Source organism: Aquarana catesbeiana, linkage group LG03 (genome assembly GCF_042186555.1).
Source record: "Aquarana catesbeiana isolate 2022-GZ linkage group LG03, ASM4218655v1, whole genome shotgun sequence".
In the NCBI taxonomy this organism is placed as follows: Eukaryota; Metazoa; Chordata; class Amphibia; order Anura; family Ranidae; genus Aquarana; species Aquarana catesbeiana.
This window is the reverse complement of record NC_133326.1, coordinates 380,976,164-381,264,521: the sequence shown is the minus strand read 5'-3', so window position 1 is coordinate 381,264,521 and position 288,358 is coordinate 380,976,164.

Here is a 288,358-nt window from a genome sequence, read left to right as displayed (position 1 = left end):
CAGCTTCCACACGTCCTTCTCCTAGCTCGTCCAGACACGCCCCCATATTTATTATTTATTTATTATTTTTATCACTTTTGAACAGCACCAATTCCCCTGAAATAGATCTTCTCTCACTCATCCATGTCTTTATGGACCTTGCTTTGTGCACTAGTCCAAATCATTTGGTGGGGGGGGGGATTTTGATGTGGGGTTGGGCTTGGCCCCTTGGTACTGGAGAAGGGAACTCTTAAGGCTTTACCATGCCAAGACATTTTGGACAATTTGATGCTCCCAACTTTGTGGGAACAGTTTGGGGATGGCCCCTTCCTGTTCCAACATGACTGCACACTAGAAGCAGAGCCCAGGGGCCGTGCATCTGGGTCTCGTTCACATCCCAGCCACGTCCCACTGTTTTCTGTCTTTATTAAATAACTTGTTCATCAGTGTTTCATGTTATATTTCATTATGTTCATTTATATTTATAGCTCATATATTTTCTTTTTAGTTTTGGATAGAGAAGGGAACTTTAAAAACTTCAATTTTTGGGGTGGAGGAACTTGACTGGCCTGACCAGAGTCCTGACCTCAACCCGATAGAATACCTTTAGGATGAATTAAGACTGGGATGCCATTAACGTTCATGTGGGTGTAAAAGCAGGTGTCAATACTTTTGGTGTGGTGACACATGAGGATTATACTGGATATAAGATGCAACCATTTTAATATATAATATTGGATATCCATTATGCAAGATATATTATCATTGAGCTACCTAATTATTATTATTATTATTATTATTATTATTATGATTGTTTGCTTTTTAGTCATGCAGAATGGCATTTACTGGTTTTAGAAACTAACTAAGTGTAACACTAAGTTGTCTTAGCCCCTTAGTGAAGGATGACCCTATTCAGATACAAAGACATGATGCATGTGTATAGAATTTAAGTAATTTTCCAAAATACAGCAGTAAATAGGGGCGTTATTATGTTTTGAAAATCTCACCTTATTTGCCAAAATGGGCCCACACATTTTTTGCAATTTTAACATCTCTTGTTTGTTGTTTAATGGATGTTGGTTTTGGTATTTTGATGTGGACTCTGCATGTTTAGATGTAAATGCCTTGACGAATATACAGTCAATAATGATTTTTTCATATTTAAGTATAGATCATGCTCCACTATTTGAAATTTCTTTTTATGTATTGTTTGCAAAAGAATTTGGTTAAGAAAAATTTGTTGTTTCCCTGAAATATATTGTTGATCAAACAAGAAGGTGGGCACCTGTCTTGATATCTCTAATTATGTTTGAAGTCCAGTCTGTGTGACAACCATGGGTGCCTTCAAAGATACAGTGGAGAGGTGAGTGCAGCCATTATGGGACGGTTTTGTGTAGTTTTGTGTAATTCACAAAACTACCAGGTGAAAATAAAGGTGACAAAAGAATTATAAATGAAAAGCAATATGGCCACTTCAGACGATCTTGATCCACTCTGTGAAGACATGTGATCCACCACCGAAAGATAGAAGGGGTAACTCCTTACCAGAAAACCATGATCCCCCACCACAGAGGATCATAGCAAGCAAAAACAGCTGTAACTTGAAATAGGCATCAATACTGGTCTGCTAGATCTTCGGATCATCACATGGTTGGAACCGAATCAAATGGGAAGTGGACCGTGTAACAGATAAAAACTCTGATAGTGTAAAACCTTATCAGTTTACATAGACGTTTCAAAAGATAAGCCTTGAGTCCGGTCAGGCGGCCGCACAGACTCGGACAGACCCTCATAAGGTTTTACACTATCTGAGTTTTTATCTTTGTTACCCCTTCTATCTTTCGGTGGTGGATCACATTTCTTCACAGAGTGGATCAAGATCGTCTTATGTTGACTTTGTTGTTCTGTTTAAGCACGGGTGATTATTATTAGACGCTGCCACTCATAGAGACTATATTTATAGCATTTATTTTGTATATGCGAATTAGCCTATTTATCATATATGGTTCACATATTCACCAACTTCACTTTATTCATTTAATTTTATTTTCTAGCGCGACTCTCGTGTTTCTACATTTTAGTAATATATGGGTGTCATATAATTAGAGTTGCTGCTTTTCACTCTTATCATTTGTTTGGGTTTACTACACATTTTTCAATCTTTTATATATGATTGTTTATTCACATGATTTAGCGCATTTTTTTTTCCATTTTTTAATATGGCCACTTCATCTAAGGACTGGTAAAATGCAGTATATTCAATTTTTGTTTGGGGGCTTGTATACACTTTAACTACATATCACAGTGGCTGTTATGAGGTTCAATATGAATACAGTATTACTACACACTTTTTTTAAAATAATCAATGTATATTGGGCTGGTCTGATGGATAACAAACCGACTCCAAGGGTTCATATGAAAGTGTTCTGTAAAAGTTGAAATGATTGTGTGGTTTCAATTCCAAATAAAAAGTAAGTCATCAATAAAAATGAGGTTCAGGTTTCGGGTGAATGTATTAATGATGTAAACAAAGTGTTTCTTTCTCATAGCAGTACCAAGTATTTAGATGAAGAATTTGTCTTAGAATGTAAAGTGTGCGTGAGAACAAAAACAGATTTGAGAATGTGTTTTAGCTGTTTTATAGATATTATTGAACCAGGCAAGGAAAATATCTAATGGCTCTAAGGAAGGGTGTTTAGGAGAATTTGTAGTCTGATTCTCATGTAGAGGGATATAAAGAAAGAGGTCTGTCAATTCTTTGAGGTACACCGGTGAATGGATAGCCAATGTGTTGAGATAGATTGGCTATAACTAAATTACTTACGAAAAATTATGAGATAAAGCAAGGCGCCTTTCACACTGGTCTGTCCCCTGCTAATCAGATGGTGGATGAGCCATCTATGTCCACTCAGGATAGAGCCTGCTCTGCTCTATGGGCGGCCGGGAGTAAACGCACTCTGCTGATCTGATCTATCTAGATGGAGAAGGATTAATCCCCTTCTGTTTCTTTTTTAGCAGACCAGATCGGATTGGAGGTAAGTGGATTTTAACAGACACCCACCGGTCCATAGGAAAAATTGACAGATGGACCTGATCAGATCCTCTGTGTAAAAGGGGCCTTCTTGACCTTTGAGCAAACTATACGAACAAAAATACTTACATATTCTAATCATGAACTTTAAAACAAGCCCTCATTTATCTCCGGAGATTATAGGCATTGTAAATTATTTTGAAATCGTTGAAATCATTTTTAATACATTTATAACAGAGGCACCGAAATCTTATTTTTTTCTTATTCATTTTTATAGAGAGCAGATTCTTAGCAACCTGCCAGCCCACAGCAAGTGTTTGTAAGCTTCTAGAAATCCACTGAAAACGAATTTACATTGCAATCAACTAGAGAACTGATTTAAAATGTTTTTTGTTTGTTAAAAATATGTAAATAATGTATTTTCCATAGTGGACACAGGTATATTTTAAGTACTTAGAAAAAAGTGAAGAAACTGCGCTATGAAGAATAATAAAACATATATGAAAATACAAAAATATTTTCACAACTTTGTCGGCAGCTGCAATTCTCCTGTATAACACCAACACAGTAAAAGTAAATAGAGTAGAAGAAAAATAGAATTGCGCTAAACCTTTGAAATCATAAATAATAATTGATTATATAGATTCTAAATCAATATAAAGTCCACCAGTGCACAAAAAATATATAAACTAATAAAGTCCATAATAATTGATTAAACAGATTCTAAATCAATTAAAGACTCAGTTCTCAAAAAAATATTAAATGAATGAAATCCATCCATGTGTGCGATGGTGTCTCCAAACGCTGTTAGAAAAGATTTTTCTGTGCTGAATCCACCACCATTTAGAAGAAATCACTTCTTACCAGAGGACCGTGATCCCCCGTTCCCACCTTTTTTATTGTGCTGACTCCGATTAGTTATTTCTATTTGCATTTCTAGATTATACATTTGTTGTTCAAATGTTATGGCCCCTTTTTTAAAACTGGATTTCCCTCAGGAAAACTTTCTTGGGATTTTTCATCACCAAAGTGATTCCATGTTACTGTGGGTTAAATGTCATCACTAAAAGTTGTACCAAATATGTACCCTCACACCTCTCTGAAATACTATAGCAATCATAACAGGTGTTGGCTGAATAATATCCACTTTAGGCTATCTAGTGGGTATACATAAACTGCATGAATGGTGAACATTTTCTCTTAAAGAAGACGTGCCTGTGCTTGGTGATACACAGGCTTGTTTACCCATGTCCATGCAATTGGAAAGGATGCTTGAGGTCATAAACCGAATTTTCATATGAATGTGGAAAAACTGGAGAGAAAATTGCACAACAGGAGATATCAGTCAACTCAAAGGATTAAAATATAACTGTATTTCTGTTTTGTCCCACTGAATCACCCCAATAAGATTTGCCTGCATGTTATTATCATTCTAATGAGTCTAGATAGGCAGTTGAGGAGAAGTGTATTGCCTATATACTATACCATATGTTCATTTATCTAAATTTAGTTCTAAGAAGGGTCTACAGGAAGGTGTAAATCTCATTTTTTTAATAAATTATCTAAATTTAAAATGGAAACTACATGATCAGTGAAACGTTCATCTACCACTGCGTAAATTAAATTACTTGTATTCCTAGAAACTATTTTCAAAACTTCCTCTTTTTGCGTGGTTAGGTTTTAGTTAGTAAAAAAAGTAATTATCTGATATATAGAGGCAAACAGTCAGCAAATAATGCGCGCATGTATGTCACTTCCTTGCTTTGTAACTGTATATAACTCAGTTAAAGATGAACCTGAAACCAGGTCAACAGATATTCAAATCTGAGATTCTTCACCAGGCAATACCAGCACCATTAGTGGACCATGAACAATTCACTGGTGACCCTTTGCATTGTCTTCAGCCTCTTTTATCTCACCTCAGCCAAATTAATGCAATACCGACAGATTTTTGATCACTTAGAAAACCTGAGAAACACGTTTAGAAAGGTAAGAGCTTCAATGTTTGAAATGATGTAAAGATTTAATACAATTTTTTAAAATTTGTTTAAAAATGTAGCTTTCTTAACAACAATTAATGCTGCTTTTTGAGATTAAAACCATTTTTTGTTTGAGGTATATTAGTATTGTAATGTATAACTACTGTCTACTTATTTCTACAGATGGACTGCAATTCTACATTAGTACCTATACTTGGAGAAACAAAGGTACAAACTAAATTGTTTAACCTTTCTGGACATTGATATCTTTATATTAGAGGTGCTGTCTGAAAAAATAGTGTATATATATATATATATATATATATATTGCAATATGTATTGACAGTGACTGTCATTGACATGACAGTGAAAGGAAGAGGAAGGTGTTAATTAGGTATGTTTAATGATTTCAACAGCTTCCAGTTTTATGGCTCAATTCAACAAGAATACCTCTTTAATAATTATCAATGTTTGCTGTATAGTTGAGTAAATGTATATCAAACGCCAAAATATTCTTTCTAAGCTTTAAATAGAATCTGGAAGGTTTAGAAACCCCTGTCATATTTATTGCGGTCTTTGTCTCGACTGGGAAGATTTACTATATCTCTGTGTCCTCGTGACCCTTGTCACTGGGACTGAAAGTGCATAAAATTCCAAAATTAAGGCTGTCTCAAGAACATGAATAAATCAGAAATTTTCCAAAAGGGAAACTCTTTATGGTGACCATAGAGGTGATTTCCCTAATTTTAAAGAGATATTGTCACGCATCCTATTGTCTCTATGGGACATGAATTGAAGGGAATTTTCCCCAGTGGGACAAAGTTTGCAAATTAGTTCAAGTAATTTAAGAAAGAAGCCCCTATAATGGAGATACTTATGGACCATATTCCTAAATACAGCCAAGTACAAATAATCATGTGATCGCATAAATATATCTATTTTTATTTAATTGTATCTAAAAATACAGAAATATAATGTATCAACATCAGACAATACACACATTTAAAATCATCTCATTAGTCTAGACAATAATCTCTTAGCCCTACCCATGAGCTGTGTTAACAACCGAGTGTGTATGTGTGAACTAATACTATCCACAGAATGATTATAATGACATAATTGGGGATTCATAGGTGATAATCATATCCCATTATTAAAGAGTATTTAAACCCAACATTTCATAATCCACATTGTGGTCAGTTCTCTAGCTGTTCTGGGAACCCAGCCTGCTCTCCTCCAATTATCATATTTGTCCCCCCCCCCTGCACAACCATTCACTGGGAGGATCAGTGTGCTGCTGCTCTTTCTCCCCCCAACTCTAATGCAGCTGAGAACAGAGGGAACAGAGATAATGCTATTTTTTTTTACCTTTCATTTCTATTTTAAACTGAACAGATTGTTTTACAAGATAATCATTCACAATCACTTTAAGACAAATGCCATCTTGCTACAAGTTGACCTTGTAAATTAGTAGCTAGATAAATGTCTAATAAACATATGCCTTGCTTCTTGTGAGATGGCTCAGCATCCAAGCTGTAATTTAAAGGGGATACCTGCCAAGCATGCAACAACATTTATATAACTGATGGACAAAGCAGCCAATTTTGCAGTGGTCATTGTTTTATTATACCTCTTGGGGATCCTTTTTGTCATCTCCAGGCAGATGAATGGCATTAATGCTTCAAGCTTCCGAGTCTGCGATAGGTGTTTGATTAGAGCCTGTCCTGAACCACTTTTGGAGCTAACTTCTGTAGTCCAGAGGGTTCATGTAAGTTTAAGGCTATTTGATTGGTGGACTTTGTGTGCTTTCTTGAAGGAGCACATCTTGGCTCAATATCATGTGGATATTGCATTCACCTCGGTGGGCCCTTACAACATTCATTATCCCATCCTTATATTCCAAGTGATGAACCCCCTTTAAATTACAACTTGTTTCCTTCTCACAAGGAAAGTGACATGTGTTTACAGACATTTATTTGCTGGCCACTGATTTACAATGCCTTCTTGCAGCAACTACCTGCGGCATTTGTCTTAACTATGGGATATGATCATCACCTATGGATCTGTTGTGACTTCTTCATATTCATATTCAAATAAACGTTAAACTACAACCTTTCCTTTAAAAGTCACCTTTTCCTTATACTGGGGTATTAGTCATTGGACAAAGATCATTGTGTGAAGATTAGATTTGGTGATATTAAATATAGGGAGATACATATGCATGTTCTGCAGGTAAAGATTTTAGATTATTTGAAATGTGTGTATTGTCTGATGTCAATGTGTTACATGTATGTGTTTTGGCTATAATTAAATAAAATAAAGATATATTTTTGGAATCACGTGATTATTTGTTTTAAGCTGTTTTTTGAAAGCCTGTTCATAAGTATTTACAAAGGGGTTTATTGCTTAAATTAGTTTGACTTTGGGAGCTTTTTTATGAAATAGGTATGATATTTGTTTAAATATGAATGTGATTCATTATATGTATTAGATGGATGTGATGAAACAGGTGTTATAGATAATATACTTTATTTGTTCAACACAAAAAAAACACCAATAATATTGTTTTAATTATTGTAACCTTCTTTCCCAAAGAATGTGTCAACTGCCGAAATCTGCTGCAGAGCCAGAAAATCCCTGGAGAAAGTTTGCCCACATGGGCAAAAACACTTGCATAAACTTGAGCGTTTACTAGATTTTGTTAAAGAACATGAAAAGCCGACCAACCAAACTGTAAGCACTGCCAATTTATAGTTTACTATACAGTATTTCAAAAAATGTATTCAGGTCTGAAAAGCCAGAACAACTTGAATGAATCGATTCTGTTAAGCCTTAGAAGTCATTCATTTTTTCTCTCCATCCTGCTTTAGCTGCAACCAATTCTTGTGCCTAAGATTCAGGATAACTATTATACACATGCCTCATTGTACTCATATCATTGACATATACAACTGTAAATCAACAGTTGCTGCAGAACCTACAAACCTTAAAGTGGAACTCCATGAAATTGTTCTTTTCTCCCATGTAGTGGGGCAGCCCCACTGCATGGGTTAACTGCTTGTTTAGTCTAGGGGTGCTCTGAAAGGCTGTACTTACCCAATCTTTCAAACCCCTGGAAAACCGATCTCCCCCACATCCATCAGTGGACAGTTTCTGTCTTCCTCACGTTCAGAGCCAGTCTATGGGTGTGATGACATCCGGAGCAGTCCATTCACAAGATCGCTAGTGTGCAGGGGGGCAGGAGTGGCGGGGTCCGGTCTTGCACTCGGAGGCGGATTAGGTAAGTATATCTCCGCTCTGCAATCCCCTACACAAAAACAAACAGTTAACTCATGCAGTGCGGGCACAGCCCCACTGCATGGGAAAATAAAACATTTTCCCGGAGTTATTCTTTAAAGTGTTTGTAAACCCTAACAATGCCATTGAAGTATTTTGTTATATCTATCTATCTATCTATCTATCTATCTATCTATCTATCTATCTATCTATCTATCTATCTATCTATCTATATATATATATATATATATATAGATATAATGTATATATCTATATATATATATATAGATATAATGTATATATCTATATATATCTATGTCAAAAATTAGGAGCTTTCCTGTGTCCTGTGCAGACTCCCTATTCTATTTAAAGTAATCTTCCCAGTTTTTATCATGCACTACAGAACAAATAAAGACAGACATAGATTATACAATTTTCTTTCCTGCAACCACAAATTGTGTTATCCTGGCGGGGGGCACCAGGAACCGTACCTGCGAGGAGAACACAGTGATTGTAGCTAGCATACAATCAGGGCCATCTTTAATATTGATTGGACCCTGGGCAAAAATTTTCTTGGCCCCCCCCCTATGCAATTTCACTCTCCACCTGCTCTGAGACATACAATAAATAGCAGCTAGACTTAAAATCAGTTTACTGTATCAGATCAGGCAGCAATTGCAATTGGTTGCCAGCAGTTACAGCATATCATTACTGCTTACTGACTGGTTGCTAGAGGTTACAGCACACATTACGGCTCACTGATTAGTTGCTAGAGGTTACAGCAAATGATTTCTGCTTGTTAATTGGTTGCTAGAGATTACTGTACAGGAATACTGCTCACTGATTGGTTGCTAGTGGTTACAGCACATCATCTCCTCACTGCAGGGGGGCATGATATACATATGAATGCTGCCTTTATTTACATATCAATGCCGCCGGCTGTCAGCTATTCACTTATGAATGCCGGTTATTTACATGTAAACACAGGGTCTGCAGGTGAGTCATCTGTACACAACAATAGGGCAGAGTTGGGCAGCATTAGTACCAGCATTTCACACTGAGATATCGGGGCACAGCACAGAACTAAAACTTCAAAGGACAAGGACATTTAAACTGGGATAGTTGGCAAGTATGAGGCAGCTGCTTTGGGCCCCACAACAATGACAGGGCTCAGGGCAGCTGCCCCTTTTGCCCTGCCTTAAAGACAGCCCTGCATACAATCAGCCTGCCCATACATGGTTTGAATCTGGGCCAGTCCCTGCTGAACCAGCTGAGATTTGAAATGTTTATGGTCGACTTTCAATAAGTTCCCATGCTGTGGGGATGAGGAGAATGGGAGAGGTTCAGTGGTTTAACAAGACAACTGGAGAGTGGAAATGAGGTGTTTAGTGAATTACTAGCAGATTAACACATCTATCTTCAAAAGTCAAAAGTTTAAAACAAGGAAAAAGTTTATTTTTTTGAAAATCTTGACCTTAAATAAATTTTAAAGTATAACTTATAGGTCCTTTCATCAAGATGATATACAAAAAAAATTGCATTCCTATATATAGTGAAGAGCACCACATCCCAAACAGGTATACAAAAAAGGAAAGGCTTAGCTATAAAAATGACCAAGAAAAGGAGGGGACTTTTTAGGAGGAATATATATCCACTTGAGTTGATTAAAAAATGACAGACATAAACTTTTCCTTAAAAACAATACATATACATACATATACAATACATATACATACATATCCACATGTATGTATACATATACAATACACATATACAGATACACATACATATACAATACATATATTTTGTACGTTTTAAAAACAATTCAGAGTTACGTCTAAGGCTACTTTCACACTGGGCTGTTGGGGGCTTCGGGGGTAAAGCGCCGCTATTTTAACAGCGCTTTACCATAGTTTTTGCTGCACTTTTCGACCGCAAGTGGGGCGCTTTTAACCCCCGCTAATGGCCAAAATAAGGGTTAAATGCACCCGCTAAGTGGCGCTGCAGTGGCACTTTGCCAGCTCTTTAGCGGTGTTGCCCATTGATTTCAGTGGGCTGGGGCGGTGTATACATTGCTCCTACAGCGCCTCAAAGATGCGGCTTGCATGACTTTTTTGGCATCCTGCCAACGCACTGCTCCAGCACTCAGGCTTTCATACTGGAGTGAGAGGAGAGGCTTTTTATAGGGGCTATGCAGGTGCTAATTTTAGCGCTATAGTGCCTGTAAAGCCCCTCAGTGTGAAAGCAGCCTAAAAATGCATTCCATATTGGCTCCACCAATTATCAGTAATTCTTGTTAGGCACATATATAAATTCCATTTGTTACATGTGTTTCATTTGTTGAAAAAAGGGATCACTGCAGTAGAGGGTGGTTGGAAAATTAAATCCGGGTGAGTTTCACAGGAAAAAACTGCTTCTTCAAGGATAAATTGTATCATCCACTTGTGACTCTCAGTGCAGTTTTAAAAGAAAATCCCCTATGATACTGCAGGGGAAAAACAGGGGAAAATGAGCAGATATAGAATAAAATAATTCCTTAGATGCCTGAAGGAGAAATTAGTACATTTTGATATAAGGATCACTCCTCATTTGCTCCCAGTGGTTCAGGTTTAATGCTGCTCATACCCATAGAAGTGGTTCTCCCCCTCATCTTCCACTGAATAGTTGACTGTGTAAATTACATTCTTTACAAAATATAGCATATTTACTCTTTCCTTTACTATTCTGATATATGTCATGTGAGCCTCTGCTGGGCTTATTAGATATATGTAACACTTCATCTGGTGCCTGAGCTTTAGCTACTTATCTAGAATAAAAAAATTTAAAAAAATTGTCATGGACACAAAAATGCTCCAGAAAATGTCATGCATATCTCAGGAAGGTGAATAGTTTTTAATTCGGAGTGCCTTACTCTTTGCTTTAAAGGAAACCTGTACTGAGAAAATATGGATGTTGTCTTTTCTTACCCTTTCTACTAAAAAGCCTGGCTGTTATCTTGATCCAAAGACGTTGATACTTCATGAGTCAACAATCCAGAGCATCATGCATATCAATAATTCTGACTTAGCTCTCACTTCAATTGTTCCTGGACAGTAACCTACAAAGTATTGAATTGTAGACAGCCAGTAAACACATGTTTTTTTTACAAGGAGGTCAGAAATAAGCAGCCCACACATTTCTCTCAGTACAAATTTATTTCAAATACTCTAATTAGTATTAGAGTAGTAGAGAAATTATTCTGATCTAATTAATACTTCTTCATTTATAATACTTCCTCATTTCTCCGGTAGTACACTGAATAAAGTACTGTACATCTAAATGCTCCTGTAGGACAGTCTAAATAAGTTCTAAATGTAGTTACTACGTGATGCACAAGCCTCAAAAACTCTTTTTATTGCCCCTGATTGAGCAAAATTCTCCTCCATTGGTGTCCCTCATGCCCCCCTCCCAGACACTGCAGATCACAGAGGGAAGGTTTCGGCAAATGAGGCAGTGCTGCCAACCCAGAAAGCAGTGGGCAGAAATAGGTGTGGCCAGGCGCTGATTGACAAGCCACAAGCTTGTGAATTAGCAATGATAGTATTGCCCCATTAAATCTTCTTATTCCATGGAAGTGCAAGCAGGTACCGCCAACATGGGAGTGACAACGCTGTTCTGAATTCGGGAGCAGTGGAGCATCATTGCCCTGTTAAATATAATAATATTCTCTGGATATTCTGTAAGCTTATATTGATGAGAAAAGTTCAGAAATAGAGAGTCCATTCAGTTCTTGGGTAAAAACTCAAAAATGGATTTAATAATAAAATAATAATATTACAAGAACAATATTAAAATACAAAATGTAAGTAAGCTGACAGCAATGTGCTATTTTGTTCACAATACAGATATAATACATATTGAGATTAGAATGTTGGTAAAGAGAAAACTGATAACACTTTAAACTGTATTTCTAGGTCAAATGTGATGTTTCTGAAGATGAGGAAGATATAATCTCATTCCTTGGTTCTCTTCAATCATACTTCCAGTACCAAATTTTGAATTATAAGCAATGAAGTCTTGTAGGAAGCACAGAAGTGGATTTTTGCTGCCTTGATATCATGCTAACATTGCCTAGCCCAACCCATCTTTGTTATGACTACTTGCCATTTGCAGAAATATAATACTGTATAATTTATTGTTATATACATGTAATAAGTGAACTTAGCTGTTTATTTCTATAATTTTTACCATATTTTTGGCTTTGTTTACACACAATGATAATGTGAAGAATGCAGTTATCAATCCCTTACAGCAAGCCACCTGTCCAAGCCACTGCTCTCTTTATTTCTCCATATGAAATCATTACTTATATTCGCTGCTAACTTGATATGAAATACTCACGCACTAATCATTTCCTATCTAAACTATTTTAATTTTTTGAACCTAGCAGGCTTATTTGCTTCAAGCAGTATTAAACCCAAAAGCGAACATTTATTGTATTGCAGCATTCATTGTGATGGCTCCAATCGTTTTCTTTTTTAGGTTTTCTTTCCTCTATTTTCATCTGGTGATCCGGCCAGTAAGTGTGTTGTTTTTCAAAAGAACAAGCTCTCTTATAGATATATTAGTTTACAGGGATGGGACTAACCATTCAACACTGACAGGGTGCTTACAATGATCAGCTTTTATTTATTCAAGCAAAACCTTTATCCCAAAAAGAAGAAAAACTGTTTGCGGTAACGGATTATAAAGAGTGAGCTGGAGTTTGGCTTCAATTAGTCAGTGTATTTAAATCTGCTAGTACATTTAACACTACCCCCCCCCCCCGACTGGCAATGCTGCTGTCTGCCGTGTCCCCCTGTGCTCCTTCATCCAGAGTGAGGGCATTCTAATACAGGAGGTGTGTTACTGGCTAGATCACCAGGTGAAAACAGAGGGAAAAGCCAAAGAAAGGATAAAGAATGCAGCCATCATATCTAACGATTGGTAAGCTGCAATATATTAAATTTGTATTTATATATATTTATATTATATTTTATTCTGTCATCCAATCCTTAGACAACTGGACTTATCTTTCTTATCACCCACTGTATGCCCTTAAATATGCTATGTGATCTGTAGGGGATCTGTTCCTCTTATTCTCCTCTCTTTCCACAGCAAGTTTTAAAAGACTGACACATAATCACACACATAGGTTGGACTTGATGGACTTGTGTCTTTTTTCAACCTCACCTACTATGTAACTATGTAACTTACCACCTTTAACTTTTACATCCTAATCCTGTACTTCACCTGGTCTGCAGATGCTGCTCCTTTGCTTTGTCAGACTGTCTCCAACTCTGATTTATTCAAACATTCTTTAAATACCCAGCTTTTCATGGAAGACTATCATGATATACCCTATATCATCTTTGCCTTATACAGTATACACCCACATTATACACTTTTCCATTTGCTTCTCAATACCTATGAGCTTGTTATATCCATTTTCTGCTTACATTTCCTTGATCTACTTATTTTAGTATCTTTTAATAAAAAACAGTTAGACCTCCTCTAAGGCTGGGTTCACAATGATGTGGCCCCGGGTTCCAGCAGGGGGTCCGGTGTGTCCCTGTACACCGATTCGAGTACGAATCAGGCCTGAATTTTTGCCTGAATTCGCAACCGAAATGTAGCCAACGATGCACAGGACCCTTTTCCAGTGCGGACCGCGGCCACCCTGGAGATGTGTGAACCGGCTCCATTGAAAGTCGCTCACAGTCTCCTGTCACGTGAATTGGATGCGGGGAAACCTGCATCCAATTTGCATAATTGTGAACCCAGCCTAACACTTTAGTTGCACATGAATATGTATGAGCCTTGTGGACAAGTAATTCTGAACAGATTGTAAGCACATTTCTGATATTGTTTTATATGATATGTAGGGCTGGTCTTTCACTTCCGGATTTTATATGACGCTGCAGTATATCATATTGCTTATTAGCGAGGAATTTCCAAGGAACAGTGCCCTCATGCCTTTTTTTTTTCTTACATTCTACATTTTAAACAGTGTTTGCAACTTTACTTCATAACTTATGGTAAAATGCCCCACTCAGTAGTTTGCTTTATAAAAACAAAATGGTAATAATAATAATGATAGAATTATGTATCTTTAATTTAGCTCAAGTTTAAATCATTGAGGTAATTTCTTATTTAAAACGACTGAGGGAGAAAATAGCAAAAAAAATATATATAGCACAATAACAAAAATATTTATTTCCATCTACCTATCTATCTTACATTTTAACACGTGGGCAGCACAGTGGTGTAGTGGTAGCACTCTCACCTAGCAGTAAGAAGGGTCGCTGGTTCGAATCCCAACCACGACACTACCTGCCCGGAGTTTGCATGTTCTCCCTGTGCCTGCATGGGTTTCCTCTGGGTACTCCGGTTTCCTCCCACACTCCAAAACATGCTGGTAGGTTAATTGGATCCTGTCTAAATTGTCTCTAGTATGTATGAATGTGAGTTAGGGACCTTAGATTGTAAGCTCCTTGAGGGTAGGGACTGATGTGAATGTATATGTAAAGCGCTGCGTAAATTGACGGCGCTATATAAATACCTGAAATAATAATAATATTTTCTGATTTAAAATGACTGAGGGAGAAAATAGCAAAAAAAATGTATATAGCACAATAACAAAAATATTTATTTCCATCTATCTATCTATCTTACATTTTAACACGTGGCCTCTGTGCAGTGTTTTCAGTTTCATAGCGTAAATGGTTACCCTGAGATAGACCTGCCCATTTGTTTGCAGCTAGAACAGAACTCATTTTGAGGTCAGCAGGCCAGAGAAACTTAAGCTCTGCATGTAAGCTTTACTACAAATGTAGGAATGTAAGTGACCGTTGTTCATATGCTCACTTCTTGAGGCTATATTCCCTTTATATTTACACGTGTTGATTTTATTTATTGTTGTTATATTTATTTATTTATTATTTCTTTATATACATAGTTTTTGCATTTATATATCTAGATATTGGTGACAACGGTGATAAATGTCATTCTCAAAACGCGCAATACGTTTAGTCATAGTGCATGATAATCTCAAGCAATGTACTGAATGAAATATTAAGGTTTTATAAATTAGCAAAATCACCAACTGTTATTTATTTAGCCCCCTTTTTTTTGCAGTTGTATTAATGACAATATAAGGAAAATAAAAATAATTATTGGCATTTAATTAATATATTGGAATTTAATTAATATATTTTCTTATTGTGATAATCAGACATTTGTTAACTACTTGATTTTAAAGTGTATCTAAACCTAAGAACAAACTTTTAATATATTGCAGTTTTTGCACACATGTTAAAACACACATTTTAGACCCGAAAATTAATTAAAACCATCAAACAGGATATATTCTCTGAAATCAGAGACTCTTGTGAATAAAATTGTCTTTGCAATTTTCTATGCCACTCACATGACATTAGTGTACATGTTTATCAAACCCAAAAATGATTAATAATAAATACAATAAAATTAATTTTAGTGCACACAAACATAGCATATTAACAGATTTGTTTGCTTTTCAAAAGTAAATAGATACCCAACATGTCAAGCCTTAAAATTGCATGGGCCCGTGAAACGTGGACAAACTTTGGTACTCAAAATTGTCCATAGGCATTTTTTTAAAAGCCCTTATATATAGTGATGAACAAGAGAGCCCTGGGTTCTGTTCGGCAGGGGTTTGTTGAACTTCAAGGAAGTTTGGTTGCAAAACCCAAATCCCATTGAAATCCTGAACCTGTCAATTTAATAATGCCAATTTTCTGGGCAAGTGAGTGTCAAAAATAGCATGGGGGTGGCACTTTAGGTTTGGGGAAGCTGAAAGCTTGGGTTGTGCAAAGTTTCAAGGCAATTGATTAAAGTTTAGGCACTTTATTGTAAGTTAAACCCCATTAAGCTCCCCAAAAAAACAAGCTTAACACCTTCATTTTCTTTGCGGGAGACCAAAATCCATGACTCTTCTAAGATAGGTTTTGGAAGTTGAAAACTTAGGTTATGCAAAGTTTCGAGACAATTTATGAAAGTTTAGGCACATTATGGTACATTAGGCTCTTTTTAAACTGAGCCACATGTTTTGGGATTGTAAAATAAAGCTTAATGTGAATAACTTTTGGTGTGATTTAACAAATGAGCTGAAATGTTCTGAGTATGTTGGCATGGATAGAGTCTTTTATTGTATGAAGTTTGGGGGAAATTGGTTAACATTTAAGGTCTTTTTTGTACATTAAGCCACATTAAGCTCCCCAAAAACAAGCTTAATGTCCGTAGTTTGCCTTGTGGTACACCGAATCGCAAGAAACTTCTTGAATAGGTTTGGGAAGTTGAGATCTTAGGCTGTGCAAAATTTTAGGGCAATTGATTGAGGTTTAGGCACTTTATTACACGTTAAGCTACATTAAGCCATTTTCACATTAAATGCTTTAGCATTGTAAAATATAGCTTAATGTGAATAACTTTTGGTGTGATTAACCAAATGAGCTGAAATTTTCAAAATATGTTGGCATGGATAAAGTCTTTTATTGTGTGAGGTTTGGTGGAAATTGGTTTAAATTTAAGGTCTTTTTTGTACATTAAGCCACATTAAGCTCCCCAAAAACAAGCTTAATGTCCCTAGTTTGCCTTGTGGAACACCGAATCGCATGTAACTTATAGGATAAGTTTGGGAAGTTGAGATCTTACTCTGTGCAAAGTTTCAGGGCAACTGATTGAGGTGTAGGCACTTTATTACACGTTTATCTACATTAAGCTACATTAAAGCGGAGTTCCAGTCCCCCAGTTCATTTTTTTTTTTAAGACTCCACTTCAACTTGATACACTTTATATTCAATCTTTAGATAGTGTTATTCTAGTACTCACTTTTTTTCTATTCAAACATAAATAAAAAGATCTGGATCTCGGATGCTGGCAGTGTCCATCTCCACTGTGAGCATCTGAAGCCCTCTTCTATCCATTTCCGGGAATCGGTTCAGCAGGCACCTCCACATCTCGTGCCTACGCAGTAATGCCACCGCACGGCACTCCTTCCTCTTGAGTCCTGACATGTTGCCATAGTGGCGTCGGCGGACGTTCCGTCAATCATCGTGAGATTTCGTCACTAGGCGATTCACAAGGACTCCTGGGATACATGACGCCATTATCCCAGGGGCCCTTGCAAATTGCCTAGTGACGTAATCGCCTCGGAAATGCCAGAGAAAAAAAGATAATTAAGGTATTTCCTTTAAAAAAAAAAAGAATTTCCATGGCGAAAAGGATTTTTACAGGGGATACCAGAATGAGGAACTGTGTAAAATGGGTGGAACTCAACTTTAAGCCATTTTCACATTAAATGTTTTAGCATTGTAAAATATAGCTTAATGTGAATAACTTTTGTTGTGATTAACCAAAAGAGCTGACATTTTCATAATATGTTGGCATGGATAGAGTCTTCTATTGTGTGAAGTTTGGGGGAAATTGGTTAACATTTAAGGTCTTTTTTGTACATTAAGCTCTCCAAAAAACAAGCTTAATGTTCATAGTTTGCCTTGTGGAACACCGAATCGCATGAAACTTCTTGGATAGGTTTGGGAAGTTGAGATCTTAAGCTGTGCAAAGTTTCAGGGCAATTGATTGAGGTTTAGGCACTTTATTACACGTTAAGCTACATTAAGCCATTTTCACATTAAATGTTTTAGCATTGTATAATATGGCTTAACGTGAATAACTTTTGGTGTGATTAACCAAATAAGCTGAAATTTTCAGAACATGTTGACATGGATAGAGTCCTCTATTGTGTAAAGTTTGGAGGTAATTAGTTAACATTTAAGGTCTTTTGTTGTACGTTAAGCCACATTAAGCTCTCCAAAAATCAAGCTTAATGTCCCTAGTTTGCCTTGTGGAACACCGAATCGCATGAAACTTCTTGGATAGGTTTGGAAATGTAAAAACTTATTCTGTGCAAAGTTTCAGGGCAATTGATTGAGGCTTAGGCACTTTATTACACGTTAAGCTACATTAAGCCATTTTCACATTAAATGTTTTAGTATGTCTCTCAATTCTGATATGTAAAAAAATGAAGCGTTACGCCAATTATCTGACACTAACACTTACCAGAAACTTAGAGCATATCCCACTCCTCCCTTGAAAGCTGAACTGTCCCTCCTCATAAATAGAGCTGTACATGCTGGCATTTTTACAGATAAAGAGACAAGTATGTTCATTCCCGACTGTCCGATCCTGCCGGTGTTTCGTCACCTAGCAAAGGTCCACAAGGGGTTAAATCCTTTGGTAGGTAGGCCGATCGTTGCAGGAATCGGTTCTTTGAATGAACGTCTTGGTGAATGGGTAGATAGTCAGCTTCAACCTATGGTTTGCAATCTCCCTGGATGTTTGAGGGATACAAAACAGCTACAGCAAATGGATCAGCTGTGATGTATCCAGCCTATACTCCTGCATACCGCATCATTTAGGTATGCAGGCAGTTGGCTTTTTTCTCAGAGTCTGGCAGATTCTCTTTACTACTTTACTACTCTTTACTAGAATTTATTTTACAATCTTTGGACTATCTATTAACACAATTTTTTCATGTTCGATGGTGACTATTACCTGCAAAGATGCGGGGCCTCTATGGGAGTGAAGTTTTCACCCTCATTTGCCAACCTTTACATGGGTTGGTGGGAGAGGTCCCGCATCTTTGGATGTGATAGCCCCCGTCGTTCAGACACTATCTTTTTCTGTCGGTACATAGACAATCTCCGGTTTGTCACATCGGACGATCGGGTTTATCTAGATCAGTGGCTTCTATACCTAAATGACAATTCCCTTAATTTGAAATTCACCGGGGAACTCGGTGAGACTTCAATCACATTTTTAGATGTAAAGTTGACAGGTCTGAAAGATACAGTGATCACAAGCCTATACAGAAAACCCACAGCAGGCAATGTCCTGCTGAGAGCAGATTCTGCCCATCCAAGGCACACCATCAAAGGTGTGCCCTATGGACAGTTCCTGAGATTAAAACATCTATGCAGCACGTCTGATTGCTTTGAAGAAGAAGCCATCAATATGACCCATAGGTTCACAGACAGGGGATACCCCAATAAACTTGTGAGTAAGGCTTTGCATGCAGTGGAAAACATTCCTAGAGAAACCTTGTTGATAGATAATTCTAAAAGCAAAACTAGAAAACATTCTCTCCTATTCAACAACATTCCTGTTTTTTCTACACCTTTCAGCCTAGAATATAGTACAATTAAAAATGTGGTTACCAAATATCTCCCCATTTTTTGATCCTGTCTATAATGACATCCTCTCAAGGGGCATCAAGTCTGTTTCCCGAAGAGCACCCACCTTGGGGAGCACCCTTTCACCTAGTCTATTCCTCAGTCACTCTTCAGGGTCTAATTGGCTGCGGTTTAAAGGCAATTTGAAATGCGGCATAAAAGGATGCGACTATTGCCGCTTTATTAAAAAGGGCAATAGCGTATGTTCCAGCAATAATGGCAAAAGTTTTGACATCTCAACTTTTATCAATTGTAACACTAAATTTTTAGTATATGTCATTACATGCGAAACATGCCACATTCAATACGTAGGCCGCACTACGTGGAGGCTAAAAGGTAGATTGTATGATCATCTATACGACATCGAGAAGAATAAATCCACCAATGTGGCTAAACATTGGAACGATATTCATCACAAAGATGTCAGCAGTCTTGCAATCCAAGGAATAGAAAAGATAGTGACCCCAAAGAGAGGGGGAGATTTATTCAGAATGCTTTGCAGACACAAAGTGTTCTGGATATTCTCCTTAAACACTAGGATTCCATTGGGGTTAAACTTTGAGTGGGATGTGTCCCATTATTATGATTAACCCCTTACATTTTTTCACCATCATATCCAGACTCTTTTTGTAGCTTCTCTTTGACTATATGTTTCACCCATATGTGAGACAGGCCGGTTTACAGTTTGGTAACGTTATTATTCACATACGCCCTTATCTATGATCGCTGACTTCGTGACATATACACATATCTTAACCTTTGGGTTTTTACTCTATAATGTACACGTATATAAGTGGATAATGTGGGTATTTACAGATATGTGAATATACAGTTTGCTACATATATTGTCTACAGTTCTTTAGTTTCTGTCTAACTTTTATCTATCTTAGAACAATACGGGACAACCTTTGGCCATTTATGTTTCAGTCAGATTTTAGTATGATCAGTCTTTACCGTTCTACATAGCAGAGCTAGATGAAACTGGAGACAGCATGGACAGCTCAAATCACTTCATTATATGCTATTTTTGTTGTGTTGAAAGCTTGATTTTTAGCCATTCAGTTAGATACAGCAACATTTGTTGTTTTTACCGTCTTATATATAGCAGAGCTGGATGATATTGGACACAGCTTGAACAATTTCAGCTACTTTTTTACATGCCATTCCTGTTGTGTTGAATGTATTATTTCTAGCCATTGGTCATGCCCTTAATGTAATATAAATCAGCTTGCAATACGGGATAACCTTTGGCTATTTTATGTTTTAATCAGATTTAATAACATTAGTTTTTACCGTCTTATATAGCAGAGTTGAATGAAACTGGAACAAATAACTTCAACCACTTCATTATATGCCATCTTTTGTTGTGTTGAATGCTTGATTTCTGGCCATTCAGTCAGATAGAACAATATTAGTTACAGCGGAGCTGGATGAAACTGGAGACAGCATGAACAATTCTAACTACTTCATTATATGTCACTTTTTTGTACTAAATGCTTGATTTCTAGCCATTGTAATATATATTATATTATTAGCATTTTATCTGTATCTGTTTATGTTATTGTGTCCATAGCGTTGTATATGTGTCCACGAAGAAAGATGTTTTTTTATAATTTTTTTTATATATTTTTTAGATCTAAGCACGTGGAGAGATCATGTATTTTTATATTTATATACACCATTTACGTGCGTTTAGGCTATTATCCAACATTTATTCTTTGTTTCACATATACACATACACGTTATCTGTACATCTTTTTTGTATATCCTCCTCTTTTCTAACCTCTCCACTTTTTGGAGTTTGGTCAGTATGACATAATTATATTATATGTTTGATATCTATTAAGGATATTTATTTATTTGGATATACACACACACATTTTTGAGCTTCACCTTTTTTTTTTCACTTTTTTTCTTTCTTCTTTTTTCGTCACTCATTCTATGCATAATTTTTTGAATCTATATTATTCCACATCAAATAGTTTTTTACACTTCCTTTTTGCATTTTTTGCATCTTTTGCACATTTACCTTTTTTTTATTTATTATTTTTATTCACTTATATTATTCAAAGGAATTTTTTAGACACTACTTTTTTCAGTTTTAAGTTCCCACTTCCATTTCAGTCACAGCTTTTTTGAGTTTGTAGATTGATTACCACTAATCAACTTCCTGGACACATGTTCAATGAATATTGGTATATATAGGGGATTCATTCATGTGATATTTAGCTATGATTAAGCACTGACTACAGTGTGAAACGCGTCAGCTTCCCTGCTTTGTGATGCTGTGGCATGTATTTTTATGATCATATTTAAATAAAGATCGAAGATTACTTTTGGTTGCTGCTGTTTCTTTATTTTTTTGCTGGGTGTTTTTTTTTTTCTTTCCCCCTGCCTGCCCCCTTTTTTAAAATTGTCAGCTGCAGTTTTTCTGACTGCAACGCTGGTGTTCCCCCTTTTTAATTTTTTTATAGTTTTTATATTTCTGTCAGTGTCAGTCCTCAATTTAAAGCGCACCGAACGGCACTTGTCATTCAAAAAAGTGCATCCAGTCACACATTTCCCAGTTTCTATTAAATTTGGGTACTTTCATCCCCATCAGGTCTGGGAGGCCAACAAGGAGAGGCAGACGTACCCATGCTACTATGAGTGGGTCAGCAGAATCTGTATCCACAGACAAAGATGGTCGTGGTCTGTCCTCAGGCACGGTACATTTGTCTCTGTTTAGTGATGTTGCCTGTGCTATCCAGCCACAGAATCCAGAGGAGGTGGTGGACTGGTCTACTAAACCATCCTCATCCTCTATGACCCAAGCTGGCACTAATGTGCAGTCCACCGCAGCTGCCAGAGTGGCTTATTCTGCCTCCACAACTACTCCATAGCCCCAGCATCATGCATGGAGAAGTCAGGTGAGTTATTTGAACACAGCATCAGCCACTTTTTTCTTGAGGATAAACAGACATTACTTTATTCTGATGTTGGTTCTGAGGTAGAGAAAGGGAGTAACATGAGCCTACAGAGAGGGGAGAATACTGATAAATAACAAATTGGCAGTCATGATCCCCCAGCTGCAGCGTATTGCCAAGTTGGCTCCAGTGATGAGGATGGAGGAGATGATGATGATAAGGTCACTGACGCAACTTGGGTGTCGGATAGAGCAGAGAAGGAAAGTGAGGGGGAGAAACATCCCAAACGAGGTAGGATGTCCTTTGGAGGCAGCCATCATGGAAGAGTAGAGAGCAGCCACACTATTCCATCAGATTGTGGAGCTGTTATCTCCCGGTCCTCTTCTCACAGCTCAGCTGTGTGGGCCTTTTTTAGCACATGTGCAGCCGATTGCACTGGTGCAATTTGTAATGTCTGACGCAGCAGATCAAGCATGCAAAAAACACCAGCCATTTGGGTACCACATGCTTGGGAAGGCATTCAACCTCCCACCACTGAGCCCATTGGCACGAGCTCTGGAAAGCTTCACACAAGGGACATAATTCTTCTCCTCCTCACTCCTCACCTTTCATGTCTACCCCTGCTATATCTCTTGACCTCTCAGCAGCCTCCACTGACAGGGATGATGGTACAGCAAAGGGTGTCCTGTGTCTATGCAACACGTCTGCCAGCAGCATACCACCAGCTGTAGAGTATAGCAGGCAAATTTCTCAAAGGCAAAGAAAAAATACACTCCTTGCCATCCACATGTTTAGCATCTAAATTCCAGCTTGTCCAAATAAAGAAAGCTTGCAGGGAAAATAAATTTAAATGTCTTTTTTTCAGGCATTATATTTAAAGGATTTTTTTTATTTTTATTGTTTCACTTTAAGCAGCATTAAAAAACAATATTTTTTAAAAGTTTTTGCATTGATACATGTCTCCCAAGGCAGTACCCGGGCCCCCATACCCTTTTTATGACCAATAATTTGCATATAAGCCTTCAAAATGGGGACTTTTTAATTTTTCAAGTTTGGGTCCCATAGAACTTGGGTCCCAAGTTCCTTAAGCGCTAAAGCTGACAGTCGGGTGTGTGGATACAGAAGCTGTGGGGGTATATATTTGACTGTAAACCAGTGCAGCTGCCAACCACTGGAAAATGGATGATAAAACACAAAAGGCAGCGCTCTATGTGTACAGCAAAAAGTACATGTAGACCGATGGTAAGGTAAATGTTAGTTTATTACACACAACGGTGAATAGCCACTGCAAAAGTTTGTAAAAAAAAAACAAAAACTGTAAAATATTAAGAAAGATTCAGCAGTCAATCATAAAAGCATAAATGCATGTAAATGGAAAGTGTTAAAAAATTATAATAAAAAGCAAAATGGTACCACACTGGCATCTGGGTAAAAAGGGGTTAACATCACCTGGGTGGCTTGCTGGTAGTGCATGGAGAATGGACAATGGACGACCTGAACCACATTCACAGCGAGGGTAGCCCGACAGGACAGGAGTGATTGACAGCTCACTGTCTTCACACTGGAAGTCAGGCTGCGATGATGTCCAAGGTGGACGACTAGGGTAGGAACTACTTCTTCATTTTTAGACTGGATATGTGAATCAAACACAATTCAGAGAAAGGAGTCTATTTTCTCATAGTTTTAAAGAATTGCTTAGTTACTATTTTGATGTGACAGGATACTGTATATTAGCTTGGAAGTGGTAAGAACTCATTAGGTTAAAATATATCTATACGATTCCACCAAGTCTAATATGGCAATCTTTCTGCATTTTTATGTTGATCTTTATACCTCCAAAATACAATACACTCCAGCTGAGCTTTTGGGATATCTACAGCAAGTGAGCCTTCCCTCCCTTATCTTAGATGACAGGATTTATGTGAATGGCCCCATCCAGGCGGAACTAGAGCATTGGGTCACTTTACTAAACATAAGACACCAGGTATGGATGGGTTGCCTATGGAGTGCTATTTAACCCATAAAGAGGAGGTGCTTCCCGCTTGCTTTCACTGTACAAATATATCCTGAAGGAATGCACACTTCCAAAGTCTATAAAAGATCGCCTTTTTTGTACTTATCCCCAAACCACATAAAGACCCTAACTTGTGAGTCCTCTCATCGTATAGGGGGTGGGGACGGCCACGGCTCCAAGTCTGAATGGACACGGGGAGCTGCGGCTTGGCTCAGGTGCCCCATAGCAAACTACTTGCTGTAGGGGCACTGAACAGGAGGGAGGGGCCAGGAACCCCAAAGAGGGACCCAAGAAGAGGAGGATCTGGGCCACTCTGTGCAAAACCAGTGCACAGACCAGGTAAGTCTAACATGTTTATTATTTTTTACAAAAAAACCCAAGACTTTAGTATCACTTTAGGGTGAAACGTGTCAGAATATTTGTTGTGTGTGGACCCGTGGCAATTCTTTCTCACTTAACCGCATCCTGGATGTCTGTAGTCCATAGGGTTCAATATTGAGCTGACCCACCCTTTGCAGCTTCTGGAAAGGCTGTCTACAAGGATTAGGTGTGTGTCTATGGGAATGTTTGACCATTCTTTCTGAAGAATGTGAGGTCAGTCACTGATGTGGACGAGAAGGCCTGGCTCACAATCTCCACTCTAATTTATCCCAAAGGTGTTCTATCGGTTGAGGTCAGGACTCTGTGCAGGCCAGTCAATTTCCTTCACTCCAAACTCACTGGGAACTATAGGGAACTAAAGAGACAGGCTTGGGACCTAAATAGCAGACACTCTGGTGGACCAGCGTTATAGAACACTACAGATATACGCATTACCCCTGATGGGGTGATGGGATTCGTGAACTGGAGGAAATCAAAATAAAAATTCTGATCGCTTCAAACATTCAACAGTAATGTTGCAAGGGCTCATCTTTCCTGTTAAAAACAGAATATAGGGGATGGCGCTGTGTAAAATGTGAGTGTTTAAAGTGCCAAGTGCTGTGGTGCGTAGTACAATCCTACCTCAATACCAAAAAAATAAAAAAAATATATAATCAATATAAATAAATTAAAAATAGTGAGTTGACCAAGAATTAATCAATATTGTGGGGTGATAAATCCTTAATGGAATTGCAAATAATTAAAATCCTATACATTAAGCAAACTCAATCCTAATTATATCTAAATTATAAAGTATGTGTGAACAACATCCATTAAAAATGTAAAATTGAAAAATGGCAAATATAAATTGGTTGTCAGACCACGGTGCAACCCACACAGTGCAATAATGTGCAAATATCGATGAGAGTTGGAAACAATCTGTTATATATACAGATGTGTATATGAAGAAATAAATTTATCACAAAAAATAAAAAATATTCAAAAAAATCAACAATATTCAAAAAGATTAAAAAAAAAAAAAATTTTTATATCTAGTCCCAACTGCTGTATAGTGCAAAAGTTCATAATAGTGATACCATTGCAGTGTAATAAATCGTGTAGCGTTTTTCCCAGAAGATTTATTCTATAACAATGGAGATCCATGCAATAATTTTTGGCAATTTCCCCCAATGTGATTGCACTCACCGGAGCTCCCTGCCCCTGCAGGGGTATGAGCGTGTGGTGTTAATCCTCAGCCTTTAATCGCTCCGATCTCACCGGTGCCAGTAATCTTCCACTCAGCCCAATCCAGGAGAACCACTTGTTGAGGAGGGGAGGGGGACTCACTGCCCTTTGCTGAAGCACAGATCCCAACCAGGCATCCAGAGAATTTCCGCGTTACCGATGAATATCTCACAAACAACGTTATAAGAGCACGCATGGTATTTATAAGAGCGTTATAACGTCATAAGAGCACCATGCGTGCTCTTATAACGTTGTTTGTGAGATATTTATCGGTAACGCGAAAATTCTCTGGATGCCTGGTTGGGATCTGTGCTTCAGCAAAGGGCAGTGAGTCCCCCTCCCCTCCTCAACAAGTGGTTCTCCTGGATTGGGCTGGGTGGAAGATTACTGGTGAGATCGGAGCGATTAAAGGCTGAGGATTAACACCACACGCTCATACCCCTGCAGGGGCAGGGAGCTCCGGTGAGTGCAATCACATTGGGGGAAATTGCCAAAAATTATTGCATGGATCTCCATTGTTAAAGAATAAATCTTCTGGGAAAAACGCTACACGATTTATTACACTGCAATGGTATCACCATTATGAACTTTTGCACTATACAGCAGTTGGGACTAGATATAAAAATTTTTTTTTTTTTTTAATCTTTTTGAATATTGTTGATTTTTTTGAATATTTTTTATTTTTTGTGATAAATTTATTTCTTTATATACACATCTGTATATATAACAGATTGTTTCCAACTCTCATCGATATTTGCACATTATTGCACTGTGTGGGTTGCACCGTGGTCTGACAACCAATTTATATTTGCCATTTTTCAATTTTACATTTTTAATGGATGTTGTTCACACATACTTTATAATTTAGATATAATTAGGATTGAGTTTGCTTAATGTATAGGATTTTAATTATTTGCAATTCCATTAAGGATTTATCACCTCACAATATTGATTAATTCTTGGTCAACTCACTATTTTTAATTTATTTATATTGATTATATATTGATTATATATTTTTTTGGTATTGAGGTAGGATTGTACTACGCACCACAGCACTTGGCATTTTAAACACTCACATTTTACACAGCGCCATCCCCTATATTCTGTTTTTAACCTTTTGGGGTATCACCGAGGTGTTCCCTACTCACATAGGGGGGCAGCAGTGTTTTAAAAGTCTGAAGCGCGGACCCATTGATACATTAGTCTCATCTTTCCTGTACCTATGTAGATGTCTGCTGCTGGGGATTCCTAGAAAGACCTCCGTGGAGAGGGGGAAGACTACGGCACCCACCCGAAGGGCTATCCATCATAAAGGGACACCGCTGCTGGATTTCAGTTAATACGCCTGTTACCCCTGCAGGGGTTAGGCACTCCGGTGAGTGCGGGCACAAGTGGGAGTTGCGGAGGAAGGCAGGGAGCACTGAAGAATTATTACATTATCATTATTTTTGATTTTATGCATGGATATTTCTCATGGACTATATATATAATTTTTTTTCAGTATATAGTTATATACACACGCACATCCAGTTGGATTTTTTTATCACTATTTTTACTACTCAATCATTTTTTCTATTTTATTTATTTTTTACACATTAATTCTTGTTATTCACTAGCTTGAAGCGTTCTCTTTGGACTCACATGGGGATACTGTTTATCTATTAAATTAGCCCCTTTAGCTATTTAGCATGTCACTTGAGATTATTATCTGACGTTGGGATTATCACTGTTATTTATTGTTCATGAATTTTTATCTTTTCAGATTTACTTTTTAGCACTTTGCACTTTATTCAGATTATTATCTGACGTTGGGATTATCACTGTTATTTATTGTTCATGAATTTTTATTTTTTCAGATTTACTTTTTAGCACTTTGCACTTTATTGTGAGTTGTTTAGATTCATAACACAGAGGTTACTTTTTTCATTTTCATATATATTTATTATTTATTTATTATTTTTATCACTTTTGAACAGCACCAATTCCCCTGAAATAGATCTTCTCTCACTCATCCATGTCTTTATGGACCTGGCTTTGTGCACTAGTCCAAATCATTTGGTGGTGGTGGGGGGGGGATTTTGATGTGGGGTTGGGCTTGGCCCCTTGGTACTGGAGAAGGGAACTCTTAAGGCTTTACCATGCCAAGACATTTTGGACAATTTGATGCTCCTAACTTTGTGGGAACAGTTTGGGAATGGCCCCTTCCTGTTCCAACATGACTGCACACTAGAAGCAGAGCCCAAGGGCCGTGCGTCTGGGTCTCGTTCACATCCCAGCCACGTCCCACTGTTTTCTGTCTTTACTAAATAACTTGTTCATCAGTGTTTCATGTTATATTTCATTATATTCATTTATATTTATAGCTCATATATTTTCTTTTTAGTTTTGGATAGAGAAGGGAACTTTAAAAACTTTAATTTTTGGGGTGGAGGAACTTGACTGGCCTGACCAGAGTCCTGACCTCAACCCGATAGAATACCTTTAGGATGAATTAAGACTGGGATTCCATTAACGTTCATGTGGGTGTAAAATCAGGTGTCAATACTTTTGGTAATATAGTGTATGTCCTCATGTGGTGACACATGAGGATTATACTGGATATAAGATGCAACCATTTTAATATATAATATTGGATATCCATTATGCAAGATATATTATCATTGAGCTACCTAATTATTATTATTATTATTATTATTATAATGATTGTTTGCTTTTTAGTCATGCAGAATGGCATTTACTGGTTTTAGAAACTAACCTAAGCTATTCTGAACTGTGGCAATTGTGTACATGAAGTGTATTACTAAGTTTAACACTAAGTTGTCTTAGCCCCTTAGTGAAGGATGACCCTATTCAGATACAAAGACATGATGCATGTGTATAGAATTTAAGTAATTTTCCAAAATACAGCAGTAAATAGGGGCATTATTATTTTTTGAAAATCTCACCTTATTTGCCAAAATGGGCCCACACATTTTTTGCAATTTTAACATCTCTTGTTTGTTGTTTAATGGATGTTGGTTTTGGTATTTTGATGTGGACTCTGCATGTTTAGATGTAAATGCCTTGACGAATATACAGTCAATAATGATTTTTTCATATTTAAGTATAGATCATGTTCCACTATTTGAAATTTCTTTTTATGTAGTGTTTGCAAAAGAATTTGGTTAAGAAAAATTTGTTGTTTCCCTGAAATATATTGTTGATCAAACAAGAAGGTGGGCACCTGTCTTGATATCTCTAATTATGTTTGAAGTCCAGTCTGTGTGACAACCATGGGTGCCTTCAAAGATACAGTGGAGAGGTGAGTGCAGCCATTATGGGACGGTTTTGTGTAGTTTTGTGTAATTCACAAAACTACCAGGTGAAAGTAAAGGTGACAAAAGAATTATAAATGAAAAGCAATATGGCCACTTCAGACGATCTTGATCCACTCTGTGAAGACATGTGATCCACCACCGAAAGATAGAAGGGGTAACTCCTTACCAGAAAACCATGATCCCCCACCACAGAGGATCATAGCAAGAAAAAATAGCTGTAACTTGAAATAGGCATCAATACTGGTCTGCTAGATCTTCGGATCATCACATGATTGGAACCGAATCAAATGGGAAGTGGACCATGTAACAAAGATAAAAACTCTGATAGTGTAAAACCTTATGAGTTTACATAGACGTTTCAAAAGATAAGCCTTGAGTCCGGTCAGGCGGCCGCACAGACTCGGACAGACCCTCATAAGGTTTTACACTATCTGAGTTTTTATCTTTGTTACCCCTTCTATCTTTCGGTGGTGGATCACATTTCTTCACAGAGTGGATCAAGATCGTCTTATGTTGACTTTGTTGTTCTGTTTCAGCACGGGTGATTATTATTAGACGCTGCCACTCATAGAGACTATATTTATAGCATTTATTTTGTATATGCGAGTTAGCCTATTTATCATATATGGTTCACATATTCACCAACTTCACTTTATATATTTTATTTTCTAGCGCGACTCTCGTGTTTCTACATTTTAGTAATATATGGGTGTCATATAATTAGAGTTGCTGCTTTTCACTCTTATCATTTGTTTGGGTTTACTACACATTTTGCAATCTTTTATATATGATTGTTTATTCACATGATTTAGCGCGTTTTTTTTTCCATTTTTTAATATGGCCACTTCATCTAAGGACTGGTAAAATACAATATATTCAATTTTTGTTTGGGGGTTTGTATACACTTTAACTACATATCACAGTGGCTGTTATGAGGTTCAATATGAATACAGTATTACTACACACTTTTATAAAATAATCAATGTATATTGGGCTGGTCTGATGGATAACAAACCGACTCCAAGGGTTCATATGAAAGTGTTCTGTAAAAGTTGAAATGATTGTGTGGTTTCAATTCCAAATAAAAAGTAAGTCATCAATAAAAATGAGGTTCAGGTTTCGGGTGAATGTGTTAATGATGTAAACAAAGTGTTTCTTTCTCATAGCAGTACCAAGTATTTAGATGAAGAATTTGCCTTAGAATGTAAAGTGTGAGTGAGAACAAAAACAGATTTGAGAATGTGTTTTACCTGTTTTATAGATATTAATGAACCAGGCAAGGAAAATATCTAATGGCTCTAAGGAAGGGTGTTTAGGAGAATTTGTAGTCTGATTCTCATGTAGAGGGATATAAAGAAAGAGGTCTGTCAATTCTTTGAGGTACACTGGTGAATGGATAGCCAATGTGTTGAGATAGATTGGCTATAACTAAATTACTTACGAAAAATTATGAGATAAAGCAAGGCGCCTTTCACACTGGTCTGTCCCCTGCTAATCAGATGGTGGATGAGCCATCTATGTCCACTCAGGATAGAGCCTGCTCTGCTCTATGGGCGGCCGGGAGTAAACGCACTCAGCTGATCTGATCTGTCTAGATGTAGAAGGATTAATCCCCTTCTGTTTTTTTTTAGCAGACCAGATCGGATTGGAGGTAAGTGGATTTTAACAGACACCCACCGGTCCATAGGAAAAATTGATAGATGGACCTGATCAGATCCTCTGTGTAAAAGGGGCCTTCTTGACCTTTGAGCAAACTATACGAACAAAAATACTTACATATTCTAATCATGAACTTTAAAACAAGCCCTCATTTATCTCCGGAGATTATAGGCATTGTAAATTATTTTGAAATCGTTGAAATCATTTTTAATACATTTATAACAGAGGCACCGAAATCTTATTTTTTTCTTATTCATTTTTATAGAGAGCAGATTCTTAGCAGCCTGCCAGCCCACAGCAAGTGTTTGTAAGCTTCTAGAAATCCACTGAAAACGAATTTACATTGCAATCAACTAGAGAACTGATTTAAAATGTTTTTTGTTTGTTAAAAATATGTAAATAATGTATTTTCCATAGTGGACACAGGTATATTTTAAGTACTTAGAAAAAAGTGAAGAAACTGCGCTATGAAGAATAATAAAAAATATATGAAAATACAAAAATATTTTCACAACTTTGTCGGCAGCTGCAATTCTCCTGTATAACACCAACACAGTAAAAGTAAATAGAGTAGAAGAAAAATAGAATTGTGCTAAACCTTTGAAATCATAAATAATAATTGATTATATAGATTCTAAATCAATAAAAAGTCCACCAGTGCACAAAAAATATATAAACTAATAAAGTCCGTAATAATTGATTAAACAGATTCTAAATCAATTAAAGACTCAGTTCTCAAAAAAATATTAAATGAATGAAGTCCATCCATGTGTGCGATGGTGTCTCCAAACGCTGTTAGAAAAGATTTTTCTGTGCTGAATCCACCACCATTTAGAAGAAATCACTTCTTATCAGATGACCGCGATCCCCCGTTCCCACCTTTTTTATTGTGCTGACTCTGTTTAGTTATTTCTATTTGCATTTCTAGATTATACATTTGTTGTTCAAATGTTATGGCCCCTTTTTTAAAACTGGATTTCCCTCAGGAAAACTTTCTTGGGATTTTACATCACCAAAGTGATTCCATGTTACTGTGGGTTAAATGTCATCACTAAAAGTTGTACCAAATATGTACCCTCACACCTCTCTGAAATACTATAGCAATCATAACAGGTGTTGGCTGAATAATATCCACTTTAGGCTATCTAGTGGGTATACATAAACTGCATGAATGGTGAACATTTTCTCTTAAAGAAGACGTGTCTGTGCTTGTGATACACAGGCTTGTTTACCCATGTCCATGCAATTGGAAAGGATGCTTGAGGTCATAAACCGAATTTTCATATGAATGTGGAAAAACTGGAGAGAAAATTGCACAACAGGAGATATCAGTCAACTCAAAGGATTAAAATATAACTGTATTTCTGTTTTGTCCCACTGAATCACCCCAATAAGATTTGCCTGCATGTTATTATCATTCTATTGAGTCTAGATAGGCAGTTGAGGAGAAGTGTATTGCCTGTATACTATACCATATGTTCATTTATCTAAATTTAGTTCTAAGAAGGGTCTACAGGAAGGTGTAAATCTCATTTTTTTAATAAATTATCTAAATTTAAAATGGAAACTACATGATCAGTGAAACGTTCATCTACCACTGCGTAAATTAAATTACTTGTATTCCTAGAAACTATTTTCAAAACTTCCTCTTTTTGCGTGGTTAGGTTTTAGTTAGTAAAAAAAGTAATTATCTGATATATAGAGGCAAACAGTCAGCAAATAATGCGCGCATGTATGTCACTTCCTTGCTTTGTAACTGTATATAACTCAGTTAAAGATGAACCTGAAACCAGGTCAACAGATATTCAAATCTGAGATTCTTCACCAGGCAATACCAGCACCATTAGTGGACCATGAACAATTCACTGGTGACCCTTTGCATTGTCTTCAGCCTCTTTTATCTCACCTCAGCCAAATTAATGCAATACCGACAGATTTTTGATCACTTAGAAAACCTGACAAACACGTTTAGAGAGGTAAGAGCTTCAATGTTTGAAATGATGTAAAGATTTAATACAATTTTTTAAAATTTGTTTAAAAATGTAGCTTTCTTCACAACAATTAATGCTGCTTTTTGAGATTAAAACCATTTTTGTTTGAGGTATATTAGTATTGTAATGTATAACTACTGTCTACTTATTTCTACAGATGGACTGCAATTCTACATTAGTACCTATACTTGGAGAAACAAAGGTACAAACTAAATTGTTTAACCTTTCTGGGCATTGATATCTTTATATTAGAGGTGCTGTCTGAAAAAATAGTGCATATATATATATATATATATATATATATATATATATATATATATATATATATATATTGCAACATGTATTGACAGTGAAAGGAAGAGGAAGGTGTTAATTAGGTATGTTTAATGATTTCAACAGCTTCCAGTTTTATGGCTCAATTCAACAAGAATACCTCTTTAATAATTGTCAATGTTTGCTGTATAGTTGAGTAAAAGTATATCAAACGCCAAAATATTCTTTCTAAGCTTTAAATAGAATCTGGAAGGTTTAGAAACCCCTGTCATATTTATTGCGGTCTTTGTCTCGACTGGGAAGATTTACTATATCTCTGTGTCCTCGTGACCATTGTCACTGGGACTGAAAGTGCAAAAAATTCCAAAATTAAGGCTGTCTCAAGAACATGAATAAATCAGAAATTTTCCAAAAGGGAAACTCTTTATGGTGACCATAGAGGTGATTTCCCTAATTTTAAAGAGATATTGTCACGCATCCTATTGTCTCTATGGGACATGAATTGAAGGGAATTTTCCCCAGTGGGACAAAGTTTGCAAGTAATTTAAGAAAGAAGCCCCTCTAATGGAGATACTTATGGACAGTATTTCTAAATACAGCCTAGTACAAATAATCATGTGATCGCATAAATATATCTATTTTTATTTAATTGTATCTAAAAATACAGAAGTATAATGTATCAACATCAGACAATACACACATTTAAAATCATCTCATTAGTCTAGACAATAATCTCTTAGCCCTACCCATGAGCTGTGTTAACAACCGAGTGTGTATGTGTGAACTAATACTATCCACAGAATGATTATAATGACATAATTGGGGATTCATAGGTGATAATCATATCCCATTATTAAAGAGTATTTAAACCCAACATTTCATAATCCACATTGTGGTCAGTTCTCTAGCTGTTCTGGGAACCCAGCCTGCTCTCCTCCAATGATCATATTCCCCCCCCCCTGCACAACCATTCACTGGGAGGATCAGTGTGCTGCTGCTCTTTCTCCCCCAAACTCAAATGCAGCTGAGAACAGAGGGAACAGAGGTAATGCTATTTTTTTTACCTTTCATTTCTATTTTAAACTGAACAGATTGTTTTACAAGATAATCATTCACAATCACTTTAAGACAAATGCCATCTTGCTACAAGTTGACCTTGTAAATTAGTAGCTAGATAAATGTCTAATAAACATATGCCTTGCTTCTTGTGAGATGGCTCAGCATCCAAGCTGTAATTTAAAGGGGATACCTGCCAAGCATGCAACAACATTTATATAACTGATGGACAAAGCAGCCAATTTTGCAGTGGTCATTGTTTTATTATACCTCTTGGGGATCCTTTTTGTCATCTCCAGGCAGATGAATGGCATTAATGCTTCAAGCTTCAGAGTCTGTGATAGGTTTGATTAGAGCCTGTTCTGAACCACTTTTGGAGCTAACTTCTGTAGTCCAGAAGGTTCATGTAAGTTTAAGGCTATTTGATTGGTGGACTTTGTGTGCTTTCTTGAAGGAGCACATCTTGGCTCGATATCATGTGGATATTGCATTCGCCTCAGTGGGCCCTTACAACATTCATTATCCCATCCTTATATTCCAAGTGAGGAACCCCCTTTAAATTACAACTTGTTTCCTTCTCACAAGGAAAGTGACATGTGTTTACAGACATTTATTTGCTGGCCACTGATTTACAATGCCTTCTTGCAGCAACTAACTGCGGCATTTGTCTTAACTATGGGATATGATCATCACCTATGGATCTGTTGTGACTTCTTCATATTCATATTCAAATAAACGTTAAACTACAACCTTTCCTTTAAAAGTCACCTTTTCCTTATACTGGGGTATTAGTCATTGGACAAAGATCATTGTGTGAAGATTAGATTTGGTGATATTAAATATAGGGAGCTACATATGCATGTTCTGCAGGTAAAGATTTTAGATTATTTTAAATGTGTGTATTGTCTGATGTCAATGTGTTACATGTATGTGTTTTGGCTATAATTAAATAAAATAATGATATATTTTTGGAATCACGTGATTATTTGTTTTAAGCTGTTTTTTGAAAGCCTGTTTATAAGTATTTACAAAGGGGTTTATTGCTTAAATTAGTTTGACTTTGGGAGCTTTTTTATGAATAGGTATGATATTTGTTTAAATATGAATGTGATTCATTATATGTATTAGATGGATGTCATGAAACAGGTGTTATAGATAATATACTTTATTTGTTCAACACAAAAAAACACCAATAATATTGTTTTAATTATTGTAACCTTCTTTCCCAAAGAATGTGTCAACTGCTGAAGTCTGCTGCAGAGCCAGAAAATCCCTGAAGAAAGTTTGCCCACATGGGCAAAAACACTTCCAAAAACTTGAGCATTTACTACATTTTGTTAAAGAACAAGAAAAGCCGACCAACCAAACTGTAAGCACTGCCAATTTATAGTTTACTATACAATATTTCAAAAAATGTATTCAGGTCTGAAATGCCAGAACACCTTGAATCAATTGATTCTGTTAAGCCTTAGAAGTCATTCATTTTTTCTCTCCATCCTGCTTTAGCTGCAACCAATTCTTGTGCCTGAGATTCAGGATAACTATTATACACATGCCTCATTGTACTCATATCATTGACATATACAATTGTAAGTCAACAGTTGCTGCAGAACCTGCAAGCCTTAAAGCGGAACTCCATGAAATTGTTCTTTTCTCCCTGTAGTGGAGCAGCCCCACTGCATGGGTTAACTGCTTGTTTTGTCTAGGGGTGCTCAGAAAGGCTGTACTTACCCAATCTTTCAAACCCCTGGAAAACCGCTCTCCCCCACATCCATCGGTGGACAGTTCCTGTCTTCCTCATGTTCAGAGCCGGTCTATGGGTGTCATGACATCCGGAGCAGTCCATTCACAAGATCGCTAGTGTGCAGGGGGGCAGGAGTGGCGGGGTCCGGTCTTGCACTCGGAGGCGGATTAGGTAAGTATATCTCCGCTCTGCAATCCCCTACACAAAAACAAACAGTTAACTCATGCAGTGCGGGCACAGCCCCACTGCATGGGAAAATAAAACATTTTCCCGGAGTTATTCTTTAAAGTGTTTGTAAACCCTAACAATGCCATTGAAGTATTTTGTTATATCTATCTATATATAGATATATATCTATATATCTATATATAGATATATATAGATATACTGTATATATCTATATATATCTATGTAAAAAATTGGGAGCTTTCCTGTGTCCTGTGCAGACTCCCTATTCTATTTAAAGGAATCTTCCCAGTTTTTATCATGCACTACAGAACAAATAAAGACAGACATAGATTATACAATTTTCTTTCCTGCAACCACAAGCTGCAGGCAAGAAAATCGTTCAATTCAGTGTGGATGGGGCAATCCCTCTCACAGAGCAATTGTGTTATCCTGGCGGGGGGCACTAGGAGCCGTACCTGCGAGGAGAACACAGTGATTGTAGCAAGCATACAATCAGCCTGCCCATACATGGTTTGAATCTGGGCCAGTCCCTGCTGAACCAGCTGAGATTTGAAATGTTTATGGTCGACTTTCAATAAGTTCCCATGCTGTGGGGATGAGGAGAATGGGAGAGGTTCAGTGATTTAACAAGACAACTGGAGAGTGGAAATGAGGAGTTACTAGCAGATTAACACATCTATCTTCAAAAGTCAAAAGTTTAAAACAAGGAAAAAGTTTATTTTTTTGAAAATCTTGACCTTAAATACATTTTAAAGTATAACTTATAGGTCCTTTCATGAAGATGATATAAAAAAATTGCATTCCTATATATAGTGAAGAGCACCACATCCCAAACAGGTATACAAAAAAGGAAAGGCTTAGCTATAAAAATGACCAAGAAAAGGAGGGGACTTTTTAGGAGGAATATATATCCACTTGAGTTGATTAAAAAATGACAGACATATACTTTTCCTTAAAAACAATACATATACATACATATACACATGTATGTATACATATACAATACATATACAATACACATATACAGATACACATACATATACAATACATATATTTTGTACGTTTTAAAAACAATTCAGAGTTACGTCTAAGGCTACTTTCACACTGGGCCGTTGGGGGCATTTCAAATTTCAACAAATTCCATTTGTTACATGTGTTTCATTTGTTGAAAAAAGGGATCACTGCAGTAGAGGGTGGTTGGAAAATTAAATCTGGGTGCGTTTCACAGGAAAATCATCCACTTGTGACTCTCAGTGCAGTTTTAAAAGAAAATCCCCTATGATACTGAAGGAGAAAAACAGGGGCAAATGAGCAGATATAGAATAAAATAATTCCTTAGATGCCTGAAGGAGAAATTAGTACATTTTGATATAAGGATCACTCCTCATATGCTCCCAGTGGTTCAGGTTTAATGCTGCTCATACCCATAGAAGTGGTTCTCCCCCTCATCTTCCACTGAATAGTTGACTGCGTAAATTACATTCTTTACAAAATATAGCATATTTACTCTTTCCTTTACTATTCTGATATATGTCATGTGAGCCTCTGCTAGGCTTATTAGATATATTTAACACTTCATCTGGTGCCTGAGCTTTAGCTACTTATCTAGAATAAAAAAAAATTTAAAAAAATTGTCATGGGCACAAAAATGCTCCAGAAAAAGTCATGCATATCTCAGGAAGGTGAATAGTTTTTAATTCGGAGTGCCTTACTCTTTGCCTTAAAGGAAACCCGTACTGAGAAAATATGGATGTTGTCTTTTCTTACCCTTTCTACTAAAAAGCCTGGCTGTTATCTTGATCCAAAGACGTTGATACAGTAACCTAGAGAGTATTGAATTGTAGACAGCCAGTAAACACATGTTTTTTGACAAGGAGGTCAGAAATAAACAGCCCACACATTTCTCTCAGTACAAATTTCTTTCAAATACTCTAATTAGTATTAGAGTAGTAGAAAAATGATTCTGATCTAATTAATACTTCTTCATTTATAATACTTCCTCATTTCTCCGGTAGTACACTGAATAAAGTACTGTACATCTAAATGCTCCTGTAGGACAGTCTAAATAAGTTCTAAATGCAGTTACTACGTGATGCACAAGCCTCAAAAACTCTCTTTATTGCCCCTGATTGAAAATTCTCCTCCATTGGTGTCCCTCATGCCCCCCTCCCAGACACTGCAGATCACAGAGGGAAAGTTTCGGCAAATGAGGCAGTGCTGCCAACCCAGAAAGCAGTGGGCAGAAATAGGTGTGGCCAGGCGCTGATTGACAAGCCACATGCTTGTGAATTAGCAATGATAGTATTGCCCCATTAAATCTTCTTATTCCATGGAAGTGCAAGCAGGTACCGCCAACATGGGAGTGACAACGCTGTTCTGAATTCGGGAGCAGTGGAGCATCAATGTCCTGTTAAATATAATAATATTCTCTGGATATTCTGTAAACTTATATTGATGAGAAAAGTTCAGAAATAGAGAGTCCATTCAGTTCTTGGGTAAAAACTCAAAAATGGATTTAATAATAAAATAATAATATTACAAGAACAATATTAAAATACAAAATGTAAGTAAGCTGACAGCAATGTGCTATTTTGTTCACAATACAGATATAATACATATTGAGATTAGAATGTTGGTAAAGAGAAAACTGATAACACTTTAAACTGTATTTCTAGGTCAAATGTGATGTTTCTGAAGATGAGGAAGATATAATCTCATTCCTTGGTTCTCTTCAATCATACTTCCAGTACCAAATTTTGAATTATAAACCATGAAGTCTTGTAGGAAGCACAGAAGTGGATTTTTGCTGCCTTGATATCATGCTAACATTGCCTAGCCCAACCCATCTTTGTTATGACTACTTGCCATTTGCAGAAATATAATACTGTATAATTTATTGTTATATACATGTAATAAGTGAACTTAGCTGTTTATTTCTATAATTTTTACCATATTTTTGGCTTTGTTTACACACAATGATAATGTGAAGAATGCAGTTATCAATCCCTTACAGCAAGCCACCTGTCCAAGCCACTGCTCTCTTTATCTCTCCATATGATTACTTATATTCGCTGCTAACTTGATATGAAATACTCACGCACTAATCATTTCCTATCTAAACTATTTTAATTTTTTGAACCTAGCAGGCTTATTTGCTTCAAGCAGTATTAAACCCAAAAGCGAACATTTATTGTATTGCAGCATTCATTGTGATGGCTCCAATCGTTTTCTTTTTTAGGTTTTCTTTCTTCTATTTTCATCTGGTGATCCGGCCAGTAAGTGTGTTGTTTTTCAAAAGAACAAGCTCTCTTATAGATATATTAGTTTATAGGGATGGGACTAACCATTCAACACTGGCAGGGTGCTTACAATGATCAGCTTTTATTTATTCAAGCAAAACTTTTATCCCAAAAAGAAGAAAAACTGTTTGCCTTAATGGATTATAAAGTGTGAGCTGGAGTTTGGCTTCAATTGGTTAGTGTATTTAAATCTGCTAGTACATTTAACACTACCCCCCCCCAGACTGGCAATGCTGCTATCTGCTGTGTCCCCTGTGCTCCTTCATCCAGAGTGAGGGCACTCTAATACAGGAGGTGTGTTACTGGCTAGATCACCAGGTGAAAACAGAGGGAAAAGCCAAAGAAAGGAAAAAGAATGCAGCCATCATATCTAACGATTGGTAAGCTGCAATATATTAAATTTGTATTTATATATATTTATATTATATTTTATTCTGTCATCCAATCCTTAGACAACTGGACTTATCTTTCTTATCACCCACTGTATGCCCTTAAATATGCTATGTGATCTGTAGGGGATCTGTTCCTCTTATTCTCCTCTCTTATCACCTTTAACTTTTACATCCTAATCCTGTACTTCACCTGGTCTGCAGATGCTGCTCCTTTGCTTTGTCAGACTGTCTCCAACACTGATTTATTCAAACATTCTTTGAATACCCAGCTTTTCATGGAAGACTATCATGATATACCCTATATAATCTTTGCCTTATACAGTATACACCCACATTATACACTTTTCCATTTGCTTCTCAATACCTATGAGCTTGTTATATCCATTTTCTGCTTACATTTCCTTGATCTACTTATTTTAGTATCTTTTAATAAAAAACAGTTAGACCTCCTCTAAGGCTGGGTTCACAATGATGTGGCCCCAGGTTCCAGCAGGGGGTCCGGTGTGTCCCTGTACACCGATTCGAGTACGAATCAGGCCTGAATTTTTGCCTGAATTCGCAACCGAACCGTAGCCAACGATGCACAGGACCCTTTTCCAGTGCGGACCACGGCCACCCTGGAGGTTCCATTAAGAGCCGGTCACAGTCTCCAGTCACGTGAATTGGATGCGGGGAAACCTGTATCCAATTTGCATAATTGTGAACCCAGCCTAACACTTTAGTTGCACATGAATATGTATGAGCCTTGTGGACAAGTAATTCTGAACAGATTGTAAGCACATTACTGATATTGTTTTATATGATATGTAGGGCTGGTCTTTCACTTCTGGGTTTTATATGACGCTGCAGAATATCATATTGCTTATTAGCGAGGAATTTCCAAGGAACAGTGCCCTCATGCCTTTTTGTTTTCTTACATTCTACATTTTAAACAGTGTTTGCAACTTTAGTTAATAACTTATGGTAAAATTCCCCACTCAGTAGTTTACTTTATAAAAACAAAATGGTAATAATAATAATAATAGAATTATGTATCTTTAATTTCGCTCAAGTTTAAATCATTGAGGTAATTTCTTATTTAAAACGACTGAGGGAGAAAATAGCAAAAAAAATGTATATAGCACAATAACAAAAATATTTATTTCCATCTATCTATCTATCTTACATTTTAACACGTGGCCTCTGTGCAGTGTTTTCAGTTTCATAGCGTAAATGGTTACCCTGAGATAGACCTGCCCATTTGTTTGCAGCTAGAACAGAACTCATTTTGAGGTCAGCAGGCCAGAGAAACTTAAGCTCTGCATGTAAGCTTTACTACAAATGTAGGAATGTAAGTGATCGTTGTTCATATGCTCACTTCTTGAGGCTATATTCCCTTTATATTTACACGTGTTGATTTTATTTATTGTTGTTATATTTATTTATTTATTATTTCTTTATATACATAGTTTTTGCATTTATATATCTAGATATTGGTGACAACAGTGATAAATGGCATTCTCAAAACGTGCAATACGTTTAGTCACAGTGCATGATAATCTCAAGCAATGTACTGAATGAAATATTAAGGTTTTATAAATTAGCAAAATCACCAACTGTTATTTATTTAGCCTCCTTTTTTTGCAGTTGTATTAATGACAATATAAGAAAAATAAAAATAATTATTGGCATTTAATTAATATATTGGAATTTAATTAATATATTTTCTTATTGTGATAATCAGACATTTGTTAACTACTTGATTTTAAAGTGTATCTAAACCTAAGAACAAACTTTTAATATATTGCAGTTTTTGCACACATGTTAAAACACACATTTTAGACCCGAAAATTAATTAAAACCATCAAACAGGATATATTCTCTGAAATCAGAGACTCTTGTGAATAAAATTGTCTTTGCAATTTTCTATGTCACTCACATGACATTAGTACATGTTTATCAAACCCAAAAATGATTAATAATAAATACAATAAAGTTAATTTTAGTGCACACAAACATAGCATATTAAGCATATTAGGATTTGTTTGCTTTTCAAAAGTAAATAGATACCCAACATGTCATGCCTTAAAATTGCATGGGCCCGTGAAACGTGGACAAACTTTGGTACTCAAAATTGTCCATAGGCAATTTTTTAAAAGCCCTTATATATAGTGATGAACCAAACAGCCCTGGGTTCTGTTCGGCAGGGGTTCGTTGAACTTTAAAGAAGTTTGGTTGCAAAACCCAAACCCCATTGAAATCCTGAACCTGTCAATTTAATAATGCCCATTTTCTGGGCAAGTGAGTGTCAAAAATAGCATGGTGGTGGCACTTTAGGTTTGCGGAAGCGGAAAGCTTGGGTTGTGCAAAGTTTCAAGGCAATTGATTAAAGTTTAGGCACTTTATTGTAAGTTAAACCCCATTAAGCTCCCCAAAAAAACAAGCTTAACACCTTCATTTTCTTTGCGGGAGACCAAAATCCATGACTCTTCTAAGATGGGTTTTGGAAGTTGAAAACTTAGGTTATGCAAAGTTTCAAGACAATTTATGAAAGTTTAGGCACATTATGGTACATTAGGCTCTTTTTAAACTGAGCCACATGTTTTGGGATTGTAAAATAAAACTTAATGTGAATAACTTTTGGTGTGATTTAACAAATGAGCTGAAATGTTCTGAGTATGTTGGCATGGATAGAGTCTTTTATTGTATGAAGTTTGGGGGAAATTGGTTAACATTTAAGGTCTTTTTTTACATTAAGCCACATTAAGCTCCCCAAAAACAAGCTTAATGTCCCTAGTTTGCCTTGTGGAACACCGAATCGCATGTAACTTATAGGATAAGTTTGGGAAGTTGAGATCTTACTCTGTGCAAAGTTTCAGGGCAACTGATTGAGGTGTAGGCACTTTATTACACGTTTATCTACATTAAGCTACATTAAAGCGGAGTTCCAGTCCCCCAGTTCATTTTTTTTTTAAGACTCCACTTCAACTTGATCCACTTTATATGCAATCTTTAGATAGTGTTATTCTAGTACTCACTTTTTTTTCTATTCAAACATAAATAAAAAGATCTGGATCTCGGAAGCTGGCAGTGTCCATCTCCACTGTGGGCATCTGAAGCCCTCTTCTATCCATTTCCGGGAATCGGTTCAGCAGGCACCTTCACATCTCGTGCCTGCGCAGTAATGCCACCGCACGGCGCTCCTTCCTCTTGAGTCCTGACATGTTGCCATAGTGGCGTCGGCGGACATTCCGTCAATCATCGTGAGATTTCGTCACTAGGCGATTCACAAGGACTCCTGGGATACATGACGCCATTATCCCAGTGGTCCTTGCAAATTGCCTAGTGATGTAATCGCCTCGGAAATGCCGGAGAAAAAAAGATAATTAAGGTATTTCCTTCAAAAAAAAAAAAAAAAGAATTTCCATGGCGAAAAGGATTTTTACAGGGGATACCAGAATGAGGAACTGTGTAAAATGGGTGGAACTCCACTTTAAGCCATTTTCACATTAAATGTTTTAGCATTGTAAAATATAGCTTAATGTGAATAACTTTTGTTGTGATTAACCAAAAGAGCTGACATTTTCATAATATGTTGGCATGGATAGAGTCTTCTATTGTGTGAAGTTTGGGGGAAATTGGTTAACATTTAAGGTCTTTTTTCTACGTTAAGCCACATTAAGCTCTTCAAAAAAAAAAAATTTAATGTCCATAGTTTGCCTTGTGGTGCACCGATTTGCATGAAACTTCTTGGATAAGTTTGGGAAGTTGAGAACTTAGGCTGTGCAAAGTTTCAAGACAATTGATTGAGGTTAAGGCACATTATGGTATGTTAAGCTCTTTACATTAATCGTTGTAGCATTGTAAAATATAGCTTAATGTGAATAACTTTTGGTGTGAATTACTAAATGAGCTGACATTTTCGGAATATGTTGGCATGGATAGAGTCTTCTATTGTGTGAAGTTTGGGGGAAATTAGTTAACATTTAAGGTCTATTTTGTACATTAAGCCACGTTCAGCTCCCCAAAAAACAAGCTCAATGTCCCTAGTTTTCCTTGTGGAACACCGAATCGCATGAAGCTTCTTGGATAGGTTTGGGAAGTTGAGATCTTAGGCTGTGCAAAATTTCAGGGCAATTGATTGAGGTTTAGGCACTTTATTACACGTTAAGCTACATTAAGCCATTTTCACATTAAATGTTTTAGCATTGTAAAATATAGCTTAATGTGAATAACTTTTGGTGTGATTAACCAAATGAGCTGAAAATTTCAAAATATGTTGGCATGGATAAAGTCTTTTATTGTATGAAGTTTGGGGCAAATTGGTTAAAATTTAAGGTCTTTTTTGTACGTTAAGCCACATTAAGCTCTCCAAAAAAAAGCTTAATGTCCATAGTTTGCCTTGTGGTACACCGAATCCCATGAAACTTCTTGGATAGGTTTGGGAAGTTGAGAACTCATCCTGTGCAAAGTTTCAAGACAATTGATTTAGGTTAAGGCACATTATGGTACGTTAAGCTCCTTACATTAATCGTTTTAGCATTGTAAAATATAGCTTAATGTGAATAACTTTTGGTGTGATTTACTAAATGAGCTGAAATTTTCAGAATATGTTGGCATGGATAGAGTCTTCTATTGTGTGAAGTTTGGGAGAAATTGGTTAACTTTTAAGGTATTTTTTGTACGTTAAGCTCTCCAAAAAAACAAGCTTAATGTCCCTAGTTTGCCTTGTGGAACACCAAATCGCATGAAACTTCTTGGATAGGTTTGGGAAGTTGAGATCTTAAGCTGTGCAAAGCTTCAGGGCAATTGATTGAGGTTTAGGCACTTTATTACACGTTAAGCTACATTAAGCCATTTTCACATTAAATGTTTTAGCATTGTATAATATAGCTTAACGTGAATAACTTTTGGTGTGATTAACCAAATAAGCTGAAATTTTCAGAACATGTTGACATGGATAGAGTCCTCTATTGTGTAAAGTTTGGAGGTAATTAGTTAACACCTAAGGTCTTTTTTGTACGTTAAGCCACATTAAGCTCTCCAAAAATCAAGCTTAATGTCCCTAGTTTGCCTTGTGGAACACCGAATCGCATGAAACTTCTTGGATAGGTTTGGAAATGTAAAAACTTAAGCTGTGTAAAGTTTCAGGGCAATTGATTGAGGCTTAGGCACTTTATTACACGTTAAGCTACATTAAGCCATTTTCACATTAAATGTTTTAGTATGTCTCTCAATTCTGATATGTATAAAAATGAAGCGTTACGCCAATTATCTAACACTAACACTTACCAGAAACTTAGAGCATATCCCACTCCTCCCTTTAAAGCTGAACTGTCCCTCCTCATAAATAGAGATGTACATGCTGGCATTTTTACAGATAAAGAGGCAAGTATGTTCATTCCTGACTGTCCGATCATTCCGGTGTTTCATCACCTACCAAAGGTCCACAAGGGGTTAAACCCTTTGGTAGGTAGGCCGATCGTTGCAGGAATCGGTTCTTTGAATGAACGTCTTGGTGAGTGGGTAGATGGTCAGCTTCAACCTATGGTTTGCAGTCTCCCAGGATATTTGAGGGATACAAAACAGCTACTTATTAAACTACAGAAGTTTGAATGGAAATCCAATTACAAATGGATCAGCTGTGATGTATCCAGCCTATACTCCTGCATACCGCATCATTTAGGTATGCAGGCAGTTGGCTTTTTTCTTAAAGAGTTCCTAGATTGTAAGCTCTAACGAGCAGGGCCCTCTGATTCCTCCTGTATTGAATTGTATTGTACTTGTACTGTCTGCCCTAATGTTGTTGTAAAGCGCTGCGTAAACTGTCGGCGCTATATAAATCCTGTATAATAATAATAATAATAATAAAGAGTCCGGCAGATTCGCTTTACTACTTCAAGAAATTATTTTACAATCTTTAGACTATCTATTAACACACAATTTTTTCATGTTCGATGGTGACTATTACCTGGAAAGATGCGGGGCCTCTATGGGAGTGAAGTTTTCGCACTCCCACCAACCTTTACATGGGTTGGTGGGAGAGGTCCCGCATCTTTGGATGTGATAGCCCCCGTCGTTCAGACACTATCTTTTTCTGTCGGTACGTAGACGATCGGGTTGATCTAGATCAGTGGCTTCTATACCTAAATGACAATTCCCTTAATTTGAAATTCACCGGGGAACTCGGTGAGACTTCAATCACATTTTTAAACTGTGTCTTACCTTCGCATTATATTATGCTAGGCGTGAAATTTTAATGGTATGGAAAAAGGCAGAGCCTCCTACTTTGGCATCATGGAAAAGGTCAGTGAACATGGTACTTCCCCTGCATAGATTGACATATGAAAGTAGGCAATGTCCGGGAAAGTTTGATAAGATCTGGTCCTCTTGGGTAGACGCCTCTGGGGTCCCGGAAGCCCCTGCTCCATAATTATTATGCTATGAAACTGGCTGGAGGACATCCTGTGTCTCTTTGACTACTCTCCCTCTACCTGTTCCCTCTTGCCCCCCCCTTGCCTTTCCTTCGCTCCCCTTCCCCTCCCCCCCTCCCCTCCCCCCCTCCCCTCCTCCCCCCCTTCCCCCTCCTTCCCCTCCCCCCCTCCCCCCTCCTAATCAGGTTGGATTGAAAATGGTTACTTATGTAAGTTTATCTACGATGGTATAATACTATAATGCATTAAGGTGTACTGTTAAGTGATATTTCTGCTATTTGCACAATTGGAATATCTGATAAACAATGACTACAGGTTGAAGGTTGATTTTACTGTCATTCTCCTCTATACTTTGAATGCTTTAAATTATTCTGTAATGTAATGCTGATTTGTTTAATAAAAAATTTTCTGTTAAAAAAAAAAAAAAGATAGATAAAAGTTAAACAGAAACTAAAGAACTGTAGACAATATATGTAGCAAACCGTATATTCACATATCTGTAAATACCCACATTATCCACTTATATACGTGTGCATTATAGAGTAAAAACCCAAAGGTTAAGATACGTGTATCTGTCACGAAGTCAGCGATCATAGATAAGGGCGTATGTGAATAATAACGTTACCAAACTGTAAACCGGCCTGTCTCACATATGGGTGAAACATATAGTCAAAGAGAAGCTACAAAAAGAGTCTGGATATGATGGTGAAAAAATGTAAGGGGTTAATCATAATAATGGGACACATCCCACTCAAAGTTTAACCCCAATGGAATTCTAGTGTTTAAGGAGAATATCCAGAACACTTTGTGTCTGCAAAGCATTCTGAATAAATCTCCCCCTCTCTTTGGGGTCACTATCTTTTCTATTCCTTGGATTACAAGACTGCTGACATCTTTGTGATGAATATCGTTCCAATGTTTAGCCACATTGGTGGATTTATTCTTCTCGATGTCGTATAGATGATCATACAATCTACCTTTTAGCCTCCACGTAGTGCGGCCTACGTATTGAATGTGGCATGTTTCTCATGTAATGACATATACTAAAAATTTAGTGTTACAATTGATAAAAGTTGAGATGTCAAAACTTTTGCCATTATTGCTGGAACATACGCTATTGCCCTTTTTAATAAAGCGGCAATAGTCGCATCCTTTTATGCCACATTTCAAATTGCCTTTAAACCGCAGCCAATTAGACCCTGAAGAGTGACTGAGGAATAGACTAGGTGAAAGGGTGCTCCCCAAGGTGGGTGCTCTTCGGGAAACAGACTTGATGCCCCTTGAGAGGATGTCATTATAGACAGGATCAAAAAATGGGGAGATATTTGGTAACCACATTTTTAATTGTACTATATTCTAGGCTGAAAGGTGTAGAAAAAACAGGAATGTTGTTGAATAGGAGAGAATGTTTTCTAGTTTTGCTTTTAGAATTATCTATCAACAAGGTTTCTCTAGGAATGTTCGACTTATCCCAATTAATACGGATCCCTGAATACCCGCCGAATCGGTTGATTAGACCTAGTGCAGTCTGCAGGGAGGACGACGCATCCGCCAAATAGAGTAGAGCGTCATCCGCATACAGCAAAATCTTCTCCTCGATTGGGCCCACCTGAAGCCCCCTCACCCCGGGGTCAGCCCGCAGCAGTATAGCCAGGGGCTCCATTGCCAGGGCAAATAAGCCCGGGGAGAGGGGACACCCCTGTCTCGTACCCCGAAACAATTTAAACTTCTCTGATAGACAACCATTGGTGCATATTCTGGCTGAAGGACTATGGTATAGCATGCGGAGCCATTTCGTGAAGCCCGGGCCAAACCCAAATCGCGAGAGCACCTCCCATAAGTAGCCCCCCTCGACGGAATCAAAAGCCTTCTCCGCGTCGAGTGAGGCCACCATTCCTCCAGACTCCCCATCCGCCCTGTCTATATGAGTATAAAGACGTCTAATATTGATGTCAGTACCTCTCCCGGGCATGAAGCCTGTTTGAGCCCTGTGGATCAGGGCAGTGATGACTAGGTTAAGCCTATTGGCCAGTACTTTTGCCAGGACCTTTGCATCCACATTCAGGAGGGATATGGGGCGATACGAGGAGCATAAAGTAGGGTCCTTCCCGGGCTTGGGGATCACCACTATGATCGCTTCACTCATTGTGACCGGGAGTTTCTCGAGGAGCGTCGACGCAGAGAAGAGGCCCTGAAGCTTGTCTACTAGTTCTGCAGCGTATTGTTTGTAAAATTCTACAGGGATACCATCGGGTCCCGATGTTTTCCCCGTTGATTTGAGTGCCCGGAGTATTTCTAAGGATGTAATTGGGGCGTCAAGCTTATCACGATATGTTACCGTAAGGGTTGGGATATCAATATTATCTAGGTATGCTACCAGATCCTCCTCCCCATAGTCTGCCCTGGACGTGTAGAGGGATTTGTAGAATTCCGCAAAGCAGCTATTAATCTCTTCCGGTTTGTGGACTGTCTGTCCCGAGGGGTCTCCGATGTGGGAAATGCTCATCCCCCCGCCTGTTCCCTGGAGAGCCAGGCCAACAAACGGCCCGCCCGCTCCCCCTGCTCAAAAACCCGTTGGGATTGAGCCAACATTTTTTTCTGGGTAAGAGAGGTACGAAGACGAACCACCTCCGACGTCATAAATTGTAAATGTGAGTAGTGTATAGGGTCCCGGGTACGAACAAAGAGAATCTCTGCGTTACTCGCCTCCCTCTCAGCCCTTACCAACTCTGCCCTGCACTCCCTACGGACTCTGGCTATGATGGTCTGGTAGTGTCCCCTCATCATGGCCTTGAAGGCGTCCCAGACAACTGTGGGGTCAGCCGAGCCTACATTTACCACCCAGAAGGCAAGCAGCTCCGTTCTGAATTGAGAGTCCACAGCCGTGTCTGAAATCCAAAGCCTTAAGAGCCTCCATATCTTGTCTACAGGGCCCAGTGAAAGGTCCAATGACAACAACAGGGGCGCGTGGTCAGAGATTCATCTAGGGAGTATTTGTATATCTGTAACCCGTGGGAGGACCGGACTTCCCGCAAAGACTAAGTCTATACAGGAGAACATCCTATGAGAGGCCGAGTGGCATGTGTATGCCCTGGTCTGGGGGTGTCTCCACCTCCAGACATCAGTCAGGCCATACGTGTCCGCCCACTCAGTCAACCCAGGATGGTGATATCCCGCAGACGCCAGTCTATCAAGATCCGGATCAGGGACTAGATTGAAATCACCCAATATAATATTGTTATCAGATGCAAATTCAGCTATCTTGCCAGTGATCTGGTTGAGCATCAGCAGTGAAGCCGGAGGAGGCAAGTATAAACCCACAATGGACCACGTTAGAGAGTATATTTTAGCATGTATGATGACATAATGACCATCAGGGTCCAGGGCCAAATCCAGGAGCCGGAAAGGAAGGGATTTCAGTATCAGGATAGTAACACTCCTGGAAAAACTGGAGTGCGTAGAGTGGTAGTGATAGCCCACCCACGTTGTTTTTTTTTCTTTCAATAATTTTTTATTGAGTATTTATAGAGAAGGGTACATACAGATAGAAATGTGATACATTTTGTACAGTACATCTTTGTGAAAAGAGCACATATAGTATACCATACCAAATACAGTAACTTTAACTTGAGCTGTGGAGGTAACCACAATACTTATCTTACAGTTGAGGTACTGTCACTTATCCTATGCACCCCTACTGGGAACAGACTGTGTTCACGTTAAATTGGAATCACAGTCAACTATACTTCAATAGTTTAGTTATTTTAGTAAAGAGCAGTAGTAGTCAGTAACAATAGTTCGTCAAAACAGTTACACAATACGGTTTAGAGTACAGGTGTAAAGATAACTATGAGACCAGTGTTTCAGGTCCAAATAACAAGGGTAGTGTAGGAAGGGACTTGCAGCGATAAGCTTCTTCAAGGTTTATTAACAGTAAGTAGTATGTCTACGTATTGGGCTGGGTCAACTCTCCCTAAATCCCCTATTGGGATCTAATTGTGTGGAAGAGAGCTCAGCATCTTCAATGTTGTCAGGAGTATTAGTAGGAGGTGTCAGTGGAGAGGGAGCAAGTCAGTGTTCCGAAACCAGGAGGACCAAGGAGACCATTGAGTGGTGTAGGATTGGACATGTCCGGAGCAGGTCATCATGATTTGTTCATATGAGCAGTGTAAATTTATGAGGTCTATTACCTCAGAGACCTTTGGGGATGTGTGGTCTTTCCAGTGTCTAGTTAGGGTCAGTCTTGCCGCTAGGAGTATATTCATAATGGTGTTATGGAGTTTAAGAGGATAGTCCTCAATGCCTATAGAAAGTATAGCAAGTGCTGGGTTAGGTGATATTTTGGTTTTAGTGATGTCAGATATGATATTGAATATCCCCAACCAGTATTGGAGAATGTTGGGGCATTGCCAGAGAATGTGTAGAAGATTACCACGTAATCCGCATTGTCTCCAACAGCTATCGCTGTTTATCGGATTGAATTTGGAGAGCTGAGCAGGGGTGATGTACCATCTCAAAGTTATCTTAACAGTGAGTTCCCACAGTGTGGAACATCTAGTGGCTCTCTGAGTGATCCTACACGCCCTCTGCCATTGTAGAAGGGAGAATGTTTGTTGTAAGTCCGTTTCCCACTGCAGGTGTGAGGTGGATTTGGAGAATGTGGTTTTCTGTTGGAATAAGTTGTAAAAGAGGGTGATACCTTTTTTCATTGGTGTGCCCGATGTTAGGAAGGCCCATGCTAAAGTCGGTATAGTATGATGGATTTTTGTTAGGTTCCTAAGGCAATGTTTAATTTGCAGATATTTGTATAGTTCTTGTTGAGGAATGTGGTATTCTGTTTGAATATCAGAGAAAGATTTAAGAGCTCCTGAATCATATAAATTGTGTAAGTGTGTTATTCCTTTTTTAGTCCATGGTGTGATGGAGATCTGGGCTATGAGGTGGTGCAGAGCTGTTAGGGGAATTTTCAGAAGCGTATTGGACGTATGTTGGTGGGTGCCCTGTAGTAATTTCATCCAGGATTTGATTGAGGCAATCATTGGAGGAGAGAAGTGGGATGGTATTTTTGCTCCCAGTTGAGTGCTGTAAAGCCATATGTTCAAGGGGTTATGAGGACTGTATTCTTTCTCAATAGATCCCCACAGTGTGGATGGGGGTGTCAAGAACCATTCTTTTAGTTGTGTCAATATTGAGGCAGTATAGTAGTCCTGGAAATCTATATATCCTACACCACCGGACATTCTATGTTTGATCAATTTGGCATGGGAGCACCTGGATCTTTTCCCATTCCAAACGAATTTTGATAGTAAAGATTGTAGGGATCTAAAGTAGCTGTTTGGGATTGGTATGGGGAGAGATCTGAAGAGATACAGTATTTGTGGGAGTTGTATCATTTTAAAAGCTGCAAGCTTCCCCCACCAAGAAAATTCAAATTTGGCTGTTTTTTGAAGATCATTTTGAATTTTGGACCTTAGGGGAATGTAATTATGTTGAAAAAGGAGATTGGTGGATCTTGTGAGCTGAATGCCCAAGTATGTAATACTGGAGTCTGCCCATATGTAGGGGAATTGATTTTGTAGGAGGATTTTATTCACAGCATCTACTCCGAGATCTAATATTTGAGATTTAGTTGTATTTACCTTGTAGTAGGATATTTTGCTAAACCAGTGTAGGGTGTGTTGGACTTCAGGGAGGGAAGATGTAGGTTGTGTTAGGATTAAGATTACATCGTCCGTAAATAGACTGATTTTGTGCGTTTGAGAGCCAATTTTGATGCCTGTTATTTTGGGATTAGATCTTATGTGTTCAGCTAAAGGTTCCATTATTAGATTGAAAATTAGTGGGGATAGTGGGCAACCTTGTCTTGTTCCATTTGTAATGTTGAATGGGGTAGATAAAAGATTGGATGTGTATACACGTGCCGTTGGGTTAGTATATAGGGCAAGTATGGCCTGTAGGATTCGTCCCTGAAAGCCAAATTTCTGTAGTGTGAGGGATAGGTAACTCCAATTGACTCTATCGAACGCCTTCTCTGCGTCCAAGGATAGGAGCAGAGAAGGCGTTCCAGTGGAGTTCGTGTGGTGGATAATATTGATCAGTCTTCTAGTTGCGTCCGAAGTCTGCCTACCCTTAGTGAATCCCGTTTGATCGTTGTGTATTAGTGATGGCATTATGTCCATGAGTCTGTTAGCTATCATTTTGGCATATAATTTAAGGTCAAGGTTCAATAAAGATATGGGTCTAAAATTTTGGGGAGAGGTGGGTTCCTTCCCCGGCTTAGGTAAGGTAATTACTAGGGCTGATAACATTTCTGCTGGAAAGTGCGAGGACAGTGTTGCGTGGTTGTAAAGTTCACATAGATGAGGGGCCAGGATTGAGTGGAAGGATTTAAAATATTCTCCGGTAAATCCGTCTGGGCCTGGGGATTTAGAGTTTGGGAGTTGTTGTATAGTTTTTTGAATCTCCTCTACTGAAAATGGTAAATTTAGTTTGGCGAGGTGATCAGACGTTAATGAAGGAAGTTTAATATGGTCTAGGAATGCCTTAATCTCTATTTGGTCTGGTTGGGGGGTGTTGCAATCTGTTTTGAGGTTGTAAAGCTCCTCGTAGTAAGTGCTAAAAGCGTCTGCTATCTCTTGAGGATTCAGAAGTTTATCGTGGGTTTTTGGATGAAAGAGATGTGTTATTTTAGATTTTATACGGTGACCTTTGATTTTATTTGCCATAGTTTTCCCCGCTTTATTATTGGTAACAAAGGATCTAGCTGTAAGTTTACGTTGTGTTTTTTCATAACTGTCAAGTAGTAATGTTCTAAGTTCGTGTCTTAGCTTGAAAATCTGGGTTTGTAATGCTGGTGATGGATGGGTTTTGTTTTGTTTGTCTGCATTTGCAAGAGATGTAGTCAGTTCTTGTATTGTCTGCATTCTATGTTTTTTAAGGTTGGACCCTAATTGTATGAAAAATCCCCTTATATATGATTTGTGAGCATTCCACAAGATCGCCGGGTCAGCCACAGATCCCACATTTGTGTTGAAAAACTCTTCCAGTTTTTGGGATAAAAAAGTAGCGTTGGATTGGTTTTGTAGGAGGTAATTATTCACTCTCCATAAGTAGGATTGTGGTTTGGAATTTTTGTTGGTAATTTGGATGCTGATGGGGGCGTGGTCTGACCAGGTGATGGTATGGATGCAGGAGTTATGAATATTTTGTAGGAGCCACTTATCTGCAAGAAACAGGTCTATACGGGAGTAGGTGTTGTGACGCGGGGAGAGGAATGTATAATCTCTCTCAGCCGCGTGACAGCACCTCCAAACATCATACAAATCATTATTCGTCAGAAAAGAGTTCAGAGGGGATGCAAATCTTTTGGGACCCGAAGAGGAGTCCATGACATTATCCGGTACTAAGTTAAAGTCCCCGCAGATCAGTAAATGACCTTGCTGCACACTTTGGATTTTTTTCAGTATAGATTTGAGGAACGGTATTTGTCTCTGATTAGGGGCATATATAGATGCAATGGTGTATACAGTATTTTCTATAGAGCATATTAAGATGATGAATCTTCCCTCTGGATCCAGAATACTGTCCTGTAGCTGGAAATTGACAGTGTCTCTAATGGCTATTAGAACTCCCCTTTGCTTCTTAGAATAGCATGCTCTGTAGATGTGAGGAAATTTTATGTGTTGGCAGTTGGGGATCTTGTCTTGGGCAAAGTGCGTTTCTTGTACGCATATGATATCACTGTTGTGGGCTAATGCTGTTTTCCATAACGATGCTCGTTTTGCAGGATGGTTCAATCCTTTTGCATTTATGGATAGTATGTTGATATCCATACTTGTGGTAGTGTGGGAGTGGTGTGCTATATCGTAGGCTTACTTATCTCTGATTAGGAAGATGTCCACTGTTGATGGGTCTGTGATGGGCGTCCGATGGTTGGTCCTTGGAAGTCCTGGTATCAATGGATGAGCTTGCGTCTCTGAAGGGTGTAGTCTGTGATCAACAAAACATATAAAACTGTTATTGTTCAATAGGTCAAAAATGTTAAATCAAAAGAGATGTTCCACCTGAGAACTGTGTAAATGATAGCGTGGATCAGGTAACTGTTGTGAAGCAGCCGCTACTCAACAAAGAAAAGGAAAAAACTAAAAGCAAAAGAAAACTATAAAAGATTTTACCGATGTTGGCAAAATAGGAGCGAGGTCAGTGTGCTAAATAAGTAACTGACCAGGAGTGGAGGCAATGTTCAAAATGGTTAACAAACTGAGTGTGACTTAGCAGGGAGTCAGACCAGGGATGTAAGGCGCTCTTGTAGTAGTTGCCAGGGGATACATCATTTTTCAGTGGTTCTTCGGAATTCCCGCTTTTGACGGCCTAGTGGTGGCGGACCTGAGACGTGTGGGCTAGGATCGTATGATGACTCATTGCTTGGAAGCTCTGGAATGATGCCCCATGTGTGTAGTAGTCGGAGGCCTTCCTTGGGGCTATACACAGTGTGCGTTGTACCGTTTTTGGTAATCACCACAGTGGCCGGATGGCGCCATTTGTAAGTGATCTTATGGTTGTTAAGCGCTTTAGTGACGGTCTTCATTTGTCTTCTCATGTTAAGGGTGTACTGAGATAGATCTGCATACAGGTGAATGCCCTGGTATGGTGCTGGGAGATCAGGTGCAGATCTGGCTTTTGCTAGAAGCTTTTCTTTAGTAGGGAAAAAATGAATTTTCATCAGAATGTCCCTAGGTACGGATGCCTCAAGATGTTTGGGTTTTGGTATGCGGTGGATTCGATCCACAATGCGTTCAATCTGCGATACTTCAGGGATCAATTTATCAAACATGTCTGCTGCATATTTGGGTAGATCAGCAGGAAGAACCGTTTCAGGGACACCTCTAATTTTAACATTATTTCTTCGCGAGCGGTCTTCTAGATCCGCGAGTTTCACTTTTATTCGATCATTGTCGTCAGCTTGGTCTTTGTATGCATCTATGAGGTCATTCACTGTCAGAGAGCATTCATCCATTTTGTATTCAATATGTTGAACTCTCTCCCCCATGCCTTGCATCTCAGCAGTAAATTGGTGTATTAGTGTGGAGAAATTTACCATGAGGGATGAGTGAAGAGATAATAACATATCCTTCATTACTGTGTCCAGCACTGGCTGACCAGAGGTTGGAAAGGTTGCTATGGATGGCTCTGTAGTGAGGCCTGCCGCGTCTGTGTGGGGGATGCTACTCACTGCGCCTGAGGCCTGTGTGACAGGATCTAGCCTCATCCTCGCCTTGGCAGGGCTGTTGGAGAGCGGGCTATGTGATGAGGGGTCCCGGGATGATATCGGTCTCACTCCGTCCTCCCAGTCTCCATTGTAGTCATCAGGCAGGTCAGTGTATGACGATGAGGCCTGTGCTGCCGCGCCGCCGCCGCCATCTTGCCACGTCTCCCCCTCTGAAGCCGGCATTGTGAAGAAGTCTGTAAGTTTCTTTGGCTGTCTTAGGTCTTTTCATTTGCAGGACAGCATGAGGGCAGGTTCCGACTTGTGGTGGGAGCTCCGTATGGGCTCCGGTGGTTCTGTATCCCTCCGGTTTTGTCGATAAGTCCCTGGTCACTGACAGAGCTAACGGCTTAAGCGTCCATTACAGTTGCGCGCAAGCCACGCCCCCTTCCCCACCCACGTTTTTTTGAGGGCCAGAACTCTACTTCCTATTAAATGCGTTTCCTGGAGCACACATATATGTGGGTTATAAGCTTTAAGGAATTGGAACACCAGGGAACGCTTAACCGGGGAGTTCAGTCCCCTAGTGTTCCAGGAAATTATGTTAAGGGAGGACATGGTTACTCAGAATGATAATAATGTTAGGATCAATGTAGGTCGCGGCTCCCGAATTGGACCCCTGGACCCATAATGGATATACCTGAAAACATTGCAATGCTGATGAGTCGATTTAAAAAAAAAAAAAAAACAATTGTAAAACAAAAACAAAACCAAACTGAAAACAGCCCAACATCTAACGTAAATTAAAACAGCCCCATTAGGGGAACTTTCAAAAAAAACCCCACCCCACCCGACCCCCCCAAACTGAGGTGGGTTTCAATCCCAAACCAATTCAGCTCGCCGGCTGCAACAGGGGGTCCATGAAAGAGGCGAGCCTAACCCCCCTAGACTGCACACGGGGGGGCAAGCAACAGTTCAAGCGGCCCTTCGAATGTGAGAACTCCGCTAATGGATTATAACAGGCTGTTAGGTATTTAAAGTCAAACAGAGAAGAAGTAAATCATATTGCGAACCCACAGTGAAGTCGATCCATCATTAAGAGGATACCCAGAACAGGAACTTCAATGCTCCCCAAGGGGGCATGCAGGTAACAAGAAGCTTCATATCTCCTGACAGTCTCCTGACCAAATGCTTTGGCAGGGGCATTAACTTAGAATTTCCTGATAGGGGATAGTTAGATACCCCCCTCAAGTCTGAACACACCATGGGTTTGAACTGGGCACAACCTGTGCAACAAAACTAAGTCATCCATGGAACAGTTCGTGTGTGAATTCAGACTTGGGCCCAGATTGTTACGAGTAAACAATGAAGAGGACATTTGGCGTATACCGATTAGTCGGTCAGCGGATCTGTGGCAGAGAATCCAGCCAGGCAGAGGCCTCCCTCGGTGTGGTGAAAAATCGAGTCGTCTCGCCATCCTGGACCCTCAAGCGAGCAGGGAAGAATACACTATAGCGAATGCTGCGTGAACTCAGTGCCGCCTTAACCTGGTCAAACGATTTCCTGAGTTTTTGGGTCTCCACCGAAAAGTCAGGGAAGATCATCAATTTAGTGTTCTGAAATCTTAGGTCCCCAACATTTCTGGAGGTACGAAGAACTTCATCCCTGTCTCTAAAGTTAAGGATACGGAGTATGAAGGTGTGAGGATGGGATCCAGGAGGCCCTGGCTTAGGCGGTATACGGTGTGCCCTCTTGACTGTGTAGTAGGGTGACCATCAAGCTTCCAGTAGGAGGTCACGCAGCAAGCCTTCTATGAAGGAGGTAGGGTTGTTCCCCTCCGCCCCCTCCGGTAAACCGATAATACGAAGATTATTGCGCCGGTTTCTGTTCTCCGCATCTTCAGCTCTGTATTCTAGGGCCTTTACTTTGGTCTGAAGCGTACGGAGTGTTGCTCCATGTTCCGCCATGGTGTCTTCAGTGTTACTCAATCTTTGTTCCGTCTCGGTAACTCGCTACCTAATTTTGTCTATATCTTGATGGATTAGACCTATATCCAGCTGGACAGCCTCTATTTTTGTTGTTAATGTGGATTGGCAAGTTGTGATGGCCGCCATGACGTCCGCCAACCAGGGGGGACGAGAGTCGTCCGACTCCATGATGCTTGTGTGTGAGGCTCTATGTGCGCTGCGTATGGTATGGGCCCCTGGTGTGGGACAGGTGGGCGCGTCTGAGGGAAGTCCGACTGTGGCGGAAAGGCCAACCTTTTGCCCCCTTTGTTGTATTTTGCACTAGAAGATCTGCGTCTCATTCAGATTGTCAAAGCCCTGATCTGGGCAATAATCAGTGGCTGGCTGTGGGAGCCTATCAGGGGGGTTCAGGGGTATGCAGGCAGTATATTCAGAGCTGTACGTGCCCCCCAGAGAGTCTACCCCCTCACCTGCAGGTTAAGTAAGACCGGGGCTGTCCTCCTCAGACTTCCACAGGCCCACAGGGACTTTCAGCGTGTCTCTCCCAGGGTGTCAGGGGTAGAGATGGTCCAGGGCCTGCTCCACCATCCAGATAGAGACCCCCAGCCGTCCCAGGCTCCCCTCCTCCAGATCCCTGGGGTCAGTCTCTCTCTCAGCCGTTCCGGCGGCCTCGGGTCCTCAGGAAAGGCCACGGCTGCGGCCTAGCTGTTCGTGGGGATGGAGGATGAGGTCCGAGCCGAGTCTGCGCTCGTGGCTAGGCCTGAGCCTGCTGACTGGCCTTCACCCGAGGCCCGTAGTGGGCTGTGATGCTTTCCAGAAGCGCCGCTTGCGCCAGGGATCGTCTGAGTCGCGTCGCGGCCAGCCAGGAAAGGCCGCGGCTGCGGCCTAGTGCCTCGAGTTAGGCCGGAAGGTCCGATGGGCCCCGATCACGGCCCTGGAACGAAAACTATCCTCCCCCCTCAAGAGCCAGAGGGTCTGCGAGCCCCCCACAGACAGCAGGGATGTGTCCAGAGGATCTTAGAAGCTGATGGATCCGAATTTTTACCAGCGATGTGCGGAGCTCTCTGAAAAGCAGCTGCTCACATCGCCGTCTTGGCCACACCGCACTTTTATCTATCTTAGATTATTTATATATATATATATATATATATATATATATATATATATATACACAGGCATACCCCACTTTTAAGTACACAATGGGGTTTATTTACTAAAGTTGTAAAGTGCAAAATTAGGCTCACTTCTGCATAGAAACTAATCAGCTTCCAGGTTTTATTACCAAAGCTTAATTGAACTAACTGGGGTTAGAAGCTGATTGGTTTCTATGCAGAAGTGAACCTGATTTTGCACTTTACAGCTTTAGTAAATAAACCCCATTGTGTACTTAAAAGTGGGGTATGCCTGTATATATATATATATATATATATATATATATATATATATATATATATACACATCAGGTCTTTAGATGAGATTTTACATTGTCGTTCTATACAGTGAGGGTTCTGTTTTCGAATTCAACATGTGCATCTCTATTCCCCATTTATTCCCTGGTCTATTCCCTGTTCTTTTTGACATATAATAGATTTACCCATACCTTTTCGTTTTTCATTGTCCATATTTTTGGATTGGGATATGGAGAATATACATGCACATGAGTGCACTTTAAAAATTTTGATGTTCTTTTAAAATTATTTCATAGAGTTGTTTAGGTTGAATACATTTAACTAGACATGTTATCATAAATCACATACTTTTAACACATTTTTGGGATATTGATATTAGCTAACAACCTTTGGCCATTTATGTTTCAGTCAGATTTTAGTAAGATCAGTCTTTACCGTTCTACATAGCAGAGCTGGATGAAACTGAAGACAACATGGACAGCTCCAATCACTTCATTATATGCTATTTTTGTTGTGTTGAATGCTTGATTTCTAGCCATTCAGTTAGATACAGCAACATTTGTTGTTTTTACCCTCTTATATATAGCGGAGCTGGATGATATCTGACATAGCATGAACAATTTCAACTACTTTTGTTCATTTACCGTTCTACATAGCAGAGCTGGATGAAACTGGAGACAGCATGGACAGCTCTAATAACTTCATTATATGCTATTTTTTTGTGTTGAATGCTTGATTTTTAGCCATTCAGTTAGATACAGCAACATTTGTTGTTTTTACCGTCTTGTGTATAGCGGAGCTGGATGATATTGGACACAGCATGAACAATTTCAACTACTTTTTACATGCCATTCCTGTTGTGTTGAATGTCTTATTTCTAGCCATTGGTCATGCCCTTAATGTAATATAAATCAGCTTGCAATACGGGATAACCTTTGGCTAGTTTATGTTTTAGTCAGATTTAATAACATTAGTTTTTACCGTCTTATATAGCAGAGTTGAATGAAACTGGAACAAATAACTTCAACCACTTCATTATATGCCATCTTTTGTTGTGTTGAATGCTTGATTTCTGGCCATTCAGTCAGATACAACAATATTGGTTACAGCGGAGCTGGATGAAACTGGAGACACCATGAACAATTCTAACTACTTCATTATATGTCACTTTTTTGTACTAAATGCTTGATTTCTAGTCATGGGTCATGCCCTTATTGTAATATATATTATATTATTAGCATATTATCTGTATCTGTCCACGAAGAAAGATGTTTTTTATAAATGTTTTTATAAATTTTTTATATTTTGGATCTAAGCACATGGAGAGATCATGTATTTTTATATTTATATACACCATTTACGTGCGTTTAGGCTATTATCCAACATTTATTCTTTGTTTCACATATACACATACACGTTATCTGTACATCTTTTTTGTATATCCTTCTCTTTTCTAACCTCTCCACTTTTTGGAGTTTGGTCAGTATGACATAATTATATTATATGTTTGATATCTATTAAGGATATTTATTTATTTGGATATACACACACACATTTTTGAGCTTCACCTTTTTTTTTCACTTTTTTTCTTTCTTCTTTTTTCATCACTCATTCTATGCATAATTTTTTGAGTCGATATTATTCCACATCAAAGAATTTTTTACACTTCCTTTTTGCATTTTTTGCATTTTTTGCATCTTTTGCACATTTACCTTTTTTGTTTTATTTATTATTTTTATTCACTTATATTATTCAAAGGAATTTTTTAGGCACTACTTTTTTCAGTTTTAAGTTCCCACTTCCATTTCAGTCACAGCTTTTTTGAGTTTGTAGATTGATTACCACTAATCAACTTCCTGGACACATGTTCAATGAATATTGGTATATATAGGGGATTCATTCATGTGATATTTAGCTATGATTAAGCACTGACTACAGTGTGAAACGCGTCAACTTTCCTGCTTTGTGATGCTGTGGCATGTATTTTTATGATCATATTTAAATAAAGATCGAAGATTACTTTTGAGTGCGGTTGTCCAGGATTTTTTTTTGGCTGCTGCTGTTTCTTTATTTTTTTGCTGGGTGTTTTTTTTTTTTCTTGCCCCCTGCCTGCCCCCTTTTTTAAAATTGTCAGTTGCAGTTTTTCTGACTGCAATGCTGGTGTTCCCCCTTTTTAAATTTTTTTTAATAGTTTTTATATTTCTGTCAGCGTCAGTCCTCAATTTAGAGCGCAACAAACGGCACTTGTCATTCAAAAAAGTGCATCCAGTCACACATTTCCCAGTTTCTATTAAATTTGGGTACTTTCATCCCCATCAGGTCTGGGAGGCCAACAAGGAGAGGCAGACGTACCCATGCTACTATGAGTGGGTCAGCAGAATCTGTATCCACAGACAAAGATGGTCATGGTCTGTCCTCAGGCACGGCACATTTGTCTCTGTTTAGTGATGTTGCCTGTGCTATCCAGCCACAGCATCCAGAGGAGGTGGTGGACTGGTCTACTAAACCATCCTCATCCTCTATGACCCAAGCTGGCACTAATGTGCAGTCCACCGCAGCTGCCAGAGTGGCTTATTCTGCCTCCTTGTCCACAACTACTCCTGCTATAGCCCCAGCATCATGAATAGAGGAGTCAGCTGAATTATTTGAACGCAGCGTCAGCCACTTCCTTCTTGAGGATAAACAGACATTACTTGATTCTGATGTTGGTTCTGAGGTAGAGAAAGGGAGTAACATGAGCCTACAGAGAGGGGAGAATACTGATAAATAACAAATTGGCAGTCATGATCCCCCAGCTGCAGCGTATTGCCAAGTTGGCTCCAGTGATGAGGATGGAGGAGATGATGATGATAAGGTCACTGACGCAACTTGGGTGTCGGATAGAGCAGAGAAGGAAAGTGAGGGGGAGAAACATCCCAAACGAGGTAGGATGTCCTCTGGAGGCAGCCATCATGGAAGAGTAGAGAGCAGCCACACTATTCCATCAGATTGTGGAGCTGTTATCTCCCAGTCCTCTTCTCACAGCTCAGCTGTGTGGGCCTTTTTTAGCACATGTGCAGCCGATTGCACTGGTGCAATTTGCAATGTCTGACGCAGCAGATCAAGCATGCAAAAAACACCAGCCATTTGGGTACCACACGCTTGGGAAGGCATTCAACCTCCCACCACTGAGCCCATTGGCACGAGCTCTGGAAAGCTTCACACAAGGGACATAATTCTTCTCCTCCTCACTCCTCACCTTTCATGTCTACCCCTGCTATATCTCTTGACCTCTCAGCAGCCTCCACTGACAGGGATGATGGTACAGCAAAGGGTGTCCTGTGTCTTTGCAACACGTCTGCCAGCAGCATACCACCAGCTGTAGAGTATAGCAGGCAAATTTCTCAAAGGCAAAGAAAAAATACACTCCTTGCCACCCACAATGTCAGTTTTGCTGCAGCAGGTGCTATACACGGTACAGATGTACCACTTTACAGGCAGACTAAGGGGACCCCCCAGGCATTATATTTAAAGGATTTATTTTTTATTTTTATTGTTTCACTTTAAGCAGCATTAAAAACTATTTTTTTTTAAGTTTTTTTTGCATTGGTACATGTCTCCCAGGGCAGTACCCGGGCCCCCATACCCTTTTTATGGCCAATAACTTGCATATAAGCCTTCAAAATGGGGCTTTTTAATTTTTCAAGTTTGGGTCCCATAAAAGTTGGGTCCTAAGTTCCTTAAGCGCTAAAGCTGGGAGTCGGGTGTGTGGATACAGAAGCTGTGGGGGTATATATTTGACTGTAAACCAGTGCAGCTGCCAACCACTGGAAAATGGATGATAAAGCACAAAAGGCAGCGCTCTATGGGTACAACAAAAAGTACATGTAGACCGATGGTAAGGTAAATGTTAGTTTGTTACACACAACGGTGAATGGCCACTGCAAAAGTTTGTAAAAAAAAAAAAAAACTGTAAAATATTAAGAAAGATTCAGCAGTCAATCATAAAAGCATAAATGCATGTAAATGGAAAGTGTTAAAAAATTATAATAAAATGCAAAATGGTACCACACTGGCATCTGGGTAAAAAGGGGTTAACATCACCTGGGTGGCTTGCTGGTAGTGCATGGAGAATGGACAATGGACGACCTGAACCACATTCACAGCGAGGGTAGCCCGACAGGACAGGAGTGATTGACAGCTCACTGTCTTCACACTGGAAGTCAAGTTGCGATGATGTCCAAGGTGGACGACTAGGGTAGGAACTACTCCTTAATTTTTAGAGTGGATATGTGAATCAAACACAATTCAGAGAAAGGAGTCTATTTTCTCATAGTTTTAAAGAATTGCTTAGTTACTATTTTGATGTGACAGGATACTGTATATTAGCTTGGAAGTGGTAAGAACTCATTAGGTTAAAATGTATCTATACGATTCCACCAAGTCTAATATGGCAATCTTTCTGCATTTTTATGTTGATCTTTATACCTCCAAAATACAATACACTCCAGCTGAGCTTTTGGGATATCTACAGCAAGTGAGCCTTCCCTCCCTTATCTTAGATGACAGGATTTATGTGAATGGCCCCATCCAGGCGGAACTAGAGCATTGGGTCACTTTACTAAACATAAGACACCAGGTATGGATGGGTTGCCTATGGAGTGCTATTTAACCCATAAAGAGGAGGTGCTTCCCGCTTGCTTTCACTGTACAAATATATCCTGAAGGAATGCACACTTCCAAAGTCTATAAAAGATCGCCTTTTTTGTACTTATCCCCAAACCACATAAAGACCCTAACTTGTGAGTCCTCTCATCCTATAGGGGGTGGGGATGGCCACGGCTCCATGTCTGAATGGACACGGGGAGCTGCGGCTTGGCTCAGGTGCCCCATAGCAAACTACTTGCTGTGGGGGCACTGAACAGGAGGGAGGGGCCAGGAACCCCGAAGAGGGACCCAAGAAGAGGAGGATCTGGGCCACTCTGTGCAAAACCAGTGCACAGACCAGGTAAGTCTAACATGTTTATTATTTTTAACAAAAAAAACCCAAGACTTTAGTATCACTTTAGGGTGAAACGTGTCAGAATATTTGTTGCGTGTGGACCCGTGGCAATTCTTTCTCACTTAACCGCATCCTGGATGTCTGTAGTCCATAGGGTTCCATATTGAGCTGGCCCACCCTTTGCAGCTTCTGGAAAGACTGTCCACAAGGATTAGGAGTGTGTCTATGGGAATGTTTGACCATTCTTTCTGAAGAATGTGAGGTCAGTCACTGATGTGGACGAGAAGGCCTGGCTCACAATCTCCACTCTAATTTATCCCAAAGGTTCTATCGGTTGAGGTCAGGACTCTGTGCAGGCCAGTCAATTTCCTTCACCCCAAACTCACTGGGAACTATAGGGAACTAAAGAGACACACTTGGGACCTAAATAGCAGACACTCTGGTGGACCAGCTTTATAGAACACTACAGATATATGCATTACCCCTGCAGGGGTGATGGGATTCGTAAACTGGAGGAAATCAAAATAAAAAGTCTCACATGGGGATACTGTTTATCTATTCAATTAGCCCCTTTAGCTATTTAGCATGTTACTTGAGATTATTATCTGACGTTGGGACTATCACTGTTATTTATTGTTCATGAATTTTTATCTTTTCAGATTAACTTTTTAGCACTTTGCACTTTATTGAGATTATTATCTGACGTTGGGATTATCACTGTTATTTATTGTTCATGAATTTATATTTTTTCAGATTTACTTTTTAGCAATTTGCACTTTATTGTGAGTTGTTTAGATTTATAATACAAAGGGTACTTTTTTCATTTTCATATATATTTATTATTTTTTATTTATTTATTATTTGTATCACTTTTGAACAGCGCCAATTCCCCTGAAATAGATCTTCTCTCACTCATCCATGTCTTTATGGACCTGGCTTTGTGCACTAGTCCAAATCATTTGGTGGGGGGGGGGGGATTACGATGTGGGGTTGGGCTTGGCCCCTTGGTACTGGAGAAGGGAACTCTTAAGGCTTCACCATGCCAAGACATTTTGGACAATTTGATGCTCCCAACTTTGTGGGAACAGTTTGGGAATGGCCCCTTCCTGTTCCAACATGACTGCACACTAGAAGCAGAGCCCAAGGGCCGTGCGTCTGGGTCTCGTTCACATCCCAGCCACATCCCACTGTTTTCTGTCTTTACTAAATAACTTGTTCATCAGTGTTTCATGTTATATTTCATTATGTTCATTTATATTTATAGCTCATATATTTTCTTTTTAGTTTTGGATAGAGAAGGGAACTTTAAAAACTTTAATTTTTGCTTTCTCGGTCCCCTTTGGGGTGGAGGAACTTGACTGGCCTGCACAGAGTCCTGACCTCAACCCGATAGAACACCTTTGGGATGAATTAAGACTGGGATGCCATTAACGTTCATGTGCGTGTAAAAGAAGGTGTCAATACTTTTGGTAATATAGTGTATGTCCTCATGTGGTGACACATGAGGATTATACTGGATATAAGATGCAACCATTTTAATATATAATATTGGATATCCATTATGCAAGATATGTTATCCATGAGCTACCTAATTATTATTATTATTATTATTATTATTATTATTATGATTGTTTGCTTTTTAGTCATGCAGAATGGCATTTACTGGTTTTGGAAACTAACCTAAGCTATTCTGAACTATGGCATTTGTGTACATGAAGTGTATTACTAAGTGTAACACTAAGTTGTCTTAGCCCCTTAGTGAAGGATGACCCTATTCAGATACAAAGACATGATGCATGTGTATAGAATTTAAGTAATTTTCCAAAATACAGCAGTAAATAGGGGCGTTATTATGTTTTGAAAATCTCAACTTATTTGCCAAAATGGGCCCACACATTTTTTGCAATTTTAACATCTCTTGTTTGTTGTTTAATGGATGTTGGTTTTGGTATTTTGATGTGGACTCTGCATGTTTAGATGTAAATGCCTTGACGAATATACAGTCAATAATGATTTTTTCATATTTAAGTATAGATCATGCTCCACTATTTGAAATTTCTTTTTATGTAGTGTTTGCAAAAGAATTTGGTTAAGAAAAATTTGTTGTTTCCCTGAAATATATTGTTGATCAAACAAGAAGGTGGGCACCTGTCTTGATATCTCTAATTATGTTTGAAGTCCAGTCTGTGTGACAACCATGGGTGCCTTCAAAGATACAGTGGAGAGGTGAGTGCAGCCATTATGGGACGGTTTTGTGTAGTTTTGTGTTATTCACAAAACTACCAGGTGAAAATAAAGGTGACAAAAGAATTATAAATGAAAAGCAATATGGCCACTTCAGACGATCTTGATCCACTCTGTGAAGACATGTGATCCACCACCGAAAGATAGAAGGGGTAACTCCTTACCAGAAAACCATGATCCCCCACCACAGAGGATCATAGCAAGAAAAAACAGCTGTAACTTGAAATAGGCATCAATACTGGTCTGCTAGATCTTCGGATCATCAAATGGTTGGAACCGAATCAAATGGGAAGTCGACCGTGTAACAAAGATAAAAACTCTGATAGTGTAAAACCTTATGAGTTATTTAAATCGCATAAAAAACACACTTACATAGACGTTTCAAAAGATAAGCCTTGAGTCCGGTCAGGCGGCCGCACAGACTCGGACAGACCCTCATAAGGTTTTACACTATCGGAGTTTTTATCTTTGTTACACGGTCGACTTCCCATTTGATTCGGTTACAACCAGTCCTTAGATGGCCACTTCATCTAAGGACTGGTAAGATGCAATATATTCAATTTTTGTTTGGGGGTTTGTATACACTTTAACTACATATCACAGTGGCTGTTATGAGGTTCAATATGAATACAGTATTACTACACACTTTTATAAAATAATCAATGTATATTGGGCTGGTCTGATGGATAACAAACCGACTCCAAGGGTTCATATGAAAGTGTTCTGTAAAAGTTGAAATGATTGTGTTGTTTCAATTCTGAATAAAAAGTAAGCCATCAATAAAAATGAGGTTCAGGTTCAGGTTTGCGGTGAATGTGTTAATGATGTAAACAAAGTGTTTCTTTCTCATAGCAGTACCAAGTATTTAGATGAAGAATTTGTCTTAGAATGTAAAGTGTGCGTGAGAACAAAAACAGAATTGAGAATGTGTTTTACCTGTTTTATAGATATTAATGAACCAGGCAAGGAAAATATCTAATGGCTCTAAGGAAGGGTGTTTAACCACTTCCCGCCCGCAGACGTCATATGACGTCCTGGGCTTTGGGCGGGTATATCTGAATGATGCCTGTAGTTACAGACATCATTCAGATATTGCCGGTTTCAGCCGGCGAATCTCTACACCATAGGAATGATCATAGCGGCTGTTCCGCCGCTTGATCATTCCTATGGGAGGCGAGAGGGGACGTCCCCACCCTCCCGCCGCCCTCTGGTGCTTGCTCCGACTCACCGTTACGATCGGTGAGGCGGAGAGCGTATACGCCGGCGCCGGATGTAGATCATAGAGATTTCCGGCGGACCGGATGGTCCCCGGAGTCTCTATGATCGTCGGAGGCCTCTCCATTAAAAAAAAACAGCACCGCTTCGGCTGGAAAGCGGTGATCGTTTTATTTATTTTTTTTATTTCAGGCTTCCCAGCCTAGAGGTGAGATATGGGGTCTTATTGACCCCATATCTCACTATTAAGAGGACCTGTCATGTTATATTCCTATTACAGGGGATGTTTACATTCCTTGTAATAGGAATAAAAGTGATCAAAAATGTTTTTTTTCAAAAAAGTGTCATAATAAAAAAAAAATAAAAATTATCAATTAAAAAAAAAAAAAAATTTAAAGCGCCGCTGTCCCCGTGTGCTCGCACGCAGAAGGGAACGCATACGTAAGTCCCGCCCACATATGAAAACGGTGTTCAAACCATACATGTGAGGTATCGCCGTGAACGTTGGAGCGAGAGCAATCATTTTGTCACTAGACCTCCTCTGTAACTCAAAACATGTAACCAGTAAAAAAATTTCAAGTGTCGCCTATGGGGATTTTTAAGTACCGAACATTGGCACCATTCTACGAGCGTGTGCAATTTTGAAGCGTGACATGTTAGGTATCTATTTACTCGGCGTAACTTTATCTTTCACAATATGCAAAAACATTGGGCTAACTTTACTGTTTTGTTTTTTTTTTTAAACGCAAAACTGTTTTTTTTTCCCAAAAAAAGCGTTCAAAAAATCCCTGCGCAAATACCGTGTGAAATAAAAAGTTGTAACAACCGCCATTGTATTCTCTAGGGTTTTTGCGAAAAAAACATATATAATGTTTGGGGGTTCTATGTAATTTTCTAGCAAAAAAATTATGATTTTTACAGGAGGAGAGAAATGTCAGAATTGGCCTGGTAAGGAAGTGGTTAAGGAGCATTTGTAGTCTGATTCTCATGTAGAGGGATATAAAGAAAGAGGTCTGTCAATTCTTTGAGGTACACTGGTGAATGGATAGCCAATGTGTTGAGATAGATTGGCTATAACTAAATTACTTACGAAAAATTATGAGATATAAGCAAGGCGCCTTTCACACTGGTCTGTCCCCTGCTAATCAGATGGTGGATGAGCCATCTATGTCCACTCAGGATAGAGCCTGCTCTGCTTTATGGGCGGCCGGGAGTAAACGCACTCCGCTGATCTGATCTGTCTAGATGGAGAAGGATGAATCCACTTCTGTTTTTTTTTAGCAGACCAGATCGGATTGGAGGTAAATGGATTTTAACAGACACCCACCGGTCCATAGGAAAAATTGACAGATGGACCTGATCAGATCCTCCGTGTAAAAGGGGCCTTCTTGACCTTTGCCCAAACTATACGCACAAAAATATTTACATATTCTGAGCATGAACTTTAAAACAAGACCTCAGTTATCTCAGGAGATTATAGGCATTGTAGAGAAAATCATTTTTTATATATTTATAACAGAGGCACCGAAATCTTATTTTTTTCTTATTCATTTTTATAGAGAGCAGATTCTTAGCAGCCTGCCAACCCACAGCAAGTGTTTGTAAGCTTCTAGAAATCCACTGAAACCGACTTTACATTGCAATCAGCTAGAGAACTGATTTAAAATGTTTTTTGTTTGTTAAAAATATGTAAATAATGTATTTTCCATAGTGAACACAGGTATATTTTAAGTACTTAGAAAAAGTGAAGAAACTGCGCTATGAAAAATAATAAAAAATATATGAAAATACAAAAATATTTTCACAACTTTGTCGGCAGCTGCAATTCTCCTGTATAACACCAACACAGTAAAAGTAAATTAGAAGAAAAATAGAATTGCGCTAAACCTTTGAAATCATAAATAATAATTGATTATATAGATTCTAAATCAATAAAAAGTCCACCAGTGCACAAAAAATATATAAATTAATAAAGTCCATAATAATTGATTATATAGATTCTAAATCAATATAAAGTCCACCAGTGCACAAAAAAATATAGAAATTAATAAAGTCCATAATAATTGATTATACAGATTCTAAATCAATATAAAGTCCACCAGTTCTCAAAAAAATATTAAATAAATGAACTCCATCCATGTGTGCGATGGTGTCTCCAAACGCTGTTAGAAAAGATTTTTCTGTGCTGAATCCACCACCATTTAGAAGAAATCACTTCTTATCAGATGACCGTGATCCCCCGTTCCCACTTTTTTTATTTTGCTGACTCTGATTAGTTATTTCTATTTGCATATCTAGATTATACATTTTCCCTAAGTTGTTCAAATGTTATGGCCCTTTTTTTAAAACTGGATTTCCCTCAGGAAAACTTTCTTGGGATTTTTCATCACCAAAGTGATTCCATGTTACTGTGGGTTAAATGTCATCACTAAAAGTTGTACCAAATATGTACCCTCACACCTCTCTGAAATACTATAGCAATCATAACAGGTGTTGGCTGAATAATATCCACTTTAGGTTATCTAGTGGGTATACATAAACTGCATGAATGGTGAACATTTTCTCTTAAAGAAGACGTGCCTGTGCTTGGTGATACACAGGCTTGTTTACCCATGTCCATGCAATTGGAAAGGATGCTTGAGGTCATAAACCGAATTTTCATATGAATGTGGAAAAACTGGAGAGAAAATTGCACAACAGGAGATATCAGTCAACCCAAAGGATTAAAATATAGCTGTATTTCTGGTTTGTCCCACTGAATCACCCCAATAAGATTTGCCTGCATGTTATTATCATTCTATTGAGTCTAGATAGGCAGATGAGGAGAAGTGTATTGCCTGTATACTATACCATATGTTCATTTATCTAAATTTAGTTCTAAGAAGGGTCTACAGGAAGGTGTAAATGTATTTTTTTAAATAAATTATCTAAATTTAAAATGGAAACTACATGATCAGTGAAACGTTCATCTACCACTGCGTAAATTAAATTACTTGTATTCCTAGAAACTATTTTCAAAACTTCCTCTTTTTGCGTGGTTAGGTTTTAGTTAGTAAAAAAAGTAATTATCTGATATAAAGAGGCAAACAGTCAGCAAATAATGCGCGCATGTATGTCACTTCCTTGCTTTGTAACTGTATATAACTCAGTTAAAGATGAACCTGAAACCAGGTCAACAGATATTCAAATCTGAGATTCTTCACCAGGCAATACCAGCACCATTAGTGGACCATGAACAATTCACTGGTGACCCTTTGCATTGTCTTCAGCCTCTTTTATCTCACCTCAGCCTACTCAGTACAGACATACATGCAGATTCATGAGCAATTAGTAAACCTGACAAACACGTTTAGAGAGGTAAGAGCTTCAATGTTTGAAATGATGTAAAGATTTAATACAGTTTTTTAAAATTTGTTTACAAATGTAGCTTTCTTCACAACAATTAATGCTGCTTTTTGAGATTAAAAACAATTTTTTTTGAGGTATATTAGTATTGTAATGTATAACTACTGTCTACTTATTTCTACAGATGGACTGCAATTCTACATTAGTACCCATACTTGGAGAAACAAAGGTACAAACTAAATTGTTTAACCTTTCTGGGCATTGATATCTTTATATTAGAGGTGCTGTCTGAAAAAATAGTGTATATATATATATATATATATATATATATTGTAACATGTATTGACAGTGACTGTCATTGACATGACAGTTAAAGGAAGAGGAAGGTGTTAATTAGGTATGTTTAATGATTTCAACAGCTTCCAGTTTTATGGCTAAATTCAGCAAGAATGCCTCTTTAATAATTGTCAATGTTTGCTGTATAGTTGAGTTAAAGTTTGATATAGTTTTATAGTTTGAGTTAAATAGAATCTGGAAGGTTTAGAAACCCCTGTCATATTTATTGCGGTCTTTGTCTCGACTGGGAAGATTTACTATATCTCTGTGTCCTCGTGACCCTTGTCACTGGGACTGAAAGTGCATAAAATTCCAAAATTAAGGCTGTCTCAAGAACATGAATAAATCAGAAATTTTCCAAAAGGGAAACTATGGTGACCATAGAGGTGATTTCCCTAATTTTAAAGAGATATTGTCACGCATCCTATTGTCTCTATGGGACATGAATTGAAGGGAATTTTCCCCAGTGGGACAAAGTTTGTAAGTAATTTAAGAAAGAAGCCCCTCTAATGGAGATACTTATGGACAGTATTTCTAAATACAGCCTAGTACAAATAATCATGTGATCGCATAAATATATCTATTTTTATTTAATTGTATCTAAAAATACTGAAGTATAATGTATCAGCATCAGACAATACACACATTTAAAATCATCTAAAATATTTCTCCTACAGAGCATTCATGGGGAGCTCCCTATTTTTCATATCGCCAAATCTTCAGACAATGGTCTCTGAGATCACAAATACTGCAGTATTAGGCAGCCTCATAAGGTAGTCTAGACAATAGTCTCTTAGCCCTACCCATGAGCTGCATTAACAACCGAGTGTGTATGTGTGAACTAATACTATCCACAGAATGATTATAATGACATAATTGGGGATTCATAGGTGATCATCATATCCCATTATTAAAGAGTATTTAAACCCAACATTTCATAATCCACTTTGTGGTCAGTTCTCTAGCTGTGCTGGGAACCCAGCCTGCTCTCCTCCAATTATCATATTTGTCCCCCCCCCCTGCACAACCATTCACTGGGAGGATCAGTGTGCTGCTGCTGTTTCTCCCCCAAACTCTAATGCAGCTGAGAACAGAGGGAACAGAGGTAATGCTATTTTTTTTTACCTTTCATTTCTATTTTAAACTGAACAGATTGTTTTACAAGATAATCATTTACAATCACTTTAAGACAAATGCCATCTTGCTACAAGTTGACCTTGTAAATCAGTAGCTAGATAAATGTCTAAACATATGCCTTGCTTCTTGTGAGATGGCTCAACATCCAAGCTGTAATTTAAAGGGGATACCTGCCAAGCATGCAACAACATTTATATAACTGATGGACAAAGCAGCCAATTTTGCAGTGGTCATTGTTTTATTATACCTCTTGGGGATCCTTTTTGTCATCTCCAGGCAGATGAATGGCATTAATGCTTCAAGCTTCAGAGTCTGTGATAGGTTTGATTAGAGCCTGTTCTGAACCACTTTTGGAGCTAACTTCTGTAGTCCAGAAGGTTCATGTAAGTTTAAGGCTATTTGATCGGTGGACTTTGTGTGCTTTCTTGAAGGAGCACATCTTGGCTCGATATCATGTGGATATTGCATTCACCTCGGTGGGCCCTTACAACATTCATTATCCCATCCTTATATTCCAAGTGAGGAACCCCCTTTAAATTACAACTTGTTTCTTTCTCACAAGGAAAGTGACATGTGTTTACAGACATTTATTTGCTGGCCACTGATTTACAATGCCTTTTTGCAGCAACTACCTGCGGAATTTGTCTTAACTATGGGATATTATTATCACCTATGGATCTGTTGTGACTTCTTCATATTCATTTTCAAATAAACGTTAAAATATAACCTTTCCTTTATAAGTCACCTTTTCCTTATACTGGGGTATTAGTCATTGGACAAAGATCATTGTGTGAAGATTAGATTTGGTGATATTAAATATAGGGAGCTACATATGCATGTTCTGCAGTTAAAGATTTTAGATTATTTTAAATGTGTGTATTGTCTGATGTCAATGTGTTACATGTATGTGTTTTGGCTATAATTAAATAAAATAAAGATATATTTTTGGAATCACGTGATTATTTGTTTTAAGCAGTTTTTTGAAAGCCTGTTTATAAGTATTTACAAAGGGGTTTATTGCTTAAATTAGTTTGACTTTGGGAGCTTTTTTATGAATAGGTATGATATTTGTTTAAATATGAATGTAATTCGTTATATGTATTAGATGGATGTGATGAAACAGGTGTTATAGATAATATACTTTATTTGTTCAACACAAAAAAACACCAATAATATTGTTTTAATTATTGTAACCTTCTTTCCCAAAGAATGTGTCAACTGCTGAAATTTGCTGCAGAGCCAGAAAATCCCTGAAGAAAGTTTGCCTACGTGGGAAAAAACACTTGCGTAAACTTGAGCGTTTACTAGATTTTGTTAAAGCCCAAGCAAAGCCGACCAACCAAACTGTAAGCACTGCCAATTTATAGTTTACTATACAGTGTTTCAAAAAATGTATTCAGGTCTGAAATGCCAGAACAACTTGAATGAATCGATTCTGTTAAGCCTAATAGGGTGTACACACGGTCGGACTTTGTTCGGACATTCCGACAACAAAATCCTAGGATTTTTTCAGACGGATGTTGGCTCAAACTTGTCTTGCATACACACGGTCACACAAAGTTGTCGGAAAATCCGATCGTTCTGAACGCGGTGACGTAAAACACGTACGTCGGGACTATAAACGGGGCAGTGGCCAATAGCTTTCATCTCTTTATTTAATCTGAGCATGCGTGGCACTTTGTCCGTCGGATTTGTGTACACACGATCGGAATTTCCGACAACGGATTTTGTTGTCGGAAAATTTTATCTCCTGCTCTCCAACTTTGTGCGTCGGAAAATCCGATGGAAAATGTCCGATGGAGCCCACACACGGTCGGAATTTCCGACAACACGCTCCGATCGGACATTTTCCATCGGAAAATCCGACCGTGTGTACGGGGCATTAGAAGTCATTCATTTTTTCTCTCCATCCTGCTTTAGCTGCAACCAATTCTTGTGCCTGAGATTCAGGATAACTATTATACACATGCCTCATTGTACTCATATCATTGACATATACAATTGTAAGTCAACAGTTGCTGCAGAACCTGCAAGCCTTAAAGCGGAACTCCATGAAATTGTTCTTTTCTCACATGTAGTGGGGCAGCCCCACTGCATGGGTTAACTGCTTGTTTTGTCTAGGGGTGCACTGAAAGGCTGTACTTACCCAATCTTTCAAACCCCTGGAAAACCGCTCTCCCCCACATCCATCGGTGGACAGTTCCTGTCTTCCTCACGTTCAGAGCCAGTCTATGGGTGTGATGACATCAGGAGCAGTCCATTCACAAGTTCGCTAGCGTGCAGGGGGGCAGGAGTGGCGGGGTCCGGTCTTGCACTCGGAGGCGGATTAGGTAAGTATATCTCCGCTCTGCAATCCCCTACACAAAAACAAACAGTTAACTCATGCAGTGCGGGCACAGCCCCACTGCATGGGAAAATAAAACATTTTCCCAGAGTTATTCTTTAGAGTGTTTGTAAACCCTAACAATGCCATTGAAGTATTTTGTTATATCTATCTATATATAGATATATATCTACTGATATACTGTATATATCTATATATATCTATGTCAAAAATCGGGAGCTTTCCTGTGTCCTATGCAGACTCCCTATTCTATTTAAAGGAATCTTCCCAGTTTTTATCATGCACTACAGAACAAATAAAGACAGACATAGATTATACAATTTTCTTTCCTGCAACCACAAGTTCAATTCAGTGTGGATGGGGCAATCCCTCTCACAGAGCAATTGTGTTATCCTGGCGGGGGGCACTAGGAGCCGTACCTGCGAGGAGAACACAGTGATTGTAGCCAGCATACAATCAGCCTGCCCATACATGGTTTGAATCTGGGCCAGTCCCTGCTGAACCAGCTGAGATTTGAAATGTTTATGGTCAACTTTCAATAAGTTCCCATGCTGTGGGGATGAGGAGAATGGGAGAGGTTCAGTGGTTTAACAAGACAACTGGAGAGTGGAAATGAGGCGTTTAGTGAATTACTAGCAGATTAACACATCTATCTTCAAAAGTCAAAAGTTTAAAACAAGGAAAAAGTTTATTTTTTTGAAAATTTTGACCTTAAATAAATTTTAAAGTATAACTTATAGGTCCTTTCATGAAGATGATATAAAAAAATTGCATTCCTATATATAGTGAAGAGCACCACATCCCAAACAGGTATACAAAAAAGGAAAGGCTTAGCTATAAAAATGACCAAGAAAAGGAGGGGACTTTTTAGGAGGAATATATATCCACTTGAGTTGATTAAAAAATGACAGACATATACTTTTCCTTAAAAACAATACATATACATACATATACAATACATATACACATGTATGTATACATATACAATACACATACATATACAATACACATATACAGATACACATACATATACAATACATGTATTTTGTATGTTTTAAAAACAATTCAGAGTTACGTCTAAGGCTACTTTCACACTGGGCCGTTGGGGGCTTCGGCGGTAAAGCGCCGCTATTTTTAGCAGCACTTTACCGTAGTTTTTGCTGCACTTTTCGACCGCAAGCGGGGCACTTTTAACCCCCGCTAACGGCCAAAATAAGAGTTAAATGCACCCACTAAGTGGCGCATTGATTTCAGTGGGCTGGGGCGGTGTATACATTGCTCCTACAGCGCCTCAAAGATGCGGCTTGCAGGACTTTTTTGGTGTCCTGCCAATGCACTGCTCCAGCACTCAGGCTTTCACACTGGAGTGAGAGGAGAGGCTTTTTATAGGGGCTATGCAGGTGCTAATTTTAGCGCTATAGTGCCTGTAAAGCCCCTCAGTGTGAAAGCAGCCTAAAAATGCATTCCATATTGGCTCCACCAATTATCAGTAATTCTTGTTAGGCACATATATAAATTCCATTTGTTACATGTGTTTTATTTGTTGAAAAAAGGGATCACTGCAGTAGAGGGTGGTTGGAAAATTAAATCCGGGTGCGTTTCACAGGAAAAAACTGCTTCTTCAAGGAGAAATTGTATCATCCACTTGTGACTCTCAGTGCAGTTTTAAAAGAAAATCCTCTATGATACTGCAGGGGAAAAACAGGGGAAAATGAGCAGATATAGAATAAAATAATTCCTTAGATGCCTGAAGGAGAAACTAGTACATTTTGATATAAGGATCACTCCTCATTTGCTCCCAGTGGTTCAGGTTTAATGCTGCTCATACCCATAGAAGTGGTTCTCCCCCTCATCTTCCACTGAATAGTTGACTGTGTAAATTACATTCTTTACAAAATATAGCATATTTACTCTTTCCTTTACTATTCTGATATATGTCATGTGAGCCTCTTCTGGGCTTATTAGATATATGTAACACTTCATCTGGTGCCTGAGCTTTAGCTACTTATCTAGAATAAAAAAAAAAATTTAAAAATTGTTATGGACACAAAAATGCTCCAGAAAAAGTCATGCATATCTCAGGAAGGTGAATAGTTTTTAATTCGGAGTGCCTTACTCTTTGCCTTAAAGGAAACCTGTACTAAGAAAATATGGATGTTGTCTTTTCTTACCCTTTCTACTAAAAAGCCTGGCTGTTATCTTGATCCAAAGACGTTGATACTTCATGAGTCAACAATCCAGAGCATCATGCATATCAATAATTCTGACTTAGCTCTCACTTCAATTGTTCCTGGACAGTAACCTAGAGAGTATTGAATTGTAGACAGCCAGTAAACACATGTTTTTTGACAAGGAGGTCAGAAATAAGCAGCCCACACATTTCTCTCAGTACAAATTTCTTTCAAAACATCTTGTTTCAAATACTCTAATTAGTATTAGAATAGTAGAGAAATGATTCTGATCTAATTAATACTTCTTCATTTACAATACTTCCTAATTTCTCCGGGAGTACACTGAATAAAGTACTGTACATCTAAATGCTCCTGTAGGACAGTCTAAATAAGTTCTAAATGCAGTTACTAGGTGATGCACAAGCCTCAAAAACTCTCTTTATTGCCCCTGATTGAGCAAAATTCTCCTCCATTGGTGTCCCTCATGCCCCCCTCCCAGACACTGCAGATCACAGAGGGAAAGTTTCGGCAAACGAGGCGGTGCTGCCAACCCAGAAAGCAGTGGGCAGAAATAGGTGTGGCCAGGCGCTGATTGACAAGCCACAAGCTTGTGAATTAGCAATGATAGTATTGCCCCATTAAATCTTCTTATTCCATGGAAGTGCAAGCAGGTACCGCCAACATGGGAGTGACAACGCTGTTCTGAATTCGGGAGCAGTGCAGCATCATTGCCCTGTTAAATATAATAATATTCTCTGGATATTCTGTAAACTTATATTGATGAGAAAAGTTCAGAAATAGAGAGTCCGTTCAGTTCTTGGGTAAAAACTCAAAAATGGATTTAATAATAAAATAATAATATTACAAGAACAATACTAAAATACAAAATGTAAGTAAGCTGACAGCAATGTGCTATTTTGTTCACAATACAGATATAATACATATTGAGATTAGAATGTTGGTAAAGAGAAAACTGATAACACTTTAAACTGTATTTCTAGGTCAAATGTGATGTTTCTGAAGATGAGGAAGATATAATCTCATTCCTTGGTTCTCTTCAATCATACTTCCAGTACCAGATTTTGAATTATAAACCATGAAGTCTTGTAGGAAGCACAGAAGTGGATTTTTGCTGCCTTGATATCATGCTAACATTGCCTAGCCCAACCCATCTTTGTTATGACTACTTGCCATTTGCAGAAATATAATACTGTATAATTTATTGTTATATACATGTAATAAGTGAACTTAGCTGTTTATTTCTATAATTTTTACCATATTTTTGGCTTTGTTTACACACAATGATAATGTGAAGAATGCAGTTATCAATCCCTTACAGCAAGCCACCTGTCCAAGCCACTGCTCTCTTTATTTCTCCATATGAAATCATTACTTATATTCGCTGCTAACTTGATATGAAATACTCATGCACTAATCATTTCCTATTTAAACTATTTTAATTTTTTGAACCTAGCAGGCTTATTTGCTTCAAGCAGTATTAAACCCAAAAGCGAACATTTATTGTATTACAGCATTCATTGTGATGGCTCCAATCGTTTTCTTTTTTAGGTTTTCTTTCTTCTATTTTCATCTGGTGATCCGGCCAGTAAGTGTGTTGTTTTTCAAAAGAACAAGCTCTCTTATAGATATATTAATTTACAGGGATGGGACTAACCATTCAACACTGGCAGGGTGCTTACAATGATCAGCTTTTATTTATTCAAGCAAAACCTTTATCCCAAAAAGAAGAAAAACTGTTTGCCGTAACGGATTATAAAGTGTGAGCTGGAGTTTGGCTTCAATTAGTCAGTGTATTTAAATCTGCTAGTACATTTAACACTACCCCCCCCCCCAGACTGGCAATGCTGCTGTCTGCCGTGTCCCCTGTGCTCCTTCATCCAGAGTGAGGGCACTCTAATACAGGAGGTGTGTTACTGGCTAGATCACCAGGTGAAAACAGAAGGAAAAGCCAAAGAAAGGAAAAAGAATGCAGCCATCATATCTAACGATTGGTAAGCTGCAATATATTAAATTTGTATTTATATATATTTATATTATATTTTATTCTGTCATCCAATCCTTAGACAACTGGACTTATCTTTCTTATCACCCACTGTATGCCCTTAAATATGCTATGTGATCTGTAGGGGATCTGTTCCTCTTATTCTCCTCTCTTATCACCTTTAACTTTTACATCCTAATCCTGTACTTCACCTGGTCTGCAGATGCTGCTCCTTTGCTTTGTCAGACTGTCTCCAACACTGATTTATTCAAACATTCTTTGAATACCCAGCTTTTCATGGAAGACTATCATGATATACCCTATATCATCTTTGCCTTATACAGTATACACCCACATTATACACTTTTCCATTTGCTTCTCAATACCTATGAGCTTGTTATATCCATTTTCTGCTTACATTTCCTTGATCTACTTATTGTAGTATCTTTTAATAACAAACAGTTAGACCTCCTCTAAGGCTGGGTTCACACTGATGTGGCCCCGGGTTCCAGCAAGGGGTCCGGTGTGTCCCTGTACACCGATTCGAGTACGAATCAGGCCTGAATTTTTGCCTGAATTTGCAACCGAAACGTAACCAATGACGCACAGGACCCTTTTCCAGTGCGGACCGCGGCCACCCTGGAGATGTGTGAACCGGCTCCATTAAGAGTTGCTCACAGTCTCCTGTCACATGAATTGGATGCAGGGAAACCTGCATCTAATTTGCATAATTGTGAACCCAGCCTAACACTTTAGTTGCACATGAATATGTATGAGCCTTGTGGACAAGTAATTCTGAACAGATTGTAAGCACATTTCTGATATTGTTTTATATGATATGTAGGGCTGGTCTTTCACTTCCGGATTTTATATGCCGCTGCAGAATATCTTATTGCTTATTAGCGAGGAATTTCCAAGGAACAGTGCCCTCATGCCTTTTTGTTTTCTTACATTCTACATTTTAAACAGTGTTTGCAAATTTAGTTCATAACTTATGGTAAAATGCCCCACTCAGTAGTTTACTTCATAAAAACAAAATGGTAATAATAATAATAATAGAATTATGTATCTTTAATTTAGCTCAAGTTTAAATCATTGAGGTAATTTCTTATTTAAAATGACTGAGGGAGAAAATAGCAAAAAAAATGTATATAGCACAATAACAAAAATATTTATTTCCATCTATCTATCTATCTTACATTTTAACACGTGGCCTCTGTGCAGTGTTTTCAGTTTCATAGTGTAGTGGTTACCCTGAGATAGACCTGTCCATTTGTTTGCAGCTAGAACAGAACTCATTTTGAGGTCAGCAGGCCAGAGAAACTTAAGCTCTGCATGTAAGCTTTACTACAAATGTAGGAATGTAAGTGACCGTTGTTCATATGCTCACTTCTTGAGGCTATATTCCCTTTATATTTACACGTGTTGATTTTATTTATTGTTGTTATATTTATTTATTTATTATTTCTTTATATACATAGTTTTTGCATTTATATATCTAGATATTGGTGACAACGGTGATAAATGGCATTCTCAAAACGCGCAATACGTTTAGTCACAGTGCATGATAATCTCAAGCAATGTACTGAATGAAATATTAAGGTTTTATAAATTAGCAAAATCACCAACTGTTATTTATTTAGCCTCCTTTTTTGCAGTTGTATTAATGTCAATATAAGAAAAATAAAAATAATTATTGGCATTTAATTAATATATTGGAATTTAATTAATATATTTTCTTATTGTGATAATCAGACATTTGTTAACTACTTGATTTTAAAGTGTATCTAAACCTAAGAACAAACTTTTAATATATTGCAGTTTTTGCACACATGTTAAAATACATTTTAGACCCGAAAATTAATTAAAACCATCAAACAGAATATATTCTCTGAAATCAGAGACTCTTGTGAATAAAATTGTCTTTGCAATTTTCTATGTCACTCACATGACATTAGTGTACATGTTTATCAAACCCAAAAATGATTAATAATAAATACAATAAAGTTAATTTTAGTGCACACAAACATAGCATATTAACAGATTTGTTTGCTTTTCAAAAGTAAATAGATACCCAACATGTCATGCCTTAAAATTGCATGGGCCTGTGAAGGGCGGACAAACTTTGGTACTCAAAATTGTCCATAGGCAATTTTTTAAAAGCCCTTATATATAGTGATGAACCAAACAGCCCTGGGTTCTGTTCGGCAGGGGTTCGCTGAACTTCAAAGAAGTTTGGTTGCAAAACCCAAACCCCATTGAAATCCTGAACCTGTCAATTTAATAATGCCCATTTTCTGGGCAAGTGAGTGTCAAAAATAGCATGGGGGTGGCACTTTCCTGGGCAACGAGGGCCTTGCCTGGGGATTTTGGGGGTCTGCAGGCAGGGGCTTATCAGCATTTGGAAGCCCCTTTTAACAATAAGGAGGCCTCCAGATACTGTCCTCCATAAATTAGTATGGGATTCATAGTACCCCTGTTCATACACAAAATAGCTGAGCGGCCACATTGCTCAAATATTAACATATGGCCATGATATATGGCTCCTATTTTTTTGTATTTGTCATGTTACAATGTCATGCTTTGAACCAGGAAGTGACATAATACACATTGCTTCCTGGTTCATTTGCCGGAGGCAGGATCAGCAACTAGACATTTGCTTAGCTTCCTACACCCTAACCAACTATAGGGAAGATACACGTTGAATCCTCTGAAGTTTATCTGGAATTATAAACAGGAAAAGCAGAGCGAGCGCACCGCTCATAAGGTATCCCGTAAGATCCTGTGCTGCTATATGAAGCCGGGCATAAAACTTATAGGTGGTCTCGCGCTTATGGCTGTTGGTAATGAACTGCTGCCCCTACCGGTACAACCACCTGAGTGGAGTATGAAGTGCGAATAAAAAGACCGCTCCAGATTACACCTTGATGACGAAACACGTATGGAAGAGCATCTAGCAACTTTGCGTCACTTCCAGTTTTGGGCTGTGGAACACGAATCGTCCCGGCTTCCTGATTTTAAAAGGCTGTTAATTTAAACAATGTGAGTACGTTTCCTATTGTTATCACCAACACATTTATTCTTAAATTGAATTATATGGAAGTGTCTCTTTCCTATATGTGGGTGATGCGGAGCAAGCACTAAGAAAGAAAAGGAAAAACTGACACTGCAAACACGGATCCAGAGAGTGCTGCACAGTGGCAAATACTGTGAAAGCGAGATACCCCTGTGAGGGGTGAGTTGTTCTGGTGAGTGCAATACCTATAGGGGACACTATAAGGATTACAAAGGCATGAATTTGAAGAGCACCTGTCTCTTTATATTTCATCATAATTTATTTACAAATGGACATTATGGGGGTCATTTACTATATTGCCAATAAATGATCCTGCAGTCCTGGAAAATAGCGCCCGCCAGTCCATACCAGGTCCTTCTAGTCTGGTATGGATATTAAGAGGTACTCCACGCAAAATGTAAAAAAAAATGGCATAGGGGTCCCCCCCAAAATGCATACCAGATCCTTATCCGAGCACGCAACCTGGCAGGTCAGAAAAGGGGGGGATGAGCGAGCCCCCCCTCCTAAACCATACCAGGCCACATGCCCTCAACATGGGGAGGGTGCTTTGGGGTGCCTGGGGGGTCTCCTTAGTAGGCCTGTAAAGTAGCGCATCTTTCCCATGTTTAAAACAGTACCACAGCAAAATTACATTTCTAAAGGAAAAATGTCTTTTAAAACTGCACACGGCTGTAATGTATTGTCGGATCCAAGCAATATAGATAAAAATCATTGAAAAAAATGGCGTGATTCCCCCCAGTCCATTACCACGCCCTTTGGGTCTGGTATGAATATTAGATGAACCCCACAAAAAAAAATAAATGTTGCTTTGGGGTACCCCCAAAATCCATACCAGGCCCCTCAGGTCTGGTATGGATATTAAGGGGAAGCCTGCGCCTAAATTTTTTTAAAAATGGCGTGGGGTCCCCCCAAAATCCCTTATCTGAGCACACAACCTGGCAGGCCACAATAAAAGAGGGGGATGAGAGAGTGCCCCCCCTCCTGAACCATAACAGGCCACAAGCCCTCAACATGGGGAGGATGCTTTGGGGACAAGGGCCTCATCTCTACAACCCTTGCCCGGTGGTTGTGGGGTCTGCGGGTGGGGGGCTTATTGGAATCAAGTGGACTCCCATATCCTGCTTCCCCTATGTGAATGGGTATCGGGTACAATGTACCCCTACCCATTCACCAAAAAAAAGCAGTGAAATGTGACAAAAAACAATAGCTGGTTTTTGACAATTCCTTTAATGTAAAATAGCTCTGAGTGGTCTTCTTCCCCGAGCTGTGTCACCTGCCGTCATCTTCTCCTAGTGCTGTCTCTCTTGCCACCATCTTCTGTCGCCATCTCTCCCGCCACCACCTACTTCTCCTGCTGCTGTGGTCTTCCTCGCCGCCGTGTTCTTCCTCACACCGTCTTCCTCCGTTGTGTTGTCACCCGCTGTCTGGCGTCTCTTACACAGCCATGGGGCGTGACCATCCTTTGACGTCACATGGAAAGCCCGCCCTCTTTTTTCCAAAAAATAAAGGGGGCGGGCTCTCCCTGTGACATCAATAAACGGTCACGCCCCTTGGCTTTGTAAGAGACGCCAGATAGCGGGTGTCAACACAACGGAGGAAGACGGCGGTGAGGATGACACAGCACCGGGAGAAGTAGGCGGTGGCTGGAGAGACGGCGACAGAAGATGGCTACAGAAGATGGTGGCAAGAGAAACAACATCAGGAGAAGATGACGGCGGGATACACGGCTTGGGGGAGAAGACCATTCAGAGCTATTTTACAATAAAGGAATTGTCAAAAACCAGCTATTGTTTTTTGTCACATTTCACTGCTTTTTTAGATGAATGGGTAGGGGTACAATGTACCCGATACCCATTCACATAGGGGGTGGCAGGATCTGGGGGCCCCCTTGTTAAAGGGGCTTCCAGATTCCGATAAGCCCCCGCCCGCATACCCCCACAACCACTGGGCAAGGGTTGTGGGGATGAGGCCCTTGTCCCCATCAACATGGAGACAAGGTGTTTTGGGGGACCCCAGATCACCTTCCCCATGTTGAGGGCATGTGGCCTGGTATGGTTCAGGAGGGGGGGCGCTCTCTCGTTCCCCCCCTTTTCCTGTGGCCTGTCAGGTTGCGTGCTTGGATAAGGGTCTGGTATGGATTTTGGGGGGACCCCTATGTCTTTTTTTTAACTATTGGCATGGGAGGTCTCCTCCCCTCCGGGTCCATACTAGACCCGAAGGGCCTGGTATAAACCTGGGGGGGGAACCCCACGCCATTTTTTTTATTTTGACGTGGGGGGGTCCCCTCCAAATCCATACTAGACCCGAAGAGCCTGGTATAGACCTGGGGGGATCCATGCAGTTTTTTTGCGATTTTTTTGGGGCTGGCTTTTTTTTACTTTCATTGGGGAAGCCGCTCACAGCTGATGACTCATTGGTTGTTAAGGACGTGGCGGCTGGCTTCCCGGCCCCCCGGTTAGCAACCAGTTATATACAGTGTTAAAAAAAGAACCGCAAAACACATCAAAAGTCGCATCACAAATGCAACAGTTGCGTTTTTGGTGCAGTTCCATTAAAATCTATTACCTGCAAATCACGTGAAAAAAGTCCCCGACCATTTCAGAAAACGCGCTGGCCACAAATCGCATAGATGTGAACTAGTACCATAGGAAACCTTGTTAAATGGACTGTAGCGTGTTTCTGCAAATGGCAAAACACACTAAAAAATGCATAGGTGTAAACCTAGGGTCAGGACCAGTTCACACTGGAGCAATGCGGGAACCCTGTGAATCCAGTGCAGGTTCCTGCATCGCATACAACTCGCAGGCAGTTCACACTGACATATGCGAACTGCTGGGAGTGTCGGTAGAAAGCTAATGACACTCCAAAATCAGCATATCGCAGAGCAAACTGCAAATTCAGACAACACCCATGCAATCCGATTCTGCTGCGGACCAACAAAAAGGGTCCTGTGCGAGTTTGGTCCAAATGCGATGCAAATTCAACCAGACAATCTGTATGGCTGAGTTTGCATCACACAGACATTGCATGTGATTTGCAGTGCGGGGCAAATCACATCTGATGTCAGACAGCACAGCAGTGTGCACCGGCCGCATGGCCCCTTTCACACTTGTGCGACTCCTACGTATAGACCTCAAGATTATACTGGTATTGCTTCAAATCATATCAAATTTGTGTCAAAAAGCGCTGCAAAGCGCTTTAAGGTCGGCCAAGTGTGAAAGAAATCTAATGAGATTCATTGATAACACCTTTGAATTAGGCCCCATTTGCACTTGTGCGACCAATTCCTGTGTAATCTTGCGGTATATGGATCTCAAGTCGCATCAAAGTCAAACCAAAGTAGTGCAGGGACGAATTTGACCCACTTGCAAGATGAGAACAAGTGAAAATAGTGCCTAATTCAAAGTTATTATCCATGAATCTCATTCACACTGCTGCGACCTGAAAGTCACGCTATTTTGCTGACATTTTGCTGCTGCAACTTGGCCCCAACTTCTGGGAATGCCTGTGGAGAGCCATAACACATAACACAGCCATAACACAGACCTCTGCACTCTGCACACTAAAATCAGGGCACTGGAATACAAGGCCAAGGACGATGAGAACCATAATAGGAGGAATAATCTCCGCATTGTGGGCCTGGCGGAGGGTGTAGAGGGCCCGCACCCGACTGAATTTGTGGAGAAGTTGCTGCGCACCCTCCTGCCCACAGCCCAATTCTCACCCTTCTATGCGGTGGAAAGGGCTCACCATATCCCACCTTTGTCCTCAAATTACTGAATTCCTGCTGTACTGTTTCTAATATACTTCTGGCAGGCAGATGATTCAGTTAGCTGCAGTGTATTTAATACATATATACAGGTAGTCTTGTATATATATATATATATATATATCCACTGTATCCAGTTTAGCTAGATCTCACTGCAAGCCATTCCTGGTGTACTGTTTCTAATATACTTCTAGCAGGCAGGTGATTTAGTTAACTGCAGTGTATTTTTTTTTTTCAAAAAGTTTTTATTGAGATAGTTAAAAACCATAAATATTGGTAACAACATTTGTAAAAACATTTTACAGAGTAATTTTAGGTAAGCAAAGTAATCTAGGGGTTGTAGACATACTATCAAGATGATATAGCTGAAGGAAATAAACAGAACACAACAGGGCAATAGCTGTCATCAAAAAGGAGATACCTGGATTGATCTGTTTACAGAAATTTCCTAGGATTGCAAGATGGAGCAAAAGAGAACAACAGGAGGTGGGTGGGTAGTTGGAGTAAAGTAGATGGGGGAGAGAGGGAATGGATAAAATGATTTTGTTCTATTGGTAAAGGGAGGGGGGCACCATGACTGATGTAGAGTCATTTAGGGGTAGTTTTCTTCACGATGTTGGTAGAGAAGGCCGAAACTGGTGGGTAGAGAACATGTGGAGAGACTTGTGGGGCAGGTGGTGTCCAGTTAAAGTCCACTGGTTGTGGGTTGTCCATTGGGGGGGACCGCCTCCCCTGGGTTTGAAGGTGGAGTCCCGTAATATGAGAACGAGTATTGACCAAAGTTGGCTAAATCTTCTGGAGAGAGTGCTGAGAGCATGAAGGAATGCCATTTGGAGTAGAAGCAGGCTTTATTTTTTTCCTGTTTGAAGTCAGTGTTGAGTCGGTCCTTGAACAGTAGGAGTAGGAGCTCTCGTTTGATTTGGGTGGTATTAGAACAATGCGAGCAAGTCCAGTTTTTCAATATGGTTCTCTGTGCGATTAGGAGACAAATCAAAGACCAGCCTTTGTGGGAAGGGCGATTGTTTGAGATTCCAGTGGTTCTTGTATTTGTAATTTGGGACCATGGCAGCAGTTGGGGGTCCCAGTGGCCAAAGATGAGAACCAGCGGGTCCTTAGGTAGTTTTAGAAGGGTTACTTCAAAAATGTAGGATAAGACCTGATTGCAGTAAATCTAAGTATAAGAGTAGCAGGGATATTTACGGTGCCAAAAAAAGTCCAGAAAAAGTCATTGTTTAAAAAAAAATATATATTGATATTTTAATAAGTTCAGGGTTAAATATACATAGAAAATATTCACAATAATGGTATGCAAATATGGTGGTCACAGAAAGCAGGTTCGTATAAAGTAGATACATTGCACATTAACCTGACATGTTTCGCTGATTGCTTCTTCAGGGGATGTGCGAATGGAAACACAGATAACATGAAAAACCCACAGCAGCTTCCAACCAGAAATAACCACCACCTGAGTCCCCATTCACATTGGTCCCCCACGGGAAGTCATCAAAGTGCAGTCACAGAGGACAGAAAGGTGAGATAAAAGCAGTATAATAACAGAGCATCGGATGAAGGGCGACTTTGGACAGCCTGCTGGATACTAAACGCAGGACGTCTTATGGTTACAAGACACCGCTTGATAGAGTCTAAACCTCTGGCTCTGGCAGACACCTGATTGCGGTGTATTTAATATATATACGGATAGTAGTATATATATCCACTGCATACAGTTTAGCTATATCTCACTGCAGGTCGTTCCTGGTGTACTGTTTCTAATATACTTCTGGCAGGCAGGTGATTCAGTTAGCTGCAGTGTAATTAATATATATATATATATATATATATATATATATATATATATATATATATATATATATATATCCACTGCATACAGTTTAGCTATATCTCACTGCAGGCCGTTCCTGGCGTACCGTTTCTAATATACTTCTGGCAGGCAGGTTATTCAGTTAGCAGTGTAGTTAATATGTATATAGATATAACTCTTAATATATATATATACAACTTATATATATATATATATATATATATATATATATATATATATATATATTCACTGTATCCAGTTTAGCTATATCTGCCTGCAGGCCGTTGCTGGTGTACTGTTTCTAATATACTTCAGGCGGTCTACAAAGTATACAGTGCTGTGCACCCATAGTGCAGTTGCTCATACTTTTCTGGTGGTCAATACAGTACAGCCATAGTTGTTATTATACTTCTGTTGGTGTACACAGTACCGTGCACCCATAGTGCAGTTGCTGCTACTTTCCTGGTGGTGTACACAATACATACATTGCACCCATAGTTGTTATTAAACTTCTGTTGGTGTACACAGTACCGTAGTACCGTGTACACCTAGTGCAGTTGCTACTACTTCCCTGGTGGTGTACACAATACATACAGTGCACCCATAGTTCTTATTACACTTCTGTTGGTGCACACAGTACCGTGCACCCCTAGTGCAGTTGCTACTACTTTCCTGGTGGTGTACACAATACATACAGTGTACCCATAGTTGTTACTATACTTCTGTTGGTGTACACAGTACCGTGCATCCCTGGTGCAGTTGCTACTACTTTCCTGGTGGTGTACACAATCCATACAGTGCACCCATAGTTGTTATTAATCTTCTGTTGGTGTACAACAGTACCGTGCACCCCTAGTGCAGTTGCTACTACTTCTCTGGTGGTGTACACAATACATACAGTGCACCCATAGTTCTTATTACACTTCTGTTGGTGCACACAGTACCGTGCACCCCTAGTGCAGTTGCTACTACTTTCCTGGTGGTGTACACAATACATACAGTGTACCCATAGTTGTTACTATACTTCTGTTGGTGTACACAGTACCGTGCACCCCTGGTGCAGTTGCTACTACTTTCCTGGTGGTGTACACAATCCATACAGTGCACCCATAGTTGTTATTAATCTTCTGTTGGTGTACACAGTACCGTGCACCCCTGGTGCAGTTGCTACTACTTTCCTGGTGGTGTACACAATACATACAGTGCACCCATAGTTGTTATTAAACTTCTGTTGGTGTACACAGTGCTGTGCACCCCTAGTGCAGTTACTACTACTTTCCTGGTAGTGTGCACAATACATACAGTGTACCCATAGTTGTTATTATACTTCTGCTAGTGTACACAGTACCGTGCACCCATAGTGCAGTTGCTACTACTTTTCTGGTGGTGTACACAATACATACAGTGCACCCATAGTTGTTATTACACTTCTGTTGGTGTACACAGTACCGTGCACCCCTAGTGCAGTTGCTACTATTTTCCTGGTGATGTACACAATACATACAGTGTACCCATAGTTGTTATTATACTTCTGTTGGTGTACACAGTACCCTGCACCCCTAGTGCAGTTGCTACTACTTTCCTGATGGTGTACACAATACATAGAGTGCACCCACAGTTGTTATTAAACTTCTGTTGGTGTACACAGTACCGTGCACCTCTAGTGCAGTTGCTACTACTTTCCTGGTGGTGTACACAGTACACAACACAGTGTAGTGTTTTTTTGCTAAACAAAATTTACAGCATGTCCGTAAGGCCACCAAGGAGAGGCAGACGCTCACAGGCCACTAAAAGAGGGCAAGCAGGTTCTGTGTCTACAGTCGACAGTGCTGGTCATGGACACGGTGCATCCTCAGCACATGGCCGTGGGGCACGCTTGTCCTTTTTTCCTGCAGCTGGCCGTGTTATTGAGCCACAACATGCAGAAGAGTTGGTGGAATGGATAACAAAGCCGTCCTCATTCTCTGTCACCCAGGCTCAGAGTAGTTTGCCTGCCAATTCAGCTGCCACAGCGGCCTATTCCATCGGCTCCATGTCAACAGTCACTCCTTCCCTAGCCCCACCATCATGCATGGAGGAGTCCTCTGAACCATTCGACCACAGTGTCGGGTACATGCTGCAGGAGGATGCGCAGCGATTTGAAGGCTTCGATGATGGTGCCCAGGTTGAGGAAGGGAGTAACATCAGCCTAGAGAGAGGGGGTGCCCAAGAAGGTCAAGAAACTGACAGTCATGTTTCCCCAGCTGCAGCATACTGCCAAGTTTGCTCCAGTGATGAGGGAGGTGATGATGAGGTCACTGACTCAACTTGGGTGCCTGATAGAAGAGAGGAGGAGGAGAAGGAGGAGGCACATCTCCAACAAGGTAGGATGCCCTCCAGGGGGCAGCTTAAGGGCAGCCACCCTATTGCTTCACACCGCAGAGCTAAGTAGGTGCAGGGCGCTGCTGACTCCCCACATATTTTGAAAAGTTCTTTGGTGTGGGCCTTTTTTGACACGTGTGCAGCAGATCGCACCGTTGCTGTTTGCAACATATGTCTGAACCGTATCAAGCGTGGCCAAAACAGCAGCCGCTTGGGCACCACATGCTTGACCAGATATATGACGACCTCCCATGCAGTCCATTGGCAACAGCACTTAAAAAACCCACATCAAAGAACAAGGCGGAACCCTCCTTGCTCCTCATCAACTGAGTTCTCCAACCCCACTATACCTCCAGTCCTCTCAGAAACCTGCACTGAGAGGAATGAAGGTATAGCAATAGGTGTCCCAAGTACTTGCAGCCAATCTGCTATCAGTACACCTCTATCTGATTTTAGCAGGCAAATTTCTCTACCCCCGTTGCTAAACCGTCAAAAGAAATTTGGTCCCAGCCATCCACATGCTCAGCATCTGAATGCTAGCTTGGACAAATTGCTAGCACTGCAAATGCTGCCTTTTCAGCTGGTAGATTCTGCCCCCTTTGGTGAATTTGTGGAATGTGCGGTGGACAGGGACATTACCTTTCTTTCATGGTGCACTGGGTAACTCTGCTGGCAGCTGGGAAGGATGCAGGACAGGGTTCAGTATTGTTGGAGCTTGTTCCGCCACCACGCCTGAAAAAAAAAGGGGTGATTTTGTTAGCTCTCTCCTCCACCCCCTCCTCTTCTTCTTCCTCTAGGGCCTCTTCCTCTGCAGATTTCTCCTCTGAACCAGCGGTGCTCCGTAGGCATTCAAGGGGCTACGCAAGCACTCAGGCAAAAAGATGCCATGCGGTGCATGAGTTGGTCTGCTTAGGGGACAGGAGCCACACTGGGGCAGAGATTCTGTCAGCTCTGCAGGGGCAGGCTCAGAGGTGGTTGACACCACACCAGCTTCAGCCAGGAATGGTTGTATGCGACAATGGCACCAACCTCCTCTCCGCCTTCTGACAGGGACACTTGACCCATGTTCCCTGTTTGGCTCACGTCCTTAATTTGGTGTTGCAGCGGTTCTTGAGCAGGTACCCGGGCTTACAGGTTCTCTTGAGGCACAAGAAAAAATACCCCCAAAATGGGACTTTGACAGACCACCAACTCAATGATAAAAAATATCTTTAATAATAAGAATAAAAAGACATATGTCGTCTACACATTGCATAAATATATGAAATACATCACATAAAAAACAAAACAAAAAAAGTATACACAAATACAGATCATCATATGTACTCTCCTAGGGGTAGTGTACCCTGATGCCCGACGCGTTTCCAGTATTCTGATACCTTCATCAGGGGTTGAGAGTTGGGTATATTTACATATGTTTTAGTTCTAAAAATACAGAGAGACATATCAGAAAAAACATCCACTTGGAACGTGAATAGTGTTAGCATGCTTTGACCCAAAGAGAAAAGAAGTTGTATGTGAACGCTAAAAAAATATGAATAGATATGAAAAAATGAATAAAGTATGATAATAAAAAAAGGAAAAATGAAAATAAGAAAAATGAATAAAAAAGATGATAAGCAGAAAAATGCTGATGGTAAGTAGAAATTTATGATACCACATACCTAATAGAATGATTCCATGTTTGAGGAGTACCAAAGGCTTACAAGTCCAAACAACCTGTTAAATGGACGCCAGACCACAATGACTGAATCCCAACTGCACTACATCTGCAACATCTATATAGAAGAAAAATAATAAGTAGTGGTGGAAACACGACAAACAGACTAACAAGAATGGAAAAATTAAAGAGATGAAAAAAATAATATAAAATGAAAAAACTATATATAGCAAAGGGGGGTGCACTCATGGTAATCACCGATGCCAAACAAGGTAAATCCTCCCCTAGATCCTCCGCAAATGTGAAGAGAACCCGCGGGGGGAAGCTAAAAGACATGATAGTATCCCAAGTGGGAACCTGCAGTTGGCAGAAAGGAAAGAAAGGGGGAAAAAATGGAAGGGGGGGGGCCCAGAGGTTATCAAGCTCCCCACTTGAAAATACAAAACAGGTAGCATCCAGATGTCTGCAGCCATAAAGACCAAACAGGAAGAAAAAAACATAAAAGAATGCCAAAAATGTGTTCAATTAAGTATAATTACCAGTAAAGATTGATAGAAGGGGCATAGGACGAACTGTCATACAAGCCTGAAATATGGGCTAAGTGACAAGCGGATAATATCCAAATGTCCCTCGGTAGAGGTATCCTAAATGTACCAAATGGAAAATAAGTATTGAACCTATCCTGGGGAGGCCAGATGCGCCTCCCCTATAGATGCATTAACCACTTCAGCCCCGGAAGGATTTACCCCCTTCCTGACCAGAGCACTTTTTACAAATTGGCACTGCGTCGCTTTAACTGCTAATTGCGCGGTCATGCAATGCTGTAACCAAACAAAATTTGCGTCCTTTTCTTCCCACAAATAGAGCTTTCTTTTGATGGTATTTGATCACCTCTGCCGTTTTTATTTTTTGCGCTATACACGGAAAAAGACCGAAAATTTTGAAAAAAAATGATATTTTCTACTTTTTGTTCTAAAAAAAATCCAATAAACTCAATTTTAGTCATACATTTAGGCCAAAATGTATTTGGCCACATGTCTTTGGTAAAAAAAATGTCAATAAGTGTATATTTATTGGTTTGCGCAAAAGTTATAGCGCCTACAATCTAGGGTACATTTTCTGGAATTTACACAGCCTTTAATTTATGACTGCCTATGTCGTTTCTTGAGGTGCTAAAATGGCAGGGCAGTACAAAACCCCCACAAATGACCCCATTTTGGAAAGTAGACACCCCAAGGAAATTGCTGAGAGGCATGTTGAGCCCATTGAATATTCATTTTTTTTGTCCCAAGTGATTGAATAATGACAAAAAAAAAAAAAAAAAAAAAAAATTACAAAAAGTTGTCACTAAATGATATATTGCTCACACAGGCCATGGGCATATGTGGAATTGCACCCCAAAATACATTTAGCTGCTTCTCCTGAGTATGGGGATACCACATGTGTGGGACTTTTTGGGAGCCTAGCCGCATACGGGGCCCCGAAAACCAATCACTGCCTTCAGGATTTCTAAGGGCGTACATTTTTGATTTTACTCCTCACTACCTATCACAGTTTTGAAGGCCATAAAATGCCCAGATGGCACAAACCCCCCCCAAATGACCCCATTTTGGAAAGTAGACACCCCAAGCTATTTGCTGAGAGGCATGTTGAGTCCATGGAATATTTTATATTTTGACACAAGTTGCGGGAATGTGACAATTTATTTTTTTTTTTTTTTTTTTTTTGCACAAAGTTGTCACTAAATGATATATTGCTCACACAGGTCATGGGCATATGTGGAATTGCACCCCAAAATACATTCTGCTGCTTCTCCTGAGTATGGGGATACCACATGTGTGGGACTTTTTAGGAGCCTAGCCGCGTACGGGACCCCGAAAACCAATCACCGCCTTCAGGATTTCTAAGGGTGTACATTTTTGATTTCACTCTTCACTGCCTATCACAGTTTCGGAGGTCATGGAATGCCCAGGTGGCACAAACCCCCCCCAAATGACCCCATTTTGGAAAGTAGACACCCCAAGCTATTTGCTGAGAGGCATGGTGAGTATTTTGCAGCTCTCATTTGTTTTTGAAAATGAAGAAAGACAAAAAAAAAAATTTTTTTTTTCTTTTTTTAATTTTCAAAACTTTGTGACAAAAAGTGAGGTCTGCAAAATACTCACTATACCTCTCATCAAATAGCTTGGGGTGTCTACTTTCCAAAATGGGGTCATTTGGGGGGGGTTTGTGCCACCTGGGCATTCCATGGCCTCCGAGACTGTGATAGGCAGTGAAGAGTGAAATCAAAAATTTACGCCCTTAGAAAGCCTGAAGGCGGTGCTTGGTTTTCGGGGTCCCATACGCGGCTAGGCTCCCAAAAAGTCCCACACATGTGGTATCCCCGTACTCAGGAGAAGCAACAGAATGTATTTTGGGGTGTAATTTCACATATTCCCATGGCATGTTTGAGCAATATATCATTTAGTGACAACTTTGTGCAAAAAAAAAAAAAAAAAAAAAAAATTTGTCTCTTTCCCGCAACTTGTGTCACAATATAAAATATTCCATGGACTCGACATGCCTCTCAGCAAATAGCTTGGGGTGTCTACTTTCCAAAATGGGGTCATTTGGGGGGGGGGTTTGAACTGTCCTGGCATTTTATGCACAACATTTAGAAGCTTATGTCACACATCACCCACTCTTCTAACCACTTGAAGACAAAGCCCTTTCTGACACTTTTTGATTACATGAAAAAATTATTTTTTTTTGCAAGAAAATTACTTTGAACCCCCACACATTATATATTTTTTTTAAAGCAAATGCCCTACAGATTAAAATGGTGGGTGTTTAATTTTTTTTTTTCACACAGTATTTGCGCAGCGATTTTTCAAACGCATTTTTTGGGGAAAAAACACACTTTTTTACATTTTAATGCACTAAAACACACTATATTGCCCAAATGTTTGATGAAATAAAAAAGATGATCTTAGGCCGAGTACATGGATACCAAACATGACATGCTTTACAATTGCGCACAAACGTGCAGTGGCAACAAAATAAATACATTTTTAAAAGCCTTTAAAAGCCTTTACAGGTTACCACTTTAGATTTACAGAGGAGGTCTACTGCTAAAATTACTGCCCTCGATCTGACCGTCGCGGTGATACCTCACATGCATGGTGCAATTGCTGTTTACATTTGACGCCAGACCGACGCTTGCGTTCGCCTTAGCGCGAGAGCAGGGGGGACAGGGGTGCTTTTTTTTTTTTTTTTTTTTTTTTTTTTATTATTTTTTTGCTTTTTTATCTTATTTTAAAACTGTTCCTTTCATTTTTTTTTTTTTTTAATCATTTTTACTGTTATCTCAGGGAATGTAAATATCCCCTATGATAGCAATAGGTAGTGACAGGTACTCTTTTTTGAAAAAATTGGGGTCTATTAGACCCTAGATTTCTCCTCTGCCCTCAAAGCATCTGACCACACCAAGATCGGTGTGATAAAATGCTTCCCCAATTTCCCAATGGCGCTATTTACATCCGGCGAAATCTAAGTCATAAAATGCTCGTAGCTTCCGGTTTCTTAGGCCATAGAGATGTTTGGAGCCACTCTCGTCTCTGATCAGCTCTATGGTCAGCTGGCTGAATCACCGGCTGCATTCTCAGGTTCCCTGTTGAGACAGGAGAGCCAGAGAAAAACACGGAAGACGATGGGGGGGGGGGGGGGGGGGCATTCTCTCTGCTTGTAAAAGCAGTCTAGAGGCTAATTAGCCGCTAGGATTGCTTTTACATGAAAGCCGACCGCTGGCTGAAAAGAATGATACCAAGATGATACCTAAACCTGCAAGCATCATTCTGGTATAACCACTCAAAGTCGTGAATGCTGTACCTGAAGACAAAAATATGGCTAACAATAAAGCACAGTAAACGGTAAAGTATAAAAAACTGCATACCTGAAAAGCAAACATGATAAAACATAATAACAATAAAACATTGCAGAATAGAATACAGTAAAAAAGAGCAGAACAATAGAGAGAATAGAGAGAGAGAGAATAGAGAGAGAACAATAAAACGACAACTATTATTTTTTATTTTATATTTTTGTTTGTGTTTTTTTTTTTTTACACTTTTTTTGTAACTGTACCTTTTGTAACTGTAACCGGTTCCAGGTTCGGGTCTCTCAAAATGCGATGGCATCTTGGGAGACCCTGTGAAAGTGTGTCCTAGTCTGTGCAATGCTGTACCCTACGCTAATACTCAGCTAGTGAATGGTAGCGTTCAAAACATTCACCAATGCAAAGACCAGGATTGTCAGGACAGGAGGGACAATAATAGTGGGTGTCACGCCTATATCCGCGCTTGCTGCAGACACAACATCTTTTTTGGGGGGATTCGTTGGGTAGGGGTACTCGGGAGGACATAAAAATGCCTCTCATGCAGCCGACTGCATTTGGTTGGGGATGTGAATGGGGGAAGTATGGGCGCTGCAGAAGTGGTGGGTTCCCAATTAGGATTGGCGAATGCAGCAGGAAGGGCACTATGGGCACGACGGGCCTGTGTTTGTCTTCTTGGTGGCAGCGGGACACTACTTGTGCTTGCCACCTCACCAGCTTGAACTGCACTTATGGGACTCGCCACGTCACCAAGTGTTACTGCAGTGCTGGTTTGACTACGACCGGGGTGTACTAGGCTGCTGGTGCTTGCCAGTTCACCAAAACGCTACCAAAAAAACTGTTAACGATCGCAGGGATCAGGCCTGACTCTGCGAACGCTGCAGTTATGCGTTTAGTGTTTTGTAAGTGACAGTGATCGATCGATACTGCACTTGGGTGGGCTGGGCGGAGGGACAAAACGCAGGTGCTAGCAGGTATCTGGGCTGATCCCACTAACACTGCGTTTTTGGGAACCCTAAACTGCTGGGGATGCTAGTATAGATCTGATCGGATCAGATATTGATCAGTTCAGATACTATACCACTAAGGGAGGTGTATGCTGCGTGCGTGGGTGTTAGCGCTACTGGCACTAACCTGACGCTGCCTGGGGCTGGTGCTTGCCAGTTCACCAAAACGCTACCAAAAAAACTGTTAGCGATCACAGGGATCAGGCCTGACTCTGCGAACGCTGCAGTTATGCGTTTAGTGTTTTTTTAAGTGACAGTGATCGATCGATACTGCACTTGGGTGGGCTGGGCTGGGCCAGGCGGAGGGGCAAAACGCAGGTGCTAGCAGGTATCTGGGCTGATCCCGCTAACACTGCGTTTTTGGGAATCCTAAACTGCTGGGGACGCTAGTATAGATCTGATCGGATCAGATATTGATGCGTTCAGATACTATACCACTAAGGGAGGTGTACGGTGCGTGGGTGTTAGCGCTACTGGCACTAACCTGACGCTGCCTGGGGCTGGTGCTTGCCATTTCACCAAAACGCTACCAAAAAAACTGTTAGCGATCGCAGGGATCAGGCCTGACTCTGCGAACGCTGCAGTTATGCGTTTAGTGTTTTGTAAGTGACCGTGATCGATCGATACTGCACTTGGGTGGGCTGGGCCGAGCCGGGCGGAGGGGCAAAACGCAGGTGCTAGCAGGTATCTGGGCTGATCCCGCTAACACTGTGTTTTTGGGAACCCTAAACTGCTGGGGACGCTAGTATAGATCTGATCGGATCAGATATTGATCCGTACAGATACTATACCACTAAGGGAGGCGTATGCTGCGTGCGTGGGTGTTAGCAGTACTGGCGCTAATCTGACGCTGCCTGGGGCGACGCATATCACCGCCGGGCGATCAGGGGGCTAAATCTTTATTCGGTAATAAACGGCGGGTGCCCTGACACTATAAAAAATAAACAAACTAACCAGCGTCACCCGTAACGGTTATACAGTGATCAGTGGTGAAAGGGTTAACTAGGGGGCAATCAAGGGGTTAAAACATTTATTAGGTAGTATATGGGGGTCCCTGTCGCTATAAAACGCTGACGGCGAACCTAAATATTTACCTCACTAACTAGCGTCACCAGCGACACTAATACAGCGATCAGAAAAATGATCGCTTAGCGACACTGGTGACAGGGGGTGATCAAGGGGTTAAAACTTTATTAGGGGGGGTTAGGGGGGTACCCTAGACCTACAGGGGGCCTAACACTCACTGCCCTGACACTAACTGTCACAAACTGACACTATGCAGTAATCAGAAAAAAAAAAAAAAAAAAACCTGCTTGGTGTCAGTTTGTGACAGGGGGGGGGGGGTGATTGGGGGGGGATCGGGGGGCGATCGGGGGGGGGATCGGGGTGATTTGTGTGCCTGGCATGTTCTACTGTGTGTGTGTGTGTTGGTGCACTCACATTTCAGTCTTCTCTCCTCGGCCCGGAACGGAAAATACCGAGCCGAGGAGAGATGACATCATTTCCTCTGCCTCTGTGTACAATACAGAGGCAGGGAAATGATCCCATTGGCTGGGAGCGATCGCGAGGGGGGGGCCACGAATGGATGGCCTCCCCCTCACCTCCGATCGCCGGGGGACATTTGCCGACCGCCGCAGGCACCGGGGGGGGGTCCGATCGGACCCCCCACCCGCGGGCAGGCAAGGACGTACATGTAAGTCCTTTTGCCTGCCCGTGCCATTCTGCCGACGTATATAGTCGTGCGGCGGTCGGCAAGTGGTTAATGTTCCAAGGCAATACAGAGCCTATCTGTAGGTGTCCGATTCCGGTGTGTGGCGTGCCCCCTGTGTGTCAGTGCCTGCAGACAAATGGAGATCCCCCTGAATTCATATAATGGCGCCGAGCGCCAACACATGCACCCCAGGATGCACCCCACTGCACCTGTGCAAGAATAAGGATGAATGTCGATGCATACATGGTCACTCCCACTGATGTAAATGTCAGTGGAGCGCAGCGTTAGTGAAATGATAGGAGCCAGTTGGGATAGGGCAGAGCTTCAGGAGGGCCGTAGTGGCGAATCTCCACACAGAAAACATAGATGGTTTGTCACCTAGACGTTGGTGCCTTCGTCCACATATTAGATAGATGGAGCAAAACTGCCGCAGTGGGGAAAAAATAATAAATGGGAACCAGAGAACGAAACAAAATTAAATAGGGAATGAAGAAAGAGTGCAAAGAAAAATAACCCAGTGGTCTGGCACCATCTAGTGGCAATAAATTAATAAAGCAACCTATGGATCTCCTGAGGCAGGCCAGGAAAGTGTGTGGTCATTTCCGCTGGTCATATAATGCCAGTGCTCGGCTTGCTGACATTCAAAGAGAATGCAACCTGTCCAAGAACCGCCTCATTTGTGACATGCCCACCAGGTGAAACTCAACGTTGGCAATGCTGCAGCGGCTGCGCACACAGCAGAGGGTCATCAATGAGTACCTGTGTGAGTATGGCACCAGGACAGGGTCAGGGGAGCTTGGCTTTTTTTCGCCACGCCAGTAGCTACTGATCAAGGATGCATGCACGGTCCTGTCACCATTTGAAGAGGCCATGAGGATGGTGAGCAGTGGCACTGCATGCATCAGTGATACTGTTCCTCTTGTCTTCCTGTTGGAGCACACGCTTCGTGGAATAATGGACAGGGCACTTGAGGCAGAACAGCGGGAGGAAGAGGAGGTATCCAGATACTAGTATTCCTGCAGGCACACAGGAAGAAGAAGAGGAGGAGGAGGATTGTGTCAGCATGGAGGTAGAGGATAACACTCAGAATCAGCAGCAGTCTTCAAGGGATTGTTTTCAGTTCCCAGAAACCCATGGAGTTGTACGTGGCTGGGAGGAGGTGGTTGAGGATCATGTGATCCTTAGTGACCCAGAGGACTCAGGATCGAATGCCTCTGCAAACCTACGCTGCATGGCCTCTCTGATCCTGCAAAGCCTGTGAAAGGACCCTAGGATTCATGGTATCAAGGAGAGGGATCATTACTGGCTGGCAACCCTTCTTGATCCATGTTACAGGGGTAAGGTTGCAGAACTTATCCAGCCTTCATAGAGGGAGCAGAGGATGAAACATCTTCGGGAGGCCTTGCAGAAAGGTTTGTGCAATGCGTTTCCAGAGCCTTGGAGGTTACACTTTCCTGGTGCTGGACAACGTGTTGCTGAGGCTTCGTTCAGTCACAGAAAGAGCGGTGAAGTAGGTGGCCGGCTGACCGATGCCTTCAGGCAATTCTTCAGTCCTCAGCACCCAGGTCTGATCGGTTCCAGCAACCATCGCCAGCATCTGAATTACATGGTGCAGGAATATCTAGGGGCAAGATCAGACTTGGAGACCTATCGACCAGAACATCCACTAGGTTACTGGGTCTTGAGGATGGACCACTGGCCAGAGCTTGCTCAATATGCAATTGAGCTACTGGCCTACTGGCCTGTTCTGCATCCAGCGTTCTTTCTGAATGCACATTCAGTGCTGCTGGAGGCTTTGTAACCGATCACAGAGTGCGCCTGTTCACAGACTCTGATCGGCTCACATTCATAAAAATGAATCAGTCTTGGATCACCAGCTACCAAGCACCTGATGCTGATGTAACCGACTGATTTTTCTATGGATGTGGGATCCCTTGAAGACTTGAAGACTGCATATGCTGAGTGACTACCCTTTTATGCTGAGTGACTATCCTATTCCTGCTCACTTTTCATGATGATAGCTTCTAAGAATTTTTTCGGTTCAGGGCACCACCACCACTACCTAAGGCCCAATTTTTCTGCCCCTGTTTAACAGGGGCGCGTAATTACAATTTTTGATCAAATATTTAACAGCAGGGCTCGTTCCTGCGCTCAACAAGAGTATCTGTGAGGGGTTGCAGTGTTGTGGCACCACCACCATTGCCTAAGGCCCAATTTTTCTGCCCTTGTTTAACAGGGGCATGTGATTACAATTTTTTGATCAAATATTTAACAGCAGGGCTCGTTCCTGCGCTCAACAAGAGTATCTGTGAGGGGTTGCAGTGTTGTGGCACCACCACCACTGCCTAAGGCCCAATTTTTCTGCCCCTGTTTAACAGGGACACGTAATTACAATTTTTGATCTAATATTTCACAGCAGGGCCTGTTCCTGCGCTCAACAAAAGTATCTGTGAGGCTTTACAGTGTTGTGTCACCACCACCGCCTAAGGCCCAAATTTTCTGCCCCTGTTTAACAGGGGCACGTAATTACAATTTTTGTTCTAATATTTCACAGCAGGGCCTGTTCCTGCGCTCAACAAAAGTATCTGTGAGGCTTTACAGTGTTGTGCCACCACCCCCACCGCCGCCTAAGGCCCAATTTTTCTGCCCCTATTTAACAGGGGTGCATAATTACAATTTTTGATCTAATATTTCACAGCAGGGCCTGTTCCTGCGCTCAACAAAAGTATGTGTGAGGCTTTACAGTGTTGTGCTACCACCACCACTACCACTACCGCCTAAGGACCAATTTTTCTGCCCCTGTTTAACAGGGGCATGTAATTACAATTCTTGATATATTATTTCACAGCAGGGCCCATTCCAGCTCCCACCAAGAGTAACTGTGAGGGCTTACAGTGTTCTGGTACCACCAACACCTAAGGCCCAATTTTCCACAGAGTGTATAGGGCAGGCCGTATAGTATATACAGGCGGTCCCCTATTTTCAATCATCCAACTTACAAATGGAGGGAGACAACAGGAAGGGAAATTCTCTCCTGTAAGAGTTAATATTCGAAAAAGGTGTCTCCACTGATGCGTTATCACCAATCCTTGTTTCCATAATAACCCAAAATTTTCAAAATCCAATTGTCATTGGGACAGAAAGTGAGGAGAAATCTTCTGAACAGGGGCACAGACAGCAAAAAAAATGTTACAGGGGTGATAACCCTGCCCTATATTATCCAAAAAGCTTAAAAATAGATTTTTGGGCTGGAGCTACACTTAAAAAATGTACCTGTTCCAAATTACAAACAGATTCAACTTAACAACAAACCTACAGTCCCTATCTTGTTTGTAACCCGGGGACCGCCTGTATACTGCTGTTCAGAGTATATAGGGCCTGGGGGGGCCCCACGCCTTTTTTTAAAATTTGGGTGCGGGGTTCCCCTTAATATCCATACCAGACCTAAAGGACCCGGTAATGGGCTGGGGGGGGGGGGCAACATTCCATTACAGCCGCAAACAGTTTTAAATGACTTTTTTTCATTTAGAAATGTAATTTTGTGCAGGGACAATATTTAACCGCTTCCCTACCTGCCTATAGTCAAATGACGTCCACAGATGGGATCTCCCATCCTGGGTGGACGTCATATGACGGCCTCAGGTTCCCGGCTGCCTAGGTGCGTTCGAAATCAAAAGTGCTAATTTTAAAGGCTAATTTGCATTGTATTGTCCTAAAAAGGGTTTGGGGACCCGGGTCCTGCCCCAGGGGACATGTATCAAAGCAAAAAAAAGTTTTAAAAACGGACGTTTTTTCGGGAGCAGTGATTTTAATGATGCTTAAAGTGAAAAAAAAAGTGACATATTTCTTTAAATATCGTACCTGGGGGGTGTCTATAGTATGCCTGTAAAGTGGCACGTGTTTCCCGTGCTTAGAACAGTCCCTGCACAAAATGACATTTTTAAAGTAATAAAAGTCATTTAAAACTGCTTACGGCGTTAATGTAATGTCCGGTCTCGATAATATGGATGAAAATCAGTGAGACAAATGGCATGGGTACCCCCCCAGTCCATTACCAGGCCCTTTGGGTCTTGTATGGATATTAAGGGGAACCCCGCACCCAAATTAAAAAAAGGAAAGGCGTGGGGCCCCAGGCCCCCTGAACAGCAGTATATAGGCAGTGCAAACAAGACAGGTACTGTAGGTTTGTTGTTAAGTAGAATCTGTTTGTAATTTTGAACTGGTACATTTTTAAAGTGTAGCTCCAGACAAAAAATCTATTTTTAAGCTTTTTGGAAAACATAGGGAAGGGTTATCACCCCTGTGACATTTGTTTTGCTGTTTGTGCACCTCTTCAGAAGATTTTACCTCACTTTCTGTCCCAATGTCAAATGTTTTTTGACAATTTGGGCAAGTAGGAGTCATTGGTAAGTTGGATGTTTGAAAGTAGGGGCCTGCTCTATATACTCTGCAGAAATTGGGGCCTTAGGTGTTGGTGTTGCCACAACACTGTAAGCCCTCACAGTTACTCTTGGTGGGCGCAGGAACGGGCTCTGCTGTGAAATATTAGATCAAGAATTGTAATTACATGCCCCTGTTGAACAGGGTCATAAAAATTGGGCCTTTGGTGGTGGTGGTGCTGGTGCCACAACACTGTAAGTCCTCACAGTTACTCTTGGTGGGCGCAGAAACGGGCCCTGCTGTGAAATATTAGCTCAAGAATTGTAATTACATGCACCTGTTGAACAGGGGCAGAAAAATTGGGCCTTTGGTGGTGGTGCTGGTGCTGGTGCTGGTGCCACAACACTGTAAGTCATCACAGTTACTCTTGGTGGGCGCAGAAAGGGCCCTGCTGTGAAATATCAGATCAAGAATTGTAATTACATGTCCCTGTTGAACAGGGGCAGAAAAATTGGGCCTTAGGCACTGGTGCCACAACGCTGCAACCCCTCACAGATACTCTAGTTGGAGTGCAGGAATGAGCCCTCCTGCAAAATATTGCATCAAAAATTGTAATTACACCCCCTGTTAAACAGGGGCTGAAAAATTGGGCCTTAGGCACCGGTGCTGGTGCCACATCACTGCAACCCCTCCCAGATACTCTAGTTGGAGCGCAGGAACAAGCCCTGCTGCAAAGTATTACATCAAAAATTGTAATTACACGCCCCTGTTAAACAGGGGCTGAAAAATTGGACCTTAGGCACTGGTGCTGGTGCCACAACACTGCAACCCCTCACAAATATTCTAGTTGAGTGCAGCAACGAACCCTCCTTGCAAAATATTGCATCAAAAATTGTAATTACACGCCCCTGTTAAACAGGGGCTGAAAAATTGGGCCTTAGCCATTGGTGGTGGTGCCCAGAACCAAAAATATTCTTACAAGCTATCAGCATAATCATTGAGGAAGAGGATAGTCACTCAGCATAACAGGATAGTCACTCAGCATCAGCATAGGCAGTCTTGAAGGGATCTGACATTTCAAAAAAAATTATTCAGTTACATCAGCATCAGGTGCTTGGTAGCTGGTGGTGAGCCAAGACTGTTTCATTTTTATGAAGGTCAGTCGATCGACCGAGTCGGTGGACAGGCGCACCCTGTGATCGGTTACAAAACCTCCAGCAGCACTGAATGTGTGTTCCGAAAGAACGCTGGATGCAGGACAGGCCAGTAGCTCAATTGCATACTGTGCAAGCTCTGGCCAGTGATCCATCCTCAAGACCCAGTAACCCAGAGGATTTTCGGTGGGAAAGGTGTCCAAGTCAGATCTTGCCCCTAGGTATTCCTGCACCATGTAAATCAGACGCTGGCGATGGTTGCTGGAACCGATCATACCTTGGGGCTGCGGACTAAAAAATTGTCTGAACGCATCGGTCAGACGGCCACCTTCTCCACCGCTCCTTCTTTGACTGACCGAAGCCTCAGCAACACGTTGTCCAGGAACAGGAGTTTGTAACCTCCCAGTCTCTGGGAATGCATTGCACAGACCTTTCTGCAAGGCCTACCGAAGATGTTTCATCCTCTGCTCCCTCTGCAATGGCAAGATAAGGTCTGCAACCTTACCCTTGTAACGTGGATCAAGGAGGGTTGCCAGCCAGTATTGATCCCTCTCCTTGATACAACGAATACGAGGATCCTTCTGCAGGCTTTGCAGGATCAGGGAGGCCATGCAGCGTAGGTTTGCTGAGGCATTCGGTCCGGAGTCCTCTGGGTCACTAAGGACGGCATGATCCGCAGCCACCTCCTCCCAGCCACATACAAGTCCATGGGTTTCTTGGGACTGTAAATGATCCCTTAAAGACTGCTGCTGATGCTGAGTGCCAGGCTCCACCTCCATGCTGACACAATCCTCCTCTTCCTCCTCCTCTTCCTCCTCGTCCTCTTCCTGTGTGATCGGTGGGCACGCAGGAACACTGTCTGGATAAAGGGAGCCTTGAGAGCTAAGGAAGTCCTCCTCTTCCTGCCTCTGTTCTGCCTCAAGTGCCCTGTCCATTATTCCACGCAGCGTGTGCTCCAACAGGTGGACAAGGGGGACAGTGTCACTGATGCATGCACTGTCACTGCTCACCATCCTCGTGGCCTCCTTAAATGGTGACAGGACAGTGCATGCATCCCTGATCATGGCCCACTAGCGTGGGAAAAAAAAAAACAAGCTCCCCTGACCCTGTCCTGGTGCCATATATCAAATAATTTCAAATCTTGTGACGTGCTAGTGGTATCCTCCACCCACGTGAAGGATCAGAAATTGTGGCGCTATCAAAACACACTTGTGTTAACACTATATCCAGTGTACCAAACTAATCTAGTGAACCCATTATTTCAGGTGTAAAATAAAAAATCGAAATGAATACTGAATAAATCAGCTAAATACATCAAATAACTACCATACAAACAGTGACTTGGTGCTGATAATAACAAATTATATATGTGACACCTTCCTTAGATAATGAAAAATATATAGATAACTTAATATAAATCATTAACACCTTGCACTTTAACAATGTGACTGATAAATAAAGTCTGTGGAGGATACACACATGTGTGTGAAAAAAAGTCTGTGATAGTGGTTTAGTAAAGAACAACAATTGTGCCACAGCAAGTCCTTAGTGTATCTTGATGTTAGATGGAACCTTCCACCACACCTATGTGTTCCGTGCTCCCTCTCCCTATAGACAGTCTCTCACCAGCTCACTTTGCCTCCACTCTCGTATGAGGCTACAAAGCAAAGGAGTATCCAGGTTACCAGCAGGGGTTAGGTCTCATCCATCCAGGGATTTGCTCCATATAAAAATGAAAAAACTCCCAATAGTGTGATAACGTAACAACTTTTAATAATCCACACTTCAAATAACACTTCAAAGGATGCACTCACATTATGTAAAATCTATAAAAGCACTGCACAAATCCACAGCAATCTGCACACAGCAAAATCAACACAGCGATCTGGATCAGCCTCACTGGGGGGGGTTTGCGGTCACGGCGGACCCTGTCACAGCTGGCGTGTAAGAAGACTCTCTCACCCTCTCCTCGCTTGCTCGTCCACCGGACTCACCATCTCCCCTGTTAGGCAAACCTTAACGATCGCTTCCTTCTGTCACTTAGTATGTAGTGTTTAATGTCCGCTCGGCCACGCCCCCGACATGTTTCGCTACGTCTGTAGCTTATTCATGGGATAGGCCGCCCACAGCATCAATCTCCTTTTATGTACTCCCCTCCTCTCCATTCAAGCTAAGAGATCACAGTGCGCATGCGCATCCCAGCCACATACAAGTCCATGGGTTTCTTGGGACTGTAAATGATCCCTTAAAGACTGCTGCTGATGCTGAGTGCCAGGCTCCACCTCCATGCTGACACAATCCTCCTCTTCCTCCTCCTCTTCCTCCTCGTCCTCTTCCTGTGTGATCGGTGGGCACGCAGGAACATTGTCTGGATAAAGGGAGCCTTGAGAGCTAAGGAAGTCCTCCTCTTCCTGCCTCTGTTCTGCCTCAAGTGCCCTGTCCATTATTCCACGCAGCGTGTGCTCCAACAGGTGGACAAGGGGGACAGTGTCACTGATGCATGCACTGTCACTGCTCACCATCCTCGTGGCCTCCTTAAATGGTGACAGGACAGTGCATGCATCCCTGATCATGGCCCACTAGCGTGGGAAAAAAAAAAACAAGCTCCCCTGACCCTGTCCTGGTGCCATAGTCGCACAGGTACTCATTGATGGCCCTCTGCTGCATGTGCAGCCACTGTAGCATGGCCGACGTTGAGTTCCACCTGGTGGGCATGTCACAGATTAGGCGGTTGTTGGGCAGGTTAAATTCCTTTTGGAGGTCAGCCAGCCGAGCACTGGCATTATATGCCAAAAGTGGTAGCAATCAGTGCAAACAAATAATAATGAATATGAAATATTGCAAGCTGAACACTAAGGGTTAACACCAAGCCCACATAACTTATCAAAACGCAAATTAAGTGCAGCGCAAATAATATAAAAAGTCCATATATGAGGGAAACAATTTTCCCTCATATATGGACCCTCGCTGACGAAGTCCAGTGGACGTAACGCCGCGTACGGGGGGAGAAGTCTTTTGCTCTGACGTCACCCGCTGCCTTCTCACAGCTGTTCGGGAGCGAACAGTCTGTTTCAGCTTTGTTTTACACTGTGGCTTTTTCACTGTTGTGATCAGCGCTACACTGGCGCACTTTTTAAAGTGGATTACATTTTATGACCTTTTAATAAATTACTTCATGGCTGCTTCATACGGATCGCTCTTAGATGTTTTTTCCCCTTTTTTTACTTCACACTGAGAGTTCATCTGCTTATTGGCTGTATTTGAGAGACATCTGCCGGGAATAAGTGAAGATCATTGGAGGATCCGAGCTGTGTACATCCAGGATTCTGGAATCCATGCCTTGTATGACCTTCTATCTGGTAAGCATTTTTATATGCACATTAGTGGAGAAGATCTCGTGGTGTTCCCATAATAGGAAGGAGTACTGTACTTCAGGAGAATTGTGTTTCCCTCATATATGGACTTTTTATATTATTTGCGCTGCACTTAATTTGCGTTTTGATACTGGCATTATATGACCTGCGGAAATGCACACAGACTTTCCTGGCCTGCCGTAATCCCGGGTACCTGGCCAAGAACCGCTGCACTACCAAGTTAAGGACGTGAGCCAAACAGGGCACATAGGTCAGTTGTCCCTGTCGGAGGGTGGAGAGGAGGTTGGTGCCATTGTCGCAAACCACCATACCTGCCTTAAGCTGGCGTGGCGTCAACCACCTCTGAACCTGCCCCTGCAGAGCTGACAAAATATCTGCTCCAGTGTGGCTCCTGTCCCCTAAGCACACCAGCTCAAGCACCGCATGGCATCTTTTGGCCTGCTTGTGTAGCCCCTTGAACGCCTACGGAGCACCGCTGGTTCCGAAGTCAAATCAGCACAGGAAGAGGCAAAGGAGGAAGAAGAAGAGGAGGGGGTGGAGCAGCGAGGTGTTGCAGAATCACCACTAGTAGTATTTTGGAGGCGTGGTGACAACCTCCAAAACTACTGCACCCTGTCCTGCATCGTTCCCAGCTGCCAGAAGAGTCACCCAGTGCACGGTGAAAGATAGGTAACGTCCCTGTCCATGCCTGCTGGACCATGAGTCAGCGGTAATATGCACCTTACCGCTGACCGATCTGTCCAGCGAGGCCAAGACATTGCCTTCCACATGCCGATAGAGAGCCGGAATCGCCTTCTGTGAGAAAAAGTGGCATTTGGGAACCTGCCACTGAGGAACCGCACATTCCACAAACTCACGGAAGGGGGCAGAGTCTACCAACTGAAAAGGCAGCAGTTGAAGTACTAGCAATTTAGCCAAGCTAGCATTCAACCGCTGGGCATGTGGATGGCTGGGAGCAAACTTCTTTCGGCGGTGCAGCAGCTGGGGCAGGGAAATTTGCCTGGTACAATCTGACGTCGGTGTACATGGCTGTGACACACCTAATTCTACACCTTCATTCCTCTCAGTGCAGGTCTTAGAGAGGACTGAAGGTATAGTGGGGTTGGATATCCCAGCTGATGAGGAGCAAGGAGAGGTCCACTTTGTTCTTTGGTGTGGGTCTTTTAGGTACGCTTGCCAATGAACTGCATGGCAGGTCAACATATGTCTGGTCAAGCATGTGGTGCCCAAGCGGGAGATGTTTTGGCCACGCGAGATACGCTTGAGACATATGTTGCAAAAAGCAGTGGTGGGATCTGATGCACTCATCACAAAAAAGGCCCACACCAAAGAACTTTTGGAATAACGCGCAGAGACAGCAGCGCCCTGCACATGCGGAGCTCTGCGGTGTGATGCAGTCGGTGTGCTTCCCTTAAGCTGGCCCCTGGAGGGCATCCTGCCTCCTTGGTGATGTGCCTCCTCCTCCTCCTCCTTTCTCCTATCAGGCACCCACATGGAGTCAGTGACCTCATCATCCCCTTCCTCCTCATCTCTGAAGCAAAGCTGGCAGTATGTGGCAGCTGGGGGAACATGACTACCAGATTGCTGTCCTTCTTGGGCATCCCCTCTCTCTGGGCTCATGTTACTGCCTTCCTCTAGCTGGGTACCATCATCGGAGCCTTCAAAACGCTGGGCATCCTCCTGGAGCATGTGCCCAACACTGTGGTCAAACAGTTCGGGGGACTCCTCAGGAGGACATGGTGGGGCTAGGGAAGGAGTGACTGATGCCATTGAGCCAAGGGAAGAGGCCGCGTTGGCAGCTGCTTTGCCAGACAAAGTACCCTGAGCCTGGGTGAGAGTGGATGAGGAGGATGAGGACGGCCTGGTCATCTACTCTACCAAGTCTTCCGCATGTTGCGCCTCAACACGGCCAGCTGCCGAAAAAAAGGACAAGCGTGTCCCACGGCCATGTGCTGATGAGGATGCACCGTCTCCACGACCAGCACTTTTGCCTCTAGACACAGAGCCTGCTTGCCTTCTTTTATTGGCTTGTGACTGTCTGCCTCTCCTTGTTGGCCTTCCAGACATACTAATGGCCTGCAGTGAGATGTAGCTGCACAAAGCTGGGATGTATATATATATATATATATATATATATATATATATATACTGATACTGCAGCTAGCAGAATCAACTGCCTGCCTGTAGTATTATTAGTATGAGAACAACAGCAATTGTCTTCAGGTATCTTTATGTGCATACTGTGCAGAGGACGCAGTACACTAACTGTAAATACTGTAACTGCCTGCCTGTGGTATTAATAGGAGCAGAACAACAGCAATTGTCTTCAGGTAGCTTTAGGTGCACACTGTGCAGAGGACGCAGTACACTAACTGTAAATACTGTAGCTGCCTGCCTGTGGTATGAATAGGATCAGAAGAACACCACCAATTTTATTCAGGTAGCTTTAGGTGCATACTGTGCAGAGGATGCAGTACACTAACTGTAAATATTGTAGCTGCACACCTGTGGTATTAATATAGGAATAGAAGAACACCACCAATTTTCTTCAGGTAGATTTAGGTGCACACTGTGCAGAGGACACAGTACACTAACTGTAAATACTGTAGCTGCCTGCCTGTGGTATTAATATAGGATCAGAAGAACACCACAAATTTTCTTTAGGTAGCTTTAGGTGCACATTGTGCAGAGGACGCACTACACTAACTTGTAAATACTGCAGCTTCCTGCGGTACTGTACTAATAGGATCAGAAGAACACCACTAATTGTCTCCAGGTAGCTTTAGGTGCACACTGTGCAGAGGGTGCACTACACTAACTGTAAATACTGTAGCTGCATGCCTGTGGTATTAATAGGATCAGAAGAATACCACTAATTTTCTTCAGGTAGCTTTAGGTGCACACTGTGCAGAGGACACAGTGCACTAACTGTAAATACTGTAGCTGCCTGCCTGTGGTATTAATAAGAGCAGAACAACAGAAATTGTCTCCAGGTAGATTTAGGTGCACACTGTGCAGAGGACGCACTACACTAACTGTAAATGCTGTAGCTGCCTGCCTGTGGTATTAATAGGATCAGAAGAACACCACTAATTTTCTTCAGGTAGCTTTAGGTGCACACTGTGCAGAGGACACAGTACACTAACTGTAAATACTGTAGCTGCCTGCCTGTGGTATTAATAGGATCAGAAGAACACCACCAATTTTATTCAGGTAGCTTTAGGTGCACACTGTGCAGAGGACGCACTACACTGACTGTAAATACTGTAGCTGCCTGCTTGTGGTATTAATATAGGATGAGAAGAACACCACCAATTTCATTCAGGTAGCTTTAGGTGCACACTGTGCAGAGGACACAGTACACTAATGCTCCGTACACACGGTCGGACTTTGTTCGGACATTCCGACAACAAAATCCTAGGATTTTTTCCGACGGATGTTGGCTCAAACTTGTCTAGCATACACACGGTCACACAAAGTTGTTGGAAAATCTGATCGTTCTGAACGCGGTGATGTAAAACACGTACGTCGGGACTATAAACGGGGCAGTGGCCAATAGCTTTCATCTCTTTATTTATTCTGAGCATGCGTGCCACTTTGTGCGTCGGATTTGTGTACACACGATCGGAATTTCCGACAATGGATCTTGTTGTTGGAAAATTTTATATCCTGCTCTCAAACTTTGTGTGTCGGAAAATCCGATGGAAAATGTGTGATGGAGCCTACACACGGTCGGAATTTCCGACAACAAGGTCCTATCACACATTTTCCGTCGGAAAACGGGGCATTACTGTAAATACTGTAGCTGCCTGCCTGTGGTATTAATAGGAGCAGAACAACAGAAATTGTCTCCAGGTAGCTTTAGGTGCGCACTGTGCAGAGGACGCACTACACTAACTGTAAATACTGTAGCTGCCTGCCTGTGGTATTAATCGGATCAGAAGAACATCACTAATTTTCTTCAGGTAGCTTTAGGTGCACACTGTGCAGAGGACGCACTACACTAACTGTAAATACTGTAGCTGCCTGCCTGTGGTATTAATAGGATCAGAAGAACACCACTAATTTTCTTCAGGTAGCTTTAGGTGCACACTGTGCAGAGGACACAGTACACTAACTGTAAATACTGTAGCTGCCTGCCTGTGGTATTAATAGGAGCAGAACAACAGCAATTGTCTCCAGGTAGCTTTAGGTGCACACTGTGCAGAGGATGCACTACACTAACTGTAAATACTGTAGCTGCCTGCCTGTGGTATTAATAGGATCAGAAGAACACCACTAATTTTCTTCAGGTAGCTTTAGGTGCACACTGCGCAGAGGACACAGTGCACTAACTGTAAATACTGTAGCTGCCTGCCTGTGTTATTAATAGGAGCAGAACAACAGCAATTGTCTCCAGGTAGCTTTAGGTGCACACTGTGCAGAGGACGCACTACACTAACTGTAAATGCTGTAGCTGCCTGCCTGTGGTATTAATAGGGTCAGAAGAACACCACTAATTTTCTTCAGGTAGCTTTAGGTGCACACTGTGCAGAGGACACAGTACACTAACTGTAAATACTGTAGCTGCCTGCCTGTGGTATTAATAGGAGCAGAACAACAGCAATACTGCAGCTGCCTGCGATACTGTACTAATAGGATCAGAAGAACACCACAAATTTTCTTCAGGTAGCTTTAGGTGCACACTGTGCAGAGGATGCACTACACTAACTTGTAAATACTGCAGCTGACTGCGGTACTGTACTAATAGGATCAGAAGAACACCAGTAATTTTCTTCAGGTAGCTTTAGGTGCACACTGTGCAGAGGACGCACTACACTAACTTGTAAATACTGCAGCTGCCTGCGGTACTGTACTAATAGGATCAGAAGAACACCACTAATTGTCTCCAGGTAGCTTTAGGTGCACACTGTGCAGAGGACACACTACACTAACTGTAAATACTGCAGCTGCCTGTGGTACTGTACTAATAGGATCAGAAAAACACCACTAATTTTCTTCAGGTAGCTTTAGGTGCACACTGTGCAGAGAATGCACTACACTAACTTGTAAATACTGCAGCTGCCTGCGGTACTGTACTAATAGGATCAGAAGAACACCACTAATTTTCTTCAGGTAGCTTTAGGTGCACACTGTGCAGAGAACTCACTACACTAACTTGTAAATACTGCAGCTGCCTGCGGTACTGTACTAATAGGATCAGAAGAACCCCACTAATTTTGTTTAGGTAGCTTTAGGTGCACACTGTGCAGAGAATGCACTAAACTAACTTGTAAATACTGCAGCTGCCTGCGGTACTGTACTAATAGGATCAGAAGAACACCACTAATTTTCTTCAGGTAGCTTTAGGTGCACACTGTGCAGAGGATGCACTACAATAACTTGTAAATACTACAGCTGTCTGTGGTACTGTACTAATAGGATCAGAAGAACACCACTAATTTTCTTCAGGTAGCTTTAGGTGCACACTGTTCAGAGGACGCACTACACTAACTTGTAAATACTGCAGCTGCCTGCAGTACTGTACTAATAGGCTTAGAAGAAAACCACTAATTTTCTTCAGGTAGCTTTAGGTGCACACTGTGCAGAGGATGCACTACACTAACTTGTAAATACTACAGCTGTCTGTGGTACTGTACTAATAGGATCAGAAGAACACCACTAATTTTCTTCAGGTAGCTTTAGGTGCACACTGTGCAGAGAACTCACTACACTAACTTGTAAATACTGCAGCTGCCTGCGGTACTGTACTAATAGGATCAGAAGAACCCCACTAATTTTGTTTAGGTAGCTTTAGGTGCACACTGTGCAGAGGATGCACTAAACTAACTTGTAAATACTGCAGCTGCCTGCGGTACTGTACTAATAGGATCAGAAGAACACCACTAATTTTCTTCAGGTAGCTTTAGGTGCACACTGTGCAGAGGATGCACTACACTAACTTGTAAATACTACAGCTGCCTGCGATACTGTACTAATAGGATCAGAAGAACACAACTAATTTTCTTCAGGTAGCTTTAGGTGCACACTGTGCAGAGGACGCACTACACTAACTTGTAAATACTGCAGCTGCCTGCAGTACTGTACTAATAGGCTTAGAAGAATACCACTAATTTTCTTCAGGTAGCTTTAGGTGCACACTGTGCAGAGGACGCACTACACTAACTTGTAAATACTGCAGCTGCCTGCGGTACTGTACTAATAGGATCAGAAGAACACCACTAATTTTCTTCAGGTAGCTTTAGGTGCACACTGTGCAGAGAACTCACTACACTAACTTGTAAATACTGCAGCTGCCTGCGGTACTGTACTAATAGGATCAGAAGAACCCCACTAATTTTGTTTAGGTAGCTTTAGGTGCACACTGTGCAGAGGATGCACTAAACTAACTTGTAAATACTGCAGCTGCCTGCGGTACTGTACTAATAGGATCAGAAGAACACCACTAATTTTCTTCAGGTAGCTTTAGGTGCACACTGTGCAGAGGATGCACTACACTAACTTGTAAATACTACAGCTGTCTGTGGTACTGTACTAATAGGATCAGAAGAACACCACTAATTTTCTTCAGGTAGCTTTAGGTGCACACTGTGCAGAGGACGCACCACACTAACTTGTAAATACTGCAGCTGCCTGTGGTACTGTACTAATAGGATCAGAAGAACACCACAAATTTTCTTCAGGTACTGTAGCTTTAGGTGCACATTGTGCAGAGGACGCACTACACTAACTTGTAAATACTGCAGCTGCCTGCGGTACTGTACTAATAGGATCAGAAGAACACCACTAATTGTCTCCAGGTAGCTTTAGGTGCACACTGTGCAGAGGACACACTACACTAACTGTAAATACTGCAGCTGCCTGTGGTACTGTACTAATAGGATCAGAAAAACACCACTAATTTTCTTCAGGTAGCTTTAGGTGCACACTGTGCAGAGAATGCACTACACTAACTTGTAAATACTGCAGCTGCCTGCGGTACTGTACTAATAGGATCAGAAGAACACCACTAATTTTCTTCAGGTAGCTTTAGGTGCACACTGTGCAGAGAACTCACTACACTAACTTGTAAATACTGCAGCTGCCTGCGGTACTGTACTAATAGGATCAGAAGAACCCCACTAATTTTGTTTAGGTAGCTTTAGGTGCACACTGTGCAGAGAATGCACTAAACTAACTTGTAAATACTGCAGCTGCCTGCGGTACTGTACTAATAGGATCAGAAGAACACCACTAATTTTCTTCAGGTAGCTTTAGGTGCACACTGTGCAGAGGATGCACTACACTAACTTGTAAATACTACAGCTGTCTGTGGTACTGTACTAATAGGATCAGAAGAACACCACTAATTTTCTTCAGGTAGCTTTAGGTGCACACTGTTCAGAGGACGCACTACACTAACTTGTAAATACTGCAGCTGCCTGCAGTACTGTACTAATAGGCTTAGAAGAAAACCACTAATTTTCTTCAGGTAGCTTTAGGTGCACACTGTGCAGAGGATGCACTACACTAACTTGTAAATACTACAGCTGTCTGTGGTACTGTACTAATAGGATCAGAAGAACACCACTAATTTTCTTCAGGTAGCTTTAGGTGCACACTGTGCAGAGAACTCACTACACTAACTTGTAAATACTGCAGCTGCCTGCGGTACTGTACTAATAGGATCAGAAGAACCCCACTAATTTTGTTTAGGTAGCTTTAGGTGCACACTGTGCAGAGGATGCACTAAACTAACTTGTAAATACTGCAGCTGCCTGCGGTACTGTACTAATAGGATCAGAAGAACACCACTAATTTTCTTCAGGTAGCTTTAGGTGCACACTGTGCAGAGGATGCACTACACTAACTTGTAAATACTACAGCTGCCTGCGATACTGTACTAATAGGATCAGAAGAACACAACTAATTTTCTTCAGGTAGCTTTAGGTGCACACTGTGCAGAGGACGCACTACACTAACTTGTAAATACTGCAGCTGCCTGCAGTACTGTACTAATAGGCTTAGAAGAATACCACTAATTTTCTTCAGGTAGCTTTAGGTGCACACTGTGCAGAGGACGCACTACACTAACTTGTAAATACTGCAGCTGCCTGCGGTACTGTACTAATAGGATCAGAAGAACACCACTAATTTTCTTCAGGTAGCTTTAGGTGCACACTGTGCAGAGAACTCACTACACTAACTTGTAAATACTGCAGCTGCCTGCGGTACTGTACTAATAGGATCAGAAGAACCCCACTAATTTTGTTTAGGTAGCTTTAGGTGCACACTGTGCAGAGGATGCACTAAACTAACTTGTAAATACTGCAGCTGCCTGCGGTACTGTACTAATAGGATCAGAAGAACACCACTAATTTTCTTCAGGTAGCTTTAGGTGCACACTGTGCAGAGGACGCACTACACTAACTGTAAATGCTGTAGCTGCCTGCCTGTGGTATTAATAGGGTCAGAAGAACACCACTAATTTTCTTCAGGTAGCTTTAGGTGCACACTGTGCAGAGGACACAGTACACTAACTGTAAATACTGTAGCTGCCTGCCTGTGGTATTAATAGGAGCAGAACAACAGCAATACTGCAGCTGCCTGCGATACTGTACTAATAGGATCAGAAGAACACCACAAATTTTCTTCAGGTAGCTTTAGGTGCACACTGTGCAGAGGATGCACTACACTAACTTGTAAATACTGCAGCTGACTGCGGTACTGTACTAATATGATCAGAAGAACACCAGTAATTTTCTTCAGGTAGCTTTAGGTGCACACTGTGCAGAGGACGCACTACACTAACTTGTAAATACTGCAGCTGCCTGCGGTACTGTACTAATAGGATCAGAAGAACACCACTAATTGTCTCCAGGTAGCTTTAGGTGCACACTGTGCAGAGGACACACTACACTAACTGTAAATACTGCAGCTGCCTGTGGTACTGTACTAATAGGATCAGAAAAACACCACTAATTTTCTTCAGGTAGCTTTAGGTGCACACTGTGCAGAGAATGCACTACACTAACTTGTAAATACTGCAGCTGCCTGCGGTACTGTACTAATAGGATCAGAAGAACACCACTAATTTTCTTCAGGTAGCTTTAGGTGCACACTGTGCAGAGAACTCACTACACTAACTTGTAAATACTGCAGCTGCCTGCGGTACTGTACTAATAGGATCAGAAGAACCCCACTAATTTTGTTTAGGTAGCTTTAGGTGCACACTGTGCAGAGAATGCACTAAACTAACTTGTAAATACTGCAGCTGCCTGCGGTACTGTACTAATAGGATCAGAAGAACACCACTAATTTTCTTCAGGTAGCTTTAGGTGCACACTGTGCAGAGGATGCACTACACTAACTTGTAAATACTACAGCTGTCTGTGGTACTGTACTAATAGGATCAGAAGAACACCACTAATTTTCTTCAGGTAGCTTTAGGTGCACACTGTTCAGAGGACGCACTACACTAACTTGTAAATACTGCAGCTGCCTGCAGTACTGTACTAATAGGCTTAGAAGAAAACCACTAATTTTCTTCAGGTAGCTTTAGGTGCACACTGTGCAGAGGATGCACTACACTAACTTGTAAATACTACAGCTGTCTGTGGTACTGTACTAATAGGATCAGAAGAACACCACTAATTTTCTTCAGGTAGCTTTAGGTGCACACTGTGCAGAGAACTCACTACACTAACTTGTAAATACTGCAGCTGCCTGCGGTACTGTACTAATAGGATCAGAAGAACACAACTAATTTTGTTTAGGTAGCTTTAGGTGCACACTGTGCAGAGGATGCACTAAACTAACTTGTAAATACTGCAGCTGCCTGCGGTACTGTACTAATAGGATCAGAAGAACACCACTAATTTTCTTCAGGTAGCTTTAGGTGCACACTGTGCAGAGGATGCACTACACTAACTTGTAAATACTACAGCTGTCTGTGGTACTGTACTAATAGGATCAGAAGAACACCACTAATTTTCTTCAGGTAGCTTTAGGTGCACACTGTGCAGAGGACGCACCACACTAACTTGTAAATACTGCAGCTGCCTGTGGTACTGTACTAATAGGATCAGAAGAACACCACAAATTTTCTTCAGGTACTGTAGCTTTAGGTGCACATTGTGCAGAGGACGCACTACACTAACTTGTAAATACTGCAGCTGCCTGCGGTACTGTACTAATAGGATCAGAAGAACACCACTAATTGTCTCCAGGTATCTTTAGGTGCACACTGTGCAGAGGACACACTACACTAACTGTAAATACTGCAGCTGCCTGTGGTACTGTACTAATAGGATCAGAAAAACACCACTAATTTTCTTCAGGTAGCTTTAGGTGCACACTGTGCAGAGAATGCACTACACTAACTTGTAAATACTGCAGCTGCCTGCGGTACTGTACTAATAGGATCAGAAGAACACCACTAATTTTCTTCAGGTAGCTTTAGGTGCACACTGTGCAGAGAACTCACTACACTAACTTGTAAATACTGCAGCTGCCTGCGGTACTGTACTAATAGGATCAGAAGAACCCCACTAATTTTGTTTAGGTAGCTTTAGGTGCACACTGTGCAGAGAATGCACTAAACTAACTTGTAAATACTGCAGCTGCCTGCGGTACTGTACTAATAGGATCAGAAGAACACCACTAATTTTCTTCAGGTAGCTTTAGGTGCACACTGTGCAGAGGATGCACTACACTAACTTGTAAATACTACAGCTGTCTGTGGTACTGTACTAATAGGATCAGAAGAACACCACTAATTTTCTTCAGGTAGCTTTAGGTGCACACTGTTCAGAGGACGCACTACACTAACTTGTAAATACTGCAGCTGCCTGCAGTACTGTACTAATAGGCTTAGAAGAAAACCACTAATTTTCTTCAGGTAGCTTTAGGTGCACACTGTGCAGAGGATGCACTACACTAACTTGTAAATACTACAGCTGTCTGTGGTACTGTACTAATAGGATCAGAAGAACACCACTAATTTTCTTCAGGTAGCTTTAGGTGCACACTGTGCAGAGAACTCACTACACTAACTTGTAAATACTGCAGCTGCCTGCGGTACTGTACTAATAGGATCAGAAGAACCCCACTAATTTTGTTTAGGTAGCTTTAGGTGCACACTGTGCAGAGGATGCACTAAACTAACTTGTAAATACTGCAGCTGCCTGCGGTACTGTACTAATAGGATCAGAAGAACACCACTAATTTTCTTCAGGTAGCTTTAGGTGCACACTGTGCAGAGGATGCACTACACTAACTTGTAAATACTACAGCTGCCTGCGATACTGTACTAATAGGATCAGAAGAACACAACTAATTTTCTTCAGGTAGCTTTAGGTGCACACTGTGCAGAGGACGCACTACACTAACTTGTAAATACTGCAGCTGCCTGCAGTACTGTACTAATAGGCTTAGAAGAATACCACTAATTTTCTTCAGGTAGCTTTAGGTGCACACTGTGCAGAGGACGCACTACACTAACTTGTAAATACTGCAGCTGCCTGCGGTACTGTACTAATAGGATCAGAAGAACACCACTAATTTTCTTCAGGTAGCTTTAGGTGCACACTGTGCAGAGAACTCACTACACTAACTTGTAAATACTGCAGCTGCCTGCGGTACTGTACTAATAGGATCAGAAGAACCCCACTAATTTTGTTTAGGTAGCTTTAGGTGCACACTGTGCAGAGGATGCACTAAACTAACTTGTAAATACTGCAGCTGCCTGCGGTACTGTACTAATAGGATCAGAAGAACACCACTAATTTTCTTCAGGTAGCTTTAGGTGCACACTGTGCAGAGGATGCACTACACTAACTTGTAAATACTACAGCTGTCTGTGGTACTGTACTAATAGGATCAGAAGAACACCACTAATTTTCTTCAGGTAGCTTTAGGTGCACACTGTGCAGAGGACGCACCACACTAACTTGTAAATACTGCAGCTGCCTGTGGTACTGTACTAATAGGATCAGAAGAACACCACAAATTTTCTTCAGGTACTGTAGCTTTAGGTGCACATTGTGCAGAGGACGCACTACACTAACTTGTAAATACTGCAGCTGACTGCGGTACTGTACTAATAGGATCAGAAGAACACCACTAATTTTCTTCAGGTAGCTTTAGGTGCACACTGTGCAGAGGACGCACTACACTAACTTGTAAATACTGCAGCTGCCTGCGGTACTGTACTAATAGGATCAGAAGAACACCACTAATTGTCTCCAGGTAGCTTTAGGTGCACACTGTGCAGAGGACACACTACACTAACTGTAAAAACTGCAGCTGCCTGTGGTACTGTACTAATAGGATCAGAAAAACACCACTAATTTTCTTCAGGTAGCTTTAGGTGCACACTGTGCAGAGAATGCACTACACTAACTTGTAAATACTGCAGCTGCCTGCGGTACTGTACTAATAGGATCAGAAGAACACCACTAATTTTCTTCAGGTAGCTTTAGGTGCACACTGTGCAGAGAACTCACTACACTAACTTGTAAATACTGCAGCTGCCTGCGGTACTGTACTAATAGGATCAGAAGAACCCCACTAATTTTGTTTAGGTAGCTTTAGGTGCACACTGTGCAGAGAATGCACTAAACTAACTTGTAAATACTGCAGCTGCCTGCGGTACTGTACTAATAGGATCAGAAGAACACCACTAATTTTCTTCAGGTAGCTTTAGGTGCACACTGTGCAGAGGATGCACTACACTAACTTGTAAATACTACAGCTGTCTGTGGTACTTTACTAATAGGATCAGAAGAACACCACTAATTTTCTTCAGGTAGCTTTAGGTGCACACTGTTCAGAGGACGCACTACACTAACTTGTAAATACTGCAGCTGCCTGCAGTACTGTACTAATAGGCTTAGAAGAAAACCACTAATTTTCTTCAGGTAGCTTTAGGTGCACACTGTGCAGAGGATGCACTACACTAACTTGTAAATACTACAGCTGTCTGTGGTACTGTACTAATAGGATCAGAAGAACACCACTAATTTTCTTCAGGTAGCTTTAGGTGCACACTGTGCAGAGAACTCACTACACTAACTTGTAAATACTGCAGCTGCCTGCGGTACTGTACTAATAGGATCAGAAGAACCCCACTAATTTTGTTTAGGTAGCTTTAGGTGCACACTGTGCAGAGGATGCACTAAACTAACTTGTAAATACTGCAGCTGCCTGCGGTACTGTACTAATAGGATCAGAAGAACACCACTAATTTTCTTCAGGTAGCTTTAGGTGCACACTGTGCAGAGGATGCACTACACTAACTTGTAAATACTACAGCTGCCTGCGATACTGTACTAATAGGATCAGAAGAACACAACTAATTTTCTTCAGGTAGCTTTAGGTGCACACTGTGCAGAGGACACACTACACTAACTTGCAAATACTGCAGCTGCCTGCGGTACTGTACTAATAGGATCAGAAGAACACCACTAATTGTCTCCAGGTAGCTTTAGGTGCACACTGTGCAGAGGACACACTACACTAACTGTAAATACTGCAGCTGCCTGCGGTACTGTACTAATAGGATCAGAAGAACACCACTAATTTTCTTCAGGTAGCTTTAGGTGCACACTGTGCAGAGGATGCACTACACTAACTTGTAAATACTACAGCTGCCTGCAATACATTACTAATAGGATCAGAAGAACACAACTAATTTTCTTCAGGTAGCTTTAGGTGCACACTGTGCAGAGGACGCACTACACTAACTTGTAAATACTGCAGCTGCCTGCGGTACTGTACTAATAGGATCAGAAGAACACCACTAATTGTCTCCAGGTAGCTTTAGGTGCACACTGTGCAGAGGACACACTACACTAACTGTAAATACTGCAGCTGCCTGCGGTACTGTACTAATAGGATCAGAAGAACACCACTAATTTTCTTCAGGTAGCTTTAGGTGCACACTGTGCAGAGAACTCACTACACTAACTTGTAAATACTGCAGCTGCCTGCGGTACTGTACTAATAGGATCAGAAGAACCCCACTAATTTTGTTTAGGTAGCTTTAGGTGCACACTGTGCAGAGAATGCACTAAACTAACTTGTAAATACTGCAGCTGCCTGCGGTACTGTACTAATAGGATCAGAAGAACACCACTAATTTTCTTCAGGTAGCTTTAGGTGCACACTGTGCAGAGGATGCACTACACTAACTTGTAAATACTACAGCTGTCTGTGGTACTGTACTAATAGGATCAGAAGAACACCACTAATTTTCTTCAGGTAGCTTTAGGTGCACACTGTTCAGAGGACGCACTACACTAACTTGTAAATACTGCAGCTGCCTGCAGTACTGTACTAATAGGCTTAGAAGAAAACCACTAATTTTCTTCAGGTAGCTTTAGGTGCACACTGTGCAGAGGATGCACTACACTAACTTGTAAATACTACAGCTGTCTGTGGTACTGTACTAATAGGATCAGAAGAACACCACTAATTTTCTTCAGGTAGCTTTAGGTGCACACTGTGCAGAGAACTCACTACACTAACTTGTAAATACTGCAGCTGCCTGCGGTACTGTACTAATAGGATCAGAAGAACCCCACTAATTTTGTTTAGGTAGCTTTAGGTGCACACTGTGCAGAGGATGCACTAAACTAACTTGTAAATACTGCAGCTGCCTGCGGTACTGTACTAATAGGATCAGAAGAACACCACTAATTTTCTTCAGGTAGCTTTAGGTGCACACTGTGCAGAGGATGCACTACACTAACTTGTAAATACTACAGCTGCCTGCGATACTGTACTAATAGGATCAGAAGAACACAACTAATTTTCTTCAGGTAGCTTTAGGTGCACACTGTGCAGAGGACGCACTACACTAACTTGTAAATACTGCAGCTGCCTGCAGTACTGTACTAATAGGCTTAGAAGAATACCACTAATTTTCTTCAGGTAGCTTTAGGTGCACACTGTGCAGAGGACGCACTACACTAACTTGTAAATACTGCAGCTGCCTGCGGTACTGTACTAATAGGATCAGAAGAACACCACTAATTTTCTTCAGGTAGCTTTAGGTGCACACTGTGCAGAGAACTCACTACACTAACTTGTAAATACTGCAGCTGCCTGCGGTACTGTACTAATAGGATCAGAAGAACCCCACTAATTTTGTTTAGGTAGCTTTAGGTGCACACTGTGCAGAGGATGCACTAAACTAACTTGTAAATACTGCAGCTGCCTGCGGTACTGTACTAATAGGATCAGAAGAACACCACTAATTTTCTTCAGGTAGCTTTAGGTGCACACTGTGCAGAGGACGCACTACACTAACTGTAAATGCTGTAGCTGCCTGCCTGTGGTATTAATAGGGTCAGAAGAACACCACTAATTTTCTTCAGGTAGCTTTAGGTGCACACTGTGCAGAGGACACAGTACACTAACTGTAAATACTGTAGCTGCCTGCCTGTGGTATTAATAGGAGCAGAACAACAGCAATACTGCAGCTGCCTGCGATACTGTACTAATAGGATCAGAAGAACACCACAAATTTTCTTCAGGTAGCTTTAGGTGCACACTGTGCAGAGGATGCACTACACTAACTTGTAAATACTGCAGCTGACTGCGGTACTGTACTAATAGGATCAGAAGAACACCAGTAATTTTCTTCAGGTAGCTTTAGGTGCACACTGTGCAGAGGACGCACTACACTAACTTGTAAATACTGCAGCTGCCTGCGGTACTGTACTAATAGGATCAGAAGAACACCACTAATTGTCTCCAGGTAGCTTTAGGTGCACACTGTGCAGAGGACACACTACACTAACTGTAAATACTGCAGCTGCCTGTGGTACTGTACTAATAGGATCAGAAAAACACCACTAATTTTCTTCAGGTAGCTTTAGGTGCACACTGTGCAGAGAATGCACTACACTAACTTGTAAATACTGCAGCTGCCTGCGGTACTGTACTAATAGGATCAGAAGAACACCACTAATTTTCTTCAGGTAGCTTTAGGTGCACACTGTGCAGAGAACTCACTACACTAACTTGTAAATACTGCAGCTGCCTGCGGTACTGTACTAATAGGATCAGAAGAACCCCACTAATTTTGTTTAGGTAGCTTTAGGTGCACACTGTGCAGAGAATGCACTAAACTAACTTGTAAATACTGCAGCTGCCTGCGGTACTGTACTAATAGGATCAGAAGAACACCACTAATTTTCTTCAGGTAGCTTTAGGTGCACACTGTGCAGAGGATGCACTACACTAACTTGTAAATACTACAGCTGTCTGTGGTACTGTACTAATAGGATCAGAAGAACACCACTAATTTTCTTCAGGTAGCTTTAGGTGCACACTGTTCAGAGGACGCACTACACTAACTTGTAAATACTGCAGCTGCCTGCAGTACTGTACTAATAGGCTTAGAAGAAAACCACTAATTTTCTTCAGGTAGCTTTAGGTGCACACTGTGCAGAGGATGCACTACACTAACTTGTAAATACTACAGCTGTCTGTGGTACTGTACTAATAGGATCAGAAGAACACCACTAATTTTCTTCAGGTAGCTTTAGGTGCACACTGTGCAGAGAACTCACTACACTAACTTGTAAATACTGCAGCTGCCTGCGGTACTGTACTAATAGGATCAGAAGAACCCCACTAATTTTGTTTAGGTAGCTTTAGGTGCACACTGTGCAGAGGATGCACTAAACTAACTTGTAAATACTGCAGCTGCCTGCGGTACTGTACTAATAGGATCAGAAGAACACCACTAATTTTCTTCAGGTAGCTTTAGGTGCACACTGTGCAGAGGATGCACTACACTAACTTGTAAATACTACAGCTGCCTGCGATACTGTACTAATAGGATCAGAAGAACACAACTAATTTTCTTCAGGTAGCTTTAGGTGCACACTGTGCAGAGGACGCACTACACTAACTTGTAAATACTGCAGCTGCCTGCAGTACTGTACTAATAGGCTTAGAAGAATACCACTAATTTTCTTCAGGTAGCTTTAGGTGCACACTGTGCAGAGGACGCACTACACTAACTTGTAAATACTGCAGCTGCCTGCGGTACTGTACTAATAGGATCAGAAGAACACCACTAATTTTCTTCAGGTAGCTTTAGGTGCACACTGTGCAGAGAACTCACTACACTAACTTGTAAATACTGCAGCTGCCTGCGGTACTGTACTAATAGGATCAGAAGGACCCCACTAATTTTGTTTAGGTAGCTTTAGGTGCACACTGTGCAGAGGATGCACTAAACTAACTTGTAAATACTGCAGCTGCCTGCGGTACTGTACTAATAGGATCAGAAGAACACCACTAATTTTCTTCAGGTAGCTTTAGGTGCACACTGTGCAGAGGATGCACTACACTAACTTGTAAATACTACAGCTGTCTGTGGTACTGTACTAATAGGATCAGAAGAACACCACTAATTTTCTTCAGGTAGCTTTAGGTGCACACTGTGCAGAGGACGCACCACACTAACTTGTAAATACTGCAGCTGCCTGTGGTACTGTACTAATAGGATCAGAAGAACACCACAAATTTTCTTCAGGTACTGTAGCTTTAGGTGCACATTGTGCAGAGGACGCACTACACTAACTTGTAAATACTGCAGCTGCCTGCGGTACTGTACTAATAGGATCAGAAGAACACCACTAATTGTCTCCAGGTAGCTTTAGGTGCACACTGTGCAGAGGACACACTACACTAACTGTAAATACTGCAGCTGCCTGTGGTACTGTACTAATAGGATCAGAAAAACACCACTAATTTTCTTCAGGTAGCTTTAGGTGCACACTGTGCAGAGAATGCACTACACTAACTTGTAAATACTGCAGCTGCCTGCGGTACTGTACTAATAGGATCAGAAGAACACCACTAATTTTCTTCAGGTAGCTTTAGGTGCACACTGTGCAGAGAACTCACTACACTAACTTGTAAATACTGCAGCTGCCTGCGGTACTGTACTAATAGGATCAGAAGAACCCCACTAATTTTGTTTAGGTAGCTTTAGGTGCACACTGTGCAGAGAATGCACTAAACTAACTTGTAAATACTGCAGCTGCCTGCGGTACTGTACTAATAGGATCAGAAGAACACCACTAATTTTCTTCAGGTAGCTTTAGGTGCACACTGTGCAGAGGATGCACTACACTAACTTGTAAATACTACAGCTGTCTGTGGTACTGTACTAATAGGATCAGAAGAACACCACTAATTTTCTTCAGGTAGCTTTAGGTGCACACTGTTCAGAGGACGCACTACACTAACTTGTAAATACTGCAGCTGCCTGCAGTACTGTACTAATAGGCTTAGAAGAAAACCACTAATTTTCTTCAGGTAGCTTTAGGTGCACACTGTGCAGAGGATGCACTACACTAACTTGTAAATACTACAGCTGTCTGTGGTACTGTACTAATAGGATCAGAAGAACACCACTAATTTTCTTCAGGTAGCTTTAGGTGCACACTGTGCAGAGAACTCACTACACTAACTTGTAAATACTGCAGCTGCCTGCGGTACTGTACTAATAGGATCAGAAGAACCCCACTAATTTTGTTTAGGTAGCTTTAGGTGCACACTGTGCAGAGGATGCACTAAACTAACTTGTAAATACTGCAGCTGCCTGCGGTACTGTACTAATAGGATCAGAAGAACACCACTAATTTTCTTCAGGTAGCTTTAGGTGCACACTGTGCAGAGGATGCACTACACTAACTTGTAAATACTACAGCTGCCTGCGATACTGTACTAATAGGATCAGAAGAACACAACTAATTTTCTTCAGGTAGCTTTAGGTGCACACTGTGCAGAGGACGCACTACACTAACTTGTAAATACTGCAGCTGCCTGCAGTACTGTACTAATAGGCTTAGAAGAATACCACTAATTTTCTTCAGGTAGCTTTAGGTGCACACTGTGCAGAGGACGCACTACACTAACTTGTAAATACTGCAGCTGCCTGCGGTACTGTACTAATAGGATCAGAAGAACACCACTAATTTTCTTCAGGTAGCTTTAGGTGCACACTGTGCAGAGAACTCACTACACTAACTTGTAAATACTGCAGCTGCCTGCGGTACTGTACTAATAGGATCAGAAGAACCCCACTAATTTTGTTTAGGTAGCTTTAGGTGCACACTGTGCAGAGGATGCACTAAACTAACTTGTAAATACTGCAGCTGCCTGCGGTACTGTACTAATAGGATCAGAAGAACACCACTAATTTTCTTCAGGTAGCTTTAGGTGCACACTGTGCAGAGGATGCACTACACTAACTTGTAAATACTACAGCTGTCTGTGGTACTGTACTAATAGGATCAGAAGAACACCACTAATTTTCTTCAGGTAGCTTTAGGTGCACACTGTGCAGAGGACGCACCACACTAACTTGTAAATACTGCAGCTGCCTGTGGTACTGTACTAATAGGATCAGAAGAACACCACAAATTTTCTTCAGGTACTGTAGCTTTAGGTGCACATTGTGCAGAGGACGCACTACACTAACTTGTAAATACTGCAGCTGACTGCGGTACTGTACTAATAGGATCAGAAGAACACCACTAATTTTCTTCAGGTAGCTTTAGGTGCACACTGTGCAGAGGACGCACTACACTAACTTGTAAATACTGCAGCTGCCTGCGGTACTGTACTAATAGGATCAGAAGAACACCACTAATTGTCTCCAGGTAGCTTTAGGTGCACACTGTGCAGAGGACACACTACACTAACTGTAAAAACTGCAGCTGCCTGTGGTACTGTACTAATAGGATCAGAAAAACACCACTAATTTTCTTCAGGTAGCTTTAGGTGCACACTGTGCAGAGAATGCACTACACTAACTTGTAAATACTGCAGCTGCCTGCGGTACTGTACTAATAGGATCAGAAGAACACCACTAATTTTCTTCAGGTAGCTTTAGGTGCACACTGTGCAGAGAACTCACTACACTAACTTGTAAATACTGCAGCTGCCTGCGGTACTGTACTAATAGGATCAGAAGAACCCCACTAATTTTGTTTAGGTAGCTTTAGGTGCACACTGTGCAGAGAATGCACTAAACTAACTTGTAAATACTGCAGCTGCCTGCGGTACTGTACTAATAGGATCAGAAGAACACCACTAATTTTCTTCAGGTAGCTTTAGGTGCACACTGTGCAGAGGATGCACTACACTAACTTGTAAATACTACAGCTGTCTGTGGTACTTTACTAATAGGATCAGAAGAACACCACTAATTTTCTTCAGGTAGCTTTAGGTGCACACTGTTCAGAGGACGCACTACACTAACTTGTAAATACTGCAGCTGCCTGCAGTACTGTACTAATAGGCTTAGAAGAAAACCACTAATTTTCTTCAGGTAGCTTTAGGTGCACACTGTGCAGAGGATGCACTACACTAACTTGTAAATACTACAGCTGTCTGTGGTACTGTACTAATAGGATCAGAAGAACACCACTAATTTTCTTCAGGTAGCTTTAGGTGCACACTGTGCAGAGAACTCACTACACTAACTTGTAAATACTGCAGCTGCCTGCGGTACTGTACTAATAGGATCAGAAGAACCCCACTAATTTTGTTTAGGTAGCTTTAGGTGCACACTGTGCAGAGGATGCACTAAACTAACTTGTAAATACTGCAGCTGCCTGCGGTACTGTACTAATAGGATCAGAAGAACACCACTAATTTTCTTCAGGTAGCTTTAGGTGCACACTGTGCAGAGGATGCACTACACTAACTTGTAAATACTACAGCTGCCTGCGATACTGTACTAATAGGATCAGAAGAACACAACTAATTTTCTTCAGGTAGCTTTAGGTGCACACTGTGCAGAGGACGCACTACACTAACTTGCAAATACTGCAGCTGCCTGCGGTACTGTACTAATAGGATCAGAAGAACACCACTAATTGTCTCCAGGTAGCTTTAGGTGCACACTGTGCAGAGGACACACTACACTAACTGTAAATACTGCAGCTGCCTGCGGTACTGTACTAATAGGATCAGAAGAACACCACTAATTTTCTTCAGGTAGCTTTAGGTGCACACTGTGCAGAGGATGCACTACACTAACTTGTAAATACTACAGCTGCCTGCAATACATTACTAATAGGATCAGAAGAACACAACTAATTTTCTTCAGGTAGCTTTAGGTGCACACTGTGCAGAGGACGCACTACACTAACTTGTAAATACTGCAGCTGCCTGCAGTACTGTACTAATAGGCTTAGAAGAATACCACTAATTTTCTTCAGGTAGCTTTAGGTGCACACTGTGCAGAGGACGCACTACACTAACTTGTAAATACTGCAGCTGCCTGCGGTACTGTACTAATAGGATCAGAAGAACACCACTAATTTTCTTCAGGTAGCTTTAGGTGCACACTGTGCAGAGAACTCACTACACTAACTTGTAAATACTGCAGCTGCCTGCGGTACTGTACTAATAGGATCAGAAGAACCCCACTAATTTTGTTTAGGTAGCTTTAGGTGCACACTGTGCAGAGGATGCACTAAACTAACTTGTAAATACTGCAGCTGCCTGCGGTACTGTACTAATAGGATCAGAAGAACACCACTAATTTTCTTCAGGTAGCTTTAGGTGCACACTGTGCAGAGGATGCACTACACTAACTTGTAAATACTACAGCTGTCTGTGGTACTGTACTAATAGGATCAGAAGAACACCACTAATTTTCTTCAGGTAGCTTTAGGTGCACACTGTGCAGAGGACGCACCACACTAACTTGTAAATACTGCAGCTGCCTGTGGTACTGTACTAATAGGATCAGAAGAACACCACAAATTTTCTTCAGGTACTGTAGCTTTAGGTGCACATTGTGCAGAGGACGCACTACACTAACTTGTAAATACTGCAGCTGACTGCGGTACTGTACTAATAGGATCAGAAGAACACCGCTAATTTTCTTCAGGTAGCTTTAGGTGCACACTGTGCAGAGGACGCACTTCACTAACTTGTAAATACTGCAGCTGCCTGCGGTACTGTACTAATAGGATCAGAAGAACACCACTAATTGTCTCCAGGTAGCTTTAGGTGCACACTGTGCAGAGGACACACTACACTAACTGTAAATACTGCAGCTGCCTGTGGTACTGTACTAATAGGATCAGAAAAACACCACTAATTTTCTTCAGGTAGCTTTAGGTGCACACTGTGCAGAGAATGCACTACACTAACTTGTAAATACTGCAGCTGCCTGCGGTACTGTACTAATAGGATCAGAAGAACACCACTAATTTTCTTCAGGTAGCTTTAGGTGCACACTGTGCAGAGAACTCACTACACTAACTTGTAAATACTGCAGCTGCCTGCGGTACTGTACTAATAGGATCAGAAGAACCCCACTAATTTTGTTTAGGTAGCTTTAGGTGCACACTGTGCAGAGAATGCACTAAACTAACTTGTAAATACTGCAGCTGCCTGCGGTACTGTACTAATAGGATCAGAAGAACACCACTAATTTTCTTCAGGTAGCTTTAGGTGCACACTGTGCAGAGGATGCACTACACTAACTTGTAAATACTACAGCTGTCTGTGGTACTGTACTAATAGGATCAGAAGAACACCACTAATTTTCTTCAGGTAGCTTTAGGTGCACACTGTTCAGAGGACGCACTACACTAACTTGTAAATACTGCAGCTGCCTGCAGTACTGTACTAATAGGCTTAGAAGAAAACCACTAATTTTCTTCAGGTAGCTTTAGGTGCACACTGTGCAGAGGATGCACTACACTAACTTGCAAATACTACAGCTGTCTGTGGTACTGTACTAATAGGATCAGAAGAACACCACTAATTTTCTTCAGGTAGCTTTAGGTGCACACTGTGCAGAGAACTCACTACACTAACTTGTAAATACTGCAGCTGCCTGCGGTACTGTACTAATAGGATCAGAAGAACCCCACTAATTTTGTTTAGGTAGCTTTAGGTGCACACTGTGCAGAGGATGCACTAAACTAACTTGTAAATACTGCAGCTGCCTGCGGTACTGTACTAATAGGATCAGAAGAACACCACTAATTTTCTTCAGGTAGCTTTAGGTGCACACTGTGCAGAGGATGCACTACACTAACTTGTAAATACTACAGCTGCCTGCGATACTGTACTAATAGGATCAGAAGAACACAACTTATTTTCTTCAGGTAGCTTTAGGTGCACACTGTGCAGAGGACGCACTACACTAACTTGTAAATACTGCAGCTGCCTGCAGTACTGTACTAATAGGCTTAGAAGAATACCACTAATTTTCTTCAGGTAGCTTTAGGTGCACACTGTGCAGAGGACGCACTACACTAACTTGTAAATACTGCAGCTGCCTGCGGTAATGTACTAATAGGATCAGAAGAACACCACTAATTTTCTTCAGGTAGCTTTAGGTGCACACTGTGCAGAGAACTCACTACACTAACTTGTAAATACTGCAGCTGCCTGCGGTACTGTACTAATAGGATCAGAAGAACCCCACTAATTTTGTTTAGGTAGCTTTAGGTGCACACTGTGCAGAGGATGCACTAAACTAACTTGTAAATACTGCAGCTGCCTGCGGTACTGTACTAATAGGATCAGAAGAACACCACTAATTTTCTTCAGGTAGCTTTAGGTGCACACTGTGCAGAGGATGCACTACACTAACTTGTAAATACTACAGCTGTCTGTGGTACTGTACTAATAGGATCAGAAGAACACCACTAATTTTCTTCAGGTAGCTTTAGGTGCACACTGTGCAGAGGACGCACTACACTAACTTGCAAATACTGCAGCTGCCTGCGGTACTGTACTAATAGGATCAGAAGAACACCACTAATTGTCTCCAGGTAGCTTTAGGTGCACACTGTGCAGAGGACACACTACACTAACTGTAAATACTGCAGCTGCCTGCGGTACTGTACTAATAGGATCAGAAGAACACCACTAATTTTCTTCAGGTAGCTTTAGGTGCACACTGTGCAGAGGATGCACTACACTAACTTGTAAATACTACAGCTGCCTGCAATACATTACTAATAGGATCAGAAGAACACAACTAATTTTCTTCAGGTAGCTTTAGGTGCACACTGTGCAGAGGACGCACTACACTAACTTGTAAATACTGCAGCTGCCTGCAGTACTGTACTAATAGGCTTAGAAGAATACCACTAATTTTCTTCAGGTAGCCTTAGGTGCACACTGTGCAGAGGACGCACTACACTAACTTGTAAATACTGCAGCTGCCTGCGGTACTGTACTAATAGGATCAGAAGAAAACCACTAATTTTCTTCAGGTAGCTTTAGGTGCACACTGTGCAGAGAACTCACTACACTAACTTGTAAATACTGCAGCTGCCTGCGGTACTGTACTAATAGGATCAGAAGAACCCCACTAATTTTGTTTAGGTAGCTTTAGGTGCACACTGTGCAGAGGATGCACTAAACTAACTTGTAAATACTGCAGCTGCCTGCGGTACTGTACTAATAGGATCAGAAGAACACCACTAATTTTCTTCAGGTAGCTTTAGGTGCACACTGTGCAGAGGATGCAGTACACTAACTTGTAAATACTACAGCTGTCTGTGGTACTGTACTAATAGGATCAGAAGAACACCACTAATTTTCTTCAGGTAGCTTTAGGTGCACACTGTGCAGAGGACGCACCACACTAACTTGTAAATACTGCAGCTGCCTGTGGTACTGTACTAATAGGATCAGAAGAACACCACAAATTTTCTTCAGGTACTGTAGCTTTAGGTGCACATTGTGCAGAGGACGCACTACACTAACTTGTAAATACTGCAGCTGACTGCGGTACTGTACTAATAGGATCAGAAGAACACCACTAATTTTCTTCAGGTAGCTTTAGGTACACACTGTGCAGAGGACGCACTACACTAACTTGTAAATACTGCAGCTGCCTGCGGTACTGTACTAATAGGATCAGAAGAACACCACTAATTGTCTCCAGGTAGCTTTAGGTGCACACTGTGCAGAGGACACACTACACTAACTGTAAATACTGCAGCTGCCTGTGGTACTGTACTAATAGGATCAGAAAAACACCACTAATTTTCTTCAGGTAGCTTTAGGTGCACACTGTGCAGAGAATGCACTACACTAACTTGTAAATACTGCAGCTGCCTGCGGTACTGTACTAATAGGATCAGAAGAACCCCACTAATTTTGTTTAGGTAGCTTTAGGTGCACACTGTGCAGAGAATGCACTAAACTAACTTGTAAATACTGCAGCTGCCTGCGGTACTGTACTAATAGGATCAGAAGAACACCACTAATTTTCTTCAGGTAGCTTTAGGTGCACACTGTGCAGAGGATGCACTACACTAACTTGTAAATACTACAGCTGTCTGTGGTACTGTACTAATAGGATCAGAAGAACACCACTAATTTTCTTCAGGTAGCTTTAGGTGCACACTGTTCAGAGGACGCACTACACTAACTTGTAAATACTGCAGCTGCCTGCAGTACTGTACTAATAGGCTTAGAAGAAAACCACTAATTTTCTTCAGGTAGCTTTAGGTGCACACTGTGCAGAGGATGCACTACACTAACTTGTAAATACTACAGCTGTCTGTGGTACTGTACTAATAGGATCAGAAGAACACCACTAATTTTCTTCAGGTAGCTTTAGGTGCACACTGTGCAGAGAACTCACTACACTAACTTGTAAATACTGCAGCTGCCTGCGGTACTGTACTAATAGGATCAGAAGAACCCCACTAATTTTGTTTAGGTAGCTTTAGGTGCACACTGTGCAGAGGATGCACTAAACTAACTTGTAAATACTGCAGCTGCCTGCGGTACTGTACTAATAGGATCAGAAGAACCCCACTAATTTTGTTTAGGTAGCTTTAGGTGCACACTGTGCAGAGGACGCACTACACTAACTTGTAAATACTGCAGCTGCCTTCGGTACTGTACAAATAGGATCAGAAGAACACCACTAATTTTCTTCAGGTAGCTTTAGGTGCACACTGTGCAGAGGACGCACTACACTAACTGTAAATACTGTAGCTAATAGGACTAATAGGATCAGAAGAACACCAACAATTTTCTTCAGGTAGCTGTAAATACTGTAAAAACACCTGCCTGTCTGTCAGTAGTAGGAAGAGAATAACAGGAACGGATCTAGCTAATCTGAATACAGTATATATATATATATATATATATATATATATACACAATACACTGTAAGTGCAGCTAACTGACTCACCTGCCTACTCTATCTAACTTAAATCAAATGACACTGTCTCTCTGTATATCTATCTCTCTCTCAACGCCGGAACACACTACACAGGGCCGCCATGTAGGCGGCCTTATATAGTGTGGGGCGTGTACTAAACCCCCTTAGCCATAATTGGCCAAAGCCACCCTGGCTTTGGCCAATTATGGCTCTCTGTACAGACGGCGCTGTGATTGGTGTCATAGTGCATGCTTGGCCAATCATCAGCCAGCAATGCACTGCAATGCCGCAGTGAATTATGGGCCGTGACACGCCACTCGAATTCGGCGCGAACGGCCCATATCGTTTGTAATTCTGCGAACAACCGAACAGACGATGTTTGAGTCGAACACACGTTTGATTCGAACACGAAGCTCATCCGTACTGGAGACACATGCACCCGACGTTAAGGGAATATACTTGCCACTCCTCCACCTATAGGACATTGTCCAGAATTGATCTGGCTGTTGCCTCAGGCCCGGCATTGCACTGTGTTCAGGGTGTATCTATGTTTCCCAGGGGAATCTCTGATCATGCACCCCTGTGCCTCTCTGTAGCATTAACTGTCCCTCCTGAGTCCCGTCTCTGGAGTTTGTTCAAATTCTGGGCAACTGATGAGCAACTGCAGGAATCCTTCACTGCTTCTATCTGCAATTTCTGGACTGACAATACAGACTCAGCTCCCCCCACGGTACTCTGGGACTCTTTTAAATTCTGGGATAGGGGGGAATATATCTTCAAAATATCGCACATTAAGAGGGAGAAGGCTCAATCTTTGGAGGAGCTGGAGGAGAAAGCAACCAAACTGGAGGCGGACTTTGTCTCTGACCCAGACGATGGCCACTATCAAGCTTGGCAACAGGCGCTGTGGAATCTTTCTGCTGCTAGGGTTGCCCAAGCAGACAAAGCCCTCCCTATACTCGGCCCAGCGGGTGTTTGAATTTGAGGGGAAATAATAGGAAACTCCTGGCATGGTTAGCTAGAGGAAATGTACCTTCCACTCCCATAGGTTCTGTTGGGGATGGACAGGGCCGGCTGCTCACATCACCCTCCGATATCAATGACCTCTTTAGAAAATTCTTTGGTCAGTTTTACACCTTCAGGGTGGACTACTCGGAATCTGATCTCCCCTATTTCCTAGACCCCCTGTCCTTCCCCGTTTTAGCCATGGAGGACAGGGAGAAGCTGGAGGCTGATGTCACCCTGGAGGAGGTGCAGCTGGCAATGGGTAGTCTTCAGGGTGGGAAGGCCTCCGGGGCGGATGGCCTACCTTCCGAATTTTACACCACTTTTATGGAACTTCTAGCCCCTAAATTGACGATACTACTTACTGACTTCGACTCCCTAGAGGCCCTACCTAACTCCATGAATGAGGCTATAATTGTGTTGGTCCCTAAGCCTGGCAAGGATCCCAAGGACTGTTCATCCTACAGGCCTATCTCCTTACTAAATGTTGACACCAAGATCTTCGTAAAGATCTTGGCCAACCGGCTGTCCCAGGTGATCGAAGACCTGATCGATATAGATCAAACTGGATTTATGCCGGGTAAGGGGACCGACATTAATATTAGGCGATTCTTTCTAAGCACTTCTGTCACACACGACAACCCAGGTACCAGGGTAATTGTCTCATTAGACGCAAAAAAGGCATTCAATTATGTCGACTGGTCCTATTTATGGGAGGTTTTGTGTTGCTTTGGGTTCGGCCCTAAGTTCATCCACGGCGTCCAGCTCCTATATTGAGCACCTAGAGCACGGGTCTGTACAAATAATTGGCTATCGGAGCCATTTGCCCTCTTTCGTGGTACGCGACGGGCAGCCCGCTCTCCCCCAGTCTGTTCGCCTTGGCTCTGGAGCCCCTAGCTATTTTGATCAGGTGTGCCCCGGATGTCCTGGGCCTGTGGCTGGGTAAGCTGGAAGAATGGCTGTCCCTCTACGTGGACGACGCATTATTATACCTTAATGAAGCAGGTCCCTTGCTCCTTGCCGCTTCGCGAATTTTCAATAATTTCGGTGGGTACTCTGGCATCAGGATCAACTGGGCTAAGTCTGTACTTTTCCCTATTTCCACTAACAGGCCAGGTTTGCAAGATAACTGAAATACATCACAGGTGATATAATTTGCTGCTCAGTGATTGCAGTATTCTAGTCTGCATCTCCCCATGATAATACATAAAACCTGGCCTGTTAGTGGGCCCTGAGAACAGGGTTGATGACCACTGCTATAGATGACGGGGCAGTCCATGGTGTGGCCTCCTCTCCAAATCCAACGCGGCGGTCTGTCTGGAGGCAAGCTTCCTGGGCTCACTGGCTGGGCTCCGCAGCTTTGCCTACAGAGGACCAAGGGCATATGGGGCGACTCCAGGACCTCCAGGACCTGGAGACTGCCGTTCGCCTGGGTTTTACGCACCCAGTGGTCCCAGGGCACCCTCTGTGGGGAAATGCTAACCTACCACACTTCCGCACCATTCCAGACCCCCAAGTGTGGGCCAGGTATGGCATTACGAATTTGGGCCAAGTTATGCCCCAGGGTGAGCTCTGATGCAGCTCACAGACCTGAAAACCAAATACGACTTGCCCCGGTGGACGTGATTCTGATATTTACAACTACGGCATGCGGCCAGAGCCCAGTTTCTGCGCTTGCCTCCAGGCTGACCCCACTGAGGAACTTCTGACCCTGAGAGACCTCGCTAAACCCCTCTCCACCCTATACGGTGCACTCCTGGGTACTGACTCCCCCAAATTAGAGAGGCTATGGGACATATGGCATAGGGATATACCTTCACTGGACAGGGAGGGTTGGGAGGACTGTCTCGAATATGGCTACAAATTGGTTACAGTATTTCCAAAAGAGACAAGCTCATTCAGGTGAAATTCTTACACAGAATCTACTAATGTCGCTTTTTATTCCCATTTTCTGCATTCATAAATTGTGATTATAATCGCGTGTTAACCCGGGGATCCCTACTACCTCACATCTCTTTCTTCCCCATCAATTTTTCTCCTAATTGTGACTCTGTATTTTTTCTCTCTTCTTCTCTTTTCCCCTTATTCTTTCCCTTCTCTTCCAACGTTCTCTTTGTCTAGTTCTGGTAGCAGTATTTTTACTCCCTTGGTTATCATTATACTAATGTCATATAGTTCCAATATGTTTTATAAGTCTTTAACCACTTGCCTACAGGGCACTTACATCACCTTCCTGCCCATTTTTCAGCTTTCAGCGCTGTAGCACTTTGAATGACAATTGCGCACTCATGCTACACTGTACCCATACGACATTTTTATCATTTTCTTCACACATATAGAACTTTCTTTTGGTGATATTCAATCACTTCTGGGTTTTTTATTTTTTACAAAAAAAAAAAAAAAATTTTTTTTAAAAAAATAAATGTTTTACTTAGTTTCTGTCAGTAAATTTTGTAAATAAGTAATTTTTCTCCTTCACTGATGTGCTGATGAGGCGGCACTTATGGGCACTGATAGGCTGAACTGGTGGGCATGGATGAGGTGGCCCTTATGGGCACTAATGAGGTGGAACTTATGGGAACTGATTAGGTGGCACTGATGAGGAGGCACTATTATACCGCACTTATGGGCACTGATAAGTGGCACTGATATGTGGCACTGATAGGGGGCACTGATGATCAATGATAGGCGGCACTGATGGGCACTGATAGGTGGCACTGATGGGCACTGATAGGCAGCACTGGTGGACACTGATAGGCGGCACGGATAGATAGCACTGATGGGCACTGATAGGCATTGATGGGTGGCACTGATGAGCGACACTGACTGGCATCACTAATGCCAGGGCACTGAATGGTGGCACTTGTGGGTGCTAGTGGGCATTGATTACTGGCACTGGTGGGCACTGATTGCTAGCACTGGTGGGCAATGGTGGGCACTAATTGTTGGCACTGATTGGTGACATGGTGGCGCTATAATGTAATCAGGGTACTGATTATCAGTGCCCTGATTACATGTTTTGTTGTCCCCTGCAAGGAGATGCCACTGATCGGCTCTCCTCGCCACACACTCTGTCAGTATGAGTCAAGGAGAGATGATTACCGGCATCTCTGTGTTTACATGTGACCGGCTGTGATTGGACACAGCTGATCACATATTTAAAGAGCTGCGGACGCAGCTCTTTACGGAGATCGGGGTCATGCCGTGTCCTAGCAACATGGTGTGGCTGTTCTGGGACGCCGTCATATGACAGCATCCCAGAATGAGAGCTGCACCGTCCCGCCGTCATTTCATGCTCTGTGGGGGGCAAGTAGTTAAATTCTGCAACATTTCTTTAAGAGTTGTATTCCTAATAACTAATACTAATTTCTTACCTGAGGCCATTCTAGATTTTCCTAATCCAATTTGGTTTTAGCCTCTCTTGTATAACTTATGGAATAGTCTTTTGAGTAGTTAAAACTATGTTAAAATCGTTTCATTTAAGTTATTTCTAGCTACCGTATTTATCGGCGTATAACACGCACTTTTTTCACCTTAAAATCAGGGGAAAATAGTGGGTGCGTGTTATACGCCCATCCCCGCCGTTCTCCGCTGATTGTGAGCGGAGCGGAGCGAGTGCCAGCGATATACACATAGCCGAGTGTACTCGGCTATTCTCGGCTCTACTCACAGTCAGGGGCGGGACTGCGAGAGGAGCCGAAACTAGCCGATTACACTCGGCTATGTGTTTGTCTGCGCCACTCGTTCCTCTCATCTCGCAATCAGTAGAGATGGGCGGGACTGCGAGAGGAGCCGAAACTAGCCGAGTACACTCTGCTTTGTGCATCTCGCTTATCTCCGCTCACAATCAGCGGAGATCGGCGCCAATTTTTAAAAATAAGCGACTGCAAAGAGACTGGCAAGGCTGCAGAGGCACTGGGCAAGGCTGCAAAGGCACTGGGCAAGGATGCAGAGACACTGGGCAAGGATGCAGAGACACTGGGCAAGGCTGCAAAGGCACTGGGCAAGGCTGCAGAGGCACTGGGCAAGGCTGCAAAGGCACTGGGCAAGGCTGCAGATGGACACTGGGAAAGGCTGCAATGATGGACAAGGCTGCAGATGGACACTGATAAGGCTGCATTGATGGGCATTTAAATGTAAGTTTTTTCCTTAAACTTCCCTCCTAAAAGTTTTTTTCCTTAAAATTCCCTCCTAAACTTGGGGTGCGTGTTATAAGCCGGTGCGTGTTATACGCTGATAAATACGGTAATTTTGGAGCTACGATTTCACTTTATAACCATGTTGTGCTTTTTTGTAAGTAAGTTGTATGTACTTATTTATGCTAATTGTTAAAATTCAATAAACAAATTTGATGAGAAAGTCCATTAAAAGCAAGGACAAGACATGCACATACAGCTCATGGAAAGTCATTGCAATGATTAAGCACAGGAGTGTGAAACGCCTTTGTTGACTTTCCATGAGCTGTATGTGCATGTCTTGTCCTTGCTTTTAATGGATTTTTGTTTCCAAAATTTTTATTGAAGTTTTCAAGAAGTGAGCATCAAAGGAATATAACAAAATTCCACAAACATATATCATGAACAGTAGGTATTGAGGGAAAAGTATACAGGTGTCTTCTAACTTGTGCCCCTGATTCTGCTTGTCTCTCAACAAGCCACATCAAAATACACTATAAAATAACCATCATAAAACAATAGAACAAATCTATTTTAGGTTTCCCCACCACCCCTCCTAAAACAGTATGAGGGGGAGACCATACTTGAGATGGCCAAAATCCTCATTCCCATTCCTTATGGAAACACAAAAGGTGAGAAGTCTAGTCAATTAAATACAGCTGTCGGGGTGCTATGTACCCCCCTTCAATACCTCATTCACCACTAGACTTCTCCTATTAGCTATCTCCCTGGTAGTTCAGGGAAAATAAAGCGAAAGAGATAACCAGAAGAAGAAAGAAACAGAGGGAAAAGCAGAAAAGAATAAAGTAGGAAAGAAAGTGCATTCCGTAACTTTATACCTGTCTGATGACCAAGGTTCCCAGATTTTGTCAAATATGGCTCGTTTGTCAAGTAAGTTTGCCGAGAGGCGTTTGTTGATCATAATCCACGACAGCTTAGTTTTCACCAAGTCGGAGAAGATTGTGGAAGGCCTCCAGGACATAGCTATAGCTATAGCTCTTAGCTGCCATAAAAATAAAAGCCTTTGAGTTTTCTTGCGTGTCAACTGAACATCCCAGCAACACTTGCTGTGGTGATTTTATTAGGTTAACCTGAGTTAGTGAGTAAATAAAGTTGTAGATACGGATCCAAAATCAAACTTTTGGATACGACCACCAAGTATGTAATACTGTTAGTTCCATGCCACAGCCTCAGAAGCAAGAGAAGGTAGCCCCTGGAACGTACGCCGCCAATCTCTTTCAATGGATTTTCAATAAAGACACAGATATTTTATGCTGAAAGTACTGCCATCCCTTCTTCTTTTGTTTTATCTGGAGTTATGCCAGACTTCTATAAAAGTTACTCTTGATTTGGCCTGATTTGCTATAATTGAGAAATAATTTCTTCCAGACCCCAAAACACAATCATATGACTCCCTGGATCAACAATTCTCTTATTTTAATTCTTATAGATATTAAAGGATGTTTATATTTAGTGAATTATGAGGAAAACATCGACCACCTATTTTATAACCATCTGTTAAATAAGATTGAACCAATTCCTGTGGAAGACCATTCCCACAGTTTTATAGTAAAGAACTATAGCATATGTGGAGCTTAAATCCCTTTTCCTTCAGTCCCAAATACTCTATGTTTGTGTTTATCAACTCACTTGATACAGGAGACCTTAAGTGTGGCTCCTAACATTAGCAAAGGGGTAAACTTAAGGCTGAGTTCACACCATTACAAATAGGATGCAGGTTCCCAGCATCCAATTCGAAACAGCAGGAGATTTTGACCAGCTCTCTATGTAGCCAGTTCACATATCTCCACTGCGGCTCTGTTGCAAATTTTCACAGGAGCCCTGTGCGTCTTTTGGTTTAGTTTTAGGTCCAAATTCAGCCATAAATTTGGGCTGAAATCGGACCTGAAACGGTGAACGGGGACGCACAGGACCCCTGCTGAGAGCCGCATCGGTATTAGGTGTAAACCCAGCCTTAAGCTTTGTAAATGTAATGTTAAAGAAAGGTGTCAGAGCTAAAGAAAACCCTTTACAAATCAATGTGTGTACTCCCTACAAGGCTCTTAATTATTTGTGACAAATGTGATATTTCTCTCAGCAAGATCCAATATTAAAGATCTGAGGAAAGAGAAAAACATTAAAATTGGTTGGGCAGCATGTAAAAAAAATATCTATGACATATCCGGCCCCTCCTCCTTCCTGCCAAGTCCCAAAAGACAGCGGGACCCATTAAAAACTGCAGTGTGACTCACACATGCGCAGTAGGAAACTGGCAGTGAAGCCTGCCAGTTTCCCTTACTTGCAATGCTGGTGCTTGCACCCAAAGCCGATTGATGAATCGGCTCAGGGTGCCGACATCGCAGGATCCCGGGACAGATAAGTATCCTTAAAAGTCAGTAGCTACAGTATTTGTAGCTGCTGACTTTTTTTTCTTAGACTGGAGCTCCTCTTTAAGTACAAAAAGCCAGTCTAAATAATATTTTTCCTTAATTAGCTTCGTAAATTAAATACAAACCACTGTTTGCAAGGGTTCAAGGGTCATACAATAAAAACCAAAGAGCCACAGGCTACATAGTTACATAGTTAATCTGGTTGTAAAAAGTCCTTCCAGTTCAACCCACAGCATGGTTCTATATAGATAATTTAAATATTTATTCAAGACTATCATTTATTTTCTATTTTTTTTTTTTTTAAAGTTGAAAAAAGTTGTGGTGGTGAAGGGGGGATAGGGTCACCTGAATCCCGGATCTGCAGCCCCGGTTTCTCAGCGTTCAATCTATCCTATGCCTCCTCTCCTGATCACTTCCTGCTTCCCACACGTCAGACATCAGGCTCCTCCTACTGGTTTCGTCACAGATCTCGTGACTTCCTCTGGGATTACTGGGTTATTTTGTAATTTACTGTTTTATGATACACATATCATCCAGATTACTTTACAGCATAGGTTGTATTGATTGTTGGTTAGGAGTAGCGTGGCACATTTACATACATATGTTTTTTTCACATTGTGGGGAAGTGTGGGAAGTGTAGGCAGCTTTTTCAGTTTTTAGTTCACGTTAGTTTATAGTTTTTTGGCAGCTCACGAGGTCTCATCCATTTCTTATCTGTATTGTTCTAGATAAGGACTTAAAATTTGCCCCACCCCAGAAGCTGAATAAATTTGATATCTTTGTGGATGTCCACAAATTTATTAGAAAGGTCAATATACAACTGTATGTTACTTCTAATCCCACTAGGAATGTAGCTAGGGCGGTCACATCAGGGACCGTCCACTCAAGGTTATCCAACCCCTCCCTTTTCAATCCCCCTACTCAGCTGGCCCCAGCTTTAAGATCTTGTACTTAAAGAGCTAGCCAAATTGCCATCCAAACAGATTTACAATCCCCTACTGAAGTCAGGCGTCAAGTCTTTGTGTGGCAATAAAGGCTTTGTTATTCGTCCTGCCGACAAAGGTGGGGGCATTGTACTTTTAAATAAAGCTGATTATATGGGGGAGATGTACAACATCTTAAGTGATCATTCCACCTATAAAGAATTACCTAGTGACCCCACTAGTATATACAAAAGAAAACTGACCAGTATCATTTGTAAAAGTTTTGATTCTTTGATTTTAAACCACAAAGAAAAATAGTTTCTTGTTCTGTTGGCCCCACGCATCCCCATCATTTATTATTTGCCCAAAATCCATAAGGACCCCCTTCACCCCCCTGGACATCCCATTATAAGTGGGATAGATGCTATTACTTCTAGAATCGGTAAATACATTGATTTTTTCTTACAACCATTAGTCAGAAAAACCCCATCCTACCTCAAGGATACCAAGGATGTGATTAATTGTCTAGCCGAATTTAATTTTGAAGGTGAACTTATTATGGCCACAGCTGACGTTGCATCCTTGTATACCTGTATCCCACATCAGAGAGGAATGGAGGCTGCACAAGAATTTCTGAAGAGAGATATCACTCTTGCCACACCTCAGGTTGAATTCATTTTGTAATTATTAGATTTTGCTACCCATCATAACTACTTCTGGTTTGATGGACGTTTTTATATACAGCTCAAAGGTGTGGTGATGGGAGCCATATTTGCTCTCAGTTTGGCCAACCTTTTTATGGCCAAGTGGGAGGAGGACGATGTCTATGCGCTGGATCACCCACAGTTGAAACTGTGGGCCAGGTACATAGACAACGTCCTCCTCGTATGGGCTGGTACTTCGGAATCATTGGAGGAATTTTTCTTGACACTCAATGATAACGGTCACAGGATTGTTCTGACTTACCAGTCCAGTCCTTCCAAGATTAATTTTTTGGATTTGGTGATCGAAAGGTCAGAGCAACAAGTTATATTGAGTACCAACTTTAAGGCTACTGACAGGAATGGGTTTATACCTATGGACAGCTGTCATCACAAGTCATGGCTGAGTTTGGTTCCTAAAAGCCAATTCCTGCGTCTATACAGGAATTGTACCGACATTTCCACTTTTAGGTCCCAAGCTAACATCTTGAGAGAAAGATTCCTTGATAAAGGATATAATCAGGCTGATGTCGATAGAGATCTTATTACGGTATTGAATACTGACCGAGCTCTACTGTTGGCGAATAAACCTCAGAGAGAGGGCGAGGACAATTTCAAATGGTAATTTCTTACCTGGTTCTCAACACAGCACAAACAGATCAAGGACATTTTTATACGGCACTGGGGAATTTTGAAGAACGATAGAGTACTTGGGCCCATTATACCTGAGAGACCCAAGGTGGTATATCGAGGCGCACCTTCACTTAAAAACAAGCTTGCACCTTCTATTATCAATCCCCCCATCAGGCCTACATTCTTCCACAACTGGGTAGGATACTATCCTTGTAAAAAATGTTCTGTCTGCCAACACAACATTAGTGGACGTAGAGCCACTAAGGAATTCCATTTGACTGTAACTGGCCAAGTTTATACCATTAAACAATTCTGCACTTGTGCCACAACCAGTGTGGCATACCTGTTGACTTGCCCTCGTGGGAAGCAATATGTTGGTAGAACCATTCATTCATCTACCGCCAGAGTCACGGAACACATCAATTTAATAAAATTGGGTAGTATTAAACATACAGTTCCCCGTCACTATCGACAACACCATGCACGGGACCCAAAAGGTACTCAATTTCTCATTATAGACAGATACATTGCTCCATGGAGGGGTGGAGCTAAAACTAGAGGGGTATCCAGACTCAAAAACCTTCTGGATCTATGAATTACAGACTCACCACTAGGGATGAGCTTCGTGTTCGAGTCGAACCCATGTTCGACTCGAACATCGGCTGTTCGCCCGTTCGCCGAATTGCGAACGATATGGGCCGTTCGCGCTAAATTCGTGTGGCGCGTCACGGCCCATAATTCACTGCGGCATCGCAGTGCATTGCTGGCTGATGATTGGCCAAGCATGCACTATGACCCGCATGCTTGGCCAATCACAGCGCCATCAGTAGAGAGAGCTGTAATTGGCCAAAGCCAGGGTGGCTTTGGCCAATTATGGCTCAGGGGATTTAGTACACACCCCACACTATATAAAGCCGCCTGCACGGCGGCCCTGTGTAGTGTGTGTTCCGGTGTGCTGAGAGATAGAGAGAGAGAGAGACAGTGTCATTTGATTTGAGTTAGATAGATTAGGCAGAACAGTCAGTCAGTTAGCTGCACTTACAGTGTATTGTGTATATATATGCATCCCAGGTGTTGCATATATATATATATATACACTGTATTCAGTTTAGCTAGATCCGTTCCTGTTATCTTCTATCTAGACTATTTACATTTAATGCAGTGCGTCCTGCTCACAGTGTTCAGCTAGATCCGTTCCTGCTATTTACATTTAGTGCAGTGCGTCCTGCTCACAGTGTTCAGCTAGATCCGTTCCTGTTATCTTCTAGACTATTTACATTTAGTGCAGTGCGTCCTGCTCACAGTGTTCAGCTAGATCCGTTCCTGCAATTTACATTTAGTGCAGTGCGTCCTGCTCACAGTGTTCAGCTAGATCCGTTCCTGCTATTTACATTTAGTGCAGTGCGTCCTGCTCACAGTGTTCAGCTAGATCCGTTCCTGCTATTTACATTTAGTGCAGTGCGTCCTGCTCACAGTGTTCAGCTAGATCCGTTCCTGTTATTTACATTTAGTGCAGTGCGTCCTGCTCACAGTGTTCAGCTAGATCCGTTCCTGCTATTTACATTTAGTGCAGTGCGTCCTGCTCACAGTGTTCAGCTAGATCCGTTCCTGCTATTTACATTTAGTGCAGTGCGTCCTGCTCACAGTGTTCAGCTAGATCCGTTCCTGCTATTTACATTTAGTGCAGTGCGTCCTGCTCACAGTGTTCAGCTAGATCCGTTCCTGCTATTTACATTTAGTGCAGTGCGTCCTGCTCACAGTGTTCAGCTAGATCCGTTCCTGTTATCTTCTAGACTATTTACATTTAGTGCAGTGCGTCCTGCTCACAGTGTTCAGCTAGATCCGTTCCTGTTATTTACATTTAGTGCAGTGCGTCCTGCTCACAGTGTTCAGCTAGAGCCGTTCCTGCTATTTACATTTAGTGCAGTGCGTCCTGCTCACAGTGTTCAGCTAGATCCGTTCCTGTTATCTTCTAGACTATTTACATTTAGTGCAGTGCGTCCTGCTCACAGTGTTCAGCTAGATCCGTTCCTGCTATTTACATTTAGTGCAGTGCGTCCTGCTCACAGTGTTCAGCTAGATCCGTTCCTGTTATCTTCTAGACTATTTACATTTAGTGCAGTGCGTCCTGCTCACAGTGTTCAGCTAGATCCGTTCCTGTTATCTTCTAGACTATTTACATTTAGTGCAGTGCGTCCTGCTCACAGTGTTCAGCTAGATCCGTTCCTGTTATCTTCTAGACTATTTACATTTAGTGCAGTGCGTCCTGCTCACAGTGTTCAGCTAGATCCGTTCCTGTTATCTTCTAGACTATTTACATTTAGTGCAGTGCGTCCTGCTCACAGTGTTCAGCTAGATCCGTTCCTGTTATCTTCCTACTGACAGGCAGGCTTGTCTGGTTACAGTATATAAAGCTACCTGAAGAAAATTACAGGTGTTCTATTTGATCCTATTAGTACCACGGTCAGGCAGCTAGACTATTTACATTTAGTACAGTGCGTCCTGCTCACAGTGTTCAGCTAGATCCGTTCCTGTTATCTTCCTACTGACAGGCAGGCTTGTCTGGTTACAGTATATAAAGCTACCTGAAGAAAATTACAGGTGTTCTATTTGATCCTATTAGTACCACGGTCAGGCAGCTAGAGTATTTACATTTAGTACAGTGCGTCCTGCTCACAGTGTACAGCTAGATCCGTTCCTGTTATCTTCCTACTGACAGGCAGGCTTGTCTGGTTACAGTATATAAAGCTACCTGAAGAAAATTACAGGTGTTCTATTTGATCCTATTAGTACCACGGTCAGGCAGCTAGACTATTTACATTTAGTACAGTGCGTCCTGCTCACAGTGTTCAGCTAGATCCGTTCCTGTTATCTTCCTACTGACAGGCAGGCTTGTCTGGTTACAGTATATAAAGCTACCTGAAGAAAATTACAGGTGTTCTATCCCAGCTTAGTGCAGCTACAGGCCATTAGTATGTCTGGAAGGCCAAGAAGGAGAGGCAGACAGTCACAAGCCAATAAGAGAGGGCAAGCAGGCTCTGTGTCTAGTGCTGGTCGTGGAGACGGTGCATCCTCATCAGCACGTGGCCATGGGACACGCTTGGCCTTTTTTTCGGCAGCTGGCCGTGTTGAGCCGCAACATGCGGAAGACTTGGTCGAGTGGATGACCAAGCCGTCCTCATCCTCCTCATCCTCTCTCACCCATGCCCAGGGTGCTTTGTCTGGAAAAGCAGCGGCCTCTTCCCTCAGCTCAATGTCATCAGTGACTCCTTCCCTAGCTCCACCATGTCCTCATGAGGATTCCCTCGAACTGTTTGACCACAGTGTTGGGTACATGCTCCAGGAGGATGCCCAGCGTTTGGAAGGCTCTGATGACGATACTGAGCTCGATGAAGGCAGTAACATGAGCACGGACAGAGGGGGTGCCCAAGAAGGACAGCAATCTGGCAGTCATGCTCCCCCTGCTGCAGCATACTGCCAGGTTTGCTCCAGTGATGAGGAGGGAGGGGATGATGAGGTCACTGACTCAACGTGGGTGCCTGATAGGAGAGAGGAGGAGGAGGAGGAGGCGGCGGCACATCACCAACGAGGCAGGATGCCCTCCAGGGGCCAGCCTAAGGGCAGCACATTGACTGCATCACACCCCAAAGCTCCACATGTGCAGGGCGCTGCAGTCTCTGCGCGTTATTCAAAAAGTTCTTTGGTGTGGGCCTTTTTTGAGACGAGTGCATCAGATCGCACCGCTGCTATTTGCAACATATGTCTCAAGCGTATCTCGCGTGGCCAAAACATCTCCCGCTTGGGTACCACATGCTTGACCAGACATATGTTGACCTGCCATGCAGTTCGTTGGCAAGCGTATCTAAAAGACCCACACCAAAGAACAAAGAGGATCTCTCCTTGCTCCTCATCAGCTGAGATTTCCAACCCCACTAGACCTTCAGTCCTCTCTGAGACCTGCAGTGAGAGGAATGAAGGTGTAGAATTAGGTGTGTCACAGCCAAGTACTTGTGGGCAATCTGCTTTTGGTACACCGACGTCAGATTGTACCAGGCAAATTTCCCTGCCCCAGCTGCTGCACCGCCGAAAGAAGTTTGCTCCCAGCCATCCACATGCCCAGCGGTTGAATGCTAGCTTGGCAAAATTGCTAGCACTTCAACTGCTGCCTTTTCAGTTGGTAGACTCTGCCCCCTTCCGTGAGTTTGTGGAATGTGCGGTTCCTCAGTGGCAGGTACCCAAACGCCACTTTTTCTCACGGAAGGCGATTCCGGCTCTCTACCGGCATGTGGAAGGCAATGTCCATGCCTCGCTGGACAGGGCGGTCAGCGGTAAGGTGCATATTACCGCTGACTCATGGTCCAGCAGGCATGGACAGGGACGTTACCTAAGTTTCACGGCACATTGGGTGACTCTGCTGGCAGCTGGGAAGGATGCAGGACAAGGTGCAGTAGTGTTGGAGGTTGTTCCGCCACCACGCCTCCAAAATGCTGATTGTGACACACCTCTCTCCTCCACCCCCTCCTCTTCTTCTTCCTCCATGGCCTCTTCCTCGGAACCAGCGGTGCTCCATAGGCGTTCAAGGGGCTACGCAAGTACGCAGGCCAAAAGATGCCATGCGGTGCTTGAGCTGGTGTGCTTGGGGGACAGGAGCCACACTGGGGCAGAGGTTCTGTCAGCTCTGCAGGGGCAGGTTCAGAGGTGGTTGACGCCACGCCAACTTAAGGCAGGAATGGTGGTTTGCGACAATGGCACCAACCTCCTCTCTGCCCTCCGACAGGGACAAATGACCCATGTGCCCTGTTTGGCTCACGTCCTTAACTTGGTGGTGCAGCGGTTCTTGGGCAGGTACCCGGGCTTACAGGATGTCCTGAGGCAGGCCAGGAAAGTCTGTGTGCATTTCCGCCGGTCATATAATGCCAGTGCTCGGCTGACGGACCTCCAAAAGGAGTTTAACCTGCCCAAGAACCGCCTAATCTGTGACATGCCCACCAGGTGGAACTCAACGTTGGCCATGCTGCAGCGGCTGCACACGCAGCAGAGGGCCATCAATGAGTACCTGTGCGACTATGGCACCAGGACCTGTTGGAGCACACGCTGCGTGGAATAATGGACAGGGCACTTGAGGCAGAACAGAGGCAGGAAGAGGAGGACTTCCTTAGCTCTCAAGGCCCCCTTTATCCAGACAGTGTTCCTGCGTGCCCGCCGATCACACAGGAAGAGGACGAGGAGGAGGAGGAGGAGGAGGAAGATTGTGTCAGTATGGAGGTGGAGCCTGGCACTCAGCATCAGCAGCAGTCTTTAAGGGATCAGTCCCAAGGAACACATGGACTTGTACGTGGCTGGGAGGAGGTGGCTGCGGACGTTGTTGTCCTTAGTGACCCAGAGGACTCCGGACCGAATGCCTCAGCAAACCTACGCTGCATGGCCTCCCTGATCCTGCAAAGCCTGCGTAAGGATCCTCGTATTCGTGGTATCAAGGAGAAGGACCAATACTGGCTGGCAACCCTCCTTGATCCACGTTACAAGGGTAAGGTTGCGGACCTTATCTTGCCATCGCAGAGGGAGCAGAGGATGAAACATCTTCGGGAGACCTTGCAGAAAGGTCTGTGCAACGCGTTCCCAGAGACTGGGAGGTTACAAACTCCTGTTTCTGGACAACGTGTTGCTGAGGCTTCGGTCAGTCAAAGAAGGAGCGGTGGAGAAGGTGGCCGTCTGACCGATGCGTTCAGACAATTTTTTGGTCCGCAGCCCCAAGGTATGATCGGTTCCAGCAACCATCGCCAGCGTCTGTTTTACATGGTGCAGGAATACCTAGGGGCAAGATCAGACTTGGACACCTTTCCCACCGAAAATCCTCTGGGTTACTGGGTCTTGAGGATGGATCACTGGCCAGAGCTTGCACAGTATGCAATTGAGCTACTGGCCTGTCCTGCATCCAGCGTTCTTTCGGAACGCACATTCAGTGCTGCTGGAGGCGTGGTAACCGATCACAGGGTGCGTCTGTCCACCGACTCGGTCGATCGGCTGACCTTCATAAAAATGAATGAGTCTTGGATCACCACCAGCTACCAAGCACCTGATGCTGATGTAACCGAATAATTTTTTTTGAAATCTCAGATCCCTTCAAAGACTGCCTATGCTGATGCTGAGTGACTATCCCTGAGTAATTATCCTCTTCCTCCTCAATCATCACGCTGATAGCTTGTAAGAACATTTTTGGTTCTGGGCGCCACCACCAGTGCCTAAGGCACAATTTTTCAGCCCCTGTTTAACAGGGGCGTGTAATTACAATTTTTGATGTAATACTTTGCAGCAGGACTCGTTCCTGCATTCCAACTAGAGTGTCTGTGAGGGGTTGCAGTGTTGTGGCACCAGCACCAGTGCCTAAGGCCCAATTTTTCTGCCCCTGTCTAACAGGGGCGTGTAATTACAATTTTTGATGCAATACTTTGCAGCAGGGCTCGTTCCTGCGTTCCAACTAGAGTGTCTGTGAGGGGTTGCAGTGTTGTGGCACCAGCACCAGTGCCTAAGGCCCAATTTTTCTGCCCCTGTCTAACAGGGGCGTGTAATTACAATTTTTGATGCAATACTTTGCAGCAGGGCTCGTTCCTGCATTCCAACTAGAGTGTCTGTGAGGGGTTGCAGTGTTGTGGCACCAGCACCAGTGCCTAAGGCCCAATTTTTCTGCCCCTGTCTAACAGGGGCGTGTAATTACAATTTTTGAAGCAATACTTTGCAGCAGGGCTCGTTCCTGCGTTCCAACTAGAGTGTCTGTGAGGGGTTGCAGTGTTGTGGCACCAGCACCAGTGCCTAAGGCCTAATTTTTCAGCTCCTGTTCAACAGGGGCATGTAATTACAATTCTTGATCTAATATTTCACAGCAGGGCCCTGTGAGGGCTTACAGTGTTGTGGCCACAGCAACACCTAAGGCCCAAATTTCTGCTGAGTATATAGGGCAGGACCCTACTTTCAAACATCTAACTTACAAACGACTCCTACTTGCAAACGGAAGGAGACAACAGGAAGTGAGATGAAATCTACCCCTAGGAAGGGAAATTCTCTCCTGTAAGAGTTAATATGGGAAAACAATTTCTCCTTTCCACTGATGCTTTCCAATCCTTGTTCCACAAAAAAACCCAAATTTTCAAAAAACATTTTTCATTGGGACAAAAAAGTGAGGTGAAATCTTCTGAAGAGGAGGAAAGACAGCAAAACAAATGTCACAGGGGTGATAACCCTTCCCTATGTTTTCCAAAAAGCTTAGAAAAGATTTTTTGGCTGGAGCTAAACACGTTAAAAATGTTCAAAATTACAAACAGATTCTACTTAACAACAAACCTACAGTCCCTGTCTTGTTTGCACCGCCTGTATACTGCTGTTCAGAGTATATACCTTTCCTTATTTTAATTTGGGTGCGGGGTTCCCCTTAATATCCATACAAGACCCAAAGGGCCTGGTAATGGACTGGGGGGTACCCATGCCGTTTGTCTCACTGATTTTCATCCATATTGCCATGACCCGACATGACATTAAACCCGCAAGCAGTTTTAAATGAGATTTTTTCCTTTAAAAATGACATTTGGTGCAGGGACTGTTCTAAACATGGGAAACACGCGTCACTTTACAGGCATACTATAGACACCCCCCAGGTACGATATTTAAAGGAATATTTCACTTTTTTTTTTTTACTTTAAGCATCATTAAAATCACTGCTCCCGAAAAAACGGCCGTTTTTAAAAGTTTTTTTTGCATTGATACATGTCCCCTGGGGTAGGACCCGGGTCCCCAAACCCTTTTTAGGACAATACCATGCAAATTAGCCTTTAAAATTAGCACTTTTGATTTCGAACGTTCGAGTCCCATAGACGTCAATGGGGTTCTAACGTTCGTGCGAACTTTCGGTCCGTTCGCGGGTTCTGGTGCGAACCGAACCGGGGGGTGTTCGGTTCATCCCTACTCACCACCCACAGGGGATGAACCTGGAGTGGGACATTAACTCTTTTATAAATAGAGCCTAATAGCCACGATACTCGGAACGATTTTTGTCTTTTTTATGCCCAATTTTTAATGTCCATTTGTAAATTGTATATTATTATTTTTACCATATTTGATTTAGATTGGGGACAGCATTCAATACTGTCTACACTTGTAGGATTGCTCACAATCAATGTACACCCCAGAACTTGCTGTAGTCGTGTTCATATAGTGGATTACACCCTTTCTATTAATACGGGTTCCTGTATTATAAATTTTTTTTTTCTTTTTTTACCATCTCCACTATGTGGGCCGGGCTGACTTTTTCTGGTTCCCTTTTTTTCCTTTCTTACATTTACCTATTTGCAGACGGGCATGAGACCTGTATATACTATGTGACAAGCCCGTCATATTTTTTGTTTACATTATGATTGCTTTACCGGGCCTCGCTTCCAGAGCGAGGCTTGGTTGGTGTGCAAGGCTGAGGTTACCAATCCACGCCTCGGTCTCATAGTGAGCCTTGGTTTGGATAGAAGCCATATAGCCATGCCTCGACTTTATAGCGAGGCTTGGTTGATGGACCTAATGCTGTAACACACCAAGTAATGATACACAGAAAGAAAGTCACTCATCCAAGCCTCAGTTTCACAATGAGGCTTGCTGATTTTGAGATGACAGCCAGGTAACCATGCCTCGTCTTCACAATGAGGCCTGGCTAACGGACTAAGCATTTTAATGTATGATGCATTCAGAATACAGTCCGTTATGCCATTCGGGAACACTGGCTATTGCCAGTATTATATTCATTCAATCCATTTATGTGTTTAAACCACTTTCTTATTTGTATTTAAGATCTAAACACGGAGACAGGAAGTGATGTCATTTGAGATCGCTTCCGGTGTCAAGCAAACTCTGGGGTCATTATTCTCATTTAAGCGATGTTTTCCAGGGGGGTCCACACCCCAGATGACGACTGTGCAGTCGAAACGTGTCAGGTAGACCTTCCGTCAACATCGCCTTCATGCTTTTACATGCTTTATACATTTCTAACAAATGTGAGTGTTAAATTCGTATTTTTAATAAAATCATCACTTTTTTAAACGGTATCATGCTATGTCAGCTCCCTTTCTCTATTACATGATACCCTTCCTGTGACAATAAGTTTCCACGTTTCTTGAAACTCCTGAAGCCTTCAGTTAACATCCAATGACCGTTTAAGGTTGACCGACTGACCGAGTTCCAGGACCTGCTGTCCCCCATTGGGTGGTTTGAACCCAACAAGCCTTGTTGACTTGGGTGGTATACGCCCCGCCAAGTCAATACCATCCGGTAAGCCTCCTCCCTCTTTCATGGTGGTGGTGTTTGCTTCTATTTCTACACTTAAAGGTTCCCAGTAATGTCACGGATTCTTCCCATGTGCATTGGATCACAAACCTAATTGGACTGTATTTCATCATTCTGCTCAATGTGGACTTTTGGGTGTAGTGCAGTCACTACATTAGCACACTATATAATTTATTCACATTTATTATGATTGGAGTTTGTGCTTTTATGTCACTTACACGTTTGTATCACATATAATTCAATGCTATTATGTCACTTATATGTTTGTATTACATATAACTTTATCACCTTCCTTTTATTTGCAACCTTAGCGCTGCACTTATTATACTTTAAAGTACACTCATACTGATATATTAATGTGTCTAGTAGTAATGTGCTAATCAGATAAAGATAAAACAAAAGGAAACCCTGGTTTAGTAATTTTGTAACTCCTAGACCCTTCAAAGCATTTTATTGCTTACAGTGTTATTCATATGTTAATTTTTTTTAATACCTAAATATTGTTAAGGCACACTTTGAAAAATAATCCAAGTACATTATAAAAAAAAAAAGAAACGTCTAAAATCAAAAAATGAAAAATGTATTTGTAATCTCATTATAGGTTTTAGGATAGTTTTAAATCTTGTTTTGAGGTCAGTATCAACTAAAAAATCACTTTATTAAAATAAGCAGCACACTTACATCGAAGTTAGCATGAAACAGCATGGATAGGGAACACCTGAGACCAAGCTGTTGTGATCAGTGCGATGCTGTAGGCATCACTGAGCAAACAGGGACCAAGGATAAACCAAAATAAAGTATAGTGGTGTGAGTCCAAAATATAAGTGCTATAAATATCCAATATTCAGTTTAAAAAAATCCACATTGCATTAAAAAGAATCCAATGATGTGAGACCCGGCTATTAGTGCTAATAAGTTTGAATATTCAGTTTAAAAGAAAAAGAATCAACATGCTAAAAACTCCTTAATCTGTGAAAAATCTTCACATAATAGCAATAGGTGTCCTTAAGGAAGGGGAGGAAGAAATGCTGCTGGTTTGAAACACGAATTCCAGTGCTGCAAAGAAAATGGTTCTAATCCAGTACAGTGGTGTATCCAGTACACCTGACAGTGAAAGTGAGGGTGGACCCGTACCTGTATACTAGACATATATCATATGTCTAGGAGCGCTTTTACCTGATTTCAGGGGTAATCAGGTAGCACACATCCAGGAATGGTCTCCACTCTTCCCCTTCAATCTTTCCTCTCCCTCTATTCCAATAGTCTCACCAACTTGCACATATGTGCTATAGGTAGGGCTCAAGACCACAGAAAAACTTCTATAGTGTAGTAAGTTAATATACCAGTGATTTTATTTATGTTAAAAATGCACTCACATAATATATGCTTGTGACATAGCAAGACAGGTAAAAGTAGATCCAGCTTGTAAGGGGGGAAGTCACGTGTTTAGTGATGATACGCATGGGGAGGAGCCAGGTGATGTCAATATATATACATACACCGACACATGACACACACACTGCAATGTATACACCAACACATGACACACACACTACAATGTATACACCAACACATGACACACACTACAATGTATACACCAACACATGACACACATACTACATTGTATACATCAACACATGACACACACTTCAATGTATACACCAACACATGACGCATACACTACAATGTATACACAAACACATGACACACACACTACAATGTATACACCAACACATGACACACACACTACAATGTAAACACCAACACATAACACACACTGCAATGTATACACCAACACATGACACACACACTGCAATGTATACACCAACACATAACACACACTGCAATATATACACCAACACATAACACACAATGCAATGTATACACCAACACATGACACACACTGCAATGTATACACCAACACATGACACACACTGCAATGTATACACCAACACATGACACACACTGCAATGTACACACATGCACATGACACTCACTGCAATGTATACACCAACACATAACACACACTGCAAAGTATACACCGACACATGACACACACACTGCAATATATACACCAACACATGACACACACTGCAAGGAGGAATCCAATGCATTATACTGCAGCCTTTGTGTTTCACACTGCAATGTTGAATCATGTGGAGTTCTCTGCTTGTCATGCGTTACACTCACACTACAATTATGGATTATGTGGATTTCTCTGCTTGCCATGTGTTACACTCACATGGCAATGTTGGATCATGTGGAGTTCTCTGCTTGCCATGCGTTACACTCACACTACAATGTTGACTCATGTGGAGTTCTCTGCTTTCACACTACAATGTTAAATCATGTGGAGTTCCCTGCTTTTCATGTGTTACACTCACACTACAATGTTGAATCATGTGGAGTTCTCTGCTTGTCATGCGTTACACTCACAATACAATGTTGGATCATGTGGAGTTCTCTGCTTGTCATGCGCTGCACTCACACTATAATGTTGGATCATGTGGAGTTTAATACTTGTCATGTGTTATACTCACACTTCAAGGCGGAATCATGTGGAGTTAGTGTACATTGTTCATTGTAGACTGTGAGCTGGACTGAGACCCCAGAGCACTTACAGCTACACTGACAGTCCCCCTTGCGTCCAGCTCCCTTCTCCTGTGGTAATCTTGATTCAAAGCTGGGTCTGTGAAACGGTAAGTCTCAGCAGTTTTTTGTCACTGTTAAATGAAGTAAGATAAAACAGCCAATGATACCACTGCATGGAATCCCTGGGCATGGAGGAGAGGGTCATCCAGCGCCATGGGTAGGGCTGACAGAGGGGCACCAATTCAAAAGCCCTCGGTGGATACCGTGTTGCTGCTTGGAAGGACAGACGGAGAGCAGCGTGCTCGAATGATGCCATGGCCAGCTGGTGGCCGGAAACAGAAAGAACCAAGGAAAGCCGCGGGGAACCAGTGTGGAACACAGGCTTGGTCAATTGTTGTGACTACGCGTTTCATGCACATGCACTTTATTAAGGTCTTCCTGCTTCCGCCCGCCAGCTGGCCATGACGTCATCCGTGCACACTGCGCTCCATCTGGCCTTTCCGAGCAGCAACACCATATCCACCGTGGCTTTTGAATTAGCGCTCCTCCATCAGCCCTACCCGCGGCGCTGGATGACCCTCTCCTCCATGCCCAGGGATGCCATACAGTGGTATCGTTGGTTGTTTTATCTTACTTCATTTAAAGTGGAGTTCCACCCATAAAAATAAGTTGACATTACTGTGCAGAAAATAACCTAACAACATTTGGACAAAAATTATTTTTTTTACTTACCTTTTAATGCCTGTTGCTATGCGGCCCCTTCTAATCTTTCCCCTTCCTCACTGCAGCGCCTGACGCCATTTCTCTCAGCACCTCTGCTCGCTACTGCTCCTGGGAGATGTGTGTCATTTTTTCCCAGGAGTCAGTGGGCAGCGCCGAGGGCTAGGTAGCCATAACAACGACGGCCGTTGTGATGGCAACCTGTGTAGTTTCCAGCGCCACTACGTGCTGTTACTGCGCATGCGCGAGTGCGGTGGTGCACGCTGGGAATACAGCAGCGTCGGATCATGGAATAATATTCTTGTGGGCTTCTTCTGCCCACGAGTAAGATGGGAATCCCCAAGAAGGCAAAATCAAAGTTTTTTTTACAATAAAATAATCATAAAGGCAGCGCTAATGACAAGAGTAAGAATTGCTAAATATGCATTATGCAAGAGTAATGCCCTGTACACACGGTCGGATTTGAAATGTGCGATCGGAGCTTGTTGTCGGAAATTCCAAAGGTGTGTGGGCTCCATCGGACTTTTTCCATCGGAATTTCTGACACACAAAGTTTGAGAGCAGGCTATAAAGTTTTCCGACAACAAAATCCGTTCACGTAAATTCCGACCGTGTGTGGACAACTCTGACGCACAAAGTGCCACACATGCGCAGAATAAATTAGGAGACGGAACAGCTCGGTCTGGTAAAATTAGAGTTCGTAATGGACCTAGCACTTTCGTCACGCTGCAATGTTTTAAATTGTTTAATGCAGCGCACTCTCTTCTTCTTTATAATGCTAGAAGAATGAAGTTGTTTTGGTGCTCATATTCACACAGAGTTCTCACAAACTTCTTTCTTTATTATTTTTCATGATTTCATGAATATAATATTTTGATTAGTCACATCTCCTGAAAAGAATTTTTTTTTTAAAGTTTTTTAAATCCTGATCTCCTGTTATTTTTTTAATTATTTTTTTTTAATTCCAGAGTAGTTTTGGGTGTGTTTTGTGTGTCAAGTTACCACAACACGATTATTATCTTGTATTATTCAATCTCAAGGAGATTGCTTGGTGTTGGTGTCTCTTGTTAATTTCACATTGTATTATTGAAATGTACCTGCCTCCTCACAAACAAACTGTCCTTTTTGAAGGAAAATACACATAGGCGAGTATTATTAAAAAAAAAATTTATTAAGGGGTCCTAACCAAAGAAAGAGGGAAGGCAACGCTGGAGAAACAGCAGAAATTGGCGAAGCCTTTGGCCCCCAGGGCACGCATCAACTATTTTAATGTAAAATTATTGGCCTGAGGAGTCCATATATAAGGGAGTACAATCTGGTCCAGAAGACCAAGAGATCATGAACAGCAGCAGATGACATATCTGGTCCTAGGCTGTGGTCATACAAGAGCCTGCATCTTTTGTTAGACCAGACTGAACCCAGGCCATCACTTTCTTGTCTTCCTTCCACACTGTGTCTGTGGTGTTGGAGTTGTGGCAGGAGAAGGAGGAGAATGATGTAACTCACACAGGTAGGTATTGGGTGTGATTTTGCCCCTCACCCCCTTAGTTAATGTTTTATAAAGGATTTCTTCACACATGAGGCGTTGGCCCTCCTGCATGTCCTGCAGTTTTGTGGCAGCCATGCAGGCAAAGGCCTCTTCACGAGTGGGGGTGGCTCTGAGGGACGCAGAAGCCTCCTGAATCAGCCTGAGTGCTGAATCCTCCACGTTACTCCCCTTCCTGGGTCTTTTGTTTGGAAGGCAGAGGGGAGGAACCTGGGATTCTGTGAGGCTCCTACTGGGCCCGGCCACCTCCTGGCTGCCACTTACCCCTGCCTCCTCCTGGCTGCCATTAACCCCCGCCTCCTCCTGGCTGCCACATTCCACAGCCTCATCCTGGCTGCCACATTCCACAGCCTCCTCCTGGCTGAGGTCTTCCTGTGTATGAAATAGTAACATAGTTTTAGTTTTTCTTCATCAATCATACACAATTTTCATCTCATGACTGTTGCAAATTGAATGTTAACAAATATAACAGACTATCATTCTGAGCCCAGCATTTTTCATTTTTGTCCCAATTATTTTTGCCCACTACTATCTATTGATATGTAAAACACTTTATTAAATCAGCAATTAGTGATCAATAATAACATCTAGTAAACATCATTTATTTATTGACCAAAAATCTGTAGAACAATGCTATACCTGGCTCAAGCTGGGCTCCTCCACTTCTTCCTGGCTGGAAGTCCCAGGTTGGACATCAGAAGCCTCAGCTGGGGTGGAAGATAGGGTGGAAGGAAGAGTGGAAGGAAGGGTTGAGAGTGATTCCCTGGCTTCAGTCTGGTCTGACAGAAATCACAGTCTCTCATAGTACCAGAGCCTGGGGACATAAACGTCATCTGCTGCAGCTTCGGATCTCTGGGAATCCTGGACCTTCTTGCGCTCCCTAAGATAAGTGCTCCTCAGCCCACCAATTTTGGCTTTTAAATAGGGGATGGTTGCCGTGGGGACCACTGGCTTCACCAACTCCAGCAGTTTCTCCAGCGCTGTCTGCCTCTTTTGTTTATGATTATAATGCGGGTGTTTCACCTGCCACAGACAGGGCAGCTCCCTGTATTTGTCTATGAACAGGGGGAGGAAGTTGTGGTCATTGAAGCCATCCATTTTATCTGCAATACACAAGACAAACCCTAATGTCAGGCTAAAATCTCCTAATCTTGTAATCTTGTCCCAATATAGGCCTCAATCTATAAGCATTATAGGCCCAAGTTTAAATGTTACCTTTGTTATCACGATCTGCGCTTCCGATACTCCTTCCTCTGCTCACAGATCGTACATACGACGCATGCGTGTTACGCTTTATATACACTGCGCATTCGTAAAACTTCGCCCACCCCTGACGTTCTTTCTAATCTATTCCCCATCCCTTCTCTTTCAGCGCAGTGGGTAAGAGCACATGGCGGAGACAGAGCAGTTGCGTGATAATTACAGCAATGAGGAGGAGAAGGAAAGCCCGGAGTCAGAAAAGTCACGATCCCGGAGGAGAAGATTTAAGGCATCAAATATGGCCTTTGTTGAGATGGTGGAGATGGTCGACATATTAAAGAGGGCCGACTATGACGGGAAGCATGGACTTTACCCCAACCCAAATGTCAGAAAGGCCAAGATCATGGCGAAAGTTGTGAAGAGTCTGCAGAGGAATTTTGGGGTACGGCGATCCAAGGATCAACTGAAGAAACGGTGGTCGGACCTCAAATTAAGGGAGCACGATCAGTATAGAAGGATCAGGAGAGTGCTGCAAAAAAGTAAGTAGTTGTCCTGTGTTCCTATTCTTTATGTTTATTACGTTCATGCTGCTCCATGTGCTTTTCTTTACTGTTGTACATTTTAAAATGGCAAATTTTATGTTCATGGACACATTATTCGTTCATAGGAAACATTGTTCGTTCGGCCACTAAAACACCATGTTTTGTCCAGATGCAGTTCAATACATTTTTTATGCCCTACTTTACTTAAAATAAGTTTGATGTCTAGATGGGTTTGTAACTAGAATGAAATGCAAACTAGATTCTGTGTAAGGAGAGGACACTCATCAGCTGTGTACACATCTGGAGGCTGGAGCACTAGTGTGGGACACCAGAACACCCTTTTTATTAGGGGGCCCACACAGGTGCTCCAGTGTATACTATAGGGGTGTCTCCATCTGTGAAGCTTGTACAAAACAGGTAAGTATTCAAGCTTGACAAAGGACAAAAATATTTCTTCATCTTGGAACTCTGCCAAAACAGACAATTGTACCCCACTTCCAAGCAATGTTTCATATTCCTATTTCTGCCATCAAATATCTGTGTGCTAAGTATACCTATTTTTTTTTCACATAGGAGAGAAAAGACTCAGAGGACACCACTCATCATAGGAGACCACGGACCCCCCACCTCAGGAAGAAGGGGAAATCCCCCAAACACAAACAGAGGAGGAGGAGGGAGACGTTGTAGAAATTGTCACCACAACAGGTGAGTCTCTGCGACCACAGCTTCAGGTAAGAGATGGATGCCTGCATATTTATAATACATGGTGTGTTTTTTATTTTTTACTTTTAGGTGATCGTGATGTTGTGGAAGAGGAATGTAATTTCACAAGTGAAAGTGCCCAGATCCTCATCGGGGAGATAATGGGGTGTAATAGGGATTTAGAAAACATTAAGCAAAACATCAATGATGTTCAAAACAAAATGAAGAACATCATTGATGTTTTAGGGAGAATATAAAACACCCAGAAATCCCTAACTTATTCCATGTTTATTAATGTTTTTATGAATAATTTTTGACATATTATCGAAAAGCCAAATTTTGAAGATGCACATACTGTGTCAACATGTGCTATCTGCCATCATGGGAGATCAATGTACGCGTTTTGTGGGTACAACCCCTTCCTCAATAATAAAGTAGCTGAGAGGAAGGGGTTGCACCCACAAAACACGTCCATTGATTCCCCATGATGGCAGCTAGCACATGTTGACATTAGGTAAATTTGTGTGCATCTTCAAAATTTGGCTTTTCCAGGGGTGACATCACCCCATCTGCTGAACTGCAGTATCAAACACAGTTTATAAATACTCATGTCTGATATGGCCTTCACTTTCTATAAAAGTTGAACTTTGTAAGTTCCAGAGTTGTGTATTTTTTATTGTTTAAAACATGCCTGTTTTACCTTAAAAGGCAATTTCTACTTATTAATGTGACCTAAAAAATTGTTATACAACAAACATGTTGGTTTGTTAAAAAACCCTTTTAATAACGCACATGTGATTGTGGTTGGATTAAAAAGATTGATAATCAACAATGTGTGGCTTCTTCTTTCAATGCTCAAAAGCATTTTTTGGAGTATAAAGTTGTTGTTTTCAGTGACAATGGGGGGTTATTTACTAAAGGCTAATCCACTTTGCACTACAAGTGCAGTTTCAGTGCAGTCTCAAGTGCACTTGTAGTGCAAAGTGTATTTTCCTTTAGTAAATAACACCCAAGAGTGCTTTCTAATTTTACACAATCATGCCATTTTCAGGACTCCCCAAATTTTCGGTCATGGTCAGTTAAAAGAAAGCCAAGCAGTAAATCAAAGCAAATATTTGTTCAGTTTAAAATATATTTTTATTTAAAAAATGTCTCAGACATTGTCTGGCATATCGATGGCCCCCCTACTGGCAAAGTATTCCATGTACCTTAGACAGACCTCGCGGGCACTCTGGGGGGGCAAGCCAGGACGGCCAGTTTCCAGAGCCATCAGGGTTGGTTCATTCTGAATTGCGGCCTCAGGCCCACCTGAGGCAGCATAGTTCACAGAATTTATCTTTAAAAAATTGTGGAGAACACAGCAAGCCAGGATGATGTGATTGAGTTTATATTCCGCCATGTTTATCGGTGTAAGAAATAGGCAGAACCGGCTGGCCATTATTCCAAATGTGTTCTCCACCACTCTTCTGGCTCCAGCCAGCCGGTAATTAAAAACCCTCTGGTCCGGGGTGAGGTCCTCATAGGGAATGGCCACATAAGATGGTCCCCCAGCGCAAACGCTTCATCCACAACGAAGACGAATGGGAGCCCTTCCGCATTGTCTTCTGGAGGTGGAAAGTCCAAGCTGCCATTCTGGAGACGCCTGTAGAACTCTGTGTGGGCAATGACTCCACCATCTGACATCCGGCCATTCTTCCCCACGTCTACATACAGGAACACGTAAGTAGCCGACACCACCACCAACATCACAATAATATTGAACCCCTTGTAATTATAACAGTATGACCCCGAGTTGGGGGGTTGGACTATGTGGACGTGTTTCCCATCAATTGCCCCGACGCAGTTGGGAAAGTCCCACCACTGGGCAAAGTGGGCGACCACAGTCTGCCATTCCTGTGGGTTAGAAGGAAACTGTGGAGTCAAACAAGAAAAAAAAAAAATCATTTTGTGCAAAAACATGGAAAGCAGATTAGACACAAACATTCTTGGCCAACATCAGTATAACATCTATTTTAGGGAGTATTTAGAGACAAAGGTATAAGGTCCACCTATTAGATTCCCCGCTCCATGGGCCATTTAAAAAATTTTAGGGGGGGAGATGTTTTGGCCAGGTAACCCTCTCCACTTCATTGAGAGATGAATGCCTAAATAATGTGTATTACTTTGGCCAGCCCCTCCTTACTTACACTATTGGCAGCCCACTGGACAGATAAGAAGTGTCTTAATACAAATATATAAATACACACTGTACACATTTTAGCACATTTTTACATTCTGCTATTACCTATCAAAATATTAATAGGATACAAAAACTTTAAACAGTACCATTTGAAAGTATTCAGGCAGGCCCTTGCACTACATGCTTTGGGGAATTCATTCATAAATCTGACCACAAGAGAGGTGGGTATAGTGTGTATGGGTTTGGCAAAGTCAGCAGATAGAGGATTGGTATCAGCTGAGTTAGCAGTTGGGGGGGGGGTTCCAAATGATTTTGGGATCCCCCGAAAAAACCTCTGGCACTCTGCTTGAATTTAAAGCACAAATCACATTTTTACACATTTTAGGGGGTATTTAGGGTAAAGCACTACTATGGAGCTGACAAAATACATTGTTAAGTGACTAGACGAGGTGGATATAGGCCCAGGAGAGCATGCTGGGGAGGTAAGTGAAGGCAAATATGCATGAAGACAAAAAATTGAACACATGGTGAGAACCTTGGAAATCCTCATCATGTCCTGGTTTCTCTGGTAGCGGGCCCAAAAGAAGGGGAGGCAAATTCAACTATACAGGAAACGAAAGGAACGTCACCCCAAAGGGATCTGAGCGGTATTACATCATTCAGTGGACCTCCTGAGCGGTGACCTGTGAGATATATTTCCAACAGAGACCCAGTGGCTGGGGGACACAGCCACTTGCTCGTATGATCTCTGTGACAGGAGATCTAGTTATCTGGTAAGGGGCAGATTGGTTTGAGGTGGAGGAATTTTCTTAAACATCACGCTCCCCAGGGTGACAACCTGTGCATGCCTCACACCGTTTGAAGATGGGTGTTTTTTCTCTATTGTAAAGGATTTTTTCAGCATGAATTTTTAATTGTATGGACTTTACTTATTTTTCTTGGTTCCTGATTGACTGCAATAATTTTTTGAGATTCAAGTTTTTTATTGTTTGTTAGCATTATAATTTTTTCTTCATTGATGTTCACTGTACAAGGGTGTTATAGTTGTGGTCACACTAAGTAGTCATGATCACACTCACTTACAAATAGCAGCGCAGCTTTTCTTATATATATGTCACAGTACATGTTGGCATTCATCGTTCCCTCAATGAACTGTAGCTCCCCAGTGCCGGCAGCACTCATGGAGCCCCAGACCCTGACACTCCCACCTGTAGGCAAGACACACTTGTCTTTGTACTCCTCACCTGGTTGCCACCACACACGCTTGACACCATTTGAACCAAATAAGTTTACCTTGGTCTCATCAGATCACAGGACTTGGTTCCAGTAATCCATGTCCTTAGTCTGCTTGTCTTCAGCAACCTGTTTGCAGGCTTTCTTGTGCATCATCTTTAGAAGAGGCTTTCTTCTGGGACGACAGCCATGCAGACCAATTTAATGCAGTGTGTGACGTATGGTCTGAGCACTGACAGGCTGACCCCCCCACCCCTTCAACTTCTGCAGCAATGCTGGCAGCACTCATACGTCCATTTCCCAAAGACAACCTCTAGATATGATGCTGAGCATGTGGACTTTTGAGTGGAAACTGTCCTGTTAAACCGCTGTATGGTCTTGGCTACCGTGCTGCCGCTCAGTTTCAGGGTCTTGGCAATCTTCTTATATTCTAGGCCATCTTTATATAGAGCAACAAATCTTTTTTTCAGATCCTCAGAGAGTTCTTTGCCATTAGGTGCCATGTTGAACTTCCAGTGACCAGTATGAGAGAGTGAGAGCTAATAACACCAAAGTTAACACACCTGCTCCCCATTCACACCTGAGACCTTGTAACACTAATGAGTCACATGACACCAGGGAGGGAAAATGGCTAATTGGGCCCAATTTGGACATTTTCACTTAGGGGTGTACACACTTTAGTTGCCAGTGGTTTAGACATTAATGGGTGTGTGTGTGTGTGAGTTATTTTGAGGGGACAGCAAATTTACACTATTTTACAAGCTGTAAACTCACTACTTTACATTGTAGCAAAGTGTCATTTCTTCAGTGTTGTCACATGAAAAGATATAATAAACTATTTACAAAAATGTGAGGGGTGTACTCACTTTTGTGATATACTGTGTATACTGTATAAATACACTCACTGGCCACTTTATTAGGTACACCTGTTCAATTGCTTGGCAACACAAATTGCTAATCAGTAATTAGATTTACTGCTTGGCTTTCTTTTAGCTGACCATGACTGAAATTTGGGGAGTCCTGAAAATGGCGTGATTGTGTAAAATTAGAAAGCACTGTTGGGTGTTATTTACTAAAGGAAAATACACTTTGCACTACAAGTGCACTTGAGACTGCACTGAAATTGCACATGCAATGCAAAGTGGATTTGCCTTTAGTAAATAACCCCCATTGCCACTGAAAACACCAACTTTACTCCATAAAATGCTTTTGAGCATTGAAAGAAGAAGCCACACATTGTTGATTCTCAATCTTTTTAATCAAAGCACAATCACATGTGCATTTCTAAAAGGTTTTTAAAACAAACCAACATGTTTGTTGTATAACAATTTTTTAGGTCACATTAAAAAGTCGAAATTGCCTTTTAGGGTAAAACAGGCATGTTTAAAACCAACAAGAAATACACAACTCTGGAACTTACAAAGTTCAACTTTTCTAGAAATTGAAGGCGATATCAGACATGAGTATTTATAAACTGTCTTTGATATTGCATTCAGCAGATGGGGTGAAGTCACCCCTGGAAAAGCCAAATTTTGAAGATGCACACAAATTGCCGAATATCAACATGCGCTACCTGCCATCATGGGGGATCAAGGGACGTATTTTGTGGGTGCAACCCCTTCCTCTCAGCTACTTTAATATTGAGGAAGGGGTACATTGATCTCCCGTGATGGCAGATAGCACATGTTGACACACTGTGTGCATCTTCAAAATTTGGCTTTTCTATAATATGTCACAAAATTTTCACAAAATTGTCAGAAAAACAAAAAAACAAAGCACAAATAAGTTAGGGATTTCTAGGGGTTTTAAATTCTCCCTAAAATATCAATGATGTTCTTCATTTTGTTTTGAACATCATTGATGTTTTGCTTGATGTTTTCCAAGTCCCTATTACACCCCATTATCTCCCCGATGAGGATCTGGGCACTTTCACTGGTGAAATGAATTTCTTCCACAACATCACGATCACCTAAAATAAAAAAAATAAAATACACCATGTATTATAAATATGCCGACATCCATCTCTTACCTGAGCCTGTGGTTGCAGACACCCACCTGTTGTGGTAACAATTTCCACAATGTCTTCCTCCTCTTCCTCTGGTTGGGTTTGGGGGATTTCCACTTCTTCATGAGGTGGGGGGTCTGTTGTCTCCTCTGATGAGTGGTGTCCTCCGAGTCTTTTCTCCCCTATGTATAAAGAAAATAGGTATACTTAGCACACAGATATTTGATGGCAGAAATAGGAATATGAAACATTGCTTGGAAGTGGGGTACAATTGTTTGTTTTGTCAGAGTTCCAAGATGAAGAAATATTTTTTTCCTTTGTCAAGCTTGAATACTTACCTGTTTTGTACAAGCTTCACAGATGGAGACACCCCTATAGTATACACTGGAGCACCTGTGTGGGCCCCCTAATAAAAAGGGTGTTCTGGTGTTCCACACTAGTGCTCCAGCGTCCAGATGTCTAAATAGCTGCTGAGTGTCCTCTCCTTACACAGAATCTAGTTTGCATTTCATTCTAGTTACAAACCCATCTAGACAACAAAATTATTTTCAGAGAAGTAGGCCTGAAAAAATGTATTGGAATGCATCTGGACAAAACATGGTGTTTTATTGGCCGAACGAACAATGTTTCCTATGTACGAATAATGTGTCCATGAACATGAAAGTTGCCATTTTAAAATGTACAACAGTAAAGAAAAGCACATGGAGCAGCACGAACGTAACAAAAATAAAGAATAGGAACACAGGACAACTACTTACTTTTTTGCAGCACTCTCCTGATCCTTCTATACGGATTGTGCTCCCTGATTTTGAGGTCCGACCACCGCTTCCTGAGTTGATCCTTGGATCGACGTACCCCAAAATTCCGGTGCAGACTCTTCACATCTTTCGCCATGATCTTGGCCTTTCTGACATTTGGGTTGGGGTAAGGTCCATACTTCCCATCATAGTCGGCCCTCTTCAATATGTTGACCATCTCCACCATCTCCACAAAGGACATATTTGATGCCTTAAATCGTCTCCTCCGGGATCATGACGTTTCTGGCTTCGGCCTTTCCTCCTCCTCCTCGTTGGTGTAATTAGCATGCATCTGCTCTGTCTCCGCCATGTGCTCTCCCCCACTGCGCCGAATGAGAAGGGGCGGGGAATAGACTAGAAAGAATGTCAGGGGCGGGCAGAGTTTCACGCATGCGCAGTGTTTATAAAGCGTAACACGGGTGCGTAGTATGTACAATCTGTGAGTGGAGGAAGGAGTATAGGAAGAGCCGATCATGATAACAAAGGTAACATTTAAACTCAACGGGACAATAGACCCGGTGCCGGTGAAATAGAGGTGGCGGAATTGAAGGTAACAGCCCACTTTAAACCAGTAGCTCCACCGAGAGTTAGTGCTACATATTATACTCGCCTATGTGTGTTTTCATTCAAAAAGGACAGTTTGTTTGTGAGGAGGCAGGTACATTTCAAAAATACAATGTCAAATTAACAAGAGACACCAACACCAAGCAATCTCCTTGAGATTAAATAATACAAGATAATAATGGTGTTGTGGAAACTTGACACACAAAACACACCAAAACTATTCTGGAGTAAAAAAAAAAAAAAAAAAAACACAAGATCAGGATTTAAAAAAAATCAAAAAAAAAAATCTAAAAACATAAAAAAAAACATTTTTTTTCGGTAGATGTGACAAATAAAATAAAATTAAAAAATATTATATTGATGAAATTACGATAAATAATAAAGAAAGAAGTTTGTGAGAAGTCTGTGTGAATATGAGCAGCAAAACAACTTCATTCTTCTAGCATTATAAAGAAGAAGAGAGTGCGCTGCATTAAACAATTTAAAACATTTCAGCGTTACGAAAGTGCTATATCCATTCCAAACGCTAATTATACCAGACCGAGCAGTTCCGTTTTGGAATTTATTCTGAGCACGCGTGGCACTTTGTGCGTCAGAATTGTCCACGCACGGTCGGAATTGACGCAAACGGATTTTGTTGTCGGTAAATTTTATAGCCTGCTCTCAAACTTTGTGTGTCAGAAATTCAGATGGAAAAAGTCAGATAAAGCCCACACAAGCTCCGATCGCACATTTTCCGTCAGAAAATCCGACCGTGTGTACAGGGCATAAGAGTGTTGGTGTGAGCCCCAATAGCAACAACAACCCAACAATAACATCAGATATTGTATTTTTACCGTTACCTGGGTATCCGCCTGCTATGAGAATTGAAAAAACAGGCTCATACCAATTGTAGATTTGACCAACACTAATTTTACGAAAAACTGGTCTTAGAAGGAGTAATCACAATAATGCCTGTAATGGACAGAGTCAGAACATACAATAATCACAGGGCATTCAAATACTCAGATTCAATAATAATACAGTGAGTATCACATGCGGACGAGTCTCCAAGTGGGACTGATGATCATTGTGGTATGACCTTGACACGGCACGTTCCTACTTCCAGCACAGCCACGCAAACCACACACAACCTGTCTGTCTGCTACACAGCACTGAATATCATTATATTACAATACACATGCTCAAAGGCTCCCCCTAGATTGCAATACCTCCCCGTGTGCACACTGCAGGATGAAAGGCCTTATGCTAGATAATAAGTCTCTGGTCTTCTTTCTTCGGCTAGGGCATTTAACTGCAGTATTTGTAATCCATTAAGTGCAGGATGGCAAAGTAAAATAAACTGACATATAACTGCAACTTGCTATGCAACACGTGTAAGTTTCTTCCTCAATGATAAACTGTTCCCGGACCATCACTCAGCACACAGTGGAATGCAGGCTTTGGGCCTGGTTAAGCACAGTTCATCTAGGTGAGCCCACTCTGTAGAACTGCAGGTCTCAGCAACACTGTTAGATTAGTCTAATAGGGCGTACACACGGTCGGACTTTGTTCGGACATTCCGACAACAAAATCCTAGGATTTTTTCCGACGGATGTTGGCTCAAACTTGTTTTGCCTACACACGGTCGCACAAAGTTGTCGGAATTTCCGATCGCCAACCACGCGGTCACGTACACCACGTACGACGAGACTAGAAAAGGCCGGTTCAGAACCAAGCGCGGCACACTTTGGGCTCCTTTTGCTAATCTCGTGTTAGTAAAAGTTTGGTGAGAGACGATTTGTGCTTTTTCAGACTCGTGGCTTTCAGATCGTTTTCTGCCGTTCAGTTTGTGCTTGTGGGTTTGTATCTGCTCTTCAGTGCGTGCAGTCAGTTCGTATCAGAGTTTTCTGTTTGATCTTGCCTGCTCGTTGCTGTTTTTCAGGTCGCTCTTCACAGGCCTTGCTGTTCTTCAGTGCGTTCTGTTACTTCGTTCTGAGCAGCCGACCGTTTTCTAGCCATGTTTCGTATGCGTACTCCTCGTAGAGTTCGTGCTGTGCGGGGGCTTGGTGTTGGGGTCCTGACCTTGACACAAGTCCAGTCCATGAACAGGGTGGGGAGGAGTTCATGGACCAAGAATTGGTTGCTTCAGCGTGACCAGTTCTGTCATATGCCTTTGCTCTGTGAGATCCGTGAGAATAATCCTGATGATTTCAGGAACTTTCTCAGGATGACGGACCCCGTGTTTCACCGTTTGTTGGCTTCGCTGACCCCCTATATCAGCAGGCAGGATACCTGCATGAGGCAAGCCATCACTCTGGAGCAGAGGTTGGTCGCTACCCTGCGGTATTTGGCCACAGGGAGAAGTCTGCAGGACTTGAAGTTCTCGACAGGCATCTCCCCCCAGGCTCTGGGGATCATTATCCCAGAGACCTGTTCTGTCATCATACAGGTCCTGCAGAAGGAGTATATGAAGGTAAGATTTGTATCCTTTTATATCACATTTTATTGTCTTTAATGTTTGATAATATATTGTATTTCTTTCCTCATTCCCTAATTACCATGCTTGTAATATGCTGTGAATGTCCCCTTTGTCCTCATGCATGCTGGATTTTTATGTAATTATTATTTAAGGTCCTTCATACATATTTGCCCTTCAATAACCTCCCCAGCATGGTGTCTCCTGCTCTATATTCACCTCATGTAGTCACTTAACAATGTATTTTATCAGCTCCATAGTAGTGCTTTACCCCAAACACCCCCTAAAATGTTTGGTAATGTTATTTTTGATTTAAATTCAGGCAGAGTGCCAGAGGCTTTTTTTTGTGGTGTCCCCAAATAATTTTTAGTAACCCTCCCTCCCCCAACTGCTAAGTCAGCTGATCCCAATTCTCTATTCTCATTCATCTATCTGCTGACTTTGCCAAACCCATACACACTATACCCATGTCTTTTGTGGTCAGATTTATGGATGAATTGCCCAAAGCATGTAGTGCAAGGGCCTGCCTGTATACTTTCCAATGGTACTGTTTAAAGTTTTTGTATCCTATTATCTTGATAGGTAATAGCAGAATGTCTAAATGTCCTCAAATGTGTACAGTGTGTATTTATATCTTTGTATTCAGACACTTCTTACCTGTCCAGTGGGCTGCCAATAGTGTAACTAAGGAGGGGCTGTTCAAAGTAATACCCATTATTTAGGCATTCATCTCTCAATGAAGTGAAAAGGGTTACCTGTCCAAGATTTCCACACACCCCCTATAATGTTGGAAATGGCCCATGAGAGGGGGGGGAGGGGGAATATGATAGGTGTACCTTATACTTTGGCCTTGTTAAATTCCCCTTAATAAATGCTATCTGGAGGTTGTCCCATAATGTTTGTGTCTAATCTGCTTGCCATGTTTCAGAGTAAAAATAGTAATGTTTATTGTTTTTTCCTCAACATTTTCCTTCCACGCCACAGGAATGGCAGACTGTGGCCTCCCACTTTGCCCAGCGGTGGGACTTTCCTAACTGCGGAGGGGCAATTGATGGGAAACACGTCCACATCGTCCCACCACCCAACTCGGGGTCGTACTATTATAATTACAAGGGGTTTAATAGTATAGTGATGTTGGCGGTGGTGTCGGCTAATTATGACTTCTTGTATGTGGACGTGGGGAAGAATGGCCGGATGTCCGATGGTGGAGTCATCGCCCAGACGGAGTTCTACAGGCGTCTCCAGAATGGCAGCTTGGACTTGCCAGCTCCAGAGGACAATGTGGAAGGACTCCCATTTGTGTTCGTTGCTGATGAAGCATTTGCGCTGGGGGCCACCTGATGCGGCCATTCCCAATGAGGACCCTCACCCCGGAACAGAGGGTTTTTAATTACCGGCTGGCCAGAGCCCGAAGAGTGGTGGAGAACACATTTGGAATCCTGGCCAGCCGGTTCCGCCTATTTCTGACACCTATCCATATGGCGGAGTATAAACTGAACCATATAATACTTGCGTGCTGTGTTCTCCATAACTTTTTACGGAAACATTCGGCCAACTATGCTGGCTCAGTTGGGCCTGAGGCTGGAATCCCACATCAAACCACACTGACGGCGCTTGAAAGTGGCCGTCCTGGCTTGCCCTCCCTGAGTGCCCGTGATGTCCGGTTACGCTACCTGGAGTTCTTTGCGGGTAGGGGGGCTATCAATATGCCAGACAATATGTGAAGCCTTTTTAAAAAAAAAATAAAAAATCTTTGTGGACATTTACTGCTTGTGTTTGTTTGAGCTGACCCTGACAGAAATGTGTGGAGTCCAGAAAATGTCGTGATTGCGTAACCTTTATACAAAGCACTGTTGGCTGTTATTTACTAAATGCAAAAACACATTTCACTACAAGTGCACTTGCAACTGCACTGAAACTGCACTTATAGTGCAAAGTGGATTTGCCCTTAGGAAATAACCCCCATTTTCTCATAAAACAACAATTACATCACCCCAAAAGTGTTGTAGCGTTGAGACAATAATCCACACATTCTTGATTAACAATCTTTTTAATACCTGCACAATCACATGTGCATTTACCAAAGGTTTTGCTGACAAACCAACATGTTTGTTGTATAACAATTTTTGTGGTGGCATTATCCCAAATCAAAATGTCCATTTTATAGAAAACAGGCCTGTGTAAAACCAACAAGAAAGACACAAATCTTGATCTTACAAAGTTCACATTTGGTAGAACTTGAAGGCAATATCAGACATGAGTATTTAGGAACTGTGTTTGATATAGCGTTCAGATGGGGGGAAGTCACCCCAGGAAAAGCCAAATTTGGAAGATGCACACAAATTGCCCAATGTCAACATGTGCTACCTGCCATCACGGGGGATCAAGGGATGTGTTTTGGGGGAGCAAGCCCTTCCTCAACGCTACTTTATTATTGAGGAAGGGGTTGCACCCCCAAAACGCGTCCATTGATCTCCCGTGATGGCAGATAGCACATGTTGACACACTGTGTGTATCCTCCAAATTTGGCTTTGGGAAAAATCACAAAAACATTTAGCACATTGTAGCACACAAAAGAAGAAAGTGATTTGGAGGGGTTTTAAACTCGCCCCAAAACATCAATGATGTTTTTATGTTTTGGAATAACATCATTGATGTTTTGCTTGATGATTTCCAATTGTAAATTACACCCCATGATCTCCCCGATCAGGATCTGGGCACTTTCGGATGTGAAAGGATCTTCATCCACAACCTCACGATCACCTAAAAAGAGAGGAACCCCAAAATAAATTTGGTTTAAAAAAATGCCGCAATCCATCTCTTATCTGAGCCTGTGGTTGCAGACACTCACCTGTTGTGGTGACTAGTTCCACCACGTCTTCTTCCTCCTGCTCAGATTGTGTTGGGTGGATTTCCCCTTCTTCCAGAGGGGGGGGCTCTGGTCTCCTCAGATGAGGGGTGTCCTCCGAGTCTTTTCTCCCCTATGTCAAACAAAAATGGTATAATTAGCACACAGATATTTAATGTCAGAACTATAAAGATGAAACATTGCTTGGAAGTGGTGTACAATTATCTATTTTAGCAGAGTTCCAAGATGTAATTTTTTTAATGCCCTTTGTCAACCTGCAATACTTTACCTGTTTAGTACAAGCTTCACCGATGGAGACCCCCCTATAGTATACACTGGAGCACCTGTGTGGCCCCCCCTAATAAAAATGGTGTTCTTGTGTCCCACACTAGTGCTCCAGTGTCCAGATGTGAAAACAGCTGCTCAGTGTCCTCTCCTTACACAGAATCTAGTTTGCATTTCATTCTAGTAACAAAGCCATCTACACAACCCAATTCTTTGAAGACAAGTATAGGGCGTCAAAATGGTGGCCAAATGCATATGGGCTAAACAATGGTATTTTATATTTGGAACGAAAAATGTTTGATCCGAACGAATAATGTGCCCATGAACATGAAAGTTGCCATTTTAAACTGTACAACAGTTCCTAAAAGCACATGGAGCAGCACGAACGTAATAAACACAAAAAGAATAGGAACACAGCACAACTACTTACTTTTTTGCAGCACTCTCCGGATCTTTCTGTACTGCTCATGTTCTCGTAATTTCAGGTCCGACCACCGCTTCCTGAGCTGATCTTTTGATCATCGTACCCCGAATTTCCGGTGCAGACTCCTGACCACTTTCGCCATGATCTTGGCCTTTCGGACATTGGGGTTGGGGTAAGGCCCATACTTTCCATCATAGTCGGCCTTCTTCAGGATGTCCACCATCTCCAACATCTCCCCAAAGGACATATTTGAGTCCTTAAATCTCCTTCTGGATTGGGACGTTTCAGGCTCCGGCCTTTCCTCCTCCTCCTCGTTGCTACAATTAGCACGCACCTGCTGTCTATCCGCCGTGTGCTCTTCCCCCACTGCGCCGAACGAAAAGGTGGCGGGGAATAGACTAGAAAGAACGTCAGGGGCGGGCGGAGTTATACGCATGCGCAGTGTGTATAAAGCGTAACACACGTGCGTCATACGTACGATCTGTGAGCGGAGGAAGGAGCATCGGAGACGCCGATCGTGATAACGAAGGTAAGATCTAAACTTGCGCCTATACTGCTTCGAAATGGAAGCCTATATTGTAACAAGATTAGGGGAGTTTTGCCTGACATTAGGGTTTGTCTTGTGTTGTGTCTTGCAGAGAAAATGGATGGGTTCAACGACCACAATTTCCTACCCCTGTTCATAGACAAGTACAGGGAGCTGCTCTGTCTGTGGCAAGTGAGACACCCCCATTATAACCACAAACAGAAGAGGCAGGCAGCGCTGGAGAAACTGCTGGAGTTGGTGAAGCCGGTGGTCCCCACAGCAACCATCCCTTATTTAAAAGCTAAAATTGGTGGCCTGAGGAGCACTTATCTTAGGGAGCGCAAGAAGGTCACAGATTCCCAGAGGTCCGGAGCTGCAGCAGATGACGTTTATGTCCCCAGGCTGTGGTACTATGAGAGACTGCGATTTCTGTCAGACCACACTGAAGTCAGGGAATCCCTCTCTACTCTTCCTTCCACTCTTCCTTCCACCCCAGCCGAGGCTTCCGATGTCCAACCTGGGCCTTCCAGCCAGGAAGAAGTGGAGGAGCCCAGCTGGAGCCAGGTATAGCATTCTTCTACAGATTTTAGGACAATAAATAAATGATGTTTACTAGATGTTATTATTGATCACTAATTGATGATTGAAAAAAGTGTTTTACATATCAATACACAGTAGTGGGCACCCAAAATTGGGACAAAAATGAAAAATGCTGGGCTCAGAAGGATAGTCTGTTATATTTGTTAACATTCAATTTGCAGCAGTCAGGAGGTGAAAATTGTGTGTGATTGATGAAAACAATACTAAAACTATGTCCCTTTTTCATACACAGGAAGACCTCAGCCAGGAGGAGGTTGTGGAATGTGGCAGTCAGGAGGAGGCGGGGATTAGTGGCAGCCAGGAGGAGGCGGGGATGAGTGGCAGCCAGGAGGAGGCGGGCTAAGTGTCAGCCAAGAGAAGCCTGGGACCAGTCGCAGCCTGACTGAGTCTCATGTCCCTCCCCTCCGCCTTCCATACAAAAGGGCCAGGAAGGCCACTCCGAGTCCCGTGCAGGATTCAGCGCTCAGGCTGATCCAGGAGGCTTCTGCGTCCCTACGAGCCTTCACCCAGTCCTGAAGAGGCCTTTGCCTGCATGGCTGCCACCAAATTGCAGGGCATGCAGGAGGGTCAACGCAAGCTCTCTGAGGACCTGATTTATAAAGTCCTACGTAAGGGGTTGAGTGGGGGACTAACACCCAAGACGGATGTCATTGAGATCGACGATCCTCCTCCTCCTCCTGCTGCCACAACTCCACCACCACAGCCACAGCGTGGAAGGAAGCGTGGAAAGAAGACCAAAGAGTGATGACCCTGGGTTCAGTCTGGTCTGACAGAAGATGCAGTCTCTCGTATGACCACAGCCTGGGGACACAGATGTCATCTGCTGCTGTTCATGATCTCTGGGACTTCTGGACCACACTGCCCTCCCTTAGATAAGGACTCCTCAGGCCACCAATTTTGCTTTTAAATAGTTGATGTGTGCCCTGGGCGTCCAAGGCTTCACCCACTTCTGCAGTTTCTTCAGCTTTGCCTCCCTCTTTGTTTTGTTGTGAGCCCTTAATAAAAATTTTTAGGGAAATTATACTCTCCTGTGTGTGTTTTCATCCAAAAAGGACAGTTTGTTGGTGAGTATTCAGGTACATTTCTAAAATACAATGTGAAATTAACAAGGGACAACAACACCAAACAATCTCCTACAGATTAAATATAACAACATATCAATGGTGTTGTGGGAACTTGTCACAAAAAACACACACAAACATTTTCGGGAGTACAAATCAAAATCGCAAAAAAAAAGAAAAAAATAGAAACACAAAAAAAGAATCTACATTAAAGCCAAAAAAAAAAAAAAATATATACAAAAATATGTTGTCAGATGTGAGAAATCAAAATATATTGAGGGAATCCCGATAAATAGTAACGAAAGAAGTTTGTGAGAAGTGTGTGTGAATATGAGCAGAAAAACTACTTAATTCTTGTCACATTATAAAGAAGAAGAGAGTGCGCTGTATTAAACCATTTTGAACATTGCAGCGTGACGAAAGTGCTGTATCCATTGCGAACGATAAGTTTACCAGAACGAGCTGTCCCGTGTTGGAATTTCTTCTGAGCATGCGTGGCACTTTGTGCGTCGGAACAGGCCACACACGGTCGGAATTGACGCGATCGGATTTTGTTGTCGGAAAATTTTTATCTCCTGCTCTCCAACTTTGTGTGTCGGAAAATCCGATGGAAAATGTCCGATGGAGCCCACACATGGTCGGAATTTCCGACAACACGCTCCGATCGGATATTTTCCATCGGAAAATCCGACCGTGTGTACGGGGCATAAGTGTGCGAAATGCTGTATATAACTTATGGGCAACAGCCCTCTCACCACGCCAGACCTGTAAAGTTGGATGCCACCACTCCGGTAGTCTCAGTCCTGCTGCCAGCCAGCACCATCACGCTGCTCTGCTCCGCAAGATGACCGGGACCCTCGTTTGGCTCCGTCAGGTGTTCTGGATCCTTGGACCCGATCACACAGCTTCTCCACGATGCAGACCGTGCTCTCTGGAACACTCCCTCACAGATCCCTGTAGGCAGGCCACGCGTCCAGAAGAAGAGGAGAAAAATGCGCTACACATACATATATATATATATATATATTTTGGAAATGTCTATATATATATATGTAGTGCTGGTAGATTTATGATCTACCATCTGATAGGTAAATTTAGTGAATTGCTTGTTATAGGAAGTTAGATTTGCCTCTGTTCCAGCTTGGCTGACGTTGCGTGCGGTTCCACATTGTGCCGGTGGGTGTCGTTGTCACCATCGGCGGGTGTTGGAAAAGCAACGTGTTAAAGCGGATGAGTGCTCCTCTGTCCCAGAGACAACTCGGTGGAGGTGGTCCTCCGAGTTGCATTCTGGGAGAGGGTATTTATGGGACAGATGCCATATTATGGGGTTCGTTTTCAGCCACCTGCTGGCTCTCCTGGCTGAAAGGTATGTGTTAGAGTACCACCTCGTGGTCCTCCGTTCCGGAGGCCCGCAGCGCTGCGGCACGTGGGTGGGCCCAGAAGCCTGTCTGGGGCCTACCACAGTAGCTGAGGAATGGTCATGAGCTGTCTTTCCAGAGTGAAGAAGCTGGACAACCGAAAAAATCCCAGGGGAGGACCCGTCATGGAAGGATCATGCATAGTGCTGGTCTGGAGAGGGGCCTGGTGACTCAGTTGGAGGACGTATCCTAAAGTGATCCTACCGCATAGTACTGCCGGGTTGGCTTAGAGGTCCAAGTACTGTGCCTCACATTCATTGTGAACCAATACATCCTGTGGCAGAGGATCGTACGGGTTTATTTCAAGCAAGTCTGTGGCAGAGACTTTTGTTCGTGCTACGTACTGGCTGCTAGGCAAGTGAGAGAGGCCTATCCAGGTGAGTAAAGATCGTGTCCCACAAAAGGGGATTGCTTTCAATTACAGTATTCAACTTTAAAGGATGTTCTAAAGAAACCTAAAGAAAGGTATTTGATCTTCCCTGCAGTTTTCCTCCTGCCTCTTTCCTGCTACTTCCTTTGTTACTTGGTTCAATAAAGCATTGAAAACATACTCAAGTGTTGGTGCTTATATCGTCCAGAGGTAAACTCAACGCAACCCTAGACCCGGTGCCGGTGAAACAGAGGTATCGAGAGTGAAGGTAACAGCCCGCTTAAACCAGCAGCTCCACGGAGAGTTAGTGCTACATGTGGGAGCGTCGTCCGGGATTTGTTGACCATCAATTCTCGCAACCCAGTGTTTCACCGGGAGTTTACGGTGAGAGCTGTCAATTTTTCAGGAAGAGAAGAGGTTAAAAGTTGCAGGACTTAATTTCTGAGTGCGTAGGCGGCGGGCGCCAGTAAAAGCCTGGGAGCTACGTGATCAGAACAAGTGGGAGGAGCCTACGCTACTTGATACCGCGTGGGACGCGTGTATATGTCTGGTGCCAGAGAAGAAGTGAAGCCTCGTGATCGTGCTGAGAAGATCAGAGTGTGGCCATGTCTTTTTCAGCGATGCAGCCAATTATGGGACCGAGAATGTTCCCTGCAAGCACTGTATCGAGTATTGTACTGACTGGAACTCCGCTTACGGACACTGGTGTTCGTCTGAAGCTGCAGGGGAGGTTTGTTCTGTATACCTCAGGAGATATTGAGGGACTGGGCATGATCTGCCACCGATGTGAAGGACTGGCCGTACATCTCCGTCCATTTGGCCGATGTCCGCAATGTGGAGAGTATTTGTTTGTGGTGGAGCAACCTACCATGTCACCCCGTGCTTATCGAATGGATTGGGCAACAAGTATTGCCACAGTAGAAGCTGCTACTACTACGGAGAGAGAATGGCAGGCCACCACTTTGTCTGTTGTTGCAGAGAATGTCCCGGAGAGAGACACTGCTGTTGCCGTCTCATCAGCGGACATTGCTTTGAATTCTGTATCCAGCTGATGGGGAATGTATCTGGGACTGTAAATAAGTATCTGCCAGCAGAAGAACTGGGAGATTCGGAAATAGAATCCTTGTCGGATCTTTCCGGTGATGATGACCTATTTGAGACTATGTCACAAGAGATGTTATGGGCACAAGGCGAGGATGTCGCCTCTGCTATGACTTTCCCTGAATGGACAGCCCTGAGTTCTGGGAAGACATCACCCTGTGTGGAGCCACACAGCACTGTAAATGAGACATTGTCAAAAGTTGTTAGTTCACTTCAGACACTGGCTGTGTCTATGGTGAGCAAATCATTGGATTCATGTGTGCCTCCCGGTATGGGGAAAAACAGATCCTTGCCCAAACTTGCACGTTTGCAGAGAATGTTGAACAAGCGTGTAGCTACGGAATATGGCTTGGAGTTCCCTTATGTCCCTCAGGACTAGGGATGAGCTTCGTGTTCGAGTCGAACCCATGTTCGACTCGAACATCGGCTGTTCGATCGTTCGTCGAATTGCGAACGATATGGGCCGCTCGCGCCAAATTCGTGTGGCGCGTCACGGCCCATAATTCACTGCGGCATCGCAGTGCATTGCTGGCTGATGATTGGCCAAGCATGCACTATGACCCGCATGCTTGGCCAATCACAGCGCCGTCAGTAGAGAGAGCTGTAATTGGCCAAAGCCAGGGTGGCTTTGGCCAATTATGGCTCAGGGGATTTAGTACACACCCCACACTATATAAGGCCGCCTGCACGGCGGCCCTGTGTAGTGTGTGTTCCGGTGTGCTGAGAGATAGAGAGAGAGAGAGACAGTGTCATTTGATTTGAGTTAGATAGATTAGGCAGAACAGTCAGTCAGTTAGCTGCACTTACAGTGTATTGTGTATATATATGCATCCCAGGTGTTGCATATATATATATACACTGTATTCAGTTTAGCTAGATCCGTTCCTGTTATCTTCTATCTAGACTATTTACATTTAATGCAGTGCGTCCTGCTCACAGTGTTCAGCTAGATCCGTTCCTGCTATTTACATTTAGTGCAGTGCGTCCTGCTCACAGTGTTCAGCTAGATCCGTTCCTGTTATCTTCTAGACTATTTACATTTAGTGCAGTGCGTCCTGCTCACAGTGTTCAGCTAGATCCGTTCCTGCAATTTACATTTAGTGCAGTGCGTCCTGCTCACAGTGTTCAGCTAGATCCGTTCCTGCTATTTACATTTAGTGCAGTGCGTCCTGCTCACAGTGTTCAGCTAGATCCGTTCCTGCTATTTACATTTAGTGCAGTGCGTCCTGCTCACAGTGTTCAGCTAGATCCGTTCCTGTTATTTACATTTAGTGCAGTGCGTCCTGCTCACAGTGTTCAGCTAGATCCGTTCCTGCTATTTACATTTAGTGCGTCCTGCTCACAGTGTTCAGCTAGATCCGTTCCTGCTATTTACATTTAGTGCAGTGCGTCCTGCTCACAGTGTTCAGCTAGATCCGTTCCTGCTATTTACATTTAGTGCAGTGCGTCCTGCTCACAGTGTTCAGCTAGATCCATTCCTGTTATCTTCTAGACTATTTACATTTAGTGCAGTGCGTCCTGCTCACAGTGTTCAGCTAGATCCGTTCCTGTTATTTACATTTAGTGCAGTGCGTCCTGCTCACAGTGTTCAGCTAGATCCGTTCCTGCTATTTACATTTAGTGCAGTGCGTCCTGCTCACAGTGTTCAGCTAGATCCGTTCCTGCTATTTACATTTAGTGCAGTGCGTCCTGCTCACAGTGTTCAGCTAGATCCGTTCCTGCTATTTACATTTAGTGCAGTGCGTCCTGCTCACAGTGTTCAGCTAGATCCGTTCCTGTTATCTTCTAGACTATTTACATTTAGTGCAGTGCGTCCTGCTCACAGTGTTCAGCTAGATCCGTTCCTGTTATTTACATTTAGTGCAGTGCGTCCTGCTCACAGTGTTCAGCTAGATCCGTTCCTGCTATTTACATTTAGTGCAGTGCGTCCTGCTCACAGTGTTCAGCTAGAGCCGTTGTGGCACCAGCACCAGTGCCTAAGGCCCAATTTTTCTGCCCCTGTCTAACAGGGGCGTGTAATTACAATATTTGATGCAATACTTTGCAGCAGGGCTCGTTCCTGCGTTCCAACTAGAGTGTCTGTGAGGGGTTGCAGTGTTGTGGCACCAGCACCAGTGCCTAAGGCCCAATTTTTCTGCCCCTGTCTAACAGGGGCGTGTAATTACAATTTTTGATGCAATACTTTGCAGCAGGGCTCGTTCCTGCGTTCCAACTAGAGTGTCTGTGAGGGGTTGCAGTGTTGTGGCACCAGAACCAGTGCCTAAGGCCCAATTTTTCTGCCCCTGTCTAACAGGGGCGTGTAATTACAATTTTTGAAGCAATACTTTGCAGCAGGGCTCGTTCCTGCGTTCCAACTAGAGTGTCTGTGAGGGGTTGCAGTGTTGTGGCACCAGCACCAGTGCCTAAGGCCTAATTTTTCAGCTCCTGTTCAACAGGGGCATGTAATTACAATTCTTGATCTAATATTTCACAGCAGGGCCCTGTGAGGGCTTACAGTGTTGTGGCCACAGCAACACCTAAGGCCCAAATTTCTGCTGAGTATATAGGGCAGGACCCTACTTTCAAACATCTAACTTACAAACGACTCCTACTTGCAAACGGAAGGAGACAACAGGAAGTGAGATGAAATCTACCCCTAGGAAGGGAAATTCTCTCCTGTAAGAGTTAATATGGGAAAACAATTTCTCCTTTCCACTGATGCTTTCCAATCCTTGTTCCACAAAAAAACCCAAATTTTCAAAAAACATTTTTCATTGGGACAAAAAAGTGAGGTGAAATCTTCTGAAGAGGAGGAAAGACAGCAAAACAAATGTCACAGGGGTGATAACCCTTCCCTATGTTTTCCAAAAAGCTTAGAAAAGATTTTTTGGCTGGAGCTAAACACGTTAAAAATGTTCAAAATTACAAACAGATTCTACTTAACAACAAACCTACAGTCCCTGTCTTGTTTGCACCGCCTGTATACTGCTGTTCAGAGTATATAGGGCCTGGTGGCCCCACACCTTTCCTTATTTTAATTTGGGTGCGGGGTTCCCCTTAATATCCATACAAGACCCAAAGGGCCTGGTAATGGACTGGGGGGTACCCATGCCGTTTGTCTCACTGATTTTCATCCATATTGCCATGACCCGACATGACATTAAACCCGCAAGCAGTTTTAAATGAGATTTTTTCCTTTAAAAATGACATTTGGTGCAGGGACTGTTCTAAACATGGGAAACACGCGTCACTTTACAGGCATACTATAGACACCCCCCAGGTACGATATTTAAAGGAATATTTCACTTTTTTTTTTTTTACTTTAAGCATCATTAAAATCACTGCTCCCGAAAAAAACGGCCGTTTTTAAAAGTTTTTTTTGCATTGATACATGTCCCCTGGGGTAGGACCCGGGTCCCCAAACCCTTTTTAGGACAATACCATGCAAATTAGCCTTTAAAATGAGCACTTTTGATTTCGAACGTTCGAGTCCCATAGACGTCAATGGGGTTCTAACGTTCGTGCGAACTTTCGGTCCGTTCGCGGGTTCTGGTGCGAACCGAACCGGGGGGTGTTCGGCTCATCCCTACTCAGGACATAATGCAAGTGATTGAAGTTAACCGGGAACTTTGGTACAGTGAAGCTGTTTGGAACTATTTGTCTGTGCCTAAGCCTTTCCGAAAGACTGGATGTTCTGTTAAAATGGATGAACGTTTTAGTGGATGTTTTATGCACTGGAACTTCGGTCGGCACATCTATGCTGACAAAGTAGTTATCTGCAGGCCCGGAAAAGAGGACGTTGTATATTTCATTACTACAGTGGATAAACTGGGAAAGACACTGACCTTGCCAGATCCCCGGTTTTATTGGTGATTATGGACAAAAGAACTTTGGAGTTAGTTAGTTAGTGTCAGTATAAGGAGATCTTCGTGGTCAAGATCTGGATATTCATCGCAGTGTTTCAAATCCAAGGACTTCTTTTGCTAGCCGGATTTCTTTAATTTGAAAAAAAAATTTATACAGGGATGGACTCCTAAAGATTATTTTTGATATAGATTATGGGAAGAGAGTCTCATTTTTAAATGAGGCTTTGCTCCTGAAGTTGTACAGGATATATGTGTGTTAATATGCTTTCCTTTTCAGGAACCATTTGATCCTCTATCAAGCTGTTAGGATTTTCAGCTAGATAGACAGTGAGGTTATGTACAGTCATAGGATGGTTTTGTTTACGGACGTGAACATATTGTTTTATAGATGTTAATCTTATAATGCCTTCCCACTGTCTTTCCTTCTTCTTTATCTAATCCAAGTTTTAAGCTCAAATGCTTACTCCCAGGCTTGGGAGTTATTATCATTATTTTTGGACAGACTTTGGGGACAACGTCTATTGTATTGGGGGGAGTATGTAGCGCTGGTAGATTTATGATCTACCATCTGATAGGTAAATTTAGTGAATTGCTCATTATAGGAAGTTAGATTTGCCTCTGTTCCAGCTTGGCTGACGTTGCGTGTGGTTCCACATTGTGCCGGTGGGTGTCGTTGTCACCATCGGCGGGTGTTGGAAAAGCAACGTGTTAAAGCGGATGAGTGCTCCTCTGTCCTGGAGACAACTCGGTGGAGGTGGTCCTCCGAGTTGCATTCTGGGAGAGGGTATTTATGGGACAGACACCATGTTTAGGGGTTCATTTTGAGCCACCTGCTGGCCCTCCTGGCCGACAGGTATGTGTTAGAGTACCCCCTCGTGGTCCTCCGTTCCGGAGGCCCGCGTTGCTGCGGTGCGTGGGTGGGCCCAGAAGCCTGTCTGGGGCCTACCATAGCAGCCGAGGAATGGTCCTGAGCTGTCTTTGCAGAGTGAAGAAGCTGGACAACCGAGAAGATCCCAGGGGAGGACCCGTCATGGAAGGATCATGCAGAGTGCTGGTCTGGAGAGGGGCCTGGTGACTTGGTTGGAGGACGTATCCTAAAGTGATCCTACCGCATAGTACTGCCGGGTAAGCTTAGAGGTCCAAGTACTGTGTCTGACATTCATCGTGAACCAATACATCCTGTGGCAGAGGATCGTACGGGTTTATTTCAAGCAAGTCTGTGGCAGAGACTTTTGTTCGTGCTACGTACTGGCTGCTAGGCAAGTGAGAGGGGCCTATCCAGGCGAGCAAAGATCGTGTCCCACAAAAGGGGATTGCATTCAATTACAGTATTCAACTTTAAAGGATGTTCTAAAGAAACCTAAAGAAAGGTATTTGAGCTTCCCTGCAGTTTTCCTCCTGCCTCTTTCCTGCTACTTCCTTCGTTACTTGGTTCAATAAAGCATTGAAAATGTACTCAAGTGTTGGTGCTTATATCGTCCAGAGGTAAACTCAACGGAACCCTAGACCCGGTGCCGGTGAAACAGAGGTATCGAGAGTGAAGGTAACAGCCCGCTTAAACCAGCAGCTCCACCGAGAGTTAGTACTATATATATATATATATATATATATATATATATATATATATATATATATATATATATATCTGTAGTGTCTTTTTCGAGATGCCACCTCCCCTGGTGATGTAATTGGCGGATTTTTAATATTCAGCTGTGGGTGGGGCTCTGGGAAGAATGAAGTATGGGACTAGATCACCTTTGGCCAACATCATGTAGGTATATGGTTAAAGAGGAACTGCAGTCTGCTCACATAATTTGTAATAAAAACATCTTTGCCATCCTGAAGCTTCCCTCCCAATCACTTTGCATATTATTTTATATATATTGTGATTCTGTACTTGCCAAATATGCTGCAGAAATCTCCCTCCGCTAAATCTGGCTGCAATCATTGTAGCCTCCCTGGTGGTTTTCCCGAGTGTGACTCGTGGTTAAAATTCAGTCCCATTAGCGGTAACCCCGAGCCACACTTGGGATGGCATTGCAGGATCCCGGGGCGGCGTTACTTACCTTGTCCCCGGGATCCTGCGATGTCCCCCGCAGTGTCCGAGGGCTCCGTCCTCCTCCGAAGCCTCTCCGTGCCAGGCTCCGTTCCCTGCGAGCGGCGCGACGCACGGGGGCGGAGCCTGGCGGCAAATTAAAAAAAAAGTAAAAATCATAACACATACAGTACTGTAATCTTACAGATTACAGTACTGTATGAAATGATTTCACATCCCTTTTGTCCCCAGTGCTTTGGCCCATGCCCTGCATGCAGTTTTACATGATATACACTGTTCTTTCTGCCTGGAAACTGGAGATTGTCCATAGCAACCAAAAAGTGTCCCTTTACGTCAAAAGTGGCTTTAGACCAGCTAGAAAACAGCGATAGTAAATTAGAACACTTGCAGAATTGAGCAATAGTGAATTGTGGGGAAATTTATTTTATTACTATTTTTTTTTTAATTTTTTTTAATTATTTATTTTTATTTATTATATTATAATTTATGTTTTTGTGTTTCAAACTTTATCATACCCGGGATATCTACTAGACTCTGGTTTGGACAGATTTAAGTGTGTTATTGTTAAGATTTACAGACCTACAATATAAAACGCCAAATTTCCATGCAAAATAATTGTACCGCTTTCAGCACCTAAAATCCGAAATAATCATACCGCCAGGGAGGTTAACTGTGGGCAGCTGAAGCTGCTGCCTGTTCACTTCCTGGATTTACACAGACAGAGGCACACCTCCAGCTCTGCAGCTCTCAATGTCCCTCTTATGACTCACCCCCACCTCCCTTCCTAAAAAAAACTCTCACAAGAGTGAGAGAGAGGGCTGTGCATAATGTCATAAGCCTAGGCTTTTATCCAGACAAGAAACAGGAAGTGGGCTGTATAAGGTATTTACTGGCAGAAAAAACATGTTTTACTATCCAAAGTTAAAACAACAAGGGCAAAAGATTTAATAGATTTAATAATAAAAAAATGAGAAGAAGTTTTCAATTACTTACACACAAAAGTGTATGATTGCAATACCATAACAAGAAACACATACTTGTACAGAATATCTAGGATTGAAACATAATGTAGGTATATGATCAATGTCAGAGAGAGAGAGACTTTATGGGTTGGACTTTCCCCAGGTTGTAAACCTCAGACATGAAATGTGACGAAAGCATAGCCCTATAGTGTACACTTATCTCAATTAAGAGCACTAGGTGTCATTTCTGTCTGTTGCTTTGTTCCTCTGCTAGTACTATGAACCACTTCTGACAAGTTTTCCTGACACCAAGAGAAAAAAGAGGCGAGGGACCTCCAGCACAGCCTGTGATTGACAGCCTCAGCTCTGTTCCTGTGTGCTTTGTGAAAAGGGGGGGGGTCCCTTCCCTCCAATTACCTGTCAGAGCTCACCTCATTGAGCTCTGCATTGTGTAATTTCAGCTCTCCATCCCCTTTTTCAATTCTGTACTTTGAATGGATGTAGAGAAGAGAAGACTGCAGTTAACAGGTACAACTTATGTAGGAGGATTTAATCTCTGTTTATTATATGAGGCTAGTTACTTCAGTGAATGTATGTGAGGGTTTACAACCACTTTAAGATGAGGACCCGTATTAGTGGGACTCACAAAAAATAGAGTGGACATCGACTGCCCCTGACCTACATCTTGCAGTGTGGAGGCCTTCTGGGGCTGGGCTCAGCTCTAGTACCCAAGGAACGCAAAAAATGGCTTGGGGACTCTTATGCTGCGTACACAGGACCGGATTTTACGGCATACTGGGTCCTGCGGACCGGAGTCCATCGTACAATTCGATCGCGTGTGGGCTCTAGCTGACTTTTTTTTCCCCAAAAGTCCGACAGACCTAGAAATGAAACATGTTTCAAATCTTTTAGACGGACTCGAGTCCGGTCGAAAAGTCCGCTCGTCTGTATGCTAGTCCGACTGACAAAAACCGACGCTAGGGCAGCTATTGGCTACTGGCTATGAACTTCCTTATTTTAATCCGGTCATACGTCATCACGTATGAATCCGTTGGACTTTGGTTGATCGTGTGTAGGCAAGTCCGTTCATTTGTAAAGTCCGTCGTAAAGTCCGTCGAAAAGTCCGCCGGACAAAGTCTGCCGTAAAGTCCGGTCGTGTGTACGCGGCATTAGAGAATGCTTGAGAAGTTGGCTGCCACTTTTAATAAGACTTATGTGATTGAGCTGTTGTGCTATGCGCTGTGAAGAATACATATGTCACTTTACCAGTGTGAGTTGTCCTATAGTAAATCTATGAAGAGGGTGGGCCTCAGGCCTCAATATGTGACACAATATAGTGTAGTCTCTCCAAAAAGGCAGGTACCGTATGTGTGTATCTTATTTGGTGAAGAAGCGAGGCAGGACCTGGGCCAGCTTTACAGGAACAGGTGTCCAATCCTGGTGCCTTACAGGTTTACTGAATAAACAAAGACATTGACACCTGTATGCGTTTCATAGCTATGTATTTGTTAGGTCTGATAGAAGGAGGCTGATTTACTTAATAAGTTGAAAATATATACTCGATAAATTCAGTGACAATATATTTCAATTATAAAATCTTGTGAAAATCATTTATTTAATCCACACATGGCCGGGTATTTAAAGTGAACACAGCTACAATTTATTTAGTGGAGATTCTCCATTCTTTTAGTAAATCACCCTTAAAAGTATATTAATTCTCAAGCATAATCCTGGAAGCAGTCTGTATAATTTATACAATTAATATAAGGTTGTAACCTATGAACCTAGCAAACACTTCAGTCCAGATTGGTAAGCATCTTACATAAACTTAGCAAACAAAAAAAAAACTGAATAAACATAGCCATTCCAAAACACTCCAAGGAGCAGTGCTACCAACTCACCACTAGATGGTAGAAACATTCTCCTGTGCAAAGCAGAGATCTGAAACCTTCTGTTACTTTCGAAAACGGTATCTAAAGATACTATAGATTCAGAACTATATATATGTATATATATATATATATATATATATATATATATATATATATATATATATATGTGTTTGTACGTCATTTTTTTTTACTTTTAAAAAATTGCATATCAATTACCTGCAAAATACTTTGTATTCTTAACTATTTTCTTTGTAAATATTTATAAAGCATAGCCCTAAAGCCCCAAAGTCTCCTATTTGGGATTAGCTATATTAGGAAATGTCCAGAAAATGTACAGATGTTTAATCTGTTTTAAATATACTGTAGATAGTATATGGGGGGTGCCCCACCCCTGAACCATACCAGGCCATATATCCATGTTGATGAGGACAAGGGCCTTTTCTTCATAAGCCTGGCTGGTGGTTGTAGGGGTCTGTGGGTAGGTGGCTAATCAGAATCTGGAAACCCCCTTTAAAAATAAGCGCCCAGATACTGCCCCTCCACATGAATGAGTAGGAGTACTGCTCGATCACACAAAAAAATGTAACCTTGAAATAGAGGCAACCAAATGTTGAGTCCTTTAGAAAGAAAAATCCCCCAAAAATGGCCCTTGCTGTAAATCTATCATCAATCACAATGTCCACCACCCACTGATTTGAAAAAACAGACCTGGCACATACAATAGATCCTGACAGTACTGCTCACTCAATGACAGCTTTCAGAGCTGTCACCAAAGGGAAGGGACGGGGATTGTAATGACATAATTGACCAAATATTTGGGTAGTGATGTCACTACTATCCCCACCCTTTTGTTTACATTGCCAGGGATTCCCAGTCATGTAAGCAATGTTCCAGTGACAGCTGCGGTTGCAGCTGTAGCCATAACTTTGGTGTCATTTCTTCCAGCCAAAGATTGGCAGTTCATCTAATCTGTGATCACTTTTACAGTAGTATGAAAGACTGCTACCACCCCCACCCACCGCTGCCTCCAGTAAATGGGCAGACAGTCAGAGGAGGAGAAGATCAAGGAACATCAAGAGACAAACTGCCTCTCTGATGTGTGCAATCTCCAGGGAAGTAAACATGTATTATAATGCAGCTTACCATTTTTGGATTTGATAGCTGCATTCATTTTCTTTTCTAGGCTTTCACTATTCTATTTTTATCTGGTGATCTAGCCAGAAAGTCTGGTGTTTAAAAAAAAAAAAAAAACTCAAGCTCTCCAGCAAAATGTATCAATTACAGAAATGAGACAAACCATTTACCACCAGCAGGGGTGCTTGCAACGATCAGTTTTTATTTATTCATGTAAAACCTTCACCCCCAAAGGAAAAAGATGGTTTACTGTAACTGCTTATAAAGTATTAGCCGAATCTTGGCTTTGTTTGTATATTTACTGTAAATCTGCAAGTACATCTAACACACCCCTCCCCCCAGATTGACAATGCTGGTGTCCAAAGGTGGCTAAGTTGCTCCAGCAAAGAAAAAAAAAAGCAAGAGAATAGACAATTAATGCAGCCACCACATCTAATGATTGATGCACTGCAAATTTTTGGTTTTGGGTTTAATACCACATTAACTGCTATTTTTTTGCTGCTGCTGCCTGCCTTTCCCCGCCCCATTTGCTGCTGCCTGCCTTTCCCCATGCATTGTGAAAGGGCACACAGCCTTTATTTTTTCCATTGGAATAAGATGTGTTATAGGCTTTGGTTTTATTTTTACAAGTAGTACTTAGTTTGCATTGCTGTCCTTGTCCACTTTTGCTTCACCAGGTTAGGGACAGCCTTACAAGTCGAAAAATATATGAATTAAACTAAAAAGTCACAAATACAACCTCCATTCTATGTCACGATATAGACTGCCTCTATAATTGTTTCTTTCCTATTTCAAGAAGAGAAGGAAGACTATGGCCGTACAATTCTATGTCGATTTTTTTGCTGCTGCCTGCTCTTCCCTCTGTGTAGCACCCTGGAGTTTAGGCATGTTTGCTGAGTCCTCACAAATTTACTTGCCAGGAGTAGTTATTATCTATTGATTTCTCCCTAAGTTTGGCCTTGTTGCACTTTCTCTTCTACCACTAGGTGGCCGAGTACTTGGTGGTATTAGATATGAGAAGGGCAACCCAAGGCCAGGTTATGGGTATATGGTGTTTCTCAGCCAATGGACAGGGGTTTTCTTGAATCCCTTGGCCTGCTGGGAGAGCCTATATATTTGGGTGAGGTAAGGTGATCTATGTTCTGTGCCACCCGGATGGCTGTCTGGGTGGATGTGTGTCCTGGGCTGCTAGGCTGGAGATTGGGCCTATCCCAGGGGCATCTGGCTGTTAGGCATGTGAGGGCCTATACAGAAGTACGAGAGCAGCGCAGGGTTGGGATTGCGGCTTGCAGTCCAACCAGAAGTGATGGTTCTGCCAGCCAGAGAACCTGTCAGTGGTCAGAGATGGAAGGGAAGCTATCGCCACAAAGGGACCAACGACCTTTACCAGGGACCACAGTGAGTAAGTAACTGAAGCAAGTACCGAAAGGGTACGGTGGAGAATCTGGAAACTTCAGGCGGTGATCAAGTCAGGGACCCAACCAGTGGCAGAGACGTTTGCAGAGCAGCCTTGTGAGTCAAGCCAGGGACCGAGCTGGTCAGCAGGGGTAAAGCTTGAGAAGTATCTGGAGTGCCAAACGAGGGACCTAGCAGGGAAGCATGGGTGAAGCTTGAGGGAGATACCACCGCAGATCTTAGAGGAGCTCAAGGGATTCAGAGTCAGTGAATCAGAGGGTCTAGTGGGAGACTGGGAGCTCATTGTTGAAGAACTACAAGAGGCAGTTGTAGTGAAGCTGAAAGGACTGTTACGTTTGAGTTAGGAACCGTTAAAGACTGTTGCCATAGGAGACAGCATTCTTGCATGTGCAGATGTGGTGCCTTGCTGGGGCATTTCCCTGCACAGCTGTCCTCCTATTGAAGTCTTGGAGTCTGCCAATTGAATCCACAACTACTTAAGGGTGTCCTGGCCCTAACCCTCTTTCCCTTAAAAATACAAAAAGGACTGTTAAGAGAAATAAAACCTCTTTTACATCCAAGAAGTGTCTGGTGCCCAATAACTTTGTCCACCTTGCACTCACTATGCCTCACAACTCACCACCCTCCATACAGAAGGATGTCAGCTATCTTTGGCTGGGAAAGTTATCATCAGACTGGACCAGGCCAGAGACCTTGCTACATCTGTATTGTGGAAGCCAGGTAGCCTTTTTTTTATAAGTATTACACTCCTCCTCCACAATGCCAGAACCCTTACCCTTCTTGCCAGCACCCCAACCCCCCTCCTCCCCTTCACAGAAGATGGCCTACTCTCAGCAGAAGGGGAGGATGAGGAGGAAAAGAGAGCACTAGCAATTCTAAAAAAGTGACTACTATGCACTCTTGAGGAGGAAGAGGAGGAGCAGAAAACGTGTGCATTACCAGTCCCCAAAATAAAACGGCTGATTTGTACACTTAAAGTGATTGTAATGGCAGAAGTTTTTTTATCTTAATGCAATCTATGCATTAAGATTAAAAGAAAAACTTCTGTGTGCAGCAGTCCCCCTAATACTCACCTGAGCTCATCTCTATCCAGCGATGTTGCAGGAGTGTCTCAGCTGCCCGGGACTCCCCTCCTCATTGGCTAAGACAGCAGCGCTGCGCAATTGGCTCCTGCTGCTGTCAATCAAAGTCAGTCAGCCAATCAGGAGAGAGAGGGGCGGGGCCGGGTCACGGCTTTGTGTCTGAATGGACACAGGGAGCTGTGACTCAGCTCGTGAGCCCACATAGCAAGCTGCTTGCTGTGGGAGCACTCAACAGGAGGGAGGGGCCAGGAGCACAGAAGAGGGACCCAAGAAGAGGAGGGTCCGGGCCACTCTATGCAAAACCAACTACACAGTGCAGGTAAGTATGACATGTTTGTTATTTAACCGCTTGCCACCCGCCGGCTGTCATATGACGGCCAGGCGGCGCGGCTCTCGTTCTGGGAGGGCGTCATATGACGCCCTCGCCTTCCTTACCCACCATGGGGCTCGTCACTGGGCAGGCGATGTCCGCCGGGCACATGCGATTGCCGGTAGCACGATAGGACGTGGATCTGTGTGTGTAAACACACAGATCCACGTCCTGTCAGAAAGGAGAGGAGACCGATCTGTGTTCTCAGTACAGAGCAACACAGATCGGTCTCCTCCCCTTGTGAGTCCCCTCCCCCTTCATTTAGAAACATTCCCTAGGAACACAGTTAACCCCTCGATCACCTCCTAGTGTTAACCCCTTCCCTGCCAGTCACATTTATACAGTAATCAGTGCATTTTTATAGCATGGATCGCTGTATAAAGGTGAATAGGGACGGAATAGGCTTGTTTTTTGGTTTACCTTCCTTGCTGAATACATTGCGAGCTCGCTGCTCGTAGGATACCATGCTGTATGAAAATAACTGCTAATGTGAGTACTCTGTATATTGCATATGTGAATAAAGTGACCCTAAAGAAACATACTTCACTATCTGGGTACCTTGTCCTATATTTTACATACACTGGAGACATGATGTGGAGGAGGAGCTAGGAGCCGCACTGTCCTAGGACCCCAGTTAGGACCACTACTAGACATATCCCTGCCCCCAATAAGATCCTGTAGAGTCAGCAAGTCCGGACGCAGAGACGCAGGAAAGACCCAAGACTCCGGGAGTTAACAACTTATATGCGGTTGACCCAGCACCGCTAGGTAAGGGGCCATTACCTACACTAGTGCATGCTGCATGAAGAGGACATAGAGTGTCTGATCTGCATAGCAACACCCCACTGTCATTCGATTATTGTGTTTGAGCACTGGTTTTGAACACCATTCATTCATTTTTTTTGGACACTTGAATTACTAATTTACTTTTGACACTAACAAATAGAGTGGGTTTAACTACTCACGTTAACCATCCACACAATACTTGCACTGTCGCACTGGTCGCAACACAAGGATCAGGCGACCATATCTCCTTTCTTGTTTGTTTCACTTGATGTTTGTTTGTTTCACTTGATATATGATTTGTTTATTGTATTGCCCCATTTTTTGCACTTTAGTATATGTACAAGTTTGATCTTCTTATTTAAGACACAAGAGCACGAGCACTTTGGATATATTGTACTGTAATATTTTAACACATGCAGAAATTGGGTTTTTATCTATATATATATATTTTTTCACTATTTGATCCACATATGCATCAGTGTTTATATTTATATCCCTTGCTGGATCAACACATCTACTTTTGAGTCATTATATCTACGCATATCTCAACTCAAATCCATGCGATTTTTTACGATCGTTTTATGTTTATGATTATTTAAAACTTCGTGACCTAGGAATATTAGGAATTATTATTAACACCTATAAGCTAAGACCTCTTTGGATAGCGCGGCACCCCCCCCCCCCCCTCTCTTTATAAAGGTGAATGGTTCCAAAAATGTGTCAAAAGTGTCCGATGTGTCCGCCGCAATATCGCAGTCACAATAAAAATCGCAGATCGCCGGCATGACTAGTAAAAAAAAAAAATAATAATAAAAATGCTATAAATCTATCCCCTATTTTGTAGACGCTATAACTTTTGCGCAAACCAATCAATATACGCTTATTGTGATTTTTTTTACCAAAAATATGTAGAAGAATAAGTATCGGCCTAAACTGAGGAAAAAATTTGTTTAAAAAAAAAATGGATATTTATTATAACAAAAAGTAAAAAATATTGTGTTTTTTTCAAACTTGTCCCTCTTCTTTTGTTTATAGCGCAAAAAATAAAAACCGCAGATGTGATCAAATACCACCAAAATAATGCTCTATTTGTGGGGAAAAAATAATAAAAATTTCATTTGGGTACAGTGTTGCATGACTGCGCAATTGTCATTCAAACTGTGACAGCACTGAAAGCTGAAAAATGGCTTGGGCAGGAAGGGTGTTAAAATGCCCTGTATTGAGATGGTTAAAAAAAAAGAGCTTTTACACTCACTTTAACTATTTTCTTGTAAATATTTATAAAGCATAGCCCTAATGCCCCAAAGTCTCCTATTTGGAATTATATATGTATAAGGAAATGCCCAGAAAATGTACAGAGTATATTAAAAAAAAACAAAAAAATGAGACTTTACAATCACTTTAAGGAAGAGAAGGAGAAAAAAATACTGCATTAGCAGCACTCTAAAAGAAAAAAAACGGTTATGCACCCTTCAAGAGGAGTAAAATTGCACATTGGAAGCATTGTAAAGAATGGCTGCTATGCATGCTTTTTGCTGCCAACTTGTCTCATTGTGCCAAGCTTCTTGATAATTGAATCCCTGGACACCTGCAGCCAGAGCCGGGAGAAGGAGTGGGCAGGAGGGGCCGCCCAGGACACAATGATAGTTAGGGAAAACCCCTTCACTGCACCAAGCTCCAGATCAGTGCTTAGCAACCGGTATACCACAGCTTCATTAGCTGCTAAAAAACACTCTTCAAAAAGCTAGGTTGCTTTGTAATGCAAGCAGCTTTCCCTGATTTCAAGGGACTGTCCCTGATTTTGAACAAAGTCCCTCTGTCCCACTTCCCTCTCCGTTTGTCTCTCATTTTGGTCTGATCTACATAGTTGTATATAAAATGCAATTTTTATCTTTCAAAAAATGTTTCCCAGTGCTAAAACTTTCATCCTATTTCTAAATTTCTGCATTCGTAAATTTCAAAAGCCAATATAAAGAAATAGTAGTGGTAAAAAAAAAAAACACTTGTGGGTTTAACTAGTCAGTTTTTTGTATAATTCTCCTTTAAGGGGGCGTGGAAGGGAAGTGTCCTAAGCCTGCATACATTTGCTAATAGGTGTCCCCCATTCCCATCTCAAAATGTTGGGAGTTATGCTGTTGTGGCCTACCCCTTCCTGCTCCTTTCACTTCCCTACTTGCCACAAAGAATGGCAGGGCCTTCAAGCTTTTCTGGCCAACGGGGGTGCTCTGCAAATATACAAAGCATGCATGCAGGTGCCTGGATGTACCTTTATTTGGATTTTGTGACTGTTTTAGCAACACTGTAACCTGCAATTATATTCCTAAATCAGCAAATCTCAGAATTACCAAATAATTTTATATTAAGTAAGAAAAACTCATCCTTCTTGCTATGAGTAAAACTGGTCACTGGGTGCACTGTGGTTATCTGAGTTCCTGGGACTGAAATTCGGAGAGTCTTTTGCATTTACTCACACAAACCTTATCAGTGAGATAATCAATCAGCAAGAAGCAAAGCCTGGGTATGCAATGAGTAAATATGGTTATCCCCGTGTACACATATAATTACTCACAGAAACAATGATGTCAGGTTTAAAAAGGTAAGATCAAAATTCCCTGTATTAGTTAATCTGGCAGTCCGTGTTACTGTATTTACCTCCCCTCCATTCCAGCACTGCAGCATTGTTCACTGTCTTTATCATTTGACACTTCCAAGATTGTTTCCCTCTGCACATCGTGGTTTCATCATCCAACCCATATGCCACTACAGGACATAGGTGGTTGGAGGATGGAGGCACTACATGCTTTAAGGAATATAGGGATCAAATACTCCAAAAAGGGTCAAATGCTAAAAACACTGACACTGACTGTGCCTTTAAAAAAAAAAAAATTAAATGGCTGTTTTAAAAAAATATCAAATGTTGATAGGATTTATTTAAAATATATTTATTTAGTTGATTTTTTATTACATGTGTATCTAAAAAAAAAACATGAAAAAGGCTTAAACAACCTCAGTTTTAATTGCCCATTTTTCTCATTTTAATTTTGTATTTATGTAATTTATCAAATTATTTTGTTTCATAGTTATATAGTTGGTAAGGTTGAATAAGACACCAATCGAACCAGTTCAACCCGTGGTGTGTGCATGAGTTTAGGTCAATAGTAATTCCCATATCCCTGTATGTTGCGATCATTAAAGTGGAGGTCCGCTGAAAAAAAAATATTAAAAGCCAGCAGCTACAAATACTGCAGCTGCTGACTTTTAATATATGGACACTTACCTGTCCAGGGAGCCCGCGATGTCGGCAGCTGAAGCTGATCCGTCCTTCGGCTCTCGGCTGCTGCTCTTCACTTGCTGGTTCCCTACTGTGCATGCGCGAGTCACGCTGCGCGTCCTCTCAGGTCCCTGCTGTGTTCTGTGTCTCACAGAATACAGTGGGGGAGGACGGGGTAGGTGCCGGAAGTGGCATAGGTCACCACAAGCGCCGCGGTGAGCTATGCCAGAAAGTGGGAGCAAATACCTGTATTAGACAGGTATCTGTTCCCTCCTCCCCCCTGAAAGGTGTCAAATGTGACACCGGAGGGGGGGGGAATCCAAAAAGTGGAAGTTCCATTTTTGGGTGGAACTCTACTTTAAGGTGCCCATCTAATAGGTTTTTTTTTATTTACATACAGCAGATATAAAAAGTCTACACACCCCTGTTAAAATGTTAGGTTTCTGTGATGTAAAAAAATGAGACAAAGATAAATCATTTTAGAACTTTGCAAACTAAAATAATGTGGTTGCATAGGTGTGCACTCCCTCTTATAACTGGTGAAGTAGCTGTGCTCAGAATTAAGTAATCATATTCAAACTCATGTTAAATAGGAGTCAGTACACACATGTCATCATTTAAAGTGCCTCTGATTAACCCCAAATAAAGTTCAGCTGTTCTAGTAGGTCTTTCCTGACATTTTCTTAGTTGCATCCTACAGCAAAAGCCATTGTCTGCAGAGAACTTCCGAAGCATCAGAGGGATCTCATTGTTAAAAGGTATCAGTCAAAAGGGTACAAAATAATTTCCAAAGCATTAGATATACCATGGAACACAGTGAAGATAGTCATCATCAAGTGGAGAAAATATGGCACAACAGTGACATTACCAAGAACTGGACATTCTGGACGTTGCAAAAACACATCTGAAGTCTCCCAAAAGCATGTGGGAAATGTGTTATGGTCTGACTGCACATCACCAAAAGAACACCATACCCACAGTGAAGCATGCTAATAGGGATGAGCTGAACACCCCCCGGTTCGGTTCGCAGCAGAACATGCGAACTGACTAAAAGTTTGTGCGAAAACCGTTAAAGTCTATGGGACCCGAACGTGAAAAATCAAAAGTGCTAATTTTAAAGGCTAATATGCAAGTTATTGTCATAAAAAGTGTTTGGGGGCCCGGGTCCTGCCCCAGGGGACATGTATCAAAGCAAAAGAAAAAAAGGGCCGCAGTGATTTTAATAATGCTTAAAGTGAAACAATAAAAGTGAAATATTCCTTTAAATATCATGCCTGGGGGGTGACTATAGTATGCCTGTAAAGTGGCACATTTTTCCCGTGTTTAGAACAGTCCCTGCACAAAATGACATTTCTAAAGGAATAAAAGTAATTTAAAAATGCTTGCGCCTGTAATGTATTGTCGGGTCCCAGCAATATAGATGAAAATCATTGAGAAAAACGGCATGCCCCCCCCCCCAGCCCATTACCAGGCCCTTTGGGGCCCTAAGTCCCTATATACTCTGAAAGGCAGTATACAGGCGGTCCCCGGATTACAAACAAGATAGGGACTGTAGGTTTGTTCTTAAGTTGAATCTGTTTGTAATTTGGAACAGGTACATTTTTTAGGTGTAGCTCCAGCCAAAAAAAGTTGTTGGTGGTACCAGAACACTGTAAGCCCTCACAGTTACTCTTGGTAGGTGCAAGAACGGGCCCTGCTGTGAAATATTATGTCAAGAATTGTAATTACATGCCACTGTTAACCGCTTCAATACCCGGCCATAGTCAAATGACGTCCACAGATGGGATCTCTCATCCTGGGTGGACGTCATATGACGGCCTTGGCTTTCCGCCGCTACTGCGGGCCCCCGGGGGCCCGCAGAGCGGCGATCGGGGTACCGTTGTGTCCCTCAGGACACAGCCGTTCCCCGATGGGGGTATTGAAGCGGCGGCGGAGCGTCGGTAACAGCGGATGTCAATGCAGAGCGACATTGGGAAGCGGCGTGTATTGTACCAGTTCCGGGGGATGCAGAGCGGTGATCGGGCGGTGATCGGGGCTGAGGCTTTTCCCCTGGATACAGCTCAGCCCTGACCACTGTAGTCAATGACATGGCTCTTCATCACATGACCGGCTGTGTCCAATCACAGCCGGTCACTAATGTAAACAGCACTGTGAGTAACTGCTGTTGCTGGGCTCTTCTCCTCACACACCGATCCAGTGTGAGGAGAAGAGATCAGCTAACAGTGAGTTACCACATATGTACTACTGTGCCCAGATCGCCCCTCCTTGTTGTGGAAAATGTTATATTAATGTGTTGTCATAAGTCTCCCAGTGTGTCTGATCAACCACAGCCCGTTCTAAAGAGCTGACTGGAGCAGTCCGACGCTGGCTGAGACCTGTTAGGTAGTGGAAAACTTCCTGGTGTTTGGAGAGAAGTGTTTGCGGAGAGAGGACAAGTCCGCCAGCAAAGGGCCCCTGTGCAATGCACAGAACGATCGTCTGGTGGGAATGCGTTCGCTCTGCAAAGACATTATCGGTTTAGAGGTGTTTTGCTCTTGTCACCCCTGGTGTGCCTGATCAACATGTTTGGGGTGCCATGACGTATACCTGCAGATAATCTCCCATGCACAAGGAACTTTAGTCATCGTCATTTAGTATATTGTATCATGTCCTGTAGTCATTGTTCATTGGTTGTTTTGTATTCTGTTGTTAAATCCTTATATGGTCACTTACATCCTGTGAGGCTGAGGTCACACCCTGTGAAGGAAACGATTGGCTGTTGGGGCCAGGGCTTCCTGTTTGTGATTGCTTTTGTGGTCTTTTGAATAAAGGAGGCAGACAGAGCTGTAAAGGGCAGTCTTGCTGAGATGAGAATGTAAGAACCATGTGTTTTGTCTTGTTGGATGGCTGGGGCACACACCAGAGGATGGATACGATCAAAAGGTGAGATGCATTGCATTTATTTCATTAGACGAAATTGCTATTATGATTAGAAACAGGAGATTTGGCTGTGTGCTTTGCGTACAACCAAATTTCGCTAACAGCATGGCGAGCCAGGTAGGAGTGAACAGAACCTCCTTCAGAATCGGATCATTAAGATGTGCTGGGGAGGGTCTGCTTCGCAAAAAGAACAAATTTTTCATCTTTTGAAATAATGCTGGAAGTTTGGTCGTATGTCTGGTGTGTGCCTCTCTGTGTGTGTGTGTGCCTGCTTGCGTGTGTGTGTGTGTGTGATTTGTATCTCGAATCTTTGTGTAAGGAGACTGTGTGTGTGTGAGACTGATGCTGTGTAACAAGTTTTTGTAATGCATATGAGAAATATAAATGTATGAATTGATATTATTTGCAGCCTACAATGTGTGTGTGTGTGGCTGAGTAGTTTTGTAAGTAGCTGAACCTGTTTGTAAAGATGAGTTTAGTGAAGGGGCAGGCATTGTTGTTTTTGTATTGAAAGGGGCTACGCCCTGGGGGAAGGGAACTATAATGTACTGAACAGACATGAAGGCATTCACTGTCTGTATCTCTGTGTCTTGTTCCTGTGAAAGCTGATGTGAACTGAGTTTGAGGGTATGTTACAGCCGTGTAATTGTGGGTTATGTGCCTTGGTTGTTTCGTTGGATAGCATGTGTTCCGAAGTTGTGCTTTTTGTAACTTTAACACTTTTAAATGTTTGTCTAAGCGTTCATTTAGTATCTCAAATGTGTAAGTTTTTGGGGAGACATTTTTGGTTTTGGCAGGAAAATGGTTTTTGTCTGCTACTTCCTTTTGTTCTCTTGTTGTTGTCTACCATGTGACTACGGTTGGCCATTTTCTTTTCCTTTGTGTGTGAACTTTGAAATGTTTATCCATCTTGGTCAGTTTTGGCGGGAAAATGTGCCATTTTGTTGTGGTCTGGCTTTTGTTGTGGTCACCATGTGCATCGGCGGCCATTTTGAAGACCTGTGAGACTTCCTACAGGGGAAGCTCCATTGTGTATTCCTTTGTGTGTGCAAAGCCATGTGCTTTAAGCTACAATCTGGCTTCTAGGCACCATTTTGTGAATTGTATTTTTGTACTGTTTACATACTTTTCAAGGAAACTATTGCGTTTTCTGTATTGAATATTGGTTTTAAGTTAAAATGCCTGTCGCATATCCAAGTGCCCATGCATTGTTAGGACATCACAATAGGAGCTGTTTACACCCTGTGGTTTCTAGGTAATAACATGGGGGGAGTTCTAACTCTGAGTCAAATATTGTGTTGTATTTGCGACAAGCGTGTATTGTTTAAGATGTTTTATGTAACTTTGTCTCTTGTCATTTGTTAATGTCGGCCATTTTTCTGTAGTCCTGGTTTCATTCATCATTTTGCCGTGGACCGATTTTCGATTGCTGCAACTGCCTTTTTGTTTATGCTGATTTTAGTCTCCAGCGAAATATCTCTGGTTTTGTACTGAATTCCATTTCCAGTAGAATCATTTAGGTTTTTATTCCAGCTGTTTTAAAGAAGTTTATGTTTCTAGTGAAGATTTCTAATGTCTTGATAGAAAAAAATATATAGCTATTTGAGGCTTCCCCTCCCCCTCCCTCTTCCTACTCAGGTGTGCAACAGGAAGTTGGTGGGAGGGGCTTGGGGTCTTTTGACTTGTGTTTGGAAGGACGAAATCATTTTTATTTTTAAATTAAATGAAGGTTTATACTGTAATACAGTTTTGGGTAGAGAGCAAACAGGAGGCATCCAAGTTATTGTTGTAATATCTAGGTACAGATAGAAGTCATAAGTTTGTTTTTGTTTTGAATAGCGGAGGATTTCATGGTGTTTTTGTAGTTGTCGGACAAACACGTTTAGAGGGCTGTATATTGTGAGACTGGTCGGGCCGTGTATAATAGTCGGAATTCCAGTTCGCGATTGTATTAGCATAAACGTGAGGAGTAGTACGCTAACAGCCCCGCTCAGGCCGTGTATAATAATCGGAATGCGGGGGTCGAATATGGTGATAAAGACGCAAACCATAATCGATCCGAAAATAAAGCGCAGGGTTCTCTGGACGCAGAGTTCGCCAAAAAAAGCGATTTGAATCGTCATGGGCAATAGGTCGTCCATGCACCCCAGTCAAACAGCTACATAATACATGAAATCTGAGTTCTGAGGAAAAGGCCATTAAACCCCAGAAAGATTGACATAGGTGGTCCAAGGATACTATTTTGGGTATCCCTCTGGAGTTGATGTTGCGCGACTGTGGCTTCAGAAATCTGTAATGTTGAGTGAGTTGATGGATGCATAGTATACATTTGTGTGATTAAAAATACACAGGCCTGTTTTTGAACTTTGTGTGGCTGGTCCATGCAAAGATTTTGAAATGCTCTCGTGCCTTTCAAATTGTATTCTTTTCTATCGCTAAAAGAATGAAGGCAGCATTCCATCTGGTCGTTTTTATTTTTTCGTTTTTGGGAACTATGAAATATCTCCCCCACATTTGTATCTAAATGTTTGTCTGTGTTTCATTGTTTGTATGTGGTAACAAGATGTTTGAACCTACCGTGACAGCCCTCTTGCGTGTCGCGGCTGTTGTATTTTAGGAAAAAAAAAAAAAACGTACAGAGGGTTTAGTTATTATCGGTTTTGTGAAATGTCAGTGACAATTTACCAATGTACATGAATATTGTATTGTTTACCATTCTTTGAAGGATAGAGTAATAACTTTTGTTTATAAGTATCTTTTCAGGTCCAAAGAGTTTCTGGAAGTGTGTGTACAGGTGTACAAGAAGGTAAAAGTATCATAGGCTATTTCGCTGTTTTATTCTGCACCATTCTAAACCCTGCATGTCTTCCTCCAGTTTGTAATGAGGAGGGAAGAAAAGGGGGGATGAGAGTGGTGAGAATGACACATTTTCAAACCAACAATACTAACCGCTCTAATTCTAACCAAGTTTGTGCCAAGACTGTCTTTCTTTGATAGAATTTGAATCAGCAAGCAGCAGTCTGGTGAAGTAGGCTCCCATCCCAGATGCTAAGAACCTTTTTGTCACTGGTTCCAGGTATTACACCCCGGATGATAAGCCATACACAGGTTATGCAGTGACCACAGTCCCGATGTCTGGGTTATTGTCATATGAGGTTTGTTTGAAGGTCAACCAAAACCAGAATTGTACTTTCCTCATTAGCTATCACCTACATTCTCAGCTGATGGGGTGGGTGCAATCACTGTAACGTGAACTTCAAAAGGTCCACCACAGGGATCACGAGTCCATCCTGGACCCTGACACAATAACCAGTTTACATTCTTTCCAACCAGGTGACTGGGTCATTGTAAAGAAGCTTGAGGGATGAGACCACGCCAGACACTGCAAGAAGCGGATCAACCACAAAAGAGTAGAGGAGTATCTTTGTTCATTTATATTTTTTGTTTAATAAACTTTGGCAAGGGTAATGATGAAAAGCATCCCAACTAGCTAAGAAAGAGAACAGGACACATGGTCGGGTCTACTAGTGCCCCAGCGGTACATGCTACGTGACGTTCATATCGGTGTGAGGAGTTTTGACAGACTAGCAAAATCCAAACAGACACCTGTCAAAAGAACTTAACAGAACATTTCTAGAGGGTAAAATTAATTATAATTTTAACAATAGCTCTGATTCTTGCCAGCTTTGGTATCGGGATAACGAGGTAGCCCACAAGTGTGCTTCAACTGAAGTTTGGTATTAATGCGGATCTACAGCTTTATAAGGTAATTCCCCGTAAGGCAAGAGGTTCATGTGTGCCGGTGAAACTCGTCCCAGCATCTTATGTCGCGGCCGATCGTGAGGATCTGATGGCGTGAGAGAAGGTAAGAATGGCAGGGACAGCTGGAAGGGAATTGCTTATACACGGTGGGGGCTTGAGCTTATGAAACGCTTGAACAATTTCTCATCCATTGAGGACGGGATGTTTCATGTAACGGTTGAAGCTACAAGGAAGTTCCTACATTCCAAGGGGGTTTCTGGGAATTCATAAGTAAAGATTGTTATATCTGGATCAGGGATAGTAGTGACAAATTTCAGGCCCATATGGATAAGGTTTAGATCCCTGCAAGGCAAAGCCAGAGCTATAGATAGTGAAGGTTGGAATCCTTTTTAAGGGTTTGGGAATCGGAGATTTAATTTTTATCTTGCAGCGGATCATAGTGAAGGAAGTAGGGGTATATATACTTATGTTGTTTTTGTTTCTATTCCTTCTATATGCCATGATGAGGTGCTCCTGTTGCCTGATTGGACGCGTGACCAGAGCCTGAGCACATGACCACATCTTCCCTGATGAGATGCCCCGAAGCCCGACCCACGTACAAGACACAGAGGATCCCAGACCGACCGACGACTACTACAGCTCACCACGTCATCTCCAACAGAGTCTACATGTCAAGCCGTGTTTTACTTTTTATGGACTAAGAAGAAGATCAGGATTCATCGAGGGACACATGGGATCATATGACAAGAGGAGGGACTGTTGTGGAAAATGTTATATTAATGTGTTGTCATAAGTCTCCCAGTGTGTCTGATCAACCACAGCCCGTTCTAAAGAGCTGACTGGAGCAGTCCGACGCTGGCTGAGACCTGTTAGGTAATGGAAAACTTCCTGGTGTTTGGAGAGAAGTGTTTGCGGAGAGAGGACAAGTCCGCCAGCAAAGGGCCCCTGTGCAATGCACAGAACGATCGTCTGGTGGGAATGCGTTTGCTCTGCAAAGACATTATTGGTTTAGAGGTGTTTTGCTCTTGTCACCCCTGGTGTGCCTGATCAACATGTTTGGGGTGCCATGACGTATACCTGCAGATAATCTCCCATGCACAAGGAACTTTAGTCATCGTCATTTAGTATATTGTATCATGTCCTGTAGTCATTGTTCATTGGTTGTTTTGTATTCTGTTGTTAAATCCTTATATGGTCCCTTACATCCTGTGAGGCTGAGGTCACACCCTGTGAAGGAAACGATTGGCTGTTGGGGCCAGGGCTTCCTGTTTGTGATTGCTTTTGTGGTCTTTTGAATAAAGGAGGCAGACAGAGCTGTAAAGGGCAGTCTTGCTGAGATGAGAATGTAAGAACCATGTGTTTTGTCTTGTTGGATGGCTGGGGCACACACCAGAGGATGGATACGATCAAAAGGTGAGATGCATTGCATTTATTTCATTAGACGAAATTGCTATTATGATTAGAAACAGGAGATTTGGCTGTGTGCTTTGCGTACAACCAAATTTCGCTAACATCCTAAATAAAAAGAGTACCTGTCACCTCAGAGTACCTGTCACCTCAGAGTACCTGTCACCTCAAAGTACCTGTCACCTCAGAGTACCTGTCACCTCAGAGTACCTGTCACCTCAAAGTACCTGTCACTTCAGAGTACCTGTCACCTCAAAGTACCTGTCATCTCAGAGTACCTGTCATCTCAAAGTACCTGTCATCTCAGAGTACCTGTCATCTCAGAGTACCTGTCACCTCAGAGCACCTGTCACCTCAAAGTACCTGTCATCTCAGAGTACCTGTCATCTCAGAGTACCTGTCATCTCAAAGTACCTGTCATCTCAGAGTACCTGTCCATCAGGAGTACCCGCCACCTCACCACCTGCCACCAGAGTACCCACCACCTCATCACCTGCCACCAGAATACCCGCCACCTCATAACCTGCCACCAGAGTACCCTCCACCTCATCACCTGCTACCAGAGTACTTGCCACCAGAGTACCCGCCACCTCACCACCAGAGTACCTGCCACCAGAGTACCCGCCACCTCATCAGCTGCCACCAGAGTACCCGCCACCTCATCACCTGCCACCAGAGTACCTGCCACCTCACCACCTGCCGCCAGAGTACCTGCCACCTCACCACCTACCACCAGAGTACATACAGCCAGTCAGCCACTATGTCCAGAAAGGTGTACACCCCAGAAGAGGCATACCAAATACTGAGTCTGACCGATGAGAGCAACGGGGAGCTCTCGCCGCTCAGTTCAGATTCTGGTTCTGATTCGGAATATGAGCCCCCCAAAGGCAGCACATCAGGATCCGAATCAGAGGAGGAAGTAGTCCGTCCAAAAAGACGATGGTCTGAACACCAGGCAGCTACCAGCAGTGCCAGCGGCGGTAGACCCCAGGAGAAGGGGCCCAGTACAAGCGCTGCTAGACCCCAGGAGGAAAGGTCCAGCACAAGTGGACGCCAAAGAAGTAGGGCCCAAACCCATCTTCCAGATTCCTTGGCAAACCCATTGTGGCTGCCTTCTACCACAGGGTCAGCCACGATCCCCCCTTTTACAGCACAGCCGGGTGTGCAGGTCAACACTGCAGGATTTTCACAAATGGATTTTTTAAATTTATTTTTCCCTAACGAATTGATTCAAGGCATCGTGGACCAAACTAATCTCTTTGCCCAACAATTTATTGCAACCAACCCCAGCTCCAGCTATGCCCGCCCTTTTGAGTGGAGACCCCTAACAGTAATGGAGCTAAAATTGTTTTTAGGCCTAACCCTGAACATGGGGCTTACAAAAAAAAATGAAATTCATAAGTACTGGTCGACCAAACCCATCCACCATATGCCAGTTTTTTCATCAGCCATGTCCAGGTCCCGATACAAAATCATAATGCGCTTCTTGCATTTCAATGACAACTCACAGTGCCCCCCCCGAAATCACCCAAACTTTGACAAACTATATAAAGTTCGCCCCCTAATTCATTTTTTTTCCCACAAGTTTGCCGAAGTTTATGTCCCTGAAAAAAACATATCTGTGGACGAATCCCCGGTGCATTTCACAGGCCGGCTGGGAATCAAGCAATATATCCCCAGTAAAAGGGCGAGGTATGGCTTGAAGCTTAACAAGCTTTGTGAAAGCACCACCGGTTATGTGTACGCATTCCACGTGTACGAAGGCAAAGATTCCCAGCTCCAGCCCCCTGAGTGTCCCTCGTACATGGGAATAAGTGGGAAAATTGTTTGGGAATTGGCATTCCCACTCCTCCAAAAGGGGTACCATATTTATATGGACAATTATTATACTAGTTTGCCCCTTCTCCGCCACCTATATCTCAGACAAACTTTGGCCTGTGGTACAACTAGAAAAAACCGAAAGGGCTTCCCACAGTGTCTTGTCACCACAAACATTCCAAGGGGGGAATCGACAAGCTTGAGGAACAAAGAAGTGTTGGCTGTGAAGTGGAGGGATAGAAAAGACGTGTACATCATGTCCACCATCCACGATGACACCTTGGTGGAACTTCACAGAAGACGCGGTACCGTTCGCAAGCCTACCTGTATCACTGAGTACAATAAATACATGGGGCGGTGGATTTAAACGATCAGTTGTTGCAGCCCTATCTTTCAACAAGAAAATCCTTATTCTGGTACAAAAAAGTCGCAATTTACTTTTTTCATTTGGCCCTTTTAAATTCTTTCATAATCTACCAAAAATCAACAGAAACACCCACCACCTTCATAAAGTTTATTGAAGACATTGTCACTGCCCTGATTTATCAGCAAGTATCCCCCTCAGAAAGCATTCGCTCTGATTCTGTCAGCAGACTACATGAGCGCCATTTCCCGGACCATATTCCACCAACAGGATCCGGAAGACGACGCCAAAAAAAAATGTCGGGTGTGCACCAAAAAAGGAATTAGGAAAGATACCAGCTTCCATTGTACCAACTGTCCCTCCCAACCTGGCCTTTGCATCGGAGAATGCTTCAGGCGATATCACACTCTGGAAAATTATTAGTCCATATTTCTAATACTGCCATTTCCCCGTTTTTAATTTCTGTCCTGAATATTTCCCTTCCTCAACCAACCATATCATTGCCTTCCCTGTGAACCGACCCTGGCCTGTTTCTCGACTATGCCTCTGCCTACCGTCTGCATTGTTTTTCCGCCATGTTTTTGCCTTTCACGTGAACTGACCCTGGACTGTATCGACTATGCCTCTGCCTACCGTCTATTTCTGCCTTTTACCTGCACTGACCTCGGCCTGTTGACCATGTTTTTGCCTGCCCCTTGGATTGATCTTTCACCCTGCTACATAGGGGTCTCACATATGTGAGGGGCTGCAGAATAGTGTTCGGAGTTCAGAAAAACAGTTTTTGGTTTTCTGTGTTCCCATAACAGGGTCTGGTTGCCCGGAGGCTTCAAAGCGATTTGAGTGGGAGAAGCTTCTACCCCTGTCTCCATTCTTTCCTGACCGATGCCCTAAGCTTGATGGTACTGCCTGCTCCCTGGACAAATACTCTGGCTGTGCTGCCCATACCTCTGCCTGCTGCATGTACTAACTATGGACAGTATTCCTGCCTGCTGCATGGACGATCCTTTGATCCTTTTGCTGCTGCTGACCACATCCCTGCCTGCTATCTGGACTAATGCTTTGGCTGTGCTGACATCTCTACCTGTACTGACTATTCCTGCCTGCTGCCTGTTTTGCTGTCGCTGTCCACGTTCCTGCCTGCTGCCTGGACCGATGCTCTTCTCTGTGGACCACTGCACTACTAAAACTGCAGGTAATCTTTTCTTTACCCTTTACTCAGCAGAATGTATTTTGGTTTGTAATTGGTATGTACAGTACATGCTATGTGTTAGAAATATGAAGGGCCTTCAACAATGTGATAGGTTGGCAGGAATTTGTGTGTAATGTATGCTCCTAGAACAACTGACAGTGCTACTTGGATGTTGGGCCTCTGTATGTGGTCAGACTATGTAAAAGTCTCACACATGTGGTATCGCCATACTCAGGAGGAGTAGCAGAATGTATTTTGGGGTTTCATTTTTGCTATGTACATGCTATGTGTTGGAAATATCTTATGAATGGACAACTTTGTGTAAAAAAAAATGCGTTTTCATTTTTTTTCCACAGTTTCCAAAAACTTCGGGAAAAAAATGAACCATTCAAAAGACTAATTATGCCTCATAGATTATACGTTGGGGTGTTAGCTTTCCAAAATGTTGTCATTTTGTGGGCGTTTCCGTTGTCCTGGTGCTCCAGGGCCTTCAAAGTTGTAATAGGTGGTTGAGAAATGAGATGTGTAATTTATGCACCTAGAATGCCTGGAGCTGCTACTTCAATTTTGGGCCTCTGTATGTGGCCAGGCTGTGTAAAAGTCTCACACATTTGGTATGGCCATACTCAGGAGGAGTAGCAGAATGTATTTTGGGGTGTCATTTTTGCTATGTACATGCTATGTGTTGGAAATATCTTATGAATGGACAACTTTGTGTAAAAAAAAATGCGTTTTCATTTTTTTCCCACAGTTTCCAAAAACTTCGGGAAAAAATGAACCATTCAAAAGACTAATTATGCCTCATAGGTTATATGTTGGGGTGTTAGCTTTCCAAAATGGGGTCATTTTGTGGGCGTTTCCATTGACCTGATGCTCCAGGGCCTTCAAAAGTGTGATAGGTTGTCATCATATGAGATGTGCAATTTATGCTCGTAAAACGCCTGACAGTGCTAGTTGGATGTTAGTCCTCTGTATGTGGCCAGGCTGTGTAAAAGTCTCACACGTGTGGTATCACTATATTTAGGAGGAGTAGCAGAATGTATTTTGGGGTGTCATTGCAAGTATGCATGTGCTGTGTGAGAGAAATAACTTGTTATTATGACAATTTTGTGCAAAAAAAAAAAAATTTCCAAGAATTGTGGGAAAAAATTACAACTTCAAAAAACTCACCATGCCTATTACTAAATACCTTGGAATGTCTGCTTTCCAAAAAGGGGTAATTTGGGGGGTATTTGTACTTTCCTGGCTTGTTAGGGCCTCAAGAAATGAGATAGGCCTTCAGTACATCAGGTGTGATCAGATGTGATCATTTTTCAATGATTTGCACCATAGCTTGTAGACTCTATAATGTAGTGATCGAATATATTAATTAATGTTTAGGTATTATTATAATGATGATGTAAGTACTCTTCCGCAGCAACCCAATTCTTCCAGAGAGATGCACTTTATTGACTTCCAACACAGAACAAAGTCCAAAGTCCACAGATGACAAAGAAATCCGACAGAGGAAATATAATTCAGAACCCCATGTCTTAGGTCCGAGTGTGCATACACAGACAAGCCTCACTCATACACAGATGAGCCTCACTCCCCCAAAAACACTAAATGCCAGCTTGAATGTCCTCCATGAAATACTAGTCCACTAGGAGGGAGTTTCTGCTAGGTGAACCCAAAATACTCTTTGATCTTATTGTTACCCTGTCAAGTCTAATTACCATCAATAAATACTTCTACTATGGTCCTTTAAACAATGTACCCTTTGAAATGTTCAATTAGGTTTCCAGACCATACCTCACCTCACACACCTAGGTAGACTTGCATAAGATCAACACATCAAAGAGTCTCCAGCTGTCCCCTTGATATGTTAAAATTCAGTTGGACAAATCAACCAGTCAATTGAATTCTGGCCTGGTCAATATTGACTGCATGTGTACATACACACAACAATGTCCCACATAAATCGGTGAACATATTACAACATATACAACATATACCCCTACTTGGGTCGGTTCTAACTGCTAGAACTGACCCATAAATCAAACAACAAAAAATATCATTTCGATTTAAGGTACTGGATGCTTTACAATGGCTCATATAAAATATGAAGTTGAAACTGGTTACATCTCTCTTCGCCAGCCTCTAAAATATCCCCATGAAACAGTTATTAGATAATATAACTTTTAGACCATGACTAGAAAAGGATTTGGTAAACATCAGTGGCCCATATAGCTGTTAGGCCTTATTATATCACATCAAGATCTTGAATATTGCGCAAAGACGAGCTGATGTCACAGTCCATCCTTTGGTCTGACTTCATCACATCTCTCACCATCTCACTGAAAGTAAACTTGGTATGCTCTGGGAACTCCAATCCACATAAGTCCAGGATTTTTTTCATTTCCAGGCTCAAGCTTTCCATTTTTAAAGATGCTTTTACGCAAACACTCTACTTTCATCTTTATAGTAAGAAGAACTATCAATGTACCAGCACTCACTTTCAAGGTCAAAAGGTTTGGATATGGCAGTAAAAACTGTGCTTCAAACTATTTTCTTGCACTTGACATTCATGAGTCCATCTTTGTTGATTGCCAGTCACAATTTGCTTTTGTAATTTGCTGTAGGCCGACCTCTCATTGCCTTCAATAAAGCAGTTACTTGGATCATTCAGTCCACAATTACACTTGAACGGTATACCAACATATACATATAGATATACCCCCACACGATGGTTCAGATAGAATCAGCTTGACATCAGTGTTTATCAGATCTTCTATCCAGACAAAGCGGCAGTGGAAATTCTTGCTAGTATCTTCACCATGAAAGGTAGAAAGGTCTTTTTCATCCATATTTGTCATAGCCTTTAGCATATTATAAACAACTGAGTCAACAAAGTTTCAAATCATGACTAGAGTGATGAATTTCACTCACCCCTCTTATAAATTTAGGAAAACCACCCAACATGCTATAATTTATGCTATGCCAAGCCATTGTGCAGCATCTCACCTTAGATATCAAATATATTGATCAATATGCATTGTGTAATATGTACAGATGTTATGAAAATCATTTTAGGTTTAAATGCTTCTCTTTGGTTTTAAGATAACGTTCAAGAAATAAAACATAAAGAAAATAAAAAAATGAAAAGCAAAATATATCAGGAAAAGGGAGAAAAATTCAAAATTAGGGCGTTGAAGAAAAAAGAAAAAAAGGTCCATTGCTTGATGAATTTCGAGAGTCCATGAATGCTTTATAATTCCATGTATAGTGATATATTGTCTATTCAGCATTTCTCCCATAATTCTCCCCCACTATTCAATTTCAGACTTCTGCTATTCACATGCAAGCATCTTCAGACGTCCCTGAAAAACAAAACTCTCCAACAAAACTAATTAGCAAGGTCCTTAAACATTGTTTGAAGTTAAAACAAAACACTATTTACACGTTTACAGTTTGGAGCTAATTCACCCCCACTGCTAGAGAAGTGTCATCTGCATTCAAAAACAGATCTGAAGAATATACATCTTGTACATTCATGACACCCTGTACCCCCTTCAACTGCTCTAATAATTTATCACGCTCCTCTCTCATCTTGTCATACTCAATTTTCAGCTGGTCATATTTCTGTTTTAACTGAGAAAACGGTATCCAAGTCTTGGACCTTTTCTTATTATTATTTTGGTCAGTTCTGTTTTTCATATTAATATCACCTATGTTTGACCCGGTGTGTCCTCTCTGGGTGTTATCATAGGATATTATCTTCTGATCTTTATGTTCAGTATTTGTCCTAAACAATGTGGCTAAATCAATTTTGACAGCCTGCTCATTTGACTTTCTCCATAAATGGTCTGCTCTCAACAATATGTCTTTTAAATCATGAGGATTTGGGGTAACTAATAAAATATTTTGTTTGATATCTTCATGCAACGCATCTAGAAACATACTCATATGTATCGAGCCCCCATGCTCAAATGCAAGATTATTACCGACCAATAATTCCATAATGGTTGCTATCCTGTGTGACAATTCATAGGGAGATTCATTTTGCATTTGTTGGATCCTCCCATGAATAGTAACATCAGAACGTACACCATACAAAACACATAATAATTCCAGTAATATGTCCCTTGTCCTCAGAGGCTGAATACAGATTTGTTTAATTCTCATCCAAATACCACTTCCTACAGAATGTTGCAAAACTCTTTCTAAGTCAGATGGGTTGAGATTGTACATATCTCTGACCTGCTGTACGTCACAAAACCATTTTAAAAATCTGTTTAAATCATGGTATGGAACCATTCCTATTTCTTTAAGAATTGCGTCTAATAATTTTGATTTCAAAGGCTTCATTACAAGCTGAACTTCACCTGTATTATTATTATTGTTATAAACTGTGGTAGTCACAGTGGGGGCAGCTGGTAATGAATTATCAGATTTAATATGAGGTTCTGTTTGCTGCAGATTGCTGAATCCAAGATTTGATGCATATCTGCATTCCTGAGATCTCTTCTCTAATTCCATAATTCTTAATTTTAATCTCTCATTTTCCTCTGATAATTCATCACAACGTTTAGATTTCTCAAGTAAAGCTTCTCCAATGGTAACCGCATGCAATTTTAAATTTACTGTCTCAGTGTCTGATTGATTTTGTAACCTCTCACAAACATTGTTGCTATTATCAACTGCCTTCTGTAACTGGGTAATTTCCTCAACCTTATTATTCAAAGAACTTTCCATTGTTAGACAGCAAGATAACAAGCCCTGTATAATACAACCTTTTCTTTTACTTTCTGAAATTTTGCTATCAAAAACATTTTTCTCTAAAAATTCCTTCATCATCGTCCACATCTGCTTACATTTTTCTGGAATTTCATAAGGACCGCCATGGCGCTTAATACATTTTAATACCCATCTGTTAACTTTATCAGAACTGACACTAGCTTCACACTGAGTAAGCATTTTGACTATATTACTAATAATTTAAAAAAAAGGAAATATTTTACTCACCGCATTAGTTACTCCTTCAGCTTCCAGGTCTTCTGGTACACGACACAGTCCTTTTTTTGTTGTTGTTTTCAGTCTCCAGAGAATAATTCTGGGGTTCCCAACTTGTTTAAATTTGTAGATCAGACTCTCTTATGTCACAACCAGACATTAGAGACACAGCACAGCTCTTGATTCTTCATCAGACTTCTGTCCAACTCACAGGATTGTTGTCACCACCGACTTCTGTTACTAAGTCTGAAAATGCTCTTCTGGTCGCTTGAACAGCACCAATCCGGGTCATGGCACCAAGTGTAGTGATCGAATATATTAATTAATATTTAGGTATTATTATAATGATGATGTAAGTACTCTTCCGCAGCAACCCAATTCTTCCAGAGAGATGCACTTTATTGACTTCCAACACAGAACAAAGTCCAAAGTCCACAGATGACAAAGAAATCCGACAGAGGAAATATAATTCAGAACCCCATGTCTTAGGTCCGAGTGTGCATACACAGACAAGCCTCACTCATACACTGATGAGCCTCACTCCCCCAAAAACACTAAATGCCAGCTTGAATGTCCTCCATGAAATACTAGTCCACTAGGAGGGAGTTTCTGCTAGGTGAACCCAAAATACTCTTTGATCTTATTGTTACCCTGTCAAGTCTAATTACCATCAATAAATACTTCTACTATGGTCCTTTAAACAATGTACCCTTTGAAATGTTCAATTAGGTTTCCAGACCATACCTCACCTCACACACCTAGGTAGACTTGCATAAGATCAACACATCAAAGAGTCTTCAGCTGTCCCCTTGATATGTTAAAATTCAGTTGGACAAATCAACCAGTCAATTGAATTCTGGCCTGGTCAATATTGACTGCATGTGTACATACACACAACAATGTCCCACATAAATCGGTGAACATATTACAACATATACAACATATAACTTTCACAGAGACCAAATAATATATACTAATTTGGGTTATTTTTATTAAAGATATGTAGCAGTATACATTTTGGCCCAAATTTATGAAGAAAAATTACTTATTTGCAAAATTTTACAATAGAAACTAAAAAAAAGGTTTTTTTTTCAAAAATTTCTCTGTTTTTTCACTTATATTGCAAAAAATAAAAAAAAAGCAGTGATTAAATACCACCAAAAGAAAGCTATGTTTGTGAGAAAAAAATGATAAAAATTTGGTTTGGGTACAGTGTAGCATGACTGAGTAATTGTCATTCAAAGTGTGAGAGCGCTGAAAGCTAAAATTTGGTCTGGGAAGGAAGGGTGTATAAAAGCCCTGTATTGTAGTGGTTAAACAGGGGCAGAAAAATTGGGCCTTAGGTGGTTGTGGTGGTTAGATATGTGCGCCGTCAATAAATTCATTTAGTTTTGCTCCGTTCCGTTTCGTATTAGAATGAATTTGTATTTCGTAATTCGTGTCCGAAATTTCGTCCAAAATACTAATTTTTGTTAAGTTCGTTAACTTTTCATAACAATTACGAATGTTCGTTATGATGAATTTATCATTATGAGGGGCTCCCACCATCCCTGTGCTGTGCTGACTTCTCAGATCACTGAATCACCTGCCTGCCTGCCTGCCTGAAAGTATATTTGAAAACATACACCAGGAATGGCCTGCAGTCATATATAGGCTTGGCTAGACTAGAATGCAGTGGATATATATGTAGGAGACTGTATATATATTTTATGCACTGCAGATCACTGAATCACCTGCCTGCCTGAAAGTATATTTGAAAACGTACACCAGGAATGGCCTGTAGTCAGATATAGGCTTGGCTAGACTAGAATGCAGTGGTTATGTATGTAGGAGACTGTATATATATTTTATGCACTGCAGATCACTGAATCGCCTGCCTGCCTGCCTGAAAGTGTATTTGAAAACTTACACCAGGAATGGCCTGCAGTCAGATATAGGCTTGGCTAGACTAGAATGCAGTGGATATATATGTAGGAGACTGTATATATATATATATATATATATATATATATATATATATATATATATATATATATATATATATATATATATATATATATATATTTAATGCACTGCAGATCACTGAATCCCCTGCCTGAAAGTATATTTGAAAACGTACACCAGGAATGGCCTGCAGTCAGATATAGGCTTGGCTAGACTGGAATGCAGTGTATATATATATATATATATATATATATATATATATATATATGTAGGAGACTGTATATATATATTTTATGCACTGCAGATCACTGAATCACCTGCCTGCCTGAAAGTATATTTGAAAACGTACACCAGGAATAGCCTGCAGTCAGATATAGGTTTGGCTAGACTGGAATGCAGTGGATATATATATGTAGGAGAGTATATATATATATTTAATGCACTGCAGATCACTGAATCGCCTGCCTGAAAGTGTATTTGAAAACGTACACCAGGAATGGCCTGCAGTCAGATATAGGCTTGGCTAGACTAGAATGCAGTGGATATATATGTAGGAGACTGTATATATATGGGCGGCACAGTGGTGTAGTGGTAGCACTCTCATCTAACAGTAAGAAGGGTCGCTGGTTCGAATCCCAACCACGACACTACCTGCCTGGAGTTTGCATGTTCTCCCTGTGCCTGCGTGGGTTTCCTCCGGGTACTCCGGTTTCCTCCCACACTCCAAAGACATGCTGGTAGGTTAATTGGATCCTGTCTAAATTGTCCCTAGTATGTATGAATGTGAGTTAGGGACCTTAGATTGTAAGCTCCTTGAGGGTAGGGACTGATGTGAATGTACAATGTATATGTAAAGCGCTGCGTAAATTGACGGCGCTATATAAGTACCTGAAATAAATAATAATAAATATATTTTATGCACTGCAGATCACTGAATCATCTGCCTGCCTGCCTGCCTGAAAGTATATTTGAAAATGTACACCAGGAATGGCCTGCAGTCAGATATAGGCTTGGCTAGACTAGAATGCAGTGGATATAAATGTAGGAGACTGTATATATATATATTATGCACTACAGATCACTGAATCACCTGCCTGCCTGAAAGTATATTTGAAAAGGTACTCCAGGAATGGCCTGCAGTCAGATATAGGCTTGGCTAGACTGGAATGCAGTGGATATATATATGTAGGAGACTGTATATATATATTTTATGTACTGCAGCTCACTGAAACACCTGCCTGCCAGAAATATATTAGAAACAGTACACCAGGAACGGCCTGCAGTGAGATATAGCTAAACTGTATGCAGTGGATATATACAGTGGCGTAGCGTGGGGGGTGCGAGGGGGGCTGAGGGCCCGGGTGCAACATTTGGGTGGGGGCGCAATCCCATGTCAGTGTGTGTCACTTTGGCTCCGTCATCCTAATTTCTATTTCCGGTGTCCCCTGCGATCCGGCCGCCATGTTTAATGTCAGCTGGGCGGCCGGCGCCCTGTGATTGGGTGAATGGGGTCATGTGAGGCGTGGGGCTGACCTGTCCTTAATGCTCCTGGAGTCCCGCCTCTGCTATCTTTTTTTCCTCCTCTTCTCCTGCTGACCGCAGCATCTGAGACTTGCATCATTCCCCGTTGGTTGTGGCAGACAGCCAGTGAGTCTGGCAGTGAGTCCATGCAGCATACTGCTCAGAACTCCTCTGCTGCATGGACATGTGTGCTGCTGTACCCAACATGTAATGACATGGACATCTCTGGGTCACTCACTGTAGTATGTGACACTCAGCATGTATAACACAGTCACATAGGACAAGCTACATTCACAGTCTATACTGCACACATACACAGAGCATCACCCTCTTCCCCACTTATCTCCAATGTCCCTCCTCTCCCCCCACTTATCCCAAATATCCCTCCTCTCCCCCCACTTATCCCCAATGTCCCTCCTCTCCCCCCACTTATCCCAAATGTCCCTCTTCGCCCCCCACTTATCCCTAATGTCCCTCCTCTCCCCCCACTTATCCCCAATGTCCCTCCTCTCCCCCCACTTATCCCCAATGTCCCTCCTTTCCCCCCACTTATCCCCAATGTCCCTCCTCTCCTCCCACTTATCCCCAATGTCCCTCCTCTCCTCCCACTTATCCCCAATGTCCCTCCTTTCCCCCCACTTATCCCATATGTCCCTCCTCTCCTCCCACTTATCCCCAATGTCCCTCCTCTCCCCCCACTTATCCCAAATGTCCCTCCTCTCCCCCCACTTATCCCAAAAGTCCCTTCTCTCCTTCCATATATCCCCCACTTATCCCCAATGTCCCTCCTCTCCCCCCACATATCCCAAATGTCCCTCCTTTCCCCCCACTTATCCCAAATGTCCCTCCTCTCCGCCCACTTATCCCAAATGTCCCTCCTCTCCTCCCATATATCCCCCACTTATCCCAAATGTCCCTCCTCTCTGCCCACTTATCCCAAATGTCCCTCCTCTCCTTCCATATATCCCCCACTTATCCCCAATGTCCCTCCTCTCCCTCCACTTATCCCCAATGTCCCTGCTCTCCCCCCACTTATCCCATATGTCCCTCTTCTCCTCCCATATATCCCCCACTTATCCCAAATGTCCCTCCTTTCTGCCCACTTATCCCAAATGTCCCTCCTCTCCTCCCATATATCCCCCACTTATCCCCAATGTCCCCCTTCCTTGTCTACGCATCCCCAATGTCCCGCTTCTCCCACCTATCTAAAATGTCCCTCATTCCCCCCCCTCACTTAGCACCAATGCCCCTCTCCCCCCCACTTAGCAACAATGTTCACCCTCTCCCCTAAGTTAGAAATTAGCACATTGCCCCCCCCCCCATTTAGCACCAATGCCCCATTAATTTAGCACTAATGTCATCCCCTATCGCCTCTCTTTGCACTAATGACCCCTCTCTCCACTTAACATTGAACTCCTACTGTAAGTTGTAGTTGTTTTTGGTGGGGAAGAGACGATTTGGGAGTGGAAGGAGAGCTCTCTACTGGAAGGGGGGTTGTAAACTGTCCTGTAAGCAGCAGCAGAGCAGTCCCTGAGCCCCCAGGTGCTAAAAGTCCACAGGTTAGGGGGCGCAAATTACTTGCCTTGTCCCGGGTGATGACAACACACGCTATGCCACTGGATATATATATATATACGAGACTAATACACTGCAGCTAACTAAATCACCTGCCTGCCTGAAGTATATTAGAAACAGTACACAAGGAACGGACTGCATTTAGATCTAGCTAAACTGTATACAGTGGATATATATATATATATATATACACGAGACTGACTGTATATATTAAATACACTGCAGCTAACTGAATCACCTGCCTGCCTGAAGTATATTAGAAACAGTACATGGACTGCAGTCAGATCTAGCTAAACTGAATTCAGTGTATAAATATATATATATATATATATATATACAAACTTGGATGTATATATATACTAAATACACTGCAGCTAACTGAATCGCCTGCCTGCTCAATCTAAATGAAATGACCCTCTCTCTCTGTCAAGGCCAGCAACACACTACACAAGGCCGATGTGCAGGCGACCTTATATAATGTGGGGCGTGGACCTAACCCCCTGAGCCATAATTGGCCAAAGGCACCCTGCCTTTGGCCAAATATGACTCTCTTTGCTGATGGCGCTGTGATTGGCCAAAGGATGTGGGTCATAGTGCATGCTTGGCTAGTCATCAGACAGCAATGCACTACAAAGTCGCAGTGCATTATGGGGCGTGACGCGCCACTCGAATTTGGCGCAAACGCGCTATAATGTTTGTATTTCGACGAACGCTCGAACAGCTCAAACTCATGTTCGACCTGAACATAAAGCTCATCCCTACCTCACATGTTTGGTTTGAACACCATTTTCATATGTGGGCGCGACTTACCAACTTACGTATGTTTTCGCTTCTGCGCGCGAGCTCGGTGAGACGGAGCACTTCTTAATTATTAATTAAAAATTCTTAATTATTTTACTTTTTATTTTTTATTTTTTACACTGTCCTTTTTAAAAAAAAAATGTGGGTCACTTTTATTCCTAATACAAGGAATGTAAGCATCACTTGTAATAGAAAAAAAGCATGACAGGACCTCTTTAATGTGAGATCTGGGGTCAAAAAGACCTCAGATCTCACATTTAAGCCCCATACACACTATCAGATTTTCTGCTGATTTTTTCCTTCAGATTTACCAAAACCATATAATATGAGGTCAAACCTTAGGAGTTTCAATTTGTATGCAATCAGGCAGGCCCTTGCACTACATGGTTTTGGGAAATCTGAAGACAAAAATCAACAGAAAATCTGATAGTGTGTATGGGGCTTTAGACTTAAATGCATTAATAAAAATAATAAAAAAAAAAATTTAAAAAAATGTCTTTTGAAAAAAAAACATTCCCCTTTAAGAGCATTGGGCGAAAGTGACATTTGACATCGCTTTCATCATCCAATTTTATGGAGCCGAGTGGTGGACATTTTTCCCTCAATCGGCATCCAGTCTCACAGGGGAGAGGACCCGATTGTCTCCGCCACCGATCAAAGTGATCTCGCTGCGAATCCGCCACAGAGACCACTTTTATCTGAAAGCCAGCTGCCCGCCGTTTAAGAGGATCCTGGGGTTATGGCAGCTATCTGCTGCCATAACAATGGTATTCCACGTCAAAGTACGGACGTATAACGACAGAGGCTGGTTGTTAAGTGGTTAAAGAGAATTTATTATGATTTTGTATATGTTTTCTTTATTCAAATAAAATCATTTCTTATGGGAAAAAAAAAACATTTTTAAAATATATTTATTGTTGGTGAAATATGCATATTATTATTATTATTATTATTATTATTATTATGCTTTCTCATTTTTAGTCAGCTGGTGGATCTCTAGGTTCCCTTTCACATATTTTCAAGTCTATAATTATCTGCTATTCTGAAAAAAATGAAGATGACATTTACTCGCAGAACTGAATAAGGAGATCCCGCGTGCAATGTATAGATGGCGCTAGTACCAAGTGTCAATCACAGACACTGTGATATACCTTTAGAAATCTCAAAGTGATTTGTGAATCCAATTTCATGAGTAAACCCTCTATAATATGGTCATTCTTTACCACTTGCCCGTCATTTAGTGCAGACGGCTGGCACGGGCAGGCTGGATCACGTACATGTACTGTACTTCATCCAGCCTATTCTGGGTTAGAGGCACTCAGCATGCCACCAACAACCAACGCAACAGATTGCGGATCCCAGTATCCTACCACCTTTGGCCAATGTCAAAAAAGCTGTTGAATGATTTTTTTCATTACAGCCGTGTTTCCTGCAGAGTGATGCTGTGATTGGCCCACAGCTATCACATTGTATCTATGTTCATCATTGTAACAGCAAAGTGTAAGAAAAAAAAAATCACTGATCAACCCCCCGCGCCCAGAGAAGTATATTTTTATTATGGTAACACTGAACTACTCAGATAAGAGTAATGTATGTAAAAAAAAAATCATAAAAAATTAAAAAGTTTTAAAAAATTGAATAACCGATTATTATTATTTTTTTTTTTAAACATACTGTCACCAGTCAATATCCCTGATCACCGCCACACCAGCCATATGATGACACTTACTGTAGTGAACTGGTAGCAGTATGTAAAACAAAGTAAAAAAAAATTATTTCATTTCATCTTCATTTTCCAAAAAAAGTGACAAAAATGTGCAACTTCAAAAAAACTCGGCATGCCTTTTAATAAGTGCCTCAGACTGTCAACTTTCAAAAAAGGGGTAATTTGAGAGTATTTGTACTGTCCTGGCCTTTTTAAGGGCCTCAAGAAATGAGATCCATTTTCAAATATATTGTATATATTGACATGTAGCAGAATAAATTTTGACTTAAATTTATGAACAAACTTTTTTTGGGGGGGATATTCTTAATAACAGAAATATATAGATATATATATTTTCTTCAAAATTTTCATCCTTTTTTTCGTTCAGTGGTGATCGAATACCACCAAAATAAAGCTCTATTTGTGTGGAAAAAAATAAAATACATTTCATTTGGGTACAGTGTTGCATGAAGACGCAATTGGCAGTTAAAGAGCACAGTGCTGAATACCAAAAAAATGGCCTGGTCATGAAGAAGGTAAAAACCTTCCAAAGCTGAGGTGGCTAAATAAATAGGTACATTTTAGCAAAAAAAAAACAGAACAATAATAGTATTCCATTAAATAGCTAAGGTATTTATCAGCACTCAGATAAAATCAGATACACATTGTTATAAGTCCCCCATAGCAGCTGGAAATACAGCGCAACTGTATAAAGTTTATTAATTGAACCAGCGATTCATGAAAAAAAACTTTCTTAACAAAATATCATATGTGACAAATATAAATAAATATGTGAACTTCTCCTCCTAATTATTTAACATTTTAACCATTTATGGACTGAGCCTCTTTTTTAGATGTGTTGTTTACAAGTTAAAAACATTTTTTTTTGCTAGAAAATTACTTGGAACCCCCAAACATTATTCATTTTTTTCCTAACACCCTAGAGAATAAAATGGTGGTCGTTGCAATACTTTCTGTCACATCGTATTTGTGCAGCGGTCTTACAAGTACACTTTTTTGGAAAAAATACACTTTTTTAATTAAAAAATAGGACAACAGTAGAGTTAGCCCATTTTTTTTATATATTGTGAAAGATAATGTTATGCCGAGTAAATTGATACCCAACATGTCACGCTTAAAAATTGCGCTCGTGGAATGGCGACAAACTTTTACCCTTAAAAATCTCCATAGGCGACGTTTTATAAAATTCTACAGGTTGCATGTTTTGCGTTACATAGGAGGTCTGGGGCTAGAATTATTGCTCTCACTCTACCGATCGCGGTGATACCTCACATGTGTGGTTTGAACACCATTTTCATATGCGGGCGCTACTCAAATATGCCTTCTGCACGCGAGCTCGGCGGGACGGGCCCATTAAAAAAATGTTTTTCTTATTTATTTTACCTTTTATTTTTTATTTTTACACTGTTTTTTTAAAAAAAAATGTGTCACTTTTATTCCTATTACAAGGAATGTAAACATCCCTTGTAATAGAAAAAAGCATGACAGGACCTCTTAAATATGAGATCTGGGATCAAAAAGACCTCAGATCTCATATTTGGACTAAAATGCAATAATAAAAAAAAAATTGTCATTTAAAAAAATGATTTAAAAAAAATGGCTCTTTAAGAGCTATGGGCGGAAGTGACGTTTTGACGTCGCTTCTGCCCTGCAATGTCATGGAGACAGGTGGGGGCCATCTTCCCCTCAGTCATCTCCATGCCCATCCACAGAGAGGACCGGATCGCGGCGGGAGGGGGGGGGCCTCTCCCACCACCAATAAAAGTGATCTTGCAGACCACTTTTATCTTGTAGCGGACCGCCGGCCGAACAGAAGAATACCAGGGGTTATGGTAGCTAGCTGCTGCCATAACAACAATATCCGTCCTCAAAGTAAGGGCGTATATCGGCGTTCGGCGGTCCGGAAGTGGTTAAACTCTCACCAGATTGAATGACCCCTAGTGAATATGGGTCAAATAAAGTTGATTCTCGAAACTGCTCTAGTGTCTTCTCTGTATTCAATATCCTTCATCTCCTCTCCAAAGGGTTGTAACCACAAAGCAAAAATAAAAACCATATAGTGTAGTATGCTTAGAACCAATCAATTATTGTGCTCACATACATAAATAAATGCGTGCCATGCAACACCCAGTGTAGTTTTTCCTCTTCACTCCCACGTGCCCATATACTCTTACCAAATCACATGCATCCAATCCCACAAGCTGATGTTCTTTACCAGAGCAAATGCCCACTAGGGATGGGCCGAACGGACCCCTGTTCGGTTCGCACCAAAACTTTTGAACACCGCAAAAGTTTGGACCCGAATAATAAACCCCATTAAAGTCAATGGGACCAGAATCAAAAGTGCCCATTTTGAAGGCTTATATGCAAGTAATTGGGCATACAATGGTTATAGGGGTCTGGGTCCTGCCCTGGGGAACATGTATCAATAAAAAAAAAAAATTAAAAACATCATTTTTAATTGAGCAGTGATTTTTGATTTTTAAAGTGAAAGCATAAAATGAAAAAAATCCTTCCAATATAGTGCCTGGGGGGTCCCCTTAGTCTACCTGTAAAGTGGCAGATCTGTACTATGTCTAGAATATGCTGCAGGAATAGTTGCATTTATAAAATGACATTTTCCCTGCAAGCTGCCTTTATTTTGCTCAGCAACAGCTGGGAAGCCAGTGTCTATGATGAGGCCACAATGTAGTGCACTGGGAACAAGATTAGAGATTTTTTGGATACATTCTGGTGTGACTGTGACTTTGGATAGAAGTAACGGGTGGGTAAAAATTGGTCTTTTTGTGTCGGTGGCACCTTCCCACCGTAACCCTATAGAGGTAATCTTGATGAAAGCAAGAATTGGCCTTGCTATAAAAAATTGCAATGATATGCACCTGTCAAACAGGTGCAGAAAAATTGGTCTTTGGGTGTCGGTTGCGCATTCCCACCGTAACCCTATGGAGGTACTCTTGATGAAAGCAAGAATTGGCCTTGCTGTAAAAAATTGCAATGTTATGCACCTGTCAAACAGGCGCAGAAAAATTGGTCTTTGGGTGTCAGTGGCGTCTTCCCACCATAACCCTATAGAGGTACTCTTGATGAAAGCAAGAATTGGCCTTTGCGATAAAAAATTGCAATGATATGCACCTGTCAAACAGGTGCAGAAAAATTGCTGTTTGAGTGTCGGGGGCGCTTTCCTACCATAACCCTATATAGGTGCTCTTGATGAAGGCCAAAAAACTTGCAATGATATGCACCTGTCAAACAGGTGCTGAAAAATTGGTCTTTGGGTGTTAATTTACCCATGAAACCTATACCAAAAACATTCTTCCAGATGAAATGATTGAACACCCTCAAAGCTAGGCATCCTCGAAGTCCTGCAGATATTCTACATCCCAAAAAGACTTAATCAGTGACATCGGCATCAGGGGCTTCATAGCCAGTAATCCAGGACTAATTCGTTTTTATAAAAGTCAAACGGTCCATGGAGTCTGTGGACAGACGCGTTCTATGATCAGTAACAAAACCCCCTACAGCACTGAATGTCCGTTCTGAAAGTACGCTGGATGCAGGGCAGCCCAACAACTCAATAGCATACTGGGCAAGTTCTGGCCAGTGGACTATTTTCATGACCCAGTAATTCAGTGGATCGTCAGCTGGAAAGCTCTCCATCTCTGTTACCTCGAGGTAATTGTCCACCATATGATGCAGACGCTGCCGATGGGATGTGGAAGCTGACAGCCCTGGGCGGCGAGGACTAAAAAAATTCCGAAATGACTCACTTAGGCGAAAGCCTTCTCCAACGCTCCTCTCTTGACCAACAGAAGACTCAAAACTACGTTTTCCATGACACTGTAACCTACTGGAGTCAGGAAAAAACATTCAATAAAATCCTCTTTAACATGTCCTCAAGAGACTTTATCTTCTGCACTCTCTGTGGGGACGGGATGAGTTCTGAGACCTTCCCCTTATAACGGTGATCAAGGAGGGTTGCCAACCAGTAATCTTCCTTCTCCTTTATGCCACTTATTCTTGGGTCCATTCGAAGGCTTTGAAGCATGAGATTGCACATGTGCCTCAAATTTTCAGAGGCTTGAGAAGCAGACTCCTCGGGGTCACTCAGGATGACAGCATCTGGAACGTCCTCCTCCCAGCCACATACTACTCCCAAGGGTGCTTGGGTTGGAAAGCCATCATTTACAGATTTACTCATGTCTTCCTCTTCTTCAAAACCTATGAAAGTGCCAGAATCCTCCTCCTCATCCTCCTCCCCCTCTTCTCCTGTGTGTTCTGTGACATAGCAATGATGGTGTCTGGATAAAGTGGGCCTTGAGAGGAAAGGAAGTCCTCCTCTTCCTCCTGCTGCTCTGCCTCCAGTGCCCTGTCCATAATGCCACGCAGAGTCTGCTCCAGCAGGAACAAAACAGGGATTGTGTCACTGAGGCATGCGCTGTCATTGCTCACCATCCTTGTGGCCTCCTCAAATGGTGACAATACAGTGCATGCATCCTTAATGATCAGCTATTGGCATGGGGAAAAAAAGCTGAGACTGCCTGAGCCTATAGTAGTGCCGTACTTGCACAGGTACTCGTTGACGGCCATTTGCTTCATGTATAGCCACTGCAGCATTGCCAAAGTCGAGTTCCACCTGGTGGGTATGTAACAAATCAGGCGGTTTACGGGCAGGTGGAATTCCCGCTGAATTTCAGCCCACCGAGCACTGGCTGTGTAGGACTGCCTGAAATGGCTACAGACTTTTCTGGTCAGATTTAGCACATCTTGCAACCCTGGGTAAATATTTAGGAAATGCTGCACCGCCAAATTGAGGACATGTGCCAGGCATGGCACATGTGTCAACTTTCCCTGTCTAAGGGCAGACAGGAGATTTGAGCCATTATCGCACACCACCATTCCTGGCTCCAGCTGGTGTGGTGTGAACCACCTCTGAGCCTGTCCCTGCAGAGCTGCAAGAATCTCTGCTCCGGTGTGGTTCCTGTCCCCTAAACACACCAGCTGAAGCACTGCATGGCACCTTTTAGCCTGACTCATGGAATAGCCTTTTGAACGCTTAGGGAGTACCTGATGTTCACAGGACAATTCTGCAGAGGAGGGCATGGAGGTGGCGGAGGAGGAGGGGGCAGAGCTCACAGGTCTGGCATCATCAACACCAGCTGTAGGGAGACGTGGGGGCACAACAAGCTGCAGCACAAAGCCCTGTGCTGCATCCTTTCGAATTGCAAGCAGTAGTAGCGACTGGCAACCTGCCATTGTGGTACAGCACATTGTGTAATTTCATGGAAGGGGGCAGAATCCATCAGGCTGAAAGGCAAAAGTTGGAGAGCCAACAGCTTTGACAAGCTTGCATTTAGAAGCTGGGCGTGTGGGTGGCAGGGACTGTATTTTTTTTCCCGCTGCAGCAGATGGGGCAGAGAAATTTGCCGGCTACAGTCTACAGCTGGTGGTGTGCTGCTGGCAGATGTGCTGCTAGGACCTGGGAAACCCTGTGCTATACCATCATCCCTGTCAGTGGAGGCTGCTGAGAGGTAATGACTTGGTAGAGCAGGGACAGACTGAAGTGTGTAAGGAGGAGGAGGGACAGATTTGTGCCCTTTTGTGTGGCTTTTAGGTGCTCTTGCCAACGGGCTCAGTGGTTGGACGTTAAATGCCTTATTAAGCATGTGGTACCAAAATGGTTGGTGTTTTTGCCACGTTTGATGTGCCTGAGACACAGTTTGCAGATAGCAACAGTACAATCTGCTGCAGATGGGCTGAAAAAGGCCCAGATAGCTGAGCTTTGGGGAATGGGCCAGGAGATAACAGCTGCAGAATGTGATGGAATAGGGTGGCTGCTCTCTACTATTTCTTGATGTCGGCCTACTTGGGGGTTGGGCGCCTCACCTTCAGTTTCCTCCTCTGCTCTATCTGGCACACAAGTCGCATCAGTGACCTCATCATCATAATTATCATCATCATCTCCATCTCCTCCATCTTCATCATCATCAATACCACTGGAGACAACTTGGCAATACGCTGCGGCTGGGGGAACATAAATGCCAATTTGTCTACCAGTGTTCTCCCCTCTCTCTAGGCTCATGTTCCTGTCATCCTCAACCTCAGAACCAACATCTGAATCCAATAATGGTTGGGCATCATCAAGGAGCAAGTGGCTGATGCTGTGGTCAAATAACTCAGCTTACTCCTCCATGGCTGATGTTGGGGCTATGGCAGGAATAGATGTGGCCAAGGAGACAGGTTTATCCACTCTGGCAACTGCAGAGGACTGCACACTTGTCTCTGCTTGCGTGACAGAGGATGAAGAGGATGAGGAAGGTTTAGTAAGCCAGTCCACCACCTCCTCTGCATGCTGTAGCTGGATAGCACGGGCAAACTCACTAAACAGAGGAAATGATGCCCTGCCTGAGGACTGACCACCACGTACACCTTTGCCTGTGGACACATTTGTTGCTGGCCCCCTTACAGTGCCAAGGGAACGTCGGCTTCTCCTTGTTGTCCTCCCAGACATTATTGGGAGGGAGGGAGTGATGCTTATAAGCAAATGTAAAGAAGAATTGGAAATCTGTACATAGATGCACTTTAATCAATGTAAAATGGTGTTTGGGCTTTAATTTCAGTACTTACACTACACAGACTCACTCCACGGATACACTATAATATACTGCAATATAATGTGCCAAACATACAGTGACGCACAGAACTATATGGAATTAAACTTGCAGTAACGCACACAGAAGTAAATGGTGTTAAACTTGCAGTAACACACACAGAAGTAACACACCATATTTGTGAATATTAATGGATTTATATTGTTGCCTCTCGCCTCTCTGCCCGGTATAAAGCCCACTTGATCTAGCGAGATAAGTTTGGGCAATAAAGGTAAGAGACGATTAGCCAGGATTTTGGCATAAATTTTAAGATCCACATTTAGTATGGAAATTGGTCGATAGTTAGTGACTAGTGAAGGGTCTTTGTTCGGTTTTGGGATTACAGTTATGTGTGCCATTAGGAGATCTCCGGGTGGAGGGCTATCGGGCGCAAGGGAGTTAAGTGCTTTTAGAAAGTGTGGTTTGAGCGTATCTTGAAAGGTTTTATAATATCCTGTCGTCAGACCATCTGGGCCGGGGCTCTTTCCGGCTTTCAACTGCTTCAGTACTTTATCAACTTCCTCAGAAGAGAGAGGGTGATCCAGAGCTTTTGCTTCTAAATTGGACAGGGATTTGGGGCTATATTTCATCAGGAAAGCCCTAATCATTTGTGTTCTGGTAGAATCTTCTGTCTGGGGGTCAACTGGGTCAAGATTATAAAGACACGTGTAATATTGAACGAATTGAACCGCTATCTCATTGTTGGATACTGTTTTGTGTCCCGCAGAATCCGTGAGGTAGTGAACCGTCATGGAGGCTTTTTTCGATTGGAGAGCTCTTAATAAGAGCTTTCTGGATTTGTTTCCGTATTCGTAAAATATGTTTTGGGTTAAGATATAATTGTGTTTTGTTTTTTTGTTATGTTCCTCCAAGAGGCCTACTCTGGCTTGGACGAGGTCTTGAAGGGAGATGGCACATGGGTTGATTTATGTGCCATTTCTAACTTGTGCCTTTAGGTTTTTAATATGTAATTGGCTTGTCCTTCTGCATTTTGCAGAGATTGCATTTCATTCTCCCCGAATGGTACATTTGTGTGCTTCCCATCTCAGCATCGGTGATATATTTGTAGAATTGTTCTCTTGGAAATAGCGGAGTAGAAAACTGTTCACCTCCGGAGCTAAAGTGCTGTCTGTAAGTATTGAGGGGTTGGGGCGCCAAATCGGGGATCGGGACTGTCAGGGAAAATCTAAACTTCTCCCTATAAGCATATAATTTCTTTGCGCTTAAAAAGCACAAAAAGCTCTCTTATATAATGCCGGGAAAGCGCGCTCATTTATCTCTCCAAGTAACACAAACAGACGTTGGTATCACTTCAAGCTCCGTGTAAAATCCTGAACAGGTAGCCAAGTGGCTTTTATTTACACTAAACACATGGATAACAAAAGAGGCTGCTGACTTCAGAATCAGCCAATCAGACACTTGTATTCATTCAAAAGAACCAATGACACACATGCATATAATCAAATATAAAAGCAGTAGTGACGAGTGCAGACGGTGGTGTGCAAAACCATGCAGCAAGCACATGGCTTTGAACACAGCCGTGTGCACACTCCCACTGCTACCAGTGATGCGAGCCGTACTATACCATGGCCCAGTGGGCCATAATATTGTATGATTATACTATGGTTCCCAAGGTACGCAAACTTGTTTACTTAGGAGTTGAAATGCAGTCGCCATGGAGTGGCCAGTTCCTTGGAGAGACATAAACAAACATCCTTAAAAAGGTAAACAGATCCGCCGTGTCCACGGGAAGGTTTCCGCATCCAATGGTCTTCCACCAGCATCTGTATGTGCGAATACCCTCACATGAGAGTATTGCAGCAAAACAGACACTGGGGGGCATCTGACAATATACATAAATAAAATTTTCCACAACAGCTCCTCCTCTTTGTCATATCCTCCCATGTGTCCCTCGATGAATCTTGATCTTCTTCTTACACCTGGAAATGTATCAGTCCTTACAGTCCATATGAGTCCATAAAAAAGGAAAATGCGGCTTGACTTGTAGATTCTATTCTTCAGGAGGAATGACTTATAAGGAGGACACGACATGGTGAGCTGTAGTAATCGCCGGTCGATCTGGGATCCTCTGTGTCTCGTACGTGGGCTGGGCTTCGGGGCGTCTCATCTCGGTGAGGAAGATGTGGTCATCTGCTCTGGCTCTGGTCACGCGTCCAATCAGGCAACAGGAACACCTCATCACGACATATAGAAGGAATAGAAATAAAAACAACATGAGTATATATACCCCTACTTCCTTCAACCATGATCCGATGGAAAATAAAAAATCCCCCAAGTTTCCCAAACCTTTAAAAGGATTCCAACCTTCACCAGCTATAGCTCTGGCTTTGCCTTGTAGGGATCTAAACCTTATCCATATGGGCCTGAACTTTGTCACTACTATCCCTGATCCAGATATAACAATCTTTACTTATGAATTCCCAGAAACCCCCTTGGACTGTGGGAACTTCCTTGTAGCTTCAACCGTTACATGAAACATCCCATCCTCAATGGATGAGAAATTGTTCAAGCGTTTCATAAGCTCAAGCCCCCACCGTGTACAAGCAATTCCCTTCCAGCTGTCCCTGCCATTCTTACCTTCTCTCGCGCCATCAGATCCTCACGATCGGCCATGACACAAGATGCTGGGACGAGTTTCATCAGCACACATGAACCTCTTGCCTTACGGAAAAATTACCTTATAAGCTGTAGATCCGCATTAATACCAAACTTCAGTTGTAGCACACTTGTGGGCTACCTAGTTATCCCGATACCAAAGCTGGCAAGAACCAGAGCTATTGTTAAAATTATAATTAATTTTACCCTCTATGAATGTTCTGTTAAGTTCTTTTGACAGGTGTCTGTTTGGATTTTACTAGTCTGTCAAAACTCCTCACACCAATATGAATGTCACGTAGCATGTACCGCCGTCATCGCTGGGGCACTAGTAGACCCGACCATGTGTCCTGTTCTCTTTCTTAGCTAGTTGGGATGCTTTTCATCGTTACCCTTGCCAAAATTTATTAAACAAAAAAATATAAATGAACAAAGATACTCCTCTACTCTTTTGTGGTTGATCCGCTTCTTGCAGTGTCTGGCGTGGTCTCATCCCTCAAGCTTCTTTACAATGACCCAGTCACCTGGTTGGAAAGAATGGAAACTGGTTATTGTGTCAGGGTCCAGGATGGACTCGTGAACCCTGTGGTGGACCTTTTGAAGTTCATGTTACAGTGATTGCACCCACCGCATCAGCTGAGAATGTAGTTGACAGCTAATGAGGAAAGTACAATTCTGTTTTTGGTTGACCTTCAAACAAACCTCATATGACAATAACCCAGACATCAGGACTGTGGTCACTGCATAACCTGTGCGTGGCTTACCATCCGGGGTGTAATACCTGGAACCAGTGACAAAAAGGTTCTTAGCATCTGGGATGGGAGCCTACTTCACCAGACTGCTGCTTGCTGATTCAAATTCCATCAAAGAAAGACGGTCTTGGCACAAACTTGGTTAGAATTAGAGCGGTTAGTATTATTGGTTTGAAAATGTGTTATTCTCACCACTCTCATCCCCCCTTTTCTTCCCTCCTCATTACAAACTGGAGGAAGACATGCAGGGTTTAGAATGGTGCAGAATAAAACAGTGAAATAGCCTATGATACTTTTACCTTCTTATACACCTGTACACACACTTCCAGAAACTCTTTGGACCTGAAAAGATACTTATAAACAAAGGTTATTACTCTATCCTTCAAAGAATGGTAAACAATACAACATTCGTGTACATTGGTAAATTGTCACTGACATTCCACAAAACCGATAATAACTAAACCCCCTGTAAGTCTTAATTTCACGTTTTTACTTAAAATACAACAGCCGCGACACGCAAGAGGGCTGTCGCGGTAGGTTCAAACATCTTGTTACCACATACAAACAATGAAACAAAGACAAACATTTAGATACAAATGTGGGGGAGATATTTTATAGTTCCCAAAAACGAAAAAAAATAAAAACGACCAGATGGAATGCTGCCTTCATTCTTTTAGCGATAGAAAAGAATACAATTTGAAAGGCACGAGAGCATTTCAAAATCTTTGCATGGACCAGCCACACAAAGTTCAAAAACAGGCCTGTGTATTTTTAATCACACAAATGTATACTATGCATCCATCAACTCACTCAACATTACAGATTTCTGAAGCCGCAGTCGCGCTACATCAACTCCAGAGGGATACCCAAAATAGTATCCTTGGACCACTTATGTCAATCTTTCTGGAGTTTAATGGCCTTTTCCTCAGAACTCAGATTTCATGTATTATGTAGCTGTCTGACTGGGGTGCATGGACGACCTATTGTCCATGACGATTCAAATCGCTTTTTTTGGCGAACTCTGCGTCCAGAGAACCCTGCGCTTTATTTTCGGAGCGATTATGGTTTGCGCCTTTGTCACCATAATCGACCCCCGCATTCCGATTATTCTACACGGCCTGAGCGGGCTGTTAGCGTACTACTCCTCACGTTTATGCTAATACAATCACGAACTGGAATTCCGACTATTATACACGGCCCGACCAGTCTCACGATATACAGCCCTCTAAACGTGTTCGTCCGACAACTACAAAAACACCATGAAATCCTTCGCTATTCAAAACAAAAACAATCTTATGGCTTCCGTCTGTACCTAGATATTACAATAACTTGGATGCCTCCTGTTTGCTCTCTACCCAAAACTGTATTACAGTATAAACCTTCATTTAATTTAAAAATAAAAATGATTTTGTCTTTCCAAACACAAGTCAAAAGATGCCAAGCCCCTCCCACCAACTTCCTGTTGCATACCTGAGTAGGAAGAGGGAGGGGGAGGGGAAGCCTCAAATAGCTTCATATTTTGTCTATCAAGACATTAGAAAAATCTATGGCTAACATCAACAGATAAAAACTCTTTGTCCCGGAGTGGTTGGAATAAGCCCCCATATTGCAAATGGGAGGGAATCCCCCTTGACTCACATATCCCCTAGGAAAACCAAAAGTTTTGACGGAAATACCACACAACAGTGTAACAAAAAGCCAAAAACTGAAACTCCTGCAAAAAGATGGCTGAAGGAGTTCTTTTTCCTTCCACGGCAGCCACAAAAAAAATGGCACCATTAACACATGAAATTTAGTTGTTGATCCTGCCAAAATCTAGATTTCTTCACTAGAAACATAAACTTCTTTAAAACAACTGGAATAAAAACTAAATGATTCTACTGGAACTGGAATTCAGTACAAAACCAGAGATATTTCGCTCGAGACTAAAATCAGCAGAAACAAAAAGGCAGTTGCAGCAATTGAAAAATGGTCCACAGCAAAATGGTGAATGAAACCCAGACTACAGAAAAATGGCCGACATTAACAAATGACAAGACAAACCAGGATTTCTTCCTACAAAAACTGACTATACAATTGAAACACCAATTGAGTCACCAATATTAACACTTATCCCTAGACAACCACTTTAGGCTATGTCAATTAGGGCCTATACTGAAATATAGGTATATTTAACGAAACAATATTGGGTGGCACAGTGGTGTAGTGGTTAGCACCCCCGCCCAGCAGCAAAAAGGGCAGCTGGCTTGAATTCCAACCATGACACCACCCGCCCGGTCTCTGCATGTCCTCCCTGCGCCTGCGTGGGTCTCCTCCGGGCACTCGGGTTTCCTCCCACACTCCAAAGACTTGCTGGCAGGCCAATTGGCCTCCATCCAAAATTGGCCCTAGTACATGAATGCAAACCGGGGACCCCGGACTGCGGGCTCCCCGAGGGCAGGGACCGATGTGAGCATACGATGCACGTGTGGAGCCCTGCGCAAACCGATGGCACTATATGGGTACCTTTAAACTAATATGAGCATCTCAATGAGACACAATGCACAGGGACAACAGCAGACACACACCCACACTCAGGATGGACTGATGTCTCCACTCAAACCCCACGAACCATGCAATTATGTAATATATCCAAAACGCCAAAGTTACATAAAACATGAAAAAAGTCTTAAACAATACACTCTTGTCGCAAATACAACACAATATCTAACTCTGAGAGTTAGAAAGTCAACAGAAACTCCCCCCATGTTATTACCTAGAAACCTGAGACCCCCCACAGGGTGTAAACAGCTCCTATTGTGATGTCCCAACAATACATGGGCACTTGGATATGCGACAGGCATTTCAACTTAAAACCAAACCCTTTAAAAATATTTTTACACTTATGGGGACATGTGACTTGGTCCCATACAAAGGTAAAAATCACAATTCATCCATTTCTATTTCTCATATACATCACAAACATATCACACAGCATACAATTACACAGCCTTCTCAGTCATACACAACATACAATTACACAGCCTGCTCAGTCATACACAACATTCACTTTAGGTTTGTATTAAATGGGACCTATAGAGGATTTAAATATAGGTGCTTCCCCAAATAATAGACCTACTTACAATGACAAAAGTATAACCTACAATAAAAGTCCCGTCATTATACAGAGAGCGACAAAAAAACAAAAACATAAGGTTCTTTGCCTGGCAGATCTTACCTCATACAGCGGACAGAGAATCAAGATCCCAAACACAGAACAGCAAAAATGTTAAAAAAACTTGAAGTATGGTTGTCTTACCATAGGCCGGCCTTTGCTGGTTCTGGAGGTCTCTTCCCCCTCGAGGTCCGCTGAATTTAGAAGATCTGTTGGCTTCCTTTCTGGCTCGCCATTAATGTCAGGGAAAATCTAAACTTCTCCCTATAAGCATATAATTTCTTTGCGCTTAAAAGCACAAAAAGCTCTCTTATATAATGCCGGGAAAGCGCGCTCATTTATCTCTCCAAGTAACACAAACAGACGTTGGTATCACTTCAAGCTCCGTGTAAAATCCTGAACAGGTAGCCAAGTGGCTTTTATTTACACTAAACACATGGATAACAAAAGAGGCTGCTGACTTCAGAATCAGCCAATCAGACACTTGTATTCATTCATAAGAACCAATGACACACATGCATATAATCAAATATAAAAGCAGTAGTGACGAGTGCAGACGGTGGTGTGCAAAACCATGCAGCAAGCACATGGCTTTGAACACAGCCGTGTGCACACTCCCACTGCTACCAGTGATGCGAGCCGTACTATACCATGGCCCAGTGGGCCATAATATTGTATGATTATACTATGGTTCCCAAGGTACGCAAACTTGTTTACTTAGGAGTTGAAATGCAGTCGCCATGGAGTGGCCAGTTCCTTGGAGAGACATAAACAAACATCCTTAAAAAGGTAAACAGATCCGCCGTGTCCACGGGAAGGTTTCCGCATCCAATGGTCTTCCACCAGCATCTGTATGTGCGAATACCCTCACATGAGAGTATTGCAGCAAAACAGACACTGGGGGGCATCTGACAATATACATAAATAAAATTTTCCACAACAGGACGGAATGCCTGACACTTCTATGGACATAGAGATAGGGTGATGATCAGACAAGTCCATGGGGTCTATGGTGGCTTTAGTGAGCATCAGTAGATCTCTTTGTGAGATAAATAGGTAGTCAAGTCTGGAGTAGCGATTGTGTGGGGCTGAGTAGAATGTGTAGTCTTTTACGTTAGGGTATAGCGTACGCCAAGAGTCATGTAGTGTAAGGTTTTGAAGCTGTGTTTTAATTGCACATAGTGCTTTATATGGCATAGAGGACGTGCCAGTCGAAGTGTCATGCAGGTGGTTAAAGGGGACATTAAAGTCTCCACCAAGGTTTAGGAGACCTTCCTGGAGAGTTGCGAGCAATTGTAGTGTTGTTCTGAAGAAAGGGACTTGTTTCGTGTTTGATGCGTAGATATTTGCTAGGGTAATGGGTTTACCGTGCAGAGAGCCTTTCACAAAGATGTAACGTCCTTCCCTATCTAAGCAGGTGTCTGCGATTTGGAAAGGGCAAAGTCTGGCAAAGAGGATGGAGACCCCCTTAGATCTGGAAGCAATGTTGGTTGCATGTATGGAGGTTGGGTATTGGGAAATTGAAAGTTTTGGGATGGAGCCTGTTTTAAAATGTAGGAAAACAATATCAGCCTTATTTTTGTGCATAGAGAAAAGAACTTGGGAGCGTTTTTTTCTGGGATGTTAAGGCCACGTGCATTTAGGGAGATAAGTTTAATGGATGGTATGCCTTTTTCATTAGATAGGCATGACATTGTGGGGGGAGTATAGTGGCTTTGACTCTAGTGCATCAGGTGTGTTCAATGAAAGCGGATATGGCTTTGTCAGAGGAGGATGATGAGGAATGTGAAAGAGAGAGAGATAATGGTCAGTGGAGTAATGAGAGACCAGGCGGGTTGGGGAAGGAAGGGAAAAGGGCAGCTGGTGAAAAAAAGGTGTTGAAGTGTATGGGTTTCCATAAAAGGAGACCGGGAGATGGATTTGTGGAAACACGAGAACTAATCTGGCGACTAGCGAGAGCCTGCTCGCCTGTCCAAATGGATTATTCACCTATGCTAAGTTGTAGCCAGAACAGTTCAGTGGCAATGTGTAATGACACAAATGATACAAATGTAAATTTGCTGAGCTACTACTCGAAACCACTGTGGGAGAGAGGAGCTGGATACGGTGGGGAGAAGTTTGCTAAATCAATGGGGTGCGTCCCGCCAAACAGAGGAGGGTGTAGATTTCGGATAAAGGGGGTGTATTTGGTAGTAGTTGAGGTATTGGAGGGGCGAACTCACTCGCATGTCCTCTGTCAATCAGGAATGGTATAGAGTCCCTAATGTAATGAGAGGTAGGGTGTAAAGTGGGCATATTGGGTGTGAGTAGGTAACGAGCTCGTGTCACTGATTAGCATGAACTTGGAACCCGTGTAAACTATAAGTGATATCCATTTAAAACAATTTAACCCATCAAACAGTAATCGTTAGTCATAATAACCTTTAAACAAATTGTGCTGTAAACATTAGGCCTGAACAAATGAAACAAAGAAAACATACCCAATATCTGGTGTAGTGATCGTTTTAGTGAAAAATAATACCATTGGAGACCTAGCATTAAACCTTTTGTCGTAGCTGTGCGGCATCCAGTATCCCAGCTGTGAACTTTCATATGTCAGATGGAAATAGAGGGGGTGGGGTCTTCATTATTCCAGATGGAAGCCGTTGTGCTTGGTAGCTGGGTAGCATGTGGGGTGTATGTCCCTTAGAGTGAAGGGATCCTGTATTATTAGACATATTATGTGTAGTTTCCCTGGATAACGGTAAATGATATGTGTGGGAACCACTCTCAATGTGCAAGTAGATTCACAACCGTATGGAGATCATAGTGCTTCTAGTCAAAAAGGGTACTTCTGAGGATATCTACCTGAACATGTCATGTAGGCGACGGACCCTAGGAGTCTTGGGCAATAGGAAATTGATATATGGCCTGGCAACTAGCCCAGTTCTATACAACATTATAAGTAACATTCCAATAGGGATTTGTAAGACAAACATTTTTCCATCCCTAGGATGTGTGAGGTATTCACTCCTACAGGCGTTACTCGGGAAAAAATGTGAGGGCAAAATCCCCGGGAGAATGGTCGGCAGTTAGTAATGTGATCGGCCAACGGCCTAAAGGCAGTCCCGAAATATAGTGTTGGGGTCCAAGTTATGTTGGATAATCCATGTTAGCTATGGAGTCTTGTACTCAATCAATCCCCATTAAAACATTCGAAAAAATTAGAAAACGTATCTGTGCTTTACAGATGTTATATGTTTGACAAGTTTATACCATAAATAAGTTTAGTAGAAGCGATTCTCTTATATTGTTCATGGCATCTGGTGGTCATCTCCCCGTGGGAGCTCTGAGGGTGACTAGCAGGGATAATATGCTCTCAAACTCATATTCAGTAAAATTAGGTTGTGAAAAATTCGATCTATAGGGGATTAGTCAAAAGTTTAATAGTTTGGGTGTATATTTAGGAAGTACATTCCATGCGGTTACATTGATAAGTAGCAAAAGCTGGGCAAGTTGTACTCTAATGGTAATCTCGTGGTGGTGATACATTTCTTATGCAGGGCATTAAAGTCCTGCGAGTCAACCTCAGCGTTTAAAAATCCAAGGGGAGGGAGAATGGAGAGAAGTCAGGCATGGGGGGATCTTGTGGTGAAGACGTGGGTTCTCCTGCAGAGCAGATCCGGGGGTATCTCTGATGAAGGCATAAGAGTCAGGGTAGGTTACGCCCATATGTTGGGATGAACTGACAGGCAAAAAAAAAAAAAAGAGTTGATCGAGTCAGGAGATTGTGAGATACATCATGAAGAGATATTCCACCTGAACTGGAGTGAGTCACTTAGCAAATGGATGGGTGATAGGGCTCATTCAAGTCCATAACAGTGCAAACCCGTATGTATGGTAGAGGCTGGGTTTTAACCTTGGGATCGGGTGGTCAAAAGTCTGGTAAAGAATGGGTGGAGCTGGAGCAATGGGTATAACAGGCGGAACAATGCCTAAAAAACAGAAAACTCAGAAAAATGAAAAAACAACTTATCTGAGCTTTGGGGCCTCTGGTGTGGACGTTTAGCGGTCCAGGCGAGCTCTTCGGGTTTTGCGGAGCTTTCGTAGGACTGTTGCCGTGATGAGGGCTGGAGCTGATTGGTGTGAACAAGAATCTGAGGGCGACCGTTGCCTGCAGTAGCGATAATCTTGGGTTTGCATGGATTGGGTTCTGGAAAGTGTCGGTTTCGCTGATGGATGACGGAATTCAGCATACCATTCAGGGACCTCTGTCATCGGGCTATCCAGAGTAGCACAGAAGTGATAAAGGTCTTCAGGTACTTTGAGCAGTGCTGTGTGGCCTTGGAACGAGGCAGACAGGCAGAATGGGAACTTCCACCTGTATGGAATTCCTTTCATGCAGAGGACTTCAAGTAGGGGACAGAGTTCCCTTCTACATTGTAGTGTAATGGTGGAGAGGTCCTGGAACAGGCAAACTTCTGCCCCGTTGTAGGAGAGTGGGGTTTTGTTACGGGCCATCCGCAGGATCTCTTCTTTCAGTTGGTAGTCTATTATGCAGCAGATTACATCCCTGGGTGGATCAGACTCCCTGCCTCGTGGTCGTGATGGATGTGTTCCATCTGTCTAAGAGATTATTAAATAGACTTATTACCTCGGCTTGCAACTGATCCATGTCTACTGTTTCCAGGAGGCCTTGCAGTCTTAAGTTGTGGCACCTGCCACGGTTATCCAGGTCTTCCATATGCTGGTTAAGATCACGTAGCTGTAGACTGTGTGTGTCCTGGACTTGGTGAGTGCGGCAGATACCATCTTCCACTGAGGTCAAGCCACGCCCCAAAAGGTTTACTTTTTTTGCAAATAATTTTACTGGCAAGCTATTTATTAAGTTACAGTACGTAATGTGTACTTCATCTAAATAGGCACTGCCAGCACATATCAGGCAACTCCAGTTGCCTGCATGATGGGTTGCTTTCAGTTTAAACAGAATGTCCAGGTATTTACAAATGAAGATACCTCCTGGGTAGATGGGTCAAGAGTCTGGTCCATCCCCTTCTGTCTCGTAGGCTTCATTATTTGCCAAAGATGCTAACTATCATAGCAAAGAGCCAATATTGAGGTTTAGGAATTGAAAAGGGGCAGGGTTAATCAACCCAGTAAATTTACGCATTTCACAGCACTTAGAAATTCCAGGCACTTGGAGAGCTGAAATTAAACTTGGCATAAAATGAAAGTCCAGGCCTTTCCTAACTATGCCTAAACCTCCCACCCCATTCTAATTCCTATTCTAACTACCCCCTGAAAGGAAGATGTGTAAACTTGCCTAATCTGAGGGAGCTCCAGACTGGTCACATGATCAACTCCCAGGAGCAGCTTAAGGGCAGAGCAAGGACATCCGACAACAGATGCCCTGTAGCAAGCCCATGGGTGACGTTACCCCGCATAGTCTCCTTAGCCATTGTCGATGTTCTTCTCTCTTTACTGAAGCTGGCCACTGGAGAGATCATGCGACCGGACTAAGTTGCCCGAAGTATAGGTAAATATATACATCTTTACTTTACAGGGTAGTTGAATAGGCTTAGAATGGGGGTGGGAGCAGGTTTAAGCATAGTTAGGAAAAGCTTGGATTGCCACTTTAACTATCCTCAAAGCACCTGCAACATGCTGACATTTTTGCATTAGACAATTATTTTACATTTTGATACACTTTCATTTCTTAATCATTGTCAGTTCTTACATTGTGACAACATTTTCAGAAAAAAAATCTGTGTAGGCAGGTGCCACTGGGGCTATTGAGAGGAAATGGAATTCACCATCAGGAAAGTATTATGCAATTGGTTACTGAGCTTTAGTTTCAGTTGTCAAACATATTACGCAGGGTTGTTGAATTTACTGAAGCATGAGATTATAAAAGTCATATCTCTATTTTTCCATTATGTGGGTGGAACACATTTGTTAAGCACTATCACACATATTCAACTCATTACATTATACAGTGCCAAAGAAAACAGAAATAAACACTGTGCAAAACTGTCTGCCAAATACAAATGCATATTTTACTGTACCCATGTCAGGCAGATAAGACTGTTCTAGATCATATCTTTTACTACTTAAACCTGTCACTGGAAAAAAATGAAAATTTCACCCAGCTGACTCCTGCTTGGAAACTAAATGGACAAATGCAAAATGACAAATGCAATTTGCACTTTGAGAACATATGCTACTTTTGTCCACACAATGTCTAGACGTTTAGTTCAGGGACTAAATGTCATGATCTAACTCTAATACCGTGTACACATGGGCGGACTTTTCGGCATCAAAGGTCCGATGGTCTTTCTGACAGACTTTCGACGGACTTTTGATGGACTTCCGACGGACTTTCGAACGAACGGACTTGCCTACACACGATCACACCAAAGTCCGACGGATTCGTACGTGATGACATACGACCAGACTAAAATAAAGAAGTTCATAGCCAGTATCCAATAGCTGCCCTAGCGTTGGTTTTCATCCGTCGGACTAGCATACAGACGAACGGATTTTTCGACCGGACTCGAATCCGTCGGAAAGATTTGACACATGTTTTAAATCTAAAGTCCATCTGATTTTCGACCGAAAAAGTCAGCTGCAGGTCCGATGAAGCCCACACACGGTTGGACTGTCCGACGGATTTGTTCCGTCGGACCAGTCTGGTCGAAAAGTCCGCCCATATGTACACGGCATAAGATTATGTTTCAACCCACTATCTTTACAATGTTTAACCACTTGAGCCCCGGACCATTATGCTGCCTAAGGACCAGAGGTCTTTTTCCAATTTGGCACTGCGTCGCTTTAACTGCTAATTGCGCAGTCATGCAATGCTGTACCCAAACGAAATTTGCGTCCTTGTCTTCCCACAAATAGAGCTTTCTTTTGATGGTATTTGATCACCTCTGCAGTTTTTATTTTTTGCGCTATAAACGGAAAAAGACCGAAAATTTTGAAAAAAAATGATATTTTCTACTTTTTGTTATAAAAAAAATCCAATAAACTAAATTTTACTCATACATTTAGGCCAAAATGTATTCGGCCACATGTCTTTGGTAAAAAAAATGTCAATAAGCATATATTTATTGGTTTGCGCAAAAGTTATAGCGTCTACAAACTAGGGTACATTTTCTGTAATTTACACAGCTTTTAGTTTATGACTGCCTATGTCATTTCTTGAGGCGCTAAAATGGCAGGGCAGTACAAAACCCCCCCAAATGACCCCATTTTGGAAAGTAGACACCCCAAGGAAATTGCTGAGAGGCATGTTGAACCCATTGAATATTTATTTTTTTTGTCCCAAGTGATACAATAATGACAAAAAAAAAAAAAAAATTTACAAAAAGTTGTCACTAAATGATATATTGCTCACACAGGCCATGGGCCTATGTGGAATTGCACCCCAAAATACATTCAGCTGCTTCTCCTGAGTATGGAGATACCACATGTGTGGGACTTTTTGGGAGCTTAGCCGCGTACGGGGCCCCGAAAACCAAGCACCGCCTTCAGGATTTCTAAAGGTGTAAATTTTTGATTTCACTCTTCACTGCCTATCACAGTTTCGGAGGCCATGGAATGCCCAGGTGGCACAAAACCCCCCCAAATGACCCCATTTTGGAAAGTAGACACCCCAAGCTATTTGCTGAAAGGCATATTGAGTCCATGGAATATTTTATATTTTGACACAAGTTGCGGGAAAGTGACACTTTTTTTTTTTTTTTTTTTTTTTTTTTTTGCACAAAGTTGTCACTAAATGATATATTGCTCACACAGGCCATGGGCATATGTGGAATTGCACCCCAAAATACATTTATCTGCTTCTCCTGAGTATGGGGATACCACATGTGTGGGACTTTTTGGGAGCCTAGCCGCGTACGGGGCCCCGAAAACCAAGCACCGCCTTCAGGATTTCTAAGGGTGAAAATTTTTGATTTCACTCTTCACTGCCTATCACCGTTTCGGAGGCCATGGAATGCCCAGGTGGCACAAAACCCCCCCAAATGACCCCATTTTGGAAAGTAGACACCCCAAGCTATTTGCTGAGAGGCATGGTGAGTATTTTGCAGCTCTCATTTGTTTTTGAAAATGAAGAAAGACAAGAAAAAACTTTTTTTTTTTTCTTTTTTCAATTTTCAAAACTTTGTGACAAAAAGTGAGGTCTGCAAAATACTCACTATACCTCTCAGCAAATAGCTTTGCGTGTCTACTTTCCAAAATGGGGTCATTTGGGGGGGTTTTGTGCCACCTGGGCTTTCCATGGCCTCCGAAACTGTGATAGGCAGTGAAGAGTGAAATCAAAAATTCACGCCCTTAGAAAGCCTGAAGGCGGTGCTTGGTTTTCGGGGTCCTGTACGCGGCTAGGCTCCCAAAAAGTCTCACACATGTGGTATCCCCGTACTCAGGAGAAGCAGCAGAATGTATTTTGGGGTGTAATTTCACATATTCCCATGGCATGTTTGAGCAATATATTATTTAGTGACAACTTTGTGCAAAAAAAAAAAAATAAATAAATAAATAAATTTGTCTCTTTCCCGCAACTTGTGTCGCAAAATAAAATATTCCATGGACTCGACATGCCTCTCAGCAAATAGCTTGGGGTGTCTACTTTCCAAAATGGGGTCATTTGGGGGGGTTTTGAACTGTCCTGGCATTTTATGCACAACATTTAGAAGCTTATGTCACACATCACCAACTCTTCTAACCACTTGAAGACAAAGCCCTTTCTGACACTCATTGTTTACATGAAAAAGTTATTTTTTTTTGCAAAAAAATTACTTTGAACCCCCAAACATTATATATTTTTTTAAAGCAAATGCCCTACAGATTAAAATGGTGGGTGTTTCATTTTTTTTTTTCACACAGTATTTGCGCAGCGATTTTTCAAACGCATTTTTTGGGGAAAAAACACACTTTTTTAAATTTTAATGCACTAAAACACACTATATTGCCCAAATGTTTGATGAAATAAAAAATATGATCTTAGGCCGAGTACATGGATACCAAACATGATATGCTTTAAAATTGCGCACAAACGTGCAGTGGCAACAAAATAAATACATTTTTAAAAGCCTTTAAAAGCCTTTACAGGTTACCACTTTAGATTTACAGAGGAGGTCTACTGCAAAAATTACTGCGCTCGATCTGACCTTCGCGGCGATACCTCACATGCATGGTGCAATTGCTGTTTACATTTGACGACAGACCGCCGCTTGCGTTCGCCTTAGCGCGAGAGCAGGGGGCGACAGGGGTGCTTTTTTTTTTTTTTTTTTTTTTTCTTTATTATTTTTTTTTGCTTTTTTATCTTATTTTTAAACTGTTCCTTTCATTTTTTTTTTTTTTTTTAATCATTTTTATTGTTATCTCGGGGAATGTAGATATCCCCTATGATAGCAATAGGTAGTGACAGGTACTCTTTTTTGAAAAAATTGGGGTCTATTAGACCCTAGATCTCTCCTCTGCCCTCAAAGCATCTGATGACACCAAGATCGGTGTGATAAAATGCTTCCCCAATTTCCCAATGGCGCTATTTACATCCGGCGAAATCTAAGTCATAAAATGCTCGTAGCTTCCGGTTTCTTAGGCCATAGAGATGTTTGGAGCCACTCTGGTCTCTGATCAGCTCTATGGTCAGCTGGCTGAATCACCGGCTGCATTCTCAGGTTCCCTGTTGAGACAGGAGAGCCAGAGAAAAACACGGAAGATGGTGGGGGGGGAATTTCCCTCCAACGGCTTGTAAAAGCAGTCTAGAGGCTAATTAGCCACTAGGATTGCTTTTACATGAAAGCCGACCGCTGGCTGAAAAGAATGATACCAAGATGATACCTAAACCTGCAGGCATCATTCTGGTATAACCATTCAAAGTCGTGAATGGCGTACCTGAAGACAAAAAAATGGTTAACAATAAAGCACAGTAAACGGTAAAGTATAAAAAATTGCATACCTGAAAAGCAAACATGATAAAACATAATAACAATAAAACATTGCAGAATAGAATACAGTAAAAAAGAGCAGAACAAGAGAGAGAGAATAGAGAGAGAGAGAACAATAAAACAACTATTTTTTTTAATTTTATATATATATTTTTTTTTTTTTTACACTTTTTTTGTAACTAACTTTTATAACTGTAACCGGTTCCAGGTTCGGGTCTCTCAAAATGCGATGGCATCTTGGGAGACCCTGTGAAAGTGTGCCTAGTCTGTGCAATGCTGTACCCTACGCTAATACTCAACTAATGAATGGTAGCGTTCAAAACATTCACCAATGCAAAGACCAGGATTGTCAGGACAGGAGGGACAATAATAGAGGGTGTCACGCCTATATTCGCGCTTGCTGCAGACACGACATCTCTTTTGGGGGTTCGTTGGGTAGGGGTACTCGGGAGGACATAAAGAAAATGCCTCTCATGCAGCCGACTGCATTTGGTTGGGGATGTGAATGGGGGAAGTACGGGCGCTGCAGAAGCGGTGGGTTCCCAATTAGGATTGGCGAATGCAGCAGGAAGGGCACTATGGGCACGACGGGCCTGTGTTTGTCTTCTTGGTGGCAGCGGGACACTACTTGTGCTTGCCACCTCACCAGCTTGAACTGCACTTATGGGACTCGCCACGTCACCAAGTGTTACTGCAGTGCTGGTTTGACTACGACCGGGGTGTACTAGGCCGCTGGCGCTTGCCAGTTCAATAAAAAGCTACCAAAAAAACTGTTAGCGATCGCAGGGATCAGGCCTGACTCTGCGAACGCTGCAGTTATGCGTTAAGTGTTTTGTAAGTGACAGTGATCGATCGATACTGCACTTGGGTGGGCTGGGCCGGGCGGAGGGGCAAAATGCAGGTGCTAGCAGGTATCTGGGCTGATCCCGCTAACACTGCATTTTTGGGAACCCTAAACTGCTGGGGACGCCAGTATAGATCTGATCGGCTCAGATATTGATCCGTTCAGATACTATACCACTAAGGGAGGTGTATGGTGCGTGCGTGGGTGTTAGCGGTACTGGCGCTAATCTGACGCTGCTTGGGGCTGGTGCTTGCCAGTTCACCAAAATACTACCAAAAAAACTGTTAGCGATCGCAGGGATCAGGCCTGACTCTGCAAACGCTGCAGTTATGCATTTAGTGTTTTGTAAGTGTCAGTGATCGATCGATACTGCACTTGGGTGGGCTGGGCTGGGCTGGGCCGGGCGGAGGGGCAAAACGCAGGTGCTAGCAGGTATCTGGGCTGATCCCGCTAACACTGCGTTTTTGGGAACCCTAAACTGCTGGGGACACCAGTATAGATCTGATCGGATCAGATATTGATCCGATCAGATACTATACCACTAAGGGAGCTGTACGGTGCGTGCGTGGGTGTTAGCGCTACTGGAGCTAACCTGACGCTGCCTGGGGCTGGTGCTTGCCAGTTCACCAAAATGCTACCAAAAAAACTGTTAGCGATCGCAGGGATCAGGCCTGACTCTGCGAACGCTGCAGTTATGCGTTTAGTGTTTTGTAAGTGACAGTGATCGATCGATACTGCACTTGGGTGGGCTGGGCGGAGGGGCAAAACGCAGGTGCTAGCAGGTATTTGGGCTGATCCCGCTAACACTGCGTTTTTGGGAACCCTAAACTGCTGGGGACGCTAGTATAGATCTGATCGGATCAGATATTGATCCGTACAGATACTATACCACTAAGGGAGGTGTATGCTGCGTGCATGGGTGTTAGCGGTACTGGCGCTAATCTGACGCTGCCTGGGGCGACGCATATCACCGCCGGGCGATCAGGGGGCTAAACCTTTATTCGGTAATAAACGGCGGGTGCCCTGACACTATAAAAAATAAACAAACTAACCAGCGTCACCCGTAACAGTTATACGGTGATCAGTGGTGAAAGGGTTAACTAGGGGCCAATCAAGGGGTTAAAACATTTATTCGGTAGTATATGGGGGTCCCTGTCGCTATAAAACGCTGACGGCGAACCTAAATATTTAGGTCCCTAACTAGCGTCACCAGCGACACTAATACAGCGATCAGAAAAATGATCGCTTAGCGACACTGGTGACAGGGGGTGATCAAGGGGTTAAAACTTTATTAGGGGGGGTTAGGGGGGTATCCTAGACCTACAGGGGGGTAATACTAACTGTCCCAACACTGTAACTGTCACAAACTGACACCATGCAGTAATCAGAAAAAAAAAAAAAAAACTGCTGGTGTCAGTTTGTGACGGGGGGGGGGTGATTGGGGGGGATCGGGGGGCGATCGGGGGGGGGGGATCGGGGTGTTTAGTGTGCCTGGCATGTTCTACTGTGTGTGTAGTGTTGTGCACTCACATACCTGTCTTCTCTCCTCGGGCCGGAACGGAAATTACCGAGCCGAGGAGAGATGGCATCATTTCCTTTGCTGCTGTTTAGCATACAGCAGCAAAGGAATGATGTGATTGGCCGGCGGCGATCGCGAGGGGGGGGCCACGAACGGATGGCCTCCCCCTCACCTCTGATCGCCGCTGGACAAAAGACGACCGCCTCGGGCACCGGTCGGTCGGACCCCCCACCCGCGGAAGGCAAATCACGTATATGTACGTGATTTTGCCTGTCCGTGCCACCTTGCCGACGTAAACCGGCGTGAGGCGGTCGTCAAGTGGTTAAAGTGGTATTAAACCCAAACTTTTATTATATTACAGGTTACCAATTTTGTAGGCTTTTCCCCGCTGTTTTCAGCTGTTGATCTGGCCAGTAACTCTGTTTCTCATTTAGCACAAGCTATCCTGTAGATGTAGCTGTTGAAGGATTGAGATAAACCATATACCACTGACAAAGGTGCTTACAATAGTCAGCTTTTATTCATTTATGTAAAAGCTTTATCCCAAAAGGGAAAAAAAACTGTTGTTGCAATAGCTTAAAAGTGTTAGCTAGAGTTCAACCTAATTTTGTTAAGGGAAAAATTCACTTGCAAAGTGCAACCTCCCTTGGCCAAAGTTTTTGGCCTATTTGCCTTTAGTAAATCAACCCCGTCAGTGGTGGCCCGTCCATAGGGGGCACTCGAGCGCCGCCCCCCAAGCTGTTAAAAAATAAAAAATGTCACTCTAATGCCCCGTACACATGATCGGACATTGATCGGACATTCCGACAACAAAATCCATGGATTTTTTCCATCGGTCGCACAAAGTTGTCGGAATTTCCGATCGCCAAGAACGCGGTGGCGTACACCACGTATGACGAGACTAGAAAAGGCCAGTTCAAAACCAAGCGTGGCACCCTTTGGGCTCCTTTTGCTAATCTCGTGTTAGTAAAAGTTTGGTGAGAGACGATTCGCGCTTTTTCAGACTCGTGGTTTTCAGATTGTTTTCTGCTGTTCAGTTTGTGCTTGTGGGTTTGTATCTACTCTTCAGTGCGTGCAAGCAAGCTACGCGTGACTTTGTCATTGTGTTCTTGTTCGTTCGTTACTGTTTTTCAGGTCGCTCTTCACAGGCCTTGCTGTTCTTCAGTGCGTTCTGTTACTTCGTTCTGAGCAGCCAACCATTTTCAAGCCATGTTGCGTATACGTACTCCTCGTAGAGTTCGTGCTGTGCGGGGGCTTGGTGTTGGGGTCCTGACCTTGACACAAGTCCAGTCCATGAACAGGGTGGGGAGGAGTTCATGGACCAAGAATTGGTTGCTTCAGCGTGACCAGTTCTGTCATATGCCTTTGCTCCGTGAGAATAATCCTGATGATTTCAGGAACTTTCTCCGGAAGACGGACCCCGTATTTCACCGTTTGTTGGCTTTGCTGACCCCCTATATTAGCAGGCAGGATACCTGCATGAGGCAAGCCATCACTCCGGAGCAGAGGCTTGTCGCCACCCTGCAGTACTTGGTGACGGGGAGAAGCCTGCAGGACTTGAAGTTCTCGACAGGCATCTCCCCCCAGGCTGTGGGAATCATTATCCCAGAGACCTGTTCTGTCATCATCCAGGTCCTGCAGAAGGAGTATATTAAGGTAAGATTTTTATCCTTTAATATCACATTTTATTGGATTTAATGTTTGATAATATATTGTATTTCTTTCCTCACTCCCTAATTACCATGATTGGAATATGCTGTGAATGTCCCCTTTGTCCTCATGCATGCTTGATATTTTTGTAATTATTTTTGTTGTTCTTCATACATATTTGCCTTCACTTACCTCCCCAACATGGTCTCCTGGCCCTATATTCACCTCATGTACTCACTTAACAATGTATTTTATCAGCTCCATAGTAGTGCTTTACCTCAAACACCCCTAAAATGTTTTGAAATGTGATTTGTGCTTTAAATTCAGGCAGAGTGCCAGAGGCTTTTTTTGGGGGGGGTCCCCAAATCATTTGGAACCCTCCCTTCCCCCCAACATGATAAGTCAGCTGATACCAATTCTCTCTCTATCCTCAATCATCTATCTGCTGACTTTGCCAAACCCATACACACTATACTTTTGTGGTCAGATGTATGGATGAATTCCCCAAAGCATGTAGTGCAAAGGCCTGCCTGTATACTTTCAAATGGTAATGTTTAAAGTTTTTGTATCCTATTATTATCTTGATAGGTAATAGCAGAATGTCCAAATGTGCTCAAATGTGTACAGTGTGTATTTATATCTTTGTATTATGACACTTCTTACCTGTCCAGTGGGCTGCCAACAGTGTAACTAAGGAGGGGCTGTTCAAAGTAATACCCATTATTTAGGCATTCATCTCTCAATGAAGTGGAAAGGGTTACCTGTCCAAGAGTTCCCCCCCCTATAATGTTAGAAATGGCCCATGAGGGGGGGGGGGTCTGATAGGTGTACCTTATACTTTGGTGTTTAAAAATTACCTCTAATAAATGGTATCTTGATGTTGGCCAACAATGTTTGTGTCTAATCTGCTTTCCCTGTTTATGTGCACAAAGACTAATTATTTTTTTTTATTTTACTCCACAGTTTCCTTCCACGCCACAGGAATGTGGCCTTCCACTTTGCCCAGCGGTGGGACTTTCCTAACTGCGGAGGGGTAATTGATGGGAAACACGTCCACATCGTCCCACCACCCAACTATTATAATTATAAGGGGTTCAATAGTATTGTGATGTTGGCGGTGGTGTCGGCTACTTATGAATTTCTGTATGTGGACGTGGGGAAGAATTGCCGGATGTCCGATGGTGGAGTCATCGCCCAGACGGAGTTCTACAGGCGTCTCCATAATGGCAGCTTGGACTTGCCACCTCCAGAAGACAATGTGGAAGGACTCCCATTCGTCTTCACTGCGGATGAAGCCTTTGCGCTGGGGGACCATCTTATGCGGCCATTCCCGATGAGGACCCTCACCCCGGACCAGAGGGTTTTTAATTACCGGCTGGCCAGAGCCAGAAGAGTGGTGGAGAACACGTTTGGAATCATGGCCAGCCGGTTCTGCCTATTTCTTACACCCATACATATGACGGAGTATAAACTGAATCATATTATCCTGGTGTGCTGTGTTCTACACAACTTTTTACGGAAACATTCTGCCAACTATGCTAGCTCAGTTGGGCCTGAGGCTGGAATTCAAAATGAACCAACCCTGACGGCGCTTGAAAGTGGCCGTCCTGGTTTGCCCCCCCTGAGTGCCCGTGATGTCCGGCTAAGATACCTTGAATACTTTGCGGGTAGGGGGGCTATCAATATGCCAGACAATGTGTAAAACCTTTTTCAAATTAAAAAAAAAAAATAAGCAAATCTTTGGTGACATTTACTCATTTACTGCTTGTGTTTGTTTTAGCTGACCCTGACAGAAATGTGTTGAGTCCTGAAAACGGCGTGATTGTGTAACCTTACAAAGCACTGTTGGGTGTTATTTACTAAAGGCAAGGACACTTTGCACTACAAGTGCACATGAAACTGCACTTGTAGTGCAAAGTGGATTTGCCCTTAGGAAATAACACCCATTGTCACAGAAAACACCAATTAGAGCACCACAAAAGTGTTGGAGCGTTGAGACAATAATCCACACATTCTTGATTATCATTTTTTTTAATACCTGCACAATCACATATGCATTTAGAAAAGGTTTTTAAAACAAACCAACATGTTTGTTGTATAACAATTTTTGGGGTCACATTAGAAAAAGTAGAAATGTCCATTTAAGATAAAACAGGCATGTTTAAAACCAACAAGAAAGACACAAATCTTGAACTTACAAAGTTCACATTTGGTAGAACTTAAAGGCAATATCAGACATGAGTATTTAGAAACTGTGTTTGATATTGCGTTCAGATGGGGTGAAGTCACCCCCGGAAAAGCCAAATTTTGAAGATGCACACAAATAGCCGAATGTCAACATGTGCTAGCTGCCATCATGGGGGATCAAGGGACGTGTTTTGGGGGAGTAACCCCTTCCTCTCAGCTACTTTATTATTGAGGAAGGGGTTGCACCCCCAAAATGCATTCATTGATCTCCCGTGATGGCAGATAGCACATGTTGACACACTGTGTGCCTCTTCAAAATTTGGCTTTTCTACAATTTGACACAAAAAGTTTAAAAATTGTAGCACACCAAAAAACAAAGTTATTTGGAGGGGTTTTAAACTCTCCCCAAAACATCAATGATGTTCTTATTTTTTTGAATAACATCATTGATGTTTTTCTTGATGTTTTCCAAGTCCCTATTACACCCCATGATCTCCCCGATCAGGATCTGTGCACTTTCCGAGGTGAAAGGATCTGGATCCACAACATCACGATCACCTAAAAAGATAGAAACCAAAAAAAACATGTATTATAAATATGCCGGCATCCATCTCTTACCTGAGCCTGTGGTCGCAGACACTCACCTGTTGTGGTGCCAATTTCCACCACGTCTTCCTCCTCCTGCTCTGCGTTGCTTGGGTGGATTTCACCTTCTTCCAGAGGTGGGGGGTCTCTGGTCTCCTTGGATGAGGGGTGTCCTCCGAGTCTTTTTTCCCCTATGTTAAAAAAAATGGTATACTTAGCACACAGATATTTGATGGCAGAACTATAAATATGAAACATTGCTTGGAAGTGGGGTACAATTGTCTGTTTTGGCAGAGTTCCATGATGTTGCATTTTTATTGTCCTTTGTCAAGCTTCAATACTTTACCTGTTTTGTACAAGCTTCACAGATGGAGACACCCCTATAGTATCCACTGGAGCATCTGTGTGGGACCCCTAATAAAAAGGGTGTTCTTGTGTCCCACACTAGTGCTCCAGCATCCAGATGTGTAACCAGCTGCTGAGTGTCCTCTCCTTACACAGAATCTATTTTGCATTTTATTCTAGTAACAAACCCATCTACATTAACCAAATTAGTTTCAGACAAGTGGGCCCTAAAAAACGTGGGCAAATGTATATGGCCAAAACAATGGTGTTTTCTAGGCCGCACGAAAAATGTTTGATACGAACGAATAATGTGCCCATGAACATGAAAGTTCACATTTAGAAATGTATAACAGTTAAGAAAAGCACATGGAGCAACACGAATGTAATAAACATAAAAAGAATCGGAACACAGGACAACTACTTACTTTTTTGCACCACTCTCCGGATCTTTCTGTACTGCTCATGCTCTCTTAATTTGAGGTCCGACCACCATTTCCTGAGCTGATCTTTCGTTCGACGTACCCCGAAATTCCGGTGCAGACTCTTGACCACTTTCGCCATGATCTTAGCCTTTCTGACATTGGGGTTGGGGTAAGGTCTATACTTCCCGTCATAGTCGGCCTTCTTCAGGATGTCGACCATCTCCAACATCTCCCCAAAGGACATATTCAATGCCTTAAATCTTCTCCTTCTGGATCCAGACTTTCAGGCTCCGGGCTTTCCTCCCCCTCCTCCTCGTTGCTATAATTAGCACGCACCTGCTGTGTCTCCCATGTGCTCTTCCCCCACTGCGCCGAACGAAAAGGGGCAGGGAATAGACTAGAAAGAATGTCAGGAGCGGGCAGAGTTACACGCATGCACAGTGTGTATAAAGCATAACACGCGTGCGTAGTACGTACGATCTGTGAGCGGAGGAAGGAGTATCGGAGGCGCCAATCGTGAGAACGAAGGTAAGATCTAAACTTGGGCCTATACTGCTTCTAGATTGAGGCCTATATTGTAAAAAGATTAGGAGAGTTTTGCCTGACATTAGGGTTTGTCTCGTGTTGTGTTTTGCAGATAAAATGGATGGCTTCAATGACCACAACTTCCTCCCCCTGTTCATAGACAAGTACAGGGAGCTGCCCTGTCTATGGCAGGTCAAACATCCACATTACAATAATAAACAAAAGAGGCAGACAGCGCTGGAGAAACTGCTGGAGTTGGTGAAGCCAGTGGTCCCCACGGCAACCATCCCCAATTTAAAAACCAAAATTGGTGGCCTAAGGAGCACTTATCTTAGGGAGCGCAAGAAGGTCACGGATTCCCAGAGATCCGGAGCTGGAGCAGATGACATTTATGTCCCCAGACGGTGGTACTATGAGAGACTGCGATTTCTGTCAGGCCACACTGGAGTCAGGGAATCCCTCTCAACCCTTCCTTCCACTCTTTCTTCCACCCCAGCTGAGGCTTCCGATGTCCAACCTGGGACTTCCAGCCAGGAAGAAGTGGAGGAGCCCAGATGGAGCCAGGTATAGAATTCTTCTACAGATTTCTGGTCAATAAATAAATTATGTTTACTAGATGTTATTATTGATCACTAATTGCTGATTTAAGAAAGTGTTTTACATATCAATAGACAGTAGTGGGCAAAAATAATTGGGACAAGAATGAAAAATGCTGGGCTCAGAATGATAGTCTTTTATATTTGTTAACATTCAATTTGCAACAGTCATGAGCTGAAAATTTTCTGTGATTGATGAATAAAAAACTAAAACTATGTCCCTTTTTCATACACAGGAAGACCTCAGCCAGGACGAGGCTCTGGAATGTGGCACACAGGAGGAGGCTGTGGAATGTGGCAGCCAGGAGGAGGCAGGGGTTAGTGGCAGCCAGGAGAAGCCTGGGACCAGTCGGAGCCTGACCGAATCGCAGGTTCCGCCCCTCCGCCTTCCATACAAAAGACCCAGGAAGGGGAATCACGTTCAGGATTCAGCGCTCAGGCTCATTCAGGAGGCTTCTGCGTCCCTCAGAGCCTTACCCACTCCTGAAGAGGCCTTTGCCTGCATGGCTGCCACCAAACTGAAGGGCATGCAGGAGGGTTAACGCCTCATGTGTGAGAAACTTATTTATAAAGTCCTAACTAAGCGGATCAGTGGCGAAATCACACCCAATACCGATGTGATTGAGTTGGACCATCCTCCTCCTCCTCCTGCGGCCACAACTCCACCACCACAGCCACAGTGTGGAAGGAAGCGTGGAAGGAAGACCAGAGAGTGATGGCCCTGGGTTCAGTCTGGTCTGACAAAAGATGTCTTTTGTATGACCACAGCCTGGGGACACAGATGTCATCTGCTGCTTTCATGATCTCTAGGACTTCTGGACCAGACTGCACTGCCTTAGATATGGACTCCTCAGGCCACCAATTTTGCTTGAAAATAATTGATGTGTGCCCTGGGGGTCAAAGGCTTCACCAATTTCTGCTGTTTCTCCAGCGTCGCCTCCCTCTTTGTTTGGTTGTGAGCCCTTAATAAAGGAATTTTTGTTTCAATTATACTCGCCTATGTGTGTTTTCCTTAAAAAAAAAACAGTTTGTTTGTGAGGAGGCAGGTACATTTCAAAATACAATGTGAAATTAACAAGGGACACCAACACCAAACAATATCATTGAGATTAAATAATACAAGATATCAATGGTGTTGTGGTAACTTGACACACAAAACACACACAAAAATATTCTGGAGTAAAAAGCAAAAAAAAAAAAAAAAAAAAACAGCCTTGAAAAAAATACAAACCCCCCCAAAAAAATAAACAGCCTTGAAAAAAAAATTATCAAAATTAAAAAAAACAAAAAAAAATTGGTCAGATGTGACAAATCAAAATATATTGAGGGAATCCCGATAAATAATAAAGAAATAAGTTTGTGAGAAGTCTGTGTGAATATGAGCAGCAAAACTACTTCATTCTTCTTGCGCTGTATTAAACTATTTAAAACATTGCAGCGTGACGAAAGTGCTGTATCAATTCCGAACGCTCATTTTACCAGACCGAGCTGTTCCGTCTCGGAATTTCTTCTGAGCATGCGGGGCACTTTGTGCTTCCGAACTGGCCACACGGTCGGAATTGACGCGATCGGATTTTGTTGTCGGAAAATTTTATAGCCTGCTCTCAAACTTTGTGTGTCGGAAAATCCGATGGAAAATGTCCGATGGAGCCCACACACGGTCGGAATGTCCGACAACACGCTCCGATCGCACTGATTGCAGGCTGGGAAGCTGATTTGCCCATGTTTAGGGTGTGGTCGGGGTGCATGCAATGCGCCCACAAACACCCCCACTCTACTGTGATTTGTTGATATGCCAGATTAACTGGCTAGGATTGGCGCAGCAGGGACCAGAGGAAAGGACAGTGGGTGGTGTTTTTTTTGTCACTGACACTGACATGCGGGGGTGGAGTCGACTGGGACCAGAGGAGAGACTCGTCACTTCCAATTTCCTGGCCACAGTGGAGGTGGAGTCGACCGGTGGATTCAGACGAGCGGCGCCTTTGAACTAGGTAAGTGCTGGGTGGCAGTGGTGGGCTGGACATGGATGCTTTTGCCCCCCCCCCCCCCAGGCCACTCTGATGGTCAGTAAAGGCCGCACCGCTTCTGCCACCCGCAGAAGTCATGGCAGTAGAGTCAGGCTGTATCTGCTTGTCGCCCGTCTCCACTGTCTTCCTAGCTCCTTGGCCACCTGTTCAATCCGACATTCCGAATCCTCCTCCAATTTGTTTCCGCCCAAACGGCCAAACCCTATCCACACTCCAGCCTTCTGAATGCACTGTGCTCAGCCAGCTTACCTGTGGAGACCAGCCTAAGGGGGAAGCTTAATTTGTATGGGAGCTATCTGCACTCTGCACAACCCACCACTCTCCCTTGACCTCTTTTGCTTTGTCTCTATTTTTCTCTCTTACTTCTTATTCCCCCCTGTGCAAACTGGGGGGGGGGGTGCAGACTGGGGGGGGGTAATTGTGCAGACTGGGAAAGGGGGATTGTGCAAACTGGGGGGGGGATACTTATGCAGACTGGGGGAGGGGGGATTGTGCAAACTGGGGGGCTTGTGCAGACTGAGGTGGGATTGTGCACACCTGGGGGGGTAACTGTGCAGACTGGGGGGGAATTGTGCAGACTGGGGGCAGGCGGGATTGTGCAGACTGGGGGGGGGGGATTGTGCAGACTGGAGGAAGGGGTATTGTGCAAACTGAAGGGTTGGGGGTAATTGTGCAGACTGGGGGAAGGGGGGATAATTGTGCAGACTGGGGGAGGGGGTACTTGAGCAGACTGGGGGGAGGGGGGATTGTGCAAACCGGGGGGGATTGTGCACACCTGTGGGGTAATTGTGCAGACTGGGGGGGTGACTGTGCAGACTGGGGGGGTGATTGTGCAGACTGGATGAAGGGGGATTGTGCAAACTGCGGGGGGGTAATTGTGCAGAATGGAGGATTGTGCAGACTGGGAAAAGGGGGGTTGTGCAAACTGGGGGGGGGGGTAATTGTGCAGCCTGGGGGGAGGGGGGATTGTGCAAACTGGGGTGGTAATTGCGCAGACTGGGAGGAGGTGGGATTGTGCAGACTGGGGGGAGGAGGGATTGTGCAGACTAGGGGGAGGGGGGATTGTGTAGACTAGGGGAAGACTAGAGGAGGGGGATTGTGCAGACTGGGGAGAGGGGGGATAATTGTGCAGACATTGGGGGAGGAGTATTGTGTAAACTGGGGGGGGGGATTGTGCAGGCTGGGGGGAGGGGGGATTGTGCAGACTGGGGAAAGGGGGGTTGTGCAAACTGGGGGAGGGGGATTGTGCAGACTGGGGGTAGGGGGAATAATTGTGCAGACCTGGGGGGAGGGGGGATTGTGCAGACTAGGGGAGAGGGGATTGTGCAGACTAGGGGAGGGGGATTGTGCAGACTGGGGGTAGGGGGAATAATTGTGCAGACCTGGGGGGAGGGGGGATTGTTCAGACTAGGGGAGGGGAATTGTGCAGACTGGGGGTAGGGGGAATAATTGTGCAGACCTGGGGGGAGGGGGTGTAATTGTGTAGACTAAGGGAGGGGGTAATTGTGCAGACTAGGGGAGAGGGTGTAATTGTGCAGACTGGCGGAGGCAGGATTGTGCAGACTGGGGGGGTAATTGTGCAGACTGGGGGAGGGGGGGTTGTGCAGACTGGGGGGATTGTGCAGACTAGGGGAGGGGGGATTGTGCAGACTAGGGGAGGGGGATTGTGCAGACTGGGGGTAGGGGGAATAATTGTGCAGACCTGGGGGGAGGGGGTGTAATTGTGTAGACTAAGGGATGGGGGTAATTGTGCAGACTAGGGGAGAGGGTGTAATTGTGCAGACTGGCGGAGGCAGGATTATGCAGACTGGGGGGGGGATTGTGCAGACTGGGGGAGGGGGGATAATCGTGCAGACTGGGGGAGGGGGGTAATTGTGCAGACTAGGGGGAGGGGGGATTGTGCAGGCTGGGGGGAGGGGGATTGTGTAAACTGAGGGGAGATTGGACAGACTGGGGGGAAATTGTGCAGACTAGGGGAAAGAGCAGTGTGCAAACTGGGGGGGGGGGGATTGTGGAGACTAGGGGTAGGGGGGATTGGGCAGATGGGGGGTGCAGACTGGGGGTAAGAGGGATTGAACAGACTGGGGGGAATTGTGCAGAATGGGAGGGGGTGAAGAACTGAGAGCAGCGCAGAGGAAACTCCTGGAGTCTTGGAGGCAAGCAGGACACACCAGGGAGTCGGGATTCTTGTGACTGGCTCAGGTTGTGGGGCTAGACGCTGGTTTGCAACAACTTGACCCCAAGACCAGGAGCATCACCCCCCCAGGAGGCCGTGCAAGGACCTGCTGAGCTGCCATCGCTGAGGTGAGAGACGCTGACACAGCTGACCCCCCACCATCAGGCTGCTTTGATAGGCACTGGTGAGGCTGCATTGATGGGCACCAGTGAGGCTGCATTGATGGGCACTGATCAGGCTGCATTGATGGGCACTGATCAGGCTGCATTGATGGGCACTGATGAGGCTGAGCTGATGGGCACTGATCGGGTTGCATTGATGGGCACTGATGAGGCTGAGCTGATGGGCACTGATCGGGCTGCATTGATGAGGCTGCGTTCTTGGGCACTGGTGAGGCTGCATTGATGGGTACTAATAAGGTTGCATTATGTGCACTGATGAGGCTGCATTGATGGGCACTGATGAGCCTGCATTGATGGGCACTGATGAGATCGCACTAGTAGGCACAGATGAGACGGCACTAGTAGGCACAAAAGAGACCGCACTGGTGGGCACAGATAGGCTGCACTGATGGGCACAGATGAGACTGCAGTGATGGGCACAGGCAGGCAGCCCTTATGGGCACAGATGAGACTTCACTGATTTGCTGCACTGATAGGCTGCACTGATAAGCAATGGACACTGCCCTACTGACACTGTTCACTGCTTTTCTGACACAGTCCACAGCCAAATATCTGTAGAAGAGGTTTCCACCATCCCTGTTAAGTTTGCAGTAATTTTTTTATGTCTTATTTCAGTGTGATGTGTATTATATATGACTTTACATACCACAGAGACCGGTACTGTGGTGATATTGCAGTTTATTGAGATTTCCATACATTAGAGAAGGGCTCGGCAACCCCCAACATGCGTGCCACACAAGGCACTTGGGAGCGATCTTGGGAGACCCACCTCGCACACGTGAAAACTGGTCCAGTTCAGCCAGTCCGCAGCAGTATAGAGGAGATTCAGCAGTGGGGCTGGTCCCCATCCACCTCTCTTGCCGCCAGCATCAGTGAGCACTTTTCATTGATTCCAACTGTGCAGTGAGGGAATCAAATTGGCCTGGAGCCAGCACCACTGCTCATGGTGGTATTTATGCACTTTTTTCCCCTCTGTGGCAATCTCCTAATCAGCAGGCTTATGGCTGGGCTTTTCCATTTGTGCACCTGCTGTCTCTGAACCCTTCTCCGCTTAAAGTGTAAGTTCACCTTTTACAGAAAACTCTGTAAGATGAACTTACACAGGTTCCCCTCCTAGCCCTCCCCCACCGTCCCGCTGACCTGGACCATCACAATCTCCGGTTCTAAGCCCCGGTATATCCACGTCAGGAGCCCGGGGCTTAAAGCCACTGAGCTGAATGTTTAAAACGTCCCTCGTCAGGGGGATGTTTTGGAGCATTCTAATTGGTCAGCGCCCTCACATGGGTGGCGCCGGCCAATCAGCAGCTGCATAGCCCGTCCTCTCAGCTATGCAAAAGACGCGAGGATGGAGAGAGGATTTCTAAGCTCCAGGCTCCTGACGCAGATGTACCAGGCTTAGAACCGGAGATTGCAGCGGTCCAGGTCAGTGGGACCGGGGGGGGGGGGTCATGGTAGGGGGACCTGTGTAAGTTCACCTTACAGATTTTTCTGTAAAGGTGAACTTGCACTTTAAGTAGTTGTGCAACAGACTCAAGCAAAAAGGGAGACCAATGAGAAATGCTATATACCAGGTTTGTGAGAAATGCTATATACCAGATTAGTGAGAAATGCTATATACCAGGTTTCTGAGAAATGTTATACACCAGGATTGTGAGACATGCTATACAACAGGATTGTGAGACATGCTATACAACAGGATTGTGAGACATGCTATATACCAGACATGTTATATACCAGGATTTGTGAGAAATGTTATATACCAGGCTTTGTAAACATGCTATATACCAGGTTTGTGAGAAATGTTATATACCAGGCTTTGTGAGACATGCTATATACCAGGCTTTGTGAGAAATGTTATATACCAGGCTTTGTGAGACATGCTATATACCAGGATTTGTGAGAAATGTTATATAGCAGGCTTTGTGAGACATGCTATATATCAGGCTTTGTGAGAAATGTTATATACCAGTATTGTAAGACATGCTATACAACAGGATTGTAAGACATGCTATACAATAGGATTGTGAGAAATGCTATACAACAGGATTGTGAGAAATGTTGTATACCAGGCTTTGTGAGACATGCTATATACCAGGTTTGTGAGAAATGTTATATGCCAGGATTTGTGAGACATGCCATATACCAGGATTTGTGAGAAATGTTATATACCAGGCTTTGTGAGACATGCTATATAGTATACCAGGCTTTGGGAGACATGCTATATACCAGGCTTTGTAAGAAATGCTATATACCAGGCTTTGTGAGAAATGCTATATACCAGGATTTGTGAGAAATGCTATATACCAGGATTGTGAGACATGCTATGTACCAGGATTTGTGAGAAATGCTATATACCAGATTTGAGGTCTGATGGGGCAGGAATTGGGACTGATCTGAGGGGTGAAGGGACAGGAATTGGATTAATGGGCACAGTGAGGCTGCATATGATGGGTACAGTAAGGCTGAATTTAATGGACACAGTGAGGTCACATTTGATTGGCACATCTTGATGAAATAGACACTTGCATTTGGCAGTGCCCTACCTATCTCTCTTTTAAACTTACCCAGATTGTCATTTGACTCATAGGTACTGAATTGATCATTGTGGAAGGAAACACAATTTCTCAACATCATGAAGGACAATTCGGTTTTATCATTGAAACAATTACCCTTCACAAGGTGCCCTGATGAAGAGAAAAAAAGGATAAAGGAGCTTAGACCAGACCGACCCAACTTGCAGATTAATCAGCAGTAGAGTGATCGTGGTCGAGTTTACCATCGGAGCTTTTCCCCCGCAAATTATCAGACATGGAGTTGGCTAGCTGGATGTGATGTGAGTTATGCCTTTTATTGTTTTCCCTGTTTGCTATTTGAAAGTCCTGGCACTGACAAGTGGACAAAAACAGGAGTTTCCGACTTAAAGCATCTCAGTGAAAAGTGCAAATGGCATGAAAGTACCCAAAGCCATCTTGACAACATTCTGAAGCTCCAGTTTTTTGGGAAGCGTAGCATTATTGAACAACTGGATGCAAGCTACAGAATTGGAATTAGAAGGCACAATGAAGAGGTCACAAAAAATCAACACATCCTGTCTAGAATAATAGACTGTGTAAAATGTTGTGGTGCATTCGAGCTGGCTTTGCGTGGCCATGACGAAAGCGAGAGATCAGAGAATCCCGGTATATTCCATGGCTTGGTTGATTTTGTTGCTTCTCTTGATGGAGTTTTAAAAGAGCACCTCGAGAATGCCACTGTGTTTAAGGGAACTTCGAAAACCGCGCAGAATGAGCTGTTGGACTGTATGTTGTCTGTTGTGAACAAGCACATTATCTAAAAAGCACTCAGCAGCAATTTTCTCTCAATCCAGGCCGACGTAACCACCGATATTGCCACTCATTGCCAACTTGTGCTTGTACTGCGCTACATTGATGCCAAAAACAACGTAAAGGAGAGATTTTTTGAGTTTATTCCTCTGCATTCAACCACAGCAGATTCCATCGCTACAGCCTTGTTGTCATCCTTCCAGAGGATCAGAAGCATAAACTCATCTCCCAAGCATATGATGGAACCAGCGTGATGAGGAGTGCCACTGCAGTTGTGCAAAGGTACCCAAATGCCCATTACATCCACTGCTATGCACATCAGCTGAACCTAATAATGCAACAGACCACTTCTCGAATACCCAAAGTGAGAGTTTTTTTTCTACCCTTGGAGGATTTGTCAGCTTTTTTGCAAGATCACCCAAGTGCACAGATGTTCTTGATAAAGTAGTTGCCCATAGACTACCAACATCAAGCAGTGTAAGATGGAACTTTCACAGCCATGCCGTCAATACAGTGTTTGAGCACAGAGAGGACCTCATCCGTTGTTTTGAAACTATGCAAGACTTTGACCCTATTACCCTCAGAGAGGCAGTAGCCTTTGCCTGACTCTTTTCCACAACATAATGCCGCATGTGGACCTCCTCTATGCCAAACTCCAGAAGAACGACATAGATTCAGTCCACATTAAGGGGAGCATCAAGCAGGACGTACAGAAGATCAGGTAGCAGCTGTATTCCTCCTTTTCCATGTGTTGTTGCTTTTATTATTATTATTTTTATTATTATTACTCATACATTTTGCAAAGATTCTTTCCCATCCCTGGTCGACAAAAGCAGTGAAGATGGTTCTCAACCGAAGAGGCGGTGCACACTCAATCCAGAAGGCCATAAACGCATTGCAGTCGAGGTGAGTTGTTATTTGTTGCAATATTTGTCTTTTTTGATGGCACCCTCTTATAGATATGAATATTGGAAAGAAAAATATTTTTCTTGCAATATTAATCTAAAAATTATGATGATTTGTTATTCCCTCTAGTGGATAACATTAGTATTACGACCTTCATCTCTGTTAGCTCCCTGAGCATCAAAAATGCATGAAACTTGATATATTTACTAAGAATGTCTTGTCCCTGTGTATGGAGTTCTGAGAAATTATGCATTCAAAAAGACTGAAACTGATCTCCCTTTATAACTTAAAGCTGAACATTTTAAAAGTTAATATAAAAAGTATCCCAAACAGGAGGGGAAGAAGAAAAGCAGGGCTAACGGAAGAGCAACAACCGGGTATAAGTATCAAAAATGAAAATTCATTGGCATAAACACATGTAACAGGTAACAGGGTTAATGACCCAATGTAGTACTGTACCTAATAAAATATCGCCGACCAGCTGTAAGGACTGGTCTGTCGCGACCACAGACAGGGGGAACAGAACGACATAAAACAAAAAACATAAAACAAGACGGAGCGATCACATGTAAACAAACCGGTGTCATGTCATGACGCCGGTTCCTCTCTCCCCTCTGTGTATTGATCGGTACAGTGTGAGAGGAGAGGGGGAGAGATCAGATGGCAGCAGCGCTGTGGGCTGGATGTGTAGTGCCCACAGCGCTGCTCAGTGACAATTGCAGACACATCCATCCATCCATGCTAAGCCATCCCTCCATGCTCTGCAATACCCTGCAATACTCCGCACTACCCTGCAATACCCTGCAATACTCTGCAATACCCTGCAATACTCTGCAATACCCTGCAATACCCCGCAATACTCTGCAATACTTTGCAATACCCTGCAATACTCTGCAATAACCTGCAATACTCTGCAATACCCTGCAATACCCTGCAATACCTTGCAATGCTCTGCAATTCTCTGCAATACCCTGCAATACTCTGCAATGCTCTGTAATACCCTGCAATGCTCTACAATACCCTGCAATACTCTGCAATACCCCACAATACTCTGCAATACCCTGCAATATTCTGCAATACCCTGCAATACCCCGCAATACCCTGCAATACCCTGCAATACTCTGTAATACCCTGCAATTCCCCACAATACCCTGCAATACCTTGCAATACCCTGCAATACCCCGCAATACCCTGCAATACCCTGCAATGCCCTGCCATACTCTGCAATACCCAGCCATACTCTGCAATACTCGGTGATACCCAGCCATACTCTGCCATACCCAGCCATACCCTGCCATACTCAGCCATACCCAGCCATGCTCAGCCATGCTCAGCCGTGCTCGGCCATTCTCAGCCATACTCAGCCATACCCAGCCATGCTCAGCCATGCTCGCCATACTTGGCCATACTTGGCCATGCTCAGCCATACTCAGCTGTACTTGGCCTCTGTATGTGGTCAGGCTGTGGAAGTCTCACACATGTGGTATCGCCGTACTCAGGAGGTGTAGGAGAATCTATTTTGGGGTGTCATTTTTGGTATGTACATGCTATGTGTTAGAAATATTGTATAAATGGACAACTTTAAAAAAAATGCGTTTTAACCACTTCCCACCCGCCGGCCGTCAAATGACCTCCTTGACTTTGTGCGAGGATATCTGAATGATGCCTGCAGCTACAGGCATCATTCAGATATCAGCTTATTCAGCCGGCGATTCCCTATACCATAAGAATGATCATAGTGGCTGTTCTACTGCTTGATCGTTCTTACGGGAGGCAGGAGGGGACGTCCCCCCGCTCCCACCGCCCTCCGGTGCTTCTACCGACTCACCGCTACGATCTAAGCCAGGATCGTTTCTTTTATTTTTTTATTTCAGGCTTCCCAGCCTAGAGGTGAGATGTGGGGTCTTATTGGCCCCATATCTCACTGTAAAGAGGACCTATCATGCCATATTCCTATTACAAGGGATGTTTACATTCCTTGTAATAGGAATAAAAGTGATCAAAAAATTTATTTTTTGGAAAAAAGTGTCAAACTAAAATAAATAAAGTAAAATGAACAATAAAAAAAAAAAAAATTTTAAAGCGCCCCTGTCCCCGTGTGCTCGCATGCAGAAGCAAACGCATACGTAGGTCCCGCCCACATATGAAAACGGTGTTCAAACCACACATGTGAGGTATCACTGCGATCGGTAGAGCGAGAGCAATAATTTTGGCCCTAGACCTCCTCTGTAACTTAAAACATGTAACCAGTAAAAAATTTTAAAGCGTCGCCTATGGGGATTTTTAAGTAGCGTAGTTTGGCGCCATTCCACGAGTGTGTGCAATTTTGAAGGGTGACATGTTAGGTATTTATTTACTCAGCGTAACTTCATCTTTCACATTATGCAAAAACATTGGGCTAACTTTACTGTTTTGTTTTTTTTTAAAGCACAAAACTGTTTTTTTTTCCAAAAAAAAGCGTTCGAAAAATTGCTGCGCAAATACCGTGTGAGATAAAAAGTTGCAACGACCGCCATTGTATTCTTTGGGGTCTTTGCTAAAAAAATGTATATAATGTTTTGGGGTTCTATGTAATTTTCTAGCAAATAAATGATGATTTTTAAATGTAGGAGAGAAATGTCAGAATAAAAAAAAAAATCTTGATTTTGCAAAGAATCGTGTGAAAAAATGACAACTTCAAAAAACTCACCATGCATCTTTCTAAATACCTTTTCTGGCATGTTAGGGTCTCAAGAAATTAGACAAAAATTTCATATGGGTACAGTGTTGTATGACTGAGTAATTGTCATTCAAAATGTGAGAGCACTGAAACTGAAAATTGGTCTGGTTAGGAAGGGGGTTTAATGCCGCGTACACACGGTCGGACTTTTCGTCTACAAAAGTCCGACAGCCTGTCCGACATACTTCCGACGTACCTTCGGCGGACTTGCGGCAGACTTTCTTACGAACGGACTTGCACACACACGACCACACAAAAGTACGACAGCCTAGTACGCGGTGACGTACACCAAGTCCGACGAGACTATAAAACGGAAGTTCAATAGCCCGTACGACACCCTTTGGGCTCCTTCTGCTAATCTCGTGTTTATCTCGTGTTAGTAGAAGTTTGGTGAGAGACGATTCGCGCTTGTGAGACTCGTATTTTTCAGTTCGTTTTAACTGTTGTTCAGTCTGTGCTTGTGAGGTTTGTATCTGCTTTTCAGTGCGTTTGGTCAGTTGGCATTGAGAAATCTTTGTTTTATTGGCCGCTCGTTCCTGATTTTCAGGTCGTTCTTCACAGGCCTTGCTGTTCTTCAGTGCGTTCTGTTAAGTGCGTTCTGACCAGCCGACCGTTTTGAAGCCATGTTACCTGTACGTACTCGTCGTAGAGCTCGTGCATTGTATGTGCTTGGTGCTGTAGTTTATTCTTCAGCCCAAGACCAGTCCATGAACAGGGCGAGGAGGAGTTCATGGACCAAGAATTGGTTGCTTCAGCGTGACCAGTTCTGTCACATGCCTTTGCTCCGTGAGATCCGTGAGAATAATCCTGAGGATTTCAGGAACTTTCTCCGGATGACGGACCCCGTTTTTGACCGTTTGTTGGCTTTGCTGACCCCCTATATCAGCAGGCAGGATACCTGCATGAGGCAAGCCATCACTCCGGAGCAGAGGCTGGTCGCTACCTTGCGGTATTTGGCCACAGGGAGAAGCCTGCAGGACCTTAAGTTCTCGACAGGCATCTCCCCCCAGGCTCTGGGGATCATTATCCCAGAGACCTGTTCTGCCATCATACAGGTCCTGCAGAAGGACTATATTAAGGTAAGATATTTTTCTTTTATTAGCATCACATGTTCTTTTATGTAATCTTTGATAATGTGATGTATTTCTTGCTTCAAACACTACTTACCATCATTGCAATATAGTGTGAATGTCCCCTTTTTATCCTCACACATGCTGGAATTTTTTCCTGTTTTTTTTTGTCATGCATGTATATTTTCCTTCAATAACCTTCCCAGCATGAAGTGATGGGAACATATCCACCTAGTCTACTCATTTTGAATGTATTTTGTTTAAGTGTATTTAGTGTGCTTATAATTAGCAATTATCTAGATTTCACAACTCCCCCACCCCCCCACCTAAACTCACTCCAAATAGTGTGCTACTAATGAGCAATTATCTAGATTTCACAACCCCCCCACCCCCCCCACCTAAACTCACTCCAAATAGTGTGCTGCTAATGAGCAATTATCTAGATTTCACAACCCCCCCACCCCCCCCACCTAAACTCACTCCAAATAGTGTGCTGCTAATGAGCAATTATCTAGATTTCACAACCCCCCCCCCCACCTAAACTCACTCCAAATAGTGTGCTGCTAATGAGCAATTATCTAGATTTCACAACCCCCCCCCCCACCCCCACCCTCGTTCAAATTTGCTTGAATGTTCTGTGGTGTTGATTTGTCTAAAGCAAATATATGTTGCAGTTTGCAAAATGCATGTGCACTCTACAAGTGCATTTGTTCCAGTGCTTTAGTAAATGAGCAGAAGCTCTGCTGATTTCCATCATCAAATCATATGCAAGCCTCAAAGTGTTTTCATTAATTGCCCTTGCATGTGATTGTGTACTCCTTGCAACATGAATGCCTTTTTACATTACCTCATTTACTGTAAGCTGGTTAGCAACTGCACCTGCAGAGTGCGACAACTGCAGTCTTGTAGCCTTTTTAGTCCCTAAATTCCTGCGTGTCCTAAAAGTAATTTTTTTTAGGGATTTCACAACCCCCTAAAATGTAATCAATGTTCCATCAGAGGGGGTGAGCAATCTGATAAGTGTGCCTTTCCATATTAGTTATTCCAGAAGAATTAAATTATTGAATGTTATACTGATGCTGGGGAATAATGTTTTTAATTGTCTAATTTTCTTGCAATGTTAGCTTCCAAATTAATTGATTTTGGTTTTCTTGTTTGATTCCCCAGTTTCCTTCAACGCCACAGGAATGGCAGACTGTGGCATCCCATTTTGCCAGCCGTTGGGACTTTCCCAATTGTGGAGGGGCTATAGATGGGAAACATGTCCACATTGTGCCACCACCCCATTCGGGGTCATATTATTTTAATTATAAGGGGTTCCACAGTATTGTTTTAATGGCGGTGGTGTCGGCACACTATGATTTTTTATATGTGGACGTGGGGAAGAATGGCCGGATGTCGGATGGAGGAGTATTTGCCCAGACGGAGTTCTGCCAGCGTCTCCAGAGTGGTGGCCTGGGATTGCCACCTGATGAGGATAGCGTGGAAGGACTCCCCTTTGTCTTCATTGCCGATGAAGCCTTCGCTCTCAGCAAGCACCTCATGAGGCCATTCCCCCAAAGAACCCTCACCCCGGAGAGGAGGGTTTTTAATTACCGGCTGGCCAGAGCTAGAAGAGTGGTTGAGAATGCGTTTGGAATTCTGGCCAGCCGGTTCCGCCTGTTTCAAACAGCCATTAATTTGGCTGAATACAAACTTAATTTTATCATTTTATCGTGCTGCATTCTGCACAACTTTTTAAACAAGCATTCTCCCAATTATATAGGCACAGTTGGGCCTGAGGCCGGACAAATAGAAGCCAACCTTACAGGCCTGGATACTGTCCGTACTGGCTTGGCCCCCCAAAGTGCCCGTCAAGTTAGACAGCAATATGTTAATTATTTTATGGGTAGGGGGGCCATTGCAATGGGCCAGGATATATAATTTTTGACAATAAAAAAAATATTGAGGAAATCTTGCATTATATTTATTGCTTGCCTTTCTTTTGGGCTGTCTCATAGGTTATGGTCAAGCAGTTGTAGTGCCAACTGTATTTTAATTTTAAATGTCTAAATAAGCTCCATTGCCACTGTAAACAACTTTTTTACAATTATAACCAAACTGATACTGAGCCTTGAAATAACAAACCACACATTTATTTAATTCCTATAAGGAGATGTTTTTATTAATGGTTGTTATGCATTCAGTTCTGCATTTAGTATAAAATGTTCATAGACAAAAATATAATGATATCTTAATAATGTAGCAAAATATAATTATATTAAAATATTTCTACCTAATCCACAAAAAAATAATTTTGGCTTTTTGATTTTCGCAAACAGGCTTTTATTTTTTTTTTTTGGCAAATCAATTGTTTTTTTTTTTTTTTTTTTTAAAGCAATTTTTTTTTATTTTTTAATTTTTTTTAATCAAGTTTTTTTTTTTTTTTTTTTGGTTTTTTAAAATCAAGTTTTTTTTTTTATTTTTTGGTTTTTGCAAATCAAGTTTTTTTTTTTTTTTTTGGTTTTTTAAAATCAAGTTTTTTAGTTTTTTTTGGTTTTTTAAAATCAAGTTTTTTATTTTTTTTTTGGTTTTTGAAAATCAATTTTTTTATTTTTTTGTGGATTTTTGAAGGATTTACGAGAAACAGCCCTCCTTTTTTATATTAGGTTAAACAGCCATTTATGTTCTGCCAAAAAAAAAAGAGAAGGCCCAGAATGGGGTCAGCAAAACAGGAAATGAAGGACATGATTGATGTTTTGGGGTTTAAAAAAGGGCATTTAGATTCGACCCAAAACATCAATCATGTCCTTCATTTCCTGCTGCATACGATCCAGCCGATTCCGCATTTCATCAATGTCTTTATTCCAAGCCATTATTTGACCAATTAGCCGTTGGGCACTTTCAGAGGTGAAATAGTCACTTCTTGTTGTTGTACCTAAAGTGGAATGAAACCAAAAAATGTCTTTAGAAATATGCACACATACATAGTTTTTACCTTACCATAAATAAAGCTGTTGTCTCAGACACTGACCTGGTGGGGTGCCCATGTAGCCTAATTCCTCCACATCCTCGGGGGTGGCACTGTTGATTGAATGAAGCACAACCAGATCCCCTAAAATAGAGTAGACAAATTACATTAAACAAAAGGCAGCCATGCATAGATTAACGTAAGCTGGTGTGTCAGACACTCACCTGGTGGGGTGCCCATGTCGCCCACCTCTCCTTCCTCCACATCCTCAATGGGACTTGGGCTGATTTCCCAATCATGTTTTGCTTGGGGTGGACTGTCTTCTTGTTGTTGGCTGAGTGATTTTTCCCCTATGTGAAACAAAAAATTATTAATCTAATTAGCACACAGATATTTTAGTACATAGTAATTTTCCAACATTTGTAGTGAAGTGGTTTGTGTAGAGTTCCTATTTTACCTCAATATTTAAAATTATAAAGACATATCGGATAGATAGATATCAATATCTCAAAATATAGTTAATAATCTTTTGATCTCTCTCTCTCTATATCTGGAACAAAATCTCTAAATATCTAACTAAATGTAAATAAAAAAAATTAAGATAACTTAAAATATTCAAAAAGAATGTTTTACATTTCTATATCTATCTATCTACCTATCTCTATATTTCTCTCTCTCTATATATTTCTCTCTCTCTCTCTCTCTATATCTATATCTATATCTATATCTCTATATATCTCTATATATCTATATATCTCTATATATCTCTATATATCTCTATATATCTCTATATATATATATCTCTATATATCTCTCTCTCTATATATATATATATATATATATATATATATATATATATATATATATATATAGATCTATCTATATATATATATATATATATATATATATATAGAGAGAGAGAGAGATCTATCTCTATATATATATATATATATATATATATATATATATATATAGATCTATCTATAGATATGTAACGAGGTTTATTAAAACATCGTTTAAAACGATGAACAAAAAATCGTATAGGAAGGAAAAGCACATGGAGCAGTATACAAGGTAATAAACACAAGAGAAAAACACGACAAGTACTTACTTTTTTTAAGAACTTTCCGGATACGTCGGTATTGATCCGGCTCCCTGAGTTTCAGGTCAGACCATCTTTTTCTCAATTGATCTTTGGAGCGCTGGACCCCAAAAGATGCCTTCAAAGTCTCCACGACCTTCCCCATTATTTTGGCCTTGCGCAAATTTGGCCGTGCGTACGGCCCATAATTGCCATCATAGTCGTCTTTGTGAAGAATGGCCACCATCTCCACCATCTCTTTAAAACTCATATTAGAGGCCTTAAATCTAGGCCTCATAGATTTCGTTGACGTTCCAGCCTCCGGGCTGTCTCCACTACCTGAGGTCGTCAACATTTCAGGTGTCTCCGCCATTCTTTAACTCCACTACGCGCCGTAACAAAAAATGGGCGGAGAACATGAGTTAAAATCGAACGTCAGGGGCGGGCGACGCAGGCGGAGTTTCACACATGCGTAGTGTATAAAGAGGGGCCTTGCGCACGTGTCGTACGTACGTTCTGTGCGTCGAATTAGGGGGCGGAGAACATGAGTTAATTTCGAACGTCAGGGGCGGGCGACGCAGGCGGAGTTTCACACATGCGTAGTGTATAAAGAGCCTTGCGCACGTGTCGTACGTACGTTCTGTGCGTCGAATTAGGGGGCGGAGAACATGAGTTAATTTCGAACGTCAGGGGCGGGCGACGCAGGCGGAGTTTCACACATGCGTAGTGTATAAAGAGGGCCCTTGCGCACGTGTCGTACGTACGTTCTGTGGTAGGTGATAGTGGACCAGGACGTTACAAAACGAAGGTAATTTTAGATATATATTTTTTGGGTTTTATGGTCATGACTTTGTAGCAAGCGGCCTATATGGCTTGATAGATTGATGAGGCCTACATAGGGAGAAGATGATGAGGGGTTAGCAGAAACCTATAATAAAAGTGTTTTTTGTCTTGTGACTTCATCTTTTCCAGATATAATGAATCCCCTATTTAAGGATCCAGAGTTCCTTACAGCTTTTATTTCTAAATATCGAGAGATGAGGAATTTGTGGGAGGTGAAACACCCTCAGTATTATGCAAAGCATGTGAGGAAGTCAACGCTGGAGAGACTTCTGTCCTTTGTCCAGGCGACCATCCCGGAAGCAACAATGGAGACATTGCTCAAGAAAATTGGGGTCTTGAGGAACATGTATAAGAGGGAGCATAAGAAGATCCAGGAATCAAGGAGATCAGGAGCATCAGCAGATGATGTTTATGTACCCAGGCTGTGGTACTACAATCAACTCCGTTTTCTGGATGACCAGAATGAAGCCAGGCCATCACTTTCAACCCTTCCCTCCACCCTTCCCTCCACCCTTCCCTCCACCCCAGCAGAGGCTGATGAGGAGCAAGCTGGGTCTTCCATCCTGGATGAACCAGATATGACCATCTGGAGTCAGGTAAATTATTTAAACAAATATTACTGTACTAATATTAATGATGTTAACTGGATGTTATAATTGTCTAAAATAATTTGGCACTCAAAATTGTGTATACATATCAATTGACAGTAGTGGCTAAATATGTTTGGCACCTGCTTGAAATAATTAGGGTGTCTGATTAGACTCTTTTATTAAAGAGATGTATTCACATTGAATTTGCTAGTCATGAGAAGCAAACTGTGTGTCATTGATGAACCAAAAAAAATATACTCAAACTATTGTCCTTTTTTTATACACAGGATGAGTCCATCCAGGAGGAATGTGGGGAAAGTGGCAGGCAGGAGGAGACCGGGCCCATGGACAGCCTGGAGGAGGCCGGATTCACCATCATCCTGGAGGAGGCTGGGCCCAGTGTCAGGCAGGAGGTGGCTGCTCCCAGTGAGGTGGCTGCTCCCAGTGAGGTGGCTGCTCCCAGTGAGGTGGCTGCTCCCAGTGAGGTGGCTGGGCCAAGTGAGGTGGCTGGGCCCAGTAGGAGCCTGACCGAATCCCAAGTGCCTCCCCTCCACCTTCCCAAAAAAAGGGCCAGGAAGGGGATGGTCACACAGGACGCATCCCTGCGCCTCATGCAAGAGGCCACCCGTTTTTTAAGGAGCCCCCCCGAAGCGGAAGAATCCTATGGCTGCTACTTAGCCAGCAGGCTTCTTCAGATGGATTGGGAGCAGCGCCTCATTTGTGAGCGCCTATTTGGGGAAACAATCCATAAGGGGCTGCAGGGCACGCTAACACAAAACACCCAACTACATGAGGCAGCCCCCCCTCCTCCTCCTCCTCCTCCTCCTCCTCCTCCTGCCACAACTGAAACACCAGAGCCACAGCCTCAAAAGAAGGCTACAGGGAAGGCTGCAGGGCAGCGTGGAGGAAAGGCTGCAGGGAAGAGAAGAAAGTGATGACCTGGGTTCAGTCTGGTCTGACAGAAGACGCAGGCTGTTGTAGGACCACAGTCTGGGGACATCTAGATCATCTGCTGGTGCTGTTGATCTCTGGGATTCTTGGACCAGATTGTGCTCCCTCTTATATGGACTCCGCAAGATCCCAATTTTCTGGTACACCTACTTTTTCCAGCGTTGACTTCCTCTTTATTTTATTTTGACCATGAATAAATGGATCTTTTTTGAGTTTATCAAAAGACTATGTGTTTTCTTTTAAATCATTGATTTTACAGACAATGTTAAATTAACAAGGGACAACAATCTCATTGAGTTTGGAAAAAACACACCAAAAATACATTACTAATGTTAAATAATGTTCAAGTGGTAAGTCTTGAAAATAAAAAATTAACATAAACAAAAACGGTGCTTTGGGTTAACTTTATCTAAAAACTAAAAAATAATCACTATAAAAAAAAATCAGAATAATGGGTTCTTTGTGGTAACTTTACAAACCTAAAAAAAAAAAAAAAAAAAAAGGGGAAAAAGTATTATTAGTATGGAAACATTGTTTTTAAAATGCATACTATATCATTCATGAGATCAAAGAGAAAAAGAATCCAGAAATCAGTTTGGGAGAACTCTGATTATGAACAGCAAAACACCTTCGTTCTTTAGAGCCTTCGTAAAGAAGAAATAAAATGCGCTGCATTCAACGATCACAGATTTTGCAGCGTGATGAATGTGCTACCTACAATACGAACACTAGTTTTACTAGACCGAGTGCTTCCGTTTAGTTTTTGCTTATGAGCATGCGTCGTTTTTTTGTCCGTCGGACTAGCATACAGACGAGCGGACTTCGGGGTCCGTCGTAGTTACGACGTAAAGATTTGAAGCATGCTTCAAATCTAAAGTCCGTCGGATTTGAGGCTAAAAAAGTCCGTTGAAAGTCCGGAGAAGCCCACACACGATCGGATTACCAGCCAGCTTTAGTCCGTCAGCGTCCGTTGGACTTTTGTAGACGAAAAGTCCGACCGTGTGTACGCGGCATAAGTGCTCAGTGGTCAAGTGGTTAACAAAAAAAAGAAAAAAAAAAGAAACGAATCATTGATCTGCGTACAGTACTATACAATTATTTGGTCCTAATGTGGACTTTAATCTACACTTGTTTTTTAAGTATTTGTTTGTTTCTTCTAGGTGTTTTGACAATTTTCTTGGATGTAAAGATAATTTGTCTCCAAGTACAATTTCATATGTCTTTTCAGAAACATTGCTGAAATTGTCAAAGACATGGGGCTCTTTGATGAAAGCACTGATGCCGCAGGGAAGTAAACATGGGAAGGACTTAAATGGGTTCCATAGTCGGAAGGTTTCTTCATCTTAATACATTCTATGCATTAAGATAAAAAGCCTTCTGTGTGCAGCAGGCCCCTTAGCTCCCCTAATACTTACCTGAGCCCCATCTCTATCCAGCGATGTCCACGAGTCCCTTGGCTGTCTGGGACTCTCCCTCCTGATTGGCTGAGACACAGCAGTGGCGCCATTGGCTCCCGCTGCTGTCAATCAAAGTCAGTTAGCCAATCAGGAGAGAGAGGGGTGGGGCTGAACCACAGCTCAGTGTCTGAATAGACACATGGAGCCACAGCTCAGTTTGAGTGCCCCCACAGCAAGCTAATTGCTATGGGGTCACTCGACAGGAGGGAGGGGCCAGGAGCAGCCAAGAGAGACCCAAGAAGAGGAGGATCCAGGCTGCCCTGTACAAATCCACTGCACAGAGGAGGTAAGAATAGCATACAGTGTGCAGGGGTTTGGAATAAGTAAACACAGAGTGCATGAGCCAAGAGTAAGTAACGTACAAAGAACAGGGGTCCAGTAGAGTACAGATTACTGGGGTCAGGAGCAACTAACACAGAGCATGCAAAGGTCAGGAGAAAGCTCTGCACAGAATGCAGAGCTCAGGGGTAAGTAATGCTTAGAAAGCACTGGTCTGGACTAAAAAAAGTGAGAGATTGCATGAGTCAGTGTTACATAATGCAAAGGGTGCAGGGGCATTAAGTAAGTAACACAGAGAATGAAGAGGTCAGAAAAAAAGTAAGCAATGCTCAAAATGTAGAGGTTAGTATTAAGGATTAAGTAATGAAAAGAGTGCAAGAAGGGGTAACACACACATGAGTAAGTAATCCAGTAAGTGCCAGGGTAATGCTCAGAGTGCAGGGGTCAGGTATCTGTAATTCACAGAGTGCATAGGCCATGAGTAAACTATCCACAGAGTGCAGAGGTCAGGAGTGTATAACAGAGAGTGCAGGGATCAAGACTATGTAATGCATAAAGTTCAGGGGTGAGGAGGAAGTAACATATAGAGTGCAGAGGTCAGAAGTTCGTAAATCACAAATTGCAGGGGTCAGGAGTGACTAATGCACAGAGTGAAGGGCTCAGGAGTAAATAACACACAGAGTATAGGTGTCCAGAATATGTAAAGTAGGGATGAGCCGAACACCCCCCAGTTCAGTTCACACCAGAACCTGCGAACGGACTGAAAATTCGCACGAACGTTAGAACCCCATTGAAGTCTATGGGACTCAAATGTTCAAAATCAAAAGTGCTAATTTTAAAGGCTAATTTGCATGGAATTGTCCTAAAAAGGGTTTGGGGACCGGGGTCCTGCCCCAGGGGACATGTATCAATGCAAAAAAAAGTTTTAAAAACTGCAGTTTTTTCGGGAGCAGTGATTTTAATGATGCTTAAAGTGAAAAAAAAAAGTGAAATATTCCTTTAAATATCATACCTGGGGGGTGATTGTTGGTGATGTGCCTCCTCCTCCTCCTCCTCTCTCCTATCAGGCACCCACCTGGAGTCAGTGACCTCATCATCCCCCCCCTCCTCATCACTGGAGCAAACCTGGCAATATGCTGCAGCAGGGGGAACATGACTACCAGATTGCTGTCCTTCTTGGGCACCCCCTCTGTCTGGGCTCATGTTACTGCCTTCCTCTAGCTGAGTACCATCATCGAGCCTTCAAAGCGCTGGGCATCCTCCTGGAGCATGTACCCAACCCTGTGGTCAAACAGTTCGGGGGACTCGTCAGGAGGACATGGTGGGGCTAGGGAAGGAGTGACTGATGCCATTGAGCCGAGGGAAGAGGCCGCATTGGCAGCTGCTTTGACAGACAATGTACCCTGAGCCTGGGTGAGAGAGGATGAGGAGGATGAGGAGGGCTTGGTCATTCCACTCGACCAAGTCTTCCGCATGTTGCGGCTCAACATGGCCAGCTGCAGAAAAAAAGGCCAAGCGTGTCCCACGGCCATGTGCTGATGAGGATGCATGATGTCCACGACCAGCACTGTTGCCTCTAGACACAGAGCCTGCTTGCCCTCTTTTATTGGCTTGTAACTGTCTGCCTCTCCTTGTTGGCCTTCCAGACATACTATTGGCCTGCAGTGAGATGTAGCTGCACAAAACTAGGATGTATATATATACCGATTAAACTGCCTGCCTGTAGTATTATTAGTATCAGAACACCTGCACCTGGCTTCAGGTAGCTATACTGTAGGTGCAACTGTGCAGGGTACACAGTACAGTAACTGGAAATACGTCAAGAGCCTACACAAGCATCTGACTTCAGGTAGCTATACTGTAGGTGCAACTGTGCAGGGTACACAGTACAGTAACTGGAAATATGTCAAGAGCCCACACAAGCACCTGGCTTCAGGTAGTTATACTGTAGGTGCAACTGTGCAGGGTACACAGTACAGTAACTGGAAATACGTCAAGAGCCTACACAAGCACCTGGCTTCAGGTAGCTATACTGTAGATGCAACTGTGCAGGGTACACAGTACAGTAACTGGAAATATGTCAAGAGCCTGCCTTTGCTTTTAATAGGATCAGAAGAAGCACACAAGCACCTGGCTTCAGGTAGCTATACTGTAGGTGCAACTGTGCAGGGTACACAGTACAGTAACTGGAAATAAGCCAAGAGCCCACACAAGCACCTGGCTTCAGGTAGTTATACTGTAGGTGCAACTGTGCAGGGTACACAGTACAGTAACTGGAAATACGTCAAGAGCCTACACAAGCACCTGGCTTCAGGTAGCTATACTGTAGATGCAACTGTGCAGGGTACACAGTACAGTAACTGGAAATATGTCAAGAGCCTGCCTTTGCTTTTAATAGGATCAGAAGAAGCACACAAGCACCTGGCTTCAGGTAGCTATACTGTAGGTGCAACTGTGCAGGGTACACAGTACACTAACTGGAAATACATCAAGAGCCTACACAAGCACCTGGTTTCAGGTAGCTATACTGTAAGTGCAACTGTGCAGGGTACTCAGTACAGTAACTGGAAATATGTCAAGAGCCTAAACAAGCAACTGGCTTCAGGTAGCTATACTGTAGGTGCAACTGTGCAGGGTACACAGTACAGTAACTGGAAATAAGCCAAGAGCCCACACAAGCACCTGGCTTCAGGTAGTTATACTGTAGGTGCAACTGTGCAGGGTACACAGTACAGTAACTGGAAATACGTCAAGAGCCTACACAAGCACCTGGCTTCAGGTAGCTATACTGTAGATGCAACTTTGCAGGGTACACAGTACAGTAACTGGAAATATGTCAAGAGCCTGCCTTTGCTTTTAATAGGATCAGAAGAAGCACACAAGCACCTGGCTTCAGGTAGCTATACTGTAGGTGCAACTGTGCAGGGTACACAGTACAGTAACTGGAAATATGTCAAGAGCCTACACAAGCACCTGGCTTCAGGTAGCTATACTATAGGTGCAACTGTGCAGGGTACACAGTACAGTAACTCGAAATACTGTAAAAACACCTGCCTGCCTGTCAGTATATTAGGAAGAGAAGAACAGGATCTAGCTAAACTGAATACAGTATATATATATATATACAACACCTGGGATGCATATATATACACAATACACTGTAAGTGCAGCTAACTGGCTCGACCTGCCTACTCTATCCAAATTAAAACAAATGACACTGTCTCTCTGTCTATCTCTCTCTCGGCCTTATGTAGTGTGGGGCGTGTACTAAAGGCGTGTACTAAACCCCCTTAACCATAATTGGCCAAAGCCACCCTGGCTTTGGCCAATTACGGCTCTCTGTACAGACAGCGCTGTGATTGGCCAAGCATGCGGGTCATAGTGCATGCTTGGCCAATCATCAGCCAGCAACGCACTGCGATGCCACAGTGAATTATGGGCCGTGACGCACCACTCGAATTTGGCACGAATGGCCCATAACATTCGCAATTCGGCGAACGACCGAACACACGATGTTCGAGTCGAACATGCGTTCGACTCAAACACGAAGCTCATCCCTATTCTAAAGCAATGAGTGCAAGGGTCATGAGTAAGGCAGAGAGTGTATGGCCCAGGAGTAAGTAATCCACAGTGCAGGAGCCAGCATCACATAATGCACAGGGTTTGGGATCAACAGCTAGTAATGCACAGAGTTCATGGGTGAGAAATAAGATATGCACACAGTGCACATGTCAGTAAGTAATGCACAGAGGGCACAGGCCAGGAGTAAGGCAGAGAGTTCAGAACTTAGGCGTAAGTAATGCACTCAGTGCAGGGATCCGGGGTCCAGGAGTAAGTAACGCTCAATATGCAGAGATCAGAAAAAAGTAGGTTATGCATAGAGTGCAGAGGTCAGGTGTAAGTAATGTACATAGTAAAGAAGTCAGGAGTAAAAAATGTACAGAGTGCAGAGGTCAGGAGTAAACAATGCATAGAGCATAGAGGTAAGACGTAAGTAACACACAATATGCAGAGATCAGAAAAAAGGTAATGCTGAGAGAACAGAGGACAGGAATGAGTAATGCACAGATTGCAGGGGTCAGGAGTAAGTAGCACACACAGTGCAAGGGTCAGTAGTAAATAACACATAGAGTTCAGGTGGCAGGAGTACATAATGCACAGTGTGAATAGTTCAGAAGCAAGTAACACACATAGTGAAGGGGTCAGGAGTAGGTAACACACTGAGTCCAGGGTTATATAATGCACAGGCTGCATGAGCAGGGAGTAAGTAACACACAGAATATAGAGATAAAAAAAAAAATTCACAGAGTGTAGAGGTCAGGAGTAGGCGAGGCACAGAGTGCAGAGAGAAGAAAGTAACACACATAACACAGGGGTCAAAAATAAGTAACACACAGAGTCCAGGAGCCAGAAGTAAGTAATGAACAGAGTACACAGGTAGGGAGTGTATAACACACAGATTGCAGAGGTCAGGAGTAAGTAACAACAGAGTACATAGGTGAGGAGTACAGGGATCAGGAGTGTGTTAAGCACAGTGTAGAGCTCAGCCGTAAGTAATCACATGGTGCAGGGGTCAGGGTTAAGTAATGCACAGAGTGCAAAAGTCAAGAGGCAGTAATGCACAGAGTGCAGGGCTCAGGAGTAAGTAGCACCCAGAGCACAGGGGTAAGGAATACATATAGCATGGGTCAGTGGTATGTAATGCACAGGTCCCGTGGTCCAGGAGAAAGTAATGGATAGATTGCAAAGGCCATAAAAAAGTAATGCAGAAAATGCAGAGGTCAGGAGTAAGTAACACACAGAATTCAGGGGTCAGGAGTAAAAAACACAGAATGCAGGTGGTCAGGAGTATGTAACCCACATAATTCAGGGGTCAGGAGAACAAGAAGCACAGAGTGCAGAGGTCAGCAGTAATTTATGCACAGAGTGTAGAGATCAGGATCAAGTAATGCACAGAGTGGTCAGGAGTGGTCAGGAAAATTAAAGTTACGCTTACTGGTAACATCTTTTCCAGTAGTCTGTCAGGACAGCCACTATGAGAGAGATTGTCTCCTCCCCTCCTTAGGAAACACTGCGCCAGCCCATAAGTTTCAGCTTCCCAATGCCGGACCTCAGTTTTTTTCTAAAAGCACCTCCAGTTAGCTGGGGAGACACAAGAACACATTAATAACATACCATCACATATTACTATCGTGCCTGTGGGATAAATGGTATCCCTGTGCCACACAATAAATGAAACATATACTGCTGCAAGCACTGAAGGGATTATTAGAACCCTAGTAAATATGAGATAAAAAATAGTGCTGCGCTGTAATCAATACACAATATGATAAAATAATGCAAATGTGCAAAATAAAGTGACCAAATGCAAAGTACTAAAAAACACATAGATAGAGGCGATGCCTGCAACCGATCAACAATGGGTGTCCTTAATTGTTGATAAAGGCAACAGGTATCTAGTAAGAAAAAGTATTACATACTGTCTTAATTCTTCTCAAATAAAAAACAATAATAATATCAAGCATCACAAAAGTCCAGATAAATACTGTATAATGCAAAATCCTCTTTTTATACAATGTGAACAAGTGAAATAAAGTGCTGATATATCTGAGATAGTCTTTTATATAAAAGTGACTGTATATCTTCAGTGCCAAACAATCATGTAAAGTGCTGGTGTCCACTCTCTTGGATGGAGTGAAAGTAACTGGTGACTTCCTGTCTTCGGTGCAATGTAGTGTATGGGTGTCCCCTTACCTTACTGCTGTAAGGTAACAGCATATAAGTGTATCTTTATGGGTGACCAATGTATTCCCTGTGGATCTAGATGTCTGGCAGCCTCCCAGTCTGGCGTCTCGGGATCTGCTGGTATGTGTCTGTGTCTGCAATCAGAATCCCCTTTTTTTGCCAAGTACGGCTATACCAAGTAAGCCTCCTAAGTAGCTGTGGGGAGATATGGGGAGAGAAACAGGAGGGATGCTCAATGGTGTAGTATTTTAGACGATTTATTGGTACCAGCAAACAATCAAACAAGGTACTCACATTTAAAATAGTAAAACAGGCAAACAAGAAAATGAGCAGCGAGCTCGCCGACGTCACTTCCGGTGCCTAACGTCCCGACACATGTTTGTCACAGTCACGTGACTTCATCAGGGGATCCGATGAAGAAATGTGCTTTATTTTGCACATTTGCACTATTATATCATATTGTTTATTGATTACAGCGCAGCACTATTTTTTATCTCACTATCGTGCCTGTGTTAAGGTCTTTCTCAAGAACCCTCATAAATTCGTGTGGGTGCTGTCCTGAAAGACTACTGGAAAAGACGTTACCGGTAAGCATAACTTTAATGAACCACATTGCTGCTTTGCAAATTTGTTCCGGCGTCGCTCCAGCCCTTTCTGCTTGAGATGCTGCCATAGCTCTAGTAGAGTGTGCATTTATACCAACAGGAACTTCCTTTTCTGCTAATTTATAGGGCTGCCTGTCCAATGGTTAACTTAAGTCATCTAGCAATAGTGCATTTGGAGGCTTTATACCATTTTCTTGCCCCTGAAAACAAAACAAATAAGGAATCTGTCTTCCTTACTGCTTTCGTTAGCTCCAAGTACTGCAGGATACAACTCCTTACATCTAATGTATTAAATTTAAATTCCCTTTCTCCTGATGGATTAGGGCAGAAAGTGCGCAAAACTATCTCCTGACTTCTATGAAACTTCGAAGCCACCTTAGGTAAGAAATCCTGACCAGTTTTTAAAACAACTCGGTCCGGAAAAACAGCACAAAAAGGGGGTCTGACTGATAAGGCTTCAATTTCAATTTCACTGAAAAAAAAAAAATTCCAGAACTGCTATGGGGCTCTTACATCTAATGTATCAAAAGAGCTTCCTGCACACCAGTCATTAAATATCCAGACCTTCCTGTATATCAAGCACGTCCCTTTCTTTCTGCTATTGAGCAGAGTGGACACTAGCCTCTCTGAAAACCCCTTGGATTTTAGCAACCCCTCCTCAGTAGCCTCAGTATCCAGGCAGCGAGGTTCCATTGATGCACCTGGGGACAAAGGACATGACCCTGGGAAAGAATGTCCACCCGGACTGGCAGGAACCATGGGGGCTCTACTGCTAATTGTTTCAGGACCGAGAACCAGGACCTTTTGGGCCAGTGTGGTGCCACCAGGATCAGAGAGGTGTTCTCTGTCTGAAATTTTCTCAGCTCTGCCAGCAGCAAGACTGGTGGTGGGAAGGCATAGCATTTTGCGAAATTCCAGTTCTGAGTTAGAGCATCCACCCCTAATGCATCTTCCCACTTGTTCAAGGAGAAGAAACTGGGGGCTTTCCTGTTGTCCCTTGTCGCAAAAAGGTCCACCTCCGGGAGTCCCCATCTTCTGGATATGGGATTGAAGAACTCCTGGTTGAGGAACCAATCGCCCTCTCTCAGCCGCTTTCTGCTGAGAAAGTCCATCACTACATTCTTTTCCCCTTTTAGATAAACCGCCGATAGGGACAAAGCATTGGTTTCGGCCCAGTTTAGAACCTCTGTCACTAGGGCTAACAGAACTCTGCTTCTTGTGCCGCCTTACTTGTTGATATAAGCTACCATAGAGGAGTTGTCTGAGCGTACTTGAATGTGGTGGCCTTGTAATGCTTCCCTGAAGGAACTGTGCGCCAACCTGACGGCATTCAGTTCATTCCAATTGGACAAACACTTGAGCTCCTCACCTCTCCAGGTGCCCTGTGCCAGTAGGGATCCTAGGTGCACGCCCCAACCTTTGACGCTTGTGTTCGTGGTCACCACTTTGGAGACCGGGATGACCCACAGAAGCCCTTGCGACAGGTTCATCGCTTTCCTCCACCACCAGAGGGACCTTTTTACCTGCGGTGGCATTTTTACTAGGGTAAAAACATGGGCATGCGCATGGGGTGTGCCGGGTGTACCTGGGCACACCCTAATCATCCCATGGGGGGCTGATTTCCCCTGCTTATATTTCACCAAAGCCCCTCAATGGGGTTCTTAATAAAATTGTAAAAAAAATAAAATTGTAATAAAATAATTCAAAAATAAATAAAAAACTACTGACACTGTCCACGGCCCTACTGACACCAATCTCTGCCCTACGAACACGTCCACTGCTCTACTGACACCGTCCATGTTTTAATACATTTTACATTTTTTATATATACACACACACACACACACACATGTTTGAGCTTTGAGGTGCACACCCTAATGCAATAGGCTGCGCACACCTATGGGTAAAAATTACTGTGGTCCCATATTTTTAAGACAAATGTTTGAAGGAGATGAATATTTAGTCCTGCCCACTGAACCGCTGGGATGGAGGAGGTTAGCAGACCCAGTGTCGACATTGCCGACCTTATAGAGACCTGCTGGTTGTCCTAAAGAGAAGCTACTAATTGTCTAATTTCCTTAGCTTTTTTCCCGGCAAAAAGACTCTCAGGTGAGTAGAATCCAACAGATACCCCAGGTAGATAATCCGCTGGGATGGTATCAAACTGAACTTTGAGGTTTAGCAACCACCCCAGACCTCGCAAGACCCCCTTTGTCTCTAGCTTCTTGGTTAGCTGCTTCGGGGACGCTGCGAAGAGAAGCAGGTCGTCCAGATAGGCAATTATTGCAACCCCTTTGAGCCGCAAAACAAGCCATGGCCTCCGCCATGACCTTCGTGAAAACCCGGGGTGATGAGGATAGGCCGAATGGAAGCGCCTGGAACTGTAGATGAATTGTCTCTCCCTCTACATTTACTGCTAGATGGAGACATGGTCTATCGATGCCATGTAGCAATTTTGGGGTAGTAAGGCTCTGACCATGAAGATCGACTCCATGCGGAACCTTTTGTAGGATACAGACTGGTTCAGGGGTTTTAGATTCAGGATCAGTCTGTACTTTCCTGAAGGTTTCTGTACTACAAAAACATGAGAGTAGAAACCCCTGCCTTACTCCCCCTTTGGAACTCTGTGCATTATGTTTTGCTGCTCCAATTCTTTTAATGCCCCCAATAGGGCCTCAGCCTTCTCCACACACCTGGGAAGTTTTGTGATGAGGAGCCTTAGTGGGGGTGGTTTTGTAAATTCCAGGCGGTACCCCCTCCTTACAATCCCCAGGATAAATTGATTGGAGAAGACAGCTTCCCATTGTGGGAGGAAGGCCCCCAGTCTTCCTTCCACTATGGTTGGAGTGTCATTGGCTTTTTCAGGGCTGTTCAGGAGGGCAAAAAATTGCGCCCCCTCGGCCCTTGCCCCTTTGGCCCCAGCTTTCTTTCCCTCTCTGGCTTAGGGGCCCCCTTGCGCTTCTGCGTGCGAAACCCTTTCTTTGCTTGGACAGGGGATTTTCGTTTGACAGGGAAGGATTTATTTTTGTCTGCTGTGCGGTTTAACACCGTTTCCAGCCCAGGACCAAAAATCTAATTTCCTGTCAAGGGGATCCCGCACAACTTGACCTTAGAGGCTGTCAGGTCACCTTGAGGCTAGGTGACAGATGCACACCGTTGGGATCAGGAGTGCACCGCAAGGTAGTGGACCCTACGGCTGACTGCTGCGGATGGGAGTCAGGGTCGTAAGGAAGGCAGGGCCACTGGAACACCAGCACAGATCCCACCGGGGTTAGAGCATAAGATTCCCTGGGGCGCGGAGTCTAAGAGCCAGCAGGTGTTCACCAGAGCCTCTAGTGGTGAGGATGAACTGGGCTGCAACTGGCACCAGGTCGCGACCCCCAGGGTCCCCCAGCTCACACCCACAGTAGGCAACAGGAGGATAGGGATAGTAAGGGAATAAGCCAAGGTCGGGGCCACAAGCAGACAAGGACAACAGAGTTCACGCCAAGGTTCAGGGTCACAGGCAAACAGGGATAGTCTGGGACACGCCAAAGGTCAGGGTCACGAGCAGACAGGAATAGTCGAGAACAGGCCAAAGTCGGTAACTGGAATCAGACGCAGGAAACACTGCAAGTACACATGAAAGCTAACACACAATGGTTGATCAGCACAGCTGGCTTGCAGTGCAAAGGTTAATATAGGGTTCCCTGATAGGAGCTGGGGTGGAGCCATGCTAGAGGAGAGTTTATAAAAGCAGTCAGGTGAGAGTCAGCTGGTCTTTAGAGATGAACACATGGAGACAGGTAAGCTGACAGACAAAACTCTATTGCATAACCATGACAGAGGCACTATCGCCCTGCCAAGTTTTAAGCCACAAGGCTCTTCTGGCCGAGTTGGCTAGAGCTGCTGACCTGGCGGACATACGGACAGACTCTGCCACTGCATCCGCTATATACCCCACTCCTCGCAGAATAATAGTAAAGGAGGATAAAATAGTCTCCTTGGCGGTTCCTGCTTCAATATGAGCCTGAATTTGGGAAAGCCAATGCTCCAGATTGCGGGCCACTACCTTGACAGCCATTTCTGGTTTCAGATTTCCTATGGTTGTTTCCCAAGTTTTCTTTAAGAGGGAATCCATTCTTTTGTCCATAGTATCTGCTAAAGCTCCCATATCTTCAAAGGCCAGATCCGTGTGCCTGGAGACCTGGGAGAAGGCAGCGTACAGTTTGGGATTTTTATTCCAGACGGACGAGGGATCTTCTAAAAACGGGAACCTTCTTTCCAAGGCTCTAGAGAAAAAAGGCTTCCGCTCAGGATCCTGCCACTCTTTTTTGATTGTTTCCACCAGGACATCAAGGACTGGGAAAACTTTCTTTTTCTGTTCTCCCATGCCCTTGTACATCTGGTCATGGAGTGTCAGGGGTTTTTTGTCCGCCTGAATTCCAAGCATGGTGTAAATAGCCCCCAAGAGGTCCTCTACTTCTTCCAGGGAAAGTTTGTATTGTGAGGGTTTCCTGGACTCCCTGTTCCGGTCTTCCCCTTCTGATTCCTCTTGGGAACCTGAGGTCGCACTGCCCGGCTCCTCCATAGTCTCCTCCCTGGAGATCCCAGGAGTCCCTTCCGCTATGGTAGGGATGTTCGGCTGTGCAGGTGCTGCAGCTTGCTGTGCTTGTGGAGGGGTTACAGGTGAAGGGTTAGCGGCGGGAACCTGAAAACCTTCAAACAGGGATTTAAATGACTGAAAAGTGGAGAAAAGCTCCTTCACTGAAGCTGTTAGGCTTGCCTCCTGCTCTGATGCCCTCTCTCTAACCAATGCATCTATACAATCTCTGCACAACACTTTTGTCCAAGACTCTCCTAAAGTATCCCTGCAAGATGGGCACTTTCTCCTAGAGCTATGTGAGGATCTTGTTTTATCTGCAGCTTTCTGAAATACACATAAAACACATTAAATAGCATATCACCTTTCCATCCTCCCCTAAGCACATGGGTAACAATGCTGGGAAATGCTGCAGGCCTTTTTATCAGTAAGGACCTTAGCCTCCCTCACCTCTGACCACCCAGAGGGGTCCCCCTCTACTTCTAGGAACCATGAGTGGAGGGGGGATAATCCCAGGTAAGGGGGAGCCTTACTTTAGGATGGCTGGAGCTAGCATCGTTGTGCGCTGTCTGGGCGCCCGCTTCCGACATGGTTGCTTGTGGATTCTTATGGTGGTTGCTTGTGGAGTCTTATGCTGCCTGTGCCATTTTCTGACTCCTCTCCAGCCTGTACCTGGCCCACTATCAGCACCGCAACCCAGAATCGGAAGTCACGGGTCAAAGGAAAAGTGGCCGCCCCCCACCGGAAGTGACGTCACCCACCACTCGGCCCGCCTGAGTTCCACTGCTGCCGCATCCATGTACAGGGAGAGCGGAGCTGCCTCCCTGCTGTGTCCCTGTAAATGCGAGAGTGGGCCCCCAGATCATCTGCTCTCACTCGTAGAAGATGGGGTGGTGTACTCTTGCAGTCAGGTATGAAATCTGCCACCGTTCCTGGGCGCGCCCTGGCCTCCCCTATAGGACTCCATAGCCACAGCCTCCCTAACTGTCAGACTAGGTTCCTAGCAGTGTCTCCCCACTGGAGGAAACACAAAATACTGAGGTTCGGCAGGGGGAAGCTGAAATGTATGGGCTGGCGCAGTGTTTCCTAGGGAGGGGAGGAGCCAGTCTCATAGTAGCTGTCCTAAAAGATGGTGGGGGAAAAAGTAATGCAGAGTGCAGAGGTCAGAAGCAAGTAACACATAGAATGCAGTGGTCAGGAGTTATGCTCAAAGTGCAAAGGTCAAGAGTAAGAAATGCATAGGGTGCAGAGGTCAAAATTACCTAATGCAACCTAGTGCTAATTACCTAGTGCCTGTTTCAGTGGCTGGATCTGTTGCTGCTGACCCCCCCCCTTTTTTGTTTATTTGGGGGTGTTTTTTCTCCTTTTCTTTAATAATAGTTTCTTTTTTTTTTTTTCTTTTTTTTCTTAAAAGTTATCTTAAAAATGTAAGTTCTTTGCAATTTTTTTTATTTTTTTTGGAAATTCTTTTTTTATTGAATTCAAAAGGTGAAGTTATACAAAACAAAGCCTACTGGGCATAGCCAGGCTTAGAGAAAAAAAAAGACAACACAATATAGCATGAAACACAATAGCATGGCAACCAATGCCCAAGATTACAGATTAGAAAAAGAATGAAGGAATTGGTCCCCCAGCACTCTGAAAAGTTCCATATCCAGTAACAGAAAGTAATAGATAGATTTTTGTTAGGAGAGCATGGTGACAGAAGCTACCGTCTCCACAGATTCGGTCCAAATGTCCCAGACCTTGGAGAATTTATTGGAACAGCCCCTAGACTCATAAGTATATTTATAGAGTGGCACCATCTTATTAACTATGGACTTCCAGAAATCAACTGTAGGGGCCTGAGGGGATTTGCAGTTGAGTAATATAGATTTGCGGGCATAAAATAATAGTAAGCCCAGTAAAGTTTTCATGGTCCTGGACATGACTAACAGATGAACAAGACGCAGTTTACAGACAACAATAGATAATGGCACCGAAACAGTCGTAACTGAGCTAATTTATTTGGATACATCTGCCCAAAAAAGCTGAATGACATTCCCAGAACACATGTATAAATGTATCGGGGTCCAATGCCAACATTTAGATGGATGTAAGGGGAAGATCCTGTGCAGTCTTTGTGGGGTGAAATGTACTCAATGGAGAATTTTAATTGAATCAATCGATCCCTGGTAAAGACCAACTGTACGTTCTTTTCATTTGAGCTTTATTTTATGTAAACTTATTTTGTTAGGGTCTTTTATTCATATATTACTTTTTTTACAGGACCAGCAGCAACAACAGGTGCTTTTTATTTGCAGCAGAGCACCGTGCAGTATTGCGGTGCTGTTTAGTCCACAAAAGCACCACAGTTTACAGTGCACCCAAGCGCTGCAATTTACAGCACACACAAGCATCTGTGCATTTACAGTGCACCTTCTGCCTCATACAGCTCTTCTAATAGCTGCAAATAAAATAAGCCACACATTATCATCATCATGTCTGACAAACCTACAAGAATAAGCAGAAGTTGCCATGCAGCTGTAAGTGGACAAGCAGCCTCCCTGCCCATAGACCAAAGTGGTGATCATGGACAAGGTTCATCATCTGCAGGTAGGGCACATTTGCTATTTCTCTCAGGTTCTGGGCATGCTATACAGTCAGAGCATACAGAGAAGGTGATGGAGTGGCTAACCAAGCCTTCATCATCCTCCTCTTCTGTCCCCTAGACTAACAGACTAATGCCGCGTATACACGAGCGGACTTTTCGACCGGGCTGGTCCGACGGTCTATCCGACGGACTTTCGACAGACTTCCAACGTACTTTCCGAACAAACGGACTTGCCTACACACGATTACACCAAAGTCCGCCGGATTCGTACGTGATGACGTACGACCAGACTAAAATAAGGAAGTTGATAGCCAGTAGCCAATAGCTGCCCTAGCGTCGGTTTTCGTCCATCGGACTAGCATACAGACGAGTGGACTTTTCGATAGGAACTGGGTTCGGCGGAGTTCCGACGTAAAGATTTGAAACATGTTCCAAATCTAAAGTCCATCATATTTTCGACCGAAAAAGTCCGCTACGGGTACACGGCATTATTCTCAGTCCACTGCAGCTGCCAAAGCACCCTATTCTGTCTCCTCTCTCACAGCTACTCCTGCCATTATCCCTCCCACTTTGATGGAGGTATCTGCCAAAATATTGGGCATTAAACAATTACTGCAAGAGGATGTGGAGCAATAAATGGGCTCTGAGGTTGAGGAGAAGAGACATGAGAGCTGAGAGGGAGAGGACACCAGGCAGGGTATTCCCAAAGATGCAGCATACTGCCAAATTGGCTCAAGTGATGAGGAAGAAAGGGCTGTTGATGAGGCCCCCACAACTATATATAACACTGCTGCTGCACTAAATCCCACACCCAAATAACAATCAATTTAGAGAACACTAAATCAAAAAGGAGCGCTGTGTAAGCAAACAGATAGACTTCATAAATATGAGTGAATACAAAATTGCAAATACACCATCAAAGTTACAAAGTAAGACGTCAGTCAGATCCTCCAGGAAAATAATGACAATGACACCCAGTGCAGTGTAAAATCATCAAAAATTGTAAGTCCAAATGAATGTACCCTCACACAATCTTCTTACCAGTGTTCAACATCAGTGCTTGAAGTGCCTCCACAACAAATTAGACAGACGCTCAACAAAACATCATGCCTTCTTTAATAAAAGGTAGGCCTGAAGCGCTTTAAATCCTGTCAGTTTACTCAAATCCACATTGTTGCTGGATCAGCAAAAAACCTCCCCATCTCCACAGCATCAGTCATATTAGGGAAAGGGAAAGATGCGTTTCATCAGCACGAACAATTTTAAAGGAGATAGCTCAGCGGTGAAGTATGACAGACTTTATCCTGCAGCCTGTTAACTATTAACTCCTTCTTGACCATAAGAAAAATAAAAGATTTCTCTATTTCCATAAAGGCTAGATACCATTCTAATAGCAAAGACCAATACACCACTGGGAAATGAGATCTCACACACAAAATTCAATTGGCCGATCTGAACAACCATAGATGCTATAATCAACCATACATGCTACTTTATCATCATATGGAAGGTAATGTTTCCATGTTGTGGTACCATGAGATCAGCAGCAAGGTCATCATGACCACAGACCACTAGATTCCAGCAAGTATGGGCAGAGGCGCTATATAACATTTACAGCCCACTAGAAAACTCTGCTGATAGCCAGGAAGGATGCATAACAGGGCATACCCCTTGACTTGTTCAGCTGCCCTGAACCATTATAGCTGCTGATGACAATGCCAGACCTCAACCTCCTCCTACTCCTCCTCAATCCCCTCTTCCACCGAGTTTTTCTCTAATCCACCAGTACTCCTTAAGTGTTCAAGAGGCTATTCCACAGCTCAGATTAAAAAGATGCCACACTGTTCTGCAGCTGGAATGCCTAGGGGATAGATGCCACATTGTGGCAGGGATTCTATCAATTCTGCAGTTGTGTTCCTGCTGGGGCACACACTGTGTGACATTAAGGACAAGGCACTTGAGGTAAAGCTGTTGTAGGAAGAACTTATGTGCATCTTAGGGCCCACTTTATCCAAACACTGTCCCTGTGAGGTCATAGCAGGCACAGGAGGAGGAGGAGGAGGAAGTTAAGGCATATGCTTGCCATGGGACATTGAGGCTGAAGATGACATGAAGCAGTCTTCCAGGGGTGGGTTTCATGCCACCCAAAGTCATCCTTAGTGACCACAAGGACTCAGGTTTCTCTGCCTCCGGTAATTTGTAGCGCATGGGCTCCCTCATGCTCCAGAGCCTGCAAAAGAACCCTAGGATTTTTTGGCATTAAGGATAGACACCATTACTGGTTGGTAATCCTTCTTGATCTATGTTACAAGGGGAAGTCACAGAGCCCACCCCTGCCCTCGCAGAGGATGAAATATCTGGAAGATGCACTATGGAGAAACATGTGTCACTCATTTCCAGAGGCTGGCAGGATAATGGCCTAAGGACAAGGTATCCCAGAGCCCCCGGTTGGTGAAAGGAGTAGCAGCTGAGGGGGTGGTTGCCTAAATGATGTATTTAAACATGTTATAGCTCTCAGCACCCAGGGTTGTCTGCTGCCAGCATCTATAGAAAGCAGCTGCATCACATGTGCTGATTTTCCTGGGAGCAAGAGCAGATACAACGATTTACCAAATGAATGACCTCCTTGACTACTGGGTCATGAGAATGGATCACTGGCCAAGGTTTGTACACTATGCAATTGAGCTTCAACCTCTCTGAACATGCATTCAATGCAGTGGTGGGGGGACATTTTGGCAGACAAATGAGCGCATCTGTCCACAAACACTGTTGACCAGCTGACATTTGTGAAAATGAACCAGTTTGGGATCAGCAGCTAAAAAGTTCCTGCTGCAGGATCCTGCCACCCTCGAATCAAATTTGTCCTTCCCCACTCTAAGGCTGGATTCACACCTATGCATTTTTAGTGCTTTTTGCATTTTGTAGATTTGTACTACAGTCCATTTACCATGGTTTCCTATGGAACACGTTCTGTTGTGCAAATCTAAAAGATGCAAAAAGCACTAAAAATATATAGGTGTGAATCCAGCCTAAGAAATAGAAAGACCTTTTTTGGGGAAAAATCCAGTCTTGTAACTCTCTCCCTGATACATTGGGACCCTCACAATGAAGGCTTCAAAGATGTATTGCAAAAGTGTATGCTGTTCCTATCGTTATTGTCCAAAACTAAGGCACTGATTTATCATTTTCTGGTATAAAATGCCTGCCTGCTCTATACCTCCAAATTTGCAAACTCTCCACATCGCTTTGTTAGTTGTGCGGCTAAGTTCCTCACTTTTTCCATCTGAGTTTAATTATTTCCTGATGCTAAATTTCTCCTATATATTATTTCCATCAGCTGTGTCCATACAAGCCCCATTGTTTTCCCAATGGTAAATGCCTGCTCAATCTCTCAGAAATTGTGGCCTGTCCAAATAGGTTTTATAGCTGTGGTACAAACTTGTATGCTATTTCCGTTGTTGCTGTTCAAAAAAGAGCCAATTTTTTCTTCAAATGCTAAATGCTCTCATAAATTGCTGCCTGCCCAAATAGGCTTTTTAGCTGTGGTGCAAATCTGTATACCATTTTCACCCTCATTGTCAGTGTTATTCCATTTCCTTCTCCACTGTGTCCAAAAAAAATACCAATATTTCTTTTTTTATGGATGCTAAATGCCTGATGCATCTCTCGAAAACTGTGGTCTGTTCAAAAAAGGCTTCCTAGCTGTGGTGCAAACCTGTGAAAAAATGTAAATGGAATTTTTAAGGCAATTTAAAAAGGAAAAACTATATATTCATTAAAAAATTTTTTTTTTACAAAATGTCAACATGATTAAAAGATTCCCACATGGGAAACAATACAAAAAGAGATATGAATGTATTATAATATTGGACAAACAATCATCCTAAAGTGGTATTTCCCCACTACTTGCGAGTATACCATCCATACATGTTACAGATGGTGATGGGTAGTGGGAACCACCAACGCTTTTCAAAATGTGTATGAACTATATTCTTCTTCAGGGACTAATACTACTTCTGAAAGTATAGAACATAAATGCAATTTAGAATCCCGATAAATGAATATCATACATAACATTTTAGAAGAATATAAAGTGTCAAACTTATATATCTTGATATATTATTGGAGAGGGCACTCCTTCAACAAAAATGGGGGTCATAAATGTCTGCAGAACAAGCCTTTCACCACATACAGGGCCAACTGGATGAACTCCCATAAAGGCACCC